This window comes from Electrona antarctica, assembly GCF_951216825.1.
Source record: "Electrona antarctica genome assembly, chromosome: 18".
In the NCBI taxonomy this organism is placed as follows: Eukaryota; Metazoa; Chordata; class Actinopteri; order Myctophiformes; family Myctophidae; genus Electrona; species Electrona antarctica.
In genome coordinates this window covers 15,709,930-15,998,287 of record NC_136799.1, presented here as the reverse complement: position 1 = coordinate 15,998,287, position 288,358 = coordinate 15,709,930, and the positions used below count along the sequence as shown (strand labels likewise).

The following is a 288,358-nucleotide window of genomic DNA, read 5'->3' as shown; positions in this document are numbered from 1 at the left end:
GAGCAGGAGATCTGGGACCACAGTGGGGGGCATAACGTGGGTCTGGGAGGCGGGAGCAGGAGATCTGAGACCACAGTGGGGGGCATAACGTGGGTCTGGGAGGAGGGAGCAGGAGATCTGGGACCACAGTGGGGGGCATAACGTGGGTCTGGGAGGAGGGAGCAGGAGATCTGGGACCACAGTGGGGGGCATAACGTGGGTCTGGGAGGGGGGAGCAGGAGATCTGGGACCACAGTGGGGGGCATAACGTAGGTCTGGGAGGGGGGAGCAGGAGATCTGGGACCACAGTGGGGGGCATAACGTGGGTCTGGGAGGGGGGAGCAGGAGATCTGGGACCACAGTGGGGGGCATAACGTGGGTCTGGGAGGAGGGAGCAGGAGATCTGGGACCACAGTGGGGGGCATAACGTGGGTCTGGGAGGGGGGAGCAGGAGATCTGGGACCACAGTGGGGGGCATAACGTGGGTCTGGGAGGGGGGAGCAGGAGATCTGAGACCACAGTGGGGGGCATAACGTGGGTCTGGGAGGAGGGAGCAGGAGATCTGGGACCACAGTGGGGGGCATAACGTGGGTCTGGGAGGGGGGAGCAGGAGATCTGGGACCACAGTGGGGGGCATAACGTGGGTCTGGGAGGGGGGAGCAGGAGATCTGGGACCACAGTGGGGGGCATAACGTGGGTCTGGGAGGGGGGAGCAGGAGATCTGGGACCACAGTGGGGGGCATAACGTGGGTCTGGGAGGGGGGAGCAGGAGATCTGGGACCACAGTGGGGGGCATAACGTGGGTCTGGGAGGGGGGAGCAGGAGATCTGGGACCACAGTGGGGGGCATAACGTGGGTCTGGGAGGGGGGAGCAGGAGATCTGGGACCACAGTGGGGGGCATAACGTGGGTCTGGGAGGGGGGAGCAGGAGATCTGGGACCACAGTGGGGGGCATAACGTGGGTCTGGGAGGGGGGAGCAGGAGATCTGGGACCACAGTGGGGGGCATAACGTGGGTCTGGGAGGAGGGAGCAGGAGATCTGGGACCACAGTGGGGGGCATAACGTGGGTCTGGGAGGGGGGAGCAGGAGATCTGGGACCACAGTGGGGGGCATAACGTGGGTCTGGGAGGGGGGAGCAGGAGATCTGGGACCACAGTGGGGGGCATAACGTGGGTCTGGGAGGGGGGAGCAGGAGATCTGGGACCACAGTGGGGGGCATAAGGTGGGTCTGGGAGGGGGGAGCAGGAGATCTGGGACCACAGTGGGGGGCATAACGTGGGTCTGGGAGGGGGGAGCAGGAGATCTGGGACCACAGTGGGGGGCATAAGGTGGGTCTGGGAGGGGGGAGCAGGAGATCTGGGACCACAGTGGGGGGCATAACGTGGGTCTGGGAGGGGGGAGCAGGAGATCTGGGACCACAGTGGGGGGCATAACGTGGGTCTGGGAGGAGGGAGCAGGAGATCTGGGACCACAGTGGGGGGCATAACGTGGGTCTGGGAGGGGGGAGCAGGAGATCTGGGACCACAGTGGGGGGCATAACGTGGGTCTGGGAGGGGGGAGCAGGAGATCTGGGACCACAGTGGGGGGCATAAGGTGGGTCTGGGAGGGGGGAGCAGGAGATCTGGGACCACAGTGGGGGGCATAACGTGGGTCTGGGAGGGGGGAGCAGGAGATCTGGGACCACAGTGGGGGGCATAACGTGGGTCTGGGAGCTGGGAGCAGGAGATCTGGGACCACAGTGGGGGGCATAACGTGGGTCTGGGAGGAGGGAGCAGGAGATCTGAGACCACAGTGGGGGGCATAACGTGGGTCTGGGAGGGGGGAGCAGGAGATCTGGGACCACAGTGGGGGGCATAACGTGGGTCTGGGAGGGGGGAGCAGGAGATCTGGGAACAGCTCACAGAGAACATTTTCAAAAGGACGCCCCCTTTTGAAAATGTTGTAGGTGAGAATTGTGACTATGGAAAATATCACACAATGCAGCTTTAATCGACTTAATTGAGTGAGATAATCCCGTCAACATTGCATGCTGCAACCATTCCTATTTGGGGTGAAGGATAAGGACGCACACAGGAATGGAGTTTGGCAGGGCATCAGACGGCAAGCCTAACCGTCTTATCTCGCACCTCCTCTGGGACTGCACAGCACAATGATGAGGATGGAGGGGGGTGGGGTGGTGGGGTCCTCTGGGACTGCACAGCACAATGATGAGGATGGAGGGGGGGGGGTGGGGTGGTGGGGGAGTTTCTGAGAATGAGCTTTTACCTGTCGTGGTTGAGAAGACCCCTGTCAGGGCGCAGATAGCATCACTTCCTCTGCTGACAGGAAGTCGATGGTCCTGGTCTTCAGGAAGTGGGATCGAAGCGGGATCAATGCGGCGTACAGTCGCAGGTGTTTTTGTGTTAGTGTCAGGGAGTCCACGCCTGACGACCACAGGAAGTCTTGGGGAAGGTGAGGGTCCCCGTTTCCTGTGTTGCTCACCACGGGTTTGATGAGTGCAGAGGAAGAGGAGAGCTAGAAGGAACAATGAAGGGGGGCGGGGGGGGGGGGGGGGGGGAGAGAGAGAGAGAGAGAGAGAGAGAGAGAGAGAGAGAGAGAGGAGTTAGAGCAGTGTTTTCCAAACTTTTTAGATCAAGACCCAAAACAACTAGCGCATATAGCTGATCTACAAGCTCATAATGTGATGTGATGTGATGCGTTGTGAGATTGCAGATCTGCTATTTTCACTACTTCTAAAACTTTTTTGTTTATGGAAATTCTTAGATTTTATTTTTATGTAAATGATGTATTGTGTGTAGTTTGGTATACTGTCGTCACCGTATTTGATGTATTTGCTATTATAAATATTATAAATTATAATCATTTCTTTAAAATGGTCAATTGTAAATGGTGCATTTATATAGCGCTTTTATCCAAAGTGCTTTTACATAAATTGTGCATTACAGTCACCCATTCACACATTCATACACCGATAGCAGAGGAAACCTGCATGCAAGGCACCAACCTGCACAAGGGTCTTGCTCAAGGACACTTCGACACTAAAACTCTGGGGGAGCCTGGGATCGAACTGGGAACCTTGCGTTTCCCACTGGCTAAACTACCCCTGAGCCACTGTCGCCTCAAACATATATTAATTTAAATGATTTACCCATACCCACAAATGGCAGTAGGCCTATATTATATTCAAATACAATATGTAAAGAAATTACAATAATTCTCAATAGTATATTTCCATGAAGCAGAATTAATTAAAAAATATATATATTTTTTTGTAGGCCTTTAGGCCTTCTTAGGCCTTTTTAGACCTTCATCAGGCATCCATCCATGCCTGATGAAGGTCTGACGACCGAAACGTTGCTCAATAAATCTAAACTCAAGTGAAGACAGTGTGCAGGATTCTTTTTTCTCTACTTCTAAGGACCCCCAGTTACAACAGGCTACGGATCGACTCCCATTAACGGCATTTCTATCTCTGAGACCCCAATTTATATTGTAAAATCAATGTTAATTTAACTCTGAGTGTGTGCAAATGGAACCAAATGGACCCGTACACTCTCTGAGTTACAGACCCATAAGGGTCCATTTGGTTTCAAACTATCATTTAGCTGGGGACCCCCTGGAACTCCCTCAAGGACCCCTAGGGGTCCTCTCCTCTAACCACTGGGTTAGAGGAGAGGAAATTAACCTTTCACCTCTTTAATTGTTCACACGTCCAGAAGGTGAACTTTATGGATCGCTGTGCAGTCGAGCAACAGCAGAATCATTCACAAGTGAAAGCTTGCTGCAAGCACCTCCAGGACACACACGCACAGGCAGACGCGCACAGGCAGACGCGCGCACGCGCACACGCACACGCACACACGCACACACACACAAATGCACTACAGCGAACACACACAGTACACAGTTACGTGTACTGTAATAATTATTTAAACATATCACGTGTAATGCCCAATAAGTATATTATTTCAGGTATAGCATTTGCTGTTGTATTGGGAAATGAGTGTGAACAAACTGATATAGTCAAAAAAAATCACATGGCAGGCACAGCGTTAGAGAAGCCCTGCAATAGTACCACACAGCAGGGATAGACAGTGTGAGTGAATGAGTGAGAAGTCATCCCATCCTCAGGGATAGACAGTGTGAGTGAATGAGTGAGAAGTCATCCCATCCTCAGGGATAGACAGTGTGAGTGAATGAGTGAGAAGTCATCCCATCCTCAGGGATAGACAGTGTGAGTGAAGGAGTGAGAAGTCATCCCATCCTCAGGGATAGACAGTGTGAGTGAATGAGTGAGAAGTCATCCCATCCTCAGTGCTGGCTGGGAGACAAACGATGGTGTCAAATGAGATGCGTGTCCACAGCAGTCTGCAGCGCTGCAGTATGAGGGACGGAGAAGCCTAGTAGTTTGTCACCTACTGTATATAGAAGACAGGAAAGGAGGCAAAACACAGCAGCTTCACTTGAAAATGTGCACATGCTTTGTATGCCTTGAGCTGACACTTTGATCTAAGACTCAATTACAGCGAATGTGAGTGAGCAGGCAGGCTGGGGTAACCTCAGCGATTTGCTCAAGGGCACTTTGACAGGTCATGATGGCAGCAGTGGTAACTAAATAAAAGCTAAGCCTGCATCCACACCAAAGGCAACAAAAGCTACAAAACGACCATGTGTGTTCAGCTACATTGCTGCCGAGTTGCTGTTGAAGGATGAAATCTGTACTCATGTCTCACAACCGAAATAAACTAACTAACTAACTAACTAACCCCATGACCTTGTGGTCCAAATGCGAGAGCTCAACTGACTGAGCTAGGCAGACACAGTGAAGGGTGTCATTTGGCAGCTTCATGTCGCTAGCTTCCTTCGCCGCTTGTGTGAATGAGTGATATTGGAATTGTGCTGAAAGGTCATTTGGGACTCCTGAAAGTAGTCACCCCCTGAGATTCCTGGTTGCCTGGATAGACACCGTTTAGCAATGAAAGAGCAGCGTGATTCGGAAAAATGCAGTATTTAAATTTGATATGTTCTAATGATGCCCTGGAAGACAATTAAGATCACAAACTAGAAGTTGGCAGAAAATCCTTTGATTGTACGACCTACGGTAGTACGGTTTACGAGTTATAGTCCAAAATGTAAAGTAGCCTGTATAGCATTACCATGAGGCTGATTTGAAAATAAGAGGTGACGTGTTATCCTTGGCCTACTGGGAGTGTGCATGCAAATTGGTGTCCAAGATTATCTGCGCACAGAGAGTGTCAGACACGCACACGTGTCACATACAGTACAGACACATGGGGACACACACGGACAAGGATGAAAACATCATCTCTGCCTCCTGGCCTGGTGGCCTTGCGGAGATAGGGACTCCGTAAGAAGACCAAAAGATGGAACACTGCCAAACCCGGGAGGCCTAGAATGACCTGGAGCATAACAGTGACAGATGAGCTGTCGAAGAGGAACCTCTCATGGGGTAAGGTGCAACACATCAAGGATAGCAATCCATGGAAGGAGATCATTGCAGCCTCACAGTCCCACAGGGGTGACAAAGAGAATTAAGTGAGTCAGCAAGCAAGTAATATAATATGTACAAGGCATCCAACAACACAATACCGACTTTTGTTTTTATTTTTCTGTTGTTTTATTGTTGTGTGTCATACTGTATGTTTGTGTGTGTCTTGCATATTATTGAAATTCAAAAATAAAGAGTTTAAAAAAGAAAAAAGAATACCGACTAGACAAAAACACTACATGAATATTCTCTCTCTCTCTCTCTCTCAAAATGTGTCAGTGGACATACAGGACAGATGCTGCTCAGCTAACCTGATATGCCCTCGGATAGTATGCTCTCCTTAGGGAAAGTGTGTAGCCTATCCCATAGGAACAACCAAACTTTATCACTCCACTGGCTCCCAGTTGCGGGCCACACCCATTTCACAACACTGGTGATGACCTAAAAGGCAGGCAAAGGCATGGCACCCCATACCTGCAGGATATGATCCAGCCTTACACCCCTTCCCACACGCTCAGATCAGCTAACACAGGACATCTGTCACACCCTTCCCACCCTGGCCATTGCTCCAAGCAACCTAACCTTTTCCCCTTCTGGCTCCCAAGCTGTGGAATGACCTGCCACCCAGTCAGGAGGCCCGCAGACTCATTCCCCCTCTGAAAAATCACCTCTTCCTCCCTTCACACTGTTTATTTATTTCAGTGTTGTTGATTATCTAGCTATAGCCTAAGGTGGTCTTTACACGAGAATGGTGTTCATAGAAAACGGCAAAATAAAGTATCGTTTGCTGGTGTCCATTTAGACGAGAACAGTGTTTTCAGGAGGTGAAAACAGGTGAAAAAAAGTGAAACCACCTCCCAGAGTGGAAATCTTTGAGAACGCTGTTTCCTATGGTCTCCATATAAACAGGCAAAACAGTGAATCCGCAAAACTTGGCTCACGTTGGCTCACAGCGCATATTTATTACATTGATGCAGAGCCATATGGAGTTCCTGAACAAGCCTCCCTCCTTGCCTACAAAGCGCTGCTCATCAGCGATGGTGAATGTAAAACCATGATGTAAATAAAATGCCTTGCGATAGGCGGCAGCAGTGTTTATGTAGCCTAATGTATTATAAAATATATAACCATCCCGTGGCACGCTCTGCCTGCATGCTATGGGCTGTCTGTCAGCCTGTCTGTCACCTCGATGCGTTATAGAAAGCAGGCAGTGAGCGGCGGCCACAACCACATTAGCAGTGAGCTAATGTGTTAGGTTTCTGGTCTAGGGGGGCGGGTCGTGGCAGAGATTTGCGCACGCCCTGATTGGATCTCACCGATCTGTCAGTCTCCCCCGGCCCCTCCTCTCCCCCCCAGTGCAGCGCTACATCACATCATTTGGAGCAGCGCCCTCCCGGAAGGGTTGACTCCCACTTCTAGACCAGAGCGGCCAATGCGTTCCTCCAGGCTTTCATTTTTTGCGCCGACGAAAATGAAAGCCTGGTACCGAGGCTATAGCCTAAGTATCTAAGCCAACTTATTATTTTTTTGCCGATAACCTGTGGGTAGCTTTACTACTTTCAGAATGGTGTCGCTTTCAGGTAGTTAAAACTATTTCGCCATATAGCTGGGTACCTTAACAAGCTGTGTGGCATGTCTTCATCTTTCTTCATCTGTCTTGTCACTGTACTGTCTAAGCAGAAAAAAACAATAGCAGTAATACTTAATACTTCATATTAATAATAATACAATAAATAATCTGGGTATTTATGGACACAGTATGCAGGAGACAGGTAGACGAAGATAAATAACCCCCAACAGACGAGCTAAAGTACAATAAAAAAAAGAAAACATGTAATCTCATAACATCAGATTTGGCTAAATGCAAGCAGCAGGAAAACATTGAATAATGTGTTTTCCCAGAAACGAAATGAGCCCAGTTTTCACAGTAATGGAAGGGGGCGGGGGGGGGGTTCAGGTGGCCTTTTAAACCTTTCTCCCAACAAATATGCATGAGATGAATATTTCATGTCGGAGGCAGCGGGTGGGGTGGGGTGGGGGGTGGGGCGTATATTGCAGGGTTCTGTGTGTTAATGGCGGTAGCGACAGACCGTTGCGGTGTCGGCTACTTCAGGTGGTTAAATGAGCTCGTTTTTGCCTGTGTGATCATGTTAAACACTCCCACTCCCACACACACACACACACACACACACACACACAGCAGAGACCTGATGATGATGTCACTCTCCATGTCGCCTCTTCCTGTCTCTATACACTATTGTTACATCCAATCTGTTGTCACCTGTAACGTAACCTTACTACTCTGTCAGGTTCTGCATCAAGCAGGAGGATTGTATAGTGCCGTGTAGGCCTATACTGTCTGTATACTTTTATATTTATTGACAGTGTCTCTTGTTCTGCCCCAGGCAGGATGATTGTATAGGGTGGGTGTGTGTCTGTCTGTATACTTTTCATAATAGTTTGAGGGGGCGTCTTTATTGTGATATTATTCTGTGTAACTATTGTACTTCTTTGCCCTGTAAAAGCTAAAATGAATTAAAATAACAAAAACAGTTCCACAATGTACACAATGCATGCATGTTTGTATCACTATACTTAACCATCATCACTATATCCCTAATGTTTAATCAAACAAAACCTTAACCCAACCCTACTTCTAATCCTAGCCCTAAAACTGCCCTTTAAAAGATGCAATCCATAACTTTCATGTCCTACCTATACACCCTAGATTCGAACCCAGGACTCCCACATTAGAGACAAAAGTTCTATGCTCCTGCAAGGCATTCAAGAAAGTGATGGGGGCCCATCCCTCAACTTTTGAGGCATATCCCCTATAGTGATCTTTTTCTATCGCTGGTGAGGTTATCGTTTCCCCTGATTCTGGTCAGACTGAATTAAATAAATGCATTTCCTTTTCGGAAAGCCTGTAGAGTGTAGAATAGTTTCATATTCATCACTATTTAAGCAGTAAGACGCCCTGAGAGCGAGAAGCGACCAAAGTTGCGTGCACGCATCCCCCTGGGTGGCGGCAGACGGCTGGGCAAACCCTGGCACTTTGACATGGGGGTCTGATCAACATATGGAATGAATTATGTACCATATATGTAGCATGTCTTGAGTGTACAGGGTTTGATGAGGTCAGATCAACAAGAGTTGCTGGCCAGATCCATATATACAGATCTAGGTGATGATCCAGTCTTCTCCATGTACAGGTATGGTTATCCAGGGTTAGATGGTCAGTGTCGTGATCTTCATATATGGAGACGGCCATGTATTGGTGGCGTGACGTGTCACGAGGCGTGAGGTCATGAGGCGTGACCATACCATATATGGAGGTGTTAAGGGTCTCCATGATGTCATGTGATGTCACGAGGTCAGATCCATATGTGGAGATCTAAGGGTCGATCCCCCCCCCCTCCCTAAAGTAATGTAGAAACAAGGTTTCTGCCCGACAGGGACGATATACACTCTCACAAACACACACACAACCACTTTCTCACACTCTGATGCACCCTGTCTCCAGAACGTGAGCCTAGTCTTAATAGAGCTGTCACTCTTCCAACACCTGCTGTCAAAGCTTCATTGTCACACGCACTCTTCTCAGCGTCACACGTCGCTACGATGTTCTAGACGGGGGTCAAAGGTCATCATGTGTCATTTCTTGTTAAGGGAGAGTGATAGACTGTCTAGTTAAGCACATTGTTCTTCAGATAGAACAGGAATTGGGGTCACAGTTAACTGGAAGATGTGTGAAAGCTCATTATGTGAACTTCAGTCAGCGACTCAGCGAAGTGCAGTTTTGGGGATATAGTGGAGGCAGACAAAAGATTCTGTAAAGCCATTAAGATTTTTTTTTCTTATCCTGGGATTTGATTGTCTGCAGAATCCCCTTCTCTCCTGCGCACTCTCTCGCTCTTATTTTACAAAAACACAACTACAGTATCTAGGACGAGTGAACAGACTTCAGAAAGAGAAAAGGAGATCGTGACGCTAATGCTGCAACACTTTCTAGTCTCACTCTCTCATCATCTGGAGGAAGTTCTTGCAAACTCAATTCTTTAAAAGAATATATAAGTCGATTTTTGCTACATTTTTACTTGTACAGATTCTATCCATCCATCCATAAACAAAATGCCTCAAATCATGAACACAGCGGCCACACACATTCCTACTATGCAGAGGAATAAATCCTACCCTTTTCACATTGGCCTGTTAGAGCACAAATATTTGCAAAACACATTTTTAGAACAAAATGCCTCAAATCATGAATTTAAATGTGTAAAAAGAATTGGCATTGGCCTATTATAGCGCCACTAGGAGGCCACAATAACCTGTGCAATGGGCACAGACAAGAGAGAGAGATTCATGACAATATAACAGTCCCAAGAATTGTAAAGGTATACATGTTACGTACAGTATCTCGACTATCTCCAGATAGAAGATGAAGTGAGGACAAACAAACTATCACAGTTCAAGAAACGCCACTGGAAGAGGTCAAAAATCGTCACGCTGATTAAATTCAAAGAAAATACATAATACACAAAACTGTGACATCATTATTAGCATTGCAGCTCCCATGGTGAATATTTTTGGAAAGATCCCACCAATATCCTCACAGTTTAACTAGAACAATCTGAAACAGGTCATGTCAGCTTTCTGTAAAATAACTACAGGCTGGCAATAAATACAACTGAGTAACTCTTAACTGTTGAGTAATTCTCTCTCACAGTTCGAAGAGAAACCACTGGAAGGGGTGAAAAATAATCACGCATATTACAATTTAGAGAAAACACATTACACAAAACTGTGACTTCATTAGCAGCATTGCAGCTCCCATGAATATTTTTCAAAGATTCCAGCATATTATCCTCACAGTTAACTGGAACATTCTGAAACGGGTCATGTCAGGTTCCTGTAAAAGAACAGCAGGCATTGTAATACAGTTGATTAATTCATCTTTACTCTTTAGATAATACTTTCAAGACAGGAACACAAGAGCAGAGGACTGTGACAACATCGCAGTTCATCTGAAGTAACGTTACATGGAGAGAAGTGCATGGTCTCAGTTCATCTGAAGTAACGTTACATGGAGAGAAGTGCATGGTCTCAGTTCATCTGAAGTAACGTTACATGGAGAGAAGTGCATGGTCTCGCTTTGCCAGACGATTGGAGGTCTCTGCCCACCGATAAGTCTGGTGACAATCTAGAGTCAATGTAGTTGCTACAACAGTGGTGAGAACGGCTGCTAAACAAACCTACGCTCTGGAAACCAAACCTGTCACAGATCCTATAAGCATGACCGTCCGAAATATTGGTATTGGTTCTGCAATGCGGTTTTCATTTAAAAAAAATTAGCAACTACTGTACATTGAATTTTGTATGGTGGACATGACCAATCGACTGGCTACGAGAGACTACATGAAAAGTAGAAAAGTTATCATTTGTATTAAAGTACAGCAGGGAGCCTTGGTTTGTGATAAAAATACATACTTTGGGCTCTGGAATTAATCCCCCGAGAGGATCATGGTTTAAGGTGCAGAGCAGCCTATTTTTTTTTTCTATAGTTTTTTTAAAGCCGTCACAATAGTTCAATATTTTTTTTTATCCCAGTAGGATGGCAAAGACAAACAACAAAGAGAACTCTGACAGCAATGTCACAATTAATTAGAATGTTCTGAAACAAAGGTCAAAGGTCATCTCAGGTTCCTTTTCAAGACGCAAATATTGTCAATATAGTTCAATACTTCTTCTTTCAGGTACAATATTGCTTTGGTGCTTTGAAGGAGAGAGAGAGAGAGAGACACTGATGTCCGGGTCACAGAGTATTTGAGAGAAGGTCATAAATCATCTCAGTTGTTAGTTTAAAGCAGCAGCATAAATCCAGTTCAATATAATGTCGTCTCCAGGAAGAAGGAGTGACTGCTTAGAAGGTTGTAGAAGATGTCAAAGGACATTTTTAAAGTTTGTTTATATTTCATTAACATTGATCTCTGGCTACTGGACAGTAGATAAATAACTACAGTATGACAGTCACAGTTCATTAGAACGAACAGTAAGTCTCATCTAGTAAGCTTGTACAGCAAAATTAAGACATGTCATATATTTTAAAGGCGGATACAAAGAACATAATATGTGAAATAGAGACAGAGAGACAGAGACAGAGACAGAGACAGAGACAGAGACAGAGACAGAGAGAGAGAGAGAGAGAGAGAGAGAGAGAGAGAGAGAGAGAGAGAGAGAGAGAGAGAGAGTGGGGGGGGGGGCGGGGGGAATAGATGAGAGAGAAAGAGATGTGACAACTACATTGGTTTCACATTCACTAGGAATTTCTGGGGCAAGGTCACAGGTTTCTTAAAGAAGTTCATTATGTTTGGTGTAAAAAGCATTACTGTCACACTTCACAAGAGAGGCTCTGACATAGAGGTGAGAGGTCATCACACTCAGTTCTGTAAAAGAAAGAGCTTTTCAGATACAGTGAAGATCTGTGCTGAACTCAAACTGAACCACATCTCCCACGATACACTTGGTCTTTATGTAGTCAGGAGAAAACAGAAGGACCTACAGCAACATACAAACATGTGTACTGTATATGCAGATTATGCACATACACGCGTGAAAAGTGTGATCAGCGGTCCTCTGCCTTGCCCAAATTACATCTTTGTGCTATTACAACTCCACCAAAATATGAATTATCATCTTTGTTCTATGTTGTAAAATGAAAAGTTGTATTTTAGGGTAAACATACTGAGCAACCGGAGTCTGTACAGGCTTGGAAAACTTGTGATGAGCATACCCATCTTGCACTTCATTATTGCCTTATCTGACTTTTTAGTCATTTTTTTGGTCAAATTTAATTACATACTGAAGATCGATTATGAAAATAATGGTTAGTTGCAGCCCTAATTTCAACATATTGGAACAGTCTCTAACCACTAAGCTGCAGACCTCTTTAACCACTTAAGCCCATTCACATTTTTGAAAATAACCAATCTATAAGCTCACAATGAGTCGCATCGCAACCAGTTGTGAGCTTGTAAATCTGCTATATTTGAACATTTCTGAAAATTCTTTCCTATAATGGCATGCTCAAAAAAGGACGCCAAAGTGAATAACTGTTTTCCAAGAGGGGTGGTTGGAGAAGATATTTGGTTTGGTTTCCGTGTTGGTTCCTGTTCTGAACCCCCGAATTGGTTACATTTCGCGCACGCACACACACACACACAATATGAACATGTCACCCGAATTGGTGCACACATTGGTGCACACATTTCACACGCACAGCACGCACACACACACACACACACAATATCAACATGTCCAAAACTCAGTGCACAGATACTATCAGTCACACAAAGTGTCCTCTGTCCCCAGCACACCAAGCTGGTGTCTGGGTGTTGTTGCACAGCCAGATGTCTCAGAGTGCCATTTAACAGCTGACAGGGGCTGACAGCCTGCCCACACAACTCTGCTTAATACTACGTCATTACTTTCACACACATCCACTCACACAGGACAGGCTAACGCATTCATTTGGCACACTATCCCATTTTATTTACAGAGTATTGTGACTGGTAATTTGGCCTAGACATGCAAGGACGCATGCACGCACGCGCCACCATCCATCCTGCAAAGCCATCTGGATAATGGGGGACAATCTTTGGCTGGCAGAGTCAAATTTTCACAACAATGTGTGCCCCCAGCAGCTAAACACTGAGATCTGACCGCAACTTCACCTTTGCTTTTATATTCATATTTGAAAGGCATGGTTCCAAAATACTATATCATTTATTTTATGATAATTGAAATGAACGAGAAAGGCCAGTCAGTCAGTCTACTCTCCTTTGCATCTGTTCTAACTTCAACAAACAGCTTAGAACACCAAGGTGTTGAAGGCAAAGGAATGTACACGGCTATAGGTTAATGGTTCAGAAGAGTTATCGTTTCATAGTCACAGGATTTAAAATGGCATTCCCCTGCCTATCCTATCCACCCAACCAAGGAAACATCATTTGTGGGAATGACACGAAAGCAGGACAGGTTTCCCATAAGTATGTCACCCTGGAGGTGATCTGAGTCAATTGGCTTAAAATAGAACAAAGTCAAACTTAGCATTAGGGAGATGAGGCTCGGCTCCATCTGCTTCCAAACACATTTACACTGGTGACTGAAAAACGGATTTCTTTTGTATTTGATTGATTTGATAATGGCTTATTTTTGGATGTCGTGTCGATCCTGGCAGCAGAAAAATACACTTTGCTTAAATTAGGTAAAATACACTTCTGGTTAAATAAAAGCTACTGAAATTCACATTAGATGGTGGATGTGTTTCTTTGGTTTAGTGATTATGGTATGCAGTGTAAATGGTTAATAATTGACCTGCAAAGCAATTTCTAAACTACTTGAGTAATGAGGTAAAAAATCAAGGTTGTCTGAGAGCAACACATCTGAGCTATGCACACCTTTAGGTTGCCCTTGAGATTAGAGTAACGGTTATTGGTCCTTATTGAAACAATTAATTGGGGGATCCATCATCTGTGGAGTCTACTGTATGCTTTATTTCTGATATGGCGTGAAGAGAAAAAGGGAACCAGGGACAGACGGAGAGGAGAGACACGCAAGACAAGGAGCTCACAAGGAGCATAATGTGGTCTGTGCACTAATTGAGCCACCAGATACCCCTACACTACACTACTAGTGTTTGTCAGACAGCAATACTGGCACTACCGAGATGGTTACTTTACATCGTAATGTATTCATGACTATGGCGGAAAGCTACAGATTTGAGTACGCCGTATAAATGTGACCAGGGAGGTGGCGATGGTGGTGGTGGTGATGGTAGTGGTGGGGGTGGGGGGGTTATCCAGGCTGTTGAAGCCCCTGCGCTGTCAGAAATCACCGCTAATTAGCTGGCAAGGTAAATCCCTTCCGCAGAAACGGCTTAAATCAATTAGCCCACAGAGCGAACGGCTGGGCTCAGACCTCAGAGCAGTTCTCACGGTCCTGCTGCACACTGATCGCCCAGCCCTCCTCTCCCACATGTCCCCCGGAGGCTCGCTCTCTCTCTTTCTCCCTCCATCTCTCTCCCTCGTCTTTCACTCATCTCATCCTTCTCTCTCTGCAGCAGGCTTATCCTCCAGACTGCTCTGGCCAGAGAAAGCAGGGCTTAGAGAAACAAGTATCGTCAGCTGGTCGTTTAACTCTCTCTTCCTGCCGGCTGCTAGCTGTCCTCGTTCTCTCCTTCCCTCTGTCAGTCCCTCCCTGCTTCCGTCTTCTCTTCCCTCTCATCCCTTTCTCTCCGTCCGCGCTCATCCTTCTGCTCTGGCAGGAGAAAGACGCTGGCAGCCAATCACACGGCTTAGAGGAAAACAGAAGACTTCTCAGCTGGTCATTTAACTCTCTCTTTCTCTCGTTATTCCCTTGTTCTTTTTCCTCCCTTACTTTTTTCCCTCAGCTCTCTCTCCATTTCTCTCTCTCTCTGGTCTGGCTGGATAAGACTGGAGAAACAGACGTATTCTCAGCTGGACACTTGACCCTCCCTCCCTTCCTCCCTTCCTTCCTTCCGTCCTTCCCTCCTGTCCTATTGATTTCCTGATTTATTCTGAAAACAAAACATGTTATTTTCCTGTGCATTTACACCACATTACTAATTGAACCATGTGATCAATGCTAGACATCAGTGTGATAGGTAGATTATTTGTATTATTGGATTTATTTCACTCAATGTGATTACTTGCTGAGAAAATATGAATGTGCTTGTTAGTTTTTCCACTTAAAGGCATGTTCACCCCCAAAAAACGAAGTGATTAAAGTATGTTTTGATGCCATTTTAACCAACCCTCCATACTTACAGTACACCCCCCCCCCCCCCCCTACACTACACCAAATCTCTTTGCTGAAAATAGCTGTAAGCTCACAACACGTCGCAAATATGCGTTGTGAGCTTGTAGAGAATGTTTAGCCCAGGACAGGAATCGTAGGATTCAAGTGATTAAGAGTTTTATATTCGTTGGATTATTCTGTATCAAATGTATAAATATTCATGGATCCTGGAATACTAAATGAATGCAAAGATAGAGATGCTGTAAAGCTCCTTTAGGGACGTTTTGGGGGGGAGAAAAATACTTGACATGAACATTTATTGAACAGAGATGATTTTTTTGAGGATTACATTTTCATATGCGGACATGGAGGATGAGACTTTAGCCATGTAAACCCTACATACTTCACTGGCCGTAGTCCCCCAGAGGTCTATACTAGGCCCCCTCCTTTTTCTCTACATGCCAAAAGTTTGCTCCCAGAATAGGGTTCATATCATGTGGTAAAGCACATTTTTAATATAATCAATCTCCACCTCTATGTTCATCCCTTTCTCAGTATTCATCCCTCGCTCTCTCCTTTCCCCTTTGTGCATTTCTACACACTCATCTACTTTGCAATAGACTTGAAGAAATGGACGTGCTGTTGTCTCCTTTCATTTCACTTGATCTTCATACACGTCCCTCTCTCTCTCTCTCTCCATTCCTCTGTCTTTGTGCTACTGGATACTGGATGAACACCTCCCATCACACAAACAGCACAATTACATTACAGACAGCACAATGTATACGCCACGGTCAGTACTCCTTTAACTGTGAGAGTGTACACATGTAACCAAAAGGACCCGTAAATGAACTCATGAGGATTTGATTGTCATCTGTCACCCCCCCCTCTCTCTCTCTGTCTTGTTCTGCTGTGGCGACCCAACCATGGGTCCTAAAGTCTCCGTTATAATTTGCTGTGCGCCTTATGAAACAAGACCTCACTTCTTCCCTCTCTTTGCAACATCCCTCCATCCACACTTCTCCCTCTCTTCTCTTCTCCTCTGCTCTGTCTGTGAAGGACAGGAACAGAGATCCACTTCTCCCTCTCTTCTCTTCTCCTCTGCTCTGTCTGTGAAGGACAGGAACAGAGATCCACATCCCTCCATCCACACTTCTCCCTCTCTTCTCCTCTCTTCTCCTCTCTTCTCCTCTGCTCTGCTCTGTCTGTGAAGGACAGGAACAGAGAAACTGTTCTCTTCCTCATCCCTCTCTCATCTCTCCTTCTGCTCCATTAGAGGGATTATAAACAGAATTTAAATAAAAACAACTTGATAAATCGGGGTCACCAATTAATAATTAACTAAGCATTATTATAATGGCAAACAGCTAATGTATTATGCTAAATTACGAACAGTATGCACAATTAATGATTAATTAATCCTAATGTGAGCTTTATGAACCATCATATCAGTGGTGCAGAGTGCAGACAGACGAATAGAACCACTGTGACAGTATTGCTTTTTTCAAGGGGTCATATCTCTACCTCTACCTCTGGTTTTCTTTTTGAGGGTGCTGTTTAAGGGGAATAGCCCGTTTTTCACGCCCACTTCCGGTAAATAGTGGTGACTTTAACATGAGCATTTACACGTTTTTTTCTCTGGAGAATCTAAGTACATTTTCTAATGTAAAAATGTGACAGACCAATATTATTATGAAGCAAACAATATGGTAAATCAGCTCGAACAGATAGAACAAACCTTACCTTGAGAAAACAAAAGTTGTAGACTTCTTAAATTACCTCTGTTAACATGAAGCGTCTATGGAGTGACGTCACGCTATCACCACTAACCCCGAAAGGGGGCGTATTAAGGGGGGCGGGGAAATTCTGTGAGATAGGCTTATTGAAACAGCAACATCTGAATGATCAGCCCACTCTAGTCTCTACCTGTAGTGCAGTGGTTCTTAACCACATGAACCCATCGCGTCGCTATTCTGGGCATGTCATAATCTTCAAGCTCAGAATGTGTTGCGTTGTGACATGTTGTGATCTTGTGAACATTACATTTTACATTACATTACAGTCATTTAGCAGACGCTTTTATCCAAAGCGACTTACAATAAGTGTATTCAACATAGGTCGGGAACAAAAACTACTAATCACCAGAAGTCTTTAGTGCATTTTCTGCAAGAACAAGCAACCAAGAGTATACCTAGCGCTACGGTAAAAGTGCAATATATCAGCTACCTATTTCCTTAAACAGATGAGACAAAATAGCTAAATCAAATGAGCATGAGCTAAAACAATTAAGTGTATCGACTAAACAAGATCCAATAAACAATACAACAATAGAAAACAAGCGTTCGTACACCTAGTTAACAACAAGTAGGTCAGGCAGAGAGGAAGGGTAGTGTTTCCTGAAGAGGTGGGTTTTCAACCTGCGGCGAAATATGGGCAGTGACTCTGCTGTCCTAACATCAGTGGGGAGTTCATTCCACCACTGTGGGGCCAGAACAGAAAAGAGTCGTGACCGTGTGGATCGGCCAGAAGGACCCTTGAGTGACGAGGCAATCAGTCGCCCCGAGGTGGCAGACCGAAGTGGTCGGGCAGGGGTGTAGGCATCGACCATAGCCCGGAGGTAGGAAGGAGCTGTTCCTTTCACTGCCCTATAGGCTAACACCAGGGTTTTGAACTGGATGCGGGCCGCTACGGGGAGCCAGTGTAGAGAACGGAGAAGGATGGTTGTGTGGGAGAACTTGGGGCGGTTGAACACCAGACGAGCCGCAGCTTTCTGAACAAGCTCCAGAGGTCTGATGGCAGATGCCGGAGCACCAGCAAACCAAGTATATACAGTACAGGTAGGGTCTGTGGTTAACCACAATTGAACCCAATTGAACATCTATTTTTCTATCCTACCAGAAAGTTATTTCTATTCAACTGGTGTCCTTGTTATTGAAGCAACAAGCCATGTGAGGCTTGTTGCAGTGATGAGAACAGCTGTAAGAACACCAACAGCATTGCAGCAATAAGGCAGCAATGTGAGACCACTGTAAACCAGTCTCACGTTGCTGTCTTTATTGCTTTTATAAAACTGTTACCAAATATGGCACCATGAAAATCATAGACACATCCCAATTAAAATGTTTTAAGAATTTCACTACAAGAATAATTTCTAAAAAAGAAAAGAGAAGAAAAGTTGTCCCCGACTGCATGCACTAACAAGGCAGTGTCTATCCATAACTGCACAGCCCCAAATACTGTATGTTAAACATCTGAAATGAATCCATGCAAAAAAAAAGTGTGATCAGATTCAGAACCTGGTTTTGTAAATCAATATTTAGATATTTGAAACAATTTGTTTGCCATGTAAAGTGTAACTCCAAGACTTTTTAAAAGTGATTTTATATTGTGCACTATTCTGGACTACCATGTCGTTATGTGAATATGGAGGACGCACAAAGTTAACTTGAAGGACAATGAAGTTCATCTGTGTCTATTTTCTTTTTTTTACTAAGGTTTTACTCTGATATTAAAATGCAAGCCCTTGTTAAATATTGATTTGAGGGGGATCTCTGGGCCCCAGACAACTTGCTTGATGAATTTTAACAAGTCATTAACATCAAATGAGACGAGGTTCTCTTCTTCCAGGGATGGGATTAGGAACACCCAGGAGCAGAAAGGAGAGAATTTCCCACTGGAAATTAAAGAGACTAATACAAAATCCAAGTAGCCTACTCAAGTAAAATTCTGAGTCCTTAATTTAAGTCAGAGATTGTACAAATACAAATGGATAAATTAGCACAGAGGATTTCACTGTGTAGGGTTTTCTGAAATATTCAGAGATTTAGTGCAATGTTTACTTTTGTTTGTATGTTGAAGCACTTTGGAAAGTGCCGCTGGCACGACCGACTGTCTCTAAACTATATGAAGAAGACGCACGCGCGCACACACACACACACACACACACACACACACACACACACACACACACACACACACACACACACACACACACACACACACACACACACACACACACACACACACACACACACACACACACACACACACACACACACACACACACACACACACACACACACACACACACACAGTGTGTGGCTCTGTCTGGCTTGAAGCGTATTTTCATCCTTGTTAAGGAACCAAATGGATTTCTGCTACTCATTTACTGTGTGTGTCTGGACAATGTGAAAACCCACCCCCCAGGCAGAAGCAATCGAGCTCATTCTTCTCTCAGACGGACAGACAGACAGACAAGACGTGGGAGGGAGCCACGTAGACTGTCTGTGGAGGGAAGGGGGTACGTACAGTATGTTGGGTTTATCGGTCAGGGGGTCCCGTCTGTGGGGAGTGCAGAGAGACACCATTAGCTGTATATCCAATAGAGCCCCTGGCGCCTTCCATCCTATCTGTGGCAACAAAACCAACTATGCCAAATCCTTGCTTTATCCTCCTCCACCCTCCTCCTCTCGTCTGCCCTCCTTTGCTCTTTTCTCCTCCTGGCCTCTCTTTCCTCTCTTCTCCTCATCTCCTTTCCTCTCGTCTACTCCTTGTCTCCTTTCCTTTCCTTTCCTTTGCTCTCTTCTCATCTCATCTCCTTTCTTTAACTCTGCTCTCTTCTACTCCTCGCCTCCCTTCCTCTCCTCGGCTATCTTCTTCTTGTCTCCTTTCCTTTCCTATTCTCTCCTTTCCTCCACTCTGTTCTTCGCATCTCCTTTCCTCTGCTCCCTTCTACTCCTCTCTTTCATTGTCTCCACCAGGCCGAAGGCATGGGGAGAGAGTATGTTTTGCACTCCGTCCGTCCGTCCGTGTTTCCAGAACGGCCTGTTATAGCGCCACCAGGAGGCCGCTTTGTGCAAAACAAGTTTTTGGACAGTACACCTACAGATTTTGTCCAAACATCACGCAAATTGGTACACAGTCTCTCTAGAGCCATTCAACAAAACGGGTCTTTCAGATTTCTCAGATTCCATCCTGATTGGCTAAGATTGGCTTCCAAAGTTCGCAGGAGTGCTCAGTTTCAAACAAAATGCTGCAAATCATGAACACATCGTGTGATTTCCGTGAAATTGTGCACGCACATTCCCACTAGGCCGAGGAAGAAATGCCACATGAACATTTTCAACTCAGCCTCATGGTGGTGCTATAACTGGCCGAAAAGAGTTTTTACCTCTAACTGCACGGATCTGTGGATAACTTTGTATGCCAACTCCCTAGAGGCCAAGGAAAAACCTTTGCCTGGAATTTTTCACATCTGCTCTTTATAGCGCCACCAGGAGGCCGACATATGTCAAACACATTTTCTAATATTACTCCTTCAGATTTTATCCAAATTTCACGCAAATCGGTACACATGCTCTTCATAGTCATGTGATCAAGACGGGTTTGTTTGATTTCTCATAATCCACCCTCATTGGCTACGATTGGCTTCTAAACTTTTCAGGAGTAGCCCGCTTTGTACCCGTTTTGTACAAATCGCCACAACTACTCAACGCAGCGTCCGATTGTGGTGAAACTGTGCATGCATATTCCCACTAGGCTTTGGAAGAAATGCCACTTGACAGTTTTCAAATCAGCCTCATGGTGGCGCTACAACAGGCCAAGCCACGTCACACACACGCACGCATGTACGCACGCGCACGTTTATATTGCTCCTAAACATTTTGCCAAACATCACACTCACATCCTCCTGTTGGAGACCTGTGCCCAGAAGGGCACTTTTTCTAGTTCGCTCTGTTTTACTCAGCTCCTTTCCTCCACTCTCTTCTTCTCCTCGTCTCCCTCCATGTCCTCTATTCTCTTCTTCTATTTTCTCATCCCCATCTACTCGTGGCTCTTCTTATTTCCTGTCCTCTGTGCTCCCCTCCCCTCCTGTTCTTTCTCCTCCCCAGCCTCCTCTGTTCTTCTCACCTCTCTCCTCTCACAGTGTTGTTTGTGTGGGTGGTGTAGGAGGCCTGACTCCCTGAGCAGACACAAATATCCACCATGCTTCGAAGGAACAATCCTGCCTTCCAAAAGTAAAAATAACAGCTCTCTCTTTGGCTGCCTCTGGGTTCTCTGTCTGTCTGTCTGTCTATCTGTCTGTCTCTCTTTTCTCTTTGGATCCCTTTTTTACCTTCTCTGTCTCTGCCTTGGCGTTCTCTCTTTCCCTCTTTTTTCTCTCACCCCACCTCTCTCCTTCTCTCCCCCCACCCCGTCTGTCTGTCTCTCTCACCCCCCTCTCTGCAGCATGGGGTGAGAAGCAGGTGTCTGGATTCATTCGTGACTGAGCCGTTTTTGTATTTGCGTTCCAATAACACTTTTTTTTGCATTTTCCTTTCCCAAAGTAGATTTGGAGACGAAATATCATGACCCATGAGAATTAAGTGCACAACTGCACACTCTCACTTTTTCTCTCAGACCCAGATAAACAGGATCGTCACTATAGCACACTTACACAAGCTCACACACAGACACACACCGATTGTGTGTGGGCTGTTATATAGCCACACAAGCAGCCGGGGAGAGAGAGAGAGAGAGAGAGAGAGAGAGAGAGAGAGAGAGAGAGAAAGAGAGAGAGAGAGAGAGATTCTCTTATTCTTATTAGGTTTTTTCCCCTCTCTCGTAGCTTTCTCCTTGATCACTCTCTTCTTCCCTGTCTTCTTTGTCTCTTACTCTCCCTCGTCTTTCTCTCTCTCTCTTACTTTCTTTCTTTCTTTCTTTCTTTCCTTCCTTCCTCTCATTTCTTGTGTTCAGCAGCTGTGCATACACAGAGCAACATTTACCCAGCCGTCTCGATTCTGCTCCAGTTAATGAGTGCATGAGTGCAGCCTACCTGACTGTTTGGCTGTGGAGCGCCACGCCTGAAGCCAAAACAATACATCTTGCATGGTGTTGATTTTGGGGCGATGAATATGAAATCAGTGCATATGGAAAGTTTTCAGACCAGAGTGTTTTGTAAATGTATACATAAAAAAAAAAATATGCCTCATACAGTATTCCGATGCTTTATATAAGACTCACATTTGAGTTCTGTTTAGTCTACCTGTGCCAAATTGAATTCATTGGACATAATTAGGAAAGGTACACACACCATAATGTCTCACGCTGATGCATGTTAGAGTGAATACCAAGCCATGAGGTGGAGAGAATATAGACCTTTTTTCCATATGGCAGCCATATTGGTATGTAATAGCAGGGAAAACACAGGTGTTACCAATGATACTAATTAAGATTCCGTTCCATTCAGGTCAAAAAGACAATGTTGCCGTTATTGTGCTCATGTTGGCTCACTGGAAAGGCTCTGCTACACTAACTGGAACGGAAACTTAAGTAGTATCATTGGTAACACCTGTGTTTACCTACTGTTTAAATATGGCTGCAGTAAAAATGGTTTATGTCCGCAGCACTGGGAGACAGTATTGTGACAAGGCAGGACACAAGAACATTTCTGCAGCACTGAACAGTACCCAAGAGCATGGTAGCCTTAGGGTACCGACTCTCAGACCATAAGAAGCTAAATCATCCCGTCTAGGGATGTCCCGATCACATTTCTTTACTCCCGATCCAATTCCGATCATTTGATTTTGAGTATCTGCCGATACCGATTTTTACACCGATATATATTTTTTATAGATCACAATAGTACAATATCCAAAATCACAGACAATATCATGATACTACTACTAATATTGATACTAGGGTTATCCCGATCACGTTTCCTTGCCCTGATTTCCGATCACGTGATCGGATCGGGACAACCAAGTCTGGTCTGATGAAACAAAGATTGAACTACTTTGGCCACAATTATCAACAGTGTGAACGGAGGAAACCAGGCATTGAACATCACCTCATTAATACCATCTCTACAGTCAAACACGGTGGTGGTGGTGGCAGCATCGTGACGAGGGGAGGGGATGTTTTTCTGTGGCTGTAATCAGGATAGAGGGAAAACCTTTTCTGGTCTCATGCTGTGGTGAAGACAACAAGACGAGTTGAAGCATACCACCAAGAAAACATAGAGCTGTCTTCGGACAAACTCTGTTGAAGTCCTAGAGTTATCCAGCCAGAGTCTGGACCTGTCCTGAACCCAATAGAATAGAGAATGTCTGGAGAGACCTGAAAATGGCTTACAGTACGCTCCCCATCCAACCTGGCGCAGCTTAAACGATTCAAGAAGAACTGCCAACAAGAATGGGAGAAACCTCCAAAAGAAAGGCGTGCCAAGCTGGTAGGATCATTCCCAAGAAGACTTGAGGCTGTCATTCATTGCTGCCAAAATGTGTTTTAACCAAATAACCAAGTACTAAGTGAAGGGTCTGAATAGCCTACTTATGTACATTTTATATTGCAATCTTTTGTTTTAATGTGTTACGACACATTCTGGAGAGGAGAGGACTCGACGCTATCCAGGAACGTGACTCCAGTCAGCTGGAACCAAGTCCAGTCACATCCTGACACCTGGTGCTTCCCATCGCGTCAAAACATGTGCGCACACGCACACACACACACACACACACACACACACACACACACACACACACACACACACACACACACACACACACACACACACACACACACACACACACACACACACACACGTTTGTTTTCATTTTCTCCCCAATTTAGTCATTGCCAATTCCCCCATGTGAGTATAGCCCCTGTCACTGCCAACCCCCTACTGTTGGTCTGGGGAGGGTTTAGACAACCACGTCTCATCCGATAAACAGAGTTGTGTGAGTTTCACCGGGATGGCAGTAAAGCGGAGGAATATGCTATCCTTCACAGTTCGCTCCCTGCTGAGTCTCCCCTGCTCGTTTCCAATTGGGTTCATTGGAGTGCCCGGGAATCAAACCCCAATCTCATTGTCCTCTGCACCACCCATATGTCTCATAATCAGAGGCTTAATAAACAAACAGCAACTCAGGGGGATGGACAGATAGATGACCAGACAGACTGACCGACTAAAGAATACACAGACAAGACTGCTGGAAACAACCACAAAGGCACAAACCCCGCTGGTCTAGGATCTGATCCCACCTACCCCATGTCCCCCTCAGCTTCCCAACTGCCTGTCTCAAATATAAAATTCAAAGGCATAGGTGGATTGCCAAAAACAAAAGTATAAACTAATACCGTAAGAAATGCCAAAGACAAATTTCAATTCCGACAGCATTTCTCTCCATCTTCAGACAATAATTATAAGTACAGTATGCCTAAGTGAATTGCAAACTAGAGAATACAGTCCAGAGCCGAGAGGACAGACAGACAGGCAGATCATCACGAAGATGAGGAGTATGACTTAGAGACAGGTCAGAGACAGACGGGCAACAGGCACAGACACTAAGCAGTAGTCACCCAGTCAAGCAGATGGACTGAGACAAAACAGATATAATGCAGCTCTGCCTTCCTGGCAGGGAAGACGCCTCTCTCTACCAATTCATAATGTTCACTCTTGTCTGTCTATTTTCTCCTGTGTGAATCCTCTCTCTATCTCTGTGTCTCTCTCTCCGTCTCTCTCTCTCTGCCAACTCTTATGCAGATCTGATCCTGGGACAGATGGTAGCAAGCAAAATGTGTTTACTTGCACACGATTCCTAACAAAACGAGCAGATGCCCACAGAGCTGCCTCTCTCTGTGATGCTGGGATATACTGGGACAGAATTGATGGGTGGACAGGAGATTTAGTGCAGCTTAATTGGGGCTCCAGGTCCAGGTTTGAGGGTACTCAAAATGTGGGTAGCTGGGCCATGTTAAGGGGTGCCAGGGGGTGGACACCAGTTTTGGTCCTGGGTGCCACTTTTCCCATTATAAATAAAATAAAGAAAATGTAATTCTATTGTGCATGTAATGTGCATGTCATAACCTGATCACCAGATTAGAGGAATTTTCAAAAACATGGATTCAAAAAATTAATAATAAAAAAAAATATATAAAAAAAAAACGTCCCTGGCTCTCAGGACATAGTGAAAACGGGCTCGTCTTAACGTCCCTGGCACTTAAACTGTTCAGCACCGCTCAACTCGTTGATGAAGTGAACATGTTCAGCATCCACCCCAAGGCCCAAACCACACAAAAAGCAGCAAATATTCATAAAGAGAATCAATATTGTACCACCAATCATTTTGAAGAGCAGGCATGCTGTGACACAAACACACAGACAGAAACACATACTGTACATGACTCATTAGACAGCTATAGCAAACCCACATAGCTACTGTACTGTATATGGAAAACATTGAGGCACACAATGGAAAGCAAACACACACCACTCGACAGGAACAGAGCTATGCATGTACAGAAGACATGCATGGGCGTAGCCCCACACACACACACACACACACACACACACACACACACACACACACACACACACACACACACACACACACACACACACACACACACACACACACACACACACACACACACACACACACACACACACACACACACACACAACTGTGTTGCAGTCATTTGTGCAGAGAGCATAGACACACAAACACACTCACACCCATGCCCCCTCCTACACTCTTCATTTGTGCAGTAATCCATAACAACCTCTCTATAATCATGTTGATTGGCACCTACAGTCCAGTGGCCACTGATATGCCACCAAACCTAATTAGCGAAGGGAGAGCGTCACATTCACAATGCAAACATTCTAATTTAATAGCTCGTGTGACACGACCCTCAGTTATTCTCATCTAAATGTTGCCATAATTGTGCTAAGTGTGTGGGATGAAAACATCAGCTACTGTAATAAATGCTTTTAATGAACCTCTAAAAATAGATAATTTTTTTGGCTGCCAGGTATGGCCCTGTCTAAGCTCCACTGCATTGTGAGCTTATAGATTGACTATGTTCACAACTCCATCGTACTATAGTACTTAGTATAAATCCCCTTTAAATGGACTCCTTTGCTCCAGGGTAGAGCAGAGCAGATCTGTCCTTGAGAAAACATTCACGCCACAACTATGATAATGCTTGCGGGGGCGAATCGAGCCGGCCCGTGTAATAAATCTCCCCATCTACCTTGTGCGCTGCTGTCGATAGATAGTCTACCGAGAGGCTCTGTCACGCACCTGAAAATGGATCTGGCGACATTTCAACCATCAGCTGACAGGAGACGAGATGGGAATTATTGAACAGCGTGAAGCACGATGGCCAGGTGGCTGATGAAGTTCTGGTGCAGTAGTATTCATCACCACGCCAGGTGATGCCACTAATTAGCTCCACCCTCTTTGATCTACGTGGGTTAATTAGTGAATGCTGCACATCCTTATGGCATCATGATTGAAAACCACACTGTAGTGTGTGTGCTGTATAGACACAGCATTGTGTGTCAAGTATAAAGCCCCAGACTTAACTATAGCTCGACTGTGGCTCAGGAGGTAGAGCAGGTCGTCCAATGATCCATGGGTCGGCGGTTCGAATCCCGGCTCCTCCTGTCTACATGTCGAACTGTCCTTGGGCAAGACACTGAACCCCAAATTGCTCCCGATGTGCTGGTTGGTACCTTGCATGGCTTCCGCCGCAATCGGTGTATGAATGTGTGTATGAATGGGTGAATGTAATGCACAATCTATGTAAAGCGCCTTGGATAAATGCGCTATATAAATGCACCATTTACCATATGGGGTCAAAGGGCAAACATGTCACCTATATGTAAAACACTCCCTAAGAAAATGGCCCCAACATATTCTGACTGACTTATTTAAGCTTGACATGTTAATTTCAGTTAATTAGGGCTTTGATAAAGTTATTTAAAAAACACGTCATGTTTCCTGTATTCTCAAAGAAACCTGAGACTATTGTATAATATATTCATTACAGAAAAACCAATCACGCCATTCTTTTAAAAGCTCTGTCACCTTAAGAGGAAAAGACCCGTTGGCGATATAATTCCCACTGCTGTTCTAAATTGCAAAGCAGACTTTGGGCAGAATATTCATTAGAAGCCATAAATACCAGCTTTGTGAATATTCATGACTGCTGGGAGAACATCATAACAAAAATGTATAATAATAACAAGGAGGACCTAGGCTTAGGAGGCTACTGTCATATTCAATTTTCCAGTGACACAAGAATGCTTCCATTTTCTCAGTTCTTTCATGTCATACAGTGTGATGTGTAGAGAAGGGTCCCCTGCTGTAACCTTAACACTCAGATATAACTTTCTGTCCTGGCTCTAACCCTTTCTCCCTCCATGGAATTCTCCTTTGCTTAATACTCTGGCCTACTCCTCTCTAGCCTATACTGCACCTGCATTAATATGCACTTGTATTCAATTTGAACCGAGACTTGAGACTCTCTCTCTCTCTCTCTCTCTCTCTCTCTCTCTGATGGTTGAGGTGCAGCTATACAAAGAACCTGTTGATCCCCTCTGTGATTCTTCTGTTTAGACGTTTCTCTACTGGTTGTTCTTCAGCTTAGTTTAGGCACCTTTATGGTTCTGTATTGCACCATTTGATAAAGGTGCTATTTTGCAACAAATCAGGTTCCCCAATAAGCCAAATTATTAGTACAAAATAATTTAGCACCAATTTTGTTTAGAAAGGCGAACATTTGGTGAAACTCAGAATGCTTCACAGTGCAATGCTTTGTGAGCTTGTGGATAAGCTATTTTCAGCAAGACGATTTGGTACTGAGGGAAAATAATGAGTGGACCTAGTATGGGGACCCAGGGCTCTATAGGCCAGGCCGCGCCAGAGCAGGCCAGGGGAGTTACTCATCTTTCCATGCTGCTGACATTCACATAATGAAGGTTTGGCGAACGTTCAATAAGTAAGATCTTTTCTCTAATGCTTTCATTCAGCTTTCTTTTCGTTTTTTTCTGGGGGAATTCCACTATGTCACTTCCACTTTCCCATGCTGTCAAAACTTTGATTCGCGGCCCGGATGGCTGGTGTAGCCGTCTGGGCACCTAGGCTTCTAATCCAGACTGACAGCGTGTCGGTGGGTTTGAATCCTGATATCGACGACCTTTGATGCGTGTCACCCGCCCATCTCTCTCACGATTTCCTGTCAGTCTACTGTATATCTATCAATAAAGGCAGAAAAAGCCCAACAAAGATCTTGATTCACAATTCTAACCACGACGGACCACTAGCTAATACTCTTTCAATTTGCAGTTAACCAATAAGGTGATGGCCCCCATTCTACAATAAATCACTGCCTATTTCAGACTAGCCTTGTTCCCAGCCTTACTCATCTGCAAAGAGAAAAGTCTGGCCACGAAGGCAGAGAGTGTATAGCCGAAGTGTCAGGCCGGAACATCCATCAGATGTATTTCAACCGAATACAATATTTTAAGACCAATCAGAACACTTTCATTCACGGAGAATGAATGGTATGAGCGGTACTTCTGCCAAGATCCAGCACTTCCGTTGATACACTCTACAGCGTAGGTCTTGCCCAGCGTGGTTTCAGACTGAAGAATGAGTGACCTACCTCCCATCTCCACCATATTAAGGCCTCCATTGTCCATGCAGGAGTTAAGCACGAAGGAGGTTATATCTTCACCACCAGCATAGACTCTACAGGGAGGGGGGTTCTCTCTTCACCAGTTCACCATCATCATCATAGGCTCATCAGTGTACAGTCCTGCATGGGAAGCAGAGCGGACGCATGGTAATTCCAACCAGTCATAAGCAAGACTCAAGTCTTAACCTTGTAGCAAATCCCAAGGTTACTGTGATGAGAATAAATCAAACTCAAGTGAAAAAACACACATTAGAGAATATTTTGACAGATATTAATAAATGATATAATCCTTCAAATGTGCACATCCCTTATTTGCTGTTGTTTTCCAAATAGCATTTAGACAGAAATAAAAATGCTCACCATGACAAATTAAGAGAAAAAGTGTGAAGTGTCTTTGAAGATATATAGGCTGCCGAGTTGAGGATATATACCTGTATAAAGTCTGTATTCATTTCTTTCATTTTCTTCCTTTTATTTTGATGGAGAGTCTGGCAGTCTGCTTAATTATTCATGATAACTAAGTGACAGTGTTATGGGAATATCACATATTTGAAATCAAATGAAACGTTTACAAACCCCCTCTGATTATAAATTGTGTATTGGGTTACTAACCCTAAACAACAAAAGCATTCATCTCACCAGAAATTTTGAAACATACTTTTGAATGGTGAAATCAACACCTGCCAGTAATTAATGTTAAATAACACAAGCTATAATGGACTCAGAGTTCATTCATTAGGTAGGCCTATAGAGCGTCGCAGTCCCGCCTCCTACCCTGGACCAGGAAATGAAACCCAATGCATTATTCTCATAGACATTTCTTAAGGTATTTATTTAAAGACGGTTACGCCGCGGACAAAGCCAACTCGAGTCGTGACAACTCATGACAACACAAACAATATTTTGGACCAAACAAATAATTAGAAAGAAGAAAAAAACGGCAGGTTACAACACTTTTTTTGTTGTTTGATCCAAAATATTGTTTGTGTTGTCATGAGTTGTCACGACTCGAGTTGGCTTTGTCCGCGGCGTAACCGTCTTTAAATAAATACTTTAAGAAATGTCTATGAGAATAATGCATTGGGTTTAATTTCCTGGTCCAGGGTAGGAGGCGGGACTGCGACGCTCTATAGCATACGTATTTCCGTATTATCATTGAGCACGGTAAGGGTAACAGGTACGGTCGCCCCTTTTCCAACTCGCCCCCGCGAAAAGTGAAGAACGGTCGCCCCGGAATTTCGAAAAGTGAAGAACGGTCGCCCCAAAGCCGTGGATAGCTCGCCCCCAAAGCGTGGATATCTCGCCCCAGAGCGTGGATATCTCGCCCAGAAGTGTGGATATCTCGCCCCATGTTGATTTCTTTATATTAGAACATTTAGAACCTGCACTCCATGTTTATTTTACCTTATTTCTCAGATTAGAACATTTAGAACCAGTTTGTCGTTGTTGTTGGTCAACTGATGCATGGGTAATGAATGGCTCATCCCCCTCCATTGTTCTCGAAATTCCTTTCTGGATAGCCATGGATAGCCAATTACCATATGCATTACCATGCATCACCTGATGCATGTTGTTGTTGTACCATTTCCATATATATATTGCATTCTCTATTCTGCTATGTCTGTCTAAATGTACGGTACTTGTTAGAGTTAAAGATTTAGCTGGGGACCATCATGGAACCCCCTCTAGGACCACTGTTGAAAGGCATGGGGAGAGAGTATGTTTTGCACTCCGTCCGTGTGCATTCCGACAGTTGATCTGTTGTTGTTGTAGTAACGACCCAGCACACTCAAACAAAAGGGGCTGTTGACCCCCCATTGGGCCCCCTCCACTCTCACTATAGCTAGACACTTTACCTCCTACTCTCTGTCTAGCCCCCAAAAGTACAGGTATCTGTTTAAAAGTACAGGAACAATCTCAAAGTACAGGTAAAAATCTCAAAGTACAGGTAAAAATCTAGTACAGGTAAAAATCTCTCTCTGTTTAAAAGTACAGGTAAAAATCTCTCTCTCTGCTGTTACCTCGAAAATACAACGGTTTTACAGGGCGACTTGTCCACACTTTTGGGGGCGACTTCGCCAGAGATTTTAGGGCGACTTCGCCGGGCTTTGGGGCGACCGTTCTTCGCGGTCGGGGCGGCCGTTCTTCGCGATTTGGGGTTGGAATTGGGGCGAGCAGTTTTGTATTCACGGTAAGTTACTAAAGTCAGTTTAGTCTGTAGGCTAGGCATATACAAGAAGCTTTCTCTGGCATAACATTAACGTAGGCCTATAACTAACAAATCAATCATTCAAAATGTAGCCTAAAAACACATCAGCTAAATAACACACCAAAATACTGGTGCTAAAGACTCACGCGCAATTTGTAGACGTAGTCTCATAGTTGGAATTAATGGTGGTGACAGTGTAACATGTTTTTGAGCTGTATATCTCGCATAGCCTGCATGCTGTCTTCTATCAACAACATAAAATGACATTGACATAATCAAACGTTTTTTACTACACATCTCAGCTGCCTATCATTAGCCAGGTTTGCGCGCATTGCGCGCGAGACCCTGTTAAAAGCTGCAAAGCAAACACTTTGAATGTATCCGAGCCGCTTTGGGATAGTCTTGCCTCATTGCAAAGCCATGCTAACCAGACAAGTATTCCACAATGTTGTCTGAATGCTGTAGGCTATACGGAAAATAGTTTGAGGCATCAGTCTGGCTTGGGAGACTTTAGGGAGTTTAGGCTATATAGCACACTCAAAACAGAAAATAAAAATAAAATCACTTACACAAGCTTTTACCTACTCATTTGTTTTGAATGAGACATCAAAGAATGCTGTCTTCCGGTGTTTGAAAGGTGCGTCGCATGTCATTTCCATGATTGACAACCGTGGAAATGTAATTTGGCCATATTAAACATGTTTAATTTGATTTGATTTAGAACACCTGCTGTATAGCAACTGCTTCCATTCATTCGCCTTCATCGTGACAAGAAAATCCACATTAAATCCATAACCACAAATGTCAGTTGCAGAAAGGGAGCTGAACTATAATTTAATCCACAATTCTGCACACTGACAATGTAATGTGCATAGAAGGTATATAGGCTGCTACCTTGTCCATTATTCTGTAGAATCAAACACTACACAATGAACGTTACAAAGTATCTAAACAAAAGCAATATGGTTTGTCTATAATTTGGGCAAATAATATTCCCACTCATTAAGTGAACAATGGAGCTCATTAAATAAAGTGCACAAAAGTGGAGGGATTGGAGCTGTCATTTCATCCAATCATAGTCCACTCAAAGCTGGAGCTTTCCTGGCTAATTGCTGTGGGAATAATGTGAACACCAACAGTGAGTGACAGCAGCTTGATATCAAGACAAGTCTGCTTATTAGAGGGGAGTGGCACAGCTTGATCCCATATAAACTAAGGAGAGCTGTGATTATTGGACGTTCCAATCGGTCTGATTTGCATTAGCTGATGCTCGTATGTCTGACTGAGAATGAGACCAAGGATAGAGCATCATAAATCCTAATATTAACAAACACACATTCTCTCTCTCGTTCTGTCTGTCTCAATCACTATCCTCCCGTATTTCTAACTTGCCCTCCTCCTCCTAGTCGTATCTCCTCATCCTCCTCTTCCGTCGTCCGGCCTCACCTCCTCTACATCATACATGCAGTCCTGTATATTTGCATTCCTGTCATCCAGCTGACTGTCGTATCTACAGGATCCAGGGATTTATCCAGGGGGTCATATAGACTCCTTCCTTCCTCCTCTCCTCACATGATGTGACTCTCACTCCGCTCAGTCTTCTCTACCTTTTTCCCCATGACCCTATCTTCATCTCCTCTTCTCCCTTCACCTCATCTCTTCCACCTCTATATTTTGCTCTATACCGTCCTCTGGATACTCTTCAGTTCCTTGTCTCCTCTTCCTCCCTATCCTCTGCCCAACCTCTCCCTCATCTCCTTTGTGTCCTTCTCTGCCTATAATCTCCTGTTCTCCCATCTCCCTTTCCTCTCCTCCTGTCCCTCCCTTCCTCTGACAAAATAATACGTTGCAGGTAGGTATAGGGAAGGGGAGGGGGCATAGGTTTTCTGTATGAGGCCTGGATGCTGTATCGTGTTCTGCCTGCTGCTGGTCCCTGCTGGATAGAAGGATAACAAGCCATCGCCTCCTACGTGCTGCAAAACAACAGCCCAAAGATGCTCACGCAAACATAATACAACTTCCCAGCAGCAAGCCACAGTGCTGAGGGATTAAAAAGAACAGATTTGTTAGGGGCAAGGAGAGAGAGGTTTAACCAGGCTGGGTGATACCTAGCATAAGGCTGGGCCAGTGGGCCATGTAGACTACGAGCAAAGTGTGAAATTGTGGGGAAATTAGTCAGTGGCAGCTAGTGTGAATTCCTGGATATGAAATGGAAATCTGTAATTCTGTAAGTTTGATGTTAGTGTACTGAAATAGCATATCAACAAGGAGAACTAGGCCTAACCCTAAACAAGTAAATTAGTATAATTTACCCTTGAGTAATACTCCAGTCCAGATAGGACTGTATATATAAAAGAGTGATTTACTTACAAACATTTTATTTTAAACAATAAAATGCATTGTACATAAAGAATTGTAACGTTAACCGAGACTTGTTGTATGCATTTGACGACATCCATGAGATAGAGAGAGAAAAGGAGAGATTAGTTTCAGGCAGCCTACTTACACACCTTGTCTCGGCTGATGGAAAGTTCCGGTAAAGACACATTTTGTTTGTTCATTCAAAGTCACTCTGGATACGAGCTGCTGTTTAAAAGCCCAGAGAGCTGCTCTCAGTGCTTACAATGTGTCTGTCCAAAATAATTGGTTTGCACTCAGCAGTGAGATATATATACAGTACATGCACGTAGTGTGTACGTGTATGCGATTCTATTAGACCAGCGGTTGTCCAGAATCGAATACCCAAAAATCTCTGTCTGTGTCCCATTTAATGCCCATATATGGAGAATATATCTGCATCTGTCTGTGTCCCTTTTTTGCCCGTGGAGATCCCTGATATCAATATGACATATGACACATACAGTAGTCATCATAGACTGTACTACGATAAGGGGTTCCGTACCAACTACTGACAAAGGGTACAACGGGTACTCTGATAATAGATACAACAGGAACAATGAGTTCTTTGACAATGGGTAAGCATAACCGGAGGGGCATGCTTTTCATCGTTCCCAACGGCTATCATTTCCAACAGGCATCAGCCTAGTATTTTACAATAATAGCTTACTGTGTTGAGGCACCTGAAAACCAAATAATTGTAATCTCAAATGAAATTGTGAAAGTTAAAGTATACAGTAGCCTAATAAAATTACAATATTGACTAATATAACATTCATATTACGATGGGCATTTATTCCTTTACAAAACAAAATACTCTACCAAGCAGATGTTAAGCATCATATACTGTATCACTTATCCAGATCCCATCTTAAACAAAGAGAGTACAGTAGACCAGGAGAAGGCAATTATCTTTTATGAAGGACCACATGAAGATATTACCATGCCATAGTGAACCAGATGGATTTCCTTATAATTATAACCAGGCTAAACGTCAGGCTGTTTCATATCCCATTCACTGCTGCTCTCCCCCATATTTAACATTCAGGCACTATACTTGAATACTTTACCAGCAGCAACCACGAACTACGTTAGGATTTTTCTTTTGAACAGGGTGAAATGCCATTGCTAAAACAACACAGTAGACTATGAGTCCGCCCAAAAAATAATCATGTAATCACCAATAAACACAATGAACATCTATAACCTTCCACACGAAACCACAACACATCATATTAATTTCATAACCAATATTTATTAAACAGTTTGACTGCGGATCACAACATTCCCGACTTAATTCATAAAGAGATCTTTCCCTGCGGATCATGACATTCCCGTCTTTTGTTTTAAGACTTACAGGGTTTCCATCGGACAGGGCGGGGATAGGTTCGGATGACGTCAACCGGAAAACGATCTGTCGCACTGGCTTGCTGAGGCTTCTGGGAAATTGAGGACCAATGCATTCCTATTGCAATGGTATATACACCTGTATACTAGAAGCTATTGGAGTCAATGACACCATCAAGTTTTGTGCTAAAATAAGTTTTGAGGACATAGCTGTAGCTTGTTTTTAGGCCTAATGCCGGCTTAGTCAGCAAACCGTTCACCGTGACAGCTAACTGCTGTGTTGTTACTTACCGGCTACCGCCTTGGATAAAGGCGCTATATAAATGCACCATTTACCATTTACCTACAATAAATTATAATCTGTCCATGACTTTAAGGACATTCTCCATTTATCTTATACATTTCATGGGCAACAGTGCTCTAGTTCTACAGTAGGTCACTGTTTAACATCCGGTCAGAGTCTATCTATCTATCTATCTATCTATCTATCTATCTATACACTCTCAGAGTTAAATAAATATTGAGGCATTTGTTGTGTAGACCGTGGTCCCAGAGAAATAAAAATGTCTGTGGATATCGATGCAGAATACCAAACGAGTCGCCAATTTACCAACTGGGTTCCTTGAAATGAAAAAGGTTGAGAATCACTGTTCTAGTTAAATAGCTCCAAAGTGAATTGATTTAACAGCATTCATCCTGCTCCCACACGGAATGGATTAATTACTAGACCAATACATGAGTGGGAGACTGTGGGACTACCTGAAAACACCCAGAACCAGCATTATAAAAATGCAGCACAGCCCACAATATACTGTATGGCCAAAATGGATAACGCTAATCAGTATATATGTTGTTCAGCAATGGTTTCTGTTGTGTCCACTCCAGAGTGACACAGAGAGAGAGACAGTTAGATGGACAGGGCAAGAGGAAGAGCGTTATATATTATTAGACCTACATTTAATTTACTGGACATGGGATAAACAAGAACATGAGAATATAAATTCTTATAGCCTGTGGTTGAGTGAACCTGTAGTGAAGCCATTAGATGTATAGGCTCCTGGGCCTGTATGGATCGAACTCCAAACAGCAGAAAGAGCTGAAGCAGCATCATATTGTCCTGTGCACACCACCGAATATGAAATCCTCAGGGCAGGTGGTTTTGACAGTGAGTAAAAGCCCAGGGGGTGAGGGCCCATCCAAAGGAAGATTGGAAGTAAGAGGGGGAAATCCGAGCTACCCCAGGGCTGTGCCTAAGGTCATACAAGCTCTTAATATAATTCAGGTGGAATAAAGCCAGAAATATGGATTAATTTGTCACGTGTAATGATCAATTGCCAGACCAACTGTATAACAAAGATTGTGTTACCAATTGCTTTGACCTTGGCGATAAAGTCAAATAAAAAGCAAACGAGAGACGAAGATGAATTGAAGTGCTTCCAGTCCCGTGTTGTGAACACTTTGACTCGGCCTCGCCCTAAAAGCCCCCTCCCCAGTGGGGAAAGTGCCATAGCCCCCCTTCATTCTTCACACCGAAGCCCCCGTTTCACAGACACCGCCTGGCAAAGACTGCAGGTATAGCAGAGACGCTCCATGATTAATTGATGACACTGTAGCGAAAAACATCCTGTCTGAAAACACGCACAAACATCATTGTCTCCTAGAGAGGCTCGGGAGTCTAGGTTGTCTAGGACCTAGACGATCCATGCGCAAATAATGAAAATGAGTGGGAAGAAAATGGGTGTGTAGCCTGTCTCCCAACCATACACACAAATATTTCCCCTACCACCACCCCAACTCCGAGCGCGCGCACGCACGCACGCACCTCCAACCTCACAAATACAGTCAAAACAAACATTCATTCATTCACCCACAGACTGAAAACAAGGTCATGTGGATGAGTTTGTCAGACACTATATGCTCTCCGTTCTCACAACAACACTGAGAGGGGAGCCTTCTTACAGTGCGGATGGACGGACGGATGGCCAGCCGCATGGTCGCTCACTCGGGGATGAATGATTTATCTCCTGTGAGCGCGTGGACAGACAGGCCAGCAGCGCATGGCTAATGGGGTTTGGAGGTGCAGCTGGGCAGGACTGGGGAGAGAGGGGGAGTTATGGACAGAGAGAGAGAGAGGCGGGGGGGGAGAGAAACCTGGGAATAAGAAAATCCTTCCCTCACCTTCCTTTCTGAGACCTGCACTGTGTGTGGCTAAATGCCCAAACAGCAGATGTGTAGTGTGTGTGTGTGTGTGTGTGTGTGTGTATGTGCGTGTATCAACACAAGCAGTATATCTCTGGACAACCTCACGCACACACACAGATGTCTGGTGCTGAGGGGTTTCCAGCACCTCTATCCCAGGGGCATTGCGATGACACCTGGCCTTGACTAATATGTTAGAGAGAGGAGGAGAGGAATGTAAGGATGGATTTAAGGAAGGAGATGGAGAGAGCCGTAATGGGTGAAGGGGAAACAGGGAAATGGAAGGATGGCTGGATGGACAGTTGGCTATAGAGGATGGATGAATGAGGACAGGCGATCGAGAAGTATGGGTGAATGTACAGAGCGACCATGGAGAGGCAACAGAGTAGGGTGGAGAAGAGATAGACGTATGGATGGGGTGAATGAATGTGGCAGGTGTGGTGTGGCTAGACCACCTCTGGCTGTCATGCTGTGGGTTGATGAGCCAAGACGTGACTGGATGAATCTCTCCCAGCAACCTCCACCTGCCACTGCACAAAGGGTCAATTTGCTGGAGGGGGGGGGAGCAAATGTGTGTTTACACAGACAGCCTGTGATTGGCTCAGATGGGACGGGAGGGGGAGCGCTCGTTTTGATTCACGGCTTTCTAATTCCGGCGGCACCTTCATCGACACATCGGCTGCTCACCTAGCGGCTTGCTCGGGCGTGACTCGTTACCTTCAAGGTCGTGCTGTCGCGCCATGATGCCTTAGTGGTGGTGGGGGGGGGGGGGGGGGGGGGGGGGGGGCTACAAAATTAGATGAACAGTCAATGAAAAATGGAATCATACTCTTGTATAAATGATGAGTTGCACATTATTAAAACAAATTAAATTAAAACTAAATCACAGCTTGATAATGAAATAAAGCTACTGCTGACTGTGCAGTCTTTTTTTAACTGAGAGACATTGACTCATGAGGTAAATAATACTAAATAATACTGAACTCCTCAGATATGGCTGGCTGGTGTAAAAAAGGCTAAATGTATCCTGCATGCGTGTATTCCCCCCCCAAACAACCCCCAGGTAACAACAGGCCACCTGGGAGAGAAAGAGAGAGACAAGAAAGAAAAATACAAGGGTGAATGAAGCCAGTGGGAAAAAAACAAACACATAAAAGGGAACAGGAGAGACAATGAAACAAAGAAACGGTGACACATACACAGTTCACACGCATACTGTATATAGCCTCTCTCTCACTCACACACACACATTCGCACACACCTGAACTCACTCGCACCCCTCTCTCATGCACGCACGCACGCACGCGCGCACGCACGCACGCACGCACGCACGCACGCACGCACGCACGCACGCACGCACACACACCCCCCTACAGTAATAGCCGGGGGGCCACAGGCCCAAAAGCTAACCTGTGATGTCATGACATACTTTTTATTTGTGTTTTTTTCTATTCACTTCACAGAATGAGAGGTCTGCTCTGCCGGAAACATTGCGAAAAAAGAGTTATGGCCATTTTTGTATAACACACAACATTTTGCAAATTTCATCATACTTTAAGTAGCATGTGACATGTCAAACTTGTTGGTTTTCATGAGTCTGAATCCATTCCAAGCATCAGTTTTGCACGAAAAACACTCCTTGGCCATAGCCACTTGCCCTTTTGTGATGACGCTTGGAATGGATTCAGAATCATGAAAACCAACTAGTTTGACATGTCACATGCTACTTAAAGTATGATGAAATTTCGAAAATGTTGCCTTATATTGGTCGTCTATGGTGTGGTATACAAAAATGTCCATAACCTTTTTTTCTCGATGTTTCCGGCAGAGCAGACCTCTCATTCTGTGGACCTTAATGACCAAATGAATAGAAAAAACACAAATAAAAAGTATGTCATGACATCACAGGTCCTCTCAAATTTTGGGTGACTGGCTCCCCGGCTATAAGCTCCCTCCGCCCCTCTCTCTCTCTCACGCACTGAACTAAACTCCCTCTCCTCCCTCCTTCTCTCTGTCCCGCACGCACACGTACACACACACACACACACACACACACAGGAGGACAGAGCCCACATGCAGTGTATAATCTCTGTGATCCCAGCCTCCTCTCCTTTAATCAACAGCCAGGTGTTCCCTCACTCCTCTCATCCCTCCCACTGTCTCTCTCAATTCCCCCCCCCCGTCTCTCTCTCTATAACTCTCACCCTCTTTCCTTCCCTTCTCCTCTTCTGTTGCAAAGATCTATACAAAGACAAAAGTGAAAACATGCACACCTGCACGCATTCTGCACACACACACACACACACACACACACACACACACACACACACACACACACACACACACACACACACACACACACACACACACACACACACACACACACACACACACACACACACACACACACACACACACACACACACACACACACACACACACACACACCTGTAATTAAATGCTGTGTCTCCCACCTGCGATACAGAGGCTGATCTGAGGCCAGGTAATTACAGACCAGCCAGGGAGCAAAACAACAGAGAAAACACACACATGCGCACGCGCGCGCACGCACGCACGCACACGCACACACACATGGAACTATGAGGAAATAGAACAGACCACATAGGATGACAAAGCTCACCAGGCAACACCTCAACCCTCACTATGGCGTATCCTCATCATTACATCACTTCTCGCCGTCTCAAGAACACTAAACACATAATGCATTATGTTGAGGAATCTCAAACATTATAATGTCAAGGACCTCAATTTGATAGGATGCATTCTCAGTACGTTACATACATAGTAAGGCTTCTGGATATAGTCTGGTAAAGAGATAAGACTCAATATCACAGGCATTATACATTTTATCATGAGGTTGATTCTTATTCCATTAAAATCAAATGTAATGCATTCCTAATGCATTCAGAACATGCATTAGGAGGCACAGCTTGCCCCTGCCAATATGGCAGCTTGTTGACCCGTTGCTCCAATGAACAGCAGCAGTGATTTTGTATTTCCTTTAGCGACCAAGTAACAAGAGTTCTTGTTCTTGTTACTTCCAGTTGAAGAATATTGCCTAAATTAGGTCCTTCCTGTCTACCGCAGACCTTGAAAAGGTCATTCATGCCTTTATCTCATCAAGCTTAAATTACTGTAATTGCTTTTACTCAGGCCTTACTCGGAATGCTATGCTCCCAGACTTGCATTTCGGAGTTTGGACATTCTGGTGCCCTATAAGCCTGTGTGCAGCCTTAGATCCTCAGGCAGATTTGGCTGTTTGCCAAATTTAACAGGTCCTGTAAAGCACTTTTTGTTTAGAAAATAGCAATACAAATAAATAACTATTGTAATGCTTTTGTACATGCCTGGATGACTGTTGAGTGCGTATATGGCTCCATGTGACTGTGTGTGGGTGCTTGCATTCCTCTGTGTATGTGTTTACACAAACACTTTTCCACTGTATGTGCTCTGTGCATTTATGAATCCCTACATGGATGGCACTAGCCAAGTGTGTAGCCTACTTGTATTAGTGTAAGTATGTGCTTTTGTGTCTGTGTATTGCATCTGTATACTGTACAGTATGATATTTGTATATCAGTGTCTGTGTCTGTACAGTATGATATTTGTAATGTATATCAGTGTCTGTACAGTATGATAATGCTTGTTATGAGTTTTGGCTGCAGTGGGACTTGTTCTCCACAGATGGGTTTGGGGGTTTCTCGCGCAGTAATTCCTTAATGAATTCAATTACAGCAATGGGACAGTAGATCAAACTGTAGCTTAGAGCCAAACAGGGGGGGAAAAGCTCATCGGTGGCCGCGGAGAAACAATTTGGAGCCTCTCAGCTCGTCTCTGGTGTCGTGTTTACTGAACCACGCACCCCGCCAGAAAACTTAAAGGATTTATGTCTGGGAACAGCCACAGAACTCTGGGGCGGAACCAACTCTAGTGCAGGAAAAACACAGTAAAATCCTCAGTGATCATTTCACACTGCGAGTGTACAAATGTAACCACCTTTGAGTACATTTGCACACGCTCAGAGTTACACATGGCTACATTAACACTAAGGATTTCACTGTGGTGATATACTAGAGCCAAGAGTCATTTCTGCATTTTCTCAGCTTCTTCACTGTGAATGGGTTCAGCGAGCATCTTGATTCGAGACGCATAAACACTTTAATCTGAAGTAGGGAGGTTCATACAAGGGATTAGGTTCCTCTTACTGTTTAGTGACAGGCTATGACAAAACTGCACAACAAAATCCTGTATTAACTTCATGTCCTTATTTTTATACTGCATATTATTGCAGGACTACGAACATGATAAATGGACTGCATACAAGAGACACAAAGTGCTAATGACACATTGCAGAGCATGCAGTCAGACAGTAGACTATACATAACACCACACTCTGTTCGTATCAGCAGTGTGTGTCACCGGATAGACCTCAGTGCTGACATGCGACTGTGGAACATCACAAACTCACTGAAGCTGCATGTCCTTGTCATTTTTCTGTTTCCCATGTACTGTTTTACTGTCCCTGCTTTTATGAAGGACTGGGTTGATCGGGTGCTCACATTTGGCTTCATCTACAACTCCTGACAACTAATCACAAGAGAACAGGTACTGTCAGGGAATGGGCGAGGGTTAAAAAGTCACGCAGTTCTCAGCCACAAAGTTAAAGTTAGATAAGGTGTGACAACTGACAAAAATGTTTACTTTATCTCAGAAGGGGGGAACACAATAGCCATTCACATCCATGAGGTGAAATGTTTTAGCAAGAGTTTGAACACATTTGGAATGTTCTATCCATTAACTTGCAAAGGGAATGGAACTACTAATGCTCCGTACATTTGTCTGTGATTCATTTCCGGTAGCCAATTATTTTCTGGATTCTGTGTTCGGTGACGAGATAAGACATCCCAGTTTGGATGTCTGGGTGTAACACTAATGTCCAGGTGTTCAACTTTTTATATTTTTCACCACGCGTTTATCGTTTACTTAAGACGTTTATCGTGTTCCAATATGACCAAACTGTGTTAACGTGCTGCTTCCACTCACTGTACCATACAGGCTATAACCATGCAGATGATAACGCACTGGGGTGTGATGTATCAGCCTGAAATGGGATGGGTGAACATGCACACACAAATCAAAAGTTGGGAAAAGTGACTTCACCCTCCACTACCTTCACTTCTGTACATCCTGTCCAGGAACAACGCCCCAGCAATCATGTCACCGACATCCATTCTGATGACAGCGCAGTGAACAGAATACCTCCATATCGCTACACAATGAAGGCCTGTAGCCCACAGCGGTGGGGGGCGGGGGGTTAACATGGTGCAGAGAGACAACAAAGAGGAACGGGGTGGCACAATCCCTCTAAGCCAAGGTCCCAGGAAATAATTGGGGTGAGGGGGGCTGGCAGGGAGGGTGGGTGGGCAAGCAGGGGTAGATGACGGGGGATGGGCTCTATATGCTGATGTAGGCAAAACATATAGTGTAGTGCGGAGAAGGGAAGGGGAGTTTGGGCGCAAGCAGGGTGGGATTATTAGGGAAATGGCTCTGAGAGAGAGAGAGAGAGAGAGAGAGAGAGAGAGAGAGAGAGAGAGAGAGAGAGAGAGAGAGAGAGAGAGAGAGAGAGGCGGTGTGGAGCAGGTCTGAGAACTAAGGGGAGGTCAGCAAGGTGCCTTTGAGCCAGGCAGGCCCTGGGGTGGCATTAGCACCCTGGCCAAACTACCACTGTCAGAGAGAGGGAGAGCAATGGGGGAGAGGGAAGGGAAGGAAAGAGAGAGATGTGGGAGACGCGAGTGAGAGAGCGAGGAAAAGGAGTAGAGAACAAGAGGGGAGTAGGAAGTGAGACAAGAGAGACTGTAGAGAGGGCAAAAAGGCAGAGGAATATAGGGGAGCAAGAGAACAGAACTGAAGGGAGAAGATAAACGGATGGAAGGAGGATAATGAAGAAAGAAAAAGAGAACTGCACTGGTTCCCCCTGGCCTGTACAGTATGTACAAAGGGATGAAGAGAAGAACACAGGAAACAAGAGAGAGAGCGTAAAAAGGGAGAGTAGGAACAGGAAGAGGAGAAGAAGGGTTCTCTTTTTAACTGTGAACTTCTCACAGTGCTGCTTGGAGCCCTGAAGAAAAGGTCGACTTCAACAAAAGAAAGAAAAAGCCAACCACACAAAATAATGTAAAGGCGAAATCCAGTGAGGTTTGTGTTGCCACTGGGAGGCACTGCTAAAGCAAACAAACAACTTTATCCGTTTATTGTTTCTACTGTGTAAGCCAAGGGTTACAGAACTTTACATCTGTCAGAGGGAGATTAAGTTTCAGGCCATGGCATGACTCTTTGCCGAAGGTTTTTCGGGAGGCAAATACTGAAAGCTGCGTAGGTACAGAAGTGGAGAGCCCCAGGGGAGAGTGACAACAGAGAGAGAGAGAGAGAGAGGGTGGGTGGAAATCCAAGAAGAGGGGGCTTACAAAGTTGACCTGACAGCACAATTACAGAGCATCATAAAGCATGAAATTATATTCCCGGCCTGAATTACACCAAAAAGAAAAAGTCAACCCGAAAGAGGAATACTAGCGAAGGGTCTTACGGAGGGTAATCTAATAGCTTTGAAATCACTGTCTCAAAATGCCTGTGGCTCTATTCTGTTCCAAGTTGGGGTCAGAGGGAGAGAAGAGAGAGAGAGAGGAGATAGGGCGAGTGAGGGGGCCAATAATAATTCTCTAAAATTACTCAAGGATTACTGGTGACATTTTTGTGCCTTCTAATAAGCCATTAATATAGCTAATGTAGTCTCACTTCAAAAGAACTGTGTAAGCCGACTGCAAACTGCAATTTTTTGGCACTATAGTAAAGTGCCTGGCAGAATATCTGGCAGATATTTGCCTGATGAAGACCTAGTCAGTCGAAACGTTGCTATTTGTTGCCTTAAAATAAAGTAAGTCTCAGAGCTCTACAAACTGGTGTGCAGATGGTCTTCCTCTTCCTACATACAGACATTACCTTTTATCCACCAGACATTGAAACATATCCTAATTACGTCACCATCGACTCCTGCTTCTCAACTGTGCCATATTAAGAAGCTCTGTTGTTTCAGCGCTTCTCACCCTCAGGGCGTTTTACTGGTATTCTACATTTCCATGACCAAAACATATACTAATAGACACTAATCGTATCCATACTTTTTCAAAGTTTCCCCCTCCAGAAAACCTAGTTTCACCTCTAACAAACCATTGTTTGGCTAGTATGAACAGCTCACACCTGGGAGACACGTGGCCAAGAATAAGGATTTCTGGCTCTCAGCATGACAGTTTGAACGGTGGAAAATCTGAACAAATTATCATAACTTAAAACACAACTTTTTCCTTGAAGAAAGAGAGATCGAGGTATACACAGTATACCGTAGCACACCGTTTATTATACAAATATAGTACACATAATGTAGCTATATACTGTAGATTCAATGTGTTTATTTAGAGGCATGTTGTCTCTATAACCTGTACACCAGCAAGAAACAATATGAAACAGCAGTATCTCTGTTATCATTGCACCAACAGCCTGTACAGTTAATGTGATTAAATAGATCAGTGTGATAACCATGTGTATCGCCATCTTATCAGTGAGATTTCTCACTCTATTGGCTGTGTCAAAGACCATACTAGCTCTCAATCGTTTGTGAGACACTGTTCCCTGGCCCGTCGACATCACTGGGTCTGGGTCCATGCTGGGCCAAAGTGATTACAATGTGGTATATGATGTGTGCTGAAGACAGGACATTATGTATACAGATATCGTTGCTGTCGGGCAGAAACCGCTTGTATATTTTAACTTGTTTGTGTTTTTTTTTACTTGATCATAACTACAATGTCACCTAAAAGTCTCAAAAGTAGTAGATCCACAAGCTCGAAATGCGAAGCAAAGCACATTTTGAGCTTGTAGATCCATTTTGATATTTTTACATTTGAATCCTGAAAAGTAACAGTTTAACAGTAACAGGTTTCCACCCGATAGACGATATACTAGCCATGAATGAAAGACGTCTCGATCACTCACAAGGCTCACAGTACTACTATACATTTGATGCTACAATAGCTTCTACCGTCTCAACTTTATCCTCTTATCCTAACTTTGAGCTTAGAGCCAGACCCTCCAACTCTAAAATGGCTCAATTGTATTTGACCATACGCACACACAACATAACCTCCATTGCATTCTCCCCCACCTCTCCTCTGTCATATTACCTCCTGCTTTGATGAGAATGACTCACCGTTCTAGACCCTCACTCGCTCCCACACCCCCCCACCTAGACTAGAGATATGCAATATCTCTGTTAACCAACACCACCTTACACAATCCCCCCCCCAACACACATTCATAAAACTGTAACAGAAGTGTACAAGCTGCACCAACTAGGACAGCTGAACCTCTTATCTGATCAAAAGCCTTGTTAGCTACACTAAGGTGACACCTCTGTCAAGTGTGGTGTCCATTTATCCTGTGAGAATCTGAGACAAAAGATGAAGGGGGGAGATGGGGGTTTCCACGCCATGGGGTGGTCAGTTCTATAGAAGGAAAAAGTCCAAGCACTGCATGAAAAAGTAATTACATTGGAGGGGACAATACAAATCTTTTCTCAGCGATTCCAAGGAGACATAAATGAGAGTTCCTTCAATGCCGTCTTTTCATGTAAAATGTGAGAGAAAACAAAACAAACTTTGATGTGACCGGCATTTCCGCCATAAATATCCTTGAAATAGATTAAAGTTAAAGTAAATTAACAGATTAAAAATATTAAATGGGGTTTAGTATAATTTGTTTGCTTGATGATTATTTAATAGGAACAGCTACAAATACACACAGGCTGGGTACAAATCGCAAATGTTTGTATACTCGAGTTAAATTAACACTGAGGACGTGTTTGTAGCTCACACTCGATTTATATATATTTTGAATTCCGAGAGTAGGAATAGTGTATATAAATGAAAGTTTGACTCACGTTGAAATTAATATATGAACAATAATTAACAACAAAAATGACTAAATCCACAGATATTTAGAGGCGTCTTTACTGTAGCAGCGAAATGCACACAACGTTCTGTGGGTGTAACGTGTACGATAGCAGCAAAGTAGAGGTAGTCACGGTCACACACACTACCTTGTTAAATAAGCACAAACACTTCACTTTACATAATGGCCAGTGTCGGGGTAGAAACCTTGCATCTCCATATTTCATCTTTGTATGCATTTTCATGAATCAATGCACCATTTTACACTTTGTCATATGTCTTGCAAAAATAGCACATCTAAAAGCTCATACCGCTCTATGAGCTTGTAGATCTGCTATTTTAGCTTTTTTTTTACATTTTGAAAAAATAAGTAACAGTTTTGGACATACAAGGTTTCCACCCGCAATGATATGCTCTTACAGTACATGGTATTATAACGCGCTACTATACAGTCAAATCCTCAGTGTTCGATTAAATCCGAGTACAAATGGAACCAAATGGACTATCACGCATCTACTTCCATTTGTGTTCTCTGGATTTGTACTGAGGAGTTTGCTGTGCATAAGAATGTAGCACATAATGTACTTACTGTAACAGGGTTTGATACACTGTAGGAGCCCTGGGAGAACTCCGCTCAAGTACAGTTGGAGGCCATCGATATTGTCCTTTTCTTTTTGCTGAGGTTTGCGTGATCTGCGCAAAAGGACAGTTAACCCATTTTGGGCGGGAACCCCTTTTGGTGTTTTAAACATTATGTTATAATTTAGCTATTGAAAAATAGCAGATCTACAAGCTCATAGCGCGCCACCGAGTGGCGCGCTACGAGCTTGTAGGTCTGCTATTTTTGAAAAATCGTGAAAATATTTATTTCAGAAAACTGGAGGATTTAGAAGGATTTTTTAAAATTTTGAGGTCAGGCCTAAATGGGTCAAATGATAAGGGACAATATCGGTGGCACCCAACTGTATATTGTTGCTGTCGGGCAGAAACCTCTTATTTCTATGTTTTAACTTTTTGTGTGTGAATTAACGCCCTACTTTGATCATTCTACACCTACAGCGTCACACAAAAGCATAACAACGGAGAAGTAACAGATCCAATCTCAAAATGCGTTGCTCCACGCCGTGTTCGAGCTTGCAGATCTGCTACTTGTGCCATTTTTTTGAATTTGAAACCTGAAAAGTAATAGTGTTGGACATATGAGGTTTACACGCGACAGAGACGATATTATATACTGAAATAAAGGCCTTGTAAATAAAGTGAACAAAGAGTGTTGTTCACAATCTCCTCCCCCCCCCCCCATTCCCCACCACCCAAAACAAATCTAAAAATCAAACATGTTTCACACATAAAAAGAATAATGATAATAAATCCAGACTGCAATTAGAGCATTCATTTGGAATGGATAAAAATTGCATTGGATCCAAATTTCTCTTTTACAGCTTCAGATCTCTGACAACATATTCTGAAGACTTGACATACAGTATCAATGGCCTTATTTGTTTCCAATACTTATTCTACCTAAAACTAGACAAAAACAAATACTACTATACTAGTACTATAATATGTCAAGTGTCCTTGCACTGATCTGATTACTTAACCACTGGAATCCCAGCATCCCTATATTCTGGGGGAACGTTCACCAAAAATAGCAGATCTACAATCTGACAACGCATTGCGTTCTGATGCGTTGTGAGCTTATAGATTGGCAATTTTCGGAGACATTTGGTGTAGATAAAAAAAAGAGTTCAAGTACAGTGAAAGTGTTCTGTACTACTGTTCAGCTTTGTTTTTCCACTGAAAAGTAAACAGTTCAATACTTTGAAATCATAAGGATAAAATATAACTATCAATATATCAATTCAACGATGAAAAATGAATTCCCTCAGGAAAAACCTCCACACCATATATTTTAAATACTACTAAGTTTCCCATTCTGATACAGCCATGAAATAAATCTCTATTCAATTCTTGTCCCAATATAAATTAACGTCCTCTGACATCAGAAAATACAAAAACACAGAGTGTTACTCTGAGAGTAAAAGAAAAAAGACAAATGTAGAGTAAGACTGTCAGAGTAAAACCAACACTCTGGGTTTTGCTATGCATGTGGGACTGTTTTCACGATGGCTGTGTGTGTAAGGCAACATTTCAGCAGATAGGCTACTTTGGCTTCCAGCACAAACACAGGTGCAGCAGTTCTACACATGTCTGCTATTATAGATAAGGCATTAATATATAGGCTACTGTAATCAATGTAATGAATAAGGCAAAACGTTAAGAGTCAGAATCACTCGCCAGTCGGCAACAAGACAAATAATAATTTGTTTCTAAATGACAGTATTTGAGAGAAGACTTATCCCAGGTCAGTTTAAAAAGGGCATGAAAACCTGGGCTGATTGTGAAGGTTTTTTTTTTTTTTTTTTACTGTACATAATAAATTAAAAACAGCATAAGGGTGCGGCCACACCAAACTTTGATTCTGCCTATCCGGCGGATTCTGCCAATGCTTTTCAATGGGAATGGAGATGTTTTTTTGCCATTCGCGGATTTCCGCAAAAACAACAACAACCACCTTGCTCCGTTCCTATTGAAAAGCATTGCCAGAATCCGCTGCAAAGGCAGAATCAAAGTTTAGTGTGACCCTAAGGGTATAAACATGGCAGGTTAATACAGCAACTAACGCTAATAACATTTGTAATAGGTATGTTAGATTTAGGTGTGTCGCCAATGTGCAAGCATAGACATTTAGTCAACAGTATTGTCAACGCTTGCACATTGGGATACCTCATTTAACCCATTATTAATTTCATTAGCGGAAGATGCCTTCTGCAACGTGCCATCTATGTCTGCTCTCCTTTAATACCTTCTTTCATTTTTTAACTTAAAACAAAATCAACCTGGGGTTTCATTCTCTACTTTTGGCAAATAAAATGTCTGATCAAGGCATTCAAGAGTGGCTTTGGGGAACCAAGTCAGTCAGAATGACAATTACCATCTACCAGCACCACATCTAATTCCTGTAGATTGTGTGTGCTGAACAAAGTAACATTGGCATGGTAACCGGTATATGGTTATTTGAACATTAAAAGCTCGTCCTTAAATACTACGTTATGTGATTGTGGTATAATTGTTATATTTGACATTGTAGGCAGCAGGTTATCAGGCAGGCAGACATACTACTCAAGTGTCAAGTGCAAGTTTAGGTACAATACGTTTGGCTAAAGCTCGTCTTCCATATCCATTTGTTCGGTTTTCTTTTTCCAACTTTAGTTTACACCATTGGCTGTCCTGGTCCCTGGTCCTTGAGGTATCCCGGTTCTGCTGGTTTTCAATCACAGCAGAGGGTTAATTGCATTCACCTGGTCACCTTGTTATTCTAGTGTCTAATCTTTGGATGACGACATCTGGAATGAGGACAGGTGATGCAATTAACAACAGGATAGGACAGAAAACCAAAGCGACCAGGGGTCTCTGAAGCTTAAACCATACATAAAAACAGTCACATCAACAAAGGCAGGCATAGTTTCTTGTTCCGTCCACCGGGGCTACACAAGGGCTAACAAGCATCTGGGCAGGTGGCTAAAAGCTCATTGCCCTGCTTGAATTATGCACCTTCATGGCCACAGTCTAACCACAGTCAAATTATTCATACCTCATTTCACTCCGTCTGGTGATAAACTTCCAAGCAATGTGTTTTCCACTCAAAAGTACATTTTAACACATGGGATGGTCAACTGGAACACAGCAATGTGATTTCTCGTAGATTTTTCATTCAGTATTGTCTCTCTCTATTTTTTTTGTAACTGAGGCACAACTCCTGTATACTCCCGCATGCTTTTCCTTGATGATGCCTCAACTCCCAGTCGGTAGCCATTTCACATCCGTGTAGGCGTTAAGTTCCAATATGGATGCAAAAAGAGTTTCAGGGACAATTCAGGGAAATCGGGGCTAGAATCCGTCTTCATCATCATTGCCATAATCTGGAGGAAGAGAGACAGACTTAATTATTAGATTATAGACAGTATAAATTAAAAGAGCATTTTTTTTTGTGCAGAAAGATTATAGCGTGATGATAGGGACACATTCTAGACTGAAACAAAGGTGTTGTTTTGTTACTGTCACACATTTAGGGTGTAGGGCAACACGCCAAGGGGGGCAACAAAGTTTGCAGAAAAAGTGCGAAGCCGATCCTCATAATTTGTGAAACAGCACAAATATATGCAGACAGAATAACGCTTCCTACTTTCGGGCCACGACATTCGAAAGCCTATACGGGTTGTGCATATAACCACGAATATATTAGTAGTTTCTGACAACGGAGGCGCGCCGTCTCAAGCAAACTTGAGCCACCAATCAAGCGAGCTAAAGCTAATGGCGTGTCGAACGTTGTGAAGTTCGATTGAGCAGACTCAGGGCCGTTCGAGTTGAAACCCGATAGGTAGAGAATAGTGAATAATGTTCTGGCGAGAGCGTTTTCCCCGACTGCCACTCAAAGTGGCTACTGGCCAATCACAGCGCGTCCTTGCACAAGTGCACTGGTCGTGTTACCGATGATACTAATAAAGGCTCAGTTCCATTCAGTGTGCAGTGGTTCTCAAACTTTTTAATTTCAAGGACGCCCATAACTCTGAGAGTGGTCCACTCAAATAGTCCATTTGATTCCATTTGTACACTCAGTTAAACACCCGTACCATTTAGAATCCACTCAAGGACACTTTGAGACCCACTGGTGTAGAAGAGCGCTTCCAGTGAGCCAACACGCACAATAGCAGCACCATGACTCTGTTTGATGAGAATGGAACAGAGCCTTGTATCAGCGGTAACACCTGTGAAGGAAGTAGGGAAGGGGCCCAAGTTCTTTCCAAAATGGCATTTGTGTGCATAGAGCCCATTGGGGAGAGACATCCTGCTTCAATAGACATGTGTGCATAGGAGACATGGCTGCAAATATGACAGCCGCGTCGACGCATCGCTCCAATGAACAGCAGTGGCCAATGCTGTATCTACAACGTGTGCATCCATGACCAGAATAGATCAGACTACGATAAAATTAGAACAGACCGTTGCTTCCCATCAGGTCCATGGCACTGACGCATGGCTCGTCTTCATCCTCCTCCTCCTCATCAGCGTCGTCATAGACCACGGGTCCGCTCTCCAGGACGGGTCCGCTCTCCACGACGGGCCCGCTCTCCACCACAACCGAACTGGGTGGGACTTCATTCGACTGCGCCAGGGGGTTGCCACTGAAGATCTGCAGAAAGGAGGTACGATGGGAAAATGACGCTCATCGGTCAGTGCGCTCGCGGGCGTGTGTGTGATTGACGGTATGGCCGTGTACAATGTGAGTGTGTTTTAATATCATTGTGTTGCTGTATAATACAAATTTCCCCGTGGAACTTGGAACTTGGAACCTGGTATTATTTTTATTAATATTATTATTTCCTTTGGGATGTGATATTATTATTATTATTATTATGGAGGGACAGGTGGAGATATTTGAACTCATACTCCCCTCTCAAATATAACATCAGATTCAATGACAGCTTTACTTTTCATTTGAACAATCAGATTCTCCTATTCTCCAGATTGTCCTGTGTTCAGTGTTCTTTATTGACTTCTTCAAGTCAATAAAGAACATAGTGTCATTGTGCTGAACCAGAGCTTTGTTTATCTGGTACATTTCCAAAGAACATGCACAGATGTGACCTGTCCTAACCAATAACCCAACTTGGTGTAACTACTCATTTAATGTTACACATTGAGATGGTTTCTCCTCCAGAGTTGGTGAGAGTCAAACTGTAATGTTATCTTTTGTTATATTTTGGAATACAAATATACTGTAGCATGTTCTAAGCGTGTGTAACCTAAAAGGTCACATATCATTGGCAAGGAAAACAAAGCAAAGATGAGCTATTCCTGGGTTCAAATCTCTAACTTGAGCTCTGAAATAATATAATCATGTATCACATTGGTTGTGTATAAATTGGTAGAGCAAGGCACCATCAATGCCAGGGTTGGAGGTTCTATTCCCTGTATAGCTTAACTAGTAGAGCAAAGCACCACTAGTGTCATAGTTTGGGATTCTAATCTATCCTCTATGTATATACGTGTTGTCTCTTCCTGGTTTTACTATCACTTAAGCCCTATTTTATACTGTGACACATTGTGAGGTTGTAGATTAGCAATTCTTTGCCATTACAAAATAATAATAAAATAAAAGAATATTGTCACAATACAATAATATTGCCACAAATTCGATAGAGGTATTTGGTAGTGATATTTGCTTTTGTTCATATCGCCCCCAGCTCTACAAGAGAGGACTCTAAACTGTCACTCGTTAAGCCATCATTTGTTTCTTGAGGATTCTGTCCTACAAGGCCAATAAAACGCAGCGGGGGGAGAGTGAGCACTTTCGTTAACACATGGCCACCGGTAATCCAAAAATAACCTAAAACAGGAGGGGGGGCCTGGTGGCTCAGCCATTTAGTGCACAGACCATATGCTCACACTAGTGAGTGTGAGGACCAGGGTTCAAATCCGACCCACGTCTTGTCTCGTATGTCTCTCCTGTCTATGCTGCCTTGGTTTCCTATCTCTCTACACTGACTTAGCGCGCCAACCCACCTTAAAAAAATAGAAAGGGTAAGATAAAAAGACGAACAACACAGGAGGACAGACGCAGATGGTGCAGACTTAGGAAAAACTGCCACAGGGATAACCTGCAAATTAGCACTCGGATTGGATTCGCCTATAAATTTAGATTTAGTCTGAACAGGTTTCAGCCCTCAATTTGTCCTCCAACAATTACATAATAGAAAAAATACTTTTCTGACCCTAATAATTTTACATTTTCCATGTATTATTAATCCTCTTAGCCCTATTAATATGAGCACAGAGCTCTAACACAGGAGAGAACATGTTCTGCTTTGAGAATGGATCTCTGATCATCCTGCAATACAATAAATGTCTATTTTTTTGCCTATGAAAACTATTTCATAGGCTATTGTGTCCTTAGTTTGGACTGTATTGTACAGTATGAAGTATTTATGCCAAGCGATGTTGACAATTATCAAATTTAATTCAAAGCATCCTATTGCTTGCTTGTATCTGTGTCAAAGGCAAGTCAAATGCAGGTAAAGCTGGTATACAGACAACTTTGCATTAATTTCAATCAGAGAGTACAAATGTAGCCAAAAGTGTGATGATTTTAGATTAAAAAAAAACACTTGGTGGGGAAAAACATTTCTTGTTGACTATCGGGAACAAGAATATTATTGAATTAGTTGTTTTATAATTAGTTTTTGGTGTGTGTGTGTGTGACTGTGTGTTTTAAGTATTGAATCATTCTGATCCGCCATAAGTGCGATTTATTATTTCTGAAATTTCATTAACAGTTTGCAACAGCCTCGCCAACGTGTGTTCTATACTGAATTAACACAAGATTAGTTTCACTGGTGAAACTAATGGAAAAACACAAAACAAATCAAAGTCAATACAGAAACCAGATACAAATCAAACAGCTCTACCTGTTCAAATCAAAACTACATTCTTTTTTTCCTCTTCATCCATCTCTCCATTTCTTCCCAACTTTCTCAACCATCGACCCTCTTCCTTCCACCCATCCTCACTTGCTTCATTATTTCTCCATCCTTCTCTCTCTCCACCAGCTCCATCCATCCATCCTCCCTCCGTCCGTCCTTCTGCCTTTGTGTCTGAACATGTCTACTGTCTGGTTAATTACCAGTAACAACTAATGTAAAACCCAGTGTATAAACATGCGGTGGGGGAGAGGCTGGTAACTAGGTCAGGATGGAGACACAGGGAAGAGGGGGCAAGTATTGTGTGCGTGCGTGCGTGCATGCGTGCGTGCGTGTGAACTAAAATGTGTGTGTAAGACAAACAGACACACAGACAGGCAGTCAGACAGAAGGATATGTCAGTCTGTGCGATTTTTTGGTCTCCTTCTCGTGAGCACTAAAGTCCTCATATCTAATCCAATCGGAGCACAGATCTTGGATCAGAGTACAGCCATGGCTCTACTGTGTGGGTTGAGTCCTGCTTTGTGTGGGAACTCCACTTCAAATAGAGCAGGTCATTATCTGCCAACGCTGGGACCCACACAGCTGACTAGCTGCATCGACAGACTCCCACAAACACACTCTCGCTGCCGTTCACTCCTTTGATAGGATGGAGAGAGTAGGTGGTCCAGATCTCTCTCTCTCCCCCTCTGTGTTCCTTTTCTTCCAACAGTGGTTTAGAGACAAACGGTAAGAAAGATGAGAGGGAGAATGCTGCAGAAGATCCTAGACCAGCTAAAGTATTGACATCACACGAGCACGCACGTATATTACATAGGTTGCAATAGAACCCAACTGCTCATAAAACGCAAAGGAAAAGAAAGTGTGTGAAAGTGGATCCCATCAAACTTTTGGCTGCAGTTTGCCTCCCAGTGTGGAGGAAGAAGGCTCAGAATGTGTACTGTGACCTCTTCTTTAAATATACACTCCGTGGTTTATTTCATGATTGTGTAAGTTATTCCCAAACCAGTTGTCCTCAATACCCTGTCCCCACGTGACTGACTAAGATGTGCAGAGGGAGCACTGGGCGCACGGGCATCGGCTGCTCGTTGCAGGCACTCGTTCGCCTGGCAGGCTGGCAGCACGCTCGGGCGTGCCTCAAAAATAGCAGATCTACAGCGACACGTTGTGAGCTTGTAGATTGTTTTTAAAAATTGTATTCTTTTTTTTTAAACTTTATTGAATCAAAGTGATTAGAATTTATTTGAAACTTTTTGATAAAATATCAGTCAAAACATTGGAAGTCGGTAGACTCTCCGATGCCAAAAATCTGGCATCGGTTGGGCTCCATTTTGCATGCTACAAATAATTGGTCTCTCTTGGTCCAAAGTTCAAACCGCTGTCAGCATCCAGTCCATGTAAAGACATTGTCTTTAAAGTTCAAACGACCTTGAGTGAAATCTCTATACTTCATTCTCTACATGAGACTGTCTGTCATTCACGCTGAAGGCTGCGTTGAAAATGTTCAAATTGATGCAGAGGTCAAGGGAGGGGGCCGTGTGAGTGTGTGTGTAGGGGGTGACAGACGGCCGTACGGAAATGAGGTTCTGCTGAAAGAAGCAAACACGAGACTCGGTGAATGACGGCCAACCCACACGCGCGTGCAACACACACACACGGACACACGGACACACACACACACACACACACACACACACACACACACACACACACAGGATGTGTGTGTGTCCGTGTGTGGCTCTGACAACATTACATAACAAGGCTTCAGAGTGAGAGAGCGAGCATGCCAGTGAGCTCTCAGCCAATCGCAATGCTCGCTTGGTCCCCGTTCCCAGGGGGAGGCGAGGGGGTTGCTAGGTAACAAGGCTTGTTGACCCGGCCCCCATCATGAGCCTGAACTGTTCTCAACAAAACAGAGAGAGGGGGGGGGGGGGGGGGGGGGCAGAGAGAGAGAGAGAGAGAGTGTAAGAGAGAGAGAGAGAGCGAGAAAGAGAAATGAAAGGTAGAGAAAGAGAGACAGGGATGTAGGGAGGAGAAAGACAAGGTACAGGATAGAGTGGAATGAAGAGATAAGAGAAGGAATGTGGAAACGAGGCTAGGTGAAACCCAGCGTATGGCTGAACCGTGTATGCATGCCCATGGGCATTGTGCCAAATTGTGGGCAATTTGTTAGAGGGATAGTAAGTGGTCTTGGACAGTAAAATGGTCCATCTCATATTTTATGTCTCTAAAAGAAATAGTACAGGTTTCCTTTCTAAAACCTGTACTATTTGTTTTTATATCCACCATTATATATATTTTTTGTTATCAATTGTATTATTGTTTTATCCACTATTATCATCTTGTAGTTATATTCAGTAGTTCTACTGTAATTGTTAATGTTAGCATGCCACGTTGCCACACAACATTTCACTGCCTATACCTGCATGAGAGAATGGCAAATAAAGCCTCTTACATATGGAATCCTTGAAGAGCTTTCTCTAGACTAGATGAAAGGCACTATTATTTCAGATAGGACTCCTGGGGAACAAACATGCTTTTAAGGCTGTTTTATAATCAATCATTTAAGTAAGGGGATGAATAGTCTAATCATCGAGTTGAATGGTGGCAATTACAGTATTTTATCATTTTATATAAATTGACCAGGTCTTGCATGAAAGAAGACTCCTCCTAGTTGGGCCTGGTGTTCTTAACACTAATTATAATTATGCTAATGACGTGTATACACGTCTTTAGAATCAAAACCACGGAGTGCCTTGGACATGTAAAGGCATCTTTAGGACCTTTTTATTTATTTTTTTACACTTTAAATTTTATCCCACGATTTTGCAACCCATTTTTTCCACCAGTGTCAATTATCTACTGACCTCATGCTTCCTTCTATGCATGAGGAGTCCAAGCTGCTTCTTTTCACCTGACAGGGGAGAGTTTCCCCGGCCGGACGTAGCGCGTGGAAGGAACACATTATTCCGATCAGTTCCTTTCCCCTCCATCAGGCTGGCAAGGGGGAGGTAGTTTAGACTAGGATTACTGCATGTTTTTTGTGAGGGTACCCATCCTAGGGGACACGGGGAGAACACGCAAACTCCACACAGAAAGGCCCTTTTGCCAACCCCACCTAGGGTATGGGCACTGATGACGCGGAGGAGGGAACACGCCCCCCAGCGCCCACAGCGTCCCCAGCGGGAATCATCTGCGTGGCACTCTGGCGCTTTTATTATGAAAATCTCCCAGGCAAAAGAAGTCTGAATAGTGTGCTATAGTCAGACCAAGTGCGACAAAATTGAAAACAACATGGGTAATTCACTGATTGAAGCCTGACATCAATGCATAATGACTGCAATGCAAATGTGTTTCAAGCATATTTGACCTAAACTCCTTTCTTTTGCTCTTCCTTTTCCCTTGGAAAAGTTTGGGAACCATTGAGATAGTGCATGAAGAAGACAGAAGAAAAAGAGACTGAATGATTTATTTCTCTCTCTCCATCTGACTCCTCTGGGCGGATGGATGGACAGAGACAGACAGACTGAGATGGGCAGATGGATGGACAGAGACAGACAGACTGACATGGACAGATGGAGACACAGACAGACATGAGTACCTGATCCAGTGCCAGTCTCTTAGCAGGTTGTCCTGTGATGAACGGCTTCAACCTGAAAGACAGAGAGAATATCCTCATTACAGGTCTGCTGCGCACGCACGCACGCATGCACGCGTGAATTGAATTGTTATTGAAGAGTTATTTACTACGTGATTCTTCCAGTGAATCAATTTGTTTTCCGGGAAAGTGTTTTTTTTTTACTGTTGAAGCCAGAGAGACTGATTATTAAGATACAGATACAAAGACATCTTTACATTCTGCTACTTTCTTCGACCTGAGGCAAAACTCCAAGAATTGAGATGAAGACGACTGGCAAATCAGACTGTGTGTGTGTGTGTGTGTGTGTGTGTGTGTGTGTGTGTGTGTGTGTGTGTGTGTGGAGGGAAACTCTTCCCAGACAGAAACAGATAAAACGCTGTACCACATCTCCTCTAGCACTGATTCCTAAACAGGATCTCGATCTTTCAACTTCCCAGTGGTTGAAATTACCATCGTTCCCGTCTCCTCTCCTTCTACCAGCCTCCTCCCTCCACCTCCCTGGGGGTTTACTGTAAGTACTCAACTCTCACTGATAAGGGAGAGGAGAGGAGCCAGTGAGCTTTTAATTAATCGCCTTTAAGCAGAGGAAAAGAGGGGTGGAGGAGTTTGGAGAGGAAGAGCGAGAGAGCGACGACTGGATTGTGCCATATTTAGCAAGACGTCTCACACTCACACACACACACACACACACACACACACACACACACACACACACACACACACACACACACACACACACACACACACACACACACACACACACACACACACACACACACACACACACACACACACACACACACACACACACACACACACACACACAATACAGTGCACTGTCACCAGCCGTGACACACAATCTTTTTGTTGAAAGGTCAATGCAAAATAAAAGTCACCGGCTAGCAAACGTGCCTGGAGAACGGCTCCGTGCCGAGAGACGTCATTAACAGACCGAGGATCTGTATGACAGACTACACTGGGCCCGACCCCTGGGTACAGAGGGAGAAGAAGACCGAGGGGTGGAGCACAGGCTTGTACCTGAACGAGACTGGACCAACGGAGAGAGAGAGAGAGAGAGCGAGAGGGGGGGGGGGGGGGGAAGGGGAGTGGAGATGACAGAAAGACAGAGAGAGAGAGTAACCTCTCTTACCCAGGCTGGAGGACACGGAGTCAGAGCATGACGATGGAGAGAGGTATTATGGAGAGATGGTGGGATGGACCAACGGTAAGGGTGACAAGACAGATAAAGAGAGGGCACAGGGAGAGAGGCGAAGGTGGTAGAGAGCGAGCGAAGCACATGCAGTAGGAAGGAAGAAAACGTGGAAAAAGCAAGAGAGGGAGTGGATACTAGACAGAGAGAATATGTCCTCTGGGTGAGTGTTTTACACGATGTGAAGCACTTGGTAAATGTTAGTGTTATACAACTGAAACCAATTAATCATAAACTACATTTTGTTTAAACCACAATATCCATCCAAAACTTGTGAGCTTGTAGCTATTTTAGCAGTTTTCTTTTTTAAATAGTGAAAACTGGCATGGAGAATGACTACATTTTTCATGATAATCCATTCAAGGATGAAGGCAATGAAACAGAGGTGGGCCGGGATGAGATATATGTTGAAGGCCAAATATGGAGAAATGGAAAAGAGAGAAATATTGCGTGATAGAGTGAGGGAGGAGGAAAGAGGCTAGACGGGTAGGTAGATAGAGAGAGAGAGATGCAGACAGATAGAGGAGCAATATGCAAATTGGATGTGGATAAAATTAGTTCCACAAGGACCAATGATATGAATAAATGATGATAATAATCTGGAGCTTCAAACTTGATTTTCCAGCTGGAGACGACGGTCTCTGAGGTAAAGCAACTCCCAACGCCATGCACCCAAAACCCCCGGTGTTCTCACAATCTAATCATGCATAATCTCACACACACGAATGCACTACAGCGAACACACCAAAATACAGTCAGTCTCTCTCACACACACACACACACACACACACACAGCAGCCCACACACTTTCCCAGCCGGGCACAACAGAGGGCACAACAGAGGCCAGTGTGTGTCCAGTTATACACACAAAGGAAAAAAAACACAAATTCACACAAGGACACACATACACAAACGTGCGTGCACTGACTATCTCTCTCTCTCTGTGTTTATACAATCTAGGCTGGAATGCACATGGCATGTGAGCATCAGCATACACACAAATACAAATATGCACAAATACACACGCATAAACACACACACACACACACACACACACACACACACACACACACACACACACACCCCCCACTTGGGCTGAGTTCTGTCTATTCAGCAGCAGTGCATTGTGGGTAGTGCGTGGAGCCAGGCAATAAAAACTGATGTAGCCAAAGAGCTGATTGTGTTTCCTTTTCCTCTTTCACCCACACACTACAATGTCAACATGGACAATATCTGTTAAATCGGATTTATACTTGGATGACAATCGCCGATCTACAAGCTCACAACACATTACAGCGTGATGTGTTGTGAGCTTGTAGATTGGCTATTTCCAATGTGCAACCAGGCCTTTAGCCTGTACTGTCTAGAGACAAGAGGACAGTTACATACAAACCCACCACAATGGAAATGTATGCACAGATTCCACTCACGTCATGTTTAACTCAGGCAGTTATTTGGAAGAGGAAAAGAGATGTAGCACACATAAAACACAACATACAGTATGTGGCACGCACGCACACGCACACACACACACACACACACACACACACACACACACACACACACACACACACACACTTTCAAGGGTATTCCACTGACCGATATATAACCCCTATCGGCTGCATTCACTGCTTTAAATGTAGGCCTAATGCTAAATTTGACAATGAAATGGCCTCTTTTAAAACGGGATGGACAAAATGTCCTTACTTTGGGCCATTTGGAGGACAAGACGACATGCTGGGATGAACTGAATAACCCAACTAGATAAAATATGCACATGTGTGTGCCGTACACACACACTTACCCACTTACTTACCCAACCAGACAATCCAACCACTCTCTCGCTCTCTCTCATATACAATTACACCCACACACACACCCCCACACCAAGTTTAACAACCCAGATAACTCATCCATTTGGTCTGATGAGAGATGTGACATTTCACCGCATGCTAGGGATTTTCTGGGTCAGTTAGTTGCGCACACACACACACACACACACACACACACAGCGTTGGAACCTGTCTCAGGAAGATATTTTGGGTGAAGTGATGGGAGCTGTGGACACAGATTAGTGGTCTGTTCCCATGGGAGTACTACCCTCCAACTGCCCCCCCCCCCCCACACACACACATTAAATGGGGAGTGGGAGTGTGCACAAGTTTGTGAGAGAGAGATTGTGTTATAAAGAGTTTCATAGCGTGACATTGCGGGATGATCAGTCTTACCCACCACTAATCACAAAGTAGAAGGATCTCACACACACACACACACACACACACACACACACACACACACACACACACACACACACACACACACACACACACACACACACACACACACACACACACACACACACACACACACACACACACACACACACACACACACACACACACACACACACACACACACACACACACACACACACACACACACACACACACACCTCTTACGCCTGACAGATCAGAGAGGACAGCAGTGAAGGAGATGAGAGCGTTAACATGCAGTGTCACTCCCTCACACGCCACAAACCTACATCACAGCTACAACTTCAAACATCAGTCCATGACCACCACCTCTGTGCTCCAGCCAAAATGTCTACCATCTCTGGAACGGCACAGACTCAGAAACCAGCCCAAAGCAGTACATGTCACACCCACACATGAGAACTGGCCATAGCACTTGCCCTAGCCTCGACGACCTTGCAGGCTTATGCAAAGGCATAAAATATGTAATGTTATTGCGACCGCAGGTCTCATTTACTATGAAATCGTACATTTTTGTCAGTCAGTCAGTCACTCAAAATCCACATACATGGGAAAGCCCCCATAGGCTATATGGTGCCCAGGTCTCGTGACATCATCAGGGATGGAGATCCTAGTTAATGTCATAGTAGATGTCATAGTAAATGCGACCTGTGTCGCAATTATAAGCCCATATATGGAGATCTGCCAAAAATTGTAATTGTAACTAAAGACAACCTTCTCAGGTTCCAGTTAGAGATCACTGTAGACCAGAAAGAACATGTTGTTCTTTCTACATGGGCGGGGAGGTGTTTTCTGTGTCCTGGACTGATTGGACTCCAATGCATACAGTAGTAATGCAGGATGGGAGCATCCAGTGGAACTTTAACCACTTAAAGCCTATCAAATATACTTCAGTTGACTGGGGTCCCCCAGGGGGCTTTATTTGGTCCCCTCCTCCTTTCGCTTTACACCAAATGACTCTGCCTGAAATGGCAGAGTTGGATTGATGCCATCAAGTAAATTCCGTTGTACTTCAATGTTCAATGACAAAATAAAATCACCCATCCATCCAGATGGTACCGTTCATGTGGTTAATAACAGCTCCTTATTACACGTTTTGGTTGGATACTTGATTCCGTTTGGTCAATCAATTCTGGTTATTGTTCAATAACTCATTTACGGCAAGAGTTTCTCTAGCTCTAAAACAGTCTTCAGCCCACAGGTTGAGAACCCCTGCACTAAAGAATGATTTGTTTTTGGCTTTTCTGCATTTATTGATAGATACAAGTGGAGATTGACAGGAAAGAGGGAGAGAGAGAGAGATAAGGGGAGAGACATGCAGCAAAGGTCGTCATGAACGGGACTCGAACACGCAACGTGCGGTCAGGCCAAAGCCTATATGTGGCATGCGCCTGGACCACTTGGCCAGCGGGTGCCTAAAGAATGGTTTTGAAAACATCCAAGGCGAGAAATAGCCAATACAAGCATCTGAATATCGATTAATACATAATCTACTTACTTACTACTTACATAATTTATTGCTTTTGGGAGCCGACCTGTTGAGCTGGATGCACCTGACAATCTATCTTTACCGTAAGCAATTTGTATCAAATTAATTTAATTGTTTTGTTGTTAAACTTTGTGTCAACATATTAATGTCTTCATAAAGTGGCCTTGTAATAAGCGGATAATGAATGGTTTCCAGGTCATTGTTTAGAAATAAACCCCTTCAGGGTGATAAGACCCCTGATCAGGGTGATAAGACCCCTGATCAGCCTGTCAGGGTTTATTTCTCAACCTGCTACCCATCCATTATCCCTTGCATATATAATATACAGAGGAGACACTGGTACCGCTACACACGCATAGGCTACACCTGGCATAATCCCACATCTCCTGTTCTGTCATGTGCCATGGTAACTACAAAACATTGTTTTAGGACACTATAGAGAATATCGCTGTATACCTACCTCCTACCTACCTCTGTGGATATCTGTCCACACACACACACACACACACACACACACACACACACACACACACACACACACACACACACACACACACACACACACACACACACACACACACACACACACACACACACACACACACACACACACACACACACACACACACACACACACACACACACACACACACACACACACACACACACACACACACACACACACACTCTCCTGCCCCCTCCCCCCCGGCCAACACCCCAAATCTCTCCTGAAACATCCACCCAGGGAGAATTAATCCTAACCGCTTCATTCCAGATTAGGCATTGATCACTTCTAATCCTCAATAAATATTCAAAATTCCACATTGCCATGGCGCTCATCTCCTCACTAGCCCCCTCACGTCAGTAGGACAGCATAGAGACTAAGACCCTGTTTGCGTGCATCCATGCACGTGCCACACAGTGAACACATGCACTACCCTGATATCCACTTATGCGTTTTTTGATGTGTGTGGTCTGTGGGTGCAGTTGCATGCGTTTATGTTGATGCACGTGTGTATACCATTACCCATGTGACTGCCCCTGTGAAATTGTATGCACATACGCATGTTACAGTGAAATCAAGAAACCAGTGAAATCGAGAGAAACGGAACGGGGGCGCAGGTGGGAGTGAACCCCAGAGTGAGGCCGGATGTCGCGAAACGCAGCACCGGGGCAGGGATCGGTGGCCGTCGGCGGGCTCCGGTCGGCCCGTCACGATTTCACTGTAACACATATATAGCATGGGTTGGTGTGTGTGTATGAATGTGAGAGAGTGTGTGCGCGCACGCACGTGCGCACGCACACACGATATGTGGTGCACTAACCTGCATACTTACAAACTGTTGCTTTTGACGAAATTCTAATATTCTCTCAGCCTATATTGAACTATACCTAGACAGTTAAGATTGTAGTTCTCAACCAATATTTGATGAGAATTCTGGTTAAATGGGCTGTAAAGCATATTTAAATAAGTGGTAAATAGCATTATATTCCAAAATCAATCATTGCTGTAGCAGTAACAGGGGTCTCCTCATCTCTCAAGTTCTTTGGTAAACGGCAAATTAATTTTCAGTTCACCAATCACCAATTTGATCTAATCAGAATTCATACAGGATACAGGATAAACAAGTGAAATTGGAAGTGATGAAACAAAAACTTTGCAGGCAAAATGGGACTGGAACACTTTTTAACACAGCTGATAAGTTATGTTGGTGGAGTTCTCTCTCTCCTGATTGGATCAAATTGGTATCCCAACCTGAAAATTAATTTTCTGTTTACTAAAGAGCTGGAGATACCGCCATTACTGAATACACACATTTTAACCAAATGTTTTTTTCTGGTTACCAAAACGTGATATACATTTATGCTACATACAACGCAACGTTTTGTGAGCTTGTAGATTGGCTATTTTCGTCAAACAGTCATATTTTCACCAAAGGTTCATGCATTTCAGCATTTCAGTCTATTTTCGCCTATTGACATGCCGAGAACAGGGATGCTAGGGTTGATGTGGTTAAACCATTGATGTTGTGTGTTGCTCTGTGACTACACGGGGCAAACATTAACCAGGCTATATAAATATGTGTTAATGATTCTCCAACCAGACCGTCTTCATAAAACTGTCTTCATCCATCCTCTAAACCACACCGTCGGTTCATTCCTTTTTCATTATAAATGAAGAAACAGGTTTATGGATTGAGCCAGGTTTGAATGACCCATGGACTCTCATACCAAATATTGTATTAGCACAGGGCTTTTATCAGAATGTATTTTACTTCTTAAGGCCCATTTCATACAGTGATACGTGGAGAAAATAGAAATAGAAAAGAAATGTGTCTATAATGACAAACCCAACATAGAGGTGGCAGGTTGAAAGTGATTAGCCTTCAAATAGCTGTCTCTTTTTTGGACACGCTGGGTTTTGATCTGACGGCAGCGAATAATGTCGTCCCACCGGGGGAACGCTGGAATGGACTTCCAGGGGTCACAGGTCAAATGGCCGTCAATAGTGTACCCCGCGGCTTGCGGCGACAGACTTTTCGGCAGACCCCCCGTTACCATGACAATTGTTTACAGCAGCAGGGAGTGGCTCCTGGCCCCTCGTCCACCACAGCACCCCCGTCATGTGGCACGATGGCAATGTATAAATCACTCTAGTCTGAGAACAATAGGACCATATGTAGCAGGACCACATGTGGCCTGCCGGGGTCATTTTGGTTTTAAGGAAATACCGCCTCCTCCTTGCCGTCTCACTGTCTTGAGTCTCTTCCTACACGACTTGCTGTCGTTTCCAGTACAAAGTAAAATCCTTAAATGCGTACCAAATGGACACTGAGGATTTTACTGTGTATGGGTATGTTACACGCAGCCTAAACTAGGCTTTTCTTATCGTCGTTTTGCTTTAAAAGAAGAAAAAAAGGAGTGGGATGAGGGCAAAGGGGGTGGGCCATTCAGTATAACTCTTTGGAAAGAACATCATGTTGATAAAGTTTTAAACTAGTACTAAGATGTGAAATGAATAAAGATTGAGCAACAGTATGTCATATTTATCAGCTCAAATGTATTGATCTTTTATAGACAAGCTGTCAGACAGACACAGACTGCCTGTGTTTCTCACTGACTTGGCTGTCTCCTGGCAGGCACTGCCAATGGCTTGCTCCATACGTAGCAGTGGGCTGACACTGCTATCTTTCTACACATCCATCTGTCTCTCAGGCAGCTTTATACTCTGTCGGGGAAGACTTTTCACCTAGTGTGTACATTGATTACTGATAATTGCCTCTGTGGACAAAGCAAGGCACCACATGGGTGACACGAGTGCATATTTTAGGACAAATCCACACAAGGGCCCTGAACACACCAAGCATCACGATTGGCTGCGTTCCAGGCTATTGGCAGCTGAAGGGTTGTGCAAGGACATGCTGTGATTGGCCAGTGCACTTGCGCAAGGACTCGCTGTGATTGGCCAGTAGTCTATTCTAGTGGCAGCCGGGGAAAAGCGAACTTCGCAACGTTTGACACGGAAACCCCCTCACTTAGCTCGCTCGGTTGTGTCTCAAGTTGGCTTCAGTTCAGACGGCGGGCCTCCATTGCAGTCTAGTCCATAGAATTATACTGTAGATTTAGGTAGAGGCACTTCCACTTTGGCCACATAAACGGGCCGTGGTTATAAGCATACCCGTGTAGGATTTGGAATGTCACGCAGCTGTAGTGTCTCCTCCGAGGCACTTCCTGTGTCTCCGTGTTTGCATCCCTCAGTCGATGGGCACGAGGCACGAGCAGGTAAACAAGGTACAGTACACAGGCCTCTGTACTGTATGCTGTGTCGTGTTCAACCTTCTCCTTCACCTCTACACAGTAAAACCCTGGGTACAATAGTGCACACATGTAACCAAACGGATTTGTAAGGATCCATGCGGTTACATTTGTACAAGCTCAGAATTACAAATGGATAAATGAACCCAGAGGATTTTACTGTGTACGACGCCACCAGAACCGAGACGAGGACACTTTTCTTTGTGTCTCACACCTACAGTAAAGTACCTCTCTACCAGCGTTTGTCGTGTTTACCTACATTCTTTCCTTGTTCACTTCTAAGAGGTCACAGCAAGGAGGACACTGCTGTACTGTAGCAGCTCTCTGCCCCTCTGCTTGTCTCACTCGGTTTACCTGCCTTCCTCCACCGTTGGAGGTCAGCGCAGAGAGACTATCTTCCTGTCTTTCTCGTTGACCATCTGGCCGAAGGAGTGTCTCTCTCTCTCATAGCCCGTTTTTTTCTGTCCTCCTCAACTCAGTGAGAGGTCACGCTGAGGAAAAGGCTGTCACTTCATTTCCCTGTCTCACTCTCTTCTTTCCCAGTTCCTCTTTTTCTTTGTTAAATGTTTTCTCTCTTGATCTCCCTGCATCCTTATGAAAGATGATAGATCTTCCCTGTTTAAGAAATTACTATTATGCTGCGCAGATAACTCCTCTGCTATACTGGAGTAACAGGGGGTATAAAGCTAGGTGGAAGGAGTTGGAGCTTGGTCTCGTTGCTGATTTCCCTCTGCAGGCTGTAATAGGTGACAAGGGTTTGGCGGATCGATTAGAGAGGATCAATAATCCATGGATAAGCCATACGTTAACTGTGTGGCAAAAGGTTGTGAGATTATGTGGTTTAAAAAAAATGTTGAAACTTTTCAGATGGTGTGCCTTCGATACAGATTTTGCCCCAAATAGAGGCGACATAAGATTTAAGTCATCGATAGAGAAAGATGTCACAACTTAGATGTCATTTATACAAAGAAATGAAATCGATAGTTTCAGATCAATACAGGTCAAACATGGTTTGGAACATGCTGACTTTTACAGATATCGCCAGGTGCGGCACTATATCAATCAAGAATGTAAATTCAAAGAGTTTTCTGCAGTTGAATCAGAGTTATTTTTCATACTGAAGTCAGCCCTTACAGTGGAGCCAAGAAAGATGATAGAGACACACTCTCTCTCTCACCACCTGCTATGGCTCCCTATCTCAATCTCACCTTTTTTATACTGTCTCTTTAAACCTACTTCCAGATTTAAAGTTAGAATTCATTACATCGTCGCTGTCCGGCAGAAACCAGCTAACTCCATGTTTTCATACATTAGTTATATTGAACACGTCTGTGTGTTGGTTAAAATAATATTGAACCAATGAAAAGTATTAAAAGCGCTTCAGCCACTTGAGCTGGATGTTTTTTAATTTCCTGAAAAATTAACATTTTTGTTTTAGGTGGTTTCTGCCCAACAGTAGTGATATATACGGTACTGGTACACAATAGAAAAATTCCTTGGTTTTGGCTCCTTGACATTTGTACAGTGACAATAAGAAATGATTGAGTATATTGATGTCATTTTATCTTTCGCAGTATTACAAACAGGCCCCTTTTCCACCAAAATAACTTTGGTTCTAGAACTGGTTCCATTCTAGATTCTTTGAACTTTGGTGCTTTCACGGAACCGGCTGCCATTTTTTGGTTCCAGTTCCGAACCAATTTATTTTCAGTGGAAACACTCTGAACTGGTTCAATATTAGGCGGGAAAAAGAACTGAACCGGTTCAACCCTGATGGAAAACGGGCTACGGACTGGTCGGCACATACAGGTAAAGCACTGGGCAATTAGCAGTTGGCAGTTTAAGCCCAAACCACACCAAAGGGTTGGGCTTAACACTCATGAGGTCACACTAGAAATATGTCCTTCCTTTCTCTCTCTTTGTATCGATCCCTCATTCTGTCTCTGCTATGTAAAATTTCCATCATTCAGCTGACTTTTTCATCCAGATGAACTTACCCTGTGTGTATGGGTCTCGGGTGTCTTGCTCAAGGACACTTTTTGCAGGGCATGTGGCTGCGGTGGGAGTTGAATAGGGCTCCAGCAATCGATTATTTTCCTAGCACTTATTATATTGTTTACTTTTCAACGCGTCACAATCTTGTAAATCTGTGCTTTTAGTTCAATTAATTGTTGCAGCAATAGAGCTGAATCTAAACTACAATTTTGGAACTAAACCTGTTCAATTCATTATCTTATCACTGTGTCCTCTAGCTTCAATCTTCTTACTGAGAATCACAGTGAGGAATACAGAACCCACACCCAATTTTCTCTACTGGTCTCTCTCTTCAAATCTCTCTCTGTGTGCCGCTCTATCCTTGTCTCATCGCATCTCTCTTATCCCTTTCTCTCCTCGACTCTCTCCCAGTCTCAGTCTGTTTCTTCTCCTCTCCTCATCTCATCTGCTTCTCCGTCTCCATCCATCTCTCTCTGTTAGACAATCTCTTAACACTTATCTGTTAATGCATGTTCACATGCTGGGTTGATTGTGTACACAATCAACCCAGCCAGTACACAGGCAAACTCAGGTCAGGTTGCCAGTTCGAACCCGGGCTCCCCCAGTGTCAATGTCGAAGTGTCCTTGAGCAAGACACTGAACCCCTAATTGCTCCCGATGTGCTGGTTGGTGCCTTGCATGGTTTCCGCTGCCATCGGTGTATGAATGGGTGAATCTAATGCACAATCTCTGTAAAGCGCCTTGGATAAAGGCGCTATATAAATGCACCATTTACCATTTTAACTCCTGCCACCTGGAAATGTAAGTGCCATTTAAAGTGCTTGCGAGTCTGCTGGTCTACTTTCCTGACGGTTACCTTAACAAAAGGTCACAGAAAATGGGCAGTAACCTCAAGTCTCACCACGTCAGACGCACCTCAACCGCCTGCCTCGGGGCTCTCTCTCCCTCTCTCTCTCCCTCTCTCTCTCTCTCTCTCTCTCTCTGTTAATCTGTGTTCACCTCAAGAAGAGGTCAAAGCTAAGGACGCCACTCTTTCACCTCAATCACATGCTGTAAGACCATCCCTCTCTCTTGTCTTCTTTCTTTCTGTCCGTCTGTCTTTCTGCTGACATCACCTCAGTGAAAGGCCATGGCAGGTTATCTATGAGTCACACTTTCACTGCTTCAGCCGCCCACTGTAAGGTTATTTCACTGCTTCAGCCACCCACTGTAAGGTTATTTCACTGCTTCAGCCACCCACTGTAAGGTTATTTCTATCTGTCTTTTACTCTCACTGTTTTCTCCCTACAACCCACATTCCGCCTCCCTCACACTGTCCATCTCTTCCTCTCTCTTCATGTATTTATTGCAGATTCACAACTCATCACAACCTTCTCATTCTGTTAGTCTGTTAATCTGACTGTCTTAAAAATGTCCATCTCTCTCCGCACTTCTATCCCCTTTTCAATGTGTAGTCCGTCTCCTCTCTCCCCTTCCTCTCCGTCTGTCTCTACCAAGGTTATTCAAGTTTTGAATTGAGCTTAGTTTCAGTTTGATTAACAAGTGGGCATGCTACTTTCGGTTAGCTTTCATTGTTTAAAATGTTTCGATTTGTAGCAGTTTGTCTTTTGTTATATATACTGTATAGGGTGTGAGGCACTCCAGTTTCAGCTTGTAGCTTAGTTTTAGTTAACTCTAATAACCTTGGTCTCTACATCCTGTGTAAATTGAACCGAGAGACAAAATGGGCCCAAGTGGACAATTATTTGAATGAAAATGTACACTTCCAGAGTTCAATTAACACTGAAGATTTGACTGTATGTCCTCTCTCTCCATCTCCATCTATACGTCTCTCTCGTCCTCTCTCTCCATCTGTATCTCTATACGTCTCTCTCGTCCTCTCTCCTCCACTGCCCCCTCTCTCGCTCTGCTGGCCTATCAGTCTCTGCCGAGCTTAACGGCTCGCTGCTAATCAGCTTACTGCAGATGAGAGTGAATGAGAGCGAGCCGGGCTGAAAAAGACGATTGAGAAGACCGTTTAGCCTCTGTCTGACAACCGCCAGTGGCTTGACAGGGGGAGGGGCGCGAATAAAGCAACCCAAAAATTAAACCTAGATCCCGTCTAGGGTCTTAAGGGAGTGGAGAAAAGACCAGAGAGTCCAAAGAGACGCAGAGGGGACAAAGAGGGACGACAACGTCATTTGTCTCAGTGTCGGGCGCACAGGGAAGTTGTTCGGTCTGCTTGGTTTAATGACGGGTGTATTTACATGGTCTAGCAGCAGACAATCCATTCTCACTGCTCCAGGGAGACTATTCATCTTGCTAAGCTAGGTTCTGCAACGCCGCGATCTCACCCCGCTTTTAGTGTCAACAGTTTCAGCGCATTTGTGTGTGCTTGTGTGCTTTAACAGAATATGGGGACATTTGTGTCTGTGCTGGTGCACGTGTGTACACAAACATGCATTCAAAGTATGTCAGTCGTCCAGTGCAGCGAATGTGTGTGTGTGTGTGTGCGTTTATGCATGTCTGCAGGTTTTTTGGGGGCCTAAGTCTGAGATTAAAAAATGCATTTTGAATGGCCCAGTTTAGGGCAAGTCTCTCTACTGTTCCATAAGTTAAAGTGGAGGGGAGGTGAGGAGAGCAAAGCTTTTGCCACTGAAGGCTGTTTGGGAAAGCACGCAGAGAGAAAGCTGCTACTAATGTCCACAATGCTTCCTCTGTCTGTAATAAGACGTTCTCAATCCGGGTCCGGGAGTCGCAAACCAGTGCCAGATTTAAATTCTACTTGATGGTTACTGCATTCACCTCGTGTGAATTTAAATGGTAAAAGGGTCTGCATTTCTATAGCACCTTTTATCCAAAGCCCTTGGCAACGTGTGCTACGCTCACCCATTCACACCGACGTACAAGGCAACATACAAGGCACCAACCTACTGCTCATCAGGATTTGAGGTTCAGTGTCTTGCTCAAGGACACTTCGGGTTCAGTGTCTTGCTCAAGTACACATCGACAGTAAAACACGGAGAGAAGAGTATCGAACTGGGAACCTTCTGTGACCCACATGTCCGCTCTACCTCCTGAGTCACTGCTGCCCTGTGATTCATTTTTAAAATGAAAATCAGAGTACTACAGGAAAAGAGCTGAGAACCACTGGTCTATATTTACATCTAGTACCATAATCACAGCAGACTTAAAGGCGTGGTGCAACGGAAATGGTGGACATTTTATTTTGAAGTTTCAGACGGTTTCAAGTTGAAACACCGCTATGAAGTTTCTGAACCAATCAGAGCGTCGCATCCCTTCAGGCGATGGGACGGTAGCTAGGGACGGTAGCTATGCTATAGCAGCGCATGGTACGTTTTTGTTTACAAGCCAGATAGTCGGCCATGCTGTACCAGTTTACTGTTATGTGGCTTATTTCTACCCTATAATGTTTTCAGATACATATTTTAGCGTGATGATTAAGTTGAAACCGAGTAATACACTGTCTGGATGTTATCTTGAATGGGAATAAAAACGGAGGATTTCTGTAATCAGTAGCAGCTGTGCAGCCAGTGCTGGACAGATGCTGAGCTATGGGGAATTAAACGGGTGAGCTTCATTTTTATTGGCTTTTATCGATGTGGGCCTCGACACGTCATCATGCAGCACGCTTTCGTTTTCAGGAAGTAATAAGAAATATATTTGTATGTACTTTTGATATTAAAAACACACAAAAATTAGAATTTTTGTGTGGCATCCATTGTTAGGTATGCCCATATGATGACCACGGATATGGTCTAAAAGTGTGAAAAACGTATTTTTGATTTCACTACACCTTTAAAGGTTTAAATCTACAGTATCGGAATACGACCAAGGCCACACAATCCGTTGCTCCGGGAACTACTCTACCAGCATCAATATGGCGCGTGGAAGGACTAGGCTCTGTGTGTTGACTCCTGTCCGGGCCCCTCCTACGTCTCACCAGGTCCACACCTGCTCTCACCTGTGCGTTGCACCAGACTCACAGCACCAGGCACTTCATTCAGGAGTGGTGGATTATAATGGCCCTCCTAAAGGCCTCACCGAGGGTTTTTTGGGCTTCCTCCTCACAGAAGACACAGATACATCCGGCTGTCACCCGTCCAAAAAACTAGCGCTTCTCTGGGCTCTCCAAAATAAAACCTTGCGGCTGAAAAGCTCTATGGTGACAGCAACTAAACTTCACCTTAAGACTATATCAGCCGTTGAAGGATCAGTGTATTGCCCAAGGGCACTTCAACAGGACACAGCTGTAGTCAGACATTCATAATACATCCTGTACTCGTACTTTGTGCTCTGGAATTCCAACAGACAATATTGCAATCTTTATAGTAAAATAAGGTTCCTGAAAATCTGTGTCTTTCAGTCTGTCAGCAATTTGTGTCACATCACATGGGACGGCTGGTGGCAGTGCACTATATAAATGTGTGTGTGTGTGTGCGTGCGTGCGTTCGTACTGTACGTTCATGTGTGCGCACATATAGAAAGATGAAATGTGTGCATTTCAGGTGCATGCATGTGCATATATAACATTGAGTGTGTGTGTGTGTGTGTGTGTGTGTGTGTGTGTGTGCGCACGCAAATAGGAAGATGAATGTGTGTGTGCATGCCTGCATGTATGGGGTGTGTGTGTGCATGTGTGTGTGTGTGCAGACTGTGTGCACATATAGAAAGATGAAATGTGTGCATTTCTGGTGTATGCATGTGCATATATAAAGTTGAGCGTGTGTATACATGTGTGAGCGCATACTTATAGGAAGATGAATGTGTGTGCGCATGACTGCATGTATGGTGTGTGCGCGCGCTCGTGCGTGCGTGTTTGTATAGTGTAGGGGATTAGCAGTGGCACTTGGGACACATTTCTCTCTGCGCTAGCTAGCTCCTCTGAGAACGCACCCTGACCAGCCAAGCAGCCGTACAAAGGGCTGATTGGTCACAGCGAGGGGAGGAGGGGCAGAGAGGGGTGTGGGAGAGAGAGGCGCAGGGGGGGCATCACAGACTGCAGGGAGGGGCTCTCAACCACAGACAAATTACACACCCACCCCTAACACAGCTGGCTCTATCAGCAGCAAAAACATCCTCTTTAGATCTGATGTGCCTGGCAAGGGGAGAGAGGAACACGAGCAAGATTTGTGACAGACTCTTTCAGTTATACTGGCATGCAGGCAACGCTTTGTAGGGGAATGACATGTTTTCTTTGAAAAAATAAAATAATACAAAATAAAATAGCAGCCTCTTGCAATATGGATATTGTGCTGTCAATTCAATATGGCATGCCCTATGGCAACAAGTAACGCATTAGTGTTAATAGTGTATATGTACAGTAAACATAAAAGCACACAACAAGCCTTTGATATGCATGTTGAACAGACAACCAAGTCCAAGAAATTAAAATCATTACTAACTGAAAACAGTCAAAGATTGGTGTCCCTAATTCCCTATACTTGTTTTAGAAGTGAGTTTACTTGTGTGAAAAAATTTATGAAAGATCATTAAATATCATTAAAATAATAATTATAATTATTGTTGCTGTTATTCATGGTGAATGTGGGATTAACTTGGGGGGTAACCGTCCATCAATGGGAGGTCACAACTGCAACAGCAGATTTTTTTTGTCAACTAAACCTGCGACCTTGTTGAGGCCGTCCTCGAGGAAGACACAACGCTCAAATGCACATCCTAACTCTCTATATTATTATTTTTTTTTGGTGTGTAATACGTGTTTTTAGATATTTTAGTATGTCAAAGTGCCAGTGATGTCATGGACACTGGTGTCACTACCGTCCTGGACTACATGCCGTCTCAGTAAGACAGCCGTCTCCCTCTCCACAAGGTGGGGTGAGTGCAGCAAAGCATTATGGTCATTGTAGTAATCCAGCACAGCAGTGAGAACAGTGTCCATGGCATCACAGACACTTTGAAATACTAAAATATCTAAAAACACAAACTACCCACATAAAAACCCCCAGGAAAGTGTTTCTCTAAAACATCATTAAAATAAGATCTGGTTGCAAAAGGGGTGAAGTGGCTATTTAAGGGAATATTTTTGGTATTTGTACTTTACTTGAGTATTTCCAACACTTTTACTTCTACTCCACTACATCTCAGATCCAAATATTGTACTTTTACACATTTATTTGACAAGCAGTTACTAGTTACTTTGTAGATTTCGATTATTATTACAAAACATGCATTAACCACTTCACGTTAGCCATTTGAAAATAGCCGATCTACAAGCTCGGTAGATCTGCTATTTTCAAAAGATTTTTATACATTTGAAAACTTGGAATGGGACCTTCTGCACAAGTACATTTTTATACCAATACTTCTGTACTTTTACTCAAGTACATTTAAAATTCTGGACTTTTACTTGCAACAGAATACTTCTATATTGCAGTATTGATACTTTTACTCAACCCAAGTACAAAATGTGAGTACTTTTTTCCACCAGTGAATGCCAGACACCTGCTCCCAGGCCAGCTCGGTCACCATGCACCACCACAGTGGTGGCAGTGGGAACACTGGGCTGGAAAAGTGCTCAGTCTTTCCCAGAGCTGGCAACTACAAACTGTACAGGGTCAGAACCACTGTACATTTCAGGAAACCCAACACAGACCAAAACTGTGCGCACGCACGCGCACACGCACTCCTCCCTCCCACCCGTGCTTTGACAAAAATGCAGCCAGGAATTCTCTTTTCCCGAAAAAAAGGGAAAAAAGGGAGCATGGAATGAGAGAAAGTTCTTAAAAGAGAGAAGACAGAAAAAAAAGGATATAATGAGAATAAAAGGAGAGAGAAATAAAGGAGAGAAAGACAGAGACCAAGAGAGACTGGAGAGTAACGAGACAAAGAAGTGCATAGGAGAGGAAAATAAAAACTGGACATATAATATCAGCTATTTCTGGATGAGTGTTTTTGGAAGGACAAAGGGAACAGCAAGGAGAGAGAATTTAGCATCTGGAGGGAGGGGAAGATGATGGCAGAGACAGAGAGACGGAGCTGGGGAGGAGGGATTAAGAACGGTAATGATAGACAAATAGACAGATAGGAGGGGACACAGAGTTGGCAGAGTGTACAGCACACGTATGTACACTAAGTACATCTGACAAATAGTACCCTGAATATCTGTATGTTCAATAGTACACGGTTTAATAGAACACCAAGTAAGTACACTCTCCATTTTCGGAATTTAAGTCTTGACGTCATTTTGTAGTCCTACGTTATGTCCGGGTCCAAGTGGCACCAGCTCCCGTCCTAATTTGCATTAATACGATCTCTAATGGAGGATTTAGTTGACACAATGAAATAAAATGGCGATAGTATTCAGTGTGGGGCAGACGGCCTGTCACAGCCAGATTTGGGAGACCGGTAGCTTTGTTGTTGCAAGGAAAGCGGTAAAATGAGACTTTAGTGGTTGTTTTAGTCCGACAGAGGGACACAGTATAACTCTATGGGGACACAAAAGCGACACAAACAGTAGGACCCGGAAGTAGCTCTGGAGGGGGCACTTACGTCACGGCTTAAATACTCAATAGTACACTGCTGTAAGTACACTGTCTAATAGTACACTAAGGATGTGTTCACAATGTTATTTTGTAATAACAAAGTTTGTAAGATGATGTGTAATCATGTGTTCTGTATCATGAAATACCAGCTAGCTTGTTAGCCAGCTAACACGATGATGCAATGAGCCATAATAACCCACATTCTACCATAACGTCTTCTAGTTTTCTGGGCAAACCGTCTGAGTGCTCCCGGAGAGCACTGACTATACTCTGTATTTCCACATCACAACAAAGCACTCTGCCACTGACCAATAGTACAGAGCTTCTCAAACCTTTTAGTTTGAGACCCAAGAGATACTTTCGGTGTCTCCCCGGGACCCAAACGTACAAAAATACATATTTAATATCCCCATTTCCTTTTTCATTTTACCGAATTTCCCCCATGGGATAGTAAATCAATCTATCCATCAATCCATCCATCCATCCATCTATCCTATTTAATTGTCAAAATAGCCGATCTACAAGCTCACAGTGAGTTTGTAGATCTATTTTCACTATTTATTCAGGACCCATAAACCCAACCCACTGGGACACACTGTAATAGTACACCATGTACAGTTAGTTATCAAATACACTAACTAGAGTAGACTGTTCAAAGGTACACCAAGGACAGTTGACCAACAGTGCACTATAAGTACATCAGGGCCTTGGTGACTGTGTGAAAGCTGCGAGGAGACAGCTAAAAGCCTGTCCCTGTAGGACAGATGAGAAGAGACAGCTAAAAGCCTGTCCCTGTAGGACAGATGAGAAGAGACAGCTAAAAGCCTGTCCCTGTAGGACAGATGAGAAGAGGATGTGAGAAAGTAGGAGAAAAGGAAGAGGGGGAAATATAAAAGGTCCAGAGAGACAGAGAGAGGACAAAAGGACAAGAAAGCAAGAGAAAGAGAGAATGTAAGCGAGAGACAGAGAGGCAGAAGGGACTGAATTTAAGAGAGAACATAGAGAGACCGAAGAGAGGAAGCAGAGAGAGGGTAATGCCTCATTAAAGTTACGTTTTGCGATGGTGTCACTTGCCGAGAATAGCAGACCTATAAGTTCACAAACAACGCGTCGCATCCATGACGCGTTGTGAGCTTGCCGGTCTGCTATTCTCGGCATGCGACACTGTCGCACGACAAAGTATGAATAGCAAGCTATAGCTGTCACAAGATAGTCAGATAGACCAAAAGAGTATGGTGAGAGGAAAGAGAGCTGTAAAGAGAGACAGAAGCCAGAGCACAATATACCACAGTCTGGTCACTGGAGTGAGTCTGAAGTTCCGATTGCAATGCTCTCTGACAATCTTCCGCCGTAGTCTGAAAATCCACCTCTTACCTTACAGGAGTATGCAAAGAGGCCATTTTGGGACGGTTCTGGACAACCGTGGGTTCGACCGACTCGACACGGGGCACTGCGGGGTGGAATGCGTGTGTCGAATTTGAAGTCGGTGGGGCGAACGGTTCTCGAGTTACGTGGATTACACACACACACACACACACACACCCCCGATGGCAGAGGAAACAGCAGGTTGGGGTTAATTGTCTTGCTCAAGGACACTTCAACAGCAACTCTGGGGGAGCCCGGGATTGAACTGGGAACCTCCTGAGCCACTGCCGCCCCAAGTAGTGGTACTAGCAGTAGAAGTACAAGTAGTGGGACAAGGTGTGTACAAGTAGTGGTACTAGCAGTAGAAATTTGTCTTTTTTTGCAGAGCCTGGGTGTCGATGGTCGCTGAGGGGGCGCTTGTTTTACAGGTTAGGTTTAGGTTTAGGCATAGTTTTTGTGAGGTTAGGGTTAGGTTTAGGCATAGTTTTTGTGAGGTTATATAACCCCGCCCTACTAGTAGTAGCCGGCGCTGTAAAACAAGCGTCCCATCAGTACCCATCGAAGCCCAGGCTCTGCAAAAAAGGTAGTCCCCAGTAGAAATAGTGTAAGTAAGAGCAGTGGTAGCAGTAGTGGCAGTGCCAGTAGCAGTGCTAGCAGTAGGATTAGCATCAGTAGCTGCAGTGGGAACAGCAGTAGCGCTATCAGCACAATGCCCCAGTGTAGCCCCTGAGCGAGGGCCTCAAGACAAGGCACAATGGGCTTACTGTCAATGGCTTCTCTCTCTCCTACAACTTTCATAGGTCTCCCTGTCACTGTGTCCCCCCACCCCCACACCCGTTTTTCAATAACCAACACAACAACCTTTTCAGGGGCCCTGAGCAACGGCCCGTTCCTCTGCCCCAGGACTGAAAGGGGCCATTCTAACCCTCAGCATCCACCGTTGGGACTTGGGAGAAAAAAAGGAGAAGAAAATCATTGCAATGCCACAACTGTGTGATCTGGACTGAGAGAGTGAGAGATTATCACTGTGTTGCTAACACAGGAGGCTGGAGGGCAGAGGTTTCTGTTGTTGTTGTTCTTAATGGATTGGATTGGAGTAGAACTATTAAAAATAAAAGACCATCACAAGAGCTGAGAAAGTTTTTGTTGAGCAAGCGATAAGCACAGAGTGCACGGTTCAGCATTTTTATGTTAGATAAATGGATGGAAGGTTTTAAAAGCTGCTTCTCCCTCTCTCACTCCTTCTCGCCCTCGCTCTCTTTGTGCTAATGCCGTTCTCCCTCTCCATTCAGGAAAGAAAACCAAATTGCTCAGTGTACAATGAATGATTCAAAAACAGCAACATGCCATCAATGATTCATTGACCAAAGACATGAATGCATCTTAAAAGATTCAAACAAGGCAGACGTCCATTCTTAAGAAAGTCAGGAAGAGGCCTCTTCAGACAGACATCAAACATAGAGACAGATGCTCATTCATGTATTCTGCTTCCCAAGTCAGAAATCTGTCAATCTGGCTGGAGCCATGAGCCAACTGGTTTGTGATTAACACAAACACACACATACTCAAATCCATTTCCAACATAAATTAATTAACATAAATGCATGTATGTATGCATACACAACTGGCCGCTTTGTCTCTGGCAGCGGTGGCCGAACGGATAGCGGCGCGGTCTAGATACCGGAAGGTTCCCAGTTCGAATCAGCCGTCCGACACGTTAAAATTACCACCGCTGAAATGCCCTTGAACAAGGCATCAACCACTACGATGAAATGTGTTCTATGAGCAGGGCCTGGCTGGAAACAAGTTCTTGAGCTTAGCCCAGATACCCTGGGTAAATATAGATTTCATTTCATTTCATTTCATTTCATTTCATTTCATTTCATTTCTCTCTCTCTCTCTCTTTCTCACATTCCACAAAAATAGACAAGCAATTGGCAAACATTCGGCGAAAATATTTGGTAGGGGGGGAAAAGTGTCTCCTGGGTAGTTTGTAAACCAGATGACTGGAACTGCTCATATTGGGGGGGATGTAGTGTGTGTGTGTGTGTGTGTGTGTGTGTGTGTGTGTGTGTGTGTGTGTGTGTGTGTGTGTAAAGGTTAGGTATGCATATAAACGTTTGTGCGGGTGTGTGGTGATGATGTGTAGTGCGTGCGTGCATGCATAATTCCTACGCATGTGTGTGTGTAGTAGTACTGGCAATGCATATTTGTGAGTATGGGGTGATCGTACACATCCGCGCACGGGCGTGTGTGCGTGCAACTACGCACACGCTCGCTTGCATTCACTAAATCACCCCAAAGCTGCTCCTATGAGACTCCTTGTAAAGCTTTGAGATGTCTCCTAAAAGCCAAAGTTAAGTCCAAGGAGCTTTAACGTCCAGAGGAAAAGCAATCCCTCCTTCCAGAGAGAAACTCCATTAAACAGCTGAAAAGACGCTGTGGAGGACTGGCAGGGAATATTAACCAGGACAAGATCCTGTAAGGGAAGGCGGGATATATATATATACTGTGTGCGTACGTATATATAGACAGAGAGAGATAAAGAGAGAATGAAGGAGAAAAGTTTGGATAAGAATAAGAAAAAGGGAGAGTGAGAGAAAAAAAGACAAGAAACAGTAAAAGAAGGGAGAAAGCAAAAGAGAGACCTGGTAAGGAAGAAGGAAACGGACAGAGAGAAGTCTGTAGTATAGGGGCGCACGATTATGAAATTATGACTGATATCCGATCTCCCTTTATTTGCAGGGTCATATCTGCCGATACAGATTCTGACCGATTCCGATATGATACAGAGGACCACAATGGAAACAAGCCTAGGCCCTTGGGGCTTGGCCCAAAGCCTGTTAATAAAGTATTCAACCAATCAATAAATATTGTCTGCATTCACAACTGAATGACTACTGAATGAGATGAGTACACAAATTAATGTTTATTTTTACTTAATATTTTACATCATATTTGATTTGGCTTTTGTTCTAGACTAGAGGTACAAGACACTTTTGAATATTATATAATCAGGAAATGTTGAGACCAATCCGATATCAATATGGCATTGTTATGGCCGATATGACCGATTCCGATTATACTACCAATTATATTGTGCATCCCTAGTCTGTAGGTCACCAACGTGATTGAAACCCCATTTAGCAAAAGATGAGGTCTGGCAGGAAGAGAGAGGGAGAGAAAAGAGGAAAAGAGATGAAGAGCAGAGATGAGGAAAGAGGCCGAAAATGAAAAGAAGAGGAGCAGAAATGCAGGGAAAACAAGACAAGAAAAACAAAAGAGCAGAGGAATGAAGAGGGAGCCAGCTTAATAAGCATCTGTGCGGTTGTCACTAAAGATAATTCAGCTTTTATCAGCACAGCCTGAAATCACACAAACACAAGACTAGCATCACCGACAGGAGCACGCTTCAACTCAGATCGACGTTAAAACTGAGTTCTGTCGACTTTCTTTTATGTGCTAGAAAAGAGAGGAATGCAAAGATGCCAGTTTCTGGTTAAGCCTCTGGAAGCAAACTTCTGTCCAGCCTCTCTCAATTTCCCTACTGTCTGTCTCTCCAATAGTGTTGCATTGTCAGCTTGTAGATGGTCCTTTTTTTTGATAATATCACCTATATACCACCATGCCCAAATAGAATGCCAGGTTGAAAGTGGTAAAAAAAACCCAATTGGAACCATTGTAATCAATAAAGTCAAATAATGGCCAATATATCGGCCAAACCATTCGGTTTACGCTACTCTGCATAACATGTCCTAACTGTGATAAACCTACCTTTTACCCAGGGAGGTGAGAGGTGTGGCCAGGCTGAGGGGCATGTGGGTGGACCTGCGGTTGCGGATGACTGGTTTCCTTGGGGTCTCGGTTGCTCCATCCTGTGGCTCTGCAGGGCTGGATACCGGCTTGATGTTGAGGTCCTTCAGGACGTCGTAATTGATTTTGGAGGAGAACCTCTTCTGCTCCAACAGCTTCTCGATGGCCTCCTGGCCTGTGCTGGCACGGATCGGAGCCCTCCGCGTGCCCTTCTTCCTTTGCTGGGAGAGTTCACACCGCACAGAAAATCAACCAGTCATTCCGAGTCAAAGGTCACATACATGGGGGAGATTGACCAGAAATGGGACCATTGCAGGTTTTAATTCGGCGGAGACTTTTCTGTCTCTATTGATTGATTGATTGATTGAAAAGGATACAGACACAAGAAAGCCGTTAGGTTTGTTTCCGTTCCGGGGGGAATTTCCCTGGTTGGACGTAGCGCATGGAAGGAACACGTAATTCCAACCAGTTCCTTTCCCCTCCATCAGGCTAGCCAGGGGGAGGCAGTTTAGAGACTAGGATTACTGCATGTTTTTGTGAGGGTACCTACCCTAGGGGACACGGGGAGAACATGCAAACTCAACACAGAAAGGCCCTTTGATGACGTGGAGGAGGAAACACGCCGCCAGCACCACAGCGTCCCGAGCGGGAATCGAACCCAGGACCTTCTAGCTGTGAGGCGACAGCACTACTAACTGTGCCACCGTGCCCCATAGAACGGGGATTATAACAACAACTAGCCACTTCCGGAATTCCCAAACTCCCGCCCAAGTAGGAAGACAGAGGGGTCCATTTTTACACTCAGTGTTAACTAACACTAAGGATTTAGCTGCAGTACGGCTGTTTGGGTCGCGTGTCAGACAGACGCTGCCTCGTTGTGAATCTGTTGAGTCCAAACGTCTGAACAGATGTTGGAGCTAACAAAGGATCCTCACGTGCCAAAACGTGGACTGAAAAATGAGAAAACGGGCGTTGGAACACGCGTTGTTGACACATGGGCTTAGTCGTCTGTCTGTCTGTGTGATAATCTGACAGGCTTGCCTGACTGTCTGTCTGTATGTCTATCCATGAGGGGATAGATTTGCCTGTCTGCGTATGATTTTGTCTTTGTGTCTGTCTACCCATCCCTCTGTGTGACTTTGAGTCTGTCTGTGAGACTGTCTGTGCAGTTGTCTGTGTGCGTTTTGTCTATGATTTGTCTGTCTGTCTGCCGAGTCTAGCTTTAAGAATCTGGCCGGCTCTCAGGCAGACAGCTGTTACTGTTGAGAAAGGAACTGGCTTCAGTATTTGTTCTTGATTGAGACAGACGGTGAGAAATCTTAAAGGTATAGCTAGTGTAGGAGAGTAGAGGAGAGAAAACTCTAGCTGGTGGGCAGGAACTTTACTCCCGTGCCACCTGAGCACCTCGTAAGTAAGGTTTGTTATTAGTACACACTCATGGGAATAAAGCTGATAAATTACCCAACTTAAAATTTCCAGTAAACCATGATTATTATTACATCATGACTGAAAAAAATGTGTTTACCTTCTTTTCTTTGTAGATACCGAGCTCCTTCTCCTTTGCTATCCTTGCTTCCTTTTCTAAAGGTGGAAACAGGAAATGTTCAGCGATAAGACAGGAAACGTTATTGTGCTACCGACGTATGGTGATATAGATAAACTACATGCAGAACACGAGAGCGTGTTGTACAGAGAACATATTTATTTAGAAGTCAGAATTCTCTGTGTGTATGCAACCTTAATTGGCCATTCAAATTGATTGTGTGTTGAATCTGATGCACATGCATGCACAGTGTGGAGGCCACATGGTATACTCACACACATAATTAGATTCTTAATCATTTTCCAATCCATTACTGTACTGTACCTTTCTGCTCTTTCAGGTAATCCGAGTTCTGAGCCATCCAGAGTGCAGTTTTAATTTTAACCTCACCATCATCGAGAAGATACTGCACAGAGAGGAGAGAGACGTGAGAAGTCATTGAACACAACCAAGAATATCTTTATTTCAGTGTGAATTCCAAGAGATTTTAATTATTGAGGGAACTTCAACTGCAGTCACAAAAACCCAAGTGCCCGTGTCAAACTAACAGTGGCGGACATCCACCTGATACATACACACTCAATCTCATCGTCGTCGATTCCATTCAGGTCCAGTTCGCCGTCGTCAGCATCACCATCTGTTACAGAGACATGGACATTGTCACAAACTGCTGGCTAATGCATTTGTTCCTGCCAACAGCTATGTCCCCAGAGAGGGAGGGGAACAGAGGAAGCATCTAGCCTTAAATCCCTTTTCTTGGTACCATGGCAAGTCAGGGGATATTAACTGAGCATGGATGCATTTTTAAAGCCACACCCTGCTTCACACTTTACCGCTTCCCCCACACATGGGAGCTGCGCAGTACAACTACTATCTCCTTCTGTTGGCCACTGGGAAATGCCAAGTACAACCACAGTATATTACCTTTGGCCCCTGAGAGCTGCCCAGTAGTACAACCACACTGTGTTTTACTTTTGCCACTGGAAGCTACCCACTGCAACTACAGTGTTTTACTGTTGCCACTGGAAGCTGCCCTGTACAACTACAGTGTTTTACTGTTGTCACTGGAAGCTGCCCAGTACAACTACAGTGTTTTACTATTGTCACTGGAAGCTGCCCTGTACAACTACAGTGTTTTACTGTTGTCACTGGAAGCTGCCCAGTACAACTACAGTGTTTTACTGTTGCCACTGGAAGCTGCCCTTTACAACTACAGTGTTTTACTGTTGTCACTGGAAGTTGCCCAGTACAACTACAGTGTTTTACTGTTGTCACTGGAAGCTGCCCTGTACAACTACAGTGTTTTACTGTTGTCACTGGAAGCTGCCCAGTACAACTACAGTGTTTTACTGTTGCCACTGGAAGCTGCCCTGTACAACTACAGTGTTTTACTGTTGCCACTGGAAGCTGCCCAGTACAACTACAGTGTTTTACTATTGTCACTGGAAGCTGCCCAGTACAACTACAGTGTTTTACTATTGTCACTGGAAGCTGCCCTGTACAACTACAGTGTTTTACTATTGTCACTGGAAGCTGCCCTGTACAACTACAGTGTTTTACTATTGTCACTGGAAGCTGCCCAGTACAACTACAGTGTTTTACTATTGTCACTGGAAGCTGCCCAGTACAACTACAGTGTTTTACTGTTGCCACTGGAAGCTGCCCAGTACAACTACAGTGTTTTACTGTTGCCACTGCGAACTGCTTAGGCCAGTACAACTACATGCTTCTATTGTTAACTGCCCAGTAGTTTTCTCTGTTTGGCTGCCGATTACATTTCTCATTAATTATTGCTCTTATTCCCATTCATTCATTCATCTATTTTTATTCAGTGTGGTCTCTGCTGTAGTTTTATTCTTCAATCATTTTCCCCACCATGATTTGCTCAGCCAGACTAGTCCAGGGATTCAAAGCGCTAACCTCCTGGTCACACACCCCTTTTCACTGTCCTCTGGAGAAGGGATTCAAAGCTCTAACCTCCTGGTCACACACCCCTTTTCACTGTCCTCTGGAGAAGCAATTATTTGCCTGGAAGTTCTAAATGTTGTGGAACATTTCACAGTGTGGTTCATCAGTAAACACACAGCGTCTCCTGATAAGATGCTAATAGGCTTAACTGGCATTTAAGACGATCTACCTTAAAACACACCCCTCTTTTTCCAATTACGATACGCTTCCCAGATTGCGGCGTGCTGCATTTTCACAGACGTGACACTTAAGTGGTAATTTGCATGTTTTTCTGCGAGACTGCAAACGTGACGGCCTGAGAATCACTGAATGTGAATTGAGAGTTGATAAAAGACACACACACACACACGTCTGTATACACTTATGAGGACCCTTTACTGTGATTTTGCCTAATCCCAATTTTTACAGTTATGTTAATCTAACACTAATTCTAGCCCTAAACACCAGTTAAGGTCCCTGCACACTGGACGCGTTTTCGGATTTTTAGCTGCGTTTTTCCGTCGGTTTTCCAAAAAACACGTCCAGTGTGCAACCACCTTAACACCCTGAGGGCTCTGAAACAACAGAGCTTCTTAATACGGCACAGTTAAGAAGCAGGAGTAAAAAATCTGGTGCCAGAAATCTGATCGCCATATATGGAGCGTGTTTTGAGTGTACAGGGTTTGATGAGGTCAGATCAACATTATGGAATGTAAATGGTAAATGGTAAATGGTGCATTTATATAGCGCCTTTATCCAAGGCGCTTTACATAGATTGTGCATTACATTCACCCATTCACACACACATTCATACACCGATTGCGGCGGAAGCCATGCAAGGTACCAACCAGCACATCGGGAGCAATTTGGGGTTCAGTGTCTTGCCCAAGGACACTTCGACATGTAGACAGGAGGAGCCGGGATTCGAACCGCCGACCCATGGATCATTGGACGACCTGCTCTACCTCTTGAGCCACAGTCGAATGTCAGAACAGGTCAGCTCCATATATGGAAGATCTAAGGGTTTCATGAGGTCAGATCAACATATGGAATGAATTCTATACTGGCCATATATGAAGCCTGTCTTGAGTGTACAGGGTTTGATGAGGTCAGATCAACATATGGAATGAATTCTGTACTGGCCATATATGGAGCGCGTCACGAGGCGTGACGGACACGAGATGAAGGTTTTCATAGTAAACTGCGACCTACAGTCGCAACAAGTGGCTCTCAACCTTCCAATATCCAGGACCCCTATCTGGATATTGCATTGTGCATCGTGGATGCACCGCATTGTGAGCTTGCGGATAGTCATTTTTGTCATTCAAATCACCAAATCGGGCTGAAAACGGTTTCAACTAGTTGTGAATCTTCTTTGGTCTGAACTAGGCTTAACATTAGACAACAACGCTTCTGGGGAATACGCCACAGGCCTAGTAGTCATCCCAGACATGCTTCCACCTCTACAAAGAGAGGACTTTAGTCGACTGGTACTCTCTGACTGATGATTTGAGGGAGCCCTAATTTCTATTGGCAGTGAATGGGCTAGCAAACAGGTAGGCATAATACGTTTTGCGTTATTCGCAATTTAATAAAATTAGGACAGTTAAATGTCTTTATAATTATGTAATGTGTGACAATTGGGTCACCTGGAAAGGAATCCATTATATTTATCAACACGCTATTGAAAATGGGTTTTAGAATAGAGTTTTTCACGAGTGGGAGAGTGCTGTATATATGCACCTGCATACACCTGCATACATGAACCTGTCTTATGTGCAAAAATCAATACATTTCAATTCAAACAGATAATGTTTAACCTGGGACAACAAAGAGACAATAAATTGGCACTGTTGCAATGATTTGTTTTGTTTTTAAATCAATCTCTGCCGAGAAACAATACAAATGGCATGCAAGTTGCTACCATGAAAATGATGAACAAGCTCACAGCCTCGAGCACCAGAAGACGTTCACTCGAAAGATAACGAATGTACGGTGCAAAACGTGTGTACACGCATGGATGGCCTTAGCACCAATAGACAACAATGTGCTTATTAAAAATGTCTTTAGTTTGCACGCATACACAGGCATGCATGTTGACAAGTGCTCTATTATTAGCCTATTATTTATTTCAGGAAGCTAAATATATAGGAACGGATACATTGATACAGACAGAACAACTCAGTGGCAGCAACAATTTCAATATTGTAGGAGTGGTTTTCAACCTTTTTCATATTAAGGTCCATTATTTATTCAGCAACCAATTGATGAGATTTACCCTCAGACCCAAAACTAAACAACATTTGTCGTTATCGTTCACAATTCCATGCCGTATTGATGTGATACCATAGGAAAGATAACAGGCAAACATTGATCAAAATAACAATTCTTCTGCATTCTCTACTATGTAGACTTTTTGTAAATTAAGTAATACATGATGTTTAACAATAATTTAACTCTTGAGAGCTTATGGGTCCATTTTGTTTCATATTACGCTCTCAAGAGTTAAAGATCTACAGATATTTGGCTACCAACTCTCCATCATTTAGCTGGGGACCTCCTCAAGGTCCACTGGTGGTCCCCGCCCGGACCACTGGTTGAAAACCACTGTTCTAGCTGCAGCTCCCCCTAAATTTCTCAAAATGAAAGGTTTTCGGTCTGTTGCAGAGGAGCTGAGCTCCCCATATTTTGAACCCTGTAGGACGGTGCTCATATTTCTGCAGCTGTGTGCTAGTAGCTGTGTCGCTAGCTATAATACCACATGTCACCAAATATCCTCATCATTTCTTCTGCCTGAGAGGACATCTGGCCTCACAAAGGAGAAGTACAGGAGTGTGTGCATAATATAACAGTATTCAATTGTGGAAGCACAAAGGATAAATAGCAGCAGCAAGGAAGCTGATTACATTTGAAAGTGAAGTGTGTGTGCGCGCATGTGTGTGTATGTGCATGTTCGTCCCCTAGGAGGGGGGGGGGGGGGGGGGGGGGGGACTCAAGTGAAAATTAAATCAAACCTCAACAGCTTTCACTCTAAAACATTCCATGTCTGTTGATTAGTCATTCTCAAGGAGACAAAGCATGAATTGAATTCTGACATCAGGCAGACAATCAAACAAGCAGAGAACGAGTGTCTTAAAGGAGCTGCAACACGGGACAATTTTACTGAGGCATTTCCCTTCTGTCAGGCATTTCTGGCTTTGAGGCATTCAGAGGATCTCTCTCTCTCTCCCTGTCCCAAAAGGAGCACCATGAAAAAACATGCCACACATGCAGGTTTACTGCTTAATTGAGGAACAGGTGCGACTGCTGCCACAGTCAGTCCACCACTCAGGCATATCACTATAGTGCACTACACATGACATGACTAATGTGTGCACTCCCTGCATTAAAGGGACACTTCACCCTTTTTGCAAAAATAATCTATGTTAATGATGTTTAGAACACTTTCCTGGGGTCTTTATGTGTGTAATATGTGGTTTTAGTTATTTTAGATCTTAGCAGTGTCCATGATGTCACAGACACTGGTCTCACATCCTTCCCTACCCCTGTCCACAAGGAGGAGCAGTGCACCAAAGCATTATGGGAATATATAGGTTGAGAGTTGAGACCATAGAGTATACCATAAAGTATCAGGGATCAGGGATGAGAAAATATTAGAAGATGGAGGTTGGAGTTACTATTATTTTGCACATTGACAAATACTTGAATGATAATCTGTTTCTCGTGTATGCCTCAAATACAAAACTGATCAAATTCTGGTGTGTGTCTTAGTACAAACCATAGGCTTATTATAGATATCTGGGATATGGTTGAAGCATTCCATTTCCTTGTAAATATGGTATAAATAGGAGTAAGACTTGTTACAATCAATCATGTTATAGTAAGTGTAATGAAGTAGGTAGCCTAATGCAGGTGTAAGACCTGTTGTGTTTGTATTGTGTGTTATTGGTTCGGTTTCGAACCACACACACACACACACACACACACACACACACACACACACACACACACACACACACACACACACACACACACACACACACACACACACACACACACACACACACACACACACACACACACACACACACACACACACACACACACACACACACACACACACACACACACACACACACACACACACACAGGGTACATTTGTACATTTCAAACCTTACTACTTTCTCACTGAAGGATCGCCCTCAATGACCCATGAAAACACTGCAATCTAGTCAGCCATTCCCGCTCCATGAAAAAAACAAAACAAAAAAAGAACTTCAGAGTGAAAAGACAGGTCAGGGCAGCTATCTGCAGGGCCAGCCCCTCTAAGAACTTCCCATGTGTGTGAAGTGTGTGGCAGAAGATAAGAGAGAGACAAGCCCTGGGAGAGCTCAGGAGCACAGACAGCCTGGGAGAGAGAGAGAGGGGTTGGGAGACAAGTGCACTGATAATAGAGCTCTACTCTAACCCCCAGAGAGAGAGAGAGAGAGAGAATGAACAGGTTATTCAGAAGCTTCTCTGATATACTGTGCGTTAACTAGTTTGATTGGAAACCGTGGAAATGTACTTCGCGTGGGGAATCTATACCTATATATTCCCATAATGCTTTGGTGCACTGCTGTCTGCCCCCCCCCCCCCCCCCCCCCCCCATAAAAATTTCAAGGTGGAGATGTTAAGAGGCTTTCAGCTCAAACATGGTCTTTTGCTCCCCAGTTCATAAATGGAACCTCGAAAAACAGAGACCTGGGTTTGAATTTGGATTGTTGCCTGTATCATATCTCTCTCCACTGTAGTCAAAATGAGAAATTAAAGTGGTGCCGTTTGTGTTCAGGAAAAACATGCACCCTTGGCTGTCCTGGGTTCAAATCCCACCTGGACCTTCTCTCCTATGTCTCTTTGAGGGGCTGCCTTCACGAGGACGTCGCGGGCTGTTCCCCGCCTAAGTTTTGTGAACGATATAAAACTTTACTGCGTCTACATTGCGGTTATGTTAATTATGTACGACGTCCACTCGAGACCGGTAAACTGCTTCGTTTTCAAGATAAAGATGCAGTACACATGGCTGGCCTGTAGATGGCCACAAAAAAAAAGAAAAAGCTTATTCTAAAGGCTATATGAAAGCGTTGGTATTTCACACAGGTGTTGCCAAATAACTAATTATCTTGATCAGATGCGCATATGCGTCATATCAATTTAATGAGCAGAGCAGTGCTGCTTCTCTCTCTGAGTCTGCACACACTGACTGACCAGCTAAAGTGTATGCCTACTAAACCATAATATATGACAAACCTTGGATTAATTCTTCTGAAAACAGCAGCAAGCACAAAGTAAGTGTGAGAGAGAGAGAGAGAGAGAGAGAGAGAGAGAGAGAGTGTGAGAGAGAGAGAGAGAGAGAGAGAGAGCGAGCGCGCCCCTTCTATTTTTTAACACGCAGCATCTCTCTCTCTCTCTCTCTCTCTCTCTGTGTGACTGTGACTGCGACGCGGTCAATAATATATAGCATAAATAATAGGCCAAATATAACACTTTCCCTCTATCTGTGATCAGCTCCTCACACACAACTCCTCTCTCGTGCATGCCTGCTCAATCTCAACAACGGTTTGCATGCGTGCGGGCTGCAGATCGGCTATTTTTAGAGAAGAGATTTATAGACATTATGTGCAAATATAAAATAGCTGTGATACTTATATGTAAGTGGTTATGGTGAAATAAACCATTAACACTGGTTAGTTTGGAGGGGCGAGGGGACTATGACATCACCGTTTCAGCAAATTAGGCGGCATTCGCTGTACACACGGAGACGTGAAAGTCGCGTCTCCAAACTTTCCCACTCTGGAAGGTAGTTTCAAAATTAGCCGTTAAAGTCCCCCAAAACGCCGTCTCCGTGTGACAAAAAGGGTAGATCGGCTAATTACTTGCCCCAGAAACACCGAATACGTCCTCGTCTGTACAGGCCCTTACTTTGGACCACTTTCAGATTTCCTGTTTTCTCAACAAAGAGAAGGAAAACCATGGAGTACTGGCCGCTCAATATACTGCATTCGTTGAGATTCAGAAGACAAATGCATAAAAACAAGCTAAAAATAAATAAATATTGTTCTCTACTAACTTCTGTGTTTTCTGGTAACAACCATGACTACAGGCCAGGAGTGGTGACCTGGCTTTTACTGTAGCCTCAGGTCTTTTGGCAGATTCTCACAACACATATCCCAGCATGCCTTGCATATCAATACAACCTCCCCCAGGATTCCCCAGGACAAAGGAAACTCCTCTTCTTTTTATGGAAACCCCCTGGAACTAGATTCCTGAACTGATAAAGAAGGGAGAGAAGGAAGGAGGAAGGGAGAGAGGAAGGGAGAAAAGGTTGGAGTCACAGATTGAGAGAACAAAGGTTGGGGGTGGGGGTGGGTATGAAGGGAAAAGTAGTGGAGGGATAGAACAGGCAGAGAGAGAAGGCAGCATAATGATGCTAGGAGGAAGAGATGGAGGTTGGCAACTGGCTACAGAAGATGAAAAACAGGATATGAAAGACAAAAAAAGGTCAAGGAAGAACTGTAAAATGTGTTAGACACTAGAGAAAAGGGACAGAAGGAGAGAAAAGTGAGTGGAGGTGCGGAGGAAGGATAGAAGGAGATAAAAGATGTAGGAAACCCTCTTCCTGTTTCCCAAAGCACTGGACAGGGACACTGGGACATATTTGAGAGACACTGTGAGACATGCCAAAGCAAAGATTTCTCGTAGATTGGAACTTTACCCATCTTTACCATTTTTTATTTCTATTAATTCAGAAAAGGCTCCGAAATCATATCATTACAATCATCATTATCATCATCAGCTCGGGGTTGCTATAGCTAGCGGTAAACAGGCCTGGTGCCTGGACCAAGCTAGCTACGGCCATAGACTCCTGTGATGACCGCGATCTTAAAAACGCCTTTTTCTCTGAATCCTCTCTCATGTTGAGGTGTTTAATAAAAAACATGATGTTAGCGGCTCATTTCCAAATCGACGATACCTCGCGGTTACAATATTAACGCTTCGGATGACTTTTAAAAAGATTAGCTTTTCCGCATCTTTTTGCTTCCTGATCATTTTGGGGTGAATTTTGGGGTCTCAAAATAAAGGTCATCTGGCGGAAGGGGAGGGGCACAGACTGAAACAATGCTGGCATTAAAAAGAGTTAAGACACAGTGAGACCTTTTTAAGATACAGTGAGAGATCCTAGAAATCTTTAAGAGACACAGTGAGCCATATGTAAGAGCCAGACATCTTTAAGAGACACAGTGAGCCATATGTAAGAGCCAGACATCTTTAAGAGACACAGTGAGCCATATGTAAGAGCCAGACATCTTTAAGAGACACAGTGAGCCATATGTAAGAGCCAGACATCTTTAAGAGACACAGTGAGCCATATGTAAGAGCCAGACATCTTTAAGAGACACAGGGTAAGTGATATTTGTTCAAATCAATCTGGGAACCCATCGGCAAAAAAAGGAAAAACAGCACCCTCTGCTGTTTGTTTCAGTAGCGGTATCTGTTCTTGAGAGATTAGTTAAAATAAGTGTTAAATTGCTTTATATTCTGATATATAGTGTGTTTGTTCAGTAACACGGGCCTCCCTGTCCCTCCAGCTCTTAAACAGAAAATATTCAGTTAGGGTGAAATTGGAAGTGATGACACAGAAAATGAGCAGACACAATTGGAACAATGTAAGCTCATAAATGGTTACTGTGTCCCGATCGAGTTGTGCTTTCATGTGAAATGTACCCATTCTGCAAACTGTCAATAAATATTTCAATCAATTCAATCAATTGATTTGCCACAAACAAAACATAGCAACCTACATCTTTAAAAAAAAGTGAGACATTCTTTCAAATACATCTTTAAGAGAGACAGTCAGTCAGACATCCTTAAGACAGACAAAGTACAGCAGCAGTCTGAGACAGCCACAATCGGAACATCTACCAACCCATCAGAACCTCATTACAGAGAGGAAGGAAGTGAAAGGGGCAGAGGAGGGCTGTAATGGAGGGTTGGAAGATGAAAGGTGGATGAAGAAAATAGATAAAGGTTTTAATACATCTATTTTCCCCCAAAAAGGTTTAAATCTACAGGATGGAGGACGTGCTAATCGTGCTATGGATAATACCTCCTGTCTCAGTCTGAAGAAAATGAAACATTACCTCCAACATGAAAGTTGATTTGTTCCTTGGTTTGGGAGGGAGAGAAAGGTGTGTAAGAAGGGGTGAGGAAGAGATGCATGGGGCCAACATAAGAAGATGAAAAAGGGAGGATAAGAAAGACAAAAAGGCCGAAGGAAGAACTGGCTTAAATAAATGTGTTTAAAAACATCTGACGGAATGGCAGAGAAGTAGAGAAGAGTGGGTGGAGGTGGGGAGGGTGGGGAAGTGTAGAGGTAGAGAAGAGTGGGTGGAGGTGGGGAGGGTGGGGAAGTGTAGAAGTAGAGAAGAGTGGGTGGAGGTGGGGAGGGTGGGGAAGTGTAGAAGTAGAGAAGAGTGGATGGAGGTGGGGAGGGTGGGGAAGTGTAGAAGTAGAGAAGAGTGGGTGGAGGTGGGGAGGGTGGGGAAGTGTAGAAGTAGAGAAGAGTGGGTGGAGGTGGGGAGGGTGGGGAAGTGTAGAAGTAGAGAAGAGTGGGTGGAGGTGGGGAGGGTGGGGAAGTGTAGAGGTAGAGAGGAGTGGGTGGAGGTGGGGAAGTGTAGAAGTAGAGAAGAGTGGGTGGAGGTGGGGAGGGTGGGGAAGTGTAGAAGTAGAGATAAGAAGAGTGGGTGGAGGTGGGGAGGGTGGGGAAGTGTAGAAGTAGAGAAGAGTGGGTGGAGGTGGGGAGGGTGGGGAAGTGTAGAAGTAGAGAAGAGTGGGTGGAGGTGGGGAGGGTGGGGAAGTGTAGAAGTAGAGATAAGAAAAGAGAGACTTAGGAAAATCTCCTCTATTCACAAAGCACTGGCTGTTCTGGACAATGTCTGTCCATCGTGAAGACACACAGTGAGACATCTAATAGATGATGTGACACATCTATAAGACACTTGGACAACTTTAACAGATGCAGTGTTAAGAAACAGTGATATATCTTGAAAGGAGAATTCCATGCTAGAAGGCTTTCTTACCTTTATTTGAAGTTGTTACGTGATTTTTGAGCGATGGCAATAAGCAAATTAGCCCCATTCAATGCAATTCAATTCAATTCATTGAGGGCTTATATTATGGGAAATAGCCAATAATGCACTTTTGCACAAAATAACACCTGGACCTCTTTGGTGGGGACGTAACAACTACAAATAAAGGTAAGAAAGCCTTCTAGCATGGAATTCTCCTTTAAGAGACACAGTGAAGGGCCTTGCAAACGGGGAGCGATAAAACGCGCCTATAGTTCATTTTCAATGAGACCTGCGTTCTTGCTCAGAGAAGACACAGTGCGACAACGCAAGCGTATTTACGTGAGCGCGGTCCCGTGAATTTGTTGCGCGCGTGCTCGTTACGCGCACACGCCCGCGACTCACCAGACCTGGATTCTGTTTAGCTTTCTTTTTTTTACACTTGCGTTGTCGCGCCCCTCTTCAACAGACCTGGAGGAGACCTGTGTTGATCCAGGCAACAACGCCAGCGTTCCTCGCTTCACGTTTGCAAGGCCCTTAAGGCATCCATACGGGAGACAACTTTACGACGGCATGATGAGAGTACAGCAGCAATCATATATGTCCACCCACAATCTGAACATCTACCAACCCATCAGAACCTTATTACAGAGACGAAAGAGGTGAAAGGGGCAGAGCAGGGCTGTGAAGCAGGAGGAGAAGATGAAAGGTAGGATGAAAGTCACCCCCAAAAAGTAGATAACGCAGCTTTTAATACATCCTTTCCAAAAAGGTTTACAGGTTTACAAAATTACAGGGAGGGGAAAGTGCCATGGATGAAACCTCGGTAGGGTTATCTCCACACCTCAGCTAGAATAGACAGGTGATTGATTGATTGATTGAAAAATGTATTAACAGTTTGCAGAATTACAGTACATTTCAAGCACAAACTCAATACAAAGGCTGTTAACTGTGAGTGGACGACCCAATTAAGCATTACACTTGTTTCCAATAGGGTCCACAATGTTCAATTCATCAAAAACATTTAGAGACGTACAAATAGACACTTCTATATAGACAAAGGACAGAACAGGAATTCATCATAAAGGAGGTAAAAAGGGAAAAGAAACATATACAGTGAGGGAAAAAAAGGGGTGGGCGGTGGGGGGGATTCACGTTCAGCTCCGTTCATTTGTTTGTTTTCCTTGGAGGAGCTGTGTTGGGTCCCCAAGTCGGCTCCGTGGCCGTACCTTGAGTTGGCTGTGTGGCCGTGACCATCTCTTGTGTTGTCCTTGTGTTGGGTCCCCAAGTCGGCTCAGTGGCCGTACCTTGAGTTGGCTGTGTGGCCGTGACCGTCTCTTGTGTCGTCCTTGTGTTGGGTCCCCAAGTCGGCTCAGTGGCCATACCTTGAGTTGGCTGTGTGGCCGCGACCATCTCTTGTGTTGTCCTTGCGTCCGTGTTTGAGGGATTCCGATTTTACAGGGGACAGTTTCGAATTGCAGCCGTCCGTAGGTGCCCTTTGAGAGCGGTTTTGAAGGAGTCAAGGGATTCGCATGTCTTAATGACTGTTGGTAGGGCGTTCCACATTTTGGTGGCATAGGAGCGAAAAGAATTTAGTCCCTTGTTTATGCCGAATCTGGGTTGTACATGGTTCGTTGCACTCCCTCTGGTGTTGTGGGTGTGGACTTCGTTAACATTAAGGAAGTATCTAGACAGGTACATGGGTATCTTGGTGGTGTATCGAATCTTGTGGACCAGACCCATTGCAAGATGCTGTACTCTGTCGTCGACCCTAAGCCATTCCAGCCTGTCGAAGGTGCATGCATCTCATGAGCATGACGTAGCAATAAGGCAACAAGATGCACTGAGGCCCACAGGCAGTTCAAAGCATTTTATTGCAGGTGCAGACTAAAGTTTCGATTATTACATCTTTATCAGAGTCCCTCTGATGAAGATGTAATAATACAAACCTAAATCTGCACCTGCAATAAAATAAAATAAAGCCTTTAACTGCCTGTGAGCTCCAAGCACACATCTTCTTGATGACACCGCCTTGTCTCAGTATAAAACATTCTCCACAGAATAAATCATTGGAATAAAAACAAACAGAATGAAACATTTCCTCGATTTGTAGACCTGAGAATGTGGCACAATCTAAATGTTGTAAAATCTATTTAAGATATACTGTGCAGCCCCAGTAGAAGTAGCACTCACATCTACACAAAGAGTTTGCAACTGACATGCCCTGAAACTACACAGTAGCTTGAGACGCCCACATCTACCTGGTGAGGTGAAGGGGGACGGGGGAGTAAAGACGAGAAGTAAAAGGATGAATCACGGGTCCATTTGGTTTCATTTAACACTCTCAATTGCAAAGGAGAGAAACAGGCAGAAGTTGGAAATGTTCAGGATGCATGTTTCAGGATGCAAGTCATTTATCTGATGCTGTGATAACAGCAGAGCCATGCGTAGTGAGCTACAGTACAGCTGGTAGATCACCTACATCAGCTGCAGAGCAACATGCCGGGTCACGTGTGCACAATGATCACTGAGGCTCACCTAACAGGGAACCCCTGCTAGTGTGAGAGCAAAATGCACTCTCTCCTCTCAACCTGGCTCTACCTTCGGTACAGAACAGGGGAAGGGAAGGGAAATGAGGGAGAGAGGAGGGAGGGGGTGGCCTAACCTTCTAGATTTACACGTTCTCTCTCCACCTCTCCCTCCCTCTAACCTCTCTCTCCTCTCCCTCCCACACACACACACACGGTCCCAGGAGGCTGTGGGCTGCTGTGTGTGTGTGTGTGTGTGATGTGGTCAGAGTGGTAGAAGATGATGATGTGTCTGTACTGTGGAGGCTCTCTACCACCAGCATTTTGCTGCTTGAACCTGTATGAGTTAGTGACAATAATGAAATCCCTCTTGATTCTTCGTCGAAGAGAAGGAATGGGAGGGAGAGAGAGAGAGAGAGATGGAGGGGGGGGGGTCACAGAAGTTCAGTGATGTCTTTAATCCTGAGCGGCATTTAATTTCACTGCACTGGGGGAGGGGGAGGGGGAGAGAGAGAGTGCACTGTCTAGGCAAGAAGGGAAGATCAAGATGGATAAATGAAAGACAAACGTCAGCCTTCTCCCTCCTCTGATTGTCACACACACACACACACACACACACACACACACAGACACGTGTGTGATCTTCAAAGTGTCTGTGGAGGATCAGCCATCATCCTCACATCAAAAGGTTTCTCCATTAGCCTGATCCAGGATCAGTCCTACATATCACACACTGGGAGCTGTTCTGGGTTTTAAAGTGTTCTGGTATGAACACACAAAGTTTTAACATAATAGCGTATTAGGTTTCGATGTGTTTTGTTTCCAATGTGTGTTCATGTGAAAGGTTACACCGCCTGCCCCCCAAAAAGAATGTTGCAGCTGTATTATAGACAACTTGTGCGCGCACACACGCGCACGCGCACACGCACACGCACACACACACACACACACACACACAAAGACGTTAAGACGTCTGATGTTTGCTGGTGTTACGGTCTGATCAAAGGCCACACTGATTTATTCCTCATGATGTCAGATTACATTTGAGCCATATCGCCCCGACACATCATTGGTTAGGGTCATCTCAAAATCCGTATACGTCCGCTTAACCATTAAACGTATCACCCTACCCCGTTGGTCCAACCTGTTAAAAATACACCCAGTCAGTCCAGTGTTACGGTGAGTGTGCCAGCTCTGCCCTGCAGGGCCCAGCACCCCAGACGAGGCGCAATAAATAGAGTGTGAGATTCTCGCTGACACGGGCGGCCTGGGCCACACCATTAAAACCTGACCTCCATGACCTTGGAGGAGCCCAGACACCGTGCACTCCCACACAACCACCTGCTCCTTTCACGGGCCTCCTCCTCCACAGAGCGAGGGAGTTGGAGAGGAGGGGGTGGCTGGGGGGGGGGGGCAGTGGGAGGGAGTGCTTGCTTGGAGGCACAGACAGTGGAGATTCATTTATGAGCCTGGTTTATACTTTGGCATATGACGGTGTCGCTCGCTGAAAACAGCCGATCTACAAGCTCAACAGTGCATGCGTTGTGATGTTTTGAGTTTGTAGATTGGCTGTTATTCACCGAGCAACACTGTTGGTGCAATTAAGCATTAAGCAATACACTCACTGCTGAGGTACAGTACACAAAAAAGTAGAGAAGCTTTGAAGTCTGTGAAGCACTTTTCATACATGGTTGGAGCTTGGCAAGTGAATACAGATCTGCAATAATCGCTTTTACTTTAAATTATAATTAGAAATATTTGTATTGGCATTTGTGTGGAAAAAGGAAAATAAATACATTGTTGAAAAAATAAAAATAATAATAGAATTAGAAATGGAATAACTACATGATAAGCCAAGTAATAATAACGTTGTTTGGTATGAACGAGCCATTACTATAGAACTTGAAAAAATAGAAATAACTAAATAAAAACATCATCAGGCAGAATAAATCTTAACACTTTTTATGCCCCGGAATTTTTCAAAAATAAAGGCGCTCGAGTGCCCAGCAGATGAGGGAGATTTTACTCTGAAACTCATTTCCCCCCAAAACCGGGAGGTGAAATGTTCCATTACTACCGCCCGCTAATACGTCTGATCTCTCTTTAGAAGCGTTAATATTCCAAATGAGATGCTTGATTAAGTCAGACAGGACAGAACATCGGCGTCCTGATCAAAACCATTGACAGCGACGTAGATTCAGAGATAATAGCAAGATTTGTTGGCCGTAAACAAGGAAGTGAATGGCTGCACGCGTACGCAAAACAGAGCCGGACAGACGAGCAAGGCGTTGCCTAGCAACGGCAGCTGTCAAAAACTTGATTTTAGCGACCAGGTTTTATATCATAAAAAATTACCTAAAGACGTGTGGACACGTCCTGGGCACAATAAGTGTTTAAAAGTTATATATTTTCTAACTTTTAGTTGTTTCTAATATTTCAAATTCTATAGTAATGGCTCGTTGTTGAATAAAGTCAGTTTAATCACGATATTAAATACTGGCCACTAACTGATAGGCAGTGTATTCCATAACCTGGGCACATATTCCAGTCACGAATGACTAAATGACAAAAATGTACATCACATCACAGGAGCCCAAAAATAAATCATCTTCTCTCGATGATCTGAATTTCTACCATAAGCGGCTCATATTACCATGTATTCAGAAGATAGAAGTGCATACCATGCACAACTTCAAAGAACAGAGCTACAACCCTTCCTGGTTCATCGTGGTGATCCCCTTGTGGTACACCCAAGATGTCTACCAAAGAATTCGGACAATGTTGCCGTGGAAATGAGCTTTGTTTAATGTGTGGACGGCGCATGAGACTCAAACACTGGGAATGTTAGACACAAGTGCCACAGGAATGCCGGGCCAAATGTTGCCTTTTACCATGGTAATGAACTGGGACTGCGCATCTCACGCACCAAACCACTGTCCATTTACATGAAAACAGTATCAAACATTCTATGGGAGCGCTTCTAAACAGCACCAGCCAAATTACCATTCAGGAATGCTGACCTGAGTAGGATCGGCTTTCCGAAGCATTCATTCAAGCCTTTGTGGTTTAGAGAATTTTGTTCAAGGGATAATTAGATCTGCACGTCAACATAAAGACAGTGAGCTAGATGGGCAACAATGCACGTAGGGGTAAAATCCAGCACATTTAACCACTTTCAACCTGGTCTCCCTATTTTTGGCATGTCATTACAGGCGAAAGTTGTCAAAAAGGGTGAAAGTAGCAGATCTACAAGCTTGTAGATCGGCTATTTGCCGTATGACCAAGTATACAGTGCTTAAGTAAGTTGTTAATGTTTTCATTCTTAGACTAATGGTTCAATCTCGGGTCTTTGTCAGGTGTTTTCCGTTTTGAGAATTATTATCCTCCTCCTGGCAATGCCATGACCGAGACGGTGATCGGGTTACAAGTGATTCTGTCCTGTGCCAGACACCCGGGCCGTGCATGGCTCCTGCGGCGTGCTGCTGTGTAGGAAGGTCAACTTGACCGAAAGCTTTGAGGAAAATGAGATTTGAATTGATCCAAGGGCGCTGGGAAAGTCTGATGTACGGTAAGAAAACAATGTCTCATGAAATTCAGACTGCCTACCGCATCTCGGAGCGCAGGCTCCGCTGCCCTCTTCTAAATTAAATCATCGTAGGAAAAAATTGGTACATCTCTGATCTATGAGACACTAATGGTCGGATGTAATGCGGTGCAACAATTACGAGATAATAGGAAGCATTACCCGAGAAAGGGAAAGGTTTATCATAGGGAATGAAGCACTGACATACTGGTGACATCATGGGTTTGAACCCGAGTTGTGACCAATGTCACACTTAATTCCCCTTCTCGCCGCCTTCTGCTTCACCATCATGACCTCGTACTCAGCTTCCTCAACTGTTCTTCAAGAAAAGACACTAATTGTTAAAGCTGCTATAAGCAATAATATGTCAACATTTTAATGACCTTTTTATTTTTGGTATTCAGACAGCCAGCAATGAGTAAAACGCTCCCAAAAAAGATGTAGTCTCTGTGACACATCTAGGGGCCACAATCTGCATTCAAAGATTTTCATTGGTCGATTTGCCTGTCTACTTCCTGATTGGTTAGTTATTTCTGCTTCTTTTTTTTGGGACCAATGACAAAGCTTCTAGGAAAATCTTTGAATGCAGATTGTGGCCCCTAGATGTGTCACATTGTCAGAGACTACATTTTTTGGGGAGCGTTTTACTCATTGCTGGCTGTCTGAATACCAAAAAAAAGAAAAGAAAAAAAAGGTCATTACATTTTGACATATTATTGCTTATAGCAGCTTTAATTCATCCATTTGTAACTCTAGAGTATATAAATGTAAAGAAATGGATCAGTCTCTGAGTTATCTTTACAAGGCGAGTGAACTGCGATTACCTGCTCACTGTAAGTAAATCTGGGTAAAGGAGAGCTGAGGGATAAAATGCTAATGTAAAAAGCATACGAGGAGGGGGATAAGGTGGTTGTGTGAGTGACATAACGGCTAGAAGGCCCGGCCAGTAAACGGTAGCCGTCATCTCTAGTCAGGCTGGAGGTTCTGGAGACTGGGGAGAAAAACGTCTTCCCTCTCCTCAGGCCAGAAGACTCACATCAGCTCCAATCAAAGCCCACTGCGCTGACAGCTGCCTGCAGACTGGGAACACAGCAGCAATGTCTGGATGTCTGAGACACGCACACAAACACCGCTGTCTGCTTCGACTGGAGGGATCCGGCAGCAACTATATTGTCCAGGAGACACCGACACTGCAGCTACCACAGGTTCAGCATTATGATGCAAAAACACGTGCACAAGCACATGCTCGCACACACACACACACACACTTTTCAATTCTCTTCTCACACACAACCCCCCAGGGAAATAGCCAGGCACCACTACCGTTGCTGCTTCTGCCACAGTGAACGCATCGAAGCACACGAACACACACCAACTAGAGTTTGCATGCTCATGTACGTACAGTATGCACGCGCACGCACACACACACACTCGCAAGCGCATGCACGCGCACACACACACTCTAACACACACACTCTAACACAGTATGACAGGACACGTTGGGAGATGAGCATGGGACTGGCAGGAAACATACAACCGTATGTCCACAGAGAGAGGGACGCCTTTAAAATAAACATTAGATTATGTCACCCGTCTCACCGCACTGGTCATCGCCTGTCTATCCGTCTGTCTGTCTGTCTCCTCCCCTGTCCTCTCTAATCACTCATTCACTCTCCTGTCTCCTGGGAAGGGTTAGGTCCTATCCAGCCATCTGTCCATCAAGCACCACTGTACCCCCCACCCCATCCCCCTGGGGAGCTGTAAACATGGCCCACGCATTTCCTCCTCTCTCCCATCATCTCATTCTCCACCATCCCTTCCTCTCCTCTCTCCCATTGGAGCCACGACCCGTGCCTCTCCAGCTGTCCCGAGTTAAGAGTGTAAATGAGCAGAATGAACCAATGTGTGACAAGTGTGAATACAAAAATACAATCAATTATAAATGAAACACCATATTTAATGAGGGGCGTGTTTTTCTTTCTTTCTTAGTGTGCATTTTCAGCAGCGTCCTGCATCACATGTAGAAGTTATGTACATTCTGATTATTCTTCCATTGTTGTGACAGCGAGTGCCTTGCACAAGTGCGTCTCGACACTAAAGACATTGTTATGGCAGAATCTGTGCGAGGAGCTTGCACTGCAGTGACAGCATGAGTGGTGGAGTAAAAAATGACTTTAAAACTTTTATCTCGTCCTGAAACGTTCGACTGTTCAGGAAATAAAATGAAGGGGATAATTATATCATCTGCTCGTCTTTATGGGTGTAATTTTTATTGATAAGCCTAAACCTTACTGAAGACATGTGGGCTTTAAAACACTAGAGCGGTGACCGTTGGGCACTGGTCTACTTGGAACGATGCAAGTTGGAAATGCATGCCCAACCCAGTTATTATCTTTGTCAGGCATGCCCAAATATGGAGTCTATGCAGATGTCAGAACATCATTGTGATGTCAGAACAATTATTGTGATGTCAGAACAGGCCAGCTCCAAATATGGAGATATAGGGGTGATCAGGTCCGGAGGGAGGCTTTTGTGCTGGTTCTGGACAACTGTGTGTCCGACGGACTCGACACCGGCTGCGCTCCCTGTGGTGGTGTGGAACGCGTGTGTCAAATTTGAAGTCGGTGGGGTGAACAGTTCTTAAGTTATGTGGATTACAGACGTACGTACACACGTACATACGCACAGACTTTGTGCATGTATAGGGAAAGAGAAATGGGCGGAGTTTGGGCAGGGCCTGCCTTAGAAGGACTCGTTCTGGGCACCATGTTGTTTGTTGGCTTGCTCTGAGGCTACAGTGTTTAGTACAGCTAGCGACCAGTGACACCATTGAAAGCTAGACTCACGACACAACAGATTAATACTCATTGGTAATGACAGAAGATGGATCGAGCAATTTATCACTATCTTGTTTATGGAATGAGGTTTTGCACCCTTGTTGACTTTAACAATAAAACAGCCAGAACCAAGCCAGATAATGGACATGGTGATATGGTGGCTTGACAAGCAGACATAGTAGTTGCTGCTGATGTTGTTTATTATTATTTGCAGTCTTTAATGCCAAGTTCACTTTTTTTTTACTTTATTTGCATGACTAACACAGATTTTATTCATAAATACAATATCAATACGTTGTACTTTCTGTAAATAATGTTATTAGAACCACAAGGTAAAAACAACTGAGTCAGAAGTACTTCAATTTGGTGCAGACAAAAATAATCGCCTTTCCTCAGCCAACATGTAGTTGATCTGCTCATCCTTACGGCGACATGTCACAGTTTTGTTGCTTAGTTGTGTAACCAAAATAACAAAACAAAAGCAATCTCGAGTGCATATTATTATCATTATTATTTCGTGTAGTAGGGGGCATGATGCCTCACGTCTCTCATGAACCACTTACGTGGCCGTTTAATAATGACGTTAGAGTTGGTTAGATTTAGTGTAGCTACTGCAGTGCAATGATCTGATTAAACGTGATGTTGTCCCTTTCAGTGCATCGATAGCATTAGAACCACTGAACCATGGCTAGAACAACCAAACAATATCGCTGATAACTTTTTATTTTATTTTGGCTACATAAACACTACAGAGTTTAGTAATAAGTACTGATTATTATCATGGGATTATTATCCATGCAGGAGTCACTGAATAAGTAAACGGGACATGAGCTGTCTCATGAGCCAAGCTAGGCTAGCCCAGTAGCACTGTCGTGTAAACAAAGGCTAGAACCACGTTATATGTAAACAACAGCGTGTAGCATTAATGTTTGGATTCTAACTTATACCTGGTCTGAAAATGCCATAAACACACAAAAATGTTGTTGAAAGTTATGTTCCAAGCCATACGATACAACGTTTCTTTGATAACTCCGACATCTCATGTCCTTGGTTTTGCTTCCACTTTGCATTGCATCCGACACAAGTAACACAACGCTGGACTGCCGTATGGTATGCGTTCGCGTACAATCTAAACAGACGTCAAAGATAGTAAAGAGATGGAAGATGGTAGGCCTATACACAATCCAAGTTGTAGTTTTTTGCTAAACATAGATAGTGGATTGATGGAAGATTGTGTACACTGCCCGAGTTCAGTGCATTCAGTGCTTGCTTTGACTACAGAGTGACGTAACCAACAACATGGCGGCCGAGTTATGCCGCCGTCGGCCCGAATGTCAACCATCTCGTCACCTCGCTCTTTCCCTATAGATAGAAGATAAGATAGACTAGAGCGGTGCCATGTGGGCACAGGCCTACTTGGAACGATGCAAGTTGGAAATGCAAGCCCCATCCAGTTATTATGTCTGTGTCCCTTTTATGCCCATATATGGAGTTCTTTGTCAGGCATACTCAAATATGGAGTCTATGCAGATGTCAGAACCTCATTGTGATGTCAGCACAATAATTGTGATGTCAGAACAGGCCAGCTCCATATATGGAGATATAGGGGTGATCAGGTCCAGAGCCCGGGCAGAGGCCTCGGGACAACCGTGGGTCTGGCAGACTCAGACACCAGGCACTACACTCCCTGTGGGGGTATGCAACGCGCGTGTTGAATTTGAAATCGGTGGGGTTGAATGGTTCTCGAGTTAGGTGCATTACAGACGTACACACGTACAGAGTAGACATACAGAGACGTGGTGCATTTATTCATGTTCGGGAGCATCAATTAGACAGTATTGGCCCCTGGGGGACTCAGGTCCACACAGTACGCATACAGGGTTGAATTGGTTAAGTGTATTTTATTTTCACAGAAGCTGATGGAGCAAAAGTTTGAGTCCTCTTCAACCTTGAGCGTCTCCTCTGTGGGCAGATATCACATTGCCCATGACTGAAATACAACAACTGAATCAGCAGAGATGCTGTCAGCGTACCGATCCGTCAAGAGGAGCTCCCCGCGCCCCACAACGCTTACAGCAAGGATTTACTCCAGTAATTGCAGTTCATGTTCAGTTTGAAAAAGAACGGAGGTGTTTTTCCTTTGTTATTTTTTTAGGACAAAGGCTCCTTGATGCATGGGAGAAACAGCGTAGGTAGGATTTTCAGCCGTGAATACTAACAGCCATAAAATATGAATAGCTCTTTTCTACACTGCTCCACAACATTGATTCCACACCTTGAAAGAGCCATCGTTCCCCCTGATTTTGTCAGTTCTAAAAGAAGAAAAAAAAGAAAGAAAACATTGCCAAGAACTGACTAGAAATCTGAGAGCAGTGGATGCATAGTGAGCCAGTTAAGGTCAGAGCAAAAACCACCGTCATTGATTGAGCTAAGTGCTACTGTGCTCCGTTGAAAAGCACTGTAACCTCAATCAATGTCGCCTCTAATGGCACAGGGCTGTGCTCCCAGAAGACCTGGGCAGTGGACCAGGCGGTGTGACAAAGTCATCTGGAGGTGCCGGGAATCACACTCGCATGCACCGCCCTTCTCTGGTGCTGGTAGGCTGAGTGCTGTGGAGCAGGCCCTCTTTGACAGCCAGGCTAAATGAAAACGCCATCGCTCCGACAGCCTATCGACGTGATTACAGGGTGAAGCGGGGTGAAAGGGGACAAGGAAGGAGAAGAAAAAGTATGACTAAGTTATACCATGTACTGCTATTTTCTTTTCCGGTGCCAATAAAACCTCTAAAACTAAACTTTTAACAAAACAAGCACTAGGATACGAAAGGATGCGTTATGTAAATATCTGCATACAGTTGGAGGCCATCGATATTGCCCTTTTGCTGAGGTTCGCGTGATCTGCGCAAAAGGACAGTTAACCCATTTTGGGCGGGAACCCCTTTTGGTGTTTTAAACATTATGTTATAATTTAGCTATTGAAAAATAGCAGATCTACAAGCTCATAGCGCGCCACCGAGTGGCGCGCTACGAGCTTGTAGGTCTGCTATTTTTGAAAAATCGTGAAAATATTTATTTCAGAAAACTGGAGGATTTAGAAGGATTTTTTTAACATTTTGAGGTCAGGCCTAAATGGGTCAAATGATAAGGGACAATATCGGTGGCACCCAACTGTATACCTTTAAAGAGTTTACCTTTAAAATTACAGTACATGTGGGTATGTGTACAGGTGAATACAACCATTTGTGATATGGTGGAGGCATTTCTCCAGCTTGACTTACTATCACGAGTAATAAGTCTGCATACAACTGCAGTATGACTGGCACCTGCAGGAACTGAGCCCCTAACCCGCGATGGGATTGAACCGTGTTCCAACTTCAGATCTACACAGGAGAGACAACCTATAGTTTCACTTCATTATTGAATACCAAATATCCAACACCAGTATCTGTACCAGTGACTGATCTCTACTAATATCTCACAGCGGTCTACCACAACATCTGCTCTTCAGTTTTGTTTACTTTGAGCTAATGTATTGCTCACAATGTCCCTTTTGCATTTTATTAGAGTTGTTTACAAGCATACATGTATACTTTGTTATGTAGTGTTGCATGTATAAACCACATACTTTCAGTATACATAGGTTTTTTCTGATTTCAGACTTGTCATTCTGTCCAACACACTCACTCTTTTAATTTATCTGCTCTTCGCTTAAGTTTGTTTTTCTTCCTAAAGCCTAATTTATACATTGTCGTATGGCAGTGTTGTTGGCCAAAATAACTTCATTCCCCCCAAAAAAAATTAAAGGCAGGAAATTATTAGTAGTTATTTTTGGCAAGCAACACTGTCACACTGAAATTACCCAGAGCCGCCAACCCCCTTCACTTCCTCCCATTCCCTGTCCAAAACTAACAATGTTAGCACACACACACACACACACACACACACACACACACACACACACACACACACCCCTCCTAATGACAAGGTACCCTGTTCACTTAATACTTCAAAGATGGGGGTCCCAAAAGAACCTCTGCCCCTCCCAGATCCACCACAATTAGCCAGGTCTAAAACCCGACCGCAGCCAGCCTCCCTGCGTGCCAGGTTGGCTGACTGGTTGCACCCACACAAGCGCCATCTGCATACAGCTCCATGACAAACTGACCCTACGCCAAACACATAGTGGCAGGGAAATGTTGAGTGTGCAGACGTGTATACACGGCACACACAAGCGGGCACGTCACGCACTGGTCACATGAATTCCTGTGTAGACAGTCACACAGACACACACACTGTGGTAAGTGCACAAACTTAGATTAAGGTGCAGAAAACAAACACCCGAGAGACCATCACAGTTCTTAAATACAAAGGGCTCCATTTTCGTCACCACTAAACCCCTTATCCCTAAACCTCTTTGCATTTCTTTACTATTTTGAAAAACATTTCTATTCTATTCTATTCTATTCTATATTGACACGTTGTGAGCTTGTAGACTGGCCATTTTAACTATTCAAAAATGTTTTGCAAAAGAGTAAAAAAAGGCAAAGAAGTTTAGGGATAAGGGGTTTAGCGGTGACGAAAATGGAGCCCAAACTGTAAGCACAGTCACACAGAGGCAAACACACGCATATATATATACAGTGAAGATGAGTGGTTTTGCTAATCGTCCTCCCTGTCAATGACATCAGCCTCGTGATCTTCAATCAACCACTGAAATGGAAGGCTGGGTGGGGCAAACGTGCCCTTTTCCACGTTCTAAGGCGTGTTTCTTCGCTGGAGACCACAGGGTCTGTGGTGGCGATCCATCCATTTATTGAGATGACTCAACCCAACGTCACCCCGTTAAAGGAAAGAGCGAAAAAGAGAGGAAAACTAGACCACTCTGCCTATGATTCAGTCTAATCTGTTAATGGCATCTCTTTTCATTCTGTCACCCTCTCAATCGTCTCATTCCCCACCCCCTGGGAGTCTGGGGACAATCTACGGTCAGAGGCCTTCTGGGAAATCTCTGTCACATTTACGGGTGGTTTGGTGACGGTTTGACCACACTGGGGAGGTGCCATACCGTGGCCTGGTTGCTCAAGAGACCATCCTGTGGAGCAGAATGTTGTAAGACAGCCAACGTGTCCATCCCGGTCGAACTGCCCTTGAGCAAGACGATTAACCTCAACCTGGTCTCCAGGGGCGCCCTGCCCCCTGCAGTCTGACCTCATCATTTGTCAAGCGAGTGTGTATGTCGCATTTCCACTGTGTTTAATAAGGAGATGGAGTGCTATAAATTAGAGGAGCTCTTTTCATTTGCATTGTAGGCCTTAAAGCCCTCATTAATCAATGGAGTGTAATAAATTCTGCCTTTAATTTGAGCGTGGGTTTCGCCGTACATTCACGTCGGCACAGCATTTATCAAGTCATGATCCTGGCGTACATTTGATCGGAGCTTTGATGAATGTCACGGGTGAAACCTACCGTCATGTAAATAACACGCCCTTAAATATTCCTTGAAACACCCCGATTTTACGACACGAACAACTAGAATACGACCAAATAACTTATGGAAAGCCAATACGAAAAGAGTTTCCAAACACCTCTCGCCTCGCTGCCCGTCATGTCGAGGAGGTTGCACAGTGACATAATTGCACACAGGCCTACTGTTCTGTTACTGTAGGCTACAGTACGGCAAGGGAGACTTCACTCTCCACCTGTCAATGTCTCTCTGTCATGAAAATATTCATATTCATTCAACGCGCCGCTCCCAATTAAATCCTTGCATGTATATGCGCTCATGCAAAGCACCGTTTAAATGGCTTAAGCAAGTTAAGCATCTAACTAACTTGTAACATTGTGTTTTATTGCTTGTATATATACAGTATATCCTACCAATTTCATATGACATGCCTTTACAAAATATATATTTTTCACATTATTTATTAGTTTTATTATAGCTAAACATTTTACATATGTTTATGCCTGTGACAGCCTGTCAGCATGTCAGACAATGTTGCTCCGCCTGTCTATACAACAGAAAACGGGCGTATGACAGCTCAAGACCAGACGTGAGTTTTGGCGTGGCATACGTCAAAGTTCAAAGTCACGCTGGAATGATAAATGCCAAAAATTGCAGTGATTTCAGCGTACGCCCATTTTTGGGTGTAAATCGCATTGATAAATGAGAGCCTAAGTTGTTACTCCTATCTTAAGGGATTGAATAGCAGTGAATTAGATTCTACAGTAGGATTTCATCACGCTCAAGGACACGTCAGCACGGCAGGACTTACGGACATTGATGCACACCAAATTGCTTGTTGTGGGGCTTGTACCTGTAACCTCTCAGTTACGGAACTGTCCAACCATTAGACAAGCCCTCCTCATCCTCTCCCATCCATCAAAACTCACATCACCTCCCAACCCTGTCCTCGTGTGATTCCCCAGTCAACCACTCAGACATAAAATCACCCATCATCATCCACCATTGATGGCAATACATTTGTGTTACGTAAAGGGCTCAGACCCATGACCTTTCTGTTATAGTATGGTCCTTTTAACAATTACAGACACATGCACCCCAACCCACATTCCATCCATCAAAACATACTTCACCTTCCCAACCCCGTCCTCCCATGACTCCCAGTCACCCACTCAGTTGTAAAAAAAAAACAGCCAACCTCAGGATAAATGTAGTGACTGACATGACACCTCACACACAGCCATCAATACCTCCAATACCAATAACAGAGACAGCGGGAGAGAAGAGGGAGGGTGACAGGAGAGCAGCTTACTGACATAAGGGTGTAATTATGAAGGGAGTTTATATGTTTCTGCCAAACTAAATGAAACCACCTTAGTAAATCATGGAAACGAAGTATACATCGAAACCAAGGTGCATGACAAGACTCCACATAAATCAATGCATCTGTTAATCACTGCCATTCTGTTTTCCAATAAGTAGGAGAAGTTTGCCTTCTTGAGAGTGTAGGAAAGGTGAGAGATACAGTGTAGGACAGACAGACAGACAGACAGACAGTAAGTAGGAAAGCTGAGAGTGAGCCAATGTAGGAAAGACAGTCGGAAAGCTGAGAGGAATAAGGAGAGACAGACCGCAGGAAAGCTGAGAGGGAGACAGTGTAGGAGAGACAGGCAGCAGGAAAGCTGAGAGCGAGACAGTGTAGGACAGGCTGAGGAGAAAATGCTGTGGAAGGATTCAATCCTTCACATGGAGTGTGTGTGGTTCCAGAGGCAATCGTCTTAACCACTACACTACATAATTACACAGTTGCACGTGACTATGTAATTATGAGGAAAGTACAGGTCGCTGCCAAAATAAAGTCAATGCCACGGTACATGGGAAATACAAAGTGCACTGAAAGCAAGGCTCACGTAACTCTTTAAAAGCAGCATTTGCATTTTCCCAGCATGGTGAATGCCAGTAACTAGCATTCTGAGTGCCGACATGCCCCCATTATGTTCACTCCATCAAGATTTCTGCACATAAAGAGCAACTGACCCTTTGTCAAGTCCCGCCCGTGGTCCCGCCCGTCTTTGCGGCCATTGGTTGCGGTTGCTTGGCTGGACAAAATCCTCTCTCAATCCACTACCAAAAATGAGTTTTTCAGTTGCCTTGTACTCACATTTAATGTATTCGATTCTTATTTTAAACTTGGTCTGAGTAAAAAAAAAGAACATCTCAGGTGCAGTATAGTAACTGTACACATACTGGTATACACTTTAGTCTTTGGGATTCTTTAATCCAGACAGTAAAAGAGGGACTTGGCTGTCCTGCAAACACAATACGTGAACCAGAAACTGTTAAGTGTTTGCATTACACACATAACACTACCTGCTCAGCAGAGTTACATTTTATTTTATGTGCTACAAGAGAACAACATTCTGCCACAGTCAGCACAGAATCCACCGAATAAGAACATCTTTCATAATAAGCTGTCATAACTCCTGTTAGACAAACCACAGCTCACTTTAAACAGGGATATAAAAAGCTCTGTTTAACTTGTCTCCTCTCGTAAGGCTATTCGGTTGCTTTCTAGACTGAAGTGAATTTAACAAGTGGAATTGATAAGTGGTTGCAGCTTTCACCTGGAATCACCTTGCAAGTCACTTCATGGACACAGCTGTTTGGTCATAATTAGGTGTACTTAATTGAGACAGCTTGTTGAGATAAAATGTAGCTGCTTGATATGCAAGCAGTGTCCTTGAGATGTCTGACATTTCAGCCCTATATTATGTCTTATCTAATCAAAATAAAAATGAATCTATAAATTCCCAAGTCTCTGCGTACATCTGTCCTCCGCATATCTGATGAACTGCTCAACAAATCGCATGTATTGTCCGCCTCAACTAAGGTGACCTTCACACCAGAAAGCTTTACTGCGATTAAAACGAATCCTGCTGCACATTGTCGTAAAGTGCGCTTCGTTCGGCAGGTGTGAAGCATCGAATCCTAATGCGCATCAAAGAACTGCATTCTACTCCGACCAAAAACGGGGGTTTCGCTTCGCTTCCAATCGCACTTGATTACGATTCTGTGCAGGTGTGAATGCAATCCGCAGCAAATAAAGGAAATTAAGCAAACAATGCGGCGGGTGAGGAGCTAAACACAGTTGGAGACGGAGAAGGCATATTTTACGCAGAGCAAAGATGTCCCGTTACCGTGGATAGACGTGGTCGAATGAGAAGACCAAAGCCCATGGTCGAGATGAGGACGAGTACATTAATCAATTGCTTAAGGAAACGCATAAAAACACTGCAGTGTAGCCTACAGAATATTCTGTCTGTCTGGCGTGCCGTAAACATGGAGTGCTGTCACTGTGTGGGGACTTAGGCCAGGGACTTTTTCTGTCAGCGCTGTGCCTCTATGCCCAAAGGAACAGTGCGTGCAGAGGGGGAGAGAGAGAGAGAGAGAGAGAGAGAGAGAGATCCAGTCCCCGATGGCACGAAAGGCAAACCGCAGCAAATTAAATATGCAAGAATCCCAACTTCTCCGCCCAACGAGTCTACCGAAGTATTAGGTGAGAATGTGACCTAAGTGCAGTAAACAGTAAATCCAAAATAAATGTAATGAAAAATAATATAATTAAATTAAATAAAAAAGGTGTGATGCCGAATTAAACAAATGATGATGCGGGTATGGGAATGTGGTTACTGACTAGCAAAGTCACACAAAACCCTTCAGACTTTCACAACTCAATAGAACAAAAAGGAAAGTATATGAAAATGATTATTTCAGAATGCCTGGTTTTAAACAAAGATCTGGTATTGAAAAGTAAAAGATCCCCATGGTTCTGAAAATAGTGAGCAAACTGTACTTTGTGAAAGTACAGAGTACTAAGAACTCTGCAGCTGATGCAATTGTATACAAGCATTATCCTCCTACCGTTCTCCTCTCCCAAGCAGTCCATGTTCTCTTTGAGCCCCAGGCTGGCCGCTGTGGGCATGGGCCCAAGGATGGACTCCAACGACGGGCGGCAGCCCTCCTGGTCGTCGTCCTCCTCTCCCTTGGCTGATGGCGACTCCTCCAGTTTCTTCAGAGCCTCCATGGTGAGCTCATTCAGCTCCTTGCCAAAGTGTTGGGCCACGGCAAGGAGCTCCTCATCCACCTCCGGGTCCATGTCATCATCATCAGAGTCGCTATCTTTGAACTGGTTTTTAGGGTGGAAGGCATCTGGGTAGAGAGGGGAAATACTGTAGTGACGGGCAGAAACCTTTTCTGTTTTATATTCCATTGTTTTTTCCGTAAATGAATGCCCTACTTGATCGTACTACAGCGTCACACAAAAGCATCATATCTCCACATTTTAATATTCCATTGTTTTCTCCGTAAATGAATGCCCTACTAAGCCTACTTGATCATACTACACTACAGGGTCACACAAAAGCAGCAGATCTGCAAGCTCGAAATGTGCTGCGAAGCAACACGTTTTGAGCTTGTAGATCTGCTACTTTTGAATTTGAAACCTGAAAAGTAACAGCTTTGGACATACAGTATGAGGTTTCCATCCGACAGAGGCGATACATATTATACTGCATATAGATTGTTGCGTGGGCAAGACAGGTGAAAGATATAACATGAAGATATAGTGCAGATATAATGGGAGATACAACACGCTTGTAGAAGTCATGTTACTCCTATACAGATCCTCCCCTTCTAGGAAAGACAGGGGTTGATGTATGAGGATATATTAGTTTAATCGATATGTGAGAGATATGTACCATACTTATATAGACTTGGGCATACATTTCATAGTCACTGTGCATGACAACGTTCTCCATGGTCAAACTGTGCATGGGAACCTTCTACAGTCACTCAACATTGTGTGTTGCACACATCTAACTCACGATAAAAACAATACAACACCAGTGTTTGTGGAACAAATCAATTCATTTGGATGCAACTCTGTGTGTGATTTAGTTTCATGTGTGGGAATGATATCCGCAAGACAAGCATATAATAGCTTCCACACAGTAGTGAAACAAATCATGTCATTGAGCCTTCATGCAACTACAGCAAGTGTGTGTGTAAGAGGGAGAGAGAGGAGCGGGGGAAAGGAAGGAATTGAGAAATGAAAGACAAAACAAAAGAAGATTGAGTTGAGAAATTGATAAAGGGAACATCTTGCGTAGCAGATAGAAAGAGGTGGACACGTGTGTGTGTGTGTGTGTGTGTGTGTGTGTGTGTGTGTGTGTGTGTGTGTGTGTGTGTGTGTGTGTGTGTGTGTGTGTAATAGTAGTATTGACATGAATTCAGATGGCAGACACTCAAGAGAAATTACACCGTGTAAATGGCGCTCAAGTGAACGTGGCAGTTCAAAGGACTTCTTTTGAACTTGCTTTGAGAGATGGGCAGCACTCTACAGGGCACTACATGTAGAAGAATGGGTACCATATGATACCATTGTCTAAAATAATTCACGCTTAATATTCACGCTTTCAGCTAAGCCAGTGGTTCAGTACCCCTTTTCCTGGATTTCTGAATAAACCATAACTAGCAAATGACGCAATGAATGATGGATAACCCACCTAAGACCCACCCATTCTGTTGAGCCGGTTGGTGTTGTGGGTAGGTCTTGGAGGCAGTGCTTTCTAACTGATGCGCTCCTATCTTTCAGGTAGATCTGTTTCTGTCGAGATTGGCAATGCCATCTCTTCCTCTGCCCCCCTCATTCACAGTGTCCCACAAGGATCAATTCTTGGTCCCCTACTTTTCTCCATTTATATGCTTCCCCTAGGCCAAATAATCCGAAAACATAACATTCACTTCCACTGTTATGCAGACGACACTCAATTGTACCTGCCCTGCAACACCTCAAACCCCAACTGTCTATCCTCCCTTAAGGCCTGCCTAGCCGACCTACAAACCTAGATATCTGCTAATTTTCTTCAACTAAACGCAGTCGCAGACAAACCCAGAAATCCTCATGTTCGGCTCCCTAACATCCAGATCTCACCTACATAACTGCCTCGACTTCACGTCAGTCAATATTAGACTAGAAAGAATCTGGGTGTACTACTGTACTCCGACATTTGCCTTGAAGCTCAGGTGAAAACCGTAGTTTTGTTTTGTTCTTGCTTAATGCAAGTCAATTCAGTTGGCAAAAGATAATTTATGTTTAAAGCTTCCACTGACTGGAACAATTTCCCTCTTCATATTCGGTCTATAAATTTGTTTAGGTTGTTTAAAACAGCACTGTCCTCTCACTTTGAGACCACCTGTTCATGCTTTGACTAATCATCACTATAACATAATCATTAACATCTATTAAGTAACCAATGATCCATTTAATTACTCTGTATTTTTCTGTTGTATAGTTGTAAGTATTCTTGCATGTTTTGTCTAAATTGCATGAAAAAAAAGTGTGTTTTTTGTAATCTCTGGACCCCCTTGAAAACGAGATGGTTCATCTCAAGGGTTGTTCCCAATAAAGAATTTCAAGTCGCTCTGGATTAAGAGCGTCTGCTAAATACCTAAATTGAAAAATTGTAGTTCACACCTGCTTTTTCCACCTGCGCAATATCTACAGAATCCGCCCAGTACTTTCCACCCCTAACATCCACAAAGTCATCATCAATGCCCTTATTTCATCTCGCCTGGATTACTGCAACAGCATTTATTCCAATCTCAGCAAGAATACACTGCCTGCAGTTAGTGCAGAATGCAGCTGCCAGACTTATTGCCGGGACCAGGAGGTCAGAGCATATCACCCCAGTTTTAGCGACACTGCACTGACTGCCTGTATCTTTTAGAATTGATTTTAAGATGTTATTGTTGACTTTTAAAGCTCTTAACGGCCTGGCACCCCAATACATATGGGACCGCTTGCTAGTTCCCTCACAATTTCATTTCTAGAGTTTCATTTCTACAGAGAGGCCTTTTTAACCCCCAGAACTTGACGCCTTAATTCCCCCTGATAGTGTTATATTTTTGGCTGTAATTGTTGTTGACGATTATGATTGTTTGATTATTTTATTTGATATTGTTAAGCACTTTGTAACATTGTTTAAAAAGGTGCTATACGAGTTGGAGTCCTGATATCAGTGGATATCATTGTAATATTCCAGGTGGTTATTTCTACCCTGTTGACTGTGTATATTTCTGTGTTGTACCTTCTTTGGTGTATGCAGCGTACACTCCTCTCAGTTTGGGTCTGCATCTCTCCAGTTCTGTGTCAATTTCATCCTGATAGTCTTCAATTTCATCTGTTGAGTCAAGGGAAATGAGAAAAAACAACAAAACCAAAATCATTAACATGAAATACAGCAGAACTGACAGATCAGCTTATCTATTGCATCTATAAAGGCAGGAATCGCTCAGGTACTTTTGAAGTTGAAGTAAATTCACTCCAAAGTCAGCTGTCAATAGTATTTTGCTGCTAACAAGCATTCCAAATGGAGTTGTCAAAATAGCTCCAAAAAGCTTTTTGTAGACACCACGGGGGGTTGAGCGTAAACAGAGAGGTTGTAGACTAGAGCACATAACTGTACATAAGCATTAGCTCCCATTTCAGGATAGTACTGTTATCCTGCACACTTTCACTAACCAAGAAAATATGTCTCTTTGTCACAGGCTGAATAGGTGGCATGATCTAGCTTGTGTGTATAGCCAGGTCAAGTTGTAAAGATTAAAAGCTTAAGCCCTATACTATATCGTACAATGATTTGATTTATTTATTAGATCCCCATTAGCTTGCTGTACATGACAGCAGCTACTCTTCCTGGGGTCTCAAAAACATAATCAAAACAGAGTATTTCACGTTATTACATACATCATTCAAACACAACAATACAACACAAAACACCACCTCATAACATGTCTAATACATTTGATAGCTAGCTCTAGAGTAAATTCAGTATTCACATTGACATCAAAACAAATACCATAATATTGTCATCTATATATATATAATTATATATATATATATATATATATATATATATATAGCTCATATCTCACTTACATCTCCTGCGTGATCAAAAACACCTTTAACTTTTTCTTAAAAGCTGAATATAACCACTCTCAGAGATAGAAAAAAATAGATAATGAATAGCAAAATATTTAATCTACAAGCTCACAACGCATTGTGGTGCGACACGTAAGTTTGCAGATCTACTATTTTCGCTTTAATGACATGCCCTAAACAGAGACACCAAGTTCAAAATAGTACAGTGGTACTACATGGAGCCCGGCCGAGACTGAAAGAGAAGAATATGCACCGAGTTAATATGGTGACATGCTGTTTCCTGTGCTGCGAATGTACTGCGAATGTAAAAATGGCGGTCACACTGACTTTCTTGGAGCTACCCTATTATGCTTGTAATCAGCAAAAGGCTAGAAACGTTATTAAAATAATAGGTTTGAAATCACACTGAACTACTCTGTGCCGAGTTTCTTTTTAAATACGGTTTCCACTTTTATCCCAATTTTACCCACACACTGTGCAATTGTGCATAGTCTGTCACTGCTAACCCTTACAGTTGGTCATCGCAAGCCGTCATGTGATCTTCTTTTCACCTGACAGGGGGGGGAACACATTATCCAACTCTGTTGTTCTCTGTTGTTGCTAGTGCAGTGACAGCGATCACCCTCCCCGCCCAGCTTCCAACCCTGTCCAATTTGTTTAAACGCCCAGCCAAGTCAGAGGCAACGCAAAGGATTCAAACCTTCCTTTTAACGAGTTCCATCTACTGAATTTTTCCCATATCATGTAACTGGTCTAATTATTATTATTATCTAGAAATGAAAAGCCCATTGGCTAATGTAGAATGGAGTGAAAACAACGTTTAACAATCATTCAAGGTCTTACATAACTTTTCTTTGTACACAGTGATTTTCACTTCCACTTCATGTACAGTATAAGTGTGGGTTTGGCTGAGATGAAAAGCTGATCACCTTCACCTTCACAGAGAGAGAGAAGAGAAAGGAGGCTGGAATTGGAGCCGCCTTTACAGCAGCGGTAGCAACACAACAAGGATATCACGTTCATACCTTTTACATCATCCATCTTCTTCTCCAGCTCAACCTCCAGCTAGAGAGAAAGAGAAAGAAAGAGACAGACAGACAGATAAGGGAGAGGAATTTAATGAAAGATAACTTGGTTTCATAATCAAATAGTGACCGCAGGGCAGGGGATGTTACAAGGTTAAATATGATCTCACAGGAAGGACCAGTATAGATCATAGACTGGTGTGAGTAAGACATTGGATGCATTTACAGTAAACCTTTCATCACTCTTATAGAATCAAATGTAATAATCATCACCAAAACGTATTTGTAAGCAATTTAGCAATTTAACACAAAATGTGTTTTCTAGACAGAATAAAGAATAAAAAGGTAGGGCTGTCTCCGACTAAGGATTATTTGTATAGTCAAATCTGATTGGCAAGGCATGATTTGACTGAGAGATTGGCAGTCGAATCAGCCTGATTGGCTGTGGGAGGTGCTTCATGTCTGATTTAACATATACTTGCTTGGTTTCTCCCAATAAATTATGATATATATATATCCTATTTTTTCAAACTATTTGTTAATTAATATAGCAAATTAGGCCAATCTCTAAACCTAATCATGCAAAATAATAATAATAATAATAATTGACTAATCAACTAAGAGATTGGTAGTCAACTAAGGCTCCCTCGATCAAATAGTCGACTAATCGAGGTCAGGCCAAAACAAAAGTGAATAAAAAAGTGCAAAGACACCGAATAACAACATTTATGTACCGTTTGTGATATAGATTAATTACCTTTATATTCCATTGCAGTAGATAAAGCGACAAATGTTTGGAAAAGGTACAAACAAAAAACGTATTTTGGTCTGGTGAAGAGAATATGTTTTTGTTTTGGATAGATTCACACAGAAGGCTTGAAGGAGAAGTGTAGTCTGGCGTGTGTATTTTATACCACAAAAACAGTGTAGGCAGGCATTTGTGACTGTACTGTATATGTGATTAATTTGGATCTTTCCGTTTTGTGTGATGACATGTGTTTAACATAAATTGTAGGCTTTAGTTTATTACATGGGCTGGGCACTTTTAGTGCAACACACTTTAATAAAACAAATCAAATAAACACTAAATGAATCATAACACATAAAATAAATAAAGCTCAATAAAATAGTGCTTTTGCAAGCCTCAGCTACATGGACACCTTCTAAGGTTTAGGAGCCTGGATGGCAAAGTACCAATACTGGATCGTTTAATGGTGTGTCCAGTCCTAAGGATAAATAATCTATCCCTCTATTATTTAATGTGGCAGAGTGACACACAATTGCAGTACGTGTTGACAAATAGCTTATAGAACTACATTTTCCAAAAGTCATCTTAACAGCCATATACACTATGTTACATGTTTAAGAGATGTACCTTGATGTGACTGAGCTTCATCTAAATGTAATTTGACCGGTCCTCCACTAAGAGATTTGTCTTATTGTGGGCTGGTGTTACTTATTACATGTTACAGTAATTACTGACAGAGTGCAGAACTGGTGGGGGTGTTCAAATCGTCTTACTGTCATATTATCTATCCTGCATTGTAAGCTGGTGTTCTTTTAATGCTAAATAAGGCACTGCATGGAGACCAGGTAATACTGCACGGTAGGCATGTAACTATATATCGTATATCGATATATATCGATATTAATCCCGACGATATGAATCGATTCGAATCATTGAAATAAAAAAATCGATTTTCAAAAAAATAAATCCATCATATTCAAGTGCTTTTGGAGAGAAATGATAGTCACTTTCAGTAGTAGAGCACTGTAGAGGGGAGCTGTGTGTGTCTGTGACTGTGCCCAGGTGATGATGGTCGTTGATGCTCATCAAGGAAGGCAATTATGTTTCTGCACTGTCAAAAGTAATGCTACTTCTTTTGCAATGTAGTTAAATAAAACATCTCAGGGGGGGAAGATAAATTATATAAAATTAAAAAAACGGTAATTTTTCTTTAAAATATATATATTTTTAATATCGTGAAAAATCGTATCGTGAACCTCATATCGTGATACAAATCGTATCGTTAGTCGAGTGAATCGTTACATGCCTACTGCACGGTTTGCCCTGGAGCGCAGACAGAAGGAATGATTCATAATTCAAAATAGTAGGTGATCTAAAGGTCAGAGGTGAGAACACGAAGGTTGTTCTGCATGAGGAGATGCATACGTGTATCAAGGTTTTATTGCTGACGGTCAAACGGCTCATGAGCTACCTGTATGCATGTTCAAAGTTTGCATTTTCAATTGAGTGCTATAGCGCTCAATATACCTCTTCAATCGCTCAGAGAAGACTTGGCACTTCTTGCAATGAATGTGTTGCAGAACTTGCACTGGTATAAGTGCCATTAAACACATGAGTTCAGAGTTTTTGTTATTAAAGTTCTCACATCATATTTACCTTCATAGACATTTATGGGGATGTGTTAGGTCGCTAGCACTTGTACAAGCCTCACTTCTTATGGCATTACATTACAAACTAACCACTGTAAGTCTTTCCATTTTAAAGGTGCAGTCACAACAAACTTTGAGTAATAATAGGCAAGTTTATATAATACATACGGCTGCTGTGGACCTGCCTCTGTGTGCTTATGCATCTTCATACATCACCCGTCAACCGTACCTGCTTCATCTTCTTATTCCGCAGTCCATTTTGGAAGGAGGGTGGGTCACACTCATCGTGGTCCAGATCTGCTTTCATGAACTCTTCACAGGTCATGGCGCTGGTGGGCGTGTCCTCAAACTCTGTCAGTCTAATCCAGGGGAACATAACATAACAGAGCCAAGTAGTGAGATCAGGTTTAACCACTTGAACCCCAGCATCCATATTCTGGGGGGAACGTTAGTCAAACAATTGCAGATGTACAAGCTCACAACACGTTGCAACACTGCCCGTTGTGAGCTTGTAGATCAGCTATGTTTGGCGCAAGTTGTTCAATACATCTAATTAAAAACTATAAACATCAAAACCATTTGACTGTGTACTCATATCTGCTATAACAGCAACTGTTGTGCTACTACAGTTGTGTGGAAGATATTAACCCTATCGTCCAAATTTTGTTATTTTTATAGTAGGCAAACATTCTCCAAAAGTCAACCAAATATATAGGGTTTACTTTAAGTTGTTAATTAAAAAGGAAAGTGATGACATTGGAATGAATGTGTAATGAAGTGATTTTGTTTCAGTGACATCACCCACCTCTTTCTGAGTGTGGCCTCACACACCTTCACCACGCTGATTATTTCCTTACTGGTCCGTCGGAAATCATGCATGCGGGCAGCGACTAGCAGAGCTGGGAAAAAAAAAACATCTCATTCAACAAATAAGCACACAAAAAAACCCTTTCCTTCATTCACTACATTTTTTGTGTTTGGTCAAATGTGAGCTTTGCGCCTGTGTCAATGTGTGTGGGTGGATGTACTTGTTCGTGTATGCAACTATGCATGTGTGCACGACGTGCATGCACTAGGATCGGATGCACTAGGAGTGCAACTGGAGGTCATGTGTTTCTATGGATTATTATTATTGTAAAGCTCTATTACTTATTGCTCACATTTCTTTGTTGTTTCTATTTATTTTTTAATCTTGATTGTTTTCTAGCGAGGCACATGCAGCTGTGTGTGAAATATGTTTTTAAAAAAACAACGTTGTAAGGGCATGTATAATTAAGGAACAATTGCCCAAAACATGTTTGATTTAGGAAATGTATGAGGAATGTCTTGATAATACTGATTCTAGAACACACACACACACACACACTTGTGGTTGTGTACTGCAATAGTTCTCAAAACTTTTCACAAAATAAAAAAGTTAAACTGTTCCAAAAACATTTGGGAGCTTGTAGATGTTATGGTTAAAGTCGTTAATTATATTAGTACATTTTGCTGGGGAGCCCCTGTAACCCTCTAGGACCCCTGGGGGTGCCCGAACCCCATTTTGAGAACCACTTAAGTACTACATATAGAGGATGTTTTCATTAAGACCAAGTGAGCAGAGCCGCGTTCAGGCTGTTATACAGAGTATAGAAGAAGAGACAAACAAGCACTCTGTAAAAAAAAATGCATTTTACCGGTTGCACGGCTCACGAAGAATCACTGTCGTAGAGAAATAGCCAGCACGCTGAGGAAGGCTTGACGCTGAAACGCGTCCGTGTTGTTTGTTTGTCCGTGCAACTTTATGCAATAAATGTACCAGAAGGACTTTGGAGCGCTGGCTATTTCTCTACTACTGTTACACAGAGTAGCATTCTGCCGCTTGTTGCTTGTAAACACAACTTGTAAAGTCCAACAGAAAAGAGCCCAACTCCGTGTCGCTCTTCATCACCATCCTCTCCTTGAGTTCTTGCCAACGGGGGAAAGCACATCCCAGATTTACTCACGTTTCCGAGGTGGGCTTTAATTGTTGTTTTCAGCGCTATGCTCACAATTATCATTAATTCCCTCTCAGCTAAACCCTCGTATGGAGCCAAAAGGTTGATGCCCAGAAACGGCTCAAACATTCAAAAATAACAAATAAAGCAGAGACGATACGTTTTAGGAATAGTTTATGTTATTTCAGGGGGGGGGGGGGGGGGGGGGGGGTGCTGCTCAGTATAAACCGTTAAGAACATGTGCATGTGGTAAGGTGGTGTACAAATAATATTGTGTGTGTGTGTGTGTGGGGGGGGGGGGGTGCTTTAATAAGATTTAATTAGCCAATTAGCCAAGATGACGGCATTAGAGAACGTTCCATCTGTCTCTAATGGTGAGACAGACATAGTGAGACAGAGCAGGCATGCCAACAAAGGCCCTGGATGGGATTTGAACTCACAGCCTCAACAGTACATGGTAAACGCCTTGGAGCACAAAACGGAGGAGACAGTTTTAAGGGAAGAACTATGGGACGAATATGACGGAATATGTTGCACTGTGTGTGAGGCTTAAAGCAGAACAGTTACATAATGGTCATTAGCCTTGCTGCGCTCTACAGCCTTTTAAAAGATGGATGTGTGCTCCTGCTTCTGCATGCAGTCCTAACAGCCCTCAGGATGGTGGAGGCCTGCTTTTAGTCCAGACAGCTTTGTCAAACATACACGAAAGCTGCATTCCATGGAGGAATTTCATCACATTCTCACATTCGCCTATGACATGACAAATGTGTAAAACAAAAATAGCCAATCTACAAGCTTGCTATCGCAAGCTTGTAGATCTGCTACTTTTAACACTTTTTTGTGGCTTATAATGACATGCTCAGAATAGAGTTAAAGTGCTTCAAATGTACGGATCTATGGATGCACTGAGCAGGTTTCCTGACTCAACCTCCCCATATCTCCCTCTCAGCTCTTCCTCTGGTTTTGTCCTCGCTGTCTGAAAACTTTCTTTGCACACGACGGTCCAATGACAACGATACTGCCATCATATAGGGTAACAAACTTTGCCTTCCTCTGTGTGCAAGTGTGTCCTCCTCAATAATTTATGATCAATTAATTATTCAGGCAATGCAGCCGAGGGAACAGAGATGAGCCGAAAAGTAAATTGGTCGCACCAATGGACACGTGGCGGAGGAAGGAGGTTATTTGATTTCAGGGCGTCGTTGGAACATGAATTCTGGCCATTCTGGCCATATATGGAGCATGTCTTGAGTGTACAGGGTTTGATAATTCTTTACTGACCATAAATGGAGCTTGTCTTGAGTGTACAGGGTTTGATGGTCAGATCAACATATGGAATGTCAGAACAGGAAGGACGGGTGAGGAAGGTTCAACATATGGAATGTCAGAACAGGTCAGCTCCATATATGCAGATCTTCATATATGGAGATGGCCATATATGGTGGCGTGACGTGTCACGAGGCGTGACCATATATGGAGGTGTGATGCCACGAGGCGTGACCATATATGGAGGCGTGATGTCATGAGGCGTGACCATATATGGAGGCATGATGTCACGAGGCATGATGTCATGAGGCGTGACCATATATGGAGGCGTGACTAACTGATGGGAGATTCAGGTTCATAGTGTAAAATATGGAGATACATGGTTTCTACCCGACAGCGGCGGCATGTTGGTTGTATTGTATTGCTGGCATGATTGTTTTCTTTTTTTAAATCTCCCTGTATCCAGAGAAGGTTTGATTGAACAATGATGCCATTGTATTGCAATACCCTGATTACAATCATGCAGCTTCACCATTTGCCCAGGACAACCGCACCGGTCTTCCTCCGGTTTTCCACTGATGAGCTTTACTGGAGCAGCTGGGGGTAAATTGCTCAAGGGCACTTTGACAAGACTACAAAGCGACGGGAGACATAGTTACTTAATGACCACCCAAATCTTTTTCCCCAAGCCAGTATAGACACTTTAAACCAGCAAATCTCCAGGCACGAGCCACAGCTGTTAATTACCCATAACATCCAGTCCTGCACAGCAGTACAGCACTGTGATTTTTGTTTTAATCTGTGAATGTATGTGTGTTGTTGTATGTCACGGTCGAGAACGTGGACAGTGGACACCATTCAAAGTAATAGGGCCACATAATATGGTGGCTACGTCCATCGAGTTCAATGGAGAAGTGGTGCCATGTTATAGTATGTTTTTTACAGAACGCCTCAATATTTATATTCCGACAAAATATATTTAGATCATAATATAGTGATACTATATTTTTTAAACAGATCTCCAAGCTTGTAGATAGTCGATGATGAATACCTTGGAAAGTGAGCCATTTTTTGCCAGTTCACACTTCTACTGGAAGCTATTTTAAGGCTAGGATTTAGATTTAGAGTTCAGGTAAGGGTTAGATTAGGCATGCAGCAGCGAGGCCCTGAGGCAGAGGAACGATGAGTGAATGTGGTGAATGCAAACTAAAAGGATGCTCCACACAAAGCCCTCAAAGTGTGTCCGTCATGCTTACCTGCACCACACAGCCCAGCAGGCCTGCGTCCGGTGTGCATCCAGTCTCTCTTCATCCTCTGGACGAGTCGCAGCGCTGTCATGGTAACTTCGCGGTTTTTATCCCCAAACTCCAGCAGCTGGGCGAAGCGGGGAATGTAGAGACAAGGATCTGTTGTTTGTGCGTGTGTGTGGGGGGGGGGGGGGGGGGGACGGGGGGGACAGGAAGAGTACATGAGTTAGAGGCAGATATACCCTACTATAACATATGGATGTTTTCACTTTACATATATCATGACAGAGAGAGGACAGGTAGTGACAGACTTTTTGGACTGGGTGGGTGGGAATTGTGGATTCACAGAAAAAGCAGGATGGTGCATTGAAAATATGGCATTTGTTATGCTGCTGTATGCTCTGCTACCCCTGAACAGAAAATACATTCTAAAGAAAACGTGTGGAAAAATACTGTCATCCTGCAACAAATGCTACTCAAGGGACAGCTCCACTGGGGGAAAAGAAGAATGTGTCTCAGACTGTACATTTAACTCTGCGTCTGGCCAACAGGATCATCACAATGAAGTACTTCAGCCACTGCAGCTGAGACGTCCACTGCCTTACGGTAGATGTGATGACCATAACCACGTAAACTTACATACTTAGTTGACTGGGGTCCCCAGGGGCTTATGCTATGTCCACTCCTTTTCCCTCCACACCTTGCCAAAACTAGCCCATCTTCAAATTCACTAGTTTGCGACATTTGTGGTTTTGTAGATCTATAGTGTTTGATGGTTTTACTTTGCAGCAGTTCAGTGTCTTCAAAAGGACACATAGCTATTATTGGACACACTGCTTGTTGCAGGGATCAGACCTGTGACTTTCAAGATTACAGGACAGCCACTTTAAGCAGTATGGCCCCACGGCAAACCAACGAAACGCTAGCCACCAGCAGAACCCTGGAAAACTTTTTTGTCTGTGGCTGTATCTGTCATTTTCTCCTAGACAGATTGGCAGGCAGCCAGCTCAGCTTCTGTCTTTTCTATTATAAAACAAAAACTACTTTGGTAGCTATGATACTAAATTGTCTGGTGAAACTGTGAACCCTGCTTGCCATCGGGGGCCAGTTGACAACAAAGAGATAAGTTTCGTGCTCTGGTTATGAGAGCGGAGTCAAATAACTTTGATCTTAGTGACGGTATTTAAAGAGCCCTCGGTTGCAGAGCTGGTGGAGTCAGCTGGTAATAAGATCCAGCAGGGCCCTTCCCCCTACGTACCATGTAATGATACTTCTATGAAACTAGCAGTCACTGCTCCAGGCAGGCTGCAGTGGACCATCTATAGCGCTGCTGTAGAGCAACTAGCTACTCCATCACATCATGTCTTCGTCTGCCCATCAAAATCCTTAATTTAACTCGGTGTACAAATGTAACCAAGTGTACAAGTCCTTTTGGTTAGATTTTTAATGCATCAACACTGCAGAAAATGTGGCCGACACTGTTCTAGGCTACAGATTAAGAATAATATCTATGGAACTGCTACAGCGTTCACACTATGCAGTAATTCATTATAATAATAATCAACTTAATTTCTATAGTGCCTTTCATGTGTAGAATGTAGCTCAATGTGTTTAATGATGTTGAGGAGAATAAAGCAATTAGTGTAATTCATATGTAATGCACTAATGAAATCCTGGGCGCTACACTCCCTCTGCCAACCTGGGGAGAGCAACGGACTGACCTCATGCTTCCTTTAATGCAACTGGGGAGTTTCCCCAGTTGGACGTGCGTGGAAGGAACACGTTATTCCAACCAGTTCCTTTCCCCTCCATCAGGTGCCCCGGCTGACCAGGGGGAGGCAGTATAGAGACCAGGATTACTGCATGTTTTTTGTGGGACACAGGGAGAACATGCAAACTCCACACAGAAAGGCCCTTTCACTGATGACACGGAGAGAACATTCCCCCAGCACTCCCAGCGGGAATCGAACCCAGGACATTCTAGCTGGTATATATATGATGATTTCCTGTTTTTCATAGAAGTGTATATTTGTACGTCTTTAAAAGTTCTGATAAATTGAAAATAGAGGACCCTGATGTAAACAAGTGTTAGTGCTTTCCTGGATATATCCTCACAATAGCAGTTTATGTATTGACCTGTACTTTCTTTTAAACTGTACCCATTCTACAAAATGAATACAATTTGCAATCAATCAGGCGAAAGCACTATTAACTATGCCCTATGCCAACTATGCACTCTTATGTATAAAAAAAAAACTCCTGGCTCTTATTTTGAAAAAGAAAAAAACCCTTCACTCGATGTGTTAATGGTGGCTTTTTTGCGTTTCACCTCGCTAAAAAACATCCATGATCTGTTCAACTTGAGCATCAGTGGAGCACATGTGACATATCACCGCCACCAGGAACCCGGGGTAAAAGGCACTTCACGGTCTATTACTTGGACAAATGGAAGAAAGATAAGTATGTGCCGTATCAACATTCACAATGTTGAGGCAAAAGTTGGCCCAAACAACGAATACGGATGTATAGTGAACAAGGAGAAGTAGACTCAAAAGCAAGAGATACAATAGATTTTTCGGGCAAAAAGTGTCGGGAATTGGGGATAACATAGCTGCAACATAGTAGATAAATTATATGTAGCTTGCGGAGTTAGTTCAGTTCAGATATACTCGAGGGGCTCATTCAGTGTTATTCAAGACCCACATGTAATTCGCTGATGTGGCAATCAGCTGACCAATTGGGCGGGGTATTTAAGCTCACCTAGGACTGGATTCTTCCTGCGTTCCTTCCTCTGCAAACGCGTTCCTGGTGAGCACAGTTTGCTCCCACAGCCACCCCAGAACCACCGGTGGGCTCTGCTATTCCTGTTCCCCATGGGGGGGTTGTTATTGTATATCTATCTGCTCTTGATGGTTAATGATGGCTGTATAATTGTGCCGAGCAGGGAGAAAAATGCCAACGCCAAGATAAAATATTATATGCACTATAATCCACTAGTCATGTTTTTTTTTGTAGGCCTCAAGATCAGCTAGAATGCCTTCGATGAGGCCTTTAGGAGGGCCATTCGAGTCTGCAGTACTACCGTTGCCCAGTGGTGGAGCCTGCAGAACCATTGCGGCTCAAGAATCCACCACTCCTGAATGAAGTGTCTGGTGCTGGGAGTCTGGTGCAACGCACAGGTTCCTCGCTATACTCCTGGTGAGAGCAGGAGTGGACCTGGTGAGACGTAGGAGGGGCCCGGACAGGAGGCAACCCACAGAGCCTAGTCCCTCCACATACCAGAATTGTACCTCTCAGTCCCGGCACAGTAGTTCCGGAGTGGTTCCAATGGATTGTGCGGCCCCGTCTTTCCCTACTGGGTCTGATCGAGGGTAGCTACTGGGACGTAAGTCGGGACTTGATCACCCCGGCTGGGTCACCCGAGTGAGGGGTATGATGTTCGAGAGACCCGAAACCCCGATGACCTTGGGATACATCACTGAGGATACGTCCCAGTTGCATCCAGGCGATGTATTTTCGTTCTACCGTTATATTATAGTCACCAATGTACACAGTTTTTAAATGTACAAATATTATATACAAAAAAAAAGTAGTAAACTAGGCAACTAGTAAAAATCACTAGAAGTGAAAGCCCTAATATGCACACTTGTACTCTCATTTTATAATAAATAATAAATATTTGTGCATATGTCTATCCCTGTCTGTCACTGTCCATGGCTGTGGAATAGAATCTACAGTATATGTAAGTAACAGTGACTGTAGTAGTGTAATATGTACTGACACTGTTGTACGTGCTCATGTAATGCCTGTGTACTAGCAGCCACGGAGTTGTAATGCTGCAGTTAATGAGACTAGTGTTGCATACAAATGACTGTTGAAGTACAATACTCCTGATGGAAAAGAGTGAAACCATTTATCTAATGAAAAATGAAACCCCTTGTTAAAATGTTCCATGTGTTAAAACCCCATTTTCTCCATTGTACCAATTTTTGTTCCCTGTTTTATGGAACACAAATATCTTGTAAAAATGTATGAAATGTAATATCTAAAGAACTACGAGACGCTGTTTCATATATCCAGTACATTGTGTCTACTACTTTGTTTGGTACAGTATAGTATCTTTGACACAAGCAGTCACTGTTCTTCCCTCAACTTTATTATCTGTTGTCTAAACTCTAGACATCACTGTGCTTGGCTGTTAGTCGAGCATAATACACAACTAATCCTCAATGTTCTAGAATCTACTGTAACTAATCAGATGAGTGTACAGTAGTACTGTATCTATGGAAGTAGCAGTAACAGTTCTAAAATCTGGTATAGTATTTGTAGAGATTACAGCACACCAAATTTATGTCAACTGCTAAAAATAACTTATTTGTCAAGTGCATAAAATCTGTTTTTGGTAAGCGCCAAAGAAATTGGGCTTAACACTCACCGGTTCTACAATCTGATAAAGAACTTCTGTACCAGTCACTGTTCTAGGATTCAGCATAGCATCTTGTTTCACAAAATAACTACAAGTTCTAATCAATACACATTAAATGTGTACCTGCCTAGCTACATCATGTAATTCTATATACTTATGGCAATGGTAAATGCCAATTTTATTTTGCTACAAGGACTTATGCCAGCAATTCTGAGGCAGAGCAACACAGTGCAAAGCAGAGGGGCAACCATGCCTAAGGACACTGCTTAGCATTGTTGCTGCATCCACCGCACAAGGACTTCTGTTTGCCAGGAAAAATATAAATAGACTTTTGACCCCGACTCTCCCATTGTTTCCTGCCAATGGGAACATTATTTAAAAAAGGTTGTGTACCAGTAGCATGACCTAACCCATGCTAGAGGTTAGTCATGCAGATTGTTTTAATTAATTAAATAAACAAATAAATAAAGTAAGATAATGACAAGAAGCTCAATGTAGAGCAAATGGATGAAAGGCAGGATGAAAGTGTTGCGAATTGCAGCAAGCGAATTGCAGCCATCTGTATGTGTTGCGAATTGCAGCAAGCGAATTGCAGCAAGCGAATTGCAGCAAGCGAATTGCAGCCATCTGTAAGTGTTGCGAATTGCAGCAAGCGAATTGCAGCCATCTGTAAATGTTGCGAATTGCAGCAAGCGAATTGCAGCAATCTGTAAGTGTTGCGAATTGCAGCAAGCGAATTGCAGCAAGCGAATTGCAGCAAGCGAATTGCAGCCATCTGTAAGTGTTGCGAATTGCAGCAAGCGAATTGCAGCCATCTGTAAGTGTTGCGAATTGCAGCAAGCGAATTGCAGCCATCTGTAAGTGCCATGGACAGTGACACCTACACCTCAAATTTCCTCAATTGCCCGAGTCTTTGGCTTTAAGTAGCGTAGAAGTGCAGTTTGTATGCCTGTTGCTAAGAATATGGTTGTTGTTGCCCTGCCTCATCATCTTTAATTTATATTGTGTATATATTCTCTGTGTTCTTAATAAACGTCTGAGTCTTCAGAGACGAGACTATCTGGTTGTCTCACTTCTCAGAATGCACCGTTTTCTTAGAGGTAAGTGTTTCAACTGAATGACCACCTGTCTAGAAGAAAGCTTTTACGATCACAGCAGGGATTCTAAATCACAACACTTATTTTTCAGCATTGTGAAGATATATTGACAGTGGTATTTAATAAAATAATTATTAGGTCATAATTTAGCTATAAATGGTTGCATTCAGTCTCAATACAGATTTATTTTTATATTGCATTGATTTGTGTCATTTATTCTTGTCACTTCTAATACTGGGGTTATAATGTGGCAATGGAACTGTAACTGTCACTTTCACAGTGATCACAACACAACTTCTGTGATATTGTTTTATTTGCAACACATTATTTTTGAGGGGCGTAAGCCCCTCCTATGCCTGTGTGTACCCCATAGTGATGATTTGATTGGCTGAGCAATGTCGTATTGAGGACAGAAAAGTGAGGAGGCCAAAAGTGATTGGCCGGAATGTGATCATGTATGGTGATAAAGAGCGCTGCTCACTTCACACAAGTGTGATTTTATTTACATGGCTGAATAAATAATATTCACAATTTTCTCGTTTTCTGATGAGATGCATCAGAAAATGAGACGGAGAGATAAATTACGGGTTGCCCTGAATTCAGAATAATTTTGGAAGCAGCAAACATGAGAACAATTTGCATAGTGTGTGACATGTGCGCTGATGCACTGCGTCAGCGCGACACACACACACACACACACACACACACACACACACACACACACACACACACACACACACACACACACACACACACACACACACACACACACACACACACACACACACACACACACACACACACACGCACGCACACACACACACGGGGGGGGGGGGGGCTTCTGACTCTACTCTGACGTTCACTCCGTGCGTCAATCTGATTTGTCGACAAACGAAACTGGGCGTCGAGGAGATTACAGCTAGAGGAAAAAAAGAAAAGAGAGAGGAAAAAAGACCCGGACATAAAAAAAACTCTCCGACAAATTACTATTCACATAATATTCACACGGTCGACACGGAACAACATCTCCGATAGAAGCTTTTGGAAGAAGGAAAAAAGAGAAAACCATCTGCCGGGATTAACGCTGACGAGTAAAAAAAACAGGACTACGGGTCTAGCTCTGGATTACACATTCGCTGAAAAAGGGAAAATAAAACGACGCTCCGTGGACACGACTCCCGTCCAAACCGACCATGACATGATCACGGAAAACGGGGGGAAAGTGTTATTTGATGAGAGTTCTGGCGGTGGTGGAGGTCGAAGACGGTTCTCCGACACACGGGGGTTTATTGATGTTGCTCGAATAAGCGACCCGGGTTTTGTAAACTTGAACATTGGACAGCATTAATCGCCGTGTTCTGTGCATCGCATTTAGGGACCGGGATTGACAACACACGATCCACCGAGCACCGTCGTCGTTTGAGTGTTTATTAGGGGGGACAGCGGCCAAGCGCTTGCTTGCGTGCCGATGCCAACGGCAGACTGCAGGTTGCTTCACCATGGCGGGATCATGAGGTGCTTGACTTATCTCCTCTTACTCCCAGAAACGCTGAAGAACTCCAGGAAGGTCGGGAAACACTCGGGCGGACTCCCGCTATGCTATGAGATCCTAACTTTGTCCTTGAGCAAAAAGAAGAAGCAGAAGATGGCTGCAGAGCTGTACCCCGCCGCTGCGACCACCGCCAACAACACGTTGGACCTGGCCGGGGGCAACAATGGCACCACCTTTACGGGAACCGCCGGCGAGAAGCCGACCGAGGTGGAGGTCAGTCGGTCCGCTAGCAGCACCGCAACCACTCCGACCACCTCCTCCTCCACCAGCGGCACCACCCAGCAGAACATCAACAACAACAACGTCGATCCGCTCAGCTGGCAGAGTAGCCACCCGACGTTACGGGAGAGGTAGGCTTGCTTTACTGTCATTTTAGCGAGCTGTGCATTGCAATGCTGTGACCGTCCGTCTGCAGCCCTCAGCGTTGAGCTAACTTTTACAAATGTACACACTGTACCCTCTGTGTTGTTGTGACTGAGATGAACAGCGAGGCTTTTTGCAGTATAGGTGGCAGATTCTTCTGGTGCAGTCACATAATTCGACAGGTCACGGGTTTCGGTGTGGTGGTGGCCTGTCGAATTATATGCGCCTTCAAGATTTCTGATATCTGATTTTGGGGGACCCACGTATTAGGTTGTTCATGGCTAGGTCAATAAAACTTAAACATCATAATAGTCCAAATGATAAACCAAACCAGTACAGAAACAATAAAAACGTCCTCCTAACCTATGGACACTAGTGTCGCCCGATATGTCCACTCGATAGTATCTGCAACTAGTGACTTTAGATATACATTATTATTATAGTATAGAATGTGTTCGTACAGTGCTGCATACAATATTTGATGGGTAAACTATTTCAGAGCCATGACATCGTCGTGTTGACGGTCTTTTAGCAAGAACTTGGGAAAACGTGCATCCTAAAGTACGATCAAATGCAAAATTGGTTGATGAGGGTACAATAATCTACACTACAGCAATATGACCCACTTAGGCCAATTTAATTAGCGTCGCCGTTGTAAATGACAGACAGTAATGAAATAAACGATGCATTATATTCCGTGCACACAGTAAGACTGACAAATTGTGCCACCACACCGTTAAGTGATTGTTTTAGGACCTATGGCGTTTTGAGAACTATAGCGAGAGACTGCGCTGTGCTCACAGATATTACATAACACCAGATGGTTACGCTGTTGCTTAATCGTAAATATTCTTGCTTTTAAGGAACGCGTTGATGTTTAACAATGAGCTGATGGCTGATGTCCACTTTATTGTGGGACCCTTGGGGGAGTCTGAAAGAGTTCCAGCACACAAGGTAAATGGGGGGAAATTAAACACTTCTCTTTCTTTAACCAACTATAGACAAACCACTGTATATAAAATAAACGTTAAATCATTTATTTTTTTGGTCAGTGGTCCTACCCACTCTCTTACTATGCAAGTTGCCAACATGTCTCTGCACCATCACTACCAGGGCAAATTCCTTTGCATTTATTGCACTTGGCGGAATGAAGTGATTCTGATTGCATGTGTCACTGATGCATCTGCCTTTTTTGTCCGTCCCTCCTCTCCATATCCGTCCGTCCCTCTCTCCCTCCCCTCCAGTATGTGCTGGCCGTGGGAAGCTCCGTCTTCTGTGCCATGTTTTATAGCAATCTGGCTGAGGAAGAGTCGGAGATCCATATCCCAGATGTGGAACCTGCTGCATTTCTAATTCTGCTGAAGTAAGCCACTCACGCCATCACTCATCTTAGCAAACCAAGCAAGGGAGGTAGAGGGGAGATGACAAGCCCAGTCTGTCACTTCAAAGGATGTTATTACTCATCCAAAAAGCTTAAACCAGAGTCGAATGCCAGGATGCTAGGAGCTCCAGAACGAGCATGGTGACAGAAAGCACAGTGCTCTGTAATTGCTGGTTTCTCTGTGCTCTTTGTTAAACTACAAATGCCCCCCCCCCCCCCCGTCTTTGCCTCATCCTCAAGCCTGACAATTTTCTTTGGGGGGGTATATGCATACTGCAGGGATATAAATAGCCTGCCTTTGTTGCTCATTCAATAGCATTGCCTAAGCCAGCACCATGGATTGTTGTGCTTGTTATCCTGTGTGAGAAATAGTCTGGGATGTGTCAAGTCATCACCCAACCCTCTTTTAGGGAGAGAAGAGCGATTAGAATTTAGTTAAGTTATGGTTTCCTTTTGTTGGTTTGTTAGCAGATGTAGCTACAATTACTAGTAAGACAAATAGAAACACAGAGCATTTGTTCCCCACATTCTGTTCTGCATGCCATTAAGTACAATAATACAAAATAAGTAAATCGGGCAATGCTTTTTACTGATCACTCGTTTGTCTCCCTCCACAGGTACATGTATAGTGATGAGATAGACCTGGAAGCAGACACGGTGCTGGCCACCCTGTATGCCGCCAAGAAATACATAGTTCCAGCTCTGGCTAAGGCTTGTGTTAACTTTCTCGAGACGAGCCTGGAGGCCAAGAACGCTTGCGTCTTGTTGTCTCAGAGCCGCCTATTTGAGGAACCAGAGCTGACGCAGCGCTGCTGGGAGGTGATCGACGCCCAGGCAGAGCTGAGTCTGTGCTCCGAGGGCTTCGGTGAGATTGACCTCCAGACGCTAGAGATCATCCTGAGGAGGGAGACGCTCAACACCAAGGAGGTGGTGGTGTTCGATGCCGTCATGAACTGGGCCGTGGCCGAGTGCAAGAGACAGGGCCTGGGGCCCAACACGCGCAACAAGAGGGAGGTACTGGGCAAGACCCTGTACTTGGTTCGCATCCCCTCCATGAGCCTGGAGGAGTTTGCGGATGGGGCGGCGCAATCAGACATCCTGACACTTGAGGAGACACACGACCTCTTCCTATGGTACACGGCGGCCAACAAACCAGAACTGGGCTTCCCTCTGACCCCCAGGGATGGTCTGAAGCCCCAAAGGTGCCACCGTTTCCAGTCCTCAGCCTACCGGAGCAACCAGTGGCGCTACAGGGGCCGCTGTGACAGTATACAGTTTGCAGTAGACAAGCGGATCTTCATCGCAGGACTAGGGCTGTACGGGTCAAGCGGCGGCAAGGCCGAGTACAGTTGCAAGATCGAACTTAAGAGGCAGGGCACGACGCTGGCACAGAACACCACCAATTTCGTGTCGGACGGATCCAGCAGTACATTCTCTGTGTGGTTCGAACACCCGGTGCAGGTGGAGCAGGACGCATTCTACACAGTCAGTGCCGTGCTGGACGGCAACGAGCTCAGCTACTTCGGACAGGAAGGAATGACAGAGGTGCAGTGTGGGAATGTGACTTTTCAGTTCCAGTGCTCCTCGGACAGTACCAACGGGACGGGGGTGCAGGGCGGGCAGATCCCAGAACTGGTGTTCTATGCATAAGCTGCACTGGACTCAACTATTGGTGGAATATATTGTACACCCCCCCCCCCCCATGCTCCCCGAGCCTTCAAAGTAATGTAGCATTAAAGAGACTAAAGGAGAAAATAATGTCACAATAAATGGCCTGATAGTTCGTCAAGAGAGACTTATTTTAAAACAAAGTAAAGGAAACATTTGTTTTATCTTATTTAAGTTAATGTTATTTTTTAATTTAATTATTTGGTTACATTTAACGTTATTTTCCTTTGTTCTGACATCCCGTGTGGAGAGCTGTGGCTGCTGTAGGAACAACATTAGCATAGTGCTTTGTGGTTATGTAATCAAGCTGAGCTCCATAACTGGAATCAAGTAGGAGCTGCTTCAAATCAGGGTGGGAGCCAGAGACACGATGCTGGTAAATATTCTGCTGTGGCTGGGGAGTTCTGTCTACGCTAACAGCCACTTTAGCAGGCAGGCAACCAACCACCATTTGGAGCCTCTATTCTGATCTTAAAATCAAGTTGGCTGGTCGTATTGCTTCACATTGTGATTTAAGAACCACTGTGGCCTGTAGTAGAACGTTTGTTTTCTGCCCTGCTTCAAAATTGTGCGATTGCAAGTCCATACGATGTTGTTGGTATAGCGCAAGCAGCGATGTTACACGAGGAGCAAACTTTATGTATGTATGTTATGATTAACAATGCAAAAAGTAGTAATTGTAAAAGAAAAAGTCGTTTTGCACTTGAGAGGATGGCCTCCGCAACGTTGTGTCTTTTTTTTGTAAAATACAGTTTAACTGTACAGCTTGATGCTGTTGAAACCCAAGAAATGTTCTGTACAAGAATGCTTATGAAAAAAAAAAGATATAAAAAAAAAAGATAAAAGTTATAATGTGACTGAAGCTTGAGATATCAGTTGTCATTGTGATGCCTTGTTCCTGTGTGAACCCCTATGGGAAGTGGTTATTTGAGGGATAACAGCACCCTCTAGTCATCCTTAGGAGAAGTGCATGCTGGTCATTGTTAAATAAACCCAAGCCAAAGCTGCTTTAATTATTTACACATACACAAAGGATTCATAATGCATGTCAAGTAATTTGAACCCCAGTAATCCAATTAGACCATGAATTTGCCATGTGAAAAATCAAGTCACATCTTACATAGGTGCTATAGTTCACTAGGAAGGCCTTCACTAGGAAGGCCACTAATATCACAATTAGAGCGTTATTCACCATGCAGCTCCATGGGTATAGCTTGGCTTTAACACTACCAGTGGTAAATGTTACATTCTGTGTGTAATGGTGAGAGAGTGGCACCAACACAGCCAGAGTTGGGGCTTGCATAACCTTTGTATCTTCAAGACTAGAGTACAGTATGGAACTAAAACTGCCAGGACGAGTTTTAAAGTGTATATTCCCACTGGGACCTACCATGCTAAAAATGCATACACTCATGGTATTGTAAGACATTTTGGATAAAAGCATCTACCCAAATGGCACATGGGGAGCTTGGCAGGAACAAACTCCAGAGCTAAATATAGGGGCTCATTTGTTCCACTGAACAAACAACAAGAACAGCCTGGCTTACAATCAGAGCTTCTCTGACAGTCTAAGAGTAGACACACAAACCCATTTCAATCCTCATTCAACCCCAAGTCAGTTGTCCCATACACAGTTAGAAAATTAGGGTGAAAATACCATGCTGTAGTTTTACTCTCAAAGGCTTTCTGACTTTAAAAAGCTTAGTTTGGTCAGCAACTAGCTAAATTTAGGGAAATGTAACGTGTATCCTCAAAAGATGTCATAATGAAAAAGGAGGCAGTATGGTACCTATGGCTGGAGCGTTGATGCATAGTTCTCTGGCCAGGACGAGGAATGTTCTCCCCAGAATGTAAACATTCACCTGATGGAGGAAATCAGAGTTGTAATGAAACAAAAAAACAAACAAAACTTTTAGCATGAACTTATAAAGTACATTGATAATTTCAGTGTGAGACAGTGAAGAGGAAGACAATATGGAGGAAGGTACAATTGGGATCTAAAACCTGAACCCACCCAGACTATGTGGTCTGAAGGTGGAGGTTTCAACCATCAATGGGCACTTCATCAAACATTGACATTTACAGAACCATTTACCCATTTAAAAATCCAGAATTTCAAATGTAACTGGGCAACAAAGTTAAGACCCTTTTTTTCTTTTAGACACAGGTTTTTATGTATACATTGTGTGATATCTGTAACAGAAATTCTGAGAGAGATTGGGTGGATTGGGAGAAGAAACGGGTACATCCGTCATCAAGTAGCACAGTTACATAAGACAGATTGTACGAAAAACTCCCAAAATGTATCTGATTAAAAGCCAATTGTGATAGTGAAGGTTTAATCAAGGATTTTATTTAGGCAGTTTCCAACACACACACACACACACACACACACACACACACACACACACACACACACACACACACACACACACACACACACACACACACACACACACACACACACACACACACACACACACACACACACACACACACACACACACACACACACACACACACACACACACACACACACACACACACACACACACACACACCTCTTCAAGCTTCATTATCCCCTTATACCTTGTGCCACTAAGTGTGGTAGAGGGCCGAAAGAAACACAATTTAGATGATGGGGTAGAGGCAGGAGGCTGACTGCATGCACGTGATTTATGTCACTTCCACTTGAGCTATTTACTAGCCCGATTGCCTATGCAGAAGCCTAGTTTAGCAGTTAAGAGAAAAGGGGGCGGGTGGATGAAAGAAGATGTCATTGGGGTTATCAAGCGGGGAACCTCCCATCACAGATGTTTCATTGTATTGGTCCCCAGGCCAAGACACCTCCAGAAGGCTCTGTAGTAAACTCTGCTATGGCAGAAGCCAACCCTACCTTCCATACAAGAGGGATAGAGTCAGTACTGACTAAGTAACAATGACACCACAAGCATTGGTATCTTCTGTATTTCTGACATATGTAATGTTCCTTCCCCAGGTATCAATATCAGAGCAGGAAACCTTATTCTGGTGGTTTTCAATCTCAAAGACATGGTGGCCATTCGGTAGAGAGAGCAGGGGTGAAAGCTTGGTGACCAGGTCACGATCCCCAGGTCAGCTTTCTCCCGTTTCTCTCCAGACCAATCCTTCACATCTCAGGGGTTGGTTTGGGGTCCCTACCCGGGTAGACAGTGAGATGGACAATCAGTCAGGCAGGCAGGCAGACAGATGGAGAGACCGACAGACTCTCACTCTCAGCCTCCTGTGGAGCCAGGCCGGCCTGCAGCCTCACCCCGTTCTATTCTGGGAGTAAGATTCCATTCCGGAATTCAAACAGGAAAACAAAGAGGTGGTATGATGGAACAGAATGGAGTGGATGTTACCCTGGCTTCATGCTTATTAAAGGTATTATGAAATAAGTCAAATTGAATATAGGATATAAATGTAGGATAGGATAAAATGTTGATAGTGATACTATGTGGAAACTATGAAATGTAAACTATGGATGGAATTGTAACTATAAAATGAATAACGACGAATGCCACAGGAACCTCCAGACAGTTTCCAACAACAGGCAGTGAGGCAGATACACCCGGTTAAGGGGTTCTTAACTAAGGCCTCCAGTCAACATTTTGTTGACTGGAGGCCCGGGGGTCTATAGTAGTCCACCTCCTTTTCCCCCTCTACACCAAATATCTTCACTGACATTAGCGTGAAATGAGCTCTTTGGAATAGTAATCTCAGCAAGGCAGATGGCTTCTTGATTAGAGTGGGTGACAATATTATCACACGAAAAGATGAAATTACCTACCTAGGTTCCATCCTGGAGGCAAATCTTTTCTGTGATAAAATGGCCACCAACATAATCAAAAAAGTCAACCAAAATGGCCACCAACATAATCAAAAAAGTCAACCAAAGAACAAGATTCCTATACAGGTTCTCCTCACTGGTCAACAAAAACACCTTAAAGACCCTAACAGGAGCACTCGTACAAGGTTTCTTCGACTATGCATGCACCTCTTGGTACCACAGCACCTTAAAAGGCCCTTAAAACAAGGCTCCAGACTTCACAAAACAAACTGGTCAGGCTACTACTTGGCCTCACTCCCTCAACCCACCTCACCCCTGCCCACTTTGACAGGCTGGAATGGCTTAGGGTTGACGACAGAGTACAGCATCTTGCAATGGGTCTGGTCCACAAGACCACCAAGATACCCATGTACCTGTCAAAATACTTCCTTAATGTCAACGAAGTCCACACACACACAACATCAGAGGGAGTTCAACAAACTAACCCAGATTCGGCACAAACAAGGGACTAAATTAATTTCGCTCCTATGCAACCAAAATGTGGAACCAACGCCCTACCAACAGTCATTAAGATATGCAAATCCGTTGACATGCGAATCCGCTCTCAAAGGGCACCTACGGACGGCTGCAATTCTAAACTGGCCCCCGTAAAATCTGAATCCCCCACCCACCCCTTTTTCCCATCACTGTATGTGTTTTTTCCCTCCTCTATGATGATTTCCTGTTTTTGGCTATATAGAAGTGTATATTTGTACGTCTCTAAATGTTATGATGAATTGAAAATGCTTTAATGGTGTCGCCCACAGTAAACAGTTTTGTATCGAGTTGTGCTTGAAATGTACTCTAGTTCTCCAAGCTGTTAATAAATACTTCAATCAAAAAGTGTATCTATAAGCCCAAAATGCATCATGTAGTGACGCGCTGTGAGCTTTCAGATCTGCTGTTTCCCAAATTGTTTTGCTCCTTCCTTTATGTCTAACCTAATCCACATACCTGCTGCTTTTTATGCAATGTGTGCATATCTTTCATTGTTTTTCTTGACATTTTATTTTCTGTATTTCTCCTTTCTCTGCCCTGCCCCCTTTTCTTTCTTAACTGAAAACAACAAAATGGAGATAGCAAAAAAAAAAAAACTAATTTCACACACTGATTCACACATGTAAACCTGTGATGTGACAATAAAGCTGATTTCTAATGTTTACTCCAGAATAGGTTTGAAATGAAAAGCTCATTGTGACTAGTCATGACCAATATGTCATGGTCTGTTTTATAATGTAGGCAGTAGTTACATTAGTGAAGATTTAAAGCACAACAGACCTAAGAGTTTATATCAGGACATAAATAACTCTCTAAGCCAGAAACTGTCCAGTGGCAGGACATACTTTATGCATCTGTGCTAATCAACCTAAAGGCATCCTGGGCTTGAACGGGAAATGCCACTCAATTCTAGACTTCTTATGTAATTAATGTAGACGAGGATGGTGCATAAGCTACACATTTAATAACTTTATCTATCTGCATGTCTGGAAATATTGACAGTCCATCCTAGACTGCGATTTTCTCCCCAAGCCAAAGATCAGAGAATTAAACTGTTTTACAGCCAGGACTAGTCTGGAGGATCAGCTTGGTAATACACATACCACATAGGCACAGACCTAATCATGATGCCATGTGTTTGAGCTGGCATGCCATCGCCTCTCTCTCTACATGGCTCTGTCCCAAATGGAAGAAATTCTGCTGGTAGCAAGGCATCATGGTCTGTAACTTCCATTCAGAAGTCAAGTCATGTAAAATTCTGCCTGCTATTGGTGCCTTGGCCAATTCAAGTATCTTTCGCAGGGAAGGATATCCCACAATTATATTCAAACACTGTCACATTTGTCAAATGTGATTATATTTACATTATTATATGTTATTATATTAGCAACTGAAAGAAAAATAACAGAAGCGGCCCCAAGCAAGCCTGACCATGTTGAGTCCTTGTTGCATACCGATTGGGTGGGAATTAGGGAAAATTAAGGGTAATTCTTTAAGAATGTTTTTATTATCTTGAAATGATTCATTACAAGCCGCTACTTTGTTGGATTTCTTTTTTTTAAATCCAATGTATCCATTGGTTAGCCACTAAGAAGGTTTCTTGATTACGGTATGTAAACAAGTTCAATCAACACAGCTGCGTGTGTGTGTGCATGGGCCATTCATGATGAGATTCCTGCTTTGGAAGCCTGTTTCAATCATCACTTTCAATACCAGGAGTCTCCACAGAGTCCACAATAACACTTTGCTTTTGAAGGTTGGTGGCTAATCAGGCTTGGGAATCGTAAGGTTCCTTATTCGATCCCTGGCTCCCCATGGGTTAGTGCCGAAGAGCTCTTGAGCAAGACACTTAAAGGTTTTATGACATTAATTTTCATTTTATTTCATTTTTTTATTTTAGGTTTGATGACCTCAATTACACCCAAAAAACCTGAACTTTGAACATTCAGTGGATTTTCTGTGGTCTGGAGTTTTCTCTGGGGGTTGGAAGCCTTTTGACAGGCAAAACAGTGAAATCTGCTGGCAAATCACATTGACATATGAGATTTGCATGCTGTGACATCACAAACAGCAGGAAAATCAGAGCACTTGTTTGAGCCAGAAAACCCCAGACCACAGAAAGTCTACTGGATGTTAAAAGTTCTGTTTTTTGGGGTGCAATTGAGCTCAGAAAACATTAAAAAAAAAAAAAAAATTACAAAAACGTTTTTTTTTAATGTCACAATCCCTTTAACAACTAACAGTTACCATACACCATATATATCCACAATTTAGGACCATATATGGTCCTACCCAAAAATACTTAGTTGACCGGGGTCCCCCAGGGACTACTTTGGGTCGCCTCCCTTTTCTCCAAAACAACAAATCTCTTTACCAAAAATTGCTCATCTACAAGCTCAAAACCATAGACTGTAAAACATAACGGACGAAGAGAGGCGTGACATCAACCCATTGGTTTCTACAGACCAGTAGTGAAGCCAATATTTCAATTCAGCTAATTCTACTCCACCATCTTGGAATTCCAGTCCCAATGGAACCAGAAGACAGGGGGTCTTCAGTAGAACCAGTAGAAGCATACCCTTCTTTAGAATTGATTGACTGAAAATAAAGTATTCATGAAAATATAAGGTTATAAAAAGTGTAAAGTCTGGTCAAATACACAAACTATAATGGAATGAAAAGTCTTCTGCAACCAGTAGGAGGGGAATTAGCGACACGCCGACACCTTCTGGGCCATTAATGAGAACTGCAGCATTTATTACTTTTGCACTGGCTTCATTTGCAGCGGCGGGTGCTTGCCGCCTGCTCACAAAGTGTTGTAAGCTTATAGACAGGCTATTTTGCTAAATGTTCATCCCAAAATAGGGACACTAGAGTTCCAGTGGTAAACGAATTTCCATGTTTTATTTGCTGGCTATTAGGCAGTCTACCTAACATCTGTCAACTTCAACAAAAAAATCCCAGAAGCCAGAAAGTAGGGGACTGAGACTGAATCTTGTGATCTCATTATGTATAAAGTATGGAGCTGATACACAGACTGGACTCACAAAATGTATTTTGAGGTTTTAATACCCAACTTATCTTTATACTGCATTAGTGGAAATGATGGGATGACCAACAGTACCAGATGTTCTGAGCTCCACTTTTACATGAATGGGCTCAGACCTGGTCCCTGCATATCGTATACGCCCGCCCCCCACTCCCCCCCCCCCCCCCCCACACACACACACACACTGTGGGCTGGGTGTGACCCCACAAATCACAGATGGGAGGAGAACCATCACTCTGCAGCAGACTGGACAGTGGACATTAACCATCCAACCACATTGACCCTCAAAAAGACACAGCGACCCCACTCTCCTCCAAGCCACACTCCACTCACTCCCACTCAAAAACCCACATATACTGTAGTGTACACTCCAAACCCCATGACCTAGCCCACTCTCCCGCCCACACACACACACACACACACCTCCCTCTTATTACACACCCACCCAACTCCACTCCCATCTTCCAAATACCACAAGGGGAGAGTGGGACAGAGCTTCTCAAGGACAGCTGGGAGCACAAAAATAAGGCCTCCAGACCAGCTGTGACTGTGAGAAATGTCCCCTCTACACCAACCCCACCCTGACTCACTGTGAATCAGCAGCAGACTCTATTTATACATCCTATACAGGCTTTTAATGACACATGTTAGAGTCTAGTCCACGACCTACAGCTGCAACATGCTACTCTGTGCATGCGTACGTTATGTAGCAGCACTAAGAGCAACAGACAGAAAAGTTAAATTAGCAGCAGGGGTCGAGGAGTAGTTGCCGTAGCTGCTGCACAGTCATTAGCCACTTAAGCTGTATTTTAAACTCAGTCGTACAGCGGTGTTGTGCAAAAATGGTATTATCGCATTGAGATTTTTGCGATCTCAAACATTTTTGAATGCCCATAAAGTAATAGAAGTTGCAATAGTTGTATTAAAGAGTTAATACAGAAGTTGTTAAACGTACCTGCAGAAGGTCGCTGAGGTCTAACAGCATGTCTGGAGAGGTTGTTAAGGCAACTGGACAATGGAATGGAAGCATTTACAGCACACTTTTAAATAGATGCACATGAATGTCATTGTGTGGGGGTTGAATGCTTAGAACTTGTGAATACAAGACCACTAAACATACTCAAAATTGTATCCTGAAAGTGCCAGTTACCGACTCTCAGCTGGAAGTGAGAGATCCCACACGATGCACACTATTGACCAGCTCAGTGGCTTTGTGGTTAGTGTCCGACATGGGACTGGGAGGTCAGGGTTCGATCCCCGGCCGGGTCATACCAAAGACTCTGAAAAATGAGACCCAGCCTCCCTGCATGGCACTCAACATGAAGGGTTGGATTGGGGGCAAGTCCATGCGTCATGTCCAGGGGGTGTACTTGTACATCAAGCTGCCTCATTCTACAGAAACAGGAGATAGGCTCACTTACAAGACTTACTTACTCTGGCCCAGAGGGTTAGCTCAACCGTCTGGGCACCTTTGCCGCGTGTCTTCCGCCCATTTCCTGTCAAGACTACTTTCATCCTATCAATAAAGGCAGAAAAAGGAGGGGGAAAAAAAAGGTTTACTCACTCTGTTGACAGCCTTGGCCTAATGGTGGCGCTAGAAGAAAGAGAAAGGGTTCACCAATGCCATGAGCTTGGGGACCCTATGGGGCTGAAGACAAGCGATGACGTGTGTGGGGAAGTGGTCTAAATGTTTTCAGAACATTAAATTATAAAATAGCAACTGACACTTTATCTGATATAAAACCTAACCTCATGTATGGGTCCATCAGCATTCAAACACAATAAGATGAGGATATTTTTAAGACATCAAACATGTTACAGCGGCTGAAGGCTGTTACTACTGACAACCAGACAAACCTGCTTAGATCAATCAATCAACAATAAATGGGTGATGATGAAACATCGGCTCACAACAGGTAATACATCTACTTCACTGATCCATGTCTACACTGACCTCTGGACACACATAGGGTTGATCCAGGTCTACACTGACCTCTGGACACACATAGGGTTGATCCAGGTCTACACTGACCTCTGGACACACATAGGGTTGATCCATGTCTACACTGACCTCTGGACACACATAGGGTTGGGATCCGGAACCGGAGGAACAGTAGGAACCGGATCCAACGTTGAGGAACCTGGAATCGGTTCCATCACATTTGGAACCGTTTCCGGAGTGTCAGAGCTGGTGTGTGGACTTCACGTCTGCTATACTTTAATTACAATACTAGAGTTCTTAAACCACTAGTAACCACTTTCATGGACCCCCATAATTCAAATGGAACCAAGTAATTACAGGTCCATTTGGTTCCATTTGTACACTCTCATGGTTACAAATCCGTATATCTCAGACTCAAGAGTTACAGACCTCTAAGGGTCCATTTGGAACCGCAAAAGTAACCGGACCATTAAGAGAGAATCTTTAAAATGGTAAATGGTAAATGGTGCATTTATATAGCGCCTTTATCCAAGGCGCTTTACATAGATTGTGCATTACATTCACCCATTCATACACCGATTGCGGCGGAAGCCATGCAAGGTACCAACCAGCACATCGGGAGCAATTTGGGGTTCAGTGTCTTGCCCAAGGACACTTCGACATGTAGACAGGAGGAGCCAGGATTCGAACCGCCGACCCATGGATCATTGGACGACCTGCTCTACCTCCTGAGCCACAGTCGCCCAAGGAACAGGAATCGTAACGGATCCCAATACTCTCACAGACAGACAGACAGACAACACAGACAGACAGACAGACACACAGTGTAAGTGCACACTGTCACTGAAATACACACATGTTGTTGCAACAAAGGGACAAACACAGACGTGAACTCACACCACACACACACACACACACACACACACGTGGCTGGCCGCGCTGGTCTCCGTGGCGACAGCAGCACCTGCCTCCAGGCTGTCAGAGTGGATTAGTGACCCGCAGTTTAAAAAGGCATCAGAATGGAATTAGCAAACAGCGCAGATAAATGGGATAATCTCAGCGCACGGCGTCTGGAGATCACACTCACACACACACACACACACACACACACGTAAACCCTCTCACACAAAGCTCCACCGTAATCAGCAAAATGACAGGGGGACGGGGAGAGTCCACCGTGCACATCTGGTTTGCCTAAGGGTTCTAAACCGTTCTATGGTTACTGTCCCCTTTTCATCTTTTTTAAACGAGCATGGAAGTGCAACTTTTCACAATCAATTAGCATTTAAATTTGACATTTTATTTTACGACAAAACAATGTGGCATCAGTTCAAACACACCGCAACCAGGGTTTTTTGTTTCGTTGTTTTTCCAATTGAAAATTAGCACTTAATTTGACATTTTTTACAAAATGGCATCAGATGGCATTTTCCAATGAAGTTTGGCCTTTGTAGATGAAAATGTACTCGGTTCGCGCTGTTGTTCAAGTGTTTCCTTAAAGTCGTTTTTTATGTCAACGTCAGTTACATAGTAGTTGCACACATGGCTAGAGGTGATATAGCCTTATTGTTGATGAATGATGACCATAAGTTGTATCATAGAAAAATCTAAACCATGGAACATCTGGACAGAGAAGAAATAATTCTACTGCTCCACTTCTGGAGGGTGTTTTAGTTTACAAACGAAATGTGAAATATGCAGTAATGGAACGAAATAAAATAAATAAAAGAAAATCAAGGATGAAAGGGAAAGTAGACACATGGAAGATGTAGGAAAGACCCCGAATATTTTCTATGCATTTACTGCTCTGGTTCTAAAAAACACTACAGATCGTCATCGAGCGCTGTTCCGACGCCCCCTGGGATAAAATTGCACACCTAGTCAGTTGTGGAACAGGAGCTATTTTTGCACAGTGCAGACACAAAATAAAACTACAGTATACAAAATTACACACACGCACGCACGCAGTAAACAGTGCTGTGTGTAGGCTGCGTTTCATTAGCTAAAACCTGGCTGGGCTGCTGCACTTCTCTTACATAACAGACCCAGAGTCAGTAATAAACTAAACAATGACACGTTGAGTGCTGTGCAGAACCACAACACAGGCTCTGGTTAGAGGCATGGTTATAATCACTGTGATGCAACTTTGTAACGTCTGAGAGGAGCTGAGTGAAGATTATGAAACGCAGTGAAACGCTGAGAAACAGAAAACACAGGTCGCCCGGCATTTCATCACTCAAGCCTATTGTAACTAATTAATTGAATCATAAAGGACATTCTGTACCTTGACATTATAGATCAGTTATGTGACAACTTACAAGAGATTGCCATGTATTCTAGTAGTAGTCTAAACTATACGTTTCGATGTTTTCTCTATATCCTTATCTTGTTATATTCATACTTTTGAGAACTTACTGTGTAAATAACCTAACCATGTGTAAACAAAGCTGGCAGTTCACCGTTCAGCTTGGCTAAGCTTGGTGAGAATGATTAGTAGGCTACACCCAAGAGCCGATTCAATTTGGGGGGAAAATGTTCAAGGTGTAGAACAAAAGAGGTTTGGGCAGGATTTGCACCCCAAGGAGCATTTGCTCATTTAAAAGAAAAAATAGACACTTTGGCTTCTCCCCTGTGTCTCCCCTGCTTCGTCTCCCTCTCCCCTTCACCTTCCGAAAGTTCCTACACGATAAAGTGTTAATTTAACTCTGAGTGTGTACACATTTTACCATGAATCGTACACTCTCCGAGCGACAAATGGATAAATTAATACTGAGGAATTTACTGTGTACCGTTTGTATCAGTATGGAAAATATACAAATGTAAGATGGACAGATAAATCAATAGACAAGACTGAGACAAAGATCAATAGAAAGTAAAATTAATTATGGAAGTGCAGCGTAATCAGAAACCCAGTGAGGATACGTGGCGTCCCCTCTGTGCGACAGACCAGGTAGAGACAGGCAGCGAGGACGTGGGACGACTTGCGTCCGCAGGTCAGGTGTTTGTTCAGGGCCATCTTGTAGAAGTTGTAGGCTGTGTCTAGACAGTGTTGGTTCATCTGCAGCCCACGACCCAATGCTTGGATATTGCGCTTTGCTGGACAGAGAGATGGAGAGAGACAGGCAGGTCAGTGTATACTGTACATACACACACAAAGGCATATCAGTACACACGTGCCTACACACAACATAAACACCAGTACTGTAGAAGCCTGCTATTACACAGGTGTACAGACCTAACTTCTCCCGAGATAAGTTTCATAGCAATTGCAGAAACACAGGCACCATACACGTGTATGCACACTAACGGAAATACATGCAGACACAAACGCATGTTAAGTATGTCTCTCACACACACACACACACACACACACACACACACACACACACACACACACACACACACACACACACACACACACACACACACACACACACACACACACACACACACACACACACACACACACACACACACACACACACACACACACACACACACACACACACACACACACACACACACAAGCAGAGGTGCAGGTGTGACAGAGTTCACGACCTCACTCTTAGTCAGACAACCTCAGCTCACAAGCATTCTAATACACACAAACAGATGTCCCGATCTCCTCCATGAAAAATCATGTCTGGGACTGGAAGAGAGAAGTCCGAGTTCATACTTTTGTTATGTGCGGGTGTTGCACATATGCACAACGAACATATGTGACTAAGATGTGACTACGTTTGTAGATCTGCTATTTTTGGTGCATGTTACCGGCACGGAACAAAGTATAAATCAGGCATTAGGTCAGGCAGGAGTTTCTCAAGCTTTCCTTCAACCTAAATTGTGCCTTTAAGTTTTTGTGTCACACAGGTGATGTTCAATCTAACTCTAAATCCATGTTCTGCGACATCTTCAATCCTTTTTCTCGCCAAAATAAGACAATAGACATACAAACATCTTATTTTAAAGGCATTGATGCAGAAACATAAAAATGTATTCATGATAAATAAAATGGGTAAAAAAATAAGAAACAGGAATAAATTTACACGAGACCGCAAGGGGAGCAAATGGACAAACACAAGTCATGTTGCACTAAAACATTTAGTGTAACCTGACGAACAGACGATTATGACATTTACATGACGATTAATTGTGATTAACAATTCAAATTGTGTTTTTGTCGTTGAACACTGGAACATATGAATAACATTTATATTTCCGCTTGGCTTTTAGGCTTTGAAGTTGCACAGGGCAGATGTGATAAATGATGACTGACATTTATTCTTTCATAACTTTAAACTTTCACAAAAAACATGTGTAAATTGCCAATCTACAAGCTCACAACACCATTTCCACTACTGTTGGAAAATGTATAAATATTTTTCAACATGGAATCTTACAACATGCTAAAATAATTGATTGTGACAGGCCTAAACATGACATTGCATAATGTACATTAGACAAGACTCACTAGACCAGGGGTTCCCAAACTGTGGTGCGTGACATGAAAAAGCTAATGGTGGTTTTATGGTGTTATTTAACACAAACGGCAAAATCCGGTAAAACACTGTAAGGAGATGAATAGAGCAGCTGTGGGAGCATACAGAAGCTGCATGTCTCTCAGTGCACTGACACTCTGTGATTATTTGCAATAATCAAAAATGTATCATTTTCGGCCAAATACAACGAGACTGAGCATTGGGGGGGTGCGTCAGCTAGATCAGGAAGTAACAGGGGGTGCACGGCCAAAAACGTTTGGGGACCACTGCACTAGACCAATGGTAGGCAACAATGGCGCAGAACTGGCTTACCAGAAATAATGTGGCCCAGCGAATTATTTCATGCATCCTTTACATAAAATAACTAACCAAATCTGTGTTTCACATACCTTAAACAATACACTGTTTCACTCCTTTCTAAGAAGAGACCTTGAACCATGAAAGAGCTCTTGTTCGAAAAGGAGTATGACTGTCTGTCTCCAGATTAACTATTTATCAAGGATTCAAGGGTTCGGCCTGCACAAAATGATTACACAAGGATTTCCAGCTGCACCTGTAACATTTGTGATTACACACACATTTCTATCATCTGACTGTGTGTGTGTGTGTGTGTGTGTGTGTGTGTGTGTGTGTGTGTGTGTGTGTGTGTGTGTGTGTGTGTGTGTGTGTGAGAGAGAGTGTGAGTGAGTGAGTGCGCGCACGCGCGTGCAGGAAGTGTGTTGCCCTCCTCCAGATACAGAACAAGTAGGATTTCAGCGTGGGGCTCAAGGACACTTCTGCAAGGCACACAACATGTTGAGCTACCGAAGTGGTGGTGGGGTAGCAGGGATCAAACGACGACTTTTCCAGTAAAAGGACGGTCTGTCTTTCACTTCTAGACTTCCCAGCTAAGCTGCCTGCTCATGATAGTGTCATGCAGCACCCCCTCTGGTAGTGTGTCTGCTGGCTCTGAATCACAGCATAAACCCCATTCTTGACCCGGCTATAGGACCTCATGCATTACACAGGAAATGCCTACTGAACATTGAAAATTGATCACACATGTTGTGCCCGTAGCTGGTGATGAATTCCTGTTCAGTCTATAGAAGTGTCTATTTGTACGTCTCTAAATGTTTTGATGATTTGAACATGGTGGACCCTATTGGAAACAAGTGTAATGCTTAATTGGGTCGTCCACTCACAGTTAACAGCCTTTTTATTGAGTTTGTGCTTGAAATGTACTGTAATTCTGCAAACTGTTAATAAATTCTTCAATCAATCAATCAATCAGTTAGTCTGTAACTGCTCTAGCAAACACTTTGGCATTGAGCAACCCCTTGTTTAGAGCTATTATTCAATTCTCAAAATCTTGTTGATTAATTTGTTAATTCAACTGTACCAGATACTTTGCCAGGGAACCAAGTAATATTACATTTTTTAAGTATTTGGTTGTTAAGCTAATCAGCTATACAAGTCACAATCAAAATCATATCAGCAATCATACATACCGTAGAAACATGTGTAAAAAGTGTAAAAAGCTCAGACTCATGCAGATCAACCAAACAGGGTTTTTTGGGTGATCCCGTTTAACATCAACGAATCGACAAAACAAATTAAAATGTATTATAAATGACTAAATCGATTAGTCTTATTAACCACTTATTATCCAATACTTCAGTGTAAAATGGTGGCGTGCAAAAATAGTGAAGAATCATACATATCCGATTTTAACTATCTCATTGGGTTCAAACTAATTTACCAGTTACGTTGCAAGGTTACCAGCCACCACCCTGTTTTAAGATAAGGGAAAAAGAATAGAACTGTATGGCAGGTGCAGGACCAACAGTAGATAAGGCAATATAACAAATAGAAGACCGCACAAGACTCTGTCTCTGTCGAAACATTAATCTATAATAAAGCCTTGACTGGGATCTTTACTAAGTTACATCCAGCTTTTAGTTACCGTCCACAAACTTAGTCTTAAGCAAAATTCCCATTGACAATGAATGGAGAATTTTACGTCATAGTGTCTGAGCAAATAGGCATAGTGTCTATTTTACGGCATGATGATGTACGATGATAAGAGTGCCCCTCACTTCATACGGTGTGATCTTTGAGGGGCGCTAGCTCCTCCTATAAACAGCTATAGTGTAGATTCTGTCTTAACACTGACAATGAAGGGAGAATTTACGTCTGGAAACCCTTGGCCAATAAAGGGACAAACCATTCTTGGTGATGTAACAAAGGTGGTTGGTTTAAGGTCAATAATTGATTAGAGCGCCCCTCACTTCACACAGGTGTGATTTTTGAGGGGCACTAGCCCCCAGCTTTTGTCCCCACACATCTCATATTTGCCATTGTCAATGAATGGAGAAATTAGGTCAAATGTCTGCCAAATATGATGTAATTTGTGGCAACACAAACATTAAATGCCCTTGACAATGAAGGTACGTCATATAGGCAAATCGGCTAAACAATCACATACATTCAGTTCAATGAAAGGAGAAATTGGGTCATATGTGCCTCAAATATGACGTAAAGTTTGTCACCACACGTCTCAATATTTGCCATTGACGATGAAAGGAAAAATTAGGTCAAATGTCCGCCAAATATGACATAAAATGTCCGCAACACAAACATTACAATCATATGTAGACAGGAAAATAGGCTAACCAATCACATAAATTCAGTTGTTCATGAGATGATGTATAATGATAAGAGCGCCCCTCACTTCACACGGGTGTGATTTGTTTATATAAAGATAAGAACCCACGGCACGGGTATTAAACGTTTAAGTATATGTGACACTACACCGAAAGTAGAACAGCTGTCATCAGGGTTCCTACTAGATCCGTTTAATGTCCTCTTCATCATGACATTCTAGCTCAAACCTCTGAACGTATCTGGAGGCTTCATGTGGATGTAAATATCACCACATACAGTATATTATCACCACAACATGGATAAACTGGGACACCTTGAGGATCCGCCACTCTGTCAGGCATCCTCCAACATGCACAACTCTAATTGTCTCCACCAGGCCGAAGGCATGGGGAGAGAGTAGAGAGTATGTTTTGCACTCCGTCCGTGTTTGTGTGTGTGTGTCTGTCCATCCGTCCGTCTGTTACCAGCTAATCTCCGGCACCGTTAACCCGGTCGATGCCAAACTTTGCACACACACACTCCCTGGATGCCAACGATGAACCTCTGCCCCACATTTTCCAGAACGGCCTGTTATAGCGCCACCATGAGGCAGCTTTTCACATTTTTTACCTAAAACTGCACCGATCTGCGTGAAACGTTGCATGCACACTCCCTAGAGGCCAAGGACAAACCTTTGACCTGCATTTTCCGCATCTGCCTTTTATAGCGCCACCAGGAGGCCGACTTTTGTAAAACACATTTTTTTATATTACTCCTCCAGATTCTGTCCAAAAATCTCACAAATCGTTACACAGTATCTCTATGGTCATGTGCTCAAGTCGGATCTGTCCGATATTTCATATTCCATCCTAATTGGCTATAATTGGCTTTCACAGTTTGCAAGATTGCCCCGTTTTGAACAAAAGCCTCAAATCATGAACGCAGCATGCAATTTACGTGAACTCTTTCACACATTTTCTTACTAGGCTGAGGAATATATCACACCCTTTTCACATTGGCCTGTTATAGCGCCACCAACAGGTTGATTTTTGCAAAACACATTTTTGGAACAAAATGCCTCAAATCATCCAATTGCCATCAAAGGCGTATGAAGAAATGGCACCCTTTTCACATTGGCCTATTATAGCGCCACCAGGAGGCCACAACCTGACCTGCCCTGGTGGAGACCTGTGCCCCGAGGGGCACTTTTTCTAGTTTAAACTATGTCTGGCTAGGCAATATACTGGTGTGTGCCTGTGTGTGTGCGTGTGTGGGGTCAGAGTTCTAGAGACTACCTCTCCTCCTCACAGCTCTGCTCCTTACAGTATGTATTGCATTTTTTACTCTAAAACAGCTGGGAATCTCCACAGAAAATACACAGCAGGAACTGTGAAAGACACACACAGTATGGTAGACAATAACAGACACACAGCATGGTGAAACTATTTGCCCAATCATGCAGTCAGACTCAAGAATAGTATTCACACACACACACACACACCCCATTAGTCAGTGTCTGCTGCGCAGTATGAAGGGATACCCCCCCACACACACACACACACACACACACAGTGTGTGAGTCAACTAAATGATGTGCGTTGACTCCCCTCAAGCTACAATAAACAGACTTTGATCTAAAATACATCATTGGGTGTACGTCGGTACCCATGAATGGTGTGGTTAAGACACTCACTTCCACATCCGTCCACATGTTCACCTGCAGGCCTACATGGGGTTGAACCCCACCAGAGCCTTCTTTCTCTTTCCTACACTTTGTCCCCTTGATCAGCTGCAGCTCTCCAGCCATCTGTCTCAAAACAATACCAAAAGGAATGTACTGCTACTGTAGGTTCCTTAAAAAAAAAATCACACCCGTGTGAAGTGAGGGGCGCTCTTATCATACGTCATCATACATCATCTTAGTCCGGGAACCGAAGGGTGATTTTTGGCTGAACGTGGTTTCGTCAGATAACGTTTTTCAACTGACTCTAACGTCAACTGATTCTTGTAGCTTGGGGTCACCTCTTAATAATTCCAGAGGGTGCCCAGTGATATCCCTTGGGCATTTTTTGTTATTAGCTCCTTAATGCCCGAAACACAAAATAATCCACTCAAAATAGAGTTTTATGGTATTTCATGCAAAATACTTGGTCTAAATGCATCAACTTTGATTTCTACAGTGCTTATGAATGTGGATATGCAATCCACATTGTATAAATGTATAACATTTATGATTAATGCATTATTTATTAATGCATATTATTAACCCCTTCATGCCTGAAAACCCCAACATGCCATAAAATATATCTTTTGAGAATGAGATTGTATGCACAATAATCAAGTCAAATGTATCAAATCTGCTTTCTACCATCTGTATTAGTGAAACTGTAGCATATTTCTTTTCAGGTTGAAGATGGTGGCAACAACAGCCAAATCCAATTCAAATGATACACTCCAAAGTGTATGACCTAAATGATATCTATTCAATGGTCATCGTACTCCTGTAGTGACTGTGATGTTCATGTGGAGGATGCCCTTGCCTATGAGCTGGCACCAGTCTTAACTGCCATGTTCACAGAGGATGCAATGCAAATGTATATACCTTTATTGAAAGGATAAGCCCCTTGAGATGCATCATCTCATTTTAGAGGGGGTTAACACAGATGAACAGTAATAATAAACAGCATCATCGAATAAGCAAGGTATAAATATGAGCATGTGTAGCAACTCATAATGTAATAACTGCTCATAATGTAATAAGGGCTCATAAGGGCTCATAATGTAATAATTTAAATGTAATAAAAACTCATAATGTAATAATCAGTTCATAATGTAATAAAAACATGAGCGCATAACGTAATAACAGATTTTTCTATAATGTAATAAATTCTAATAATGTAATAATGTGTTACGTTATGAACGAACACATGGCAGCTCATAATGTAATAAAAGTTCATAGTGTAATAATGGCCCATATTGGTGAGAAAATACTTTCTTATGGGCCATATAGTCTTACACTGTCATTTGAATAACTCTGTTGACAAATGTAGACTTTCTTATGGTCCATATAGTCTTACACTGTCATTTGAATAACTCTGTTGACAAATATAGACTTTCTTATGGTCCATATAGTCTTACACGGTCATTGTATTACCTCTGTTGACAAATGTAGACTTTCTTATGGTCCATATAGTCTTACACTGTCATATGTATTACTTATAGACTTTCTTATGGTCCATATAGTCTTACACTGTCATATTTATTACTTATAGACTTTCTTATGGTCCATATAGTCTTACACTGTCATATGTATTACTTATAGACTTTCTTATGGTCCATATAGTCTTACACTGTCATATTTATTACTTCTAGACTTTCTTATGGGCCATATAGTCTTACACTGTCATTTGAATAACTCTGTTGACAAATGTAGACTTTCTTATGGTCCATATAGTCTTACACGGCCATTGCATTACCTCTGTTGACAAATGTAGACTTTCATATGGCCCATATAGTCTTACACTCTCATTTGTATTACCTCTGTTGACAAATGTAGACTTTCTTATGGCCCATATAGTCTTACACTGTCATTTTTATTACCTCTGTTGACAAATGTAGACTTTCTTATGGTCCATATAGTCTTACACGGTCATTGTATTACCTCTGTTGACAAATGTAGACTTTCTTATGGTCCATATAGTCTTACACTGTCATATGTATTACTTATAGACTTTCTTATGGTCCATATAGTCTTACACTGTCATATTTATTACTTATAGACTTTCTTATGGTCCATATAGTCTTACACTGTCATATGTATTACTTATAGACTTTCTTATGGTCCATATAGTCTTACACTGTCATATTTATTACTTCTAGACTTTCTTATGGGCCATATAGTCTTACACTGTCATTTGAATAACTCTGTTGACAAATGTAGACTTTCTTATGGTCCATATAGTCTTACACGGCCATTGTATTACCTCTGTTGACAAATGTAGACTTTCATATGGCCCATATAGTCTTACACTCTCATTTGTATTACCTCTGTTGACAAATGTAGACTTTCTTATGGCCCATATAGTCTTACACTGTCATTTTTATTACCTCTGTTGACAAATGTAGACTTTCTTATGGTCCATATAGTCTTACACTGTCATATGTATTACTTATAGACTTTCTTATGGTCCATATAGTCTTACACTGTCATATTTATTACTTCCAGACTTTCTTATGGTCCATATAGTCTTACACTGTCATATGTATTACTTATAGACTTTCTTATGGTCCATATAGTCTTACACTGTCATATTTATTACTTCTAGACTTTCTTATGGTCCATATAGTCTTACACTGTCATATGTATTACCTCTGTTGACAAATGTAGACTTTCTTATGGTCCATATAGTCTTACACTCTCATTTGTATTACCTCTGTTGACAAATGTAGACTTTCTTATGGCCCATATAGTCTTACACTGTCATTTTTATTACCTCTGTTGACAAATGTAGACTTTCTTATGGTCCATATAGTCTTACACTGTCATATGTATTACTTATAGACTTTCTTATGGTCCATATAGTCTTACACTGTCATATTTATTACTTCTAGACTTTCTTATGGTCCATATAGTCTTACACTGTCATATGTATTACTTATAGACTTTCTTATGGTCCATATAGTCTTACACTGTCATATTTATTACTTCTAGACTTTCTTATGGTCCATATAGTCTTACACTGTCATATGTATTACCTCTGACAAATGTAGACTTTCTTATGGTCCATATAGTCTTACACGGTCATTGTATTACCTCTGTTGACAAATGTAGACTTTCATATGGCCCATATAGTCTTACACTCTCATTTGTATTACCTCTGTTGACAAATGTAGACTTTCTTATGGCCCATATAGTGAAAAACGATAAGAGTAGTGGTATTTCAACGGCGGCGCCGCGGTGCCGCGAGGGCGTTGCGGGCCTCCCACTTATTCTACACCTCTCATGTCTCTTCACAGTGCCAGACTAGAGTCAAGCTCAACAGGGTCTTCTTTCCCCGCTGATTCTGCCAAGCCCGTTCCCTTGGCTGTGGTTTCGCTAGATAGCAGGTAGGGACAGTGGGAATCTCGTTAATCCATTCATGCGCGTCACTAATTAGATGACGAGGCATTTGGCTACCTTAAGAGAGTCATAGTTACTCCCGCCGTTTACCCTGCGCTTGTCATGGTTGCGAACGCGCGCGCGAAGCGCGCCCGGCGTGGCGAACGCCTCGCATCCACGATTCGAGGATAGTCACGTCGAAACCTCCGGGCACGTACGCCCCTTCTATCTCAGGGCGTATCCGTGGCCTCACTGACCCCCGGACGGAGAACCCGCCGGGGCGATCGGTCACTAGCACCCAAGCACCGGGCGGGAATCGCAACACAGTCGAACCGCATCGTCTGGTCGCTTAACGCCCAGGTCCACCATTTAGACCCGTGCCTGTACAGGAATCCTCAAACGGACGCCCTGCGACTGACCCGGGCGGCCGAGGCCCCTTCGAGATCCACTCTCAAATACCGACTTGTGCATTGCTCTAGGGATCATCGACTGGGTAACGACACGGAGACCGGCGCAACCACCCTGCCAACGCGCACGACCCGGGTCTACCTCCCATGGTGGGGTAACACTTCTAGGAGGGGCCGGGAACGCCGCATCTAACAGGACGGCTTCTACCGAGGGCCTACGCACTGGGTGAACCATTAATCTGACGGGGAGGTATGGTCACCCGATGCTCCGGGTACCTTCTTGGTACACCCGGGCGCATCGGTCGGACCCATCAACCCAACAGTTTGGGCTATACTATGATACGCTTCAGACCTGACTTACCCGATCCCCTGTGCCCTCGGCTCACTCAGGGGAACGGATATACTTTAAGGGCTAGTTTCACCCCCGGGGGTTCCGATAGAACACCTTCCGCCCCGTATGAGGATGCAGTGATAATCAGATTATCGTCCGATACCTACTAGACGTTAAGGTAGATGCCGGGAGGCAGGGTTGCCCCCCAACAGGGGTGGAATCATCTGCGCTATGAATGGTAACGGTTCCCTGCCGCCGCGCGCTCGAAATTACCTGGCAATTCAGATCTATACAGGTGCTTACCCTTTATACTAGCAACACTCCCACGGCCCGGGGGGAACTGCACGGCTTTTTATAACCGCGGAACCCCCTTAGTCTCCCAAGGCCGCCCCTGTTAGGACCGAGGGCAACTCGTGGGAGGCCCGAGCTAGATTGCTCCGCCGGGTCAACCCGTCCCGAGAACGGTCCCCGACACGCTGAAACGCGCCGGGGACCCTCGAGGGCCCTCACGTCCACCAGAGTTAAACCACAGCACAACGGGGAAACTATCCTCGACGCCGGAGCGCCGGGGCTTCCTAGAATCTTAGCCATTCGACCGAGAACCGCACAGGCATCGCGACAAAGCCGGTGGTAGAGCCTGCTTCCACCGGACAACGCCCCCCGGGGCCCGCCGCCCCTCCCGAGGGTACCACGAGTGCAACTTCGTGGCCGCTAGGTTCTTGATCGCAAAGCACCCACCGGGGTCTCTTGGAAACAAGGAGAGACATCATTTCCGGGACGGTGCTAGAAAGTGGCCGGGGTTGGCAGTAAGGACTGAGTACCGCCATTGCCCTAGCCGGGTCCTCTAAGCTCGGTCGGGCCCCTTCTGAGAGTCACGGAGGACTCTAAGAGAGCCAAGCAAGGCCGTGCGGCTGAGAAGCTTAGCAAACTCCTTGCATTGACCCGGGGCCAGCCCGAGCGTACTCAACAGGTCCGCGTTCCCTGGGTGCCATAGCCCTCGAGCCCCCACGGGGAACCCAAGGACTTCGACGGTCTGCACACCCACGAACCCTGCTCGAATGGCCGGCACGAGGCAACTGTATTTCCGGACCTTCACATCCGCAGCCAAGGCCAGGGTGGTCAGATCCATTTCGAATGGTACGGTCACGTCCACCAGTAACGCCTGGTCGCGCCTAATGAAGAGAAGGTCCGGGATCAAGAGGTCGCCCTCATTGCTCCGAAACCTGACTTCCGCCAGGACGCGCCAGCCGAGAAACTTAGCTTTCGCGGAGAGCAGCTGGCATATCCGGTTGTGCCTGTTGATCCGGCTACGCCGGACCCCCGTACACTGACCTAGGATATGGGACGCGGATCCGAGCACAGGGTCGGTGCAACCAGTGCACAGAGCCCCCTCCTTGGTACGCCCCCTTTTGGATGATTCAGGGGAAGGGTAAACATTAGCCCGAAGCTGCAGAGCCGAGATGAACTGCCCCACCGAGAAGCCCCCTTCAAGGGGGTCCCTCAGCCAGGAGTTGCTCAGCTTGTCGCCCCGGAAGTTTGCTATCCCCCTCCCCTGAACCGGAAGGGACGCCCATCTCTCGAATTCCTCATTCCTCCAGAGCCGAAGCTCCGGCCGCTGCTTAGAGAGCATAGAGTACCAGAAGGGGGGAGGAACGTCAACCCCACCAGCCGTTCCCCCGGGGGGGTCAAACCAGCGGGGCAGACACGCCACCTACCCTCCGCCCCTTCTCCAGCATTGTTCAATACCACCAGGGCCGGCCACCGCGCGAGTAGCCTCCCGTATGACCCTCTCCTCCGACATACCGAGACGGAAGTAGCGACGGGCTTGTGTGGCTGAGACGACCCATCGCAGCTGCGTAAGTCCCAGACCACCATCTGAGTTACGCGAGTAGAGGATCCCATTGCATACAGACTGATGCAAATGGAACCATTCCCGCACTGCGACGCGGACGGCATCATCCATACGTCCAAGGGCAGTGGGGAGGATTTCACCATGATCCGCCCGGTAGAGTACTCTTGGTAAGGCATAATGGTTCAGCAATTCAAAGCGGGCCAGTGGTGTAATTGGAGCCCTTCCCAGCCTCGCAACCCAGTCCGGAACCTTCTCTTCGAAACGCTTTAGGGTCTTGAAGCCGGTCAGTGGACTTACCCTGATGCCGAGGTACTTCTCAAAGCCTGCAGGTTCGATCAGGGATAACCGCTCGCCATTCAGGACCCACTTTTCAAGGCCCTGGTTATAGGTAAGCTGGCCACCCTTCTTTTCGATAAAAAATCCATGACACTTACTGACGTTGACACGCAAGCCAGTAAGCCGGCAAAATCCATCAAGGATCTTCAAATTGTGCGCCCCGTCCCTCGAGTCGCTCAACAACGCTAGATCGTAGGCAAAGGCCATCGCCACAATGGAGCTGTTCCCGTAGGAAAAGCCCCTCCCTACTCGGTCTAAGGAGTGGATTAGTGGGTCCACCGCAAGGTTGAATAAGAAGGGCGATAGCGGGTCGCCCTGCTTCACTCCAACCTTCATTTCGATGTCAGGTGTGATGCCAGCACCACACTCGACCCTCGTCACACATCCATCGTAACCCGCAAAAATGACGTCCGCCATGTGTCGGTCCAGGCCCCGTTCATCCAACACAGCCCGGAGGTGTTGATGGGAAACGGTATCAAATGCCTTGGCGAAGTCTATGAATACAACCCCCAATGGCTTCCTGTCCTTCTTGCTCTTCTTCATCGCTGCTTTCAGCAGCATCAGATTCTCCGAGCAGCCAGAGGAAGGGATAAACCCCCTCTGCCTCGGATGCAAGGGACAGGCCTTCCTCATGCGTACATCGAGCACACGAGAGAAGATACCAAGGACGATCGACCCGATCGTCAGTGGCCTCCAGTTTCCCGGAAGGTCAAGCTGAGACGGATCGTCCGTTTTGGGGATTAGCACCGTTCGACAGCGCTTCAGGCAGCGGGGCACGAAGCCCGAGACCAACCACGCCGAGTAGATGTGAGCGAGTTGCGACCCTTCGGGGTCCCATTTGAGTATCGAACAGAGTTTGATACCGTCGGGACCGGGCGCTTTACCTTTCTTCATACGACGGAGCTGGAAGCAGACCTCTTCCGAATTGATCATTCTCCCCAACCCGGCATGACTTGCCCCTCCGAATGAACGATACCCACCCAAACCAAGAAACGGACGGCTACGCCCCCATGCTTCAGAGTATATCCCGAAGACTCTTTGCAAGGGGATTGGGCAACAGGCCCCATCCGTGTCGTCTAGGAGTATGCTCACCATACGTTTCTTGTTAGAACTAAACAGCCGCCGTAGGAAATCCCTCCGCTTCATTCGGGACATACGGCTGTAAGTCTTTTTTGGGCGTATCCTTCCAACCTTGGAGGGGCAGTCCTGCGCGGGCTCAGCTGGAGAACCCAAAGTCTCGATCAATTGGAGAGCCTGAGCCTCGATTGCTTCTTCAGTGCAATCGGCTAGCTTCAATGAGAGGTCGGTACACCCACCCAGCTTGATCCCACCAGGTCCGCCTGCCTCAACCCTACCCAGAAGGTAGCATTTCAACCACGGCGGAAGGGAAGCTCACCGGACGTCGCCGGAACGGCGACGCTTTCCAGGGCACGGGCCCCTCTCTCGGGACGAACCCATTCCAGGGGCCCATATAGTGTAAGACTATATGGACCATAAGAAAGTCTATAAGTAATACATATGACAGTGTAAGACTATATGGACCATAAGAAAGTCTAGAAGTAATAAATATGACAGTGTAAGACTATATGGACCATAAGAAAGTCTATAAGTAATACATATGACAGTGTAAGACTATATGGACCATAAGAAAGTCTACATTTGTCAACAGAGGTAATAAAAATGACAGTGTAAGACTATATGGGCCATGAGAAAGTCTACATTTGTCAACAGAGGTAATACAAATGAGAGTGTAAGACTATATGGGCCATATGAAAGTCTACATTTGTCAACAGAGGTAATACAATGGCCGTGTAAGACTATATGGACCATAAGAAAGTCTACATTTGTCAACAGAGTTATTCAAATGACAGTGTAAGACTATATGGGCCATAAGAAAGTCTATATTTGTCAACAGAGGTAATACAAATGAGAGTGTAAGACTATATGGGCCATATGAAAGTCTACATTTGTCAACAGAGGTAATACAATGACCGTGTAAGACTATATGGACCATAAGAAAGTCTACATTTGTCAACAGAGGTAATAAAAATGACAGTGTAAGACTATATGGGCCATAAGAAAGTCTACATTTGTCAACAGAGGTAATACAAATGAGAGTGTAAGACTATATGGACCATAAGAAAGTCTACATTTGTCAACAGAGGTAATACATATGACAGTGTAAGACTATATGGACCATAAGAAAGTCTAGAAGTAATAAATATGACAGTGTAAGACTATATGGACCATAAGAAAGTCTATAAGTAATACATATGACAGTGTAAGACTATATGGACCATAAGAAAGTCTAGAAGTAATAAATATGACAGTGTAAGACTATATGGACCATAAGAAAGTCTATAAGTAATACATATGACAGTGTAAGACTATATGGACCATAAGAAAGTCTACATTTGTCAACAGAGGTAATAAAAATGACAGTGTAAGACTATATGGGCCATAAGAAAGTCTACATTTGTCAACAGAGGTAATACAAATGAGAGTGTAAGACTATATGGGCCATATGAAAGTCTACATTTGTCAACAGAGGTAATACAATGACCGTGTAAGACTATATGGACCATAAGAAAGTCTACATTTGTCAACAGAGTTAATACATATGACAGTGTAAGACTATATGGCCCATAAGAAAGTCTAGAAGTAATAAATATGACAGTGTAAGACTATATGGACCATAAGAAAGTCTATAAGTAATACATATGACAGTGTAAGACTATATGGACCATAAGAAAGTCTAGAAGTAATAAATATGACAGTGTAAGACTATATGGACCATAAGAAAGTCTATAAGTAATACATATGACAGTGTAAGACTATATGGACCATAAGAAAGTCTACATTTGTCAACAGAGGTAATACAAATGACAGTGTAAGACTATATGGGCCATAAGAAAGTCTACATTTGTCAACAGAGGTAATACAAATGAGAGTGTAAGACTATATGGGCCATATGAAAGTCTACATTTGTCAACAGAGGTAATACAATGGCCGTGTAAGACTATATGGACCATAAGAAAGTCTACATTTGTCAACAGAGTTATTCAAATGACAGTGTAAGACTATATGGCCCATAAGAAAGTCTAGAAGTAATAAATATGAAAGTGTAAGACTATATGGACCATAAGAAAGTCTATAAGTCATACATATGACAGTGTAAGACTATATGGACCATAAGAAAGTCTAGAAGTAATAAATATGACAGTGTAAGACTATATGGACCATAAGAAAGTCTATAAGTAATACATATGACAGTGTAAGACTATATGGACCATAAGAAAGTCTACATTTGTCAACAGAGGTAATAAAAATGACAGTGTAAGACTATATGGGCCATAAGAAAGTCTACATTTGTCAACAGAGGTAATACAAATGAGAGTGTAAGACTATATGGGCCATATGAAAGTCTACATTTGTCAACAGAGGTATTACAATGGCCGTGTAAGACTATATGGACAATAAGAAAGTCTACATTTGTCAACAGAGTTATTCAAATGACAGTGTAAGACTATATGGGCCATAAGAAAGTCTACATTTGTCAACAGAGGTAATACAAATGAGAGTGTAAGACTATATGGGCCATATGAAAGTCTACATTTGTCAACAGAGGTAATACAAATGAGAGTGTAAGACTATATGGGCCATATGAAAGTCTACATTTGTCAACAGAGGTAATACAATGACCGTGTAAGACTATATGGGCCATATGAAAGTCTACATTTGTCAACAGAGTTATTCAAATGACAGTGTAAGACTATATGGGCCATAAGAAAGTCTACATTTGTCAACAGAGTTATTCAAATGACAGTGTAAGACTATATGGGCCATAAGAAAGTCTACATTTGTCAACAGAGTTATTCAAATGACAGTGTAAGACTATATGGACCATAAGAAAGTCTACATTTGTCAACAGAGTTATTCAAATGACAGTGTAAGACTATATGGCCCATAAGAAAGTCTACATTTGTCAACAGAGTTATTCAAATGACAGTGTAAGACTATATGGACCATAAGAAAGTCTACATTTGTCAACAGAGTTATTCAAATGACAGTGTAAGACTATATGGCCCATAAGAAAGTATTTTCTCACCAATATGGGCCATTATTACACTATGAACTTGTATTACATTATGAGCTGCCATGTGTTCGTTCATAACGTAACACATTATTACATTATTAGAATTTATTACATTATAGAAAAATCTGTTATTACGTTATGCGCTCATGTTTTTATTACATTATGAACTGATTATTACATTATGAGTTTTTATTACATTTAAATTATTACATTATGAGCCCTTATGAGCCCTTATTACATTATGAGCAGTTATTACATTATGAGTTGCTACAGCATGCATATTGGAAAAGAGGCAGCACTTTGTTTGTTGTAGAAAGACAAAGTCCAAGAAAGATAAAAAAATAAAAAAAGATTAGAAGCATGAGCACGGTGTTAGAAGATGAGTGAAAATCGATTATTTAAATACATTGAAAAGAAGTGATTGATCTAAGTCTAAGTAATTCAGAAAGCCACGTCCACATTGAAGACGTCACTTTGGGAGGAATGCTGCTGATGCAGTTCACTGTCACTGTCATTGATGGATCAGACCTTTGGACCATCCAGCTGATGTCAACCACATACCTGTCTGACAGTGATGTCTACCTAATCTTCGACATATAGGTCTACTGTGATTACAATATCAGGTCAGTCAGCAGAGATGCCAGGGAGACGGGGGTCAGCTAGAAATACCATGTCCTATCATGATATATCTCCTCCAATCACTGTAGCTACAAACAGCCACCTTTTGAGGTCTGATTTCCACACTCCTCATCTTGTGCTATAGGCATTCCAGCAAGTGCCATCTGGACCTTCAGGTCCTGTTCCATTAAGGAAACTATGGAGGAAACTAGACTACTAGTCTGGGAGAAGATAATGGGAAAGGTCATGCATGTACTTCAAACCAGCTGCACTACCACCAACAGATTAATTGAGAATGTATAGATCCCCCACTTTTAAACATCTTTGTGGCAAAATGTTGATGGGCATCTTACACCAGCATGAGACCGAGAGTAGTTTGGATGGAAAAAGACAGATCTATCAGGCCACTGAGCCCTACCAATCTACCTAAAGACCTGCAGTAATAAGTGTAATAAAAGTAATAAGTGATCACTCTAGAAAGCTAATTTGATGCATTTAAACGATATATTTTATGGGATTTGGGGGTTTGAGGCATGAAGGGGTTAATATGCATTAATTAATAATGCATTCATCATAAATCTACTACATTGTGCCTATCCACATCCACAAACGCATGTAGAAAGCAAATTTGATGCATTTAGACCAAGTAATTTGCATGAAATACCATAAAACTTTATTTTCAGGGATTTGTTAGTATTTCAGGCATTAAGGGGTTAATAACTAAATTTACAAATTGTTGGACGGACTGTCACTGCACTACAGGCCATTACATCATCATGACAAAGTTTCGGGTTCGAGTCTTGCCCCTGACCAATGTCACTCTCAAACATGTAATTTCTATAGGAAATATATAGGCCACCGAAGCATTAAAGGATTAGTTCACCCAAAAACGCCAATCAATTACACACACCCCATGAAGCCTTGAATTCATGGAGATTGTTTTGTTTTTGTCACATTCCTGACTGAGACCCAAAGAGTCTCCATTGAATCACTCTGTCACTCATCAAATTATTGGCTTATGAATACGACAAAATGAAAAGCCAGGCGTTGGGAGGGGCTAGTGCCCCTCAAACATAAATGGATCTCCGATTTCTTTTCCCAGATAGGTGAAAACAAGCTATATTCATCTGCCGATGACTAAAGAACGGAAGATGGCGGTTACAATTTTTTATCAGGTAGTTGGAAGAGACCCTCGTGACAGATTTTGTTTACATCGTGTCAACGTCATGGATTCCGTGGGTCTGCGAAATAAGGTAAAAAAACGCTAGCGGTGGCACTGTGACAGATAATTGAATTAATGAATACCTGGCAGTTGACGCGTTAACAAAAGCATGTTGTAGATGGCATTGGCAAAACAACTCATCGTCCGCTATTATCCTGAACCTGAGCTTAGGTTTATTTGGGGGGGATTTGTTATGCAACATGTTGTGTCTGCCCCAATAATTTGACATCCATTTAGATTAGTGCGAATGAAAATTAATCGACTTGACGTGTGTGGTCACAAATCTATAGTTTCACTTTTGTTTCAAAGCAACATCATGATAGGACACAGACAGAAGGGGAAGCTTTCAAGTTAACAACAAGTTAGAACTTTCATGCAGACATCCGTTTCATTACACAATCAAAGATCAATCTGAATAAAAGGATTTACAAACCACCAGCTCCTTTTTGACTGGGCTTTGTGATTAAAAGCTGTGATCTTTACAAAGCGTTACAATTTTGCTTTGTTTAGTATCAAACTCGGGAAGCGTATACGGTATATCAGTCTTTGACTCTTTGAATAAAATATGTTTAGCAGATGAAGGGGTAATGGCTTAAAGACGGGTCTATAGGCCTTCAGGCCATTTGGACTACAAAGGTTTGCAAAATATTATCTATCTGTGATACATGAAGCATTCATGGATATATCAGCACTGCACAAAGGGTACTGGTGCCCCCTGCTGTTGACTCACCATTCGCCAGTGTCTGGGCTCTGGACTCCCTTCCAGAACCTGTGTAATATCCCTCACCAAACGTAGGATTCTTGCCGCCGTCTGGGAACAAGGAAGGGAAGGGTATTAACATCATTAAAAAAAGAAAAGGAAAAAAACATGTTACAGGTTACATTCAATGTGTCCAAAGGACTATACCTGTGTCAATAGGTATCGTTGCCCATTTACAACTTAATTGGCCATTGTGTGTTTAACAAGTCATGGACATTTCAATTTAGTTCATATATCAATCCATTGTTTTTGCTTTGTTATTGTTCTTTTGTTCACGACTTGTGTGAGTATGCATGTGATAAACTGATCATCCACATGTGCCTATGGAAAAATAAGTACATTCTTGGCTATTGAAAATGGTGTGTTAAGGTATATACTCTCACATACTGTATGTTATCGGTTTTAGTTATATTTTCACACAGATTTATTTTCCGAGGGTATACTTGCAATATATCTCTTGTTTTTCTTATCTTTGGTGGACGCTTTGCTGAAATGTGGATTTTGTGTGTGCGCCTTGTATGCCATGTGTTGCTTTTCTGCGGGGGATGTGCGTGTGGTGGCAATGAGCACAATATGAGAGAAATGGCAGGCAGGTATTGACAATCAGAGAACTTGGAGGCCAGTCTGATATCATAGATCACCATATTTGGACAATACAGACATGGAACTCCAGGCATGGCTGACATCATAATGGCATCACATTGACACCACAACGAGCATCAAACCAGACTTAAAACCTGGCCCACAGACTGCAAGAAGCAGTAAGTATTGTTTACATATTGAGTGTGCCATCTCTTATGAAGTTTTCAGTCTTTACACAGCCTTTACAATATTAAATTAAACTAATCTCAATCAAGTAATAGGGTTCAAATAGATGATGGATGAAGGTTCAAGGAGGTTCAAAGACATTGTAGATAACGAAGAAGAAACGTACAAGCTGTGGAAAATCCGTAAAACAATCATGCAGTTGTGCCACGACAGGGGATATCTGGTGACCCAGGATGAACTGGACCAGACTCTTGATGAATTTAAGGGTCAATTTGGAGACAAGCCTAACGAGGGTCGCCCCAGACGGCAAGATCTCACTGTGCTAGTTGCACACAATGATGACCCCACTGACCAGATGTTTGTTTTCTTTCCAGAGGAAATCAAGATTGGCATCAAACACATCAAGATAAATTGTCAGAGGATGCAGGAGGAAAACATCACACGTGCTATCATTGTTACCGAGAAGGGCATGACGCCGTCAGCCAAAGAGGCTCTGGTTGACATGGCACCCAAATACATCCTGGAACACTTCCTACAGGAAGAGCTGCTCATCAACATCACAGAGCATGAGCTCGTTCCAGAACACATTGTCATGACCAAGGAGGAAGTGACTGAACTGCTGGCACGATACAAACTCAAGGAGAGTCAGCTACCTAGAATCCAGAGAGTGGACCCTGTGGCTCGCTACTTTGGCCTGAAAAGGGGACAGGTAGTTAAAATCATCAGACCTAGTGAGACGGCTGGGCGGTATATTACATACAGATTGGTACAGTGACAGCAAGTTCTTTGTGTTCATAGTCAAGGAAACTTGGTACCATTACCATGTGGGTGCGATCGTAGTGAAGATGAATATTCTGTGACTACTTAAAAGGTAAGCAAATACCAAAATAGCCTGGCAGTGCAAATGCAGCCAGAAATAAATCTGGCAGTAAATGAGTTAATCCAATGGTGTGTTATACAATTTTGCAGATACATTCATTGTTAGGGAACATTTACTGAATTTCATGAATCAATCAACATTTAGGCTAAAACTCCCTAATAAGACACTTTATAGATGACTGACCCAAGATTCACATGGTAGCCATGCCCTTATTGTCTCCACCAGGCCGAAGGCATGGTGAGAGAGTATGTTTTGCACTCCGTCCGTGTGTGTGTCCGTCCGTGTGTGTGTGTGTCCGTCCGTCCGTGTGTCCTTCCGTCCGTCCGTTACCAGCTAATCTCCGGCACCGTTAACCCGGTCGATGCCAAACTTTGCACACACACTCCCTAGATGCCAACGATGAACCTCTGCCCCGCATTTTCCAGAACAGCCTGTTATAGCGCCACCATGAGGCAGCTTTTCACATTTGTTACCTAAAACTGCACCGATCTGCGTGAAACGTTGCATGCACACTCCCTAGAGGCCAAGGACAAACCTTTGACCTGCATTTTCCGCATCTGCCTTTTATAGCGCCACCAGGAGGCCGACTTTTGTAAAACACATTTTTGGATATTACTCCTCCAGATTCTGTCCAAAAATCTCACAAATCGTTACACAGTATCTCTATGGTCATGTGCTCAAGTCGGATCTGTCCGATATTTCATATTCCACCCTAATTGGCTATAATTGCCTTTCACAGTTTGCAAGATTGCCCCGTTTTGAACAAAAGCCTCAAATCATGAACACAGCATGCAATTTACGTGAAATCTTTCACACATTTTCTTACTAGGCTGAGGAATATATCCCACCCTTTTCACATTGGCCTGTTATAGCGCCACCAACAGGTTGATTTTTGCAAAACAGGTTGATTGGAACAAAATGCCTCAAATCATCCAATTGCCATACAAGGCAAACATGTTTATATTACTACTAAACATTTTGCCAAACATCTCACACAGTCCTATCCTCCTGGTGGAGACCTGTGCCCAGAAGGGCACTTTTTCTAGTTAGACCATGTTTTTTTGTTTTCACAATCTATGCAGTATCATAGTCAACACTGCACTCTAGTGGCAGGACAGAGAATCTTCAATCACAAAGGCCCTCTTAAGCCCTCTCTGGTCAGAGTCTTGTTCATGCTCAGCGCAATTAATGTGTTAGTCTGAAGGTCGGAGCTAATCATGAAGTCAATGTTGTGAATACAGATAAGTGGCTTTGGGGGCAGATACCTGTGTTGTGCACGTGCATATTAGCAAAAAGCAGTAACTTCTTGACACTATAAGCTTGACATGTCACATGTTGGAGACTGGTTTATGACCTGCGTTTGTTGTAATGATTACCACATAAACCCTAAATACTTAGTCCCCCTACACACTGCACGATATTTGCTCCGTTTATGCTGTCGGGGAGCTTTTTTGGCGCTCACCGACAAAATCCCAGATGTGACGCAAGATTGGGCTTTGATCGCCATGGTTTTGCTCTATGTGTTGTGTGTCCAAGGCTCTGCAAGAAGATCCAGCAGCGATAAGAGATAAGCTCACCGATGACTTCCTGTCTGAATATCTGGCAGGTTTGATATTTGGCTCTCTCGCCGACTGGACATCATACAGTATGAACAGGGTTGCGACGGAACCCAGAAAAGGTATGAGAGCACAGGACAGCTGTGCTCACAGACAGAAAGTCTGTCTGTCGACTGTATCAATAGATGATAATATATAACTGGACATCATACAGTATGAACAGGGTTGCGACGGAACCCAGAAAAAGGTACACAGGACAGAAAGTCTGTCGACTGTATCAATAGATGATAATATAACCTTTATTCCAGGTGTCATACATATTGGTAGCTAGCTATATTAGCCTAATATTGCTGTTAAATAGTCTATAAATCCAAGTAACCAACGCACTTGAATAATGTTGATAAAACCGCATTGGAATCAACGTTACAGCGCAAACTTCTGCGCTGTGTGTGTGTGTGTGTGTGTGTGTGTGTGCGTGTGTGCACGCGTCCTGTGATGGTCTCGCGCTTGTATCATGGCATCCTGCACGTACGTGAAACGTCAAAATGAATTGGAATAAAAAACAAATGTAGCCTATATGTATCGGGTCTGTATCGCATCTTGGTTAACTCTTGCAGTGTGTGAGATCCCTAGTCGGCTATCAATCGTTTAGTGTGAAAGCCACAAAGATATAATGATAGCCGATTTACAAAAAAAAAAAGATGTAGTGTGAAATACTTAACGGTCTGATGATTCGCCCACCGCAACACAACGTACAGTAACGTCCATTTAGTATGTTTGTAGATCTGCTATATTAGCCGAATGTTTTCCCCAGAATAGGGGCACTAGGACCATGTGATTAAATCTAATTTATACTCCCTAGGACAGTGCGTGCCACTTGCCTATAAGAGACGATCTACAAGCTCACAAAGCATCACATCTTGTAGATCGGCTCCAGTCTGCAAATAACACCGTTATACAACAGAGTATGACTTAAGCTTCAGTCTTTATGTTCTCTGTCTCCTTCATATTGCTTCACTTTCCACTGTATGCCCCATTACAAAAGAAATGCCATTAAGAAAAAAATACCTCATCATAATGTAAATGTTATGAATGGAGAAAAAGTGCCTCAAGGCTCAAATCGTGCAATTAACAAGAACGTCAGCTCAGCTTATCTGCTTCATGGAAGATTTAGTAGATCCTTCAGAGAGCCATTATGTTCTTGTTCATTCTCTGAGTTCCGGATCTCTGTTTAATAACGGAGTCAAGGCAGTCTGCCAGCATTCTGTCCAAGCAATTGGTTACCAAATGGACCACAACCAAAATAAATCTGTGTAACTTGTCATCCTTGGAGAATTTAAATACACTTTATTATGGGTGTTGGACCTCATTTTGAACACAATGTTTTATGCTATATTTGGCTTCTGTATTCGTGTGTGACAAAAGTAGAGCATCAAGACTAGACTCAAGAGTCAGAATCAGAAAAGACATGAGTGAGACACGTTTTGACCTAGATTCTAAGCCAGGATGTTATGGGATTTATGTGATCAGCACCATTGGTGGAGCACAACTAAATATTACTCAACTCAAGTACTTAAACCATTTCGAGGCACTTCTGTAAGCTACTTGAGTATTTCCATTTCTTGGTATACTTTATATAGTCACTCGGAGGCACCTAAGTACTTTTTACTCAACTACAATCATTTTGTAGGTTTAGTTACTAGCAAATTAATTGAGGGGTTAAGCTACCCAGCAGCACATAAAGTAATACAAATAAGCACCGCACCCTCACCAGCTGCAACATTATAAACAAAACTATCTATGCATTACCAATTACAATCAATAATATGATTGTGAAATGGGCCATTCTGCATGTGTGCTCCTCAAGTAATGTTTTTTTTATTGTGTCACACTGGATTCCATACGCTGGACTGCTGGCACGTACGTACAGTGAGTATATCTCTGTTTTTGTCTCGCTCTCTCCACCCACTGATTACAGTCTACTCTTAATCACAAATACCATAAAAGCATGTAGCCTATAACCTATGATCATCAGTCACTCACCATCTCTGGAGACAAACTGTCCTACAGCCTGAGATGCCCCGCCTCCACTGGACTCCATAAACTGAACCTCGGACACGATGATATTGTCCTCCAGGACGGAGCCGCAGCCCATACAGACGGCATCTCCCCTGGATTGGTCCACATCGATGTCTGAACTCCCACAGTTCTTACACAGCCTCATGGTGATGCCTTGGACAGCTGCTGACCCTCAGTCACACCACAGAGCCTGAGGGGAAACATCAATGAATCAATGGCAAAGGTCTGCACAGGTGCCACACAAGGGTGCTCCGAATGTCAAGGGCCTGACTAGGGCTGGGCAGTAGATATTGTCTGGGATGTTGGATATTGTAATATCATGTGTGATATGGAATATCCGTTGTCTTTTCCTGGTTTTTAATCAAGTAAGCCATATTTTATACTTTCGAAAATTGTCAGAAATGGTAGAGGAAAATCACACTGAAGTGGGGGGCGCTCTTATCATCATACATCACTCAGCTCAGCTAATCAAATCATTGCTATGGGGTACACACAAAGCTGGGTATAGGAGGGGCTAGCTTCTCTCAAAAACCCAGATGAAATAGCCGATCTACAAGCTCACAAAGAAGAAAGCAATGAAACATATTGTGAGCTTGTAGATCAGCTGCTTTTTCCATATTTTTTTTTTTTATTAAACATTAAAATGAAAATGTCTATTGTGTAACAATACCATATTAATCATCACAATATCGATAGGTGTTTGGTCAAAAATATTGTGATATTTGATTTTTACACATCACCCACCCAGCAGCTTTAGGTAGGTCTAACAAACATGGGTCCTCATAGTCATAGATAGTACACATTCAAATGCAGAAGTCTGGCTTGAGAATTCCCCACCCCAAGATTTAATGCAATTTAATATGCATCTCCTGTCCACAAAAATAATCGTAATAAACGTTGAGGCTCAAGTAATATACAACACGCTATCATGGGAGGAAGCACACAATTCAGGCATATCATCTCTGTTGGTTGGAAACAATAGCCTACATATGTCCAAAACAGTTACTTTTTCTGGATAAAAAAAAAGAAAAAGAAAATCAGACCCATGTGAACTGAGCAGTGCAACTATACGTACTGTACTGTAGTACACGTACTACTCGTACTGAAGTAGCACTGTAACCATACTGGTACTTACTGTACCACAACGTACTATTCGTACTGTACTATCTCTGTGATCTGTACTATGCCATGCCGTACTGTAGTATTCCTACTGTACTATTCGTACTGTAGTATTAGTACTGTACTACTACTCTTACCACACACACACACACACTTTGCTTGCTTATGGCAGTCCATCGATGTCGATGATTACGTTGCTCCAAATATAGTTTATGAGATTATTATTGTTGTGTCTGTCGTCTGTGCATAGCCAGGTGGCTGTTCAGACCAATGCGTGATTCGCAGACTTTGTCACAGGAGGGGCAGGGGAAGGCAGCAGTGGTGGTCGGTGGACCTTTGGTGCCTCTGTGCACGCCGCTGTACTCTCCTCTCTGTGAGCTTCTCCTGAAGATGAGTGATTCCCTTGTGACAGGTAGAGCTCCAGGTGTGGCGATCAACAGCCAGGGACTCTAGTGCTGGTGGTTTGATGTCACACTTCTTCAAGAGGGTTTTGATGTGGTCCTTGTACCTCTTTTTTGGACCCCCAGCAGCCCTTTGTCCGGCTTGAAGCTGGCCATACAGGATCTGTCGGGGTAGGCGGTGGGCTGGCATACGAATCACATGCCCAACCCATCTGAGATGTTTTTGGCCAAGGAGTGCTGTAATGCTGGGTGTGTTGGTCCGGTCGTATATTTCGATGTACGGCACCCTGTCGGCCCAGGTCAGACCCAGGATCCTTTGGAGGCAGAAGATGTGGAAAGTCTCTAGACAGTTTATGTGCCTATGGTAGGGTGTCCAGGTTTCCGAGCTGTAGAGCAGTGTGGAAAGGCAGACTGCCTTGTACACAGCTGCCTTAGTGGAGATGGTGAGGTTCCTGTTCTGAAAAACCCTGGACCTTAGCCTACCAAAGGCAGCAGAGGCCAGGCTGATGCGAGCCTGGACATCATCGTCTATGGTGCATGATGGTGACAGAGTGCTACCGAGGTAGGTGAAGTGAGGGACGATGGCTAATGAGTGCCCGTCGAGGGTGAAGATAGGCGTGTTTGGCTGGGGAGTGAAATGCTGCACGAGTATGTGTTTTTTTTAATGTTTATCTGGAGACCAATGGCACTGTATATGGAGGCGACCACATTTAGTGCACGCTGAAGGGATTCGGTGTGTGAGTGAGTAGAGCACAGTCATCAGCATACTGTAACTCCAGGATGTGCTGGGTGGTGACGGATGTTAAAAAGGTTACCATCCAGCCTGTATTGTATGTGTATCACACGCACACACACACACACACACACACACACACACACACACACACACACACACACACACAGTGTGTGTGTACACAAATTGTACATTTTTGTCATCAATATTGGCCAGCAACTCCGTATTTGACCTCAAACCCTTAGATCTCCATATAGCCTATGGATACATGTCAGAACCTGTTCTGACAATCCATATGTTGGTCCTTCCCCATCCATCCTTCCTCTTCGATGTCTCCCTTTTGACTTATACCTGTCCATTCAAACTCTAGACGGGCCTGCCCCAAAGTTATTAGTGCAGCCACGTCCGGCAGCCGGAAAAGTTCCGCAGCCGGCTTTCGCGTTTCGCTGTGAGCTTCGTCAGGTGCCATATTATATCTCACTGCGAAACGTGTCGTGCTAATAAAAACGTTTTTTAAGTCTATGCCTGCTAACTAGACTTGCACCTCCCACCGGGTTTTTGGATGTGCAAGAGTCCCTTTTTTGTATCACTAATATATATGTATATGCAAATGAATGTAAGAAGATAATGAATGATGACATCCTGTGAACAGATGCACAACACACTGATGACCACGATTGATGACTGACACAAATAATTGCTTCATCAATATGCATAAATCAATACAACCTCTTGAAGGAGCGCAACAGCAGTAGGCTACAAAAAACTTTTCGAACTTCAACTCAACTTCACTTGTCAAGTTTACAGGTGTAAAATAATGAGCGAAATATAATACAGTTTACATAAATAAGAACATTAAAAAACTTCACTGTGTACAAATCAAACTCAGACCTGGAGTCCAATGCGATCACTCATGGCTTGCAAGTTGCAACAGCGTGACAGACACAGTTCACCGGCTGACTAGTATTTATCACTCCACTTCTTCTCAGCTGGCTAGCTACGTGGCAACGCTCTGCACTGCAGCCCACCGGCACAGAATATAAGCACAGTAGCCCACTAGACTTCTGTTATTTTACCAGCTAATACAAGACTCAAATAAGTTTCTGGTGAGCTCAGCTGTAAGCTGAACTAAAGGTTACGGGGGAAAGAAAATATAAAGCAGCAGCAAACCTGTTTGGGGTTGTTGCACATGGAGTTGTAGACCCACACGGTTGATGATAGCTGACCCGGCAAGATCGAGCTAAAGCTATAGCAGTGGTACATCAGAATTGGTGACCTACTGAATGATGCTTTTGACACCAGACCATTGCTGTAGAGTAGACAGAGAACGCTGTTGCGCAATTACCTTGCAAAGTCATTTAAAAAGGGGTTTGTTTTCAAATTTCCGCCAGTTTATGAAAACGACTACCGGTACTTTATTAATTGTATGAGCCCCCTCAACTTGCTAGCACGAGTAATTAAGAAAAAATAGAATTCTACCTAATTCAATGCTTTGTATCGCTTGAACAGAAATGGCACAGCTGCGACCTCTAGCGTCACATAAATGTATTGGTAACCGAATTCTGTGTAGCTACTAGCCGGTGACAGTTATCCACACTGATTTGACACTGGCTGGGCTGATGCAATTAGCCATGTCCGAATGAAATAACCAGCTAAATCGACTGTATTCTACAGCTTGACTGATATGATTGCTGTTAGTAGCTGCTGCCTGTACATACCAAGGATACAAATCCACACCGTGGTGACCACGCTTTCTTGCCGGCACCTTGGCTTGGACTGGACCGCGTGTCAGCTTCTTCTCACAAACCCAGTCCAACTCTTTCTTATAGCAATGCTATTTTTTAATGTATTATTCATTGAGCCTATGAGTTATTTATGTACAGCATAGAGCACAGTACTACCCGGTAGTTCAACAAACACTATGTGCAAGACAACACACACACACGCCCTACACGTGGGTTCAGATGCTCGATACTCGGGCGATACCAAAGTAACCTCGGGGGGTGGCAGCCGTGGCACCTTTACCCTCCACCATGCAATCTTAATATCCTTGATCATTGTTAACTTCTTATTTTCTCACAAATTCAAGGTTATATTCACATTCATGTGGTATAGTAATATGAAACCATTCACCCATAAAGAATATCAATGTAATACATAATGTCAAGGATGTCGTGTCACCCCCACTTTCCTAACAAGTGATACCGTCCAAAATGACACGGTGGTGCGTGGAAACGCTGAGATTTTTAAAGGGACAACATTTATGGTGGTAATCATTTCATTACCGTCTTCCAGAAGTTTATAGTTTTATTGGATCAGATGTGTATTTTATAGATTTTCACATTTGCATGTCAAGTAAGTCACACTTGATGAAATATATCTCCAAGGTCATAGCATAGAAAAGTGAAAGGCATGAGAAAAAATGGGAAACATCATATCTTGAGCCAGATTAGAACCCAAGATATTACAAATGTGACTACTAGACCCATTTGGAACCTCATTCTCCATGAGAGTGTGAGGTTCCAAACTGGCCGAGCGTCACGAGGCCAGTGTTCTTGCTTTAAAGTGCTTTAGGCTATATATCTATTTTTATATAGGCCTATCTAGTTTTTATTGTTAGCTGTGCAAACACTGCAATAATGTGCCAAAGCAAATTTCCTCCGGTGAACGCCATAATTAATAACACAATATGATTCTGCTTCTCATGTGTCAGCAATGTGTAGAATAGATGGCCCAGGCCTCCTCCAAGGTTATTTTATTCTGAAGCCCAGCAGGGACACAAAAATGATATACTTTCAGTTGTTGCACAAAATCAGAATGAGTTGGCAAAGATTGAATCTAGCTCAAGGACACTTCAATAATGCCACAGACGAAAAACAGTCTAAGTCCACACTATTGATCCATAATGTATAAATTATAGATAAGGGTTCAGGACAACGAGGCCTTTTCGTGGAGGGGTCAGAATGAAATTTGGACTTAGACTGTTTTTCGTCTGTGGTACTTATTATTGATGGAATCTTCAGCCGTTTTGAAGGTTGAACCTGCTGTGAACCTTCCAGCTATACAGCCCAAAACAATCCTGGTTTGAATGACGCAAACAAGACCACACGATTATAAACGCATCCTTTATTCTCAACAGGATAATCAACCAAAAGGGTGAACATTATTTTCAGCATCATAGTAAATGGAAGCAGAGGGACATGGAGGACAGTAATCAGGGTATACCATAAAGTGCAGGTACCAACACACTGGTTGAGGAGGGGAATTGGCAATGCTCAACGTAGTGCAAACTTCCCATTTGAATAGGTTCTCTATGAATTCACTTATGAATTAACAACACTGAGAACGGAGGGTACCATTCTCACACACAGATAGCCACATTACGGTTAAACACTGGTGAGTATATACTGTCCTACAGAGGCAATCAGCAGCAATTACTTCTGTGTGTTTTCAATGTCACAGATAAAGTCTATAGGTGGATGTTTGTGTGTTTTTTTTGTGCATTTCTGTGCAGGTTTGAATGAATGATTAAAACGACACTTTCCCAATTGTCCTACAAGTAACACTTGTGCAGGAGACGGGAAGTTCTCCTGTGTTACTACTCAAGCGGTTCCAAGCTCTTTGGCTTCGTACGGCAGTATAAACCCACCAGCTCAAAACAAATGAGAACCAAGAAAACACTAAATATTGCATAAATGCATAATTCTACACACCAGAGATGACACTAACATTAACCACACTGACATCTTTTTTTTACACAAACCCTCACAGTCATATTCTGTGTCCCAATCAAACCACCAAACAAAAAAGGATTCCTGGGTGAGCAGCACAATACAAAAAATGGAAACATTTTATGTCAAAGTGGTTCCCAGCCCCTGGACCCCGGCCTAGTACTCCTACGAACATGATTAAAGCTACAATCCAAGACTTGTATCAATTAATAAATGTTACGTAACCAATGTGTATGGAGCATGTTCAATTTTAACATAATTTAATTGTCACAGCTTTAGAGTAAGATGAACATTGGAAAAAAGACACCGTTACAGTTTTCTAGAATTACACTATGAGACTGGCCAAGCCAGGCTAGCATCTCTCTACCCTTCCACTGAAGAATTTCAACCCAGGTCGTGGGTAGGGTCAAGGGACATCAAACTCAGGATTGTAGCTTTAATTGCACTCACTTGGTGTCTCATATCAATGTAAGCCCTGATTAAACAGCTGGAATGACATGGATACCATATAAATGCAATGATCTTGCTGGTGGGATGGAAAACAGCAGTACCAGGGGAACCTGAGGATGGGGACCAACTGTCATATCAGAATCAGAACATTAAAGTTAACTAGGTAGGGTTGCAACATTTGATTATTTTCTTAGCAATTATTCTATCGATTACTTTTTCGATTCATCAAATAATCGAGAAGCGTGTTTTTTGTTAAAGATTCTAATGCTTTTTATTATAGTCAGACTAAACCAATATTCAGATTAAACACTTAAGCCTTATTTTATACTTTGTCCTACAATAGTGTCAAGCAAAAATAGCCAAATTGGCGATGTACAAGCTCAAAACGCATCATAAGCTTATAGATCTGCAATTTTCTCTATTTAAAAGAAAAATCTATTTGATTTGTTACATCCCTATTGTTAACCTAACAGTTGTGAAATGGCTACAGAGACAATAGACCCAATGTTAGTGTTACACTCAACTTTATGAAGTAATATTGAACTTCAAGGCAGTTGGACATGGCTGTGGCTCTGCAAAGCACTCATATATATAAAATAAGGTAAAGTGATCACATAAAGGTAAAACAAAACATGTAGGCCTTCTGAATAGGAAAGTAAGGGTAAACTGTATACAAGTGCTACAAAAACTATAGTAATACTTCAGCCATAAAAAGTATGCGAGTACATACAGAGCATTTCTGTGTTAAAATAGGAATATTTAACAAAATAGTTTATACAAAAATTCGATACATGAGACTACATTTAAAGCATTTATCAAAGTGTGTGTATGTTTGTAAGCTTCACTAGAATCAGTGAAAAATCGGTCGTTTCCTTTGGCACAGAAGCCTAAGGACTGTAATAATCTGCAAACACTTAAGCATAAAGCCAAGTTATAAACAAATGTATAAAACAAAAACACACTTCATTGAACCTATGTTAGCAATAGGCTCCTTTATCGTAAAACTCCCAATAGTTGTTCCATTTTAATTAACAGCCTGTATCATAGATTGTGTCCACCAGACGTTTTGTCAAAGCTCTGGCACCTTTTTTCATTGGTTTTTAGGGTGAAAGCGTATGCAACTGCCTCTAGAGCCATGTTTCTCAACCTGTGGGTTGAGACCCAAAAGCACACATTCTGAAAAGGTCTTGGGTGAAGAACAAACCACTTAAAACCTATGCTTCATTGCCCGGGGTCCCACAGAGCTGTATCGTTGGCCCCTTCGTTTTCCCCCTCTACACCAAATCTCTTTGGCGAAAATCTACCGTATCAATCAATGAAATGAAAAGTCCCAGTGTGAAACCAGTATAGTAAGAACCACTTCACTGAATTTAGCACTGCACCTAGCTTCCCTTTCAGAGAACCAGCTCTCCAAGCATTTCAAAAGTTAAACTATTTAAACCAGGGCTGTCACACTCGTAATTAACACGTTAACAAATGCCATTAATTTGAAATGTTTAACAAGTTAAAGAAAACATTTATAGAATTCATGTCAAGAACATGATTTACCGGTATGTGGGTATTATTTCAGCGTACATCCAGAAGTGTCATTTTTGTTTTTTGCTATGTGAATGGGTGCTGGTCAGGAAGTGAGACACAACGATGACCCTTTGTTCAACATTATTAGGTAAATGTAAAAAATGTACTGTGTTTATTTTAAAGTCTGGACAGTTTGGAGAAGAAACCAACGTCTGTGGTCTTCAACTCGAACTATATACATGTCCCATTAAACAATAGTATTTCATTTGATATAACTCTTTTGCATGGATTCCTCAATAATATGCTTTATTGTAGTTTAATATGGTGGTAGTATACGAGATTGAAAATGTTCAAGGAAAATGTTGCATATTGTCTTTAAGAAGGACTCCATGTCCATCGATGGTTCACATGGCTGAGACCACTGGACCAGAAAAATGGCGTGTTTTCTCTTCAAATCAATAACATCAGCTCTGTCTGAAACCTTCCATTTAGGTTCAGTCTGACTTTTCAAATTCTTGTCCCCCCGAGTCAGGACTAGGGTAGTCTTGCGTAGCCAGACTTTCAGAGATCTCTACCTACTGATTGGGACGGCGGAGCTAGGCGGAGATATTCAATCATCTGGCTATGCGAGACTAGGCCAAGGGTTGAGTCCTACCCAGTAAAATACTATTAATTTATCCATTTGTAACTCTGTGAGTATACAAATGTATTTTACTGTGTGCCTTTCAGATGTTTACGTTGTTTACTTATAGAAAAATACAATGGGAAATGGGCTACACACACACACACACACACACACACACACACACACACACACACACACACACACACACACACACACACACACACACACACACACACACACACACACACACACACACACACACACACACACACACACACACACACACACACACACACACACACACACACACACACACACACACACACACACACACACACACACACACCTCAGGGTAGCCCAGGAGATTTGCGTATTCTAAGATTATTTTTTATTTATGTAGATGGCCAATTAGAACTTGTACTGTATGACATCAGTGATGACATTTCATGGACCGTTCACCAAACAGTTTGTGTGCCCTTGTATTCTTTCAAAATAGCGACGTGGGGTGCCCATCCGATTTCCCCCCAAAAAAAAAAGTTTTGAAGTTTTTTTCAAAAAGACACGTACAGACATCTTGGGCACACCATGGGATAATTCCCAGGACGTCTGGAGACGCCTTGGGCACAACTTGGGTTAAGAGTTCACTTTAAGTGTGAGAGAACAGACTGTAGGCATTAAGATATATCATTGTCAGGCACAGGGTTTGAGTCTCACAAAACAATTCCAGTTCCGCATTGAGAAGAATGGGATTAGAACATAATTCTGCATCAAAAAGGTATCAGAAAACTCCCTATTCCAGCTGTGTCACTCTTCAATTAGTTGCAATTTTGCGCCAAGCCAAGTATTTGTTCAAAGTATTAAACAAATCTGAAGAGTGAAGAATCTCTTTGAAAGAGATTTGACCTAATTGTGCTAGTTCTAAAGGTCATAATAAAGATCTTTGTTCTAGTATAACCACTTTCAAAATATTCCCACAAGGGTGCTAATTATCATCATAGGCATTGAGAACTGACAAAGAATCAATAGGCAGAACTGGAACAGCTACTGTAGGATTGAAACCATACCCAGCCTTGCTGAGGGTTCGAGAGACTTGGATGTGTGCTGTCGGGTGTTGAGTTAATCTGTCTGGTTGGACAGATCACTGGTCCCTGGCTTCATACAACAACTTGGCTGCCTGTGTGTGGGAAATGAAGAGTTAGAGAGACAGGGGGGCAGGGTTTGGAAAGAAAGCAAGGGAAAAATGAAGAGTTAGAGAGACAGGGGGGCAGGGTTTGGAAAGAGAGCAAGGGAAAAATTAAGAGGGGGGGAAAGAGTGTTGGGGTGTGAGAGAGACAAACAGACAGATATACAGACAGAGAGAGAGAGAGAGAAAGAAATACAGACAACAGAAAGATGGTGGGGGGCGAGAAAGAGAAGCAGATATTGATTCTGAGATCATCATGGGTGTGAGACAATATCAGAAACAGATTTATTTATTTTGCCATGTATGTTGTTTGCACAAAGGAATTTCTCCAAGTTACATTAGTTTAGTCCATTTAGTGCATTACTCCAACAATTAAGATGCGCAATGCTATGTTATAATAAAGGTAAGTATAAATAACTATAAAATATACACATACACTATAGAAATATAAATAGACTATAGGATGGCAACTAGTCGCAACAAAACAGTTTTAAAGTCAACCGCACCAATGCAACTCCTTGCAACTGCCATTGGGGATAATGGTTGCAGGTAGTTGCACGGAGTAGGTGTGTCCCTGCACCAACTGTACTGTGAAAATATTTAATCTGTCAATGTGTCTTGACAAGTCCCCATGACTTTGTGTTATCCTTTTAGCCCAAATGTCAGACTTTACTTTTACATTTCTGTCCAATAAAGTATACAATCAATCAAACATCCTTCAAAGGGATCCTAGTGAGAATAGCAGAATTGCTGTATGTATTATTATTAGTAGTGTTATTATTATTACACCCAGTATTAAACATAATCTTCTTGATTTCTGTACCTTGTGCATGGCGGCCAGCCACATCGACGCCACCTTTTTGTCCTCTGCAGCTTCCATACGAAGCTGCTGGGCGTCCTGGGAGCTCATGGGTTTATAATGGAGCAGCATGCCAGTGGCCCGCGAGGTTCCTCCTGGATGTACAGTACACATAAAGAGAGATGAACTGGTGTGACAGGGATAAAGAATGTCTGATCATGAATGACTAAATTACCTATCAACTAAATAGGATTAAATTGTCAAAGAGGCTCTACAACATATTAAGTCTGACTGACGACAAACTGGCTTCACTTCAGATATCTACCATCAAGGGCTAGTGGGCTACCATGACATTTTGTAGAGAATTTCACGGAATTATGTGACAATTTCCAAGTTAGTCTGGTTTTTCTAGCAAGATCCAAAAATAGCTGGAATAAGGAATCAACACCACATTAGAATCACTCACTGCAACTAACTAGTTCCACTAGCTGAAAGCTAGATATTTAATGACACTTGTAAACTAAGTAATGCTAATGATTTGAAGAGGCCACTTTAAGGTACCTCAGAGGCACAAGGCTCAAGTGTCCCATGCTCCAAATATGAGAATGACAAATGTCCAGGAACAAAAGCCACAGTATCCATTTACCAATATCTGCGTCCTCACTGTATGAGCTTAAATTCCTGTGAACGTGCATTCAGCATTTTAACTGTATAATATCACTAATGTACAAGACAGACTGTTCAAATGTGAAAATTATAACTTTTTAATTTTCTATAAAGTATTAAAACGGACATACAGGTTCCTCACAAACAAAAAGATGCAGAGAAATGATGTGCAACATTTAAATAAGATAGTCTAATCTAAATTTCCTTCAGTTATAAAACTGAATAGAACACAAACACACATCGTCTATAACAGAAGGTGAAAGGGAGAGATGGGTGTCTGCTCTTTTAGATGTTGTTAAACACTAAATGCAAGGCAGGCGTGGACAGTGACCACATGAAGGTGCTCAGGTTTGTGGTCAAAACAGTTTTTCATTAATTTAATGTACACAATGTATGATTAAGGACACACATGTAAACCATGCTGATCACACAAGTCAGGGCTGTGGTTTCCAAAATAAATATTTGAAGAACAGGCCATTTTTAACATGGAGAAAGTTTATCAACTTATTTCTGTGGTTTGAAATGCCTACACATTGCTTGTGATTATCAATTATTCTCTCCCAAAGCCAGGCAGGAACCACGGGACAAGAACAAGGATCCTAACTCACTTTACTATATTTAAAATTGGTTAAAAAAAGAAGAAAAAAATAAAAAGAGACTTGGAGGTCATCCAGGGCAATTTCTTCCAGGGAAAAATAATCTATATTTTAGCTCAGAAGTTTAGAAAGACTTGACTGAGAGTAAAGACTCTTTTGGAAAGACACTGAAGGGAAAGTATGCCACTGGAATGTTAATGACCACCACTCCCAGGACACACCAGCTATGAAATGAGACGCACACGAGATGCATGGGAATAATAGGGTGATTTGGAGTGAGAAGATTGAAACACGTTATAGATCCGGCCAGGTCTAACCTTCAGAGATATACTGACTGTCCAGTAGACTGGTGTAAGTGTGAATGTCATTCTCTAAGCCCAGTAGGAGAAGAAAACACCCCAGGCCACCGTGAGTCAAAGCAGTACAAGAAGAAGAAAGAAGGATGTTAATATAAAACAGAACACATTATTGTTAGAAACATAATTCATGTTAGCTGTAGTGAAATTCCATGTTAGCTGTAGTATTTTGCTTGGATACTATAGTAGTATCAGGTTGTACTGTTAATTGGGAACAGTGAAGACCCTGTTCCTTACCTCCTGGACTGGTAACATCTGTCAACACCTGCATGCTGGAAATACGAGACAACTCCACCTCAAAATGACTCTCTCCATCTAGGAACAGATACCTGGAGAGGGAGGGGGAGAGAGATGTTTTGAGCTTGTAAAAATCAGGTATAAGCTTGTTTAAATCAGGCCTCATTGGCTAGTTGAGAGAGAAGTACAGACCTCGACAGGTCAGGGGTCAATTCTTGACGGTGTCTACAGAAGCGCTGACAGTACCTGTGGTTATTGAAGCGCCGACAGTACAGTACCTGTGGTTATTGGAGAGACGACACATCATGGTCTCAGCCTTGTCTGATGTACCCAGAGTGACCACAAATGTCCCACCTAAGAATGAAAACGAAACCATTCAGTGAAAAAGCTGAAAACTAGAACAAAACAGACCACTAAAAAGCACTTCAACCATTTTCAACAGCGCTATTTTCATATAATCGGTCCTTAGTCACTAATGCGCATTACTAATACTCACTCAATGTGGCTCAGAGGTGGGCTGTGTATAGTTCATCAACGGTGTGGATTCTAAGCTAACTACTCTGCCTTTCTCTTCACAGAAATGTAGCATGCTGAAATAGAAGCCATTGTTCTTGCTTTGTTTCGGTACTCTACTATATGAAGATAAGGTTGGAAATGGGTGAAGGGATCCTTTACAATTTTGAATTTAATAGAAATAAATAAAAGGTTCCATGTAAAATGTCCAGCACAATGAAATCTGTTCCATCCTGTTCCACTGAGATATTGATAATGTCACTATGAATAAAGCATATGAGGCCAACCCACTTTTCCCCATGGAGCACCATACATGCTGCTAATGGATTTTTCATTAAGAGGCTGGCTGAGTGACACGGAGTGGTGGCGAAGGGCCTTATTTATAACCACAAACTGAACTAAAGCAGGCCAGCCCATGCAGGCATGGGGATGGGTGTGCAATACATAATGGTATGAAAAAGTATGTTGCGGTTTACCTCACCATTTTAAAATCCTTGAATGCAATCTTAGTTTAGATGAACTTGTGCGTGAATATTATCTCCCCATAAATGTGGCACAAAGCCACATTTCTCAAAGCCACTGGAAATGGACTGATATATGGAACATATCCTACTGTGAAACTGTTCACAAAAAGTTGACCTAACTTTGCTACTACAGGGAAAACATGCACATGTACATATGGTACTCTTTTTTAACTCTTTGTTTGCCCTTTCTTGCACTCTTTATTCTATCCCTTTGTTTGCTGTTATCTATGCCAGGGGTTCTCAACCCATGTGTGTGTGTGTGTGTGTGTGTGTGGGGGGGGGGGGGGGGGTCTCCAAATTATTTTGGGGGTCCCCAAATCATTTTAAAAAAATGTTTGCAACTGAATGGCTGGAAATTTTCCAGCCAAAAATGTTTACATAGTACGTGGTGCATGGATTAACTTTCCTTAATGATTATATCTGGTTGCATTGGTGGTGTGGTGGGGCGGGGGTCGCGAGACATGGTCAAAGCATTTCCGGCAATAAAAAAAAATAAGTAACTCCGTCTCTTATGTACCTCACAAGATGTAACAATAAAGTACAACCTTGAACACTCACTGCCTAGTGCCTTGACAATGGAGCTTAGAAACGGATGTTAATATTAACTACTGGCTAGCATCAACCTTTTGTCATTTATCATGTTCAATTCATAGTTAATTTCTGTTTCTTTTCTGTAATAAATATCATTGAGTTCATTCATTCAGTGAAGTCTCTTAAGTTGAAGTGTTTACTTTATGCTTCTGTCTTTTATGTCTGTGTATTCTGTCTGCATATTTAAATGAACTTTATCTGAAGATGCCAAGTACTCAAGCCTAGAAATAATTCTAACAATCAGATACACACGAAACAGATCGCCCATATATTCAATAATGGACTTCCACCCTTCTTTTGTGAAGCTGAAGTGAAGATTTTGTTTCTCCAGAAGAACATAGGATTGAAGGGTCAATGATGCTACCTAAACATATGTAATTATCTAGTAGTCTCATATCATGATATCAATATAGGTGCACAGTAAACAAGAATGACACGCGTATCATTAACAGCCAGGTGAAACAAGCGTTCTCCGTTGTGCATCTGTCCCCCTTTTCTGCGGCGTTACATAGTCTGGGTTGAGACCATAGAGTTATAATATATCTAGAGAGTGGATGAGGAGTGACTCCCCGCTATTCACTTCAATGGAAGTCTGGGGGCTTGCTTGAGACTTCCGCGTGGCGTTTCAGAGTATGGGGTCAGACTCCCATTGGCTTAGGCAGCGTTTCAGAGTATGGGGTCAGACTCGGGCAGCCAATCATGACTAGGTCGCGCAAAAGTCACTATAGCCAACAGCAGCGATCATAAGCCAGGTTTCACCTGGCAAAAAAATAGTTGAAATTATTTTTACAGCATTTCTGAAAGATTATTAGAGTGAAGGTCGATATGATGGAGGGAGCAGAAACGTCAAAATGCAGTTGGTAATGTAGGTCAGTGCCTTTGTGGTAAACACACACTAACTGGCTAAATCGCCTGGGCAACAAACAGAAACTGAAGGGTTTCCACAGTTTGTATGATGTGTTTCAATGCGCTATTCTAACTAGTGTGTTCTAAAACAACAGATGACTGCAGTTTCCAGAACTTTCTCTGTTTGTACTATATCGATCCCAAATTTGAGGAAAAAGAAAAAGGAAAAAAAAGAATCAATCAATTTGAAAAAATAAAATAAAATGAATAGCTAATTCATAAAAGCTGATCACACCGTGTTCCTCCACATGCGTTACGCCCCCCTAGTGAGGCTCTTAACTGTCAGGTGAAAAGAAGCTGGTGGCTTGAAGCTCGGGTATCGGAGGAGACCCGTGACTATCTTCATCCTCCCAATGACCTTCTGTGGGGATTTGCAGGGATGGACCACTAAGCAGGGGAACTGGGAGAAAATATATATTTATTTTACTTTTTGGGAGGGGCTCGGGGTGTTCAGTAGCGTAGTCACCTTATTATTTATCTCTGTACCTATTACATGCAAACAAAAGAACTCAGATCTTATGTTGTACTTACTTTAAATCTGTCATACTACCCAAGGAATATGATCTGTGATCATGACTATTACTGTGTCTACCTGATCCTGGGATATCTTTCACTGAAAATCTCAATAAAAAGATTTATGAAAAAAGCTGATCACACAACGCTTCAAAACATTTGAAAACCAATGTACCGGTCTGGCTCTACTACATAATGATAAAGCCTGAAGCAAGATATAATAATATTTACTATATACAATGTTTATAATAGATATGTTATTTTCTGCGTGTGACATCAACTGCAACATGCAACTGACCAATTCAAGGGTATGCGCATTCAAGGGTATGCATAAAGTGAATGACAAATCGAGTGGCAAATCGAGTGGAAAAGTGAGTAGCAAAGTGAGTTTAACATTGTTTGATGTCATTTAATGCTATAAGATAAGACTTTTCTGCGTGGATGTATGGGCTGTCTAGGCCAGAAAGTAGTTTTTTTGCCACTCAGTAGGCATTCTCGCCTAACTTCCGGGTATGATGATGATGTCACGCGCCGCATACCCTCTATTGTGATTTACAGCAAGCTCTCACCTCCCATGAGCACTTTGAGCTGTTTGTCATAAAACTCCATTTCTTTGTGGGAGACGAGGCTGCACTCCCCACACTGCCTGACAGGATCCACAAAGCACATCCTGGGCAGGGCCACCTTCCTGCTGCAGCATTTGTCACAGAAACACCGGCCACACCGACGACAGTGGTGCTGGGAGACAAGCAAGAGACAGGTCCTACTATTAGTACTATTACCATTAAGCCTGAGATATACTTTAGTACTTTAGACGGTACGCATACGTGCAATACGCCGACCCGCATAATAACAATTTTCTCTGCGGCTTCGCCACGTAATAACGAGCGGCCGGTTGTGCATCCTCAAAAACAGCGAAAGTAGCCGATCTGCATGAGGAAACAGCGCTCTGGTCGGGAGGGGGGGCAGCACAAATATAGGGCAACCAAATGGTCAGTGACGTCCCTGGGTGCCATCAACTGCCATGCACCAGAAATTGCCAATCTGTTGTGAAATTGTAGATCGGCCATTTTAAATGTGTGAAACAGACACACAAATCAGGCCTTACTGTTAATAGCAATATGCATTTGTGACTGGCTTAAAAAAAGAAGAAGGCAAACTTTGTTTCACAGTTGATGAAAAATATCCCATCACATACTTATTGACTGTTGCTGACATTTCATGAGGCAGAAGTACATTTATTAGTGTTCCTAAATTTAAATGCAAAATGTAACATCGCCAGCTGTACTGTTGGGACATTAATATCATGCTGTTTAGCTTGGAAAATCATCCTGGAAGGATACAATCATGTTTCCTTGCTCATAGCTTCCTAGTCCTCACTCCATGGAGCAGGATTGTCAAAATTGCAGACCGAATTAAACTTCTGGTTGTGAGGATAGAGTGAGGAAAACTCTGGCAAGAGACTGTAGCCAAAGAGATACTATGTTTGTTTAATTGTATTCAGCACCCTCTGTCCTGCAAAGGTGTCCACACGTTGCCATCGAAAGTGCGTCACAGTAAAATGAAACAAGAATATCTATCAGTCAGTGTTCTCTAACCTGTTTAATTTATTTATGCTGATCATTGTTTAAGAGAAGTCACCACAGACCACACAGCCCTAAGCGCCTGTCACCGACAATGGGGATGGAAGCCCATCCATCCGGTTTCACAACAGAAAGAAAGGCTCTAGTGCTTTTTTGTGTAATGTTTGTCTAACTGTCTTCATTTTCTTATAAACTCAGTTACTTGCACCCACAGTAGTGTAACAAACATAACACACCTTTCTTGTGATGAAGTCAAACTTGGTATCACACTGCATACATCTGGGACACTGGAAGGGAATTGAAAACAGGATGTTATGCAAGCCATGGTACTGCTGGCTAGATTCAAGTTCAGCAGAAGCTCAACAGGGCAAAAACGTGCTGAATCACACAAAACGTTTAAGTGGAAGATATTTCCTCACATACTGACAAACAGACCCATGAAACTGAAATACAAAACTGAAATACAAGAAGTCTCTCCGCCCTCACAGATACTTAAATTGCAGATATATTATTACGGTTCCAATATGTAGCCCAGACATAAAACTTTGTCTTCTTTCTCTGTGATATAAGTAGCTATACTAAAATTGCATTTGTAACACACAATACTGCATCATTACATTAGAAGCAAATATATTTTAGGTCAAAACCAAGACATTCGCTAGTTAGTCAGTCAGCTGGCGTTCAGACTTCCAAAGCACCTGGCTGCAAAGTTGCTAGTGTAACATTTCTCAGTCTCCACCCATATGATCATGGGCATTTTTTTAACTACATCCAATCCGTGTTTTGCAGCTAGCATTACAGGAAAAAACATCATGTATATGGAAAAGCAGGTAGGTAAATAATCATTAACTTGACTGAGCTCACTTCTGTGCCAAATGCTCCCCTAAGGCAAGCCTGAGTACTGACAGTTCAGTAGGAAGCTCGCGTTTCTCCTCCCCACCCAAACCACATAATATATTTATCTGCTTGTATGATGCCATAACCTCGGTAAGCCAAGACAAACCAGAGGGACAGAAGAGGGCTATTGTTTACTGGATCAGTCCAAATGTTTGGCACGCCACAAGCTTGCTTTGCCTCGGATCCACTCAGCCAGCCAACAGTCTGTACAGTGACTGAGTTAGTGGATACTTATCAATACATGCCGCTGGGATAATAACATGGTATAATAACGTAGTAATTATACGAAAACACGTCTTGAGATGTATGAGACGTCAGTGAACATGTTAAAACGACTTGGCAGACAGCTTAGTTGCAGTTGCAGCAGGACATAGCCGTTAGCTGTAGCTTGCTAGCTTGAAATTAGTTATCTTGACAGGCTGTTACACACAGATTGGTGACATGTCGTAGTATGTGACTCCACTCCAGGCCAGGGTACCACTTTGAGATTTTACATGACACGTTCTCTTTTGTGGCATTTTTAAAATTAATGTAAAAATGTTCCAAATCAATCACATAACAGAACTATTGGTTTACCTCAAATAAACGTAACATTTATAGGAACAGGAAGTCATGCTATTACAATTAGGTCCCATTTCTCACAAAATGAAATAGATAATCATTTAGAATAGATCGAACCAAATAAAGAGAAGACGTTCCTTCAGATAAGATAAGAATCAGAATCCGATAAGTCTCCACTTCTGCTATAACACGTACCGAGCGTGCCTACTATACAACGCCCAGGTCCGAGGGACCAATGTGGCAGGATTCCATCGTCCTCCGTAACAAACAATAACAACCACTAGCACGTACCTCTTTATCCGGAACCCACTGGGGCTCGTCTAGTGAGAACGGACTGTTGAAAGCACCGTTCTCCGGGACCATGCGAAGGCCACTCGGGCTTCGGACTAATTTTTTGCCATCAGGCACCGAAGACATTTTCCACTAGCAGCAACAACAGAGCTACGCTCTCCGCCGTACACTACGGTCAGTGGGATTCCTTTCCGACACAAACTCACAGACACACCCACAAACCAGTTGATTGACAAGACTCTCGCCAAATGACTGGGAACCAAGAGCGTAGCAGTACCGCCCCCTTTCAGAACGGAAGATAACTTTCCATTAGCCTCGGTCCCAGGCTCACTTAACTGCGAAAAAGAAGAGCCTGGTCACAACCTAGGACAAATAAGCTATCTAAGGCAGGACTTCCGCCGTGTAACCCCCCCCCGGAAGTTAACGTTTTTTGACCAATCGCAGCGTTGTGTTCCCGAAAATGTATTCCCGCTGAAATGATCATTGGGTGGGGACTAGTAAACACAGCCGCACCGCGTGACGTAGTTATCTTACACGCAACACTTCCGCCACTTCCGCTGATAGTCTTTTCAGCGTAGGTCTTGGCCAGGGTGACTTTCCATTCATTTTTCCCATAGACGTTTCAGAAAGACCTTTAACATACTCTATGCCTTTAACTAAGCCTCGAACAAAGCCAACTCGGATCTTTTTTCAAATAATTCCAAATAATTGGAAAGAAGAAAAAAAGGGCAGGGTACAAGTTACCAAACTGTACGCATTTACTATGAAAACCTGTATGTCCGTGTTAGTCTAGCCTCCATATGGTCACGCCTCGTAACAGAATCAGAATCAGAATCAGAATCAGAATCAGTTTTATTGTCACATCACAGGTTTACAAGGTAAAGAAGTGGGTGAAATTCGTTTTTGTACATCGTTCCCATCGCAACGTTAATTTCCATAGAAAGAAGAGGGGGGGAGAAGAAGAGGGGTGGGGGGCAAGTGGGAAGGAGATCAAAACAAGAGATCAACAGAATCTACATATTTACAAAGTACCTGAGATAATAAAAAAACCAACTAAGGTGCCTGAGCATAGCAGCAATGTATGTATACTGTGCATGTTATACTTATACTGTGCATGATATATGGACGTTAAGGTGCTTAGAGAAAAAAGAGCAATAACAACACAACAAGAGCAACAATAGAAAAACAAAAAAAGTCAGTGCGTTATACATGGGATTAAGGTGCAAAAGGTCAGTGCGTGTCCACCTAGGGTGGACTGACCCTAGTATAATCCTAGTATAATCCGTAACACGCCATGCCACCATATATGGCCATCTCCATATATGAAGATCACGACGACACTGACCTCATCTAACCCTGGATAACCTGGAGCCAGCCAGCAACTCTACATCTGACCTCAAACCCTTAGATCTCCATATATGGAGCTGACCTGTTCTGAGTTCTCTTCAAAGGAAAAGGCTCGCTCAACAGTTCACTTCAAGGGAAAAGGCTTGCTCGATCTGTTCTGAGTTCTGACATTCCATGTCGATCCTTCCCCACCCGCCCTTCCTGTTCTGACATTCCATATGTTGATCTGACCTCATCAAACCCTGGCCTGTACACTAGTCAAGACATGCTCCATATATGGCCAGTACAGAATTCATTCCATATGTAGATCTGACCTAGCCTGATTATCAGCTGGATCCAGGCTAGATCTGACCCGGTGACCCCCCCCCATGCCAAAGCGCCAGTGCTCGCCCAGCAGTCTGCCATCACCCAGGTGCACGCAACCTCGGATAAGCAGCTAGAAAGGTAGGTTAGTGGCGCAACTGTACAGTCACATTTATGATCTTCATTTTATTTAGTATTAACCCTCCTGCAGTGTTCGCTGCACCGTACCAGTGCAGAGTGCGCACCCCCATTATTTCAGTGTTTTCAGTCAAATTTGCCTGTTAACTGCTCAGTGTCGAAAATTTCAGTAATGTCAGAAAAGTGCCTTTCTTTGTACATCTGATTGTTGTCTCATTGCAATAAAAATAGATTTTGAATTGATTTACTTGATTGAATCATTGAACTCATTGACAGTTGAAGGTCAGATTACAACTTTAACCCTTCTGTGGGGCTTTATCTAAATAAAAAAGTGTAATGTGTTTGGTTTACAGAATGAAGTTAAGTGGGGGTATAACTATTACACACACAAAATAATCTAAAAAAGCTGCAATAAAAGAAAAGAGTAACTGTTAATGTCATCCATTTTATTGAATTCATAGACTTTGAAACCAACTTGTACAAATTGCAAAACAGCTTTTGGTAACACCTCAGGTTTTTAGTTTTCTTTAATATTGTTTAATTATCTTCACTTCATGTACAGAAGAATAGGAACGGTATAGTTGTCAGACCATTTGTGTTTAAATTTTGGTGGGCAGTGGTGGTATATTTGTGGTATACCAGTTGGGTAGGTAATGTGTTTCAGTCCAAGCAAAACAAGATGGAAAACCACTAGAGAAACTGCTGCATTTCACCAATTAAAACTGGACAAGCAGTGAAAGTGTTACATTTACATGATTATAGAAATTCAATCTTCTCTCCAGCCCTATAGGATCAGGGAATAAAGTGTACTAAAATACAAATTCTGTCTGTGCTTCATCAATACATTTACATTCACTTCATAGTTATCACTCAAAAATAGCATTTATTTTAAAACCAGATCTCCAACAGGTTATGAAGACATTACAATATTTCCAGTTGATTTTTTTTCCTTCTTGTGATTAAGAGTATCAGGCTGGTATTAACCACATTAACCCTATCGTCCCTGTTCTGGTGCCAACATTAGCCGAAGAATCTACAAGCTTACAACACGTTGTGAGCTTGCCGTTTGGATAATTTTGGAAAGGATACTTAGTGTACTGTAGACTGTAGAGGACAGAAAGGAAGGTACCGTAGACCCCTGGGGGACCTCGGTTAACAAAGTATAAAGGGTTTAAGTGGTTAAAATGGATGTTTGCAGAGCATCCCTCAGTAATCCAATGTTAGACTACCTTTATTTATGTGCCTTATAAGTTATTTCCAGGGTGAGAAATTAACACCAGCCACTGGCCACCTTCTGTTGACATTTATTACCAAGTTTGCTTACTATTCGAAGTAGACATCTTTTGGAGACACTACTGGTCTACTTGAAAATACAGTGGATGAAGTCAGCTGTGTGCTCACAGGATAAGTGTTGTAATGGGAGGTTATTGCAGGCGTAAAACAGGTAAATGTGGCCAGTGGACAAATCGTTAGTTTTCAACCCTATGCGATACATAACTTTGTGGAGCATTAAGCCTGATTCATACTTCATCATATGACGGTGTATAAATTAAGCATTACAGTAAGACAAAACTGTGAAAAAGAGCAGGTTGACTAAAAGACTGATCAACAGTCAAATGAGAGCTTTCAACATTCCCAACTTTGACCTATAATGACAAACAGTACAAATACACAGAGCATCATATGAGTAGATACATTGAAATCATCACTAAGAACATAACGGCTATATGTACATGGGACCGTATGCTAAGATTACATTTGCTTAATTTATAAAAATGTACAACTTCAACTAATACACAATATGGGTGTTTGCAACATAGGGTAGCATCAGACAAAAGCTTATTGCACGCTGCAAATAATTTCAACGTAATCCCCTACCAAAATATATAACAAAAAAAATGTCCATTCAACGACAACTGAGCTACCTATTCAAAATAAAACAATGCAGTTATTTGCATTAGTCATATTTGTTTTTGAGCAATCGATATAAAATGTTAAAGTAAATACAGAATTATTTGAGAATTTCCAGTGCAAATCCCTCATGGATTGTTGTTCCATGTTTCCTACCAGTGACAGTGTCCAGATCTATGCGACTAGTGAGGGATGGGGTCCAATGGATACTCGTTTCAATTGCTTCAGTGAAGCTGCTTGGAGTATGTGTGTACTGAAATTGTACGAATGTACACTGTAAAACAGGGTGTTGCTGAGGAAGAGCATACTTGCTTGGCAAACAAACCTTCATTAAATTAAAAACAAACAATCAAATACATTTTAAGTGACACTACACCCAAAGCTAAGAGGATTCTCTACTCAGTCAATCAACAATCACACTAACTTCATTTAGTGGTGTTGTGGTTGGGTGCTGTGCATCGATCACTGGCAGATATTGTCAGAAAATAGAGGGTCTCATTTTAAGAATCCAAACATAATTATCATCTTAGCGTCCAACATTTCTGTACAGATTATGTCCTCTATAATATGTCTGTTGTGTAAGAGAGCTATCAACCTGTAAGATTCAATAGCAAGTTTTACTTCAACATCAAATGCCATGTTAAGAGTAAATATCATATAGTATTTCAAATCTTGAATTGTAATGAAACTGGAAAAATTAACCACAAATTAGGATGGCATGTACACAGGAAAGCTGGCATTAGTTGACCAGCTATTAGTTCAGTCAACTCTGTACCAAGCATAATAAAAAGATATTTCCTGGGATTACGGAAACACCGGTCATCATTAAAACCAAATTCTAGTTTTAATATAGGCAACATTTTGGTCTGACTGAAGGCATTCTCTGAGTCTAAGGCATTCATCAAAATTATGATAAACTTCAAAAAAAGCATCATCTTATTTTGGTTAAAGCATACTCTATGGAATACCATTATAGACCTGAGTTTTAAATGTCTGTGGAAAATGGTCTTAAATAGTTCTCTACTCTAAAAAGTATTCATAATTGAAAGCATAGTGACTTTACTTTTTAAAGTGTAGTCTTGTCATGCAATATACAAGTAAATGGCAAAACAGCGTTGTAATTATTTATCCTATGATTAAGGTAAACAGCAATTGATTGTAATAGCAGTTTTGTTGAATATAGGCTGAACTTTGCAGTCAGTGTCAAATAAATTGCCTCACTGGCTAGAGCCATGGTGCCAATGCTGAGAAAGTTGCAGTTGACTTCACATGTCAATTTAATGACTTTGCCACATTACTTCATAAGGATAAGTATATCTATATTTTTAGGGAAACAGAACTACCCTTTTCAAGGCCTTTGATGGCAAGATACAAAAGATCCTGGAAGCAGCAAAAGAAAAGCAAAACATAATTTAAAACCCAAATGTAAACATGAAATATCATACATCAAAACCTAGCTCTTCAATGAACACATGAGACACATTCTGGACGTAAAGGAAAGCAAGATAGGATAGGATGGAATTCTAATACCCACCTACTTCATTCAAGTGACATAGTATCAGTCTACAAAGGTCAACATGGGCAAATGTCTCAAAACTACACTTAAACACAATAGACTCACATGGCCTACACTACAGTATTACAATCACATATACAGTGCATGCACATACGAAATACACTTATTCTACTATCTTTTTCATATTATTTAAGCTCTCATGTTCCACTTTAGTGATTTAAAAAAGTGAGGGTTGGAAAAAACAAAACACCACAATAAAACAACCTCAATGGGAACCAGCAAAAAGTATGCCTTTTAAAAGTGCAATAAAATCATTAAATCTCTACGTGCTGTACAGTGCGCAGTTGGTATTGAATGGTTTAGGTGTGGTTGTGTCGGCATAGGGAGGTGAAGCATTCACAAATATCAGCTTTGTACAGTCCATGGTAGAGGAGATGACAGGATCAGAAGCCTGGACAGATGATGCCATTATCACCATCAACTAGGAGACAACATCTCGGCCCTCCGCAGGTTTCAGGTCAACACCTTCAATGCGCCAGGTCAGTATGACTGGCACTCAGGTCACGACTCATTCTCAGACGATTATTTCGTTCCTGGAATAATATAAATGAACAAATATGAGCTTCAGAATTTTCAGTTCCGATGAATAGTATAATGTAGATGAAAATAAACATACGCAAATAAGATTCATAGAAAGAATAAAATAGGGAAATCAAGTTTTTTTTTGGTCATATGCAGGTGCAAAAGGTCCATAAATGACAGCTAATCACATCCACAAGACAAATATAACTAAAAACAAAACTACACCCTGTATTTAGTTATTGTATTCTGTCTCCTCTAAAGAACAAAAATGCCCAAACACTTCAAATGTTTCTTGGTTGTCCATAATGTATTTGTATTTTAAATCCCCCATTCAACAACACTTAAATATTACGGTGTTGATTAGTTCAAACAATGGAAAACATGTTAGTCTGTGAGTCACACTGAGTGATGTTATCACTTGTGTCATTAGTAAGGTTTCAAATTGCTGCTTGCACAATCCTAACCACGAGGACAAAGGATACAGACTCCAAAGAAAGACAGAATGACAAAAGAAAGAAGAGAGAGGGGACATAGTACAGATGGTATAAGGCAGACTTGGGTCAAACAATGTTTTATACATTTCTTTATTTTTTAATTACTGCCTGTGAAAGGAGATCGGTGGGGTTTATCACTTGGAGTGCTGAGCAATTAAAATTAAAATACACTAAATTGATTTCTAGTTGTTTTAACTCTCCAGTAATATTTGGCAAGCTCACCCACCTGCCACCAACAAACTATAGTGACAATGAGCGTTCTAGCTACAAATTGCCTATATACTATATATACATGTGTATAAATCCACAAGTATAAACACCTTCCTGATGAAGGCCAGTGAAAGCAACACACCAATTGTTTCTGAACCATTAAACCCTATACTTTGTTGACCAGAGTCCAGCCTATCGACAAACTTTGCACGATTTCAGGAAATGTTCGCCACAAAATAGGCTCTATTCATAACTGTATTCCTGGGTTTCCAGAAGATGGCATATAATTTCCCCATAGATTCGTTTGATTGGCTCGGCGACAGATTTGAAACAGAAGCACAAATTAAAGTGTCATAATATGCGTTTCTGGTTCAAATCTGCTGTCAAGCCAATCAAATAAGCCTGACACACTGAACAGGAACCTAGGACTACAGAGCCTATTGCGGAGTCAGGGTTCATGTGGTTAATTAACGTCTAATATTTGACCCAGGTCTTGTAAAGATATTTCTGACATTTGGGCTCCTTACTTGGTATTGGTCCCCTGCAGCCTTGTCCGCCATGTTTAGAACCCCCAGTGACCTGGCCCGCTTCATGCTGCACCCAGAACAGTCACATGCAAGATGTCAGTAAGGGCCAGGGGTGAGGGGGAAGGGGTCAGAGATGATGGTTGAAGGGGCATGTAGTCCAAGGTGAAAGGTCATATGAGGGTTCACAGCTCAGGTATAAAGAAGATGGGATGTGTTTATTTTTTAGTTCAAGAGTGATAGAATGTGTGTTTGTTAATGACTGTAAATGAAACTCATTATATACTGTAGGTTATTTTTGACCGCCACCAGGTAGCACTGTTATCCATGTAGAATAGTTAAACATGCTTTGAAACTATTGTCCTTATCCTGGCTGAATAGGAAACACTCACCGTCCATTTGTAAGTGGTACCCTTTACGTATTTCCAAGCTCACAAAATAACAACTATTTTATCTGCATCACCAAATGCTAGTGAGATTCAATTCTAATAGTTCTAATATGGACCTAGGCATTGGAAAACAAACTCGTACCAGTACCTGAAAAGCAAACAAAAATAATCCATCCCTACAAGTCATTTAATCATTCAGTTCAATGCTGCTGTTGTAACTTCTAGTTTGTTAAAATAGTATGTATAGACAAGGATCAAAATCTTCAGCTGAAGCAGAATGATCGACTTGTTTCAAAACAATATGCAATGAAGGAAAAATGTGCTGAATAGAACATTAAAATATCTGACTTCAGTGGTAGACTTTTGTTATTTTCTCTTCACTTTGATGAACATCATCACACTGAAGACTGGCTCATTGGGATGGACATTTTTTGACAGTACAATTTAACACTTCGCGTTCCCTTGTGAATGATGATGATAGAATGAGATCATCATTATCATCTTAAAACAGCAACAGGGCGAGCAGCAGAGGAGAGGGTAATGAGTGAGCACACAGATGAGGCATGCAAGTGAACAGTTCACTTAAGAGTTTTATTCAGAAATAAAAGCTCCAACACGGCATAGAGTTTGAAATAAAAAAACAGCAGCCATGCAGACATTCTTTTCTCTCAAATAAAATTCACAAAGAAATAGAAAATAATAAAATTAAAAGTAAAAAAATGAACCTTATTCCAAAATTCCAAAAGTGAAATAAATAGTCTAAAGCCATAAGAGTAATAAATAGGCTTCACTATTAGTGGTTAAAACCAAACATAAAATAAAAAGTTCCACAGGCCAAAAAGCAGAAAGGCATTTCACAAGCAGACATTAGTAAAAAATAAAACTTCCAACACATCACCAGCCACAGCATGTGTTTGTGAGTGAAGTATTTGAGTATAACTGAGGTTTTCCATTGCATCTGTACCATGGTACACAATTAGCACCCTTTGGTTTTCCATTGGAATACTGAACAGGTTTGGTGATCCTGCAGATTCATAATTTGCCAGCACATTATGAAACTGACCACGTCTCATACAGTATACGTTGAGGACCCGTCGCACATCACACCTTTAATGACGCTTTCCCACTGCATGGTTCCGCCTCAACTTGACTCAACATTATTTTTATTTACATTATAGGCAAAAAGTACCTGGTACTTTTTTGGAATCACCTCCGTCAAGGTTCCAAGCAATCTGAGGAGGTACCAAAAGGTGATGTGAAAGCTCTGCAGAGCAGAGAGATTGGTCAATAGCTTGATTGTGTACTGATGTTGTATTCCCCCCCGAAACTGCATGGAAGCTCCTGAATACTGTGAACTAACTTTTGAACTAGATGCAAATGTGAAATGAATCAATATTGAGCAACTGCATGGCCAATTTCCCACCTAAAATGTTATCAGACACTAACGGTACAGGTGAATTAATTTAACTGTACAATTTAACTGTACAGGTGAATTAGATAACGTTTCTAGACAGCATTGGCAGTTAACTTTAGCATTGTTTAGTACTCTCATACGCAGAGGGTTGGAACCTGTAAACCTAAACCAATCGACCAATCAATCAATCTATCGTCGACACAGATACAAGGTCAAATTGAGGTGAAATTCTTAATTATGCAGACTGTTATTTTAAAATAAAGTAAAAATCAGACCTGTCTGAAGTGAGTGGTGCAACAGCTCCCCCTGTTGGTACTCTAAACATCTGGACATACAGACATAGGGATGGACATAGGGACATTGCTGTTCCTTGGAGTGGTTGCACCACTCAAAAAGCTACCCTCTGCAGTAGAAAAATAACTAGTCAAGTCGGTTCTATGCAATGGAAAATTGCCAAAATACACTGCTACCAATCCCCACTTTGAGCCATTCAAAATGGGGGACAAAAGAAAACCGTACCATGTTGTGCCAGTATGGGTACAGTTCTGTAGAATAATGCAATGGAAAACAGCCCATATACTGTATATGTGCCCGTTACAGATCCCTTGTTCATCTCATGTGCAAAACAGCTCCAGAATTACACCACATCACCACCAGCAAAGTAGAGCCATCCCTCTTTATGGGGGGGGTTAGTAGTACACCAACCACAGTGGGTAGGAGGAGAAGAAGAGGTACCCCTCACCCCCGTTTGGGCCTCCAGTGCATAGTACGAGTTCAGTCAGGTGTCTAGGGGGATAGTTACCCAGGGTTCTTAGGCTCATTGTCTCGTGAGGAACCTCCCTTCAGCTTGCGGACCAGCTTCTCACTACTGCGTCGGATGGAGGCGCGGAGTTTACTGAACGAACCACTCCTCTTCAGTGAGCCAGAGCCATCCTGATAGGGAGATGCCACAGGGTTATACAAACACACCGACACACACGTAAATACAGTATACGGTATGTTGTAGGAACACACACTCAAATATACGTACACAAATAATTTATATACACTCACACAACACACATACCGGTACACAAGTATACACGATTGTATACGCATACACCCTCAAATCATTTACACCTCAGATCAGATTAAATGCACCACCTTGCTTTTCATTGTAGAGTGCGCACGCACGCACGCACACACACGCATGTAAAGAAAACCTTGTATAAACTCAAGAGTGCACATTCTCACATGCATGCATGATGCTAAAATGCAGCTATACGTCATTTGCACATTAAACTACCGTGCATCAATATACTGTACTTCTAGAACAGTTTCATTTGTACATATTACATTACAGTCATTTAGCAGACGCTTTTAGCAGACGCTTTTATCCAAAGCGACTTACAATAAGTGTATTCAACATAGGTAGGGAACAAAAACTACTAATCACCAGAAGTCTTTAGTGCATTTTCTGCAAAAACAAGCAACCAAGAGTATACCTAGCGCTAAGGTAAAAGTGCAATATATCAGCTACCTATTTCCTTAACCAGATGAGACAAAATAGCTAAATCAAATGAGCATGAGCTAAAACAATTAAGTGTATCGACTAAACAAGATCCAATAAACAATACAACAATAGAAAACAAGCGTTCGTACAACTAGTTAACAACAAGTAGGTCAGGCAGAGAGGAAGGGTAGTGTTTCCTGAAGAGGTGGGTTTTCAACCTGCGGCGAAATATGGGCAGTGACTCTGCTGTCCTAACATCAGTGGGGAGTTCATTATCTTATTATACATAAGAACACAATTGCACCAATTGACACCAAGGCTTAAAAATAATTAGTAATGATCACAGATTCCATGTTGACTGGAGAGTTCCATCTCGTGGAAAGAACAGTGGTCCTAATAAGACTAATTGTATGTGATGTGATTAAAACCAATGTGATTCACAGAATAATTCTCATACTCTATCATGTCACTGGTTCTTAAAGTGGGGTCCAGGGACCCAGAGAAAAGAGTTAACAGTATGGACTTTTAACGTGTAGATTGGTGTCACACGCACTCACGTAACATCTATAGAATGTTCTGACAGAAGGTCTAGCCATGGGTCTTTGCCATCCAAAATAGTTTAGAAATGTGGAACGCAGCAAGGTGGTGTTTACATCTGATGTCATTATTCATCTTCAAATATTAAAACAATTCTGAGCTCAGGGCAGAAATTTAGAAATAGTTTGGGAAGAAAAAAGGCCATAAAATCCTGCTATTAAACTCATTGGTCCATATTCTAAGTAGTGTAAATGTCTTTCTTGGGTCATAATGCTATTTTATAAATATGTCATTGTCGAAGTCTGAAGAATAGGAGAAAAACGTGTGACAATGTCAATCAACATCAATCTACAGCTTAATTTATTCTTCACCATACCCCTGTGTCACTCACTGAAAATAATATTTTCACATTTCTTTTACTTGAAAATCTTTTCAGCGATTGACACATCCTATTATGAAGTATAAATTAGGCCTGACCTTGAAGACCATCTGCTCTTCTTTGACCACCACAACATGGTCAGTAGAGCCAGACTGATCTACCGCTTTGACCATTATTTGACTTTTTTTTGACAACATCAATATCAGCAATTATGCACCCTGTGTCCAAATTAAATCCCCATTTTGGGCATGTACTATCATGTAGGATGAATATTTTCACTGATTTTCCAAAATAGATGCTCTACAGGCTCACGATGTGCGTTGAGCCTGTAGATAGGCTATTTCTGAACATTTCTGAATAGAATACTGAAGTCCTGACATCACTCCCACTACCCCTGGGTCAAAGTCTAGTTATTCTTTGATTGCGTCATGTAAGAACGGTTTTCCAAAAAGAAACAAATCACCCCGGCGATTTTGTCAGGTATGAGACGTGTCGTTTATGATACCGAGTTAAATTTGATAACATTCGTGTTTGGAGGGAAAAAAAATCTTACTACTTACTTACTAATTCACAGTCCGTCATATCCATAATGAGTCAAATCGCCAGGGTGATTTGATTATTTTTGGAACAGTTCAGACATAATCTACTTGCCTATTGGAATTCCAATAGAAAATATAACCTTGTGACCCTAAGGATAGTTCCCTCTAGAAGCAGTGATGTCATACTTCAGTGCTCTATGGTAGTTAAATTAAAAATAAAAATAAACATTACTTGTTAAGTGTTTTTATTTTCTGGTTTGCTAAAAAGTTAAATGTTCTGAAATAGAAACTTTAATCAAATCAAATTAATCTGAAAATCTAACTTTGACAAAATATCAGTCAAAGCATGGGTAATCACTAATCAGTGGTCAAGGACTCTCTAAAATCAGCATTGAATCCAAAAGTCAGGAATCAGTCGGGCTCTAATGTTCAGAGAGGACATCGGGTAAGAACACAGAGAAAAAGAGAGGGAGCGACACATAAAGAGGACAGAGGCTGACATGTGGGTGAGCAAAGGGTTATGTTTTTATTAGAAGTTAAGAAAGACAAAACCGTTAGATGCACAGAAACACACACACAGACACTGAGCCGATTAGTACGGAGCCATGAAGAGAGAAAGAGTATAAGCCATTAAGATTTCCAACAGATATGCACGGGGCAAGGCCTATCGCTCCGTATGACCTTATTACGTCTATATACATTCATGTACAAGAGATGACCAGGCTCTATGCAGTGGAGTCAGTAATTTGGCCGGATGTCACATTTCCATAGACTGTAGGTTTGTGTGAAAATGACAGACATAAATTAAGCTGCCAATTTTTTTTTATTCAGATCGTTAAAATATCAACACTTATAGAGGTCCAAATAGACAGTAATTTCTACATAATTTCTTTGTCAAGGTTAAAACTGTAAAGGGTCAGATAATTGATGTTTGAGGAATGTAAATGAGGCCAATGTTTGCCATTGTTTAAATTTAAGCAAAGCTAAATATTTGTCCCTAAGTTCAGCCCACACCGTTTAGGAAGTTGTCTGAAACATGATTCTGTTTATGAAAAATTGCAACAGCTCTTAAGAAATTGCAACAATCAACATTGATCTGTTTTTCTTACAGTCCTAATTGGCAAATAATTGGCTGAAACGTTTTCTGCGTTGCAACTTAATCTGACAACATAGTCAAAACAAACACAAACCAACCACTGTAGTAAGATACAGCCTAGCTACACAGTGGAAATTCAAGCATTCAAGCTAGGTTTGGAATTTGTGACGCATAGAGTCTGTCATCATGGGTGTGCCCACTCGAGCATGACATCACATCGCTGTTGACATTATTTTTTTTGTATTTATTCATGACATAATTTGCAAAACTTGGAGTGGAGTACAGAGTGTTGCATTAGTTCCTAAACAAAGACAACACAACTGTGCTCATCATGCAGATGAATAAGTGTATATTTACAGAAGGTTCCACACCTGCCCCCTCCTATGAGTCACCAATACCTAGCTATTGTTGTTAATGTTTTAAACTCTACAGTATTGACTAAACAGAGAGATGGATTCCACCCCAGAATGTAGAGAGAAAGAGACAAAGCCATAATGTGAGGAAGAGTGTATAAGGATAGTGTAGGAGAGGAAAATGTTAAGTCTGATTTATACTTGGTTGCACATTGTGTCTCGCACTGAAAATAGCTGATCTACAAGCTCACAGCATGTCACTCTGCACCGTGCAAATAAGTATAAATCAGGCATAAGAAAACATCAAGCTTTGTTTTGAGAGTTTGAGACACACACACACAAGCCACTTTCCCCTGGTCCCAATACCGCCTATAGGAGGGCAGAGTATCATAGCATACATAGCACACAGTGTTGAAACAAACAAGAGGGAGACCGAAAGGGAGGACATGTTGAAAGCAAATAATTCAAGGACAAAGTTGGAAAAGTCTGGATTCAGGGCATATAAGCCAACCCCCCCACCCACACACACACACCTCTAATTCCCCAAATACACACAAAGAATACAGTGCTTAGAAACACTGGGAGCGAAGTAACAGGTATTATATTTGGTTGACACACAGGCAGGTCCTAATCCCTTTCTCTCTGAGCCCCCACCCCCATTTACAGAGAGGTGGTAGCTATAGTGGTAATAACCGTAGTTGTAGTAGTAGTAGTAGTAGTAGAAGCAGTGGTTGCAGTAGTATGAGGCCTTGGTTAAGGAAGGTTCAACCCAATGTTGCCTGGATGGCACGTAGAATCCCATCAGTTTGAGGAGAGAGAGAGAGAGAGAGAGAGAGAGAGAGAGAGAGAGAGATGGGGGGGAGCAGTGGAGGACAGGGGCAAGGCGGCCAGGTGAGTTGTCCATCATGCAGCAGACTAGTTTTTTTATTTAGAATCACAACAAGGCATCTGGAGTTATGCCTGCTGGTCAGACAGACAGGGAGAGAACAGAGGGAGGGAGGGAGGGAGGGAGAAAGAAAGAAAGAAAGAAAGAAAGAAAGAAAGAAAGAAAGAAAGAAAGAAAGAAAGAAAGACAGAAAATGACAGCCAAACACAGGCGGAGAAGGTGAAAGGGACAATTGAGGAAGAGGAGGAGGAAAGGAGAAAGTTACAACAAGGTGGTGCAAAGGGAAGAGGGGAAGACAGGAAGAAAAGAGAAGTATGGTCAAAAGGCATTCAGGTGAACAGCAGTGAAGCCAATCTTTCCTGTTTCAGATACAGTGTCTCTCCAACGTCACAAACAGCTACAGCATCAATAACAACACAATGGAATGAAGAGAAAGGGGGCTCAGGGGGGTGACGTCAATGCAAGCACAGGCTGGGACGACGTGAAAAGAAAAGAAAATCAGCAACACTGCAGAACAATCCACATTTTTACCCACACTGAATCTAGCACACACTACTCAGGATTGTATTGCGCATCAGTGTAGCGGACGTAGTCTAATCAATGTTAGATAATCTTTCATCTCAAGGCACAAATGTTTTTGTTTTTTAAGGTTTGAGATCAAAGTCTACATTTAGGCCAAATGGGGACAATGAATTTAGAGACTGAATCTAGAAAGCCTTATCTGTCCCCCTCTTCTGGACACAGAGCCTTTTTCTGTGCCAATATAATGAAGGGAAGAGACAGCGTGATTGGATTCCACTTCCACAAAATGTGCGGCAACAGGTCATACCCACATATTCCATGATGCCACACGGGCATGTAAGTAAGTAAATTACTGCTTGTCAGAATGGGGGTGCTTAAAGGACAACTTTAGTTTTTTTCAACCAAGGTTCATGTTTTAGGTTGTTATTAGAGAAAGTAAAAGGTGAGCGTACATTTCTTTTCATTTGCTGCTTTCTTTTGTTTTAGGGATTTTAGCTGTTTTTGACAGGGGGCGGGGGCATCCGAGCATGGGGCTAAATATGTATTTCTTTACTATTTTTTAATAGCGATTTATTTTTTTACTCTTTACTATAGTCCTACTAGACCCCAAGAAATTACATCTGGTCACAAAAGATCACGGGATCTACTGAATGTGTCAAACTGACATATTGAGCATAGGACACACAGTGTGGCTTCCCCCCAGTAGGCTACCTTCACATTCAGTAGATCCTGTGATCTTTTGTGGCCAGATGTAATTTATTGGGGTCGTGTAGGACTATAGTAAATAATACAAAAAGAAATCGCTATACAATTTTGTAAAGAAATACATATTTAGCCCCATGTTCGAATGCCCCCGCCCCCTGTCAAAAAAAGCTAAAATCCCTAAAACAAAAGAAAGCAGCAAATGAAAAACAATTAAGACTCATCTTTTACTTTCTCTAATAACAACCTAAAACATGAACCTTGGTTGAAAAAAACTAAAGTTGTCCTTTAACCTTATGGCATTTATGTGTGCACTCTGCTGTTACATTGAGAACAGGAGCCGAATTTGTAGTTGCCATTGGGGATACGTGCTAAAATACGTTGAGTGGGGAGTGAAACAGGGAGTAAGTCCGTAGAATTTGAACCGTGATAAATAACATATCAACATATCATGTTTTCCAGATTTTTACCAAACCACCACAAGACAATGTATTCTCATGCCGAGTCATAAAAACCTCTCATTCTGATTTAATCTGTAATGCACCTAAAAACAGTTCAGTGATCTCAGAAAGAGACTCATAGCAATAATACTTCAATGTAGAGCCAATGGGCTCTGGTTGTCTCTTCTAGCCTACTTTGGTTCCTATAAAAAAATAATATTTGTTCTATTTCCTGTGTGAGGCCCTTAGAGTTTCCACAGACCAGTCGGCCTTGAGTCTCACTCAGTCAAGTTAGAATGCTCCCAAAAACCCAAATCACACTGAGACGATGACAGGAAAACACAAACGGAGGCAGGAGAAGGAAAATCAGAAGAGCGGGAAGATGGACATGTCCACAAACGCCTCATAATGTGATCTGTTGTACATGTGATGTTATACATGAAATGTTAAAAATAAAAATGCATGTGGATGTTGTCCACATCTGTCTGGTTCTATGCCGTTTAGTGGTATCTGTGTATTTATTGTATCTTGTATTCTATTCTAAAATTAAATGTTTCAGACAGTCTGCAAAAATCAACTAAACAATGGACTCATGACTACACTTCACCACTAGGGGGTGTTTCTGGACAGGAGAAGGCCTCTGTTGGAGAGACACTGTCTGTCTCTAAAGAACCATTGTTAGCACCAATACATCAACAACACAAAGCATGCGCACGCACACAGGAGTCAAGGGAGGATGCAGATAGTGACGGCTGGCTGCTGACAAGAAGCTACAGTACAAAACATGCAAAGCAAAAGCTTGATTTATGCTTCGTTATGCTCCAGTGTTGTGCGCCGGAAACAGAATGACAATTTTCAGCACATGACACTGGCACGCAAATAACTATAAAATCAGGCTAAAGACAAGTGTAGAGCAGCACAACATTGAGTCACTCATGTACATCAATCATGTGCCTCTCTGACAGCAACAACTGCATACAGGTCACACACATAGCAACATTCACATTTTGCACACACAACATAACGCATGGAAAAGGAGAGGCATAAACTTATGGTGTGTTCACACGGGCAGATGCAAAGATACGGTCTACCATTCATCGTCAATGGAAGCCAGCGACATGAAGATGCAAAAATGCATCCAACGTCTGTAGCTGCTGCAAAACCTACAAAAACGTTGAGCTGGTTTCAACTTCAGATACAAAGCTACAAATAATATGCTGTGTAGCTTTGCATCGTTTGCATCTGCCAGTGTGAACGCAGCGATACAGTTGAATGGACACAGAAATCACACAGGAATGAATGCGTCTCAGGGAGACACTGAAGGGGTACAGTACAGAGCCCATGTTGAGTCACAGAGGTTAGAGGACTGATGAGTCATAGCGGAGGACTTGAGCATCATTTATACTTTAATTAATATCATTTAAAATGGATGCGCAGATTTTGTTTGCGACACGTCTTTCTGCTATAAATCAGTTATTCTTCTTGAGGATGTATACATTTGCTGTTGTTAATCTACTGGTAGGATGGAGTGGCTGCAGGCAGAGGAGTGTGTTCCTGCATAAATCTTCTTGTTTTAGTGTGTGTAGGTGTCTGTGCACTATGACAGGCAGCCTCACAGGGAGGAGATGCTGATTGGTTGACCGGCGGCTACTGCTATGGCTACTGTTGCTACGGGAGCAGGCCAGGTACTGAATGGAAGCAGCCTTATTGAAAACAACAAAGTGAGCAGCCTACAGAGACCTACATCTAGACGTTCTGTTAGTGAGCAGCCTACAGAGACCTACATCTAGACGTTCTGTTAGTGAGCAGCCTACAGAGACCTACATCTACACGTTCCGTTAGTGAACAGCCTACAGAGACCTACATCTACACGTTCTGTTAGTGAGCAGCCTACAGAGACCTACATCTACACGTCGTTAGTGAAAGGAAACAGAGGCTGCAAGGAAGCCATATGTCTGCAAAATTTTGTCATTAGATGTGAAATTTGTGAACACAGCATTTTCTACATACAATATTTATTCTTTGTGCTCAAAAGAGAAAACAAAACAATAATATATACTGGATGTAGCTGAATGAGACAGTAGCCTAATAGAACTTGCCCAGTTTTAATATAAATATTAAAATATCCTTTAACGTGCAGATTGCTTTGTGTAACCACAACATGTTTGAAACATGAAACATGTGGAACATTTTTCATTTATAAGAGATTGCAGCCTCTTGTCAGGGTGATTCATTGTGTAGTCCTAGTGCCATTACTGTATATACATACTGCATGTGTCTGGTGGCAGCCTAGTGCAGAGGCTGTTGCTTATCAAGCTGTGCTGTACACCATAATGAGGCAGAACGGCAGCGTAATAAATCTATCTACTGTATATATATATATATATATTGTGTGTGTGTGTGTGCGCGCACGTGTGCGTGCATGTGCGCACGTGCAAAGGGTTCAGTTGAAATTACAGTGTTAGTCAAATTGGCACATATTGTCTGCTACTAACAAAGCAGTAACGCAGTATGTAAATGCCATACTCTGCAAGGGGTTCACAGATGTGAAACAGAGCCAAGTGAAGGCTTGCAGCTCTGCATGTTTGATGTTCATCAATGTCAACGTAAAGCGTCAATCAGACTACGATTAGAAGCATGACATGCAGCATTAAATACATACAAGCGTAGGAAGATATGAGAATTATGACAGTCAATCAGCATTACGGATTGTACTGTAGTACAAGGACATCTGTGATCATTTAACAGGTCTGGAATAGCAGTAATTCAGTCGTCCAGTTGACTCGCTAGAATATAACGTTTGGTATCCTCCATGACAGAACTGCTGTATGAACATTTAATCAGCACATATTTAAGGCTCGAGCTAATGAAATACATTGAAGGTAAGTGCTGATCTAAGCATGACTTGACCTCAGTCCAGTCAAACTGGCAACAATACGAGTGAATGATTCAAATATTTATTTTAGTGAAAAATCACATAGTGATTACAACATAGCCTAAATTGTTTATCATCCAGACCACATGTAGTTTCTGTCAAGGAAGATCCAGGACATTAAACTCTCCAATTTACAGTAATAACCATATTAACCCTGGCGTCCCTATTTTAGGCATGTGGAAATGATCCCAAAAACAATAGCCTAGGTCATTTGCTTAATAATTTATAATCCATCGTATACCAGTGTTGCGTGGCAAAAAAAAGCCCATCTGCAAACTCGCAAGGTGTTATGAGCTTGTACATTGGCATTTTTCACCTTCTGACACCGCCATGCGTGTGGTTAAATAGCAACACACTCTCATATCTTGGTTTCTCACATTTACACAAACTGTGGACTGCTCCCTCAGTGGGTGTGATAGTTACATCTATACGACTATATCACTAACGTGTGTATCCTTTTTTTCCTCGAGTGCTGTGTAGAGCTGAATTGAAGTAACCGTATGTTGTATGAGGAGGGCTGTGTAGAGCTGAATTGAAGTAACCGTATGTTGTATGAGGAGGGCTGTGTACTGTACTCACCCCGTTCCACTCCACGCTCATACTCACTTCCTCCCCTCCGTCTGGGCCGCTCTCGTACTTCACCGTGTCGGAGAGAGTCAGGCTCTCGCGGCTGTGCTGCTTTTCGCGCGCCTCCGGCTCGCTCAGGACCTCCGCCACGCGCTGCTTGTGCACGTTGTCCAGTCCCTGCGTGGTGTCATCATTCACGGCGGGCGGTGCAGGGCATCACACACGTGCAGATACAGGGACATGCACAGACACAGACACACACAGTATACAACAGACAGGAATAAGCACCAGTTCTGTTCAATACAAGAGAGCAGGCCATCGGCCTGCTGCTTGTGCACTGTGCCCAGACCCTAACACACACAAATACACGTCGCATACACACACACGTAGACAGACAATGTACAGTAGATCGCAATGAGTACCAATTAAAGTAACCTGAAAATTGAAATAAGATAAACCTTTATTAAATTCACTGTACATTTCAATGTACAGTGAATGTATGAATAGATATAATATGCATCTAGTCATACTATTCGAGTAGTAATTAGTAATACATGTTTCCACTGCGAGCAAAAAAAATGCAAAACCAAACTGACGATACACACACACACACACACACACACACACACACACACACACACACCCTTGACTGTAAGGGACAGACATCTGTGGCTCTTAGGAGGTCGTAGTAGATGATATAAAACCCAATCGGTCCTTAAGGCATAGTAGTGGTCCATAATAATAATATTCACTAGCATTCCACTTCTGAGAGTAACAGTCTGGAAAGCAGGACCAGTCAGTAATGGATTAATTAAACCTGGAACAGTGGTGCACGCACGCACGCACGCACGCGCACGCACGCACGCACGCACACAGTTTCCTATGACCCTGGCTGAAGAATCAATTATTCAGGAAGGGAAAAATACGGCCAAGGGGCTGGACATACGACTGTAAGACGTAGTAGTCTGAGAATCTCATATTCACTAAATGTACCTGGCTGGAATGATACAGAGACCTGGAGACTCAATACTACATCAAAATGAGGTTAATATAATATTATAAGAACCCCACAACGATCATTTATCAGCTTGTGTTTCAGTTCCAATTGTGTCTGGTCAGCTCAGTTCCTCTCCTGATTGGATAATATTGGTATCCCGACCTGAAAATGTATATTCTATTTACTAAAGGACTAGCTAGAGAGACAGGGATACCCATGTTACTGAACCAAAACCCTATAGCAAAGAGTGCTATGGGAATATAGAGCTATTTAACACTTATGTAAACAAATAAATATAAATTAAAGCACCTTTAAGCTGTCTAATTAAACAGCAGTTACAGTTGGGCCAGTTAGGTGGTACATTGCAAACCACTATCATCTCACTCATCTGATCCGACACATTAATTCAAATGGCATTCTCAATTAGTCATATACAGGTGCACAGTGAAAACAACCCTCTCTGTCCATCCCTTTCACTTCAACATGAACAAGCAGGCAACATTCACCACCAAACCCCGACTAGGAATCCTGTGGTAAGACCAGTCGGTCTGCCCAGTGACCACACCTGTTTTCTGGAACGCATGGCAGCTTCCTCTAGTGTCTCCGCCGCTTCAAACTTGCCCTGCCGCCTATAGAGGGCGCCAAGGTTCTTCAGGGTGGTGGTTACGGTGGGGCTGGAACAGCAGAGGACAAGTGAAGTCAATATAATGCAGGAATGGTCAAATCCTAACTCTGAGAGTGTACAGATGGAACCTTACCGCTCCATTTGGTTCCATTTGTACAATCTGAGGTAAAATGAGTTAAATGAACACTGAGGATTATACTGTGTAGGATAATTAATTATCAGAAAAGGAGACCTGTCAATTAATAGTATATATATACAGCAATAACAGGGGCGTCCATGTTTTTAATCAAACCGAACATCAGATATTTTCAATACACGTCGTATGTTGTACAGATGGGTTGGTTGGATGAATGAACTAATGCCTGAACACATTCAGTCATTTATGGATATTAGCTGACTGGCCAACAGACCACGATGACCAGGGGTGCTGGAAGTTCATATTATAATATTAGATGAGGACATAAAACAGGAGGACATTAAGGACATTCTATTACTGTATAACAAGTAGTCATCTTTAAAAAAAATGAAATACCGGTAGTCCTAAACAAAATAGGAGTTGTGAAATAAACAAAATGTCACCAGTGATTTGCAGCCAGGCCTGAGGAGAGATATTGTAATACATACCAAACAACATGGGAGAAGGAATAATCATACTAGATTAAATTAGGTTATTGCCTACTGCCACACTAGCAGAACCAGTGAATTGCTTTGAAATTGGCTTGAGGATATCTTAAACAAGATCAAATAATAACACCAAAACAACACACGCTGTAATGGAATGAAGATGTAATAAATATTGTGTTATTAGATGAAAACGCTCACCTGTCTACTTTACAGGCCTTGTACCAGCCTCCATACTCTCCAAAAGGTGACCCATCCTTCTGTTTTCCCTGTTGGACAAGCAGCATCATTACAAACATGACTAATCCTCCCTTTTTTCTCTTCCAATTCCATTTCTTGTCAATCTTTTGTAATTCTGCTGTCTCTAATGACTAATGAGTTGAGACCAACCAAGTCAAATGGCCTTGTTTGGTGCAAATGAAAAAGACCAATAAAGACCTTCTGATTGAGGTAAGAAATTAACACAAATTTCTCCACTTAAATCCAGCCGAGGACCCAGTTTATGCAATGACTCGGGCACAAGGAGAAAGCAAATGAGTCCATTTCAAGCTGTGAGAAGTTTAATACCATCAAAGATGACATGAAAGGGTATTTAGTTGAGGGATTATAGCCGGGTCATGATTCCCTTTCCACAAGTCAAACTAACCCCATAAGCCTTTTAAAAACTGTGACCGTGAACCGACTGCTAGCCAGGAGAGAAGGGTACTTGACTCGCTGCATCAGCAGCACTGATGCTGGTAATAAGAGCAGAGATCTGCTAATCTAAGGCTTTAGAGATGTCTAACACTGTTTTATATCAGTTGATATGGTGACTGCTGAGAATAATATACACTTCATTTTCTCAGGATTACGACCTTGACCAGAATGACATTGGGTCTGGGATATTAAGTTGGCAGGTTTGTTTTGGAGGATCATAACAGCCAAATGTTTGGATGGATCAATTGAACAGACTCAGTTTTGTAAAGTGTTATGCAAATAAAGTTATGAAATCATCACTTGTGCCAAACAGTGCTAACTGTGAAGGTAGTCCAAGCTGAGCAAAGCACCCAATTCCAGTCTCTGTACCCACCATCCTGCTCCACTATAATATATTTTAATAGGCATTCATGTGTAATGTGCATTCACCTTGCTCTGCTCCTCTCTCTCTTCAGCATGCATCCAGATTGGTTTGTTCTCATCTGAAAGAGAGAGGGACAGGGAGAGACAGGGAGGGTGTGAGAGAGATACCAAGGGAGTTGGTTTTCACACATTAACATGCACAGCCAAATTGATAGTGAAATACTGCTTCTTTTAATAACCATATTCTATTCAACAATATGCAATTATGTGCATATTGTTGAATACAATTACAGTATTAGATTCATGATTTTCTGTGACAGTAACATCCTCCCACTTAGCCCCCCAGCATTTCCCTCCTTGCTCATAAAAAAACTAAATAAATAAATTATATTGCTTAGCCCTCTATAACAAAGATAGAAATTATACAGTATGAGTCAAGTCTGCTGGTACCAGAGAGCATCTGTAACAAACAGAGGTTTGGATAAATCTTTGATTAACTAGCTCACTAGTTCTCAAAGAGCTCACTGGTTCTAGTGGGTCCCCAGCTAAATAATTTGAAACTAGAAAAAGTGCCCCTCGGGGAACAGGTCTCCACCAGGGCAGGTCAGGTTGTGGCCTCCTGGTGGCGCTATAATAGGCCAATGTGAAAAGGGTACCATTTCTTCATACGCCTTTGATGGCAATTGGATGATTTGAGGCATTTTGTTCCAAAAATGTGTTTTGCAAAAATCAACCTGTTGGTGGCGCTATAACAGGCCAATGTAAAAAGGGTAGGATATATTCCTCAGCCTAGTAAGAAAATGTGTGAAAGATTTCACGTAAATTGCACGCTGCGTTCATGATTTGAGGCTTTTGTTGAAAACGGGGCAATCTTGCAAACTGTGAAAGCCAATTATAGCCAATTAGGATGGAATATGAAATATCGGACAGATCCGACTTGCGCACATGACCATAGAGATACTGTGTAACGATTTGTGAGATTTTTGGACAGAATCTGGAGGAGTAATATCCAAAAATGTGTTTTACAAAAGTCGGCCTCCTGGTGGCGCTATAAAAGGCAGATGCGGAAAATGCAGGTCAAAGGTTTGTCCTTGGCCTCTAGGGAGTGTGCATGCAACGTTTCACGCAGATCGGTGCAGTTTTAGGTAAAACATGTGAAAAGCTGCCTCATGGTGGCGCTATAACAGGCCGTTCTGGAAAATGTGGGGCAGAGGTTCATCGTTGGCATCCAGGGAGTGTGTGTGCAAAGTTTGGCATCGACCGGGTTAACGGTGCCGGAGATTAGCTGGTAACAGACGGACGGAAGGACGGACGGACACACACACACACACACGGACACACGGACGGAGTGCAAAACATACTCTCTCCCCATGCCTTCGGCCTGGTGGAGACAATGAAGGTCCACGGCCGGATGGATGGATGGATAGATGGATAGATGGATATGGCGTCCTTGGCATGGAAATGTTTGATAATCACTGATCGAGCTAAACTAGTTAAAATGGATCATATGATGTCAGGCTTAGCCTCGAACTGGAAGATGATGAATTTATTGCATTTAATGCATCATTCCACCATTTATTTGACAAAATGATACCCAGTTCACTCTAACCTGTCAGAACCTGCCTAACAGAGCAGGGTAGTCACTCACTGCTGATCAAATGAAAAAATATGAAACAAATTTGACCTTTTCACAAGTCAGTAACTGCAAGAAAACGGTCAATGCCAAGGTGTTGAATATTAGCAAATGTACAAATCTGGAGACACCTAAACAGACCAGAGTGCTGCAGGTAGCATGTCGAGCATAATAATTGTGCAAGCTAGCAAACAGGCCATCAACATAAAGGTCACAGAGGCTGCATAGGCCTGGTCTGCACCAGGTGGCAAATCCTGAATCAATCTTGGCTGGTTCAAAGAGTTCATTGTTACAAATTTATGCTAGAGGCAAAGACATTCTGCGGAACTGTTTTTCCAAAGTACAAATCTCATAATGATAGTCTGCCAAAGAACTGACAGCTTGAAGCGCAAAAGGTCACTTTTGTTTATAAGACCATCTCCTCCTCTACAGACTATGTAGTGAGCAAAGTGAAAACTGTGCACTGTACATCAACCTGCAGTGGGCCTAGGAATGCATGTTTACAACTTCCTCACATAATCCACAGCTTGTGTGTAAGTGGGTGTTTTAGTGTGTGCTTTTCTAAGAGTGGGTATTTTGTCTGTTTGTGTGTGTGTGTGTGTGTGTGTGTGTGTGTGTGTGTAAAAGCGGGAATTTTATGTGGATGTATGTGAGAATGAGTATCTTGTCTGTGCTGTACTGTATGTGTGTGTGAGCGTGGCATTTTGTGTGTGGAGCAGATGGTATTAGGAGTTGAGAGAGGACCACTGAGGACAAGGACAGCCCACTCACTCGGTGTATGCATGTTTGTGTGTGTTTGTGTGTGTGTGTGTGTGTGTGTGTGTGTGTGTGTGTGTGTGTGTGTGTGTGTGTGTGTGTGTGTGTGTGTCTTACCGTCTACAGAGCCAAACTCCCTCTCATGTGCGCGGGTCAGTATCTCTTTGTACAGAGTCTCTGCCTGTTTGAACTTCCCCTGCTTCAGGTAACACGACGCCTGGCAGAACAACACAGCAGCATTTAACCACTTAAGCCCCATTAAAAAAAAAAGATTGCTGTAATTTTTCGTGACATGCTGTGAGCTTGTACATTTTTCAACATTTTCACTTTTAACATGCCTAAAACAGTGGCGTCAGGTTGAGAGCGAGGCCATTCATCAACTTACATTCATTTCAAGTACAGCATGGCACCAATGTGGGCCTACAGTACATGTATAGATTATACACCTGCTTTGACCTTATTTTCAGAGGGGTTACCTAATCATCTACTTGTGTTGTGGTTTACAAAATGTATAGCCCTATACATGCTAATGCTACCATACTGAGATAAAGTGTGTTTGGTACAAAGAGTCTGTAGTATTTTATTAATTTTGTATCCCATGGTGAGACCCAAAGAAAGTGTCCACCTTGTGTGGCCCTTACATTTTTGATTGTTCTCCATATACTATATTCTCTTCTCCATTCTATTCATACAGTAGGTGCTGTAGTTCAACAGATAGATAAGATAGAATCTTGTATTGTACTCTGTTCTTAATGTCCTTGCATACACTACTGCTGAAGTATTTTTAACTGCTTAAGGCAAAACATCTCATTTATAATACTTTCAGAAATGTACTGTGCAGTGCTTTATAATAACTGCCACTATTTATCTTCACAGTAAAATCCTCAGTGTTCATTTGTCCAATTTGTAACTCAGAGTGTGTGATTTTAGAGACACTAGTCTGCACCCATTCTATAATGTCAGTACAAAATGAGCCACCCACTGGCAACTGCAGCCACTTAAGCCACTTAAGTAAAGCCCTCATAAACATGAGAATGAAAAAAACAAGTCTGCCATGTGGTGAGGAACTTTTAAGACTCGAGAGAGCAGAACGGAAGACAACATGGCTGATTTAAGCAGCACAACCTTATCCATTCAAACAAAATGAAGAGACTGAAAGTGACCAGTTGTGCGGCAATCTAATCAATGCTCTGGATTGTAACAGCTTGACCGCTCTCTAGTACAATACATTTGTTCAAGCATCTACTTGACCCACTTGACTGTGTCGGATAACCCGAGCCACAGAGGTGGCTGGTAGTAACGTTGTGCTACACTTTTCAGAAAGACAGGTAGCTAAGGCTTGCTAGCATCTGTTTACTGTTTTTGGAGTCACTCAAGTATCTTGGAGGTAGCTGCATCAGCGGTTTCTGGCGTAGAGGCACAGGAGTTTTCCTGGCAGGTGAAGTAGCATTTTTCCTGCACCATTAATGGTTCTTGCCCTTTGGTTCATCCAGAATGACACTGACCCATTTCCCGGTGGCACAGTGGGTGCCACCCACGAAGGCCACAAAAAAGAAAATGCAGAAGACCAGACTTAACATACCTAACAAACTGACTCCAAAACAGGGTTGTTATACCTAAAATAATAAAACGCCTCCAACACCACTGTCCTGCACACCTCCCCAGAGGGACCAGCTAAACCCTCACTCCCCTCCCTCTCAGAGACCAGAAGCCTACACTTTATTGTAGGAAAAGGGCAAGATTTTTACAAGCCATAAGAGCAGATGGAATTGCTGTCAAGACAAAGGCTCTCTCCAGAGTGTGTATGGGGATAGTGGCTGTATGTACATTCAACTCGGCAAGGTGTGACTGCTTAAAATCAGCCATCAGCCACACCACAAACACTGCTACTGTTTAATTACTGCATCACTGCAATTATATATTGTCCACTGTTGAGTTTCATTCAATGCATGATGTTATGCAAATAACAGATTTTTTAGAAGTGTCACTCACTACCAGTATTAGCATTGTGTAATAGCAAGAGTAATATAAAACAAAACCACTTATATACTTATTGGAATGAAAGTCGCATGCCAGGAAACTAGGGCCACTATGTTTAAAGTGGTTTTAAATGCCATTCTCTACCATATAACTTGCTTGTGCTATTAGTGGATCTCGACATGTGCCTCCTCCTCACCAGGTTGTTTTTGGTCTTGGCCACGTTGGGGTCGTCAGGGCCCAGTTTGGTCTGGTAGATCTCCAGGGCTCTCCTGTAGTAATATTCCACCTCCTCATACTTGCCCTGGTTCTGACACAGCAAGGCCAGGTTGTTCAGCTGCTTGGCTACATCAGGGTGGTCCTTCCCCAACACCTGAGGTAGAAGGAAGGAAGGAAGAGTTATTAGAGTGGGAGGGTAACAGGCTGGTTTAAAACAATATGGCTACCAGTACCAGTGTTTAGTGGTAGACATTGGGTTGAAACAACATCCACATAAAAACAAAACGGATGTTGGGACACTGCCTAACAAAGACAATTGTTGAATGTATGTTAAACTCAGACGGCAAAAACACTTTCCCTTAGCCACTTACAGTACAGCAAACTTTGTAAACGTGGTCGTCGTTGTACTACACTGGCAGAATACGGAATATAAATGATTCAACATATAGGCCTAGGCTATTGGTGAGAATTTGAATGAGAAAAAGAGATGTGCTACTTTTCTGCAAATAATTTGTAAAAATGTCACCTATAATTGCATAGGTATACCAAGTTGAAAGTGGTTAAAATGACCTTACAGCAACATATTCATCCCTGCACCAATCCCACCAACAGCACAGGTATTTTTAGCACAGACTGCCCCAGCGGATATTGAACCCCTGACACCATCAACGGGAAGGGTACCATCATGTGCTACCCACTGACCTACACAGAATGACCGCTTTTGACCTGTGCCAGAGGTTTGGACTATTGACCTGCCAGATTAAATTATTACATCTCAACAAACAAACGCAGAGGCATAGGTCTGGTAATCTGATCTCACAGGAAAAGGGGCATGTGGCAACACGTTCCACTGAAAGGACTTGTAGCCTGCCACTTTGTTGCTGCTAATGTGAACACATCATTAGTGACACACATCTGTAGTAGGGCAGCCCCGTTTGGAACCTCACCCTCCGCTGTTAGCTCCGAGAAGAGAAGAGGTTCCGTGTATCCCTGCATAGGTTGAAATGGCTAGAGCCCGTCCAACTGCAGTGTAGAAAACCCTTTTCGCAGTATCGTATCCAAAAAGTAAAGAGAGCTACAGATGTTAGAATTTTTAGTGAAAAGTAAAAATTTGAGCGGGGTGAAACAACGCTTAAATCAGGCTTAAGTAGCTTAGTCAAGGCAAGTCAACCCCCGTCCACATGTGCGTACTGCATGTGGACGCAAGCTTGCATTGGGAAAACATGACACTGGATGACTTCATAAGCCATGTAAGCAGTTGTTTCAACCCGCTTCAAACTTTTTACTTTAGGCACATATCCTGACACGGAACCTCTTCTCGGAGCTAATAGCGAACATAATCCAACAGCTGGCTGTCAAAAGCAGGAATAGATTACCATATGCCCCACAGAAAGCCGCTGGTATTGTATTGGTACTGATCTTGGTTTATTGATGGGAAAGATGCTCCAGAAGTCACAGCTGCTGAGTTTTTCCTCTTACAAAATAAAAGATGAAAAGCATCTGCACAGTGCACACAGATGTTTTATTTTTTTATTCTTATTTCTTCGAGTGTAGGATTGAATGTACAACATTCAGGTTAAGCCTGGTTTAGAACTTTGGATGAATCGTGCATTAAAAACTGTATGGAGAAGTATTATATAGCAGCAACTTGCTGGCAGAGGATTTATGAATTCACTGAAAAGGTGTCTCTAAGTTCAGCAGAATTTGGAAAAAAACCTGGAAGATGACATGACACCTTAAACACCTTCCATATCCCTTCTCCACAAAAATGTACAAAAAAAGCCACCGCTCATCTACCGATAGATGTAGTTGATGTGCTGGAGTCACAAAGGTACAGAAATGAAAAATCACACCTGTGTGAAGTGAGGGGCGCTCTTATCATCATACATCATCATGATGTAAAATACAAACTATGCCTACTTGCTCAGACACTAGGACGTAAAACCTCCATTCATTGTCAATGGGAATTTAATGTTTGTTAAGATGAAAATCTACACTAATAGCTGAATATAGGAGGCATAATCAAAATACGGTTTTGATTATGACTGAAGAAGGTCAACAGACCGAAAGCTCGCAATAAATGCCTGATTGTGCACAGATGAGAGTGTGCGGAGCCTCACTTAATTTTTTTCCATCTCCACACAGTAAAATCCTCAGTGTTAAAAGATGCATTGAAAAGTCAGTGTACAAATGGAACCAAATGGAATAGACTTGTAAGGGTCGATTTGATACAGAGGATTTTATTGTGCACCCCGGATCAACTCTGCACCTACAAGCTTAGAAATAAGAGCTTGCTATAAAAAGACCAAACTCTGGGGAGAAAAATCCTCATGATTCAGCGACTGTGGGTCTTCATCCCCCGATCCCTCCTCGCCTGTCAGCAAAGAGCTTGGTGGCAAATCTTTCAGCTTATGCAAGAACTTAAGGAGCATAAAGTACAAAACCGCCTCAGCTAAACCAGAGTTCACAGCTCATTCTCACAGGAGTGACAGTAGGAAAAAAGAGACAGAGGTGGGTGGCTAGAATAAGCCACCCACCCCAGAGTGACAAATAAAGGATTAATAAAAAGAGACATTTCTCCACTTCTAGGACTGCTGAGCAGAGCAGTTTTATATGGACAAGCCAAAATAATGAATCCTCCTTAAAATCCTCCAAAGTCAGACATCTTCCATGAACAATGACGGGAGTTACTTGGACAGTGATGGGAATGGGGTACTGGGGCCTCAGGACACAACTTGTCAAGTTATAACAATGGAAATAAGAAATTAAGTGGTTTCCTTCGCTGTTGCTTGGTTCTGCTCTCCTGGACTGTACAGGCCAGAACAACAGAGGAACTAGGTAAAGATATGGCTCAAAATGTAATTTACCTTCTCTCTGATCTCCAGAGCTCTCTTGCACAGTGGCTCAGCTTCCTTGTACTTCCCTCTCTTCCCATACAGTACAGCCAGGTTGTTCAGAGTGGCAGCCACCTGGAGAACACACACACACACACACACACACACACACACACACACACACACACACACACACACACACACACACACACACACACACACACACACACACACACACACACACACACACACACACACACACACACACACACACACACACACACACACACACACACACACACACACACACACACACACACACACACACACACACACACACAGGAGTTAGTAATTATAGAAGGCTTGCTCAAGCCCAGAGTGCAATCATCATCACCCATGTATTGCAGTGCAGTGTGTGTGCTGCATGCGTGTGTGTGTGTGCAGTGTTTGTGACCACAGAACCACACGACACCACAGCTGTGCCACTGATCTGGTGAACGAGTAAAAGAGGAATCAGGGGGTGATTCTGTGTGTGCGTGTAGAAAAGATAATTTGATACCAATCAGTGGGGGTGACACATATCCACCGCATCCAAGAGTGTGAGGGGGACAGAGAGAGAGAGAGAGAGAGAGAGAGAGAGGAGGGGGGAGACAGAGAGAGACGGAGAGTAGGAGGGGGGGACAGGAGATTTCAAAATTTGATAAACCATTTCAAACATCAAAGAAAGTGTGACTCATCACCGATCATGAATTGGTGGCATTGTGTCAAAGAAAGCAGGAATTCATGATCATAAAATCAAAGACGGGGAAAAGAAAATCACTTCCTCACAGAGAGAAAGGCCTGGTGATAGGATAGGGGGTAGGGAGGGGGAGGAGCCTAACCTCAGCTCCACCCAAAAGGAAGTGATGAGGGTCCAGGGGGCGGAGACACAGGCCTGTCAGAGTTAAAACAGTTAAATCCAACTATGTCCCTGACAATCTGGACACCAGATGATTGAACCCAGAGGTCCCTGACATTTTTCATACCAAGTCCCATATCCGAGTTGGACAGATGGGCAGCAGAGGGGTTTGGGAGGGCATGGTTGCGTGGGCCGGGGGCCCGCCCCGGTCGACGACTGAAATAATCAAGAGATCGACCAGGAAGAACATAATATGACATAACATAAGAAGTTAAGAACATATAATTATTAACCGACAACATATATAATTTTATACTTGCTCAATGGGGATATTTTATACTGAGAGATTATACCACTTTGACCATTGACGGAGTGGTGGTCTTTTTGTCAGGTGAAACCTGACATACAACAGGCCCGTTTTTATTAGCGACCTAGTCATGATTGACTGCCCCCTAAGCCAATGGTATAGCCTGAAACGCCGCCTAAGCCAATGGGAGTCTGCACCACTCGTGTAGCCAATCACGTAGTAGCGACCTAGTCATGACTCATGATTGGCCGCCTCCTAAGCCCTGCCCCGCACAAGTCTGGCAACACCGCACCGCAGCCACTGACTCTAGACCGCACCGCAGCTCGAAGCGACAACAGCTGCTAATGTTATGTGCTAGTTCTGCATGGACAGCAGGAAAGACAACAAAACACAGTTACTGAACCACGAACCAACTACGTTGGAAACGAACGCAAACAACGGCCGTGAGGTTGTGACGAAACATACGCGTTACAAAAATAATAATAATAATAATAATATGGGGGGGAAACAACGGAGACGCTTGTTTCAATTCAATTCAATTGTAACTATGTCATAATTTCTTGTTTTCCTTTACACGCAATCTCTTTGCCAAAAATAGCCAATTTAGAAGCTTGCATGTCAGAATAGGGACACTAGGGTTCATGTGGTGAAGTTTCATGTAATACACATAAGAAGTGCTTACTGCTGGGTGGTCTCTTCCCAGAGTCTTCTCTCTGATGGCCAGAGCATCGTTCAGTAGGTTGGCTGCCTCCTTGTATTTGTTCTGGTCCCTGAGACACACACAGACATACACTTCATATAGTACACCTGGACACACGTTATCAAACACACTCCAGCATGGATGGAATATGGAACAAAACCCTGAAACCTTTTTTTTTTTTTATCAAAATATTGTAATGTCGTAATATTGTTCTTACAGTATCAGTTACAATGTTTCACATCATTTACACAAGTACCTAAAATACCGGATCTAAAAGCTGGGTGTGAGCTTGTAGGTCAGCTATTTTAGCCGTATGACAATGTATAGTATGTATATGCTTAAATGGTTAATAGTCTAGGTGACAGTGTTTTTAAATTGACTGTGTGGAGAAGGGGACAGTGGGGCCAAGCTTTAGATTATTTTCACATATTATAATCCACTTTTAGACATTGTTACAGCCATAGCAAAAATGTACCTTAAACTTAATAAATATTACCAGAAAAACATTAGAAGACAATATGGACACATTTCAGTCCAGTGCCCAAATATCTATGAATTACATGATTATTGCATATAATATGTTAAATGTTTTGTTGTAAAACAACTTCCTGTCTGTACCTGTAGACCAGGGCCAGAATATTCAACATAGTGGCCACATCTGGGTGGTCATGCCCCGAAGTCTTCTCCAGGTCCTCCAGGGCCTGTTTACAGAGGGGCACAGCCACCTCGTAGCGGCCCTGGGATGCGTACTGGATCACCAGGTTGTGGAGGGTCCTGAGGCGGGCTGGGATCTCATAGCCTCCCTGCTGGGCCATGGCGGCAGCAGCACTGCCGTGAGGCTGTTGGACTGTAGAGAGTAGACAAGAGAGAGACAGGCTTTTATTTATTTTGTAAGATATTTTTTATGGCTTTTTTGGGGTACAGTAATGCGACAGGAAAGGGGGAGAGCGATGGGGGGGAAGACACGCGGCAAAGGCCAACGGGCTCTGGACTCGAACCCACGGCACGCGGTCAGGCCGGATTGCCGGCCTAGGTGCCTGGACCGCTCAGCCGTGGCCCAGGCCGAGAGAGACGGGCTTAACCACGAGTGATTCTCGACCTTTTGTATTTGAAGGATCATTTTCGGTTGTATCAGTCACCTGGCAACCTAGAACCATTCATTTTTTTTAAACATCTGTTTATTATGATTTTTTTGTATACAGGCATTTCAGTAATTACAGTTACAGATTGGTCAAAAAAATAGCAGAAACATATAAACAAAACAAGACTTACAATAAAAAGAGACAAAACATAACCGTCAAAGAAAAAGACAAAAACAATAAAATAATAACCGACATGGCTGATGACTACACCGCACTCTGAGGACAGAAACATCACAACACAATCTAAAAAACATTTACAGTAATTAGATGACATTACGGGGCAGAACAATATCGTTTCAATCACTTCAGTCCAACACAAGCATCTCAATAATGGGTGACCAGATTCTTTGAAATAAGGGTTCCCTTTTCGACAGAGTAAATCTAATTTTCTCCAAATGCAGCACTCCTCCCAGCTCCCTTATCCGACTTCCAGGCCTGTAGTATTAACTTCCTAGCTAGCAGTGTAGCGAGCGAAATGGCCCGTGCCTCATATTTGTTTTGAACCTGATCTGGTTCCACCACACCGAAGAGTGCAACTAGCGGTGCCGGGGGGAAGTCTCTTTTATATGCTTTAGCCAAGAAATCAAAAATTTTACTCCAGAAACTTTGCAATTTATGACATTGAAGAAATTGATGAGACAGAGTCCCTTGTTCTGTTAAACACTTTCCACACATGGGAGAAGAATCCTTAAAGATTTTGTTTAATTTAGTTGGGGAATAGTGCAGCCTATGAACAATCTTAAATTGAATCAGAGAGTGCCTAACATTGATAGAGCTATGGTGAATGTTGGCGATACAGTCCTCCCATACTCCATCTGAAATCTCTATGCCCAATTCTCTTTGCCAATTGTCCTTAAACAAGCGTGATGATGGGCTAACCACGGCCTGTAAGGTGTCATAAAATTGAGAGACTGCACCTTTTTCAAAGGGCTCAATGTTGAAGAAACTGTCCAAAACTGGATGACTGGGTTGTTGTTCATACTGTGGGATATGTGTTCTAAGAAAATGTCTCAATTGCAAGTAACGGAAGAAATGCGATGATGGGAGCTGGAAGGATTCTCGCAACTGTTGGAAAGAGGCAAGATAACCTTGACCACGACCTTGATTAAAGTATACATTTCGTAAGTTCACAATACCCTTTCCCTTCCATGACATAAAAACCGGGTCCGCCAATCCTGGCTGAAAAGCTGGATTGGAACATATAGGAGAATCCAAATACATTTTAGGAGCCTTTGTCAATGCTAAGATCTGAGACCATACTTTCAGAGAATTTTGAATTATGGGGTTATGTCCATAAGTACTTTTCTTGATCTTAATAGGACTATTAAGTAATGCAGGAAGACACGACCCAGAACAGGATGAATGCTCGATACTAAGCCATGAAGGCATATTCTCCAGATTACATCCAGGATAGCAGTCATACCATAGATAAAAAAAAGTTTAAATGGGCCGCCATATAGTATAACCGGAATTGAGGAAGTCCAAATCCTCCTTCGTTCTTACTTTTGCACAGATGTGGCCTAGCTATTCTAGGAGTTTTACCAAACCAGATAAAGGATGAAATTATCTAGAACCATTCATACGTTGGCGAAGAGCAATCTTTAGCGTAATCACTGAAAACTGGATTGGACTTGGTCTGACGTCCAAAGGAGGGTCAATGGAAGTTAATGTGTTAACATAATCTGTGCAACCAATAACAAGGGGCTGAGCGGAATAAGTGCTGATGAATATAATGTGCATTTAACAATAATGCATACTTGTATTATATTTATTGGACAATGTTAGCACAGTGAGGCAGAGTCTGTCACACCAACATTTCACTGCACATACAGTGCTTGTATGAGCATGTGACAAATACAATCTTTCAATCTAGAATCTATGCAGGTTTACTGGCTTCTGTATAGAATGAATGGGGTCAACATGACTAGAATTCTTTCCATAACTTGTTGTCTGTCTGTCTGTCTCTACAGTATGAGTTGGTGTCAGTCTTGATGTCTGTACAACTGCAGAGACTAAAATAGGGTGCATTCTGCATCCCAAACCGCAGTTTATAATTAAGGGACGCAATAAAACAACAACCTCTGCATCCACGGGATGCACTACTGTACTGTTTTTTATTCTAGTTTATTTTGCTAGCTTTAGTTATAATAATCATTTCTTCTGTTTTCTACATGAATATAACCACATTATAACCATATAAAATGAAATAGGAGTTAAATGCTGCAATTTGTAAAAATGGCTAAATATGTCGAAGTGGGACTCATAAAATGTCCCTGGGACTCATCTAAAAGACCATCCCTGCATCCTGGGACTCATTACATTGAAAACCTATTTACATCACTGCAACTGCATGTGTTGCTGTCTGTCTGTCTGTGTTGGTGTCAGTTTTGGTGTCTGTACAACTGCATATGTTGCTGTCTGTCTGCCTGCCTGCCTATCTGTCTGTGTGTGTATATGTGATGCTGTGGAACAGTTAAATCATCGAGCTAATTCATAGAATTGAACAATTTTATTTTTTACATGGCACCACTACATGATGCTTCTCAATTATTTGATTAATTGAAAAGGTTAGCAAATAATGTTTGCCCATAAAATAGTTTATAATTTCAGCCCTGTGTGTGTGTGTGTGTGTGTGTGTGTGTGTGTGTGTGTGTGTGTGTGTGTTGAAACCAGGCTATTGGGTTTCTTATTAAAGGCCTGAGGTTCTATATTTACCCTGTGTGAGGTCTAGTGGGGTCTGTACCACAGGAGGAGTATTCCTCACTGACCACCATACAGGAAGTAACACCAGGTGTTCAAAACCACACACCTCCAGAATAGTATGTCTCTACCTACGCTCATGGCCACAGACAGTGTTTCTTGGCACAGGGAACTGCAATAAGGCCCTTTTCATGTGTTTAAAAATGGACAAAGAATGAACATTTTGAGTGGCCAAAATCAGTCAGTTGTATATTTAGAATCATATGGGTGACATTTGTTTGTTATACTGTAGTATGGAAGGATTATAATAAAGCCATAAAGTAGAGTGTAGCTTGCAGCTACAAAGTATTTGATGTTGTCACTGTTCTGCCTGGTTTTTGAACATAAGTGCTCATCTCTAACCAGGGATATGGTCTACTGAATGTTTCTTGTACAGTAGCACAGTAAAAGCCAAGTTTCATTTCCATATCAAGGCTCAAATCCAGATAACACTTTTTGATTTGTTTCCCTAAAGACAACAACTAAATGTCCTTAAACACCAGGAGCATCTTTGTGTGATTAATTTGGCTGTTTTTGTCATTTTCCAAAACCGTGTGTGTCATGAGTACATTAACACAGATAGCGAATACTAACTACAAGGCGATAAAGCAACACCATTTTTATTCAGAACGAGGTAGATTTTTCTATGGAGAGCTTTGTTGATTATGTTTTATTAGGTGGAGAATAACACTGGGATCCAATTGATGACAGCACTCCTCAGATGATTTGAGAGAGACTGAACACATCAGCAGTAGAGAGCTAATCCACTACAGCGCTAATACAGCATCCTTTACTCATGCACGCACACTTGAATGCACATTCCCAATACAATACTCACACCATCAGACTTACATACATGCAAGCCTATAATACATAGTCAGGCACAAACACAGAGCCCCCATCCCAGTGACAAGACAAACTCGTACAGACAGGAGGACGTGCGCGTGCGCACGCATGTGTGTGTGTGTGTAGTGAGGGTGTGTTTGATGACTCTCTGTGTGATGGTAGCGCATATTATATGCCGTCTCAATTTACACTCTTCTCTTTTACCCCTCCCTCTCTTCCTCTTTTCCACCACTCTACTCTCTCTCTCCTCCCATCATCAAAAGTACACATGCAACGCACTCAGTCTCACACGAAGAGTTACAAGAAACCTAGAAATGCACGCACGCACACACACACACACACACACACACACACACACACACACACACACACACACACACACACACACACACACACACACACACACACACACACACACACACACACACACACACACACACACACACACACACACACACACACACACACACGAAAGACAACTGCACAGTGCTGTCGTTTCTGGTGGCGTCCCTAGGCTCTTTTTTTCATATAATATACAGTATATTATGCAGTTTTACTTGAGGAATTAGGTGTGGGTCTTACGGTGTTTTGCATTGTGTTATTCTTAAATGAAATGTATCCAGTTATATTTACTGTAATCTTTCTTGACATGGGAAAGTGATCATAGAGTATAAATATGGGTGTGCAAGGTTATGTTTGTGGACATACAACACTGAGAGTCAGATTAACAGCCTTAAGAGCCTTTCACACACATTCTTCACCTTCAGACATGCATGTTAATTATCAAACCAGTGCAATATACACATCTCAAAAGAGCAGGTGTAAATTGGCTCAGGTAACACTATATTAAAAGGGATTTTGTGGTGGGCATGACAGTCAGTAATTGTGTACAAACGCACACCAAAGTCCTTGTAGCGTTGCCGGCCCACGGTAGAGAACTGCAGAGGGAATCTTGAAAAAACAAGAAAGTGGACGGCCGCACGCGCCAACAGCCAGAGTGCCAATACTTTAATAGGACGCAGCAGGTAAGACAAATGAATCCAACATTTCGGCGGTTAAGCCGTCATCAGGGAATGGCAGTAATTGCAGAAAGGAGACATACAGTAGATATATGCAGGCCATGAAGAAGGCTTCAGTACAAGTACCACTATGTAAAGCACATTCAATGTGCTTTACATAAAACATTAAGCAAAATAATCGCGTTATAGCAGGACATTGTCAGCTAAAGATTATCAGAAATAAATCGCTTCATTTTGCAGTTATGTCAATAGTTTCGTTAAAATCTACAATAGCTACCACAGCTGAAGTATCACAGCCCACATTTTGTGCTGTCCCAGATGTTGGAACGCACTGCCACAGCACACGGGTAGATATACGTAATACACCTACACAAGTTGAAGTCTCCCCTCACCCTATTCAACATAAAATTGCCATAGCTGATTTCCTCAGCGTAATGGCATAGATTGCACTCAAATGGGCTACAAGCCTTCCATCGATTAATACATTTACAGATACAGAAGCGAAAACACGCTTAACTCAATGATTGTTCATGTTATCTATAATGCAAAGTGGAAAAACACGAATGTCCTGCCATTGTTTTATCTGACTCCTAATGCATACAGAATACCTCCCGTTACACGACTGAATGCAGCCCAATGGTGAACGTTGGATGAACGGTTCTTTGCAAAGAAGAACACCCTTTATTTTATCAGTGCCTACATTCTTGTGTGTACCAGCTCAGTGGCCTTGTGGTTATAGTGTCTGCCCTGAGACTGGGAGGTCGGGGTTCAATCCCCGGCCGGGTCATACCAAAGAGTCTAAAAAATGGGACCCAGTGCCTCCCTGCTTGACACTCAGCATCAAGGGTTGAATTGGGGGTAAGTCCCTGCGACATACTAGCGTCATGTCCAGGGGGTGTACTTGTACATCAAGCTGCCTCACGCTACAGAAACAGGAGATATATAGGCTCCTGCCCTATGGGCCTCATGGCTCGGCAAGGCTACTTACATTCTTGTGTTGTGGACATAAACAACACACTATTTTTACATTGCAATTAATTTGTCATTTGTGTTTACTGTTTACGCAATGTTTGTGTTTACACAAACACTCTGGCCATTCATTGTCAATGGCATTCAATGTTTGTGTTAGGTCAATGTTTGTGTTTACACAAACCCTCAAAGCTGGACATAGGCGGGGCTAGCGCCCCTAAAGAAACGCAGTTTTTACAGGGTCCTCAATGCCGCAGTGTCAGTGAAGAGATGGATGGAAGAGGGACAGAGAGCTTCTTTTCACCATATGTCACGTGTAAACCATACTGTTATAGTATTTTATGTTGTTTTTTTATTGATAAAAAAGGTCAATAATACAAAATGTACATCTAGATGGAGTTAAAGTCTCCATACCAACTATACATTTGCTGAATGATATTTTATAGTCTGAGAGTTATGAGCTCCAGACAGTGTGATAGCTCTTTCATTCTGATTTATTCCATCAGAGGTAAATCCTTTGCTATATACAGGCTTCCCAGCAGCAACATTCCATTTCCAGAGCTACATGCAAATTAACTCCATTTCATCTGTATTCATGCACAGGAGTGGGTCTCCACCACAGCAAACCACACTACCATACCCCCGCAATTTAGCAGTACTAAAACACAGACCGTCCTAAAATTCAGAATGGATGTACCAACATGAGAAAAAGATTCCAGTTACAATGGTTTCCTGTTGCCGGTGTCCATTAATTGGCCAAAAATTAGGATGACAGCTGATGTGGCAGAAGTCACACCAAGCTACTACTGGCCAGACTGGGACATCAAGCACCAGCCAGAACTGTGTACTGCCAAGTTAAACAGACCATCCAATATATAAAAGGGACTTTTCGTTTTCTTTGGGCTGATAAACCAGGAAAAGTGACTGGGTGTATTTTGGAAGATACACCCAGCTAGTGGATGAAAAAGTCATAACTTCCTCCTGTGCTTTCCAGTGCTAGAACATAGAAACTATACAAGGCGAACAGTGGATCTATAACAGAGACCAAATCCCCGGTTTGGGAGGCTTTGCATTTGGCTCGGATCCAAATCAGGACGTGACTAATGGTGAATTCCAGCACCGTTCTTTCAGCCGTCTGAGATACCAAGATATCAAGAAAGAGACCACCCCATTACACACTGGTAATGGGCTGAGCCCCATGAATGAGAGTGAAAGAGAGAGAATTAGAGCTGCAAATGGTACTCTGTTAAGTGTAGCCGTGTGTGTGTCTGTGTGTGTGTGTGTGTGTGTGTGTGTGTGTGTGTGTGTGTGTGTGTGTGTGTGTGTGTGTGTGTGTGTGTGTGTGTGTGTGAAATACAGAGAGAGAGGGATGGAGGGCAGAAAGACAAAGAGGTACACACAAAACCAAAGGCACAGACAGAGAGAAAGATTTATAGACAAGAGAAAGTTAGAGAGAAAGAGAGAGTGAGCAATTTGTATAGCCAAGAAGGAGAGCCAAGGAGTGCTGAAAAGGGATGGCCACCGTATGTTGTGTAATATATGGGACAGTCCGAGTCATATATATTCCTACTCACTGGTAGTGCAGGTATGCACAGGGTCCACACTGAGATGTGCACCATTTGAGAAAAAATATAACTCACTTTGGAGAAGTACCTTATTTTATGCAAGTTATCATTGTGTGATTAACCGCAAGCAAGCATTGCATTTTGTTAAAGCTACAGTGCGATACGCTCTGACCTCTCAGAATAATTTGTTTTGTCGATTTTATAAATATTATTAAGCATATGAGATGTTAATTCTTGGGAGAGGAGACTTACTGCCTGGGGCTTGGTCATCTGGGTCATCTGGGAACAGATCATCTAAAGTTTCTCTACTGGAGTCGGAGTCCTTCTCCTCCTGAGGAGAGATGTGGAGAGGAAGGCAGAGATGATATAGTTTGACAAGAATTGATGTCAGAATGCTCAGTGTCTCTCAGAGGAGGAGAGATCCTCATCATATATAAACTTGCGTCAGTTCATCATATACACACAGTATAAACTTGCATAAGTTCTTTTGTTATTTGATGATATATCACAAAGGTTCTCTCCAGGTTTCCCTGCAAAATTATTGATAGTTAGAAACCAAATGGACCCTTAACCATAGCATCCCTATTGTGGGGTGAACATTCAGCAAAGTAGTCAATCTACAAGCTCACAACACGTCACATTGTGAGCTTGTAGATTGACTACTTCGGCAAAGAGATTTCGTGTAGAGATAAATACTAGCATACGTAGTATAGAACCATGTGGCCCCCGGTCAACTAAGTACATACTAGGGTTTAAGTTCCAAGGGTTGAAATTAAAAAGGTTAACCACTTGAACCCCAGCATCCACATTTATTTTGGGGGGAACATTAGCCAAGGTGAAGATATCTGGTGTAGGTGTGAAAATGTGGTCGAAGTACAGAGCCAACTCAGGTCCAGTTTAGAATCACAGGCTTATCACTTCATTTCAGTTACGGCATGCACACGCAGCCTGCCCATCCACACACTCACCCGCCTACCCATCCATCCACACACTCACCCCCCAGTACTCATACTACATGTGTGGTTCACTCACAGAGGTCCTCAGTACTCATATTACCCCGGCATTGGCCTGAATATAAGGCTTTTTTTTTCTTTTCCCAATGGCAATATCCTAAAAAACAGGTTCGGATTATAGTCGGGGACTAGACTATTTGACATTTAATGTTCTTTTTCCACAAATGAGTCTTGAAAAATGGGGTTTGTCTTATAATCAGAGTCGTCTTATATTCGGCACTATACGGTACATGGTGTGTGGTTTACTCACAGAGGGCGACAGGTCCTCGTCGTATTTCTTGAGCTGGTTCATGAACTCCAGGTGTTTCTTCTCCTCCTCCAGCTGGGCGACACTCTGCTCGCTCTTCTGGAGCTTCTGCTGGGTCCCTGCCAGCTCGTCTCTCAGCCACTGGTTCTCCTGGCACAGCCTCCTCACCTGGGCACGGAGCTTTTGCTTCTCCGACTCCACCGAGCTCAGGTGGCCCGACAGAGCCATCATTACCTGGAAGGAAGAGCAACGGAATAGAAAACCATGTTACAGGAAGTGTGAGGTGTGAGGTGTTTGTACTGTGCATGTTTAATATAATCTTAGTGTCTTAATCTGTAGTGTGTTGTGCAATCAAACTTTAAAACTCCTGCTGATTGAGCCCAGATAGAGAAAGACATTTTAAAACTTTATACAAATCTGCAAATTTTCTACATGATTCTTCCCATAATTCATATCTGCATATTTTCTACATGATTCATAAAATGTGTTGAGTTGAAGAATCACTTCCTTTTCTTAACAGATTATTTATTTCTGTTATATTGGATATATATATATATATACAGTGGAAGAGAGAGAACAGAAAAGCACGGGTGGAGTGAGAGAGCAAAAAGTGAGGATAGATAGAGAGATCCATTCGTACACTTCTCAATTGAATGAACACTGTAGATTTGACAGTGTAGACGAGGAGCAAACAAGTAGTCTGACTAGTCTCTCTTACTGGTAACTGGGATAACTGGCTCTAACCAGTAGGAGGTGCTGTGAAGTCTGTATGATGAAGTGTTGTTCTAAGAGGTGAAGCATCTATGTTGCTGCAGAGCTATTATGTTCCATTGCATTCACATAACTCTTTTTCAGTATTCCAACAATAGTAGGACGTTCCCATTGTGGCTACAACTATAACTATATCGCTCACTATTGTATTTGTTATAGTTGCAGCTAAAGTTATAGTGGGGTCTGTGCCCTACACTTGAATTAGATTTTTGTAGTATTTGTATAGTTTATTTTTGTCATGAAATATGATTCCTAGTCAACAGATGTTGTACGCTACAATACCCAATCTGAAACACACACACACACACACACACACACACACACACACACACACACACACACACACACACACACACACACACACACACACACACACACACACACACACACACACACACACACACACACACACACACACACACACACACACACACACACACACACACACACACACACACAATCAGTTCACATCGCTGAAGGTAACAAACAGATCTGCGGTCACCTGTGCCTCGCTCAGGCCGAGCTCCAGCATCTCTAGGGACCTTCGGATCATGTGGGACTTCTCCTCCACCAGCACGCCCTCCTCGTCCTGCTTGAGGCATCGCAGCGTTCCCAGCAGGCCGTCCAGGATGGAGTGGTGCTCCTGCTTCAGGGCCTCCAGGCCCTGGATCACCTGCTTGGTCCTGCAGATGATCTCATCCTGAGACAGCTTCTCTGTGGACTCCTCTTCCTCCTTCACGCACACCATGCTGGACATGTCCTCACGCATCCTGCACAAGAGGACAACACACCACGGAATGTTCAAATATTCACTAAACATATTAACTGATAAAAGATCAACTACAAAGTCCTTGGTGGTAATGTAACTCAGTGTGCAATGTAACCAAATGGACCCTTACAGCTCCATTTGGTTTGCGTTCTCTACACTTTCAAACAGATGTTCTAAACTCAAATGTCTTACTGTATGGAATTCATACAGTGTATGGATAGGGCACTGTCTAAGGCAACTCAATGTTAATCCATCAACACAGTGCTGCAGTGCTGACACAATACATGGAACATGGACATATTGCAGGACTCAATCAATACAGGACATAATATCGACCTAGACCTGTATGCTATGCAGTGCACCAAATACTGTAGTAGTGTGTAGAACAAATTCGTTCTGGCAACAGAAAGGATTGTATGCTGGCCCAGGCGGTGGCGTAACCGTCTGGGCACCCGACTGGTAATCCAGTCGCAGTGTGCCGCGGGTTCGACTCCCGAGCCCGACACGGCCTTTACTGCATGTCTTCCCCCATCTCTCTCCCGTTTCCTGTCAGCCTACTGTCTGTCCCTTCAAAAACCAATAAAAGGCGTAAGCCGCAAAAAAAATATCTTAAAAAAAAAAAAGAAAGGATTGTATGCTAAACATCTGTATCAATTTCTATGCAACATGGTTGAACATAAAATTGATATTAACCTACGTTTCTTCAGTTTTGTATGCACAAGCAGAGTGCCAGGGAAGGACCCGGAGGCATGCTCCATAAACACATCTATCAACAAGTCAAAATTCAAATTCTGCAAGCTAATCTCGAACCATCCTATGTATTATTCATCTGTGCGTGTTTCTGGCCTTTTTTCAGTCTCTTGGCCACTACCACTGTAGACACAAATGTCAAATCTACTGGTGGTGAACAAGCTTTTCCAACTCCCAGTGGGGGTTCAGCCCTCTTTTAATCAATATGCTGCACTGAGTGAGTGCGAGGGAGCATGAAGGCATGAGATTCAAGTATGAGTTGGTAGGCTAAAACAGGGTTCTCAACCTGGGGGCCACAAATTATTTTGGGGGGTCCCCATATTATTATTATTTAAAAAAATATATCTGGTTTCAGTATTTATTTATGATGTATTTGCTCTATTAGTAAGATTATTCAGTTTATATCGGGGATGGGGAGTGGGGCAGGGGTTGCGAGACATGGCCAAAGCATTTCCGGGGGTCCCCAGCCAAAAACGTTGAGAAACCCTGGGCTAAAACATCAGCTAATACTCCACAACCAAACACTGGTCATCAGAAACTTGTTCATTCTGCTACTTTGTCATTTGCAGGTCCTATTCTATTCTTGTCTATTCTAAGAATGGTCAAGCAGCCCACCTATTTTTTTAATTGTCTAGTCACGTGGGATCACCAGGTGTCATTTGGAGATAATACTCCATTTTGGCACATTAGTCTACTCTACCTGGCATTTTGTATACTAATGTAACCAAACATAATTTGGAGGAATTACTTTATAATCAAATAAAATGGTGTAAGTAAATAAGCTGCACACAGCCACTTGTGGTCTGTACAGTAGACAAGTTTAATTTAATTCCTTGCTCATCCAAAACAAAAAACACAATTCCGCAGGCAGGAGCATTTAACCAATTTTAGACCGGATGCAACGTGTCATGTGCCTGTTAAGAGGCAAGTGAAAGAGACACCTTGATGTAACTGCACAGATATATGTTCAAAGGAGAACCGCAGACTTTGAGACTGCAGCCTGACTGACAGCTTAATCACAAATCTGAGGTTAGTGGGCTGTGTGTGTTCTGTGTTGTGAAGATAAGGTCAAAGACTGAAAGGTAATGCTAAAGTAATTGTATGCTCATTCATGTGGTTTCTCACCGGTTTGGCTTGGGACAAAAACATACGTTTTGTGTGAGGTCATAATAAGCTAATAAAATACAAACCTAATACAGTAGCCTCACTAGCCTGACATGGGCAGTGTGGAATCTGCATTCCCAAGGGGCTGATGTAAAAGAAAAAAGCCTCTGGCGATAACCAGAATGACACACCTTTCAGCCAATCACAGTGCGCAATATCTGCGGAGTCTGCAGACGCATTCCGTCCTCAAATTTCGTCCTCATATTTTGAGGACACAATTATGCCCAAATATGCCCATATTTGGGCATATTTCGGAGCCAATTCCGTCCTCCAATTACTAATTACACAATTACTCAAAATATTAGTTAGATTAAGAACACTGTGTGTGAAAAGAATATCAGATGAGTGTCTCCTGGTTGTGGTGGTTACACATACTGTTTTAGGTAAACATCTAGCAACAATGTCAATGGGTTTGAATACGGCCCATAACCTGTACCACATACTCTACCATCCACCCAATCCCTAAAACTTTGAGCGGCTCAGCAGCATATGTAGCGAGCAAGCAGTCTAATAAATCTCTACCAGGAGAACTCATCAGAAAAATTACACAGCACTCCTCTGAAGCCCAGTGATTGAAAGGCCCACCACAGCATACAGTTATTCTGAAAATGAAAGTGCAGGGTATCTGCAACAGCTATGAATGGTTAATGGCGACATCCACTAGGAATTCACGTGTACTGTAGCTCTTTCCCTCCTCTCCGCTGTACTTGTATCCAATAAAGCATAAATGCCTTTATATAAACCTCCACCAAAATGAGTCCTTGAGGTTGGGCTATGAGACAAAGTTGTTGGGCAAACCCGCCCCTGCCCTCCCATATAAGACGAGTTGCTACGATACCAGGTGAGGGAAAACAAAGCATCATGTCTCGATTCGCCTTGGTTTTCACATTTCAGTTCCAACGTGGAGCTGTTGGGTTCAAGTTGCAATAACAATTGCATAAGAATGCCCATTGTAGCCGAAGCAGAGGAAGAGCAAGCCTCGCTCATGTGACTCTGCAATCAGCCTCTAGCTCCGATCATGTGACAGCAGAGCAGAGATACGTAGACAGCTAGATTGGGGAGAATGCAGGAAACAATCTCCATGTGCTGGAGAGGAATGAAAACAGAAGCGGATGAGACAAGGTCATATCGTTGGGATGTTATTTGTATCATGGGAGGAAACTGACTTTGCCCAGTAGACAAATGTTTTAGTGTTCTGGATTCAAGAAGCTGACAAACTAACCAGCCGAAATGTTTCAATTTGACTGGTATTAAGGCTACTTTCCCACTGGTGGTAACACACATTTTTAATATAGTGAACTCATTCAGCTGTTTTTCAACAAAAATGGGAAAACACCAGGGGAAGAATCAAGTAATCCAACATAAATTATGTTTGATATGCTAATTTAACAAACAATTCAATAAATGTCAGTAGCTCCATCATGTTTCTATATTCAGCTCTGAATCTAGCACAAGGTCCATTGGACTTTGAGGAATTTCCCCAACAGCCAAAAGGGACACACACATAAAGCACAGACAGCACAACACGGCGGTTGGTGTAAAAGAGAAATGGAAGAGACAACACAGGCCTCCTTATTTCTGCTGTGTTCTCCAATAGCAATGTTTTAATTTAGCCTTTCAGACAACTCCCGGAACAGAAAGTCCTATTGATTGTGGAGGGGGAAGTATTTCTGATATTATCGTTTGAAATGTAAATAGATGGTTTGAAGTCCAGCCTTAGGGATGAAAATTCATTTTTGTACAAAGCAGAACCCCCAGGAGTTTAGGTTCATGTGGTTATGGGGATGTGTGTGTGTGTGTGTGTGTGTGTGTGTGTGTGTGTGTGTGTGTGTGTGTGTGTGTGTGTGTGTGTGTGTGTGTGTGTAATGTGCATATTTATGCACAAGTACATTTTGGTTTCTGAAAATTAACTCCCAGTCTCCCACATGTCGCTAAACAAGCTCCAACAGTAAATGGAAAATGGTGCATTTATATAGCACCTTTATCCAAGGCGCTTTAAAAAGATTGTGCATCATTTACATTCACACATTCATACACCGATGGCGGCGGAAACCATGCAAGGCACCAACCAGCACATCAGGAGCAATTAGGGGTTCAGTGTCTTGCTCAAGGACACACAGTATGGCATCCCCCTAGTACAGGGGTGCCCAAAAGGTAGATTGTGATCTACCAGTAGATCACAAGGGCTGTGCAGGTAGATCACATTACATGCCCCTAAAAAAATATATGTAATTTAAAATTTGCCACTTGAATTAAGGTGACTTGATTGACATTTAGAAGGGCCTGTCAGCTCAAACCCACAATGTATTACTTTGTTTTCAAGATTGTTGTGCACAAACGTCAGTAGCATTACAAAGTTATATACTGTGGAGTAAGGAAACAGCAAGACATGAGACCTTGGGTGCGTCGAGGTAGTTTACTCACTTTCCACATACAAAATATTACACTCACACTGTCGGTAGAAAGAAAAACCCTACCAATTCCATTTTCCTTCTATTTCCCATTCCAAGTGTGTTTGTCTTATGTCTTACTGTAGCCATGTAACGCCAGCGCCGCCCTGGCCTCTTTTCAGGCAAACATGTCCACCGTAAGATGAACCTAAATAGGTTTGAATGGAGTTTCTATGTGTAAGTATGTAGGACTAGTAGCATGCCAAAGTTTGTGCTATTGCCATTGAGAATGCATTGGGCGTTTAAGTTAAATACGGGGGACATATTTTGACAGCAGAAACTGCCTGTCATAATTTCCCTATTCCAAAGCCTCCCCCAGGTACATTATATATTTAAACTATTTTCAGCAATGGTACACTTATTTTTTCAGTGGGTAGATCTTGTTGAGCTGGTCATTTTGAAAGTAGATCATAGGTCATAAATGTGTGGGCACCCCTGCCCTAGTACCTCTACCTTCACATTCAGTAGCTCCTGTGATCTTTTGTGGCCAGATGTAATTTCCTGGGGTCTAGTCGGACTAGTAAATATTAATAAAGGAATAGTCGTAAAAAGAATTGTAAAAAAGGACGTATTTAGCCCCATGTTCGAAGGCCCCCACCCCCCTGTCAAAAATAGCTAAAATCGCTAAAACGAAAAAAAGCAGCAAATGTCTAATAACCTAAAACCTGAACCTTAGTTGAAAAAAACATAACCGTCTGGGCACCCGACTGGTAATCCAGTCGCAGTGTGCCGCGGGTTCGACTCCCGAGCCCGACACGGCCTTTACTGCATGTCTTCCCCCATCTCTCTCCCGTTTCCTGTCAGCCTACTGTCTGTCCCTTCAAAAAAAAAAAAAAAAAACAATAAAAGGCGTAAGCCGCAAAAAAAATCTTAAAAAATGTTCTGATGAATTGAAAACGGAGGACCCTGATCTTAATGTTCTGATTATTTGAAAATGGAGGACCCTGATGTAAACAAGTCTTAGTGCTTTTCATGGTTTCATCCTCAAAGTAGCAGTTTTTGTATCGACTACTGCTTTCGTTTGAATTGAAATGTACCCATTCTACATACTGTGAAATAGAAAATTAAATCAAAATCAATGTACAGAATCAACTTCAAGCGAGAGGAGAGACAATATCCTAATATCCTTGTTTAAACTTTTGACATCTATTAGTTTTTAAATAGTTGTTAGCCTGAAGATTTGTCTTTAGATCTGAAATTTGTAGTGATGAATGATGCAAATGTGATAAAAGTGAAAATTGCAGGTAGATACAAGCAGGATGCAAAGGATGTGACGCCTCCTCCCCAAATGAATCCTAATATGAATCAAAATAGTCAAAGCATATATAGCTTTCATTTTCAGAAATGGAATTTAAAACATATTTTCGTGAACGGAAATGACAAACAGATGCCAGCTTCTGTTGTCGGCTCTATACAGCATTCGGAGATTGTGGAATAGTTGACTGGCTATGCGAGACTAGTAAGTCAGTGATGTGTAAGATGATGGTCATAAAACCATCAGAGCTGTGGCTGAGGAAGTCTTATATCAATGGACAGATTCCAGCTACACTCCAAGTGAAATTCATCCGCCATATAGTATGTACACTAAATTATGAAAAGGATCCCAGTGGCTGACACACATAGCATCACCAGCACATATGACCGATGTTTAATCTTGATAATTTAACCGAGTGTACAAATGATCACATTTGTACACCATCAGAGATACAATATTTACAAATTGATAAATTACAGAATATAGTACTGGGTTTATGATATGAATTAAAAGTGATGCCACAATATGTATGGATCAAACGTTAATATTTGATATGTATTATGTATAGACTATAGACATCGTCCCCTTTGTCTCACCTTACTCATTGCTTTGCCGCTCCCAACGGCCTTATTTTTGTCTCTCACCTCTGTGTTGTTGAGAAATAAAACAAAATTGACCCTGACAAGCTCACAGTCAACGCATTACAGCTTGATATGCCCAAAATAGGGTTGAAGTGAAATCTATATTTACCCAGGGTATCTGGGCTAAGCTCAAGAACTTGTTTCCAGCCAGGCCCTGCTCATAGAACACATTTCATCGTAGTGGTTCAATGCCTTGTTCAAGGGCACTTCAGCGGTGGTAATTTTAACGTGTCGGACAGCTGATTCGAACTAGGAACCTTCCGGTATCAAGACCGCGCCGCTATCCGTTCGGCCACCGCTGCCACCCAGTGACAAGTGGTTGCATGTGAGTACTGATGGTGATCATTGAAACAGTTAACAAAAAGCATGAGCCATGACCATGCACAGGAAGTGAGAAGTATGATTGGTATTAATGAGGAGCAGATTGACCACTCAAACTGTCTGACAGCATGAGCTACACAGCAAAGTTGATCTGGGTTTCTCAACCAGTGGATAGATAGAGACACACAAGTGAGTCATGAAATATTCCGACAGGGTCACAATACAATAGACAAAGGAATTTAACAGAGGATTGTGTGGTGTTATTATTTTAAAGAATACATTTCTGAAAAAGACAATGAAGAGTGAAAGTGAGGTTGAACACAGAACGATGTGGCCTGGTTTCCAGTCTGATTCGCTGCGTTGTGCTGCGTTCCGTGGAACTTGTTTTTGACAATACAAAATCACGGAACGCAGCGAATCAGGCAGGAAACCAGGCTAAGAACGATGTGGTTGTTAAAACATAATTAGTTGACCTACCAGGGCTCCGGAATACAGAATGTGCGGATTTCACTTTCCACATGGTCCTGCCATGTGGATTTCTTTTTACCTGTGAAGTTTCGTCCCTATGTGTTTTTTTTGCACCTTGTGTCTAATCATGCACATACCCGTCACTATGACTATGCTTAACCTCATGTACGGACTGCTGTGCTATGTGTATATATTTAGATGTTCTCTTGACAGGTTTATTTAATGTTAGATTTCCCTGCCACCCCCAGCCCCTCCTTCCCCCAACAACAAACTTACAAAATGATGGAGCTTATAACTTTCATCTTTACACCTGTAAACCACTGATGTGACAATAAAGTTGCTTCTGATTCTGATCAGGGTATTTAAAATCCTCAGTGTGAAATCCCTTCAAAAGTGAAGTAAAATATTATTTTCACACTGTGTTATCAGTATCACTCACGTTACACAGCTTCTAGCAGATATGTGCAGCCTGTGCTGGAGAAGAAGAGTGGTTTAGACACTGCCTGAGCCCAACATATCCCTGTTGGCCTGGGATCTAATGACTCCCACCCAGAGGCATCCTCCTGGGTCTCCTAACGTCTGCCTCAATAGACACCCAATATACTGTATACCGGAGGAGATTTCTCCCTCTTCTGTTATTTTATTTTAAAACGTAGTTAAACAAACAAATAGAATTATTTACTGAATGATATATATTTTTTTAAACACACCCGTGTGAACTGAAGTGAGGGCCGATGCCGCCGATCTTATCGTACATCATCACACATCATCTCATTCCGGCCAATCAGAATTTGTGTCCTCACCTTCGTCTTCAATGTTTGTGTTTTGAACACTCAAAATTGTCCATTCATTGTCAATGAGATTTAATGTTTGTGTAGGACAAAGTGTGTGCACACACACACACCAAAAGCTGGACATAGGTCAAAAATCACTCCTGTGTGAAGTGAGGGGTGCTCTTATCATCTTACAACATCAATTACAACATAATGTTTGCTTAAGCAACGGGTGCTAATGTTTTGATTGTTCTTATGTAATAACTATGTAATGAGTTGAACCACGTGATCTGCTTCTAAGTGGTTAATTGTAATTGCTGGACTGGTCCCCACCTTTCTCCAGCCCTATTTAATGAGTTTGTTGCTCTGTGTTTTGTTAGCCCTGATGAAGACCGTATAGGTTGAAACATGTCGGTTCAATAAAGTTTTCCTCCTTTTAACATTAAGTGTGCCCGGATCTCCTCTTTGTTCTATATCGGGTGCTAATGTTTGTTTTAGTCCTCAAAACAAATTAAATGTATCTTTATTGTCTATGGAGTTCTTAAACAAGCATTGTTGAAAGACAAACAAAATTAAAGCTGTATATAAATCACACCCATGTGAAGTGAGGGGCGCTAATATATTAAAGTCTAACTCATGTTGATTAGGTAATGTAATGGTGATGTAAAACAAACGGGGTCAAAACAATAAATTCTCTTTATTGTTAATGGCATTTAATGTTTGTGTTAGGGACAAGATGACGAAAATGTTCCCTTCATTGTCAATGGCGTTTTTAAAACAAACATTGAACTAAAAACAAACATTAAACCTCAAATGCTAGCGCCCCTCAAAAATATGGCCCGCCATGCCAAAATGGGTTGAGGGCTTTATAGTCGGTAGGCCCTTCTCACATGAGAAGCACAATAAGCATTTATGAGTGAGAGCCCATGGCAAGGGATTAATGTTATCTACACATCCGTTAGAGTCCAGTAATGAAAACCATTACGTTTAAGAGTTTGTCTGAGACAGATTGTTCCCTGTCTGCATCCCAAAAGCTTAGTGATAGACAAAAATACACAATTTTAATATGACTTGGACTTTCAAAATATTTGGTTGAGATGCTACATTTTAGATGTAGAGTTAACTTGTTTTAAGTTGTTTATTAATTGTTTTAATTAATATTAGATTTGTGTGGAGTACTTTTTGTCATAAAAAAGAAGAGGCAGTCCACTCTATTTCATATTCTTAGTCCTACTAGATGAGCTTCTTAAAGGTGCACTCAGATTTGAATTCTATCCACAAATTGTTTTCACATATGGCATCTAAACAAGATGTCATGTCACATTATTCACAATGGGAATGTCCTGTGTGGCAGCAGTAATGTCATCTTTTGGGAAGAAGACTAAATTCAAGTTATTTGTCAGCTAGTGAAATGTTTGTTTCAAGCCTTCTTGTTGAACAGAATATACTGTAAAATGTAAATTAAATCCTTGTACCATCTATGCTTGTCTCGCTTGGTGTTTATGCAGCCGTTAGTAGGCAAAAAACAATACGTTTCTGGTGGGTGGCCTGATAGCCAAATGGCTAGGACTACTATGCCGATCAGAGAGTCCCTGTTCAATTCCGGACCAAACGGACCATTTGTCACCATCAAATCAAGGCTAAAAAAAAACTCCCAAAAATATTTTCTATTGGCTGAATGACCTACACTCCTACAGAGTTCAACAAAGGTGAAATTTGTTAATGTGCCATTTGCAGAGTTTTCTACACAAAAGTGTGTATGAGAAAAGCAACTAATATCGGTAAAGGTTAATGCGTTCAGGATGGCAGTGTCAGCCATCCATTTTGGTGAGACCATGGCTTTTTCTCTAGCACCACACTTTGCCCAGAAATGTGGGTTTGGTGTAATAAGCAGCACTGTCTCTACAAGCTTTTAGACTCTTAAGCCGTAACCACAACAGGAGGTCGCCATGCAACTCCTTGCAACCATTATTCCCAATGGATGTCGCAAGCAGTTGCATTTGTGTGGTTTGTTTTGTTGCAAGGAGTTGCAGCGGGTGTGGTTTGGGCCTTAGTCGTGTTTCTTTATCAACAGATCAGAAAAGCTGAGAGGGAGACCGGAATTTGATCCTAAACCAGGACATTAGGTTGAGAGACAGGGGTCTTAAACGCTGTCCCTAGCTACAGAGGGTGAATCAATGGTTGCATCCTTGGTCTTGGGACATTGAAAGAGCTTTACAATAATAGTAACAGAGGTTGGGGATGTTTCTTGATAATGTTGCCTTAAGACTTAATGGACCCATGTATTCTTCATTCTCACCTCTTCACTCATTGCAAACGGCATTACATTTTCTAATTTTAGAAAATGTAATTTTCTAATCACTTCTGCCATCACTTCTTTGGCAGTAGACAAAGTGTTGTTCATGAATTTGATTCCAGTCTAATTGTTCAACCCAGTCTTCTGATTAGCTATGTTGCCCAGGGGAAATGTTCATTATGAGAACGAGACGAATAGACAAAATATATAGGCACTACAGTATAACAAGCCTTGCCAACTAACCTTTCTCATTGACTCGGCTTATAGTCTCTCTCCTAGCCAACTCAAACTGTACTAATTGTAGAGGACATTTCATTCACTGGTAAAACTAAATTCACTGCGTCACAAGCACCACAAACATATACCTATTGTACCAGCCAAACCCGCGTCAACTTTCACTGTGCCTTCAAGTTGGGCCAGTTGAGGCACTTTTGCAAGTAAACATCATTTTGGGCTTTGGCCCTTGTGGCCCGCCCTTCTTACTAGTGGTAGATCATGTAAGACAATATAGCCTAAGATTACTGCAAAAGAAAGGGGGACCCTGGTGGCTCAAGGCTTAGCCTACCAGATAGGCACAGACATAATTACATTATTTATAATATATTACAGGTACAATCTCTGCTATCTCCCTCTACAATGCTCTGACAGTAGAAATTCCTAAAAGAAAATATTGTATTATTATGTATTATAAGGACAGACTATTTGTATTAAAAAAAAACCTTAACCACAGAACAAACGCACACTGTAACCCAGTGTAGGCCTACATCCAGGCGTGACGATTCCAGTGTCAAATTCTATTGAGTAGTGTCTGTTGTTTTCATTGAGTATTATGATCAACAGAACCCTCGTAAAATCATTCAAACAAGCACCAGAGTTCTAGCATTACAACAAAACACTACGGTTGTAGACAGCTCTATAATTATCAAATTTCCATCACAGTTCGGTACACACTATAAGGCTGTCATGTAAAACCACTGGGGGATACCTCTGACAACAACAAGCTATCCCAGAGGTACTAGGCTAGGGTGTGTAAGCCTGAGGACAGAGGAGATATAATATATGGTATGGTGTATGAGGAGAGGAGAGACAGATGTTACTGTACACATATAGGCAGACAGCAGTGGCTGCATAAGAAGCGCATAATGAGTGCAATGAGAAGTGTGTGTGTGTGTGTGTGTGTGTGTGTGTGTGTGTGTGTGTGTGTGTGTGTGTGTGTGTGTGTGTGTGTGTGTGTGTGTGCTCTGATCTAGGCTAATATTTTCCCATAGGGGTTGTTAACCTGAAGGTCAGCTACATGTTTTTGTAAATAGGTAGATTGTTGTAAATATCACATTACGTATAACTGCATTTGAGGACAAAAATGTGTGCGTCCATTTGTTCTGGCTCTGTGCATAAATGTTATTCAAATTTGATGTCAATCATAAGATGCTTTATTTTTTTATATTGATATAATTGATATAATACATGTTTATGACATGTCTCCAGAGGTAATGTGTACCAATGTGAGAGTTTTGGACAAAATCTTTGGATGGAGTTGTAGTAGAAAAGTGTGTTTTGAAGAAAATGCTAAATGGCAGAAAATCTAGTTAGGTCATGGCCATGACCATGGAAATGACCACGGCCTGTATGGGAACTGGTTCATCTGGAATTGTTTATGATGAAGGAATCGAGGCAAAGCGGCATTGAGTGGCTGCGTGTACATACATTTTGACATTGTTCGGTCCAGAGCTTGCGGATAGCTGGACCGTGAGTGGAGTGGACACACAGAGACAGAGACACACACAGCCACAGCAAGGGGCTTTAAGATCAACTCTGTCCCCCTGCACTGGCTGTGGAGATACTAGTGAAGATAGCAGGCTATTTTCTTTGATTTCTTCATGAAAGTACTGAGGGGGAAAAAAATGAATTTGTTTTTAATTCATGAAAAATGTTGCTTTTTTTGGTTATGTTTTTAAATAATATTAAAACCAAAATATATTGTGTCTGTGACCCCCGTGAACCACAAGGGTCACGACCCAGTGTTTGGCAAACAGTTCTCTCTAGTCTACAGTGTAGACTCTACACATTCTAATACAGTGTGTAGGTAGGTAGATGGTAAGACCTGAACATCACTGCAATGCACGTGAGGGCACATATTCCACAACTGCTATAGATATCCATCAGTGAGTGTACTGTAGACTCAGCCTGTGAATCTGTGTCCAAATCTGATCCATTCACAGGCACCTCTCAGTCTTGGCTTTGAGGTCCCAGCTGTGTGTGCTACACTGGCCTCCACTGTCCCCCTGGCAGTGTCCGAGTCTGTCTCCTCAACACAGGAATCTTTCACAGCCAGGAGCGAGAGACGGGTCTCATCCCGCTTCAGCATACCAATGACAACTATCGAATCAGCATCTCGCTACACATAACAATAAAACTCCTACTTACTAACACTCTGCCAGTTATTGTTAATAATGTATCTCTACTGTATATAGTCCAGCACTAAAAAGACTCAAATTACTGTGTGTCAAAGGTTTCTAGTTCTACTGAATATCAGCAAATGGATTAACCTGAAGAACCAGTTGGCTAAGCCCTTCTTTTGTCATGCAGGAAACACTCAGGTATCAATTAAAAAATAAAACAAATTTAATTAAAGCCTTTCTTGTTGATTTCTTTTGACGTATATTTGATTTATTTGTCTAGTTGTCTTTGCGTTCTTTGGACCTTTAAAAACACCCTTATTTCATAAAAAACCCTCCTAACGAATGGCCGAAGGCAGCCCCCTGTTAGGTTCATTATACATTGTAAAAGCTTACGGAATAGTAGCCCAATTAAATATGTCTTAATGTGGTAATTGTAATGAAGACATGCAGCCTCTAGTATCTGATAAAGTGACAGGTAACATACGGGTGTTGTAGTCTAATTACCCAAATACATGTTTACAAATCAATGCCACAATGCAGGCAGGCACAGGTTCGTGATAATAACATCATTATTGTGTAATTAACCCCACGCCCGTGGGCAGACACAGTGACATTTGCGTGAGACCAAATAATAATTTATACCTTTTTTTCTTGTTAGAAATGCACCAAAAGTCCAGCAAATAGACAGAGCCAGTCTTACCGTTCCTTTTAGGACATCCGTTGCCGAGGTAGAATGTAAACGTTGGGTTTCTGATCCTCAACTCTTCTGTTAAATATGTCTGTTTTTGTTGGTGTTGCCAGTCTTCTTCTGACTGGCACTGTTTGTCAATACGGCCAAAGAATCCGACGTCAGCACGATATAGAACAATATCCTGGAAGAAGGTTGTCTTTCTGTGAGAAGGATTGATCCAGGTTTTGCTGCATTTAGGGAGCGTTAATGATGAGCAGCTAAGCTACATAGCTACATACCCTCCTTACTCTATCAATGGGTGAATTAAAGACCCCCATAGAGAGAGTACACCTCTGCTACTTCCATGACGGGAACATCTCGTTCAAACTAACTCGTAAACGTCTTCATTTTGACTGAAAACTAAAGTTGAACAGGCTACCCGTAACCCAGTAGTACCCACGAAGATGACAGCTCGCTTATTATCCAATATATATCCACTGGGCTCAGTGGGCTGCCGCTGACTGTGCGATGAGTGAAAATGGCGTTGCCCGGTATAGTACAGAGCACCCCATGGCCCGGAGGAACATTAAGCTGTGATTGGCCAGGCTGTTTTCACGGAAATCACTAGTGTTGACACAGGATTTATTTTTTAAGCAATTTAAATAATATCAGAGTTTACACTCAGTGTAAACAGACATCCTTTGCCATTGTAATGAGTACACAACAATTATTTATGGCTATATTTGCTGTGTTGAACAGTTGAACTTGTCAATCGTCAAGCATTTGCCTGACAACTCAACTGGCCAATGAAATCGCGACCATACCTTGGAGTTATGGGATCTAAACTCTACCCTCCCTTGATAATGATGTCATCGCACAGATTAAAGGAGTGGTGGTGAGAGTTAATCTTTTTAATTAATCGTATTTTGAGCCAAGTAACTTTTTTTAATGGTTCCTATTTAATTATCTCTTATATACATGCTCATGTGATCAGAGCCATTAGTTAGTTTATATCTGTGTGGGTTTGGTTGTGTTATAATGACATTGGCTGTATAATCAAATAGTTCCTTTTCCTGTCCAGTCTCATAACAAACCAGTTGAAACCACAGGCACAATGTCACAACAACCACCATTCAGTGGTTGTAAAATGTAAAATTGGGTGGGGAAGTGAATGAACAACACTCCCCTCCTTCAATACACAAAGTAAAGTTAAATTGGGGCCAACTGCTTAGTGGCCATAGTAGGACTGTGGATGGTATGGGCCTATTCCCATGTGTGGATGTGAGTACAGTGTAAAATCATGTATTCATTTAATTCTGAAGGTCCAATTGGTTCCATTTGTACACTCAAGAGTTACAAATGGAGTTACAAAGTTCGATAAATTAGCGCCGAAGACTTATTTGACTGTGTAGTGTGTACAAGTGCGTAGTAGGGTGTTTGCTGAAGAAGAACATCAATGCTCAGCTAATCTACCCTGGGTAAACACAAAAGATAAAATGTTGTTTCCATCTAGGCTTGCCTCTTGCCGTTGACTTCACAGTAAGTAAATAAAAGTAATACATTAGTAGCTATACAAGAAAAAGACAATGAATGGATAGGTTGGGATTCGGAAGGTGGGCGAATATTATATTTATTATTATCATGTGGCAGGAGTGTTCTTTTTCTTTACACGTAGTCTCTCTGTGATATTCCTCCATATACTGTGAAGAACCACTCGGGCCATGTACAAGGTGATGGTGAAGTTTCGTTTGTACCATTCCCTGGTCGTTGGAAAGGGGGGGAGGGGGGGGGAGACAAAAGAATGAATGTATTAAAAAAAAGTTAATTAAAGTGTCATTACTAGCCTTAAGACATTAATCTGCTCTTGAAGAATATGATAAACAATGGACAGAGATAAAAAATATATTGCTACTCCACCCGATTGCCAGTCACTTTTCTGGAAGCTCAGCTGTACATATTCTCAGATAAATATAATAATTATACTGAAACATTGTGACTTTGGAGAGCATATAGACTGAGTCTGGTCAGTCCACACCAATGCAACTCCTTGCAACATGCAACTACTTGTAACCATTATCCCTGAAGGCAGTTGTAAGGAGTTTAATTGGTGTAGATTGGCCTTAGTTGCGACGAGTTGCATTGCTGCAGTCTGGCCTTAAGCCATAGAGCTTGCATGTTTTCATTTGCATAATAAAGTCACCCCAGCAATGCAATCTTCTGTAGGCCCTACAGTAGGTAGGGTCGATTCCCCTACAGTGTAGGGGAATCAATCCTCAAAAATTAATCATGTGGATCTCGGGATCCACATGGGAATGACGTGGCTTCAGTGTGTATTTCAAAAATTCATGTGGCCAGTCTGTGACATCAATCATCTATGAAGTATCTATGATGTCACCTACTGTATGTAGTATGTACTGTAGGATGTATGACAAATTTGGCTTTCAGCCTGATCCAAGCACCATTGACTTCCATTATACAATTATTTTAAAAGGTAATAGTATCAAACATATGTGAAACAACATTTGTGGAGGTATATCATCCCAAGTGTGTACAATAAATCTGATCCTGATCAGTACAGTGGTTTAAGATTTGCTCTGGACAGACACATAAAAGGATAGCAGAGCTGCGCAGTAAAAACAGAAGTAAAAACTAAACTTACTTGTTATAATTTGAATGTCTTATTATGTTATTGTCCAGAAAGCTTTTGTAAAACACAGCCATTTCTTCACTGTTCAGTGTTCTCTTTCGTCCTGAGAGGTGGGAAGAGGCAAAGCAATTAATGCAACTTAATGCAATTTGATATATTACCTTGTGTTTTCCTTGCTTACTGTAAGTCGCATCTTAATTATAAATTGTAAAAATTGTTTCTCGGTTGTGTTTGATTTTAAGAAATCAGATATTAACAGTGTGGAATATTATGCCTCCTCACCTTGCTCATCACGCTGAGACAAGCCGTGTGCCTTCAACATAGAGGTCATATATGCATCCTTCTCCTAAAAGACAAAAACAAACAATACTCTTAGGGTATATAATCAAAATTAAATTAGGTGTCTTTTTTCAGATCATAATATTATAGATATAATTCTAAAATAAAACTAAAAAGAAACTTAATCTCTTTATGAAAATGTGACTATTAGTATTAAGTGATCGTTTGAGAGTATGTTTACTTGTGCCCTGCTGCCCTCTGCTGGAGAAAACACCAAACTGTTTCTCATGAACAGAACAGGAACAATCGCACACATACCAATAAATTCCTTTAATAGTTTCACAAGTTCCACTGTGGCTGTGTGACATAATTTAATTTCTTTGCCAATAGTGATATTATCAACTATAAATACAGTTGTTATGTTCCTAGTTTTGAGAGTAGTTGCTACTTAATCTGCAGGGATTGAGATAAACTAGGAAAAATGTATCCTCACTCAACACACCTTAACTGCCCACAGATATAAAAACGCATCCGGCCTCTTATATTATGTATATTATATTAATATTATAATATTGTGTGATTAATATTGTGTGATGTATGTTGTATCTGTAATATTGAATAACAGTTTCTGATACTGGCAGTTAGTGCCTTATGAATTTTCTAAATCGTAAGGATAAACATTACTTTTGCTGTTGATGAATATGTACATTAATTGTGTTTGCACTTTTGGGTTCAGCTGGTTGTATGTTGTTTGTATTGACCCGGACAGGGGATGGTGTCGCACCGACGGACAGTATAAAAGTGACACTTCCATTGTTTAAAGCATACAACGCTGACGAAGGCCGTTGGCCAAAACACGTTCGTTGTTGTGCTGCCTATTGCATCATACTTTACCAGAATGAAACTATCCATTAATCCCTCAGGGTGAGGTAATTGGTAACTCAAAGAATAAAAACTGAGTTTTAGGTCTCCATATACAGCACTTGTGTCTTGTTGTATATCAAAATGCATATAATTTTGTATGCGTTTCCAGAATTGGACTTTTCAGGACCCACAATAAGGACCATCATACTCGACACTGAGTGATCGCGGATGATGTATATAATTTTACTCCACTGTAAGATTGGGATTTCCACTACAATCCCTCTAGTCGTTATTATAGAACACATTAAAAGAACATCATGATTTACTCTCACATTATACACAAAAGTATGGCTTGTGAAATGATATTTAAATAAGCACAGCTTTAGCACTACCAGCTGACACCAGGTCCTCAGTACATCTCCATAAAAAATATACATATTTTATTTTTGTTAGTTTCTTCTATTTTATGTACTCTTTTATTGTCTCCACCAGGCCGAAGGCATGGGGAGAGAGTATGTTTTGCACTCCGTCCGTGTGTGTGTGTGTCCGTCCGTGTGTCCGTGTGTCCGTGTGTCCTTCCGTCCGTCCGTTACCAGCTAATCTCCGGCACCGTTAACCCGGTCGATGCCAAACTTTGCACACACACTCCCTGGATGCCAACGATGAACCTCTGCCCCGCATTTTCCAGAACGGCCTGTTATAGCGCCACCATGAGGCAGCTTTTCACATGTTTTACCTAAAACTGCACCGATCTGCGTGAAACGTTGCATGCACACTCCCTAGAGGCCAAGGACAAACCTTTGACCTGCATTTTCCGCATCTGTCTTTTATAGCGCCACCAGGAGGCCGACTTTTGTAAAACACATTTTTTGATATTACTCCTCCAGATTCTGTCCAAAAATCTCACAAATCGTTACACAGTATCTCTATGGTCATGTGCTCAAGTCGGATCTGTCCGATATTTCATATTCCATCCTAATTGGCTATAATTGGCTTTCACAGTTTGCAAGATTGCCCCGTTTTGAACAAAAGCCTCAAATCATGAACACTGCATGCAATTTACGTGAAATCTTTCACACATTTTCTTACTAGGCTGAGGAATATATCCCACCCTTTTCACATTGGCCTGTTATAGCGCCACCAACAGGTTGATTTTTGCAAAAAAAAAAATTGGAACAAAATGCCTCAAATCATCCAATTGCCATCAAAGGCAAACATGTTTATATTACTCCTAAACATTTTGCCAAACATCTCACACAGTCCTATCCTCCTGGTGGAGACCTGTGCCCAGAAGGGCACTTTTTCTAGTTGTGTTTGTTTTTCTACTGAAAGTGAAACCATTCCAAAACAGGCAAAATCATGGCTTTTGAATTTATGTAGTATTCAAATAAGCTTTAGCACTGCCAGCTGACATCAGGTCCTCTCAGTACATCTCCATAAACATCTACTGAATCACTTTGGAAACCATTCCTAGGGGTACTGTATAAATAACGAGTACTTACAGACACCAAAACCAAGAGTAATTCCAAAGGCCAGACCACTAGCAAAAACTACTCCAAACCAAAGTTTCGGTCTGGATACCTGCCAATAGAGTCTGGAAGAATAGACCAGCCGCAGCCCAAGGCACTGTTAATTTAAAACTGATCTACTGTACAGTACATAGGGAATTTAAATGATAACCCTAGCAGTGTTTTTGTTGCACATGTTCTATACTCACAGAATTACATGGGAATTTAACCCCACTGATCTACACAGAAACACAGCTACAATACTGTACAAACCTTTCTAAAGGTAATGTTCTGTTTGGTCCAGAACTCATGGTTCCAATCCTCTGTCTCCTGCCTCAAGTTTCTCAAACATTTCTCCAACTCTGTCTCATTCTCTGGGATGCAATACACGATTGGCCGAAGGTTTGACACAAGGTCTGGTGGACCAATCCAGTCATGTGTGGAGTCAGGTGCAGGCCGGAAAGTGGATCTCTGTGCAAAAAAAGGAAAAGAAAAGGGAAGATGGACGAGACACTGTTGTTATTTGCCAGCAAGGTTTATGTTTGTCAATTGTCATGAGCTACTTTCTTAGTCAGGTCTCTGGTAGTGATAAAGACATTTAAATATAAATGTAATGAACCTTGTAAAATAAAAAAAGGTTGAATAAAAACTGCAGTGAATCGGTACGGAAAACCCTGAGTCAAGTTTTTCAGTATCAACTTGACACATCAGATTTCAACTTCCAACATACAACATCCAGTGCCACCACTGTCCTAGACTGTAAGAAAGCATTATTATGCAGAGTTGTTAGAAAGAGAAGTAGGGGACCCGGGAGCTGTTTGCAGGGGTTCCATCAGGATGTAAAAAGTGCGGGACAGTATTTTAGGGGGGGACGGACGTCATGATTCACATTGTTGTGTATTAGCCCGTCTGACACCTTGATCAAGTTGAGACTAAAGCCCTAACCACACCAAAGGGTCGAGACGTTTTTTTTGCGTTGTCCCAGCGGTGTGATATGTCCTGTTGCACGTTGGCGCACATCGTACCAAGTGATTCAACGCATGGAATTCAATGGCCCAAACCACACCAAAGGGTCACCACTCACCATGCAACTCCTTGCAACCGTTTGGTGTGGTTAGGGCTTTAGAGCAACTGCAGACTTTACTGCACGTATGCAGCCAATACACAACAAGTCAACAACAATTGGGCAGCTAAATGGAAACGGTGCTAGACCATGGCATGCACCAGCGCTGGTCGGGAAAAATAAATAAATAGACCAGGCATCGCCCCCCCCCCCCCCCAAATTACCCCTCCCTCCGGCGCCTTTGGCAGTTTGTCTCCGTGACATATCAAGTGACAGGCTAGCGAGATGCCCAAGGCCATCTGGTAAGACCTAAGGTGCCATTACCCTACCCTTTGCACCATAGATTGAATAGCACTCACTGATGAAAGCAATTAACAAGATAACCAGACAGATATGTGGAATCACTCAATATGAGTGAGTACAATTTATTTATCAACCTCTGTCATATTATATGAAATTATATGAAAATAGATCTACTGATGATGCAATTGCCATGGCTCTAAGTTCACACTACTTTCTCACCTGGAGGGGAACTGTAGTGTGTGAAACTGTGAATGTGGACTAAACTACAGGTCAAACCTCAACACTCAACACAATAGTTGTGGATAGTCAGAGATCTGGCCAACATGTGCAACTGGATACTGGACTTCCTGTCAGCTTCTGGTTCTCGTCCCCCTGCTGAAGGCAGTGTATGGCACATGATACAGGTTGATGCAAACACATTCCTTCTATTTGCAATGACCTTTGTTGAAGGTGATTGAGAAAGCCAGCATGACAGGTCCCAGACTGGCAGCACAGTCCTGGTGATGTGCTTTGCCGTTTTAACCACATTCTGTAGAGTAGAGCCTTGGGAGCCTGGGTTCCAGCCTGAATCGCTACGTTCCGTGAATCTTTTTTGTCTGAGTAGCGAGTGACAAAACAGATTCACGGAATGCAGCGATTTAGGCTGGAACCCAGGCTAGAGCCTTGGGCTGGCTTGCAGTTTTGAATAGAGCATCTTTCCATACCAACGTACCAAGCAGTTAGCCATTGTCTCGCCACCTAACAACTGTGCCACAGCCAACATGATATGACCACCAGCTCAGGTCCTCACTGACGCAGAGGAACCTAAGTAAAAGCTGTTAACTTTCCCTGCAGATGGTGCATGCCATGCATGGGCAGACAGGTCAATGATTGTATGCAAATTGAAAGGCTGTTCAAAGCCCAGACCCATGGGCAATATTTGTGCAAAGTTTGGATGAAATCGATGCCCAATTCTAGATACAATTTTAGATCAAAATACGATTGTGTACCTGTATAGTGGCAACCCCCTGTGGGCTGATTTGGTAGCACAAGGGTCAAATTATTAATCTATTCTTCACAATTTTAGTTTTGCAAATGCTTCAACTCTGTTACACAATGTTTGGGACATCGATCACGTGGTGTGGTGTAACTAGGCAGCTGATGATGCAAAGAAAGCAGCTTATCAATGTGTAAACAGACTCTACGACGTGCAGACTGAACTTCAAGACACAAAGACAGCACTTTTGAATTCAACACGTAGCGACACCACGGCAGGCAGGTAGATGGTAATAACATCGATTTTAAAGTTATTTTATGCCAGGCCTTGTTGATCCTTCTTTTATGACGACTCAACCTGCTCCTATCCGCAATTTGCAAATTTGCAAAGACAAGCAGATCGCAAACGCAAATTGGATGGGTGGTGAGTCAATGGAGGGTATTGCAACTCTAGATTCACCACATTATTAAAAAAAATCTAGAGTTGCAAATTGCGGCTAACCTGCTCCATGTTTTCATTCAAGCAACACCGTCGTACGACGTGTGCACCTAAAAATATAGCAGCTCTACCTCTACTCTACAAGGCTATAGTTTTGAGCTTGTTGTAGCTCTGGTCATTTAGGCATGCGACGCCGTATAACAAAGTAAGTGCAATCTGGTTTATCATGAATAAGGTATAAACGACCCATGAAAGGTATGCGACACCGTCGTATAACGAATTACATATGGCTTATGAATAAGGTATAAACGACGCATGAAACAAATATTAGTGAGTCGTGTTCTTTACAGTTACACCACTAACCTTTGGGGCTGCTTTGGTCTGTTGTTGGGATTGGGAACTGCACTGACGACTGATGAGTGCCGATAACAATGATCCATGTGCACCACAAGGACAGTATGACTTTCGTAAAAAACATACCGCTGTTTTACAAAGCATCGTAAATAAATCGATTATTTAAACACAGTGCGACGTCTCTGTTTTAGTCACACCGTGGTGTCAGTGTCCTTCTGCAAGGCGTGTTGTCACGTGACTCCGCGCATAAAATGTTGAACGACCAAAACAAACTATAGTATCTTGTTGTTATTACATGATAACTATCTTCCGCGACCGCGATCGATTGTCCAATTGTAGATTCATATGTCTATAGTATCAACCCCATCCTATAAATGTTGTGCGCGTTGTCAACTGCTTCGCAAGTTGACAATGTGGCAATGGTGCCCGTATCATAAAACAGAACTGGGGACTTTAGAAACCCTGTGTTAGTTTGATCCCATGACAAAGCCCATAGAAACTCCGTGTTAGTTTAAAGATAACGTAAAGTGCTCCCTTAGCAGTGAGAAGTGAGAACTGTAGCCTAGAGGCTAATGTTTAGCTCGAGTCTGAGGTGAGCGGCTCTCAACAACAACAATCCAGATGGCTGTGCGCTGGTTATGCAGGTAAAACAATTACATCTTATGATATATATACAGGTCTTAGGTTTTTAACAAGTTGGAGATGTGTAAAATAATGTGGTGATCACTCAAACACATCAGGTCATTCTGCTCTCACCACAGTTAGCTGAGCTAACAGCTGGGATAACGTTAAGACAATACAAGTACAACCCACAGAACTGGACTGTGTGGGTACTATTAAAACGGATCCTTTATTTGGTTCGGTCCATCAATGGTTTAATGTTTCACCGTAAACGTAAATATGTAGCGGTGTCGTTAAACGTCAGTTGTGAAGTTCCCACCCGACCGTTGGGAGCAGACTCAGTAAGAACCAGCCCAGTGGGTCCGTGGGAGGGAGGGGCGACACGCCAACCCGTCCGCATCCATTCAGAACACAACACACTTGGACCGCTGTCTGAAACGCACACCCACGGAGCTGCTGCTGGAACTGTTGTCCATCTCATCTGGTGGCTTCATGTCTCTATAGGTACCCGGTCTCTGTCTGATGGAAACAGTCATCTGTAGAGATGTGCGCGAATGTCTTTGGAGTTTTGAAAAGGTGAGAAATAATGGTGCGCGTTTTTGGGGAAGGCGGTGTCGCTTGTTGTTACTGTACAGTACACAGCACACAGCAACCTAGCAACTGGCGCACACACCCACACACACACAGATGGTGGTATGGCATGTACAGTTGGTACGCAACGTGAGTGTGAGGTTGAATGGTATGTCGCTACTGTATGCGATCTGTCTTCGGGGAAGGGTGTGAATGTGCATGCTGCATCTTGTAGATTGATATAGAACCAGCAAGGCAGCCTGCCTCGTAACATCTGCCACACGATGACATAATGCGCAACGCTGTCTCTATGCGCGGTGGTGAGGTTTAGTTTGGAATCGGGGGAAAAAGGGTTTTAAACGGAGGTGTGCCTTTCGTTTTACTCTCGGATCATCATCATCATCATCGTATATTTGTGCAGTGTGACTCACGCATGGAAGTAGCACCCGTCTTCCGCCCAATCCCTTTGGGCTACATCGCCACACTACTGCCTGGTGCTGGGCATGTTTTTTTGGCTTTCTATCGAGCATCAAAGAGTCACGATTAAGACATAATTGGCTTGTCTGTCTGGCCAGAGGATTTGTCTTAACACTTAACATATATGGTGTTTTCTGAACTCTGCACAGTGCACAGATTTAACCACCTCACTCTGGATATGCACGTCCCTGTCTCCCTGTTACATAATGTACTTTAGGCAGGGAATGTTGATGCATAATCCTTTCAATTCTTTTAAACGGTATTGATCATATACATGCATACAAATGGTTTATTCTGGGTCACTGGTGGCAGTGGTGGGCAGTGGTGGCAGTAGCTCTGGTCCATAGCCTTAAGGACTTCCCCCTTAGGAAGTCCTTAAGGCTATGTACCAGAGCTGTGGTGGCTTTATAAATATGCAACAGTCACTTCATCCGTAGCTAACTTGCTGTTCTCTTGTCTGATGACTGTCTTGTGATGCTAACTCTCGTCTGACAACTGTTTTGTAGAAAGGAGAGGAAAAAACAACCACTCTCCTCTGTTTTGTCATTTAACCCACGGCTATAGTTAATGTGCTTTAATTTATTTGTGGGTGCACATGTCTTTCTTCCATAGATTTCCTGCTCTGACAAGGTTGTTTTCCCAAAAGCTGTGATACTGAGATTTATAGGTTGTTCTAAAAAATAAGTAAAAAAACAACAACATTCCTGGTGGATACACTACAGCACAGGTGATGATTAGAACACACTATCAGATCAAAATATGTTTTACTAAGCACAGTGCATTTACACAACTCCTAATGGCATTGGGGTCGTCAAATAGTCACTCACTAGTCACATGATAATTAAATGAATGTCTTCATGGGTGGAATTACATCCTACTACACACAACCATGAGTAAATGGTCCATTTATATAGCGCCTTTATCCAAGGCGCTTTACATAGATGCATTACATTCACAATCATACACAGGTGGCAGAGGAAACCATTTAAGGCACCAACCTGCACATCGGGAGCAATTAGTTCAGCGTCTTGTTCAAAGACACTTCGACACTAACTCTGGGGGAGCCCGGGATCAAACTGGTAACCTCACGGTTCCCATCCAGCTGCCCTACCAGCCACTCTACCCCTGAGCCACTGCTGCCTACAGAGTCAATGGGTCATTGACTGTGCTTCTTCTTAGAAGGGCTGGGCAATATATCGATATGATATAAGACTTGGATATTGTCTATTGATTTTTAATATTGCAATAATGGCATAAGTATTGTCTTTTCCTCTCAGTGTCAGTGTTTCCCCTAGCCATGGAAGCCGATAGTGTTGGGAGGAGCTTTCACACATGCACACTCGTGCAGCATGCGTGCACATTTTGTGATTTTTCTTTTGGGTGGGGGGGGGGGGGGGGGGGGGTCCCCATTTAGCCAAATAAAGCAGAAGAACTAGTTCAAAGTATTTTGTTTTGCAAGTAGTGATAAATTGCAAATGGAGTTCATTGCTTGAGGCAAATTTAATGCATTTTAAATTAGGACTATCTTTTGACTGGTAACTGGTAATGTGTGCTTGGAATATGTTCTTGTTTTTTTCCACTGGGTGGGTAAGAAGTAGGTCAGGGTAGGTGGGTTGTATATTGTATTTCTGTTGGTCAACTTGAAATGTCAGTTACAGCTTGATGGATGGGACCGACCGATGTTCTGGCCAATATATTAGCCATTTTTGACTGTTTTGACATATGCAGCTGATGTGGACAGTGGAGTGTTTAGATAGGGTATGAGTGCGTAAGTCAACCTAAATAAAACCTACTTGCTTGTTTGAGTTGTTCTAACCTCTAGTCAGATGCTTGACAACCTTTACAAAGGAGATCTACAGTTGCATTGATTAGATAATTTACAGGAATGTAAATTATATGATGATATTGATATGATGTAGCCATTTCATCATCAGTGTTCAAGTAAGAAGATTGTGTATTAACGGTTTGTCACGTCATGTACAAACCACTTAGTCACACGATGGCTGTTGAAACGGGTCTAACATCCCCAAATCCTCCCCTGTGTAGTTTAGTCTAATTAGTTTAGCCTGTTTGTAGGGCATGCTTTAATGAGTGGCCTGAGTGGATGGATATTCTCTCTATGAAAGATGGGTTGTTTGTTAGCTTTCACTGTAGTCTAACCACAGACGAGCCGGTCAGACTATTGTTCAACAAAAGACAAAAGGCAAAGACACTGAATTCCTCTCTGCCATACAGTGTGTCTGTACTGTGAAACAGTGTACATTTATCAATATTGCATCCATACCACTGACACCAGTGTCACCAAGTCTAATTGTTGTGCATTGATTATTCTCTGTGATTAAACTGATTCTACAGCTGGTGTGTGTCACACAGTTTGACCTGCAGGCTATAAGCTGGCACACTAATACAAACATGACCAGCAGGAGAACTAGGCTACAGTTTTGTGCCTTCATGTACAGTTTGTACACTAATGTGTGAAACGTATTGCATCCCATGGGCACTGATCTAATCAGGGTGGGGAATTAACACCGGCCATCAGCCTATACGCTGCTAAATCTTGTAGCTGGAAAATTGCTCTATTCTGCCAACCGTTTTGGATGGCACACATCCATTATTTGGAGGTCCTGTCCTCTTCTAAAACCCCGGGCTGGTGAAATAGACAGAGTAGCTGCTGAATTGTAGGATGAATCAGCTAAGTCTGTTGGCGCAGGAAAAGGCATCTGAGCTCTCGGTGTGCTTTTTGCTAAAATGAGGATCTGCTCTGAGTTACTGTTTATTGTACTGACATCCTTTGTGCTGCTGTGCTTCCTTGTCCCTCCAGCCTGTTTGGGAAGCCCTTTGATGGGGGGAAGAGGATGGACCATGGCGGCCCGCAGCAGCACGAACAGCAGCAGCATCAGCAGCCACATCCAATGCATATGGGGCAGTACCACCAAGCGGGCTACCAGCCCCAGCACCCGGCCATGATACGACTTTATGAGATCCAGCGGGAGGTGGCATCTCTCGGGCCTCAGGTCTGTACGTTTAGCGGCCTGCAGAACGACCGCGACTACAAGCGCCTGGAGCGCGAGCTGACGAGGTTGCTCCTGGAGGTCGACCAAGTGGACACGGAGGGCCGAGGTGATCTGCAGGGAGCACGCAAGCGGGCTGCCCAGGAGGTGGAGGGCTTGCTTCGATACCTGGAGGAGAATGCCACGCACCCATCACGCGTGGCCATCGAGGAGCTGAGTCACAACGCACGCCAACTAATTGACGAAGGGGTAGTGGCACCACAGCGAGCTGGAGGTGTGGCAGAGATCAGTGATGGCCTGGTGGACTCACTGCAGGAGATTATATTGAAGCTGACCCAGGTCAAGACCGAAGCGAGGGTCCCACTGCGCAAAGCTCGCTATCGGGCGCTGACCCGGCTCTGTGCCGTCCAGGACATCATCGAGGGGCGAACGCGGCAGCAGACCCTCTCCCTGCCGCTGTCTGGAGATACACATGAGGCTGTGCACTGTATCAACCAGGTCAAAACATGCTTTCTTTGTCTGGAGACTGGGTGTGTGGGGGGGTTCGTGTGTGTGTGTGTGCGGGGGGGGAATTTAAATTCCAGAGGAATTTAAATGTATGCTACCTATCCACGTTGAAGCCTCTTTGTCAGCTTTTATACTGTCTAATGGGAGTGGACTGTCTTATATTGACTACAAACTACAAAATGGTACTGTAACTATACTATATACTCTGCTATACACAAACTAAATATAATCTCCACTATCTCCACTCATCCTATCCTACACAGGTGATGGTTCAGGTGAGCGGTGCACGGAGCCAGCTGGTAGCCCTGCTGATGGGTCTGAGTGGGAGGGACAGCTGTGCCCACCTGTCACGCATACTGACGGAGCTCCTGGTGGAGTTGGATGCCCTGGACGTTTCTGGGAACGCGGCGATCCGAAATTACCGGAAGCAGGTAGTGGAGGAAATCAACAGCCTCCTCAAACATCTGGACCTGGAGGGAGAGGGGGATGACACACGCAGGTGGGTCTCCACCAGAATTTAGTTACACCTTCAGGGGTCACGGTGGCACAGTCGGTAGTGCTGTCGCCTCACAGCTAGAAGGTCCTGGGTTCGATTCCCGCTGGGGACGCTGTGGGCGCTGGGGGCGTGTTCCCTCCTCCGCGTCATCAGTGCCCATACCCGAGGCGGGGTTGGCGAAAGGGCCTTTCTTTGTGGAGTTTGCATGTTCTCCCCGTGTCCCCTAGGGTACCCTCACAAAAACATGCAGTAATCCTGGTCTCTAAACTACCTCCCCCTGGCCAGCCGGGGCGCCTGATGGAGGGGAAAGGAAATGGTCCGAATAACGTGTTCCTTCCACGTGCTACGTCCGGCCGGGGAAACTCTCCCCTGTCAGGTGAAAAGAAGCAGCTTGGATTCCTCATGCATAGAAGGAACCATGAGGTCAGTCCGCTGCCCTCCTCAGGTTGGCAGAGGAAGTGTAGCGCCCAAGATTACATTAGATAATTGACACTGGGTGAAAAATTGGGTTGCAAAATCGTGGGATAAAAAAAACAAAAAAAAAGAATTTAGTTACACCTGAAGTACTATACTGTATAGATGGTTTTCACTTTCCAGCCTTTTGTTTGGAAATTACAAGTTTTGACAAGTTGTTTTCACATACTTTGCTGATCCTTAGATCTAGTATGAATGCCTGAAATAATGTGTGTGACTGTGTGTATGTGTGTCATCAAGGTACGACCTGGCCCAGAATGACTCCATCCGTGAGATCGAGGCTGTGCGCAACCACGTCGCCCACCTTCGGATGGAGGTCCTGAGGCACTGCGGGAATGGTGACTTCTTCTGTCCCAAAGCCGAGCTCCAGAGCGTGCTCACCCACCTGGACCAGGTGGATACAGCCAAGAACCCCTGCATCCGCGAGGCCAGGCGCCGGGCTGTATTGGAGGTCCAAGCCGTCATCACCTTCCTGGACCTCCGTGAGGCATTGCTAACCCGCAGGCAGCCAAGCCCCACCGAGCTCCCCTCATACCGGGCCGTGTGGCGGGTGCTGGGCAGCTTGTCCGACCTCCAGGCTCAAGTCTTGGGATTCGATGGCAAGCGGAACGACAAGAGCTACATATTACTGGAAGAGATGCTGACCAAACAGCTGCTGGCACTGGATGCAGTGGACCCACAAGGAGATGAGCCCACCAAGGCGGCACGGAAGCAGGCAGTGAAGTTTGCACAAAACATTCTTGGCTACTTGGACATGAAGACAGATCAGTGGGAGTACTGAACATGATGGGACGTTATGAAGTTTTAACATTGGTCACTGAAGTGGGCAGTACTGATTTATATGGACATTGATAATCTAAGAAACTCCTGCTTTTGTCAGAAGTTTCATGTTGATCACTGAAATGAGGAGTACTGTTGTGGGTTGCAGCAGTCATCTTGGCAAGCTGAAAGGCTGGATGGTCAGGAGTTGATAATGGATTATATATATATATATACTGTATATATATATATATAATCGCTCTCAACAGTGTGCACAGGTTGTTTCTGTAAATATATATTTAAAAACTCCCAGAATGCACTGCAGCAGCGCTTTTCATCTTCCATGGTTGTTGTTTGTAGCTGGCACCACCCTACCCTGCAAAGACATCAACAAGGAACTACATTTTTCTGAAATACAATTTGGAATCATAAATGTTCTTTGTAACATTTGTGTGTGCTTTTCGAAAAGGTTTACTCTGAATAGTTTTTTGGTATGTGTATGTGTGTTTGTTGCCATTGTTGCGTCATTGTCTTGGTGTGTGTGGTTGAAAAGCCTGCTGCCAAACCACTAAGCATTCAATCCGTTTAACATCTTCTTCAGACACCTGTTGATAACTTAACGCAAGAGTGATTGCGTGTTGATGGCACCCGTCTTGAAGCGAACACAGAAAGATCCTCAGTGTGAATTTAACTGGGAGTGTACGAAATAATGGATTTTACAGTGCGGTTACTTTGAACTATCAGTTTCTAGTAATGTCAGTTAATGCGTGTTAAATACAAAAGTTTAAGAAGAGAATGATGCACTTTTGCATTGTTGATGTGAAGTTAATTCTAGATTAGTAAGGCTGGGTGGGGTCTTTGAAAAAAACTCGATACATACCATGACATGATTTGTTTTGTTCATAACAGTGAACACTTCTCTGGAAAATCTAACAAAACAAATATGATTAACACAATTCATTTCGGCAAATATACAGTAAATGCAAAAAAGAAATTCAAAGGTAAAACTATAGCTTCGGAGGGAGAATTGACAATTCCCAGTGATATCCAGACCTGGCCTCTTCCAAAGCACATTTTAAATATAGAAACACAATTGGGGACATGACAGTAGGAGTAAGATTGTCTACATTAGCAGTCATTGCAGGCAATGAAATGCTTGTATTTCAAGCTTTCCTCAGCAAAGTGAAAGATAAAATAGTAAAGGGATATATATATATATCCATAATTTGAATATATAAGTACACAGTATTGAAGTATGGTTGGTCGCTATCTGTTCCTGCATGACCGTGATTGTTCTGGAAGCGCTTCTGTCCTCGCTACAGTGGCACGCACCCCAAGCCCTGCACACAGCTGTCAATGGCAGGGTAAAAGCTTTTTTTAATACAGCTTTTTGCCTCTGAACTGTGACAGCGAGGTGTTGCTTGTTAACATTGAATTCAAACCTGTGTAAAGGACAAGGTGACCTCCACAGAGCCAGTGAGTCAGTCAGAGACACTACATCTTACTCTTGTGTATAAAAATATGCTTTCCTTGGCGTATGAGAGTGAAAAGGACCATAAATGCGCGTGCTGCTTGTATAGTTGTCTATTTGTGTATGTTTCCGGTGTTGTTTGTTGCAACTTTGTGTGTTTCTGCTTGGCTGTAATCAGTCAGGGTAGAAGACGTGAAAATGTAGTTGTTAGATTTTTCGCCGTCGCTGCTTTTTATGTTCTAGATTCGGAGGCCGCTAAGAAGGAAGACCTGGGTTTGTGTTGGAGTGACAGATTAAGGCCAACCAAACACGTACGCAGGCTCCGTCAGCGAGGCAGAAGTAGTCGATAAGCGACAGTAGCCAGCGGTGACGATGATCTCTGTTGACGGAGCACTCTAACCTCAGCAAGTGGAGGGAGGAGACGTGAAAAGGGAAAGGAGGGAGAGAAGGGAATGATAGAGAGAAATTAGTTCCTAATCTCTGTGCCTTTATTTTCCAAAGTCCCCTTTGACCTTTTGATTTAAAAAGCAAACCCTCGTCGTCTTAATGCACAAGAATGAGGAGAAAGCACTATATGTGTGGTGAACCCTTCTATTACCACCGTAAGAATGAGGAGAAAGCACTATATGTGTGGTGAACTCTTCTATTACCACCGTAAGAATGAGGAGAAAGCACTATATGTGTGGTGAACCCTTCTATTACCACCGTAAGAATGAGGAGAAAGCACTATATGTGGTGAACCCTTCTATTACCACCGTAAGAAATTTGCACTAGTTGATAGTATCGTTGCTTTTCCAAAATTCCAAAAGCTAATCGAAATGACAGTGTTTACTCCCAGTTATTGGTAGTTAAACCCTTAATAAGGAAGGTAGTCATGTACTGGTCAGCATCCGTGTGTGTCACTGCAGCTTTGTTAAGTTCAGTCACCTCCCACACAACCTTCTAATTCTCTGGCAGAGTTAACGAAGGGCTTTACAACCATATAAAAACAAGAAACAGTAATAAACGTGTACAAAAAAAGAATACACACATTCAAAAGAGCAGTGCTTAAAAGTAAACTGAATAGTTGTTTTGATCAAAGACCAGGCTGAGTCAGACTGTAACCATGGACATTATATAATGAACGGATGTTTTCTGAAGCAGGACCATTACAGTCATCCCTTAAGATTGGACAGTTACGGTTACAGCCTGATAATTTTGCTAGAGACGGTGATCACTATAATCTAAGATTTGGGGAACCTTTTCATCTCATATCAACAGGACATCAGCTACAATGGTCTTGTAAATTAAATGTTTCTACTTCTATTCTATTGATAGTGAAAACACAAATGACCAAACAATTATTTCTGCTTCCCCATGGTTTGAAACCAAACAAAGCCAGACACACACATTATTGCCGATTCCTTTTTTGTATGAATGACATGTACAGTCCAGTCATACCTTGGTAATAACAGAATTGTATATGTTGCTTCCTTTATAAACATATCCATAGTGTTTATTATTTATCACCAGTCGTTATATTCCATATACATTTCTTTTGTCCTGTCATTGTAGTGTGTATAGCTACAGTATGCCTGTATAAAGGGGTTTGTGAGTTGGTGGTTGATCACCCATTAAAGGTCACTTAATTATACAGTTGAGCGTTACAGCATTACAATGATTGCTCAGCATATCTGATTATAGGTCTAATTGTAATTTGTTATAACAATGTAAAGAATGATGTAATAAATGTATACACTTTTTTTTTGCAGAATGGCTATGATAACAATTGGAGAATTTATCTGGAATCAAATTATGGAATAGATCAAATCATAACACCCAACTCTAATCCAGGACATGTATTAGTCATCACCTCCACATGTCCTGTTCACCCCACTCACAGGTACTACAACACTCAGTGAACAGACTTGTTAAAAGTAGGCCAAGGTCATCTGAGTACCAGACCATGGAGACATTCCTTAAGTCTCATGTATGTAGAGCTGCGCCAATAGAGGGCTAAAGATAAAACGATTTTGGTACAAGGTTATTGAAGACAATTATTAGTTTCATTCTTTCACATTCTGTTTTGCAACTCATATCACTTTTAAGTTAAATAAAATTATACAAAATATATTGGTTACATTCTGTGTAATTGAGGATACTCAATTATACACGTGTAATTAGTGGAGTCCTTGTTTTGTTTTACAGTGATTCACTGTTAAACTCTTGACAGGACAACAACTAACATTAAACACAACAGTGCTATGGTCATGTATTATGTCAGTACCAATTATCACTTGCAGGCCAGTCGTGTCAGTCATGTATTGTATGACTCATCAACTTGGAAGAGTTTGATGATCTCAATATTTGGGCGTAATGGGGACAGACACAGATTTTCTGGATTTATAGATAGAAGAGATAGGGGACTTAAAACAACCAGCCAAATGCTACTGTTTAAAGTTGTTCTACTCTACTAGCCACTTAGGCAGCTCACAAACCCATCATTTGGTGGTTCTATTCTACAAACCCAGTCAGTTTATAGGTTACTGTACCAATTTATTTGACAGAACATTTGGGAGTTCTTCATTCTATTCTCAAACTCTAAAACACTTAAATCTTAAAAGTCTGTCAACTGCCACTTACAGATGACTGAAAAACAAGTAATTGTTCTGGTTGAATGTATTCATTTAAATGAATGAATGTTATATATATGTTAATTTCCAAGTACCAAAGTTGATTTCTTTAAAGCAACCTGGAATCTTTTGAAAATATTGGTTGGTTTGCCTTTATATATATTTATGTAAAAACAGGAATGTGTTATCTGATGGAAAAGGTCTTCTTTTTTCTTCGTTTTTAAGAAATCAAATATAAGATTTCCTGAGTCGCCTTTTGACTACATTGATTGTGACTGGCTTTCAAGTTTCTGCTGTTTCCAGTTGGACATGATTTGCTTGTATAAAAAGCTCACTGAAACTGTACAAAAACAACTGCTGTGTGAATGCTTCCGACGATTGGGTTTGTTTGAATTTGTATTTCTCATTCCGAAATAAATACAGCGTGTCTTGAAATCATGGTTTGTTTGTGTGTTCTATTCCTGGATCAAAATCAAAACTGCTCAAGGAATAATCATAGTACACATTTGTGTGGGTATAGTGGCTGATTTAAGTAGATTGCCAGTTGCCAGATGTACGATAATTATTTTACCCAATGTTAGATGTACAATCAATAATGCCAAAAATGCTGAGATGTACAATAATGTCGCCATATCACAAAAGGTGCATGAATTAAATAAAATTCCATTGAGCTCATAGAGCCAACCTGTATGCTTGGGGGGATAATTTGAATCTTGACCATCATGTCAAAATTTGTGTCAGATCCTGTTTCTAGGTAAGACAGGACCACAATGGAAACAATTCAAACCCTTAGGGCTGTTTGTGTTATCCTTTAAGCATCATCGATTGTGTAATCGTACTACTATACTATTTGCAAACTGTTAATGTAATCAATCAATCAAACATTTGACACAATCTAAATGTCTCAATAGAAGAGCAGGGAGATAAAATACAACCACCCCAATTGTATAAGACAAGTTATATTATATTAACAAATAACACACACACACACACACACACACACACACACACACACACACACACACACACACACACACACACACACACACACACACACACACACACACACACACACACACACACACACACACACACACACACACACACACACACACACACACAGGGGAGAGCTTCTGCCAGACAATATATCATGTTATGCCCTTTTCCCTGTCTGTGTTGCAGTTATTCTGGTTTCAGAATATATTATATATTATATTTCATCCCACAAAACCTGTCCAGACAATGAGAACCACACAGAACCTGAATCAGTTCAGACTGGCACAAGGAGACCAAATCTGGGCTACAGAGATTTCAAGCACAATATTGTGCTCCCTGTGTAAACACTGGGTAACGCTGAGGCCTTTTTGCAATGCCACCCCAAACAAAGGTACCTAGTAAGATGTTAGTGATAGGGTGACATTTCAGGTCTGGGTTACTGTATGGTAACTTGGTAAGTTATTAGTTGGTAACCGTTAGCTTTCTGTCAGCATGATAATATGTGTCTGGCAGAAGGTGATTTTATGTGTCTGTCTGATGATCATGCTCGATCAAATCAAACGTTGCTATAGGTTACTCTTTATTCACCCTCTTCCTTCCCCTCGATTAACTCTGAGGGGAAACAATTACAGTATAAAATGTATACTGTAACTGTTTCCCCTCTAGGGTGACCAGATGTCCCTCATTTCCAAGACTTTTCAGGCGTCCCACAAATTGAGACCCTGTCCCACATTGTGACTGGCAGACAATTGCATCAGTGTTCAAATACCCTAATAGTTTAGTCCCCTAATAGTTGGCCTTCTGTTGTAAAGCTCTCTCATTGTCTCTTCCTGCAAGATGTGTTTTTAAGCCTGTTAAAATAGGAGGAGTTTATACACAATAGGCCTATGGTCGAATATGACATCAAGGCATTTAATATAGCACTCAAATAGCACTCAAGTAGTAAGTTGCTTTCCCCAGTAGTAAGTTGCTAACCCGGTACTCCATCCCACTTGTCCCACACAAGCGAAACGTCTGTCCCTCAAATGAACAGTTTGGATCTGGTCACCCTATTCCCCTCAGAGTTCATGTATACCATACATGAACCCAAGTTCGGTCTAGGGATAATCAGCTGAAACAAGAAATGAACGTAGCTTGCAGAGTTAGTTCAGTCAGGTTACAGGTATACTCAAGAGGTTAATACGCTGCACTATGTGGGTGTACCGTATTCAGTGTTATGCAAGACCATATGTCATACGCTGATGTGGCAATCAGCTGACCAATTTGGGGGGTAAAGCTCACCTAAGTCTGCGTTCTTCCTGCGTATGCATATGCATTCCTGTCGTGTATCGCCACCCCAGCACCACCGGTGGGCTCTGCTATTAGTTCTGTTCCTCATGGGGGGTTGTTATCGTATATCTATCTCCCTGCTCTCAATATTTAATGATGGTTGTTAATTGTGCTGAGCAGGGACAAAATGAAGCAGAGCCGAACACCAAGATTAAATATTATATCCACACTTGTATTCTTTCTTTCTTTCTTCTTTCTTTCTTTCTTTCTTTCACCTTTATTTATTCAGGGAAGTCAATTGAGAACCAGCTCTCTTTTACAATGACGCCCTGATTACACTGTACATAACATCCATTTGAACACAAAAACATCACAAGAAACAAATAAACAATTCAGATTTAACAAGTACAGCTATATGTCAAAGTATTCCATACAAGACATTTAAATTGATCAAGTGAAATCAATTCTATAACAAATATTTGTCCAATCTATTCGTGACTTATCTGACTGAAATGGCACAGTCATATTATACCAGCTTGTGGCAAGATAAAACAAATAATAACCTAAAACAAACAGGCTTTCCAACGGTATAAAAATTATTGCCAAGAAGCATTGTTACACTAGAGAAATGCCAAACAAATTGACTGATTAATGATTATAGACAGACGGACACATGATTTCAGTGTCTGGGAGAGCAAATAAATGGGTGAATAACATGTGGTTCAATCACCCCTGGCCTGGGACAAGACTGCAGTCACGTTTCACATTCTCTCCAGGGGATCCTATGAGGAAGGGTAGCTCACAGATGGACGGACCGCGTGTGAGGTCAGATGACCTTTCTCACTCTGAGGTCACTATCGATGAGTCACTTTGAACTCCTTCCAAAAGTGTATAAAAGTCTAGCTGTACGTAGTTGTTCGGAATCCCCCATAGCCCTATACTTGGTCTTCTCTTTTTTTCTTAACCGGAAATAGGAGATCTACAAGCTTGCAAAAGTGGACTCCTTGAAACACCATGCATGACTCTAACACACTATTATATACAAAAATAATAGTTCTATATTCCCGTGCGTGTGGCGTGTGTGTGTGTGTGCGTGCCTGCGTGCGTGCTGCAGTGGTCAATGGGTCTACTGTGTGTGTGTGTGTGTGTGTGTGTGTGTGTGTGTGTATAAGTAGCCTTGGGCAGGAGCCTATCTCCTGTTTCTGTAGCGTGAGGCAGCTTGATGTACAAGTACACCCCCTGGACATGATGCTAGTATGTCGCAGGGACTTACCCCCAATCCAACCCTTAATGCTGTCAAGCAGTAGCCTGGATCCAGCCCAAAGACCCCGGCTAGTCAAGCAGGGAGGCATGGGTCCCATTTTTAGAGTCTTTGGTGTGACCCGGCCGGGGATTTAACCAATGAACCCCGACCTCCCAGTCTCAGGGCGGACACTATATATACTATTTTGATATAAGAAATAGGGGGTATGGCGTGAGAGCGTGTAAACTGTGTAATTTGCATTCGTCTCACTCTCAATGTGTGACAGTTGGAAGCACTGTGTGTGTGTGTGTGTGTGTGTGTGTGTGTGTGTGTGTGTGTGTGTGTGTGTGTGTGTGTGTGTGTGTGTGTGTGTGTGTGTGTGTGTGTGCATGCGTGCGACCCCAACGGAGGTCCAGTGAGATGCATTTTAATGACTCTTCATTGTAAACAGGACGAGGGTGGCGTTTGGACTATAGCCCAAAATTTGAACTCTCGTAGACGTATTTATCGATTCTGACATTTTCTGAATGTCAGACTCGATAAATACATCTACGAGAGTTCAGATTTTGGGCTAGCGGTTGGACCATACTCCTCCTGAACGGTGCCATCTCAACAGTCTTTAAAACTTGAGCCCCAATGTTGCACCAGCAAGACAGATAAAGTAAACCTCCCATTTGGCCAACAGAGGGTGCCATATAACAAGCTCTGCCGGTGTTCTATGTCGATGACATTGACCTAGTCTTGTCAGGGAGGGGATAGAACAGTGCAGGGCGAGGCTCTCCCTAGTCCCTTCACATATTGATGGCTCCTGCACCCAATAACGTGATTGTGCCGGAGCGAGGCCGTGGCCATTGCATAAGCTGTCACACAGAGGTGATAAACGCTCAGAGCAATTTACCGCATTCACGATAGCAGAAATCACCACTAGTCCCCAATGTCTAGCGAGTCTCTGGGAGAATAGCCCCCTCGATGCATATAGATAGACTGTAGATGTAGAAGTACTCTGGACTGACAGAGTAGGCCTAGATGGGTAGGCATAGATGAGGACAGGAATAGCAGACATCTCTCCATCATAGATGGAGTACATTTTGCAGGATGCATTACTGGATTGCAGTCCCGGCGTTTAACCCGGGTTAAACATCCATTCAGCTCGCCGTTCTAATTCCCTACGGGTTCAACAGCTCCTCTCCCCCTCCTCTCCTATTATAGAGTAAAGCTCTTCTATGAATGTTATGTAACTTCTGTTCTCCCCTCCTCCCTTCTGCGCCATTACACAGCTTATACAAAGTCAGCAACCCACTCCATGCTGCATGACATAACCACATATTAAAAATAATGACCTCTGTCTGTGTTAATGTGGCTTTTATGTCCCTCCAACTGTCCTTCCCTCTATTACACTGGTTCTGGTTGGCATGGTCTCTCTCCCTCCTTCTCTTTCCCCCTCCCCATCTCTCTTTTGCATTCAGTGCTGCGGCTGATTCTCACATGTTCAGTCACACAACAGCAGCAACCACAGAATATGAATAGACAAATAGAGGCCTAAATCTATCTCCCCTCTCTCTCCCTCCAGCCTGATATTACATATCTGTGTGTCTCTGAATGGGAGCATCTGTGTGTGTGTGTGTGTGTGTGTGTGTGTGTGTGTGTGTGTGTGTGTGTGTGTGTGTGTGTGTGTGTGTGTGTGTGTGTGTGTGTGTGTGTGTGTGTGGACATACTGCATGTGTTCAGCTGCATGTTTTAGGCTAAACTCAACTCGTCCCATTTTGGACGACAGTGGGGGAGGGCAGCCTCAATTTGTGTTCATTCAACCGTTCTGTAGCCTAGTTCTCAGGGGCTCCAGCATTTGAAGTGACAAGCTACATAAATTAGACCACAGCTTGTCCATGTATTACATCAATTACCCAGTGCAGCTCTCCGTTTTACATTTCACATTTTAGGCATTCATCTTAGGCTATAGCTATCAATCAAGGTTGCTTTGGGCATATAGGTAATCTTTTTCAAAATCTGTCACAAATTTGTAAAAATTGGTCAAAAATGGGCGACCAAATAACCTAATGTGTACCACATAAACTCTAATGCCTGACAGCGAGTCCCCATCATTAGAGTCTCTTTCACTGACGATGAGTAAAGGCAGAAAAATCCCCACAAATATTTTTTTTCCATGACACTTAAATATCTAGTTTATGGTCAAAAATCTAAAAAGAAAAAAAATTGGCAAAGAAGCAGATCTATAAGCTCACACTGCATCACGACACAATGCGTTATGAGCTTGTAGATCGTCTATTTCCATTATTTTGGAAAAACTTTTAAAGTATAGGGCTCATGTGGTTAAATAAAAGTCAAGAGTGCACAGGTCAGAACCATAATATTCAAGTGTCAACATGTTTGGTCACTGTACTGTGTGTGGGCTAGTTGTACACTACAGTACATCAGCTCTCTGTGTTTACAAACAAACTCTCAGTTTGGGATTAGCTGCTACAAGCAAGAAACAGATGGCTCACCTCAACAACTTCTCTATCAGCAAAGTTGACTAAACTTAAAAAAGAAAAAACAACAACAACATTGAAATGGCCTTATATAATAACAAAACAAGGCCATGATATTCCCTGAGGAAAACTACTCTTGACATGTGTGTGTTGTGTGCTGAGTTTTGACATCAGCTGTCAGTGGGGTCATATGGTGAGGGTATCTGGGGTAAAACTGAGCGTCCGAGGGAAGTTTCAATGAACTGCAGTCATTGTTGGACGGCGTCCGAGTGTCCATCTGCCTGTGTCTGTAACTGGGTTAGGATTACGACGGACAAATAATCACGCAACTCCGAAAGGCAGCCTTGGATGACAGGCTAGGGGATTCACTCATCCTATTTCCCATAGTGAGATTTTCGGTTGCCGTCCAAAAATGTATACACAGTCAGTCAGTTAGCTAGGAGTGAGAAGGGGGGTTTATACTGTGATGAGTTTTTAAACCTTTGCTCACGAGAGGAAGTGTTTTTTGCTGAACACATTTGTTCCATTCCAGAAACACCCTGCTTCACATTCTTACAGTGACACACATTCACAGGGAGCTGTCCAGTACAACCACAGTACGTAAGTCGTTTACTTCTGACCACAGAGCAGCTCACTGTAAAACCGTGAGGGTTCATTTAACTCTGAGGGGTACAAATGGATAAATTAACACTGAGCTTTTCTTTTGACTGTGTGCAGTACGTGGCACCTAAGCGATAGCTATTAGTGTGGGGACTCAAACCACCGACGTCTTTGTCTGCTTCTCTAAGCCTTAGAGATGCCGACTTGCTTGATGTGTCGATGTGTTTAGCCTGCATTCGAAAGAAAGAGACCCAGTATGTGGTAAAAGGCATTCTGTTCGAATTGAAATGGTTTATATAACCCATCCAATCCAGGTCATGTGTTACCAGCTTGAGCTGAAAGAACAATGGAATGGTCTCTAAGGGTTAGGTTAGGTTAGCAGTATGTTTTCAAGTCAAATTCAATTGCACAAATGAAATTATATAACAAAAATCACACCCGTGTGAAGTGAGGGGCGCTCTTATCATCATACATCATCCATTCATTGTCAATGGGAATTTAATGTTTGTGTAGGACAAAAAGAGCCGATTTGCTCGTCCACATATGACGTAAATTCTCCGTTCATTGTCAATGGGAATTTCTTTTGTGTAAGATGAAAATCTACACTATAGCTGAATATCGGAGGGGCTAGTGCCCCTCAAAATGAATGTGCAACCGCCAAGAGCACTGGTCTAATAATTAATACCGGTATCTAATCTTATCTAATTAATAAACGCACACATTTGTGGACTCACAACCAAACCAATCGTCCATCCATAAATAAAGATATGTCACATCCACTCCTAGACCACAATACCAGACCCTGCATCCATGTCTTCTATAAACCCTTTTCTCCTTTAACTTGCTGAACTGACTATGATGGAGAGAGTTCCATATTTGGCCCGTTGCCATGGTAACAGCAGGATGGAATACCTGCCTCCTCCTCCTCCTCCTCCTCCTCTGTGGTTAGCAGCAGCAGCAGCAGCTGCCCTGCATTTGCCCTGTGGATGTTACCGTCTCTCTGCACTCCCACCACAGTTACATGATGTGCAATTCACTCACAGCCCGCGTCACACCGAGATAAAGAGCATCAACCGCTGCATGAGTACAAGTACTTAGATGGAGTTATATAACCTATAATGCATTGCACTGAGAGCTTTATTTAGCTTTAGAGAGAGAGAGAGAGAGAGAGAGAGAGAGAGAGGCAGAGAGTAAAATCAGCCTTGCCTACAAGCAGGAGTGGCATTCTCATTCTGGGGCAGTAGGCTTCATTAGCAGGAACGTGGTAGTGTACCTGTGGGTAATTGAGCTGTTCGGCTGCCAGTCTTAAAGGTCAACCCTTTTATGACGTCTTTTGTTCTGTGGTCAACAGTGAGACCAGGGGCCAGCCTGATAGAAGAGCAACAATAGCCACTTTTGGACCTGAGATTCCATGTAATGTTGCTCTATCTATCTTGGGCAGCCATAGCTGAATGGGTAGACTAGAGAGGCCGTCTGGGAATCAGAGGGTCCCCAGTTGGCCCCCCAGCCCACTACCCAGTCTGTGTGTTGAATTGAATGAAGTTAAATGAAGCCAAGTCCATTTGTACAGACAACTCCCATCCCCTCAGCCCCGAGTACAGGCTGCTTCCTTCCGGCCTTCACGGGTTCCAGGGGCCAAAAGTAACAGGTATAAATTCTCCTTCGTGCCTGTGTCTATCCAGGCTTTAAATGCCGATAGGAGGAGGAGGTAACTTTGTCGCTGTTATGAAATTCCATTGCTACACTGATACCTTGAACTGCCATCCTGTTTTTATTTTCTATGTGTACCATGTTCTTTTTTTTTACTGTGTTTTATGTGATTCATGTGTCTGCCTGTTATGCTTTGCTGTAAACCAAATCGCCTTTCAGGGACAAACAAATAAATGAACCTGAACCTGAATTGTCCCTGAGCGAGACACTTAACCCCTAACTGCTCCCTGGGCACTGTAGTAATAGCACCCCTGCTCCTAATAGTTAGGATGCAGATGGGTATAAATGCAGAGAACAAATTTCACATGTATGCACAAATGTACAGTGATAAAAAGATTAATTTGTAGGCTACACAGTGGATGGCAAGCAGCTACAGTACTTATCTGTTAAGTAGTAAGCACTGAAATAAGTAGGACATATGTCCAAATGATTCTGTCGTTGTTTGGTCCCTCCTCTCCCAAGGCAGCCATTTTGACATGGATGGAAAAATAGGATAAACATGGGTGTTGCCAATGCTACTTAATGAATGTTCAGTTCCATATCGGTTAAACAGAGTCAGGATATGCTGGTATTGTGCGTGTTGGCTTGTTGAAAATGATCTGCTACGCTACTACTAGTTTACTGTTTACCCTATTTAATCTCAATATGAAAAAACTATTAGGTGTGTGTGTGTGTGTGTGTGTGTGTGTGTGTGTGTGTGTGTGTGTGTGTGTGTGTATAGTACTTGCAATACAAATTACATATGTATACTGCATACGTGTGACGTGTGTCTATATAAATGATATACTGTAGTACACTGTACATATACATATAAAAAGTGCATGTCCTGGTTCCCAAAGAAACTGTATTTTGGCCATCAGAGAGAAAGAGGTATTAGTCATTCTAGCATAGTATTCCTCTTAGTCAGTGGGGTGGGATTTGTTGAAAAAACCTCTAAACGGAACAGTGCCTCTTTAAAAAAAACTCATGTGTCTCAAGTTTGTTACTTTGTGGTTGGAAGAGATCCATGTTTGAAACACATGTGTAAACACCATACCACCAGTTATGGGATGAAACGATTCCTTGTGCTGGTTGGTAAACAAGAGCAAGAACATTCATTGAAACTAGCACGAACATTGGAGTATAAATGATATCATTATTTATTTAAAAGAGAGTGAGCAGCTTCCTCCCCTTTTTAATGTTTTATTTGAAACAGACGGTAGGCAAGCTTAGAGGGAGACCATGCAGGAGAGACAGACACGTTTGTAAGAGAGGGTGACACACTGACAGCGTAGTAGAGACGGCCAGTAGAAGCTGGGACGGAGACATGTCAACATAGGAGAGACAGTAGGAAAGCTAAGACAGAGACAATATAGGAGAGACTGAAGACAGTAGTAGGGACAGATATGGGAAAGCTGAGAGGGAGACTATGGTGAAGATGAGTCAGATATAGGGAGTGTAAGGGAGACACAGATGATAATGGGTTTTGACCAGCAGGGACATGTGTGGTTCTGTAAGAGAGGAATTTATGTTCTACGTCTATGCCATCGACAGGCGCCGTCATGTATTATTCAGAGACTCAAGTTCTAACATAGGTTGCCTTCGCTGGCACAGGAAAAAGCTGAATGTGCCCCTGCTTGAATGCTTAATGTTAATCAGTCATTCAGAGAGCCTATTGTTCATTTAGGGGGCAAGCTATTTTAGGCTGGAACACTGCGGTATCATTTATGCTGCAGGGGGCACTCCATCATCAACATTATAATAATAACTAGAAACATTTGCACACAGGTCTCCGCCAGGCCAGGTAGCTTATTGTGTGCCAGCAAAGGTTGGCGTAAAACGTGTCAGATGGGAAAATATTTCTTATTTCAGGAATTGCGTAATTAATCCAAGAAATCCAAGGGAAATAATTGTTATTGTATGACCTACGGTCAAGATCTATAGGCCAAAACGTGAATCTGCCTGTTATAGCGCCACCATGAGGCCGATTTGAAAAATGTGGCATTTCTTCCCTACTGGGAATGTGCGTACGTTTCACAGCAATAGGACTAGGTGTTCATGATTTGAGGCATTTTGTTCAAAACGGGCCACTCAGCAAACTTTGAAAGCCAATCAGGATTATGAAAAATCCCACAGATCCGTCTTGATCACAACTGTAGAGATAATGTGTACCGATTCGCGTATGGTTGGCCAAAATCTGTAGGAATTATATATATATATATTTTAATCGTTTGACAGCCCTACAGTGTATATATATTTACATACTGTATATATATAATATATTATTATTTTCCCCCTAAAATTGGCCTCCTGGTGGTGCTATAACAGGCCGAATGGCCGATGTGAACATTTTGTCCTAGTTGATGTGGGGTTCAAAAGAGAGGGTGGGGTTGAATATACTGCAGAGATTTCAGATGCATTGCAAAGGGATGTGAGGCAGGAGGGGAAGGTGAACACGGTGGAGCCATCAATGCACAGGGGGAGATTTTTGGGTGGATTTGGTGATGGGCAATAATAACAATTGTAGTTTGTGAGGGTGACGTGGGTTGCAGACGTTATCAATGTGGTGGAGAGATATAGAGCTGGTATAACTGGGCAGTGGAATGGCCATAATGATGGATGATGTAACCAAGTAGAAACATAGAGGACGAAGAGGAGGGGACCAAGCACAGAGCCTTGGGGGACACAATGGGTTACTGGATGTATATTATATACACTCTGTATGTGCTTATTAACCACATGAACATTAGCATCCCTCTCCAAGACATGTCAAAATAGGTGAACATTCTGTGAACATTTGCCCAAAATAGCCATGCTACAAGATCACAACACATTGTGTTATTGGCTTGCTATTATTAGTGCGACGATTGTATACTGAAAGAAAGAGGGGGCAAAGTGCAGGCCCACAGGGGATCCTGGTCAACAACGTAATATGGAGTAATCAACTTCACAACATGCCGTCGGACACTACCTGGTTGTCAACTAGTTCTCTGAGCTATCACATGCTTACATAAGCTACAGTATAAGTATATTCAAAGTGTATAAAGGCCCACCCTTAAAAGAGATTACGACACTACTAATATACTAATAGTATACTAATATTAAGTTATACTCCCTTGTCTCTTCTGGAACATAATCCTTCTTCTTCCACTACATCTACATCTCCACTTCATGACAGAAGGGGGAGAATACATTAATAGTTTAATACATTATTTATAACCATGGGTGTAAGATTGTCCCTCCTCCTCTGCACTGCTGCCGGGTTAATCTTTTTTTGTATTGCAATTACTGCTATTACTATGATTGTTATTATTAGTCATAGTAGTAGTTATAACAGTAATAACCATGATAATACAACCATATCATTCATAACCATAACCATGGGTGAGGGTGAGAGTGGTCCACTGCACTACGCTGCTGACCTCTGTCTAGGGAGAGACTGCATGGGCTCCGTCCACCTGCCTTGCAGCTGCACTTCCCTCCAGACACACCCTGACCACAGCAGGGAATGTGACACACCTCCCAATGTTTCACTGCAAACACTGCATAGTGCATGGCACACAACACTGAACATGGTGCAGCGCTCAAGAGCTAACCCGCCCCATGTATACGGTATTCATGTCGAATTGTGTTATGAAGATCAAAGTACATGTAACTATGTACAGTATAAAACCTGTGTGTGTGTGTGCGTGTGCGTGTGTGTGTCACGTGTGTGTGTGTGTGTGTGTGTGTGTGTGTGTGTCACACCTATTGTACAGTGCACCACTGCTTGTCCCCTCTGCAGTGTTATACAGTACATACACAGTATGAAGTTAAATACTTTGATCCCTTGACAGTATATACAGGTACAGAAACAGACATTTTAACTCAGTGCACCAAATCAGGGTTTTATGGAGACGCCATGCACAAGTTATCTGACACTGTTCCTGCATGTCTTGTGTTTTTTTGTTTTCCCTTCTCCATATTTGAGCAGTGCCTAACCGCTCCAATGAACAGGAATGTGTCCCTATGTATGTATGGCTCCTCCACACACACACACACACACACACACACACACACACACACACACACACACACACACACACACACACACACACACACACACACACACACACACACACACACACACACACACACACACACACACACACACACACACACACACACACACACACACACACACACACACACACACGCACGCACACACTCTAGATAATTTATCTCATAAGCACAGGACTAATGACTCACACTCACTCCATGTACTTACTGTTCATCCCGTGGTTAATACATGACAGTGTACATCTCTTTATGTGTCCTAACATATCTAGCTGTAAAGATGATTTTCCCTCAATACATTATGCAATGTAGAGGATGTCAACATCCACCAAATCATATTGCTTACAACTTAAGTCCCAACCTAATGGGGCCACGGAGGGAGTCAGCGGGGGAAGCTAGCTAGTCTGTAAGAATGATGCTCCAGTCTAACAAAACCACAAGTACGATTGCCTTTTAAAAGACCATACCAGTGGTCTGGAAGGTTTAGTTCATTGACTATGACTCACTGCAGCCTATACTTAACATTACTGCTCAGTGTTGACCATTTTACAAAGAATACTGTGGTTTGTTAGATTTTCAAGCAAGACACTGTATTCCATTCATATCAATATGGTATGAAAATCAATCACTTGAGACTTTAAAGTCGCTGGTGATAGGTAATCCTACACAATATTGTACAGTTAGTTCTTGACAAAGATATGCTACTCGTTCAGTTTTAATATGTTTTAATGCGTAATGTGAAAAGTTAAACTGACAATAATCTGTGGAAAAAGGATGGATTTACCAACTGGGTGAGAACACAGGAGCTAGTCACCACCAGCCTCTTATACCCTTCCTTGTAGGCTGCAACCAATCATCTGCTGAGCGTCACCTAATTAAACAATATTACAGGAGAGGGTGTGCGTTACTGTCATTAATGGCATGCCTGCGTTGCTGCAAAAACGAGCCGAAGGCGAGTTCTGCTGTAAGCAGCGCAGAATGTCGACCACAAATGTCCCAATAAACTAGCTAGCCTAGCCACCAAGTCTGCTGCGCTTTGGGAGAACAATTAACACGGCTGAATTTTTTGTTTTAATTAGGTGTTCCATGATGCTGGTTTGAAGCACGGCTAGAAGGTTTCAACCAATCAGATTGCTTCCTCGAAACGAAGTGTTGTATTAATTTCCAATCATTCCAATCATCCACTCAAATAATTCCACACCTCACACTCCACAGGAGCAGCTCGCCTCACACAAGGACAAAGAGGGCCACACCCTTACTATGACATATGAAGACCCCAGGGTCGTAACACAACAAAATGTTAATGTCCGTGTGTTATTAACCACACAAATTATGTTTGACGAACATTGACTCATTTATTCAGGTAAGTTTTGATGAGTTTGTATACAACACTGTTTGTGTTAGGGACAAGATGACATACATTTTCCCTTCATTGTCAATGGCGTTTTTAAAACAAACATTGAACTAAAAACATTAAAAAACATAAAAAATAAAGCCATTAAAAGAGACATGGTCTATGTTTATGTATGATATATGACCCAAGCTATGAATAAATAAAACTCATGCACTGATAGTCTGATACCGCTCCGGTCCTTTAAAGATCGCTGGTTCATTCACCATTAGTCTTGTATCCTTAGGCAAAGTACTGAACCCCCTGGCCCTACCCATGCTGGCTAATGTCACTAATGTCAGTAAAAGCTTTTTTACATTTTTAAAATGCATTTATTTATTTATTTTTAAAATCTGCAAACAATATCAGCTGAGCAGTGCCATTCTTTCCAAACCTTTCTTCTTATAGTTATTTCTATTGTTAGTCAGCTGTGTGTTCATGGAGCCAGAGCATGTCTCCGTGTTTCCATTGTATGAGCAGGCCAGGGTGCAGCGACTGGAAGCCTTCTGCATCGCATGACACACTGAGTCAGAGGATTTATTTACACACCAGGAATATGGGATTTTTTTTAACTCTTTGTGGCCTGGACCAATTGAGGCCAACTACATTGTACATTCTATTTATTTAGCATTTGTTCATTGTACCCAAGGGCTCTTCATCAGAACATAATATGCCAGTGCTGGCCACCGGGAGCTACCCAGGGCAACCACAGCATCATTGCTGGCCACTGGGCAGCTCCACTGGAGTAGCTATAAGTGCAACACTCAAGGGTTATTCCTATGAAATGCATTGTGACAGGAGTGCCTGGAGGAGTGGCTTGCTCCGGCTTATTTCATCATATTTCTTGTGATTTAGCCAAGGAGGTGTGAGCTGGGAATGGTCTCGTTAAAGCTGGGCCTGAACAAAGTCCAGAGTATAAAAGGCTATGCTTATCTATCCTTCTGTCTACTTGCAGACCTGAAGGTGTAGAGAAGGTTGGCATGGCAACCCTTTATGGGCCAACTTTGAGCTACTTATAGAAACCTATTGTAGTTCAACTGAAGTAGAACAGTTTGCAATTTAATCTATTCCGACACCTTGTCTAGTGAGAATGTAGTGACTGTCTGATCCTCATCCCCCCCTCACCGGAGGCATATATAGCCCTGCTGATCTCTCCTGTGGCTCCCCAATTCCGTCCAATTCCGTCCCAACTGTCTTTCTCACAGACACAGTCTCCTGTTTTAACATCTATTTTAACACTAGAACTGATATATTAAAGGGACAGTTCATCCAAAATACAATACTTCTTCCAGAGTGTTATGATTTGCCCATGTACTGTACATGATCTAATGAAGTCTATGTACTTGATACGTGATACAGTGTTTGTCTACTTACTTGATACATGATACAGTGTTTGTCTACTTACTTGATACGTGATACAGCCTGTTGTCCTTACAGCATGTTCTTTATTGATACAAGGTGCATCTGTTAGATGTCGCCAGTGAGGTCATCCTTATTCTTATCATGTCACGTTGCTATGTCTTTGATTGAAAATTTTAACAGTTTGCAGAATTACAGTACATTTCAAGCACAAACTCAATACAAAGGCTGTTAACTGTGAGTGGACGACCCAATTAAGCATTACACTTGTTTACAACAGGGTCCACCATGTTCAATTCATCAAAACATTTAGAGACGTACAAATAGACACTTCTATATAGACAAAGAACAGAACAGGAATTCATCATAATGGAGGTAAAAAGGGAAAAGAAACATATACAGTGAGGGGGAAAAGGGGGGGGGGGATTCAGATTTTACGGGGGCCAGTTTCGAATTGCAGCCATCCGTAGGTGCCCTTTGAGAGCGGTTTTGAAGGAGTCAAGGGATTCACATGTCTTAATGACTGTTGGTAGGGCGTTCCACGTCATATGTCCAGCACTATACAGTATGTATTCCCTGTCTGTGTAATGAACTTTGTGAACGTGTCGCGTGATACTGTCTCTTCAGCTGAATCGTCACACTCCACCCAGCCTGTTAGAGCCAGACCGAGGGTCTTCTAGAATCTAGATCACAACAAAGAGTGCTGAAGTATGGCCATCAACTGTTCTCACCATCACACCAGTACTAATTATCTAAAGATCAGTGTAGTACTGATGCGAACCACACATTGATTGTGTGACATGATTTGTGGAAAAAGGTTTTTCTAATTAAAGTATTTGGCATTGCATTGAGGCGACAACAGAGATCTCCAAACCTCAAATCACATCTGGATGGATCTAGCACTCCTGGGAAAAAGTATGTTGTTGCTTTTTGGGTCAACTCAATTGGCCCTTTCAGTTCCAGCATCCATTTGTTCACTCCAAATGAACTGTTACTCTGAAGAAATATAGAATTTGCATTATGAAGCCTTTATAAGTGAGATACAGTAACATTCACCATTGCATGGATAATTATTCCCACCCTAAGCAACACCTGAGAAACGCTTCACTGTACCAACAGCAATGTACAGCCATTACACATAAAACCACTCTCTTTACCACATGCACTCAGAGCACTCTCTCATAACATAACCACAACCATAAATGTATTTATATACATAACAAAACCACAACTATAAACCCATAATATAACCATAAACATAACTGTTTTGCGTGACACTATTAAACTGCCAGTTAAAGAATTCACTCCAGTGAGTATAGCAACTGGCACCAATGCTGCCAGGGTGATAGGTTTCATTTCCTAGTCAGTTCATTTGGCACAACATGAACATGGCGATAACACGGTCACACCATTCCCACTGGGGACACCCATGCTAAAAATGTATGCACTCATGATACAATAAAGCTGACAGCTTGGATAAAAGCATTCCATTAATTAATTTCATACGACAGTAAGTTAGTAACCATGACATGTTCTTTTTCAATCCCTGGGTTACAACTTTATATTTCAGGTTCAGGTTCACTGAGTACAAAAGCTATTTTACAGCAGCATTATGCTTCATACTCATACATTCACACCTGGGCACTTAATATATTGTCTTATAGTATACTGATTGCAATTTGTCACTTGTCTCATCAACAATAAAAAATAATCCCCATGAATCAATAGATCTTTATCTTATTTTATTATATGTAACACTGAGATGCTTGAAATATAGGCCAAGGTCAAGGACACATTTTGTAACCAGCTCACATAGTCCCCAGGGAGTCAGTTGACTACAGTACACTCGGCCTAACACACACAATTAGGCTGAGTGTACTGTGCACTCGTCACTCAGCCTAATACACATAGGCTGCCTAGACATGTCCTGTCAACACCAACACCTACTGTTGGTCTGGGGAGAGTGTAGACAACCACATCTCCTCCGATTTACATCTAGTTGCCAGCCACCTCTTTTCACTCGACAGTGAAGAGTTTCACATGGAGGGTGTAACGCATGCAGACTGTAGAGGAACATGCTACCCCTCCTAGTTCCACTCTGAACATACATCCCTGACCTACCTGTAGGAGTCACTAGTGTAGAGACATACTGTAGCACCCTCTTGGCATCATATTCGTTGGAGCACCCAGCCAAGCCAGAGGCACCGTAAGGGAATTTTAATTCAGTCTCCACGGTGGTTGGCAGGTACTGTGCCCTTCAGCCACCTGTACAATATTATGAATCTGTGCTGAAAGTGGAGAACACATGGGACCAGGCTGAAAGTGCTTCACATACAAATGGTACAGAGGGACCATGCGATCCTATCACTACGTTGGCTGTGTTAAAGAGGCATTACAGACAGTATTGTAGACTTACAGATATAATGTAGGACTTAAAATGCAGTACAAGATCTCAATTCCGGTTTTATTTTCTGCTCCGTCACTGACTCTGGCATTTCCTTTTTTTTTCTGGCTCTTATCATATATTATCATTCCTGGAAATAATGGTCAGACATCTTGTCTGGTCACTGTGGCTTTAACCATTGCACACAAAACAATCTTGGATCAGTACTGTCAGCTAGAATGTCAATGTGAAAATGTAAACGTTCTCATGGTCATATTATTAGTTCTCCAATTATCTGACCCACTCTTTGCTGTCTTCTGTATTGCTAAACTGAGCCAAATCCAGTTAGGAATTAATTATTTCAAAATGATTTGGACTGTTAAAAAGCTATGAAGGTGAGACCATTACATGTTTGTCAGTTGCCCTTTAAAGAGGCAGAGGTTTGCACTCTACTGTTATCACAAGGTTAGACATATTTAAACAAACAAACAAAAAAAAGGTCCACTTTCATATGTATTATGTACTATGTACCAGCGAGTACGTTGGTTTAGAGCTTAGCCTTAGAGTATATGAGTCACTGGGTCACAGTAATACAGTATGCTATCTAGAATTTCACTATCTCTCCTTCCTCATTGCACAGAACTCAATTGCTTATGACATCACTGTCATCAAAGCAAATGAAATAGGTTAGCCTTTATATTTATCTCCCATGGGATGCATTTGCCTTGGGTATTCGAGAGAACACATCTCCATTTACACACAATATATTATGTAATCGTTTTTAGTCCATACTGTCACTTTATACCATACTGCTCATCTGGCCTGATAACCTGCGTGTCAGTTCAGACAGTACCGCAGGCCAGTAATATCATATCTATAAAAAGTGTAAAAGTGATGCCTGTACACCAGCCAGAGTACATAATAAGCCACACTATGTTCATACTGGAGGCGATGTGCCCTCCTCCTCTGTAAATCCTTTATAGAGGTTACCTCTACTTACTTTTTTAACAGCAAAACATTATATTAAATGTACTATTTTGGTCATGATTCACCAGGATGGCTTGATTGTAGGCTTAAAACAATTGAAATATTTGAGGAAATCTATATGGGAAAAATGAATGAGTGAATTTGACTGGAACCGCAAAATGGCTGCCACTGCTATGGCTTATTGAGTAGATGTTGTATTCAGGATGCCTCACAGTGCCATGAAGGACATACACATTTAGCATTGGGCTCAGTGGGAATAGGCCTAGCAGCATTAGTGCCATATGCTACACACAGTAAATGGTGTTAGTGCCATGCAGATGCGCCAACTATTTAGCTACACTGGGATTTGCACTCCATAACCCTAGCAGTGTTAATACTGTACTACGCTCTGCCCAGTGAGCTACGCAGTGACCACATGGCCATGCAAACAAGATATCTCAAAATCGAATCTGTGAATTGCCACGAAACATTCCCATGCAACATTTGGTTCAAAACAAGACATCTCAAACGGTGTGTTAGGAGCAGCATGACCTCTAGGACAGTGTTTCCCAAAGTGGAGGGAGTCCTTGAGGGAGTTCCAGGGGGTCCCCAGCTAAATTATAGTACACCCTCAGAGTTAAATTAACATTGCTTTTACAATATAAATTGGGGCCCGTAGCCTGTTGCATATCAAACTAGGGGTCCTTGAAATGAAAATGGTTGAAAATCACAGCTAGAGCTGTACAAATCTTCTCTTATGGGGGTCCTTGGCATATATTTTCAAATGGGGGTCCGCAGTCTTGGGAACCACTGCTCTAGGAGGGTGGTAGTCTTGGGAACCACTGCTCTAGGAGGGTGGTAGTCGTGTTTCACTGCTCTAGGAGGGTGGTAGTCTTGAACCACTGCTCTAGGAGGGTGGTAGTCTTGAACCACTGCTCTAGGAGGGTGGTAGTCTTGGGAACCACTGCTCTAGGAGGGTGGTAGTCTTGGGAACCACTGCTCTAGGAGGGTGGTAGTCTTGGGAACCACTGCTCTAGGAGGGTGGTAGTCTTGGGAACCACTGCTCTAGGAGGGTGGTAGTCTTGAACCACTGCTCTAGGAGGGTGGTAGTCTTGAACCACTGCTCTAGGAGGGTGGTAGTCTTGGGAACCACTGCTCTAGGAGGGTGGTAGTCTTGGGAACCACTGCTCTAGGAGGGTGGTAGTCTTGGGAACCACTGCTCTAGGAGGGTGGTAGTCTTGTTTCACTGCTCTAGGAGGGTGGTAGTCTTGAACCACTGCTCTAGGAGGGTGGTAGTCTTGAACCACTGCTCTAGGAGGGTGGTAGTCTTGGGAACCACTGCTCTAGGAGGGTGGTAGTCTTGGGAACCACTGCTCTAGGAGGGTGGTAGTCTAGAACCACTGCTCTAGGAGGGCGGTAGTCTTGTTTCACTGCTCTAGGAGGGTGATAGTCTTGTTTCACTGCTCTAGGAGGGTGGTAGTCTTGGGAACCACTGCTCTAGGAGGGTGGTAGTCTTGGGAACCACTGCTCTAGGAGGGTGGTAGTCTTGGGAACCACTGCTCTAGGAGGGTGGTAGTCTTGGGAACCACTGCTCTAGGAGGGTGGTAGTCTTGGGAACCACTGCTCTAGGAGGGTGGTAGTCTTGGGAACCACAGCTCTAGGAGGGTGGTAGTCTTGGGAACCACTGCTCTAGGAGGGTGGTAGTCTTGGGAACCACTGCTCTAGGAGGGTGGTAGTCTTGTTTCAATGTAGACGTACATTTGATTGGCATCTATGTACTGGCTAGAGTTTCTCTATTTCCCCGAGTACTGTTCTGGGTACAGTTGGACTGTAGAGAGTACTGTTCTGGGTACAGTTGGACTGTAGAGAATAGGAGTGACATTTGCAGAGAGCTGGAGATAACAAAGACTCAGCTGACAGTCACAGACTGATGACGTATGTGTGTGGAGAACAAAGCTTCAGCTCTGACCCTGGGAATACTGACAACTTCGCTCACCACTTACACACACACACACACACACACACACACACACACACACACACACACACACACACACACACACACACACACACACACACACACACACACACACACACACACACACACACACACACACACACACACACACACACACACACACACACACATAATAGCTTAATCTCACACAGTCAGACAAACTGGGGGCAGCCGTAGCTTAGTGGGTAGAGCAGCGTCTGGTAATCAGAAGGTCACTGGGTCGCCCCACTCTACAGTATGTGTTGAAGTGTCCCACCTGAGCAAGGCACTTAACTCGCCCCCCTCAAACATTTGAGCAGCCATCAGCTGTGTGAAGCTGAATTGGACTGGACTTTAAGGTCTACAGATCCAACTGAGTAGCCATATACAGTATATATGCACGCAAGATGCAGCATGACAAGTCACACATGCCATTACATATGCATGTATAGAAAGATGCGTGTGTAGATTTGCGCGCGCACGCACGCACGCACGCGCGCAGCGCGCGCGCGCGCGCACGCACGCGCGCGCACACACACACACACACACACACACACACACACACACACACACACACACACACACACACACACACACACACACACACACACACACACACACACACACACACACACACACACACACACACACACACACACACACACACACACACACACACACACACACACATTCTCTGCCCTCATCTCCAGGCGTTGTCTCTTCCTGTGTCTAACATCAGATGGTTCTGTCTGTGATGTAGCCACCTCCAGGCCAGCAGATACACTGTGTTAGAACAAACGTAGCTGTTAGAAACATTAGTCTGTGTCTGAGATCAGGAGCAGATATGCAGTCACAAGAACTGCACATCTCCTTCAGTAGAGACCATAAATCAACGTGAGGTTAGCAAAAAGTATAGCAAAAAGACAACTGTAAAAAAATAACACTCGTTCATTTTTAACATTTAAACTGTATCATCATTCTGTCGCCATGTTATCACTATTACTGTGTAGTGTTTTTACTGACCATAGAGAGCACATGGGGCCTAAGTACCATGTTATCACTATTACTGTGTAGTGTTTTTACTGACCATAGAGAGCACATGGGGCCTAAGTACCATGCATTGCTTATGGTCACCTTGAGTTTTATTCTGTTACCAAGGAAATGGGAAAACATTATTCATTCCCATTCCCTGTCCTGTTTGATAAGGACTGACAGAATGACCCCTGTGACCTTACACACTCTCAGGACAGCCTCTTGAACTGCCAGGCTTTGTCGTATGATGTGTCCCTTGTCCAAAACAGCCGATCTACAAGCTCACAGCACGTCGCAGTGCGGTGCGATGTGAGCTTTTAAATCTGCTACTTTCGGCCTGGCAAACTGGCGCGCAATGAAGTATAAATCAGGCTTAATATCTGTCATTCTGACACTGCACCACATACTGATCCAATCAGGTTCCCTCGCTTTCTGTTTTGGAAAGTCAATATGACCTGGCTGAGTCAATGTTGGATCACAATGTGCAGTTGATGACTGCCAATTAGGACTAGCGATTTGAGTCATTTGTGATATGTAAAAGTATAATCAGCCCAGATTATATTTGTAAAATAAAAATATGTAATTAGATTATATTTGTCAATGAAGCTTGATGAATTATGTTTATTACATCTTTAGAATATAGCAATTTCCAACCCCCACTGAGAGCTCAGCAGGAGTTTCTCCCCTGCCGTCCAAATCCACAACTCGGCTTCTAACCAGATACTCCTCCCCTTTCCCTTCTCGGCTAGATATTTACATACATGCTGTAGCCTCTCTGACACGGACAAAATCCAGTGTTTTAAATCAAAAGCAGTCAATGTTGCGGGGAGGGGGACATCAATTCCACATCCTTCCTGTCTCCATCGAGTGAAGAAGCCTGTATCCAGGTGAAAGAAACAGGGTGTGTTCACTGGTGGAGGTGTTGATGGGTCATTGATTGATTATGGGGTAAACAATGTTCGGACATGCAGCCTTTCTCAGCCCAGAGGGAGTATCACTACCTTTCTACTGATATAGCGCTAACCGTCCTGCCCAAGGCAGCGAGGGACTTATGTAAGAGGTTTACTGGTCACAAGCACCAGAGGTTTACTGGTCACAAGCGCCACAGAAGAAGACACAGCTTTGCCCTGAGTCGCCGTTCTAGTTCTAATCCCATTAATGCTACTTTTCTCCTCTCCGCCTTTTTCTCTTTCTGTCCCACCAGGATTAACGGGTTAAAAGATAACTACCGTTTGTTGGCGTCATTTGCAAAATGTTGTCTTTTTTTTAAATGCTATAGGGAGTGTATGGTAAAACTTAATGTACAATATTGTGGGTTTAAAATTGTTGCAGAATATTTCTCTATGCCCTGGTCTCATTATACAATGAATAGTTGAAGTAAAAGGATGAAGTAGAATTTATGTACGAGTATGACAATGTGTTAATCAATAATTGACCTTCTTGATCTTTGACCTCCATCTGACCATATGTCAGATAATGAATTAGAGATTCATGGCCTTGTGTTGCCGTAGCTGAATGGGTGGAGAGATCACCTGGTAAACAGGTCTCCAGTTCGCCTCCCGGCCGCAGTCTGTGTCGAAGTGTCCTGAGCAGACACTTCACCTCTAACTGCTCTCCGGGTCGCTGTATTAATGGCACTTGCCAATTGCTCCCAATAGTTAGGATGGGTTAAATGTGGACGACACATTTCCCGTATGTGCAAAATTCTTCATCTATAATGTTGCAAAATGAGGTAGAAAGACAAAGATCAATAATCCTTACAGAGCACAGAAGACATGCAACACAACATATCCTCTCCTCCTTGAGAGCCCAAACACATTAATTTTAACTAACGTCACACAGTAAGGCCGTTTTATCCACTACTATGCTACTATGACAGTAGCTTGAGGATACACAGCTGCATGCGTCTTATTTTGGACTCGCACTTTTCTCAACTAACATGCCATTCCACACCATTGATCCACATCCAATGATACGTTTTTTTTCCTGAAAGGCTAATTTAAACCAATTTCAAACACAAACACTGAATTCAGTAA

General features: G+C 42.8%; 7 protein-coding genes across 16 annotated transcripts; 3 read left to right on the top strand and 4 right to left on the bottom strand.

Annotated features, from left to right (window-relative positions):
- Positions 1-46,270: 46,270 nt before the first annotated feature.
- Positions 46,271-174,691, bottom strand: brf1a (BRF1 general transcription factor IIIB subunit a). 3 transcript variants are annotated; one of them, XM_079527340.1, is made up of 19 exons: positions 174,437-174,691; positions 170,430-170,655; positions 165,153-165,233; positions 146,264-146,437; positions 142,355-142,386; positions 135,792-135,864; positions 123,525-123,674; positions 119,832-119,925; positions 119,256-119,385; positions 116,630-116,669; positions 114,751-114,843; positions 111,524-111,811; positions 82,713-82,774; positions 82,462-82,543; positions 82,120-82,175; positions 80,556-80,815; positions 57,090-57,141; positions 51,012-51,201; positions 46,271-49,930 (listed from the first exon to the last, which is right to left on the bottom strand). In XM_079527340.1, exons 2-19 carry the CDS (start codon positions 170,608-170,610, stop codon positions 49,899-49,901), a joined length of 2,070 nt encoding a protein of 689 aa, XP_079383466.1. In that variant the 5' UTR covers positions 170,611-170,655; positions 174,437-174,691; the 3' UTR covers positions 46,271-49,898. The 3 variants fall into 3 exon arrangements, with proteins under 3 accessions (XP_079383466.1, XP_079383467.1, XP_079383468.1); XM_079527341.1 differs by lacking the exon at positions 174,437-174,691 and adding an exon at positions 173,889-173,986; XM_079527342.1 differs by lacking the exon at positions 174,437-174,691 and adding an exon at positions 173,610-173,647.
- On the top strand, positions 129,982-134,864 carry LOC306941720 (BTB/POZ domain-containing protein 6-B-like). Its single transcript, XM_079527348.1, has 4 exons — positions 129,982-130,940; positions 131,817-131,907; positions 132,198-132,316; positions 132,952-134,864. The coding sequence occupies exons 1-4, from the start codon at positions 130,507-130,509 to the stop codon at positions 133,982-133,984; spliced, it is 1,677 nt and encodes a 558-aa protein (XP_079383474.1). The 5' UTR covers positions 129,982-130,506; the 3' UTR covers positions 133,985-134,864.
- Positions 166,102-166,725, top strand: LOC306941724 (DNA-directed RNA polymerases I, II, and III subunit RPABC1-like; the record flags this gene model as incomplete). The annotated part of the gene is made up of 1 exon (XM_079527360.1): positions 166,102-166,725. The coding sequence occupies exon 1, from the start codon at positions 166,144-166,146 to the stop codon at positions 166,723-166,725; it is 582 nt and encodes a 193-aa protein (XP_079383486.1). The 5' UTR covers positions 166,102-166,143.
- A 1,138-nt stretch (positions 174,692-175,829) lies between the features above and the next one.
- On the bottom strand, positions 175,830-189,458 carry zfyve21 (zinc finger, FYVE domain containing 21). The gene is made up of 7 exons (XM_079527354.1): positions 189,259-189,458; positions 187,746-187,796; positions 186,496-186,664; positions 183,158-183,233; positions 182,880-182,971; positions 181,049-181,179; positions 175,830-180,216 (listed from the first exon to the last, which is right to left on the bottom strand). The coding sequence occupies exons 1-7, from the start codon at positions 189,382-189,384 to the stop codon at positions 180,181-180,183; spliced, it is 681 nt and encodes a 226-aa protein (XP_079383480.1). The 5' UTR covers positions 189,385-189,458; the 3' UTR covers positions 175,830-180,180.
- Positions 189,459-191,477: 2,019 nt separating this feature from the next.
- Positions 191,478-245,937, bottom strand: klc1a (kinesin light chain 1a). Of its 4 annotated transcripts, none has more exons than XM_079527344.1 (16): positions 245,458-245,937; positions 231,974-232,241; positions 230,704-230,934; positions 229,693-229,771; positions 221,779-222,007; positions 221,143-221,230; positions 219,289-219,390; positions 216,402-216,575; positions 214,343-214,442; positions 211,903-211,955; positions 210,979-211,046; positions 210,097-210,205; positions 208,547-208,711; positions 198,889-199,019; positions 196,287-196,353; positions 191,478-195,066 (listed from the first exon to the last, which is right to left on the bottom strand). In XM_079527344.1, exons 2-16 carry the CDS (start codon positions 232,238-232,240, stop codon positions 195,001-195,003), a joined length of 1,929 nt encoding a protein of 642 aa, XP_079383470.1. In that variant the 5' UTR covers position 232,241; positions 245,458-245,937; the 3' UTR covers positions 191,478-195,000. The 4 variants fall into 4 exon arrangements, with proteins under 4 accessions (XP_079383470.1, XP_079383471.1, XP_079383472.1 ...); XM_079527345.1 differs by having other exon boundaries at positions 208,574-208,711; XM_079527346.1 differs by lacking the exon at positions 196,287-196,353.
- Positions 245,938-247,034: 1,097 nt separating this feature from the next.
- coa8 (cytochrome c oxidase assembly factor 8) lies at positions 247,035-254,307 on the bottom strand. The gene is made up of 5 exons (XM_079527361.1): positions 253,869-254,307; positions 250,999-251,196; positions 248,357-248,420; positions 248,087-248,177; positions 247,035-247,187 (listed from the first exon to the last, which is right to left on the bottom strand). Exons 1-5 carry the CDS (start codon positions 254,001-254,003, stop codon positions 247,067-247,069), a joined length of 609 nt encoding a protein of 202 aa, XP_079383487.1. The 5' UTR covers positions 254,004-254,307; the 3' UTR covers positions 247,035-247,066.
- bag5 (BCL2 associated athanogene 5) lies at positions 253,329-265,292 on the top strand. 5 transcript variants are annotated; one of them, XM_079527350.1, is made up of 5 exons: positions 253,695-253,710; positions 254,985-255,056; positions 258,349-259,036; positions 259,309-259,544; positions 260,256-265,292. In XM_079527350.1, the coding sequence occupies exons 2-5, from the start codon at positions 255,025-255,027 to the stop codon at positions 260,794-260,796; spliced, it is 1,497 nt and encodes a 498-aa protein (XP_079383476.1). In that variant the 5' UTR covers positions 253,695-253,710; positions 254,985-255,024; the 3' UTR covers positions 260,797-265,292. The 5 variants fall into 5 exon arrangements, with proteins under 5 accessions (XP_079383479.1, XP_079383478.1, XP_079383476.1 ...); XM_079527349.1 differs by lacking the exon at positions 253,695-253,710 and adding an exon at positions 254,382-254,503; XM_079527353.1 differs by lacking the exons at positions 253,695-253,710; positions 254,985-255,056 and adding an exon at positions 253,329-253,349.
- Positions 265,293-288,358: the final 23,066 nt, after the last annotated feature.

Excerpts from the sequence above, each read along its gene's own strand:
- klc1a (XM_079527344.1), bottom strand. The coding sequence starts at position 232,240 with ATGCGTGAGGACATGTCCAGCATGGTGTGCGTGAAGGAGGAAGAGGAG. Across the intron at positions 221,231-221,778 it reads ATTCTGGCCCTGGTCTACAG|GGACCAGAACAAATACAAGG; the intron begins GTACAGACAGGA and ends TGTGTGTCTCAG. Across the intron at positions 211,047-211,902 it reads AGAGAGAGGAGCAGAGCAAG|GGAAAACAGAAGGATGGGTC; the intron begins GTGAATGCACAT and ends CTTGTCCAACAG.
- coa8 (XM_079527361.1), bottom strand. The coding sequence starts at position 254,003 with ATGCTTTGTAAAACAGCGGTATGTTTTTTACGAAAGTCATACTGTCCT. Across the intron at positions 248,421-250,998 it reads AGAACATTACCTTTAGAAAG|GAGAAGGATGCATATATGAC; the intron begins GTTTGTACAGTA and ends TTTGTCTTTTAG. Across the intron at positions 247,188-248,086 it reads AGACATTCAAATTATAACAA|GGAATGGTACAAACGAAACT; the intron begins GTAAGTTTAGTT and ends TCCAACGACCAG.
- zfyve21 (XM_079527354.1), bottom strand. The coding sequence starts at position 189,384 with ATGTCTTCGGTGCCTGATGGCAAAAAATTAGTCCGAAGCCCGAGTGGC. Across the intron at positions 186,665-187,745 it reads TTGACTTCATCACAAGAAAG|CACCACTGTCGTCGGTGTGG; the intron begins GTGTGTTATGTT and ends CTTGTCTCCCAG. Across the intron at positions 180,217-181,048 it reads GGCTGGCCGCCATGCACAAG|GCAGCCAAGTTGTTGTATGA; the intron begins GTACAGAAATCA and ends TCCCACACACAG.
- LOC306941720 (XM_079527348.1), top strand. The coding sequence starts at position 130,507 with ATGCCAACGGCAGACTGCAGGTTGCTTCACCATGGCGGGATCATGAGG. Across the intron at positions 130,941-131,816 it reads CACCCGACGTTACGGGAGAG|GAACGCGTTGATGTTTAACA; the intron begins GTAGGCTTGCTT and ends CTTGCTTTTAAG. Across the intron at positions 132,317-132,951 it reads GCATTTCTAATTCTGCTGAA|GTACATGTATAGTGATGAGA; the intron begins GTAAGCCACTCA and ends CTCCCTCCACAG.
- brf1a (XM_079527340.1), bottom strand. The coding sequence starts at position 170,610 with ATGAGGCTGTGTAAGAACTGTGGGAGTTCAGACATCGATGTGGACCAA. Across the intron at positions 116,670-119,255 it reads GGAATAAGAAGATGAAGCAG|CTGGAGGTTGAGCTGGAGAA; the intron begins GTACGGTTGACG and ends CTTTCTCTCTAG. Across the intron at positions 82,775-111,523 it reads CTGCTTGGGAGAGGAGAACG|ATGGTGATGCTGACGACGGC; the intron begins GTAGGAGGATAA and ends TCTCTGTAACAG.
- bag5 (XM_079527350.1), top strand. The coding sequence starts at position 255,025 with ATGTGCGCGAATGTCTTTGGAGTTTTGAAAAG. Across the intron at positions 259,037-259,308 it reads CTGTGCACTGTATCAACCAG|GTGATGGTTCAGGTGAGCGG; the intron begins GTCAAAACATGC and ends TATCCTACACAG. Across the intron at positions 259,545-260,255 it reads GAGGGGGATGACACACGCAG|GTACGACCTGGCCCAGAATG; the intron begins GTGGGTCTCCAC and ends TGTGTCATCAAG.